The sequence below is a fragment of the Perca fluviatilis genome, chromosome 1 (genome assembly GCF_010015445.1).
Source record: "Perca fluviatilis chromosome 1, GENO_Pfluv_1.0, whole genome shotgun sequence".
Classification (NCBI taxonomy): domain Eukaryota; kingdom Metazoa; phylum Chordata; class Actinopteri; order Perciformes; family Percidae; genus Perca; species Perca fluviatilis.
In genome coordinates, this window is record NC_053112.1 from 12,903,057 (window position 1) to 13,138,734 (window position 235,678).

The 235,678-nt window shown below is 40.9% G+C and overlaps 10 protein-coding genes and 1 non-coding gene across 27 annotated transcripts; 3 read left to right on the forward strand and 8 right to left on the reverse strand.

Moving 5' to 3' along the window:
* Positions 1–27,075: 27,075 nt before the first annotated feature.
* Positions 27,076–59,666, reverse strand: ncf4 (neutrophil cytosolic factor 4). The gene is made up of 10 exons (XM_039805684.1): positions 59,476–59,666; positions 58,251–58,335; positions 57,992–58,151; positions 48,820–48,890; positions 47,920–48,047; positions 44,092–44,140; positions 36,047–36,145; positions 32,513–32,664; positions 31,536–31,601; positions 27,076–27,557 (listed from the first exon to the last, which is right to left on the reverse strand). The coding sequence occupies exons 1-10, from the start codon at positions 59,502–59,504 to the stop codon at positions 27,350–27,352; spliced, it is 1,047 nt and encodes a 348-aa protein (XP_039661618.1). The 5' UTR covers positions 59,505–59,666; the 3' UTR covers positions 27,076–27,349.
* pvalb7 (parvalbumin 7) lies at positions 36,198–74,488 on the forward strand. Of its 3 annotated transcripts, none has more exons than XM_039805696.1 (5): positions 36,198–36,296; positions 71,082–71,150; positions 71,416–71,545; positions 71,655–71,764; positions 73,820–74,488. In XM_039805696.1, the coding sequence occupies exons 2-5, from the start codon at positions 71,090–71,092 to the stop codon at positions 73,843–73,845; spliced, it is 327 nt and encodes a 108-aa protein (XP_039661630.1). In that variant the 5' UTR covers positions 36,198–36,296; positions 71,082–71,089; the 3' UTR covers positions 73,846–74,488. The 3 variants fall into 3 exon arrangements, with proteins under 3 accessions (XP_039661630.1, XP_039661638.1, XP_039661646.1); XM_039805704.1 differs by having other exon boundaries at positions 36,223–36,282; positions 73,820–73,845; XM_039805712.1 differs by lacking the exon at positions 36,198–36,296 and adding an exon at positions 68,545–68,661 and having other exon boundaries at positions 73,820–73,845.
* A 6-nt stretch (positions 74,489–74,494) lies between these two features.
* Positions 74,495–86,185, reverse strand: baiap2l2b (BAR/IMD domain containing adaptor protein 2 like 2b). Of its 2 annotated transcripts, XM_039805664.1 has the most exons (13): positions 85,923–86,185; positions 84,971–85,057; positions 84,061–84,122; positions 83,033–83,104; positions 82,092–82,181; positions 81,759–81,890; positions 81,466–81,570; positions 80,512–80,614; positions 79,891–80,098; positions 78,048–78,113; positions 76,136–76,463; positions 75,959–76,002; positions 74,496–75,486 (listed from the first exon to the last, which is right to left on the reverse strand). In XM_039805664.1, the coding sequence occupies exons 1-13, from the start codon at positions 85,990–85,992 to the stop codon at positions 75,411–75,413; spliced, it is 1,443 nt and encodes a 480-aa protein (XP_039661598.1). In that variant the 5' UTR covers positions 85,993–86,185; the 3' UTR covers positions 74,496–75,410. The 2 variants fall into 2 exon arrangements, with proteins under 2 accessions (XP_039661605.1, XP_039661598.1); XM_039805671.1 differs by lacking the exon at positions 75,959–76,002 and having other exon boundaries at positions 74,495–75,486.
* On the forward strand, positions 76,959–77,052 carry trnai-uau. The gene is made up of 2 exons: positions 76,959–76,996; positions 77,017–77,052. It is a non-coding gene; the product is annotated as a tRNA-Ile (tRNA).
* A 1,322-nt stretch (positions 86,186–87,507) lies between the features above and the next one.
* LOC120560419 (extracellular serine/threonine protein kinase FAM20C-like) lies at positions 87,508–125,337 on the reverse strand. Of its 6 annotated transcripts, none has more exons than XM_039802943.1 (11): positions 125,162–125,337; positions 123,804–124,357; positions 121,876–122,051; positions 118,470–118,543; positions 118,003–118,091; positions 117,649–117,764; positions 117,255–117,435; positions 116,514–116,623; positions 89,045–89,126; positions 88,869–88,928; positions 87,508–88,655 (listed from the first exon to the last, which is right to left on the reverse strand). In XM_039802943.1, the coding sequence occupies exons 2-11, from the start codon at positions 124,316–124,318 to the stop codon at positions 88,412–88,414; spliced, it is 1,647 nt and encodes a 548-aa protein (XP_039658877.1). In that variant the 5' UTR covers positions 124,319–124,357; positions 125,162–125,337; the 3' UTR covers positions 87,508–88,411. The 6 variants fall into 6 exon arrangements, 5 of the variants coding, with proteins under 5 accessions (XP_039658877.1, XP_039658858.1, XP_039658867.1 ...); XM_039802924.1 differs by having other exon boundaries at positions 118,003–118,095; positions 118,470–118,548; positions 123,804–124,322; positions 125,162–125,336; XM_039802933.1 differs by having other exon boundaries at positions 118,003–118,095; positions 118,470–118,548; positions 123,804–124,322; positions 125,158–125,336.
* LOC120560412 (dynein heavy chain domain-containing protein 1) lies at positions 89,133–116,507 on the reverse strand. 2 transcript variants are annotated; one of them, XM_039802892.1, is made up of 44 exons: positions 115,801–116,507; positions 114,571–115,007; positions 113,974–114,138; positions 113,637–113,840; positions 113,446–113,556; positions 113,098–113,254; positions 112,116–112,370; positions 111,674–111,817; positions 110,552–110,663; positions 110,095–110,327; positions 109,737–109,980; positions 109,342–109,499; positions 108,818–108,943; positions 108,394–108,670; positions 108,040–108,167; positions 107,150–107,348; positions 106,976–107,067; positions 106,608–106,821; positions 106,375–106,500; positions 106,160–106,257; positions 102,920–106,070; positions 102,699–102,819; positions 102,373–102,532; positions 101,978–102,269; positions 100,334–101,885; positions 99,912–100,017; positions 99,385–99,499; positions 99,083–99,269; positions 98,620–98,722; positions 98,065–98,193; positions 97,608–97,799; positions 97,035–97,454; positions 96,498–96,909; positions 96,120–96,218; positions 95,836–96,012; positions 95,304–95,482; positions 93,850–94,884; positions 93,581–93,749; positions 93,364–93,438; positions 92,788–93,013; positions 91,579–91,670; positions 91,350–91,499; positions 90,425–91,053; positions 89,133–90,287 (listed from the first exon to the last, which is right to left on the reverse strand). In XM_039802892.1, the coding sequence occupies exons 2-44, from the start codon at positions 114,915–114,917 to the stop codon at positions 89,853–89,855; spliced, it is 13,596 nt and encodes a 4,531-aa protein (XP_039658826.1). In that variant the 5' UTR covers positions 114,918–115,007; positions 115,801–116,507; the 3' UTR covers positions 89,133–89,852. The 2 variants fall into 2 exon arrangements, with proteins under 2 accessions (XP_039658826.1, XP_039658816.1); XM_039802882.1 differs by lacking the exon at positions 115,801–116,507 and having other exon boundaries at positions 114,571–115,201.
* Positions 125,338–134,213: 8,876 nt separating the features above from the next.
* LOC120560438 (dynein light chain 4, axonemal) lies at positions 134,214–137,224 on the reverse strand. Of its 2 annotated transcripts, none has more exons than XM_039802959.1 (4): positions 137,107–137,224; positions 136,513–136,592; positions 136,033–136,116; positions 134,214–135,272 (listed from the first exon to the last, which is right to left on the reverse strand). In XM_039802959.1, exons 2-4 carry the CDS (start codon positions 136,582–136,584, stop codon positions 135,108–135,110), a joined length of 321 nt encoding a protein of 106 aa, XP_039658893.1. In that variant the 5' UTR covers positions 136,585–136,592; positions 137,107–137,224; the 3' UTR covers positions 134,214–135,107. The 2 variants fall into 2 exon arrangements, with proteins under 2 accessions (XP_039658893.1, XP_039658903.1); XM_039802969.1 differs by lacking the exon at positions 137,107–137,224 and adding an exon at positions 136,704–136,903.
* A 3,971-nt stretch (positions 137,225–141,195) lies between these two features.
* Positions 141,196–164,991, reverse strand: cbx6a (chromobox homolog 6a). Its single transcript, XM_039814014.1, has 10 exons — positions 164,758–164,991; positions 163,570–163,613; positions 163,287–163,352; positions 162,596–162,662; positions 160,032–161,259; positions 151,802–152,574; positions 148,223–148,610; positions 146,982–147,223; positions 145,787–145,966; positions 141,196–144,381 (listed from the first exon to the last, which is right to left on the reverse strand). The coding sequence occupies exons 1-10, from the start codon at positions 164,836–164,838 to the stop codon at positions 144,136–144,138; spliced, it is 3,315 nt and encodes a 1,104-aa protein (XP_039669948.1). The 5' UTR covers positions 164,839–164,991; the 3' UTR covers positions 141,196–144,135.
* A 4,776-nt stretch (positions 164,992–169,767) lies between these two features.
* Positions 169,768–187,425, forward strand: pla2g6 (phospholipase A2, group VI (cytosolic, calcium-independent)). Of its 5 annotated transcripts, none has more exons than XM_039790181.1 (19): positions 169,768–169,830; positions 170,612–170,832; positions 171,584–171,793; positions 173,862–174,042; positions 174,299–174,486; positions 175,794–175,890; positions 176,288–176,470; positions 177,666–177,774; positions 179,080–179,196; positions 179,552–179,642; positions 179,766–179,929; positions 180,031–180,181; positions 180,566–180,702; positions 181,027–181,104; positions 181,772–181,926; positions 182,069–182,120; positions 184,477–184,592; positions 184,886–184,959; positions 186,132–187,423. In XM_039790181.1, the coding sequence occupies exons 2-19, from the start codon at positions 170,612–170,614 to the stop codon at positions 186,274–186,276; spliced, it is 2,469 nt and encodes an 822-aa protein (XP_039646115.1). In that variant the 5' UTR covers positions 169,768–169,830; the 3' UTR covers positions 186,277–187,423. The 5 variants fall into 5 exon arrangements, with proteins under 5 accessions (XP_039646115.1, XP_039646294.1, XP_039646375.1 ...); XM_039790267.1 differs by lacking the exon at positions 169,768–169,830 and adding an exon at positions 169,859–170,336; XM_039790360.1 differs by lacking the exon at positions 181,027–181,104.
* Positions 187,426–195,842: 8,417 nt separating this feature from the next.
* On the reverse strand, positions 195,843–212,086 carry LOC120564587 (contactin-1-like). Of its 3 annotated transcripts, XM_039809720.1 has the most exons (10): positions 210,479–212,086; positions 209,868–210,170; positions 209,558–209,791; positions 209,285–209,389; positions 208,820–209,020; positions 206,945–207,271; positions 206,284–206,635; positions 206,131–206,188; positions 197,920–198,110; positions 195,843–197,532 (listed from the first exon to the last, which is right to left on the reverse strand). In XM_039809720.1, the coding sequence occupies exons 1-10, from the start codon at positions 210,528–210,530 to the stop codon at positions 197,496–197,498; spliced, it is 1,860 nt and encodes a 619-aa protein (XP_039665654.1). In that variant the 5' UTR covers positions 210,531–212,086; the 3' UTR covers positions 195,843–197,495. The 3 variants fall into 3 exon arrangements, with proteins under 3 accessions (XP_039665654.1, XP_039665667.1, XP_039665660.1); XM_039809733.1 differs by lacking the exons at positions 195,843–197,532; positions 197,920–198,110 and adding an exon at positions 204,250–205,733 and having other exon boundaries at positions 206,131–206,185; positions 210,479–212,084; XM_039809726.1 differs by lacking the exons at positions 195,843–197,532; positions 197,920–198,110 and adding an exon at positions 204,250–205,733 and having other exon boundaries at positions 210,479–212,083.
* Positions 200,753–203,894, reverse strand: LOC120564607. Its single transcript, XM_039809745.1, has 4 exons — positions 203,684–203,894; positions 201,488–201,790; positions 201,178–201,411; positions 200,753–201,009 (listed from the first exon to the last, which is right to left on the reverse strand). The coding sequence occupies exons 1-4, from the start codon at positions 203,733–203,735 to the stop codon at positions 200,777–200,779; spliced, it is 822 nt and encodes a 273-aa protein (XP_039665679.1). The 5' UTR covers positions 203,736–203,894; the 3' UTR covers positions 200,753–200,776.
* Positions 212,087–235,678: the final 23,592 nt, after the last annotated feature.

Consider the following 235,678-nt stretch of genomic DNA (forward strand, 5'->3'; position numbering starts at 1 on the left):
GTGGAGGTGTGCCACAGCCTCGGAGGCTTTAGTTTATGTAAGAAGCCAGGTGTATGTATTTGTTATACACGCCCAATGCACAAACACACACAACAACACACACATTAATGGGATCGACACACAATAGGTGATGAAAAACAAAGATTGACAAACAGCTGATCACATTTGGTGAATGGGCTGTTGCCCTGGAAACAGATTTCTTGACTTGGGAAATCACGTGGATGCATGACTTGTCAAATACAATCATAGAAGAAGCTAAAATTCTCTTTTTAAATGTTCCCCATTTTTCTCACGCTTGTTGTCAGCCCCTCCTTAGAAATGTTCACCAGAGGGATGTCATATTAAATTAGGGATTAAAGAGAAATTATGCTAAAGGGCTTACAGGTCAAACTGATTCATTTTTCTGTACAGAGGAAAACACCATCTCATGTGCAGAATAATGTCTCATCCCAAACATTAACTAAAAGAGGAACATTTCTAATTCTAACAAACGCCTCACTTCAAACAGCCATTTAACACATCACCACTACACTTGTCAGTCCTTCTCTCTCTCAGTTGTCATCTCTGTCTCTCTCCTTCGATGACAGCCGAAACAATATGAGGAGAGGCTTTTCAAAACGTCACAAGTCAATACTCAACATCCTCTCTTTCTTTTTACCCCCCCCTGCAGCAGTACCACCGCTCCCCCCTCTGTCTTTTTCTCTGGATGTTGACAATGGCATTTTCTGTGAGCAAGTGACTAACTCAAAGAATGTGCTTCTGTGTGTGTCCCCCTCCGTACTGTCACAGGCTGTCAGGGCCAGAGAGAGAGAGAGAGAGAGAGAGAGAGACAGATGAGTCTGACAAAATGACAGCAGGACTGTATTTCAGTCTCCCATTGTGACCAAGTAGGGGTCACGGACCTGGTTTTACTGCTGAGAGAGAGGGGGGGCAGAGCGAGAAAACAAAGCAAGGCTACTTTGAATGTTGAACTGTGTGTGAGAGAGAGATAGAGAGCACTTCAAAAATGGTAATTCAAGAAAGTTATAATCCCTCATTTTATTGCCCTGATTACATTTAGTTTTTATTATCCAGATAAATGTCAAGCACCATTTGTATTAGATTCTTAAAATATTTCAAGGTAACTGGTCTTGATTTTCCAAAATGAGATATTTTTATATCCGTTTTTCAGCTTGAGTTGTGGCAGCAGAACAAACTGACAGTTTATCACCCTACAAAGTTGTTTCATGAATGTGTTAGAAAACCGCCCATTAACACAACCAACAGACACCGAATATCGTTACCATTATTTTGGAGTTGTGTTTCTGTCCACTTGATGAATGTAAGTCCAATATGAACTCTTCTTTTATCTCTGTTTTAGTCTCAAACACCTCCTGAAAAAATATCTTGGACTGCTAGATGTTCCACTTTCTTCACCAGCTGGTAGCTATATCTTTGTCTGCCATTTGGTGCTAGGAAGGTAGCGTACTATGGGTTTGTCAGAGCTTGTTTGCTGAAAACAGCATCCTTTATTGTTAAAGTGTAACAAAGCGTTGACAATGCTATTCGCTCTTAGCTTGAGCATCGTTTTGCGTCATCTCGGCGTACCTCAGTAGACTTCGGTTCGACGAAGGGAAGCCAAACAGCGTTTATATAAACACATTGCCCACACTGCCACACTGCCATGACACAGAGCTGGATTTAAATCAGCAAGATATCTCATTAAGTCATGTTTGCTTACCACATTGGCAGAGAGAGATATAAGTAAATATTTCTGTACAGTAGATTACACAATATATTGCTTGTTTGTAGAAGGGAATGGTTTGCTACAAATGTTTAAAGGAGGTTTTCTACAGATGTTTGAAGGAGAGAAAGAAATATGTTTTAGCATGTGCATGCTAGTTCCATTTACTGCCAGAATACATTATTACCTGCATAACGTTTGGACAGAGCGGGCATGTGTGAATGTGTGTTTGGGCACACATATGTGTTTTGCATCAGAGCAGTGTTTTGCAGCTCCTGAGACAGGAAGTGCTACCTTAGCGACATGACGAAAACACAGGAAAGACAGACTGCATGCCTCAAATTCCAACAAATTCTTACAGCATTGATGGAGTGAGAGCCAGAACCAGACATAGTCAGAGAGAGAGAGAGAGAGAGAGAGGACAATGAGCACCACACAGTTTCACCAAAAAGACACAAATGTTCAAACTGGAGTCACACAGATGGCTAGACACAGACAAAAGGTCAGTTATGAAGCTGTGGAAAGAAAAGAAAATTATATTTCATGGCCGAATACGCACATATCATCCAGAAACAGACGCAGCAGGAATGTTATTCCTGTCTCACAGCAAAAATATACCCAATGCAAACAAAACAAAACTACAAAACATGAGTCAAAGTAAAACTATTCACTGGGATTTTAAGTATATCAACATGCCTTGAAGGATAGTGCAACATAAGATCTATGCAAATAAAGATGCATGTCTTTTTTGACTGTGAGAAAAAGATGAATGGACATTTTTGTACTTAAACGGATTTGTACATACGGTATAGACTAACTATTAGTTTAGATTTTACTTTGTCCTGTACTGTAGAGTTATCTTTTCATCATTTGCAGAAAGAAAAGGTAAACACTCCAGAAACACTTGTAGTATGCAGAACTTTTTTATCATTAGACCGAGCCATTTGGACTTGTATTGTTCATTAGGGTCATCCACAAGCCGAAAATGTTCTCAATAAAGTTGTTCTGCATACTACAAGATTTACCTCAGACTTTTTCCCTTCTCCATGCACTTTAGAAGTAGGTGACGTTGTGCCGGAAATCCCTACTCTGCTTCTACATCATTTGAAGGAACTTAATACATTTTTAGGAACTTTGCCCAGATGGTCAACTTGAGTGATGAGAGTACTAACGTTAAAGCCCCACCATGTGTCCCTGGTCTATTATTTGTAGAAATTACAGCAGAAATAGCATTCTGTGTTGGATTACTGTTGGAAATTGGAAAAAAAAAATACAAAAGATGAGTCTATTCTTAGACCTAGTGTCGGTTTTGGACAATTCTGCATTTCTATGGTGCCACACACAGGAATGAAAGAAACTCTAAGATACTGTAATGTTAGTAATTAAAGTAGATATGAGTAGTGGAGACACAAGTGGTAGGTTAATGCTATCCTGATGTGTTTGCCACCCCTGCATAAGCCACTCAAAAAAGTCGCTTCCCGCAGAATGTTGCTATCTCTGTATCTTTGCCTCCCTCAAGGTGTTCATAATTTAAGTGCGAGCTATAAACGTAATTAATGTAATATGCTTATTTTCACCATTTCACCACATTTGTTAAATATCGTGATCAGAATCTTTTTTATTACATCTTTGCTGCATGAATGCATTTACATTTCTACTTGTGCAAATGACAAATATGGTCCGGTGTTTCAGGGAACTTATATGTGTTCATACACTGCACTACAAAGTGTGGTTTGGGTGATCAGATTCTCAGTACGTCTTTGATGCATTAACACCTGCATTTCTGGCTGTGGGGCTTTGATTAAATGGCAGGTTTGAACAGTGACTATGTTCACCTAACCAGTTAGCTGGCATAATTGATGATTGACCTCCCAAAAACCTGCTCTATTCCTTTTAAAGTCCTCTTGTTCCTACTCATTTGGCCTTGTATCACCTTTCTCACTCGTCTTTTGTCTCTCACTCCATCACTCTCCTCCTCCTCCTCCTCCTCCTCCTCCTCTTCTCTCTGCTCTCTCAGCCCCGCTGTTTGTCAGCTGAGCTTGTGGGTGACGTTATTATGTTGGCATAGATCATGCTGGGCCAAACACTGGCTGGATTTACTCCTCTGCTGCTGTCGCTCCCCTCCCTTTCTCAATTCTTATCCTTCCACTCTTTCTGAGCTGCCTCCCTTCCCTTTTTCTGCATCCCGCTTTAACTTTCTCCCCCACACACTCCTATTCTCTCCTTATCTTCCTCCCTCCTTTTCTATCTACTTCACTTTCACCTTCCCTGTCTCTTCATCACTCCTTCTCCTTCATTATCTTACTCCCCCCCTTGTCCCCTCTTGAACTCCTCTCCACCTGTTTTTCTATTCTTTCCTCCCACCCTCCTGACTCCCTTCCTGGCCTTATCTCCCTTAACTTCACATACACCTTTCACCTCTCCCTCCTCCCCATCTCTCTCTACATGTTTTCTTTCTTCTTCCATCTGCATCCGTTCCCACACATGGCATAAAGTACGTTCACACATTTGAACATTACATTCATATCTGAATGTTGAATAAAGTCCGTTTAAAAAGTCTAGATCGTTAGTCTAGATTATATTTGAGGATTTGACAATTCTGTATCAGTTTAGTTAGCCTAGTTTGACCGGCAGGAGTTTCTTGTGTAATGCGTTTTGCTGTCACGGAGGAAATAAATTCCTGATGAGGGAAAACGAGTGGAAAGCTTCTCCTGGTGTCATTGCTGTAGAAACTGACCACGGACAGTGTCAAGCTGCCCAAATTTAGCAATATCAAAGAATGTCATGATGGAGCTGAATAAGACTGAGAGACTTTTTGAAAACATCCAGAAAAGAGCCTGACAAGAGAGTGTCAGTATGTGGCTGATGGACATGTGTGTCATTTATGTTGCTCTTTGATTACAACATTTTTCATGTTTTCAAAAAAAAAAAGGGCTTCAAGGATGAGGACTCTCTTCCTCTCTTAAAGTGTTTTCTCTCGTCAAAAAGTCTTCCAAAAACAGGTATTAGTGAGGTCGAGTGGACGTACTGATGTTGGGTTATAAGACCTGCCTTTCATCCCAAAGGTGATGGATGGGGTTGAGGTCAGGGCTCTGTGCAGGTCAGTCAAGTTCTTCCACACCAAAAATACATGACAATCACACCAGTGCTGTCCACATACTTTTGGCCACAGTGTACATGTTTCAGTGTTGTAGTACTAGAGATCAGTCTTGATCGCGAGACCAGTATCATGACCACATTCTGAAGGTCTCGTCTCGGAATCAACCGCATTTTTACTCTTCTTGTCTGATAAAGAGGATTATTTCAAGGCCGGTAAAGACCACAACTGCCTTTTGATTATTTTCAGGCATTTTCTCATGATATACTTATGGCAATAAAAGAGGTGATTGAAGAAGAATCTTAATTGTTTTCTGTAGGTGGTTTTTAATGGGAATGTGGATCTTTCAGATCATTTTGAGGAGTGCATATGCATCTTCCGCATGTTATCGTGTCATGCTGTTTGGGACATGCACTGGTCTGATCTTGGTCTTGACTCTGTCTTACCCTGCCTTGGTCTTGGTCTTGTCTCGGTCTTGATATACTCTGGTCTTGATGATGACTTGGTCTTGGTTCAGGTGGTCTGGACTACAACACTATTTACCTTTAATCTCCCACACGCTCTCTCTTTAATATATATCCCTTTCTTTCAACATCCCTCCCTCTTGTCCGCTTTCTATATCTCCCCTTCCGTTACTCTATCTTATCCCTGCACCACGCACTTTAAAAACTCTTTGAAAAAAGTTTTGCTACTTGGCCTGCTCTCTGTACCTGCATCCCTCTTCCTCCCCCCCCCCCCCTGTCTCCCTGTTCTGACAGTTGATCCATGGGGGCATTATCTTTCCATTATCTGTCCATCCCATAATCGTTTCCCTCACCTCACCCGGCGTCTCTGGAGAATATTAATCAGCTCACAGACAAGTCTAATCACTGCTCTGGGGCTATAACGGGAGCTGCAGTCCATCAGGCACTAACCACACGCACACAAAGACACACATGCAAGGACCGTTTCCAATTAGTCTGTTACTTTCTCTTGCTTTCTCTCCCTCTGTGTTCACCTAAATCATAAAATAAAAGGTTTAGCACATACGGATAAGGCTATTATCAAAACTGATACACTCAAGCACATGCAATTTGTCAGGTTAACCCCCTAGCTTCACACAATATGTACATTCCAACAAGTTATATATTACATTGCCGTGGTGTGTGGTATAAGTAAGGCAGACAGGCGGTCAGTAGCATCAGAATCAGTGTTCAATTTAAAGTTAAAACGGGCAAAACATGAGATCTTTGAGAAATTGAAGATGAGATCATGGTTAGCAATGGGGCAATTATCTACCACACAGCTGTCATCTTGGGCTTCTGAGTATGTTTGTGGAAACAGTTATACATGGAGTGATTCGTCTAGTGTCTAGGTTTTAATAAGTCAGTAGGTTTACATGCACATAATATTCCGTTTTTTGCCCATTCCAAAAAAGAGGATATTCCAACTAAGCTGTTTACATGGCTAATGAAAGTGAGTATTCCACTAATATTCCCGTTTAGATGTAGCCGTGTAAAACAGGATTTTTCACAGTTTACCACTGGCGGCGGACTGTGCAAACAGAGCGTTCCTCTTTCATTCCTTCAACCAGCTTCTTGAAAACGTCGGCGTAGCGATGTTTGCGCATATCCAAAAACCTGTTGATATCCAAGTCTTTGATAATGTTTAAAAGTAGCTGTATTTCTCCTTCCTATCGGGTCTCCAGCCTTGCAAACTGTTGGCTGGTTCGTTTGTGTACAGAAACCATAGCAACGCACAGAGCTGACTATGAGCCTGCGGTGAAAACCCCGATTGAGACGCATATTCCGAATGCGCTATATACATGTCCAAACAATGCTTCTAAAACCTGAATAATACCGGTATATCCCACATGTTTTAATCGGAAAATACTATATTCGGAAAAAGGCCTTGTTCGGAATATGCAACCGGAATTAGCTGTTTACATGATCTGTATCAACTTCGGAATATTGTCATATTCGGAATAATAGTGGAATGTTGGTGTGCATGTAAACGTACTGAGTGTTTAGATCAGTTCCCAGCTTTAAAAGGCTTTGTCTCAAACAAAAAACATGTCAGGTGCTGATATTGTCAGCTAAGTACAAAAAAGTGGGTCTTTAGATGGAACAGGAGCATCAAACCTGGACTGCTCAGGATCAAAGAAATGTTGTCTTGTTGGACTTCCTTATCTTTTTGCATTATGCAGATGGAAGGATCCGAATTTGACACAAGCAACATGAGTCCATGGAGAGGTTGTGTTTGGTGTCAGCAGTACAGGCAGTCTGATGGTTTGGGGAATGTTTTCCTGGCACACATTATGCCCCTGATACCCATATGAACATCTTTATGGTCAGTTTGTCCACACTAAGATGGACACATCCAGCATTTGAAGTGCTCTTCTTTTTCTAAAGTGTTTCTGTATCTGAATCAAGGGTGTGTCACACGTACAGATTGTAAAGCTCTCTGAGACGAATGGGGGATTTTAGGTCATATAAATAAAATATAAACGTGAGTTGACTTGACGACACAGCAAGTCAAGAGATGTTTAGTCTCTAAATGGTTCCAAGAACATAACAGCATTTTTTTACTGGCATTTTATTGCTTTTATTTCAGTGATTTTTACCGAGCCAGGATCCCAACCCCATTAAGCATCGATGGGATAATGTGGACAGGGTGTAATGCAAGACTGTGCAGTCATTATGCTGATTTACAGTAAATGTGCATAATGTTGGTAAGTGTGTAACGTTAATTGGTGAAGTCGAAATGCCTCTTAAAAACTTCAGATATTCAAATGAAGCTCAGATGTAGGTCTTTCTTTGCCGACTTCACCTTTTCATGAATAATTAACTTTAAGCTTAAAAATGATGAGTCTATCATGATTTCTCAACAATGTCCTCATAGCTTTGGTCTTACTCAGCAGTGATAACGTTACTTCCGGCTTCCATCATGAACCAGTAGGCTGGCTAACATTAGTTAGCTTAGTTTATCGGCTGTGCTAGCTTGTGTACATAAGTCTGGCTTGTGCCCACAGGGGGCGGAACTTGTCGTAAAGTCAGCGATAAGAAAGCCCGCCCATTGAAAACTATCGCTTGGCCCTAAATTTATAGCTGGACCACCAATCGGAGAGCTGAAAGCAACAGCAGAGGCAGCAAAATTCTGATAGGTCTGATAGGTGCATCATGATCTGCATTGTTATTGTATCATCAAAAGGCAAATAACATTGTAGGTGATCAGGGGCACCCCCTTGCCTCTTCCTTTGAACTGTTGCCTTCTGGATGATGATACCGTGCTCCTCTGTTTGCAAAAAAACAGATCCAAGTTCTCTTTTTTTCCACAGGCCATCAAATTTCCTAATGACATTTCTTGATAAATGATGGTCCTTCACGGTGACAAGGATTTCTTTATCTGTTTCTGTTCCTGTTCCAGCCAGTCTGGAACCCCCCCCCCCCCTTCCTCTACCCATCTAGGCTCTGGTCTAAGTTATATGATTTCTATATGTCAAAAACAAATTTCATTGTTGTGCTGTTTCCTTGTCTTTTGTTGACAAAAATGCCTAATCCCCACAGGGACATAAACAAACTAATTTACTAATTCAAATTATTTTTTATTTTCAATTTAATTTGTTTGTTATTGGCATCTCGCTGTACAAACAATGTCAGTATCAAACTGAATCCATGTAGACATTAAGCAGTTTCATACCATAAATCTAACTGGAGCACATTCTAATCCAAATGGCAGAAGGAGAAAAGGGCAAAAGATGAAAGAATTGTGTGTTTTTTTTTTTCCCCAACAGACCCCTTTTCTTCCAGAATGATCTTGATTATGAATGGCTGCCCTGAGGACGATGCGAGGAGGAGGAGAAGAGCAAAGAAGAGGAGAAAAGAAAGGGAGGGATGAAAGGAGGAAAAGAGTGGAAGATCAGAGGCTGAGGAATGTTTGCCAAGGGAGTGCACGAGCACCAAACACACATGCAACTATGAATGTCCACATGCATGTGCTTGCACATGTGCCTGTAAACAGGCAGAAAAGGAGTGATGCACTTACATACCTGACGCACAGATACATGTACATGAACTTGGACGTGCTCACACACACTTTCCACATCATTACACACACACCATGTTAAGATTTGTTGTGCAGAGAAGTCTCCAAATTCTCTCTTTTATACAGGGAGGGATGTATGGTGAGGTGTTGTGGAGAGATGAAAGATGAGGGGTTACGTGAGGAAGTATTGAATTTGTGTGTGTGTGTGTGTGTGTGTGTGTGTGTGTGTGTGTGTGTGTGTGTGTGTGTGTGTGTGTGTGTGTGTGTGTGTGTGTGTGTGTGTGTGTGTGTGTGTGTGAATAAAGGCTATAAATCCCAAGTGGGACTGCAGCAGACACAGCTGTTTCACACTTGTCCAGATGTCAGTGGAGAAAGAGAGACGGAGGAACATAGAGCGGGAGATAGACATGCACAGACCTATACTGTACACATCAAAGACAGCAGAGTAACACACATGCATACACAAACACACGCAAGGACACACTACAGATGTTGTTAGGACTCATTGAGAGCATCAGAAAAAGCTTTGAACTCAGTGAACAAGCTCTTCTCCCTCACTGCAGTAATAGGTGTTGGATACACAAACATCTGCTATAACATCGTATGTCAGGGTGACGTAGGTCTGAATGCTCGGCCATGTTACAGTAGCAGCTGGTAATGTTTAAGCTTTAGTGCGTAACTTTCTGATATTAATGAACGTCCGTTACATTCAAGCCATTGCCAAATGAGCCGCTGCCAAGCTAATTAAGACTATCAGCTCCACACAACTCTCTCTGGATTTCTCAGTATGGCTACGTTCAGACGATTGTGGTGTCCGGTGACTTTCCAACTGCATGGAGGAGGGGGGTGCACGGTCACGGGTGGTTTGTATCATATGGACGCACCAACCGTTTTGTTGTCATTACTTAGAATTCCTCATGGGGGCGGCAGAAACTATGCACTAGAAGCTTTAAGTGTCATAACACAAAACCAGTGTTCGAATTACGTGGGAGCCAGAGGGAGCCGAGCTCCAATAGAGTGAGGACTGGCTCCCATGAAAGCACCAAAGTCAAAAATCTGAGGGGGTCTCTCATATCTGAAGGTGTCATTAGTGTCATAGGTAATTTAATCTTAATCAACGCTCATTATCCATCCCTGTGCGATCTCTTAACATTAAAGACGTTAAATTAAAATACAGGCTACTACGGACGTAGACCTGAGCCTACCCTACGCTCATGAACGCAGCATGACTGCACTTCACCACCACACCACCAGGCTACGTGAGCAAACATCATACGATCGATTTCACAGCACTCGCAAGTCCGAAGAAGTGACCTTGCTTTTAGCTTAATGTGCTTTTGAGGTAAATACCAATACATATAAATATCACTGTCAGTTATGTCACCGAAAAAAAGGTCACCTGCGCCGAATTCATTTTCGGCCCTGACAAGTTTCGGTTTTACCACCAAAAAACAAAAAATAATTGCAGATTTAGAATCAGAAAATACCAAGTCCTCCCAGAGTTGTGCCTTTTGTCATTAGTTTTGTTTTCAATAACTTCGTAAACAGTGGAAGTAAGCCAACAGCTACATGCAAGGTATGTGGCACCAAGATAAATGATGCCGGATCAACAACGTCGGACTTCATCAGGCATCTCAAAACACACCTAAATAGGTCAGTCACACGCTAATGTAAAAGAGACGTTACATTTAGCATATATCGTCATAGGTAACAAGCTTTTATCTTTAGTTTATAGATTTATAGATTTATAGTTTATAGATTTTATCTTTATAGTTATAACTATAAAGATATAATCTGCCTGTAGCAGTAGCTGAGCCTCAGACATCCATGGCGCACAGGAGGCGGGACGCACGGATCCATCTCCCCAGGAACAAACGCTGTGTCGGGTGGGCAACTCATGTGATGCGTAATTGATCCCGTGGATGATTTGATTTGACGCTAACCTCTAACCTCTCCTCCTCTGAGTCGGGTCTCCCTCGCGTAAATGGCATTACATCAGTGACTTCAAACTACTTATCGTGCGTAATTTGGACTGACACTGAGATGCATGTTGTTCTGTAGCCTAACTGGTGTGGCGCTGCCACTATTCTCTTGATTTCCACTTCGACATTAGACATTTTTTTGAATGAAAGAGATATTACATTTAGCATATATCATCACAGGAAACAAGCTAACCATCGCAAAGTGTTGCGCTAATGCTGGGAACAGGCTTTATAGTTGTATATCCATATGATGTGACAGACTTAGGTTATTATTTCACCAGTTCCGAGGGCTAGAGGGATGTGTTAAATAGACCCCATAAAGTTATCCTACAACTGATGTTAATGCTGTACTGTCTGGACATGCTTTTAATTCATACAATTTATGGGACAGATCAGATGGCTAGAGACTTGAGACTTGACTTGAACTTGCCCCTCAAAGACTTGAGACTCGACTTGGACTTCCAAAAAATGACTTGTGAACATCTCTGCTGTGCGCATACTGCGGAAAAGCGGCACTCGCGCCTAGGTTATTTAATTGTATAGCCTTGTTAGGCTATATGTGCGGGGTGTGCCAACTTTTTTTATGAGATAGAGAGACCCCGTTAAAGACAAAAAGATAATTCGAACACTGCACAAAACCCAAAACTTTCATTCAGTTCCACATGTTAACTTACTAACAATCAAAATTGGTGCATTAAAGGTAGCTGGTGGAGTCATCATATTTTGATTAGCAGGGTTGTGTTTTATTTGTTTCCCGTGCTCTATTAGCCTGAGGAATCACGTGTAAGGACATGAGCATGTGGCTGTGAGATACACATTGTTTAATTTGACTGCTTTTAGGGCATGTTATGCCTTTATTAGATAACTGACAGTACAGAAATCACAGGAAGTGAGGGGAGAGAAAAACTGAAAATGTTCCGGCTGGACGCAAACACATTGCTTTTCGCAACAATGCAGCAGCAAATTGTGGGAAGAAGAAGACCGCTAGAAAGAAAACATGGATGTTTGCAAATATTTCATGGGGAAGGAAATGTACTCAACATATTTGTCAGGCCTCAAGGATACACACAAAGCATTTTCAGGGAGGGAATTTTTCATGGTGACTTTCTTGGTACTTTTTTCTCAATATAACTTTTAAAAACTAAGACTATAACGCTAGCAGCCAGTGAAATAAATACACAATAGTAATCATTAAGATTCAAAACCACGAGGCTTTCTTTTGTAAATTATAATTTCTTGGGAAAGTATTTTAAGGGACCATTGGTATTTATGGATGGACCACCGGAGGAAAATAGGGGAGGGTCATGTCTTTTTATTCTTTGTTGATTGGAGGGTCATCCAATTATTTTTTTGTCTAGGGGGGAGGGTCACTCAACTTTTGTATTCATGAAAACAGCAAAATTTCAAAGTGGCTTGTTTGGTGCATATTTATCCATGTAGCTCCATGTAGCTCTCTCAGTCTCGGCCCCTATCGCTAGGAGATGGATCCCTCCTTGTTTAGTCAGCCAGACAATTTGAGCTGTAGCTTAAGAGACCCAGACCGTGGGATTTCCCAAACTGAATAAATCCCGCTCATATAAACACAAAACTGCTTTGCTAGCTCCTTCATGTTGTAACTATGACATCTGCTGAAAAAATTATTGTATTCATTTGCATGATTGCCGTACTGTTTAGTTCAAAAACATCCAAAACACCGTACAAAAACATAGCGGACCAGACGCAAACTTATTTTGAAAAGTCGAAGCTCGCAGACAGCACCAAGCTTGGACGCCATGAGACAGGAGGTCTCCAGGCTGCAGCCATACCCGACTCAAATAACCTTTCGGTCCCGGTGATTATTTGTGAAATTGTGCAAACAACATGATGCGTCAGATGAAAATGCAGAGGTTAAGGTATGTATGTCATGGTTGTAAAAAAAACAATGGGCATCTGTATGTCATTGCCAAGTGCAAACCAGTACAGAAGGCATCAATAAATTGTTGGGGAGGGTCATGCCTTTTTTCTAAATCATTTTTGAGGGTCATCCAAAATGTATTTCTGGTGAAGGGAGGGTCAGGTCTATTTTGACAAAAGATCCCAAAACTCCTCCAGTGGCCCCTGAAATAAATAATGAACAGTCCCTAAGTCATTTAATTACCTCACTTTGCTACTAATAATCTATGCAAATATTAGACAGTATATCATGGATAAGAATTTTGAAAAAAAAAAGAAGGTGCACATTGTAAGAGAAATACAGGGAAAGCTTTTTGCAACAATGGTCTGTTTTTAGAATTTAGAGTTTCTTACTTACCCATGAATAAGATAGTACTGTGTAAACCTCTTTGTGCTTTCTTTTCAAGTTGTTATGATGAGGTTCACAATATAAAATGAAGATTATACAATCACTATCAATCCATTTCTGAAGACCCTGTTCTGGTGAAAGATAAAACCAGTTTTGTCAGCTCTGTTTATGCAGGGCCTACGTGTCAGTGTGTCCTATTTAAAGTGTTAAAAGCTGTGGTGGTAGTGGAAGTGGTTTGTGAGTGAAAGAGGATCCTTCTCCCATCAAGTCAAGTTGATGATAGGGGATGAATGCACTTTGGCGAACTTCTATCCTCTCCACACACTGAGGGTATCACTAAAGTGTGTCTATTTCCCTCTTCAGGATGTTTTGAAAGTGAAAGTGGAGCCATTTCTGTCTTTGTTCTTGTGTGTATAAGGGTGCACATACACTCAAACACAGACAAACACACCAGCATCTTAACCTGCATCTGTCGCCTCTTTAAGAGGAAATGTTAATACGGTGCAAGCACAGCTGCATGTTGAGAGTTGTGAGAGAAGACACAACACAAAACACGCATAAAGTTGACAGCGGAGAGTCTCCTTCTCGAGCCATGACTGACTTTTTTAAATAGCTTCTAATACTTTTAAAATTTTAATAAAAGACAGAAATAGTCCTTTTTGTATTGCCTTGTTCTGCCAGCCACTGGACAACAGCAGCGGGGGAATAGGACGCTATATGTCAGACATTTCTCACAGTTTTAAAAGGTGGAATTACATCACTCCTATCCTAGCTTCACTTCACTGGCTTCACTAGAATTGATTTTAAGATTTTACTGATTACTTTTAAAGCTTGTCAGGGTCTAGGCCCCGATTATATCACAGAAATGACCCCATACGAGCCTGTTGGCAGCCTTAGATCCTCGGGGCGTGGCCCTGCTAATCGTTTCAAGGTTGAGGTGAAAAAGAAGTGATTGTGCTTTCTGGACCAGAGCACCCAAGACTTGCTGAATCAGTGACTTCTTTCAAATCACTTCTTAAAACACACTTTTGTAGACTTGCTTTTATGTGATCCCGACTTTTTATCACTTTATCGTCTTTCTCATTGTCATTTTGTCCTTTAGAGATACCTCATATTTCCCTTTTCACTATTACAATGCTGTGTATTTATGGGTATGTGTGTTGATTTGTTGTGTACATATGTGTATTCATTTGTATGTCCTTTATTTCCACTGTCAAAGCGCTTTTGTTTTTAAAGGTGCTATACAAATAAAGTTGTTATTATTATTATTATGAGTTTCTAAAGCAAAACTTTTCAAAGCATGCTGCTAAACTACAGTATTTTTTACTTTTGATTGTGTTTTACTACCTTCCAGACAGCCATTAGTTTCTGTTCACCTTTTATACACCATTTAAAAAACGAAAAAAGAAGCTTGTTACTTGTGCAAAGAAAACCTATTTCCCCACTTTCCTAGTGGTATGTAGTCATGCCTATTCATTTGCACATCTCTGAGACTTCTGCTGCCACTCAGTAATGTATCTTGTGTCGGAATCCAACTAACAGCTTGTTGCTTGCTACATTGTATTTGCGCTGGCAGAGTTTGCACTGCAAGTGCTGCCTCACTGCCTCCTTACTGCATAACCAGTGTCAGACACTTGAAACAACATAAAAAGCATTTTTTTAATTATGGCTATATATATATATATATATATATATATATATATATATATATATATATAAACATTACATTTTAAATAAGAGCAGTTAATGAAGACTGCAAAAAAAGACTTCACATCTGCTGTAAGATTCAGCCTCTGGACCATAATACAGTAATAAAGGACTGAATCTACAGCCAGAAACATACAGTTGCATCATACAGCTCAAGCCAATGTCACTGGCCAGGGAGCCAAGTTTAAATGTCATAAAACATAACATGAGCTGGTTCCTGCAAAGTGAGTGAGAGAGCACATTAGTCTGGGTGATCCTGTTGTAAAGTGAACCTCTGGCTCTGACCCCTGAGCTGAGGACGATGGGATTTAAATTAAAGGTCAGTGTGGAGTTTATTCCTCCCTAAAGATCTGATTGTTTGCTGATGATAAAATAATTTGTATGAACAAAGTTCACCTCAATCTGGCTGAAGGGAAACATGGTCAAATGCAGCAATAAATATTATCAAATGGCAATACAAGGATTATAGAAATCATTGTCGAGTGCAACACAGTGTAGACACTTTCTTGGCATTTACTTCAAGTGTTATTTTCTGTCTAAAATGTGAGATTGTAGTTGTTGCAAATTTATTTCTTATATCTTTCTCCTCTTTTTGTCATTTTGTTTTATTATCTGAAAATCATGTTGTAGAATGTAGCTGTATCAGTCAAGTTTACCATATTACATGTACATGGTAGTGGCAGTTACATGGCAGTTTACACACCAAAGACCTCCATAATTGCCTGATATAAGAAGTTGTGGATTCAGCTGTGTCACTGTTAGGTAAACCACAGAAACCAACTCAAACACATCTCGGTCAGGGGGGTGCAGATACTCAACCGCCCCCAAACAACACTGGAGGTGTGAGTCTCTCAGTAGTTTATCCACACAAGGCCCATCAAGGGCAGCAGCTCTTTGCATGGGCAAACCCTAATTACCGTTTGGACCGTCGTGAAAAAACTTCCGCTCTGACATCAAATACAAAGTCATTGAAGTACAAAGGCTTCAATTTTTCCCTTTGTTTCAGATGCCAGCACAGCAGAAGGAGCGGAGGACCGAAGGGGAAGCGGCGGAAAGATAACGGGATTTTGAAAGAGCCGGCAGAGAAAGAGAATTGGACGGAGACAATAGTGGAGTCGAAAATGGCAGAGTGAGACAAGGAGACAGACAAGAATGAACAAAAAATGGAATCATGATAAGAATGATGGAAGTAGAATGAAAGAACTTCACACACACACACGCACGCGTGCACGCGTGCGCACACACACACACACACACACACCAGGAAATGCCATTAAGTTTGGATGTGGACGGAGTGCAAGGGGATGAAGCAGATCAGAAGAATGAAACACAAAATAATAAAACTTCATGAGCAAATTCTCCCACTTTCCACTAAAGACTATATGTCATACAGTGCGTGTGTGTGTGTGTGTGTGTCTGTGTGAGGGACTTTTCCTAATTGTTTTTCTTTCTCTGTCAGTTACTGTAAGATGGTAACAATGGTCTATTCTGTTTTACAGTGGACAGGAGACTGACACACCCACACCCATGTCTGAGCACTATCCAGTGTGTGTGAGAGAGAGTGTGTGTGTGTGTGTGTGTGTGTGTGTGTGTGTGTGTGTGTGTATGTGTGTGTGATGGATATTTTTGGGCAGGTTATTCTGATGACAGTGATGGTATGTGATGATGATAACAGTTTATTTCCATGCATGTGTGTGACAAAGACATTTGGCAATGTGTGTGTTCCTGTTTGTCAGTAGATTGGATAGACAGTTTACACTGTAGATCCTGTGGAGGTGAGGATGTGTGTGTGTGTGTGTGCGTGCGTGCGTGCGTGCGTGCGTGCATGCATGCTTGAGTTTCTATGTGTGATTGCGTTTAGAGAAAAGGCTGTTAATGGGTGTTTCTGTACATGCTTTTCCTCCACATAATATCCGACTCTACATTTGTAATTTGTTTCGTATCCAAAAATTTACATTTAATGGTTGAGAGAAGGATGACGAATGTCTGTCTCATTGTTGTGCTTTGACTGACATTGTCCTTCTTATCTTGTCCATTTACGTAGTAAATGTAAAAGCAAAATGAGCTCATTAATACATTTTAACATGAATAAATTAATTACAAAATAAGACAATGTCAAGATTGGTACTCTCTTCCTAAGTTCTCATTTAATATACTAGGTATTAACAATATATCTAAACATATAGAAGGTGTCCATATATATTTTGTAATACAAGCCAATATATCTTAATTTAGTTTTCAATAATGTCTTCATAGTATCATAATTTACAATGAATAAAACATATATCAAAGTCAATAGTTGAGTTTCATTCAAATGTAGCACAAATTTTACACTAACTATTTGCAAAAGAAAATGCAAAATGATAAATATTTAGAGGAGTGAAAATACAGAAAAATTACTTTCACAAAGTCTAAGATGTCGAAATAAAGCTATCAACAACAATTAACACCACATTACATTACAATTAATCCAAATCAAAACATCTTCAACAATCAGAACATAATTCTAGTGATTAGATTATGATATTAGGTTGATACTTCTGGTATGTTTATCTTCTCCAGAAAGGCAAATAGTTAAGAGGCCAGCCGGAGTGCCTCTACAGGAAGTACCTGTGATCCTCATGGATTTTTCATACAAAGTCCTTTTTCTGGATTTTACACTTCAATTATTTTGCTGATTTTTGTGTTTTATTTCTCATTAGGGTGTTTTTTTTATGAACAGCCCCAGCAACTCTATCTCGCACTCATGCACAGCCCAGTTTACTGTAATCCAGGAAAACAGATCTGTTACTGTAAATCTCCGGGTGAAGCCTTTTTTTTTTTTTTATTGTTGTCTTGTACAGCAAAAGTCCTTCTGTTGCTTTTTTAACGCTCCCTCCTGTCTCCGACCTCTCACTCTAATTTCTCTGTCTTTCTTTTTCTTTTCATTTCTGTCCCTCCACCCACTTGTCTCAATCCCTTACCAAGTTGTCTTTCCCCCTTTCATAACTAAGAGAGATTTAAGATTCACGCAGAGACAAAAAACCCTGGCACCGACACACACACACACACACACACACACACACACACACACACACACAGTATCCTCACAGCAGCATCTCAGGCCAAGTTCTTGACAACAGACTCCCAGCAGTCTCTGCCTCCTCCACAGCTTCATAATTGACCTTCTGTGTGTGTCTGGCCATCTGTGTGACTCCGGTCGGCCCTGTTTGAACATTTTCACTGTGAGTGCTGCTCACCGATCCATCTCCATTTCTTTTCTTTGCCCTCTCTTTCTCCTCTCCTATCTGCCTATCACTTTAAAACCTTCAGGCCTAAATGGAGATGACAGTATCGACCGATTTCTCCTCTCTCCTGTGATGGAAAATTCACTGCAGTATTATGCAGTGTTTTATCCAGTCATGCTTCTGTTTTGACTGCAATACATCTTGGGTTGGTCATCCATATATATGTTTCATTTTGGCATTAAAAGGGCTTGTATCCGAACATTGAAAGAAGATAAAGAGTATAAAAAGAAGTAGCTTTGGTTACTTTATTAGCAGCAGTCTTGAACCATACAGGAGTCAGTGCTGTTTGCTGTAATGTCCTGACAGTATTTCTGCTAGCTCACTCCCGGAAACACAAATAAACCAGTATGCTGAGCGGTAAAGGGTAATTTTGTTTTCTTTCCTTAGAATCTAATCTGGAGGAAGCTGGTTATGTTGATGATGATAATGGTCCTGATGCTGACGACGTTGATGATGATGATTATGTTGATGAAGATGTTCTGTGCCTCTGCAGCACACAGTCATCGGACAGCTGCAGAGAGTTGATCAACAGTGCCCCTCTGTGGCGAGGATTGGAAAATAATGCTGCAAAGAGTCCTCTCTGCACATATAGAGTCACACATTTTCTTCCTACATTTTGTTTTGTATTCAATTATTAGCAACTGTCTACTACACTGAATATGTTTGGAATGTATTGCCATAACCGGTGCCTTCCAGGCAGCGGTGCCTTCCAGGCAGCGCTGCCTGGAAGGCACCGTTGGGGGGCAAAAACACCGATAAACGATTGGTTTAGCTCCAAAAACTTCCTCCCACTAAAGTTTTAAGTAATCTATCCAATCAGGTCCCTTTTAATTAACTCTGGGTTACTTTTTAATTACCTGGTGTGGCTGGAAAAATACAGTCTAATGGTATGCATGCATTTTTCAAATGCCTACCTTTAAAGACATTCATCGAAGTGTTGCTTATCTTATCTGTCAGAAAAACCTTGGGATATCTCAATATATTTAATGATATATGCACCAAAGATGATGTTGGTGATAGTGATGATAATCCCTGATAACCCCTGCATCACATATTTGTCACACACTGCCCAAAGCAGTGTAATAACGCTCCCCTGGGTCATGAAAACAGAACAAGCCAAGCTCACAGAACCAAGTTGTGTTCATGATTTGATGAGTTGACTTTTTATCTTTTTTTTTCCTTCGATTCCCCCTCTTGCACACCAAATTTGAAATGAACTCGTTTGTCTGTCTGAAGTATGTGGTCGGGTGTGTGTGTGTGTGTGTGTGTGTGTGTGTGTGTGTGTGTGTGTGTGTGTGTGTGTGTGTGTGTGTGTGTGTGTGTGTGTGTGTTCTCAGTATGACAGATCTCTACATGATCATAAATGTGGATGAGGAGGGTGAATGTCTGCTGGCTGGAATAGAATGAAATAAAGATGAATTGAACTCATTGCCGAAAACCAGGAGCAGACGGACAGATCCATCTCTCACCAGTCTCTCTCTGTGTGTGTGTGTGTGTGTGTGTGTGTGTGTGTGTGTGTGTGTGTGTGTGTGTGTGTGTGTGTGTGTGTGTGTGTGTGTGTGTGTGTGTGTGTGTGTGTGTGTGTGTGTGTGTGTGTGTGTGGTCACATTGTACGTTCCCAAATTTAGAGACCTAAAGAAAACATATATTACCAAAAGCTACTTATTTCTCTTTGTTTGGCTCTGTGTCACCTTTGACAACCATTCTGTCTTCCATCAGCAGAAATACAGCACAGCATTGTGCTGTAACCTGTAACCTGTGGAAACTCACCAACATGAATTCTTGTAAACTATGAATCAGAAAAGGTTACAGCAGCAATTAACAGCAACAATTACACTCTGCGCTGTGAGCTGACTCTGCACTACCTCATAAAGTCCAATGAGTGGCAGCACTTCACAGCACTACAGCTGATATCTGCGAGGATCAATGCAGATGAGAGAGGGTTCATTTTTACTTATCAGATAAAAGTTACAGTTCGAACTTTCAACACAGGCAGTTGTGCTCTCAGTGGTCTTTGACACAATTCCAACACGAACAACACACATCTGTAACACATATCAGTAATTCAGGGAGTTAAGAGAAATTCATTTTAAGACTGGAATGAGGCTGCAAGGAAAATAATCTGATTGGCACAGGTTTAAAAACTTTAGGTGTGTTTGGACAAAATATTGTACGACCCAGTTGTCTTGCAGCATACTCAGACTTTAAAGGGGAACAAAAACAAGTTAGTATTGCACTTTAATAAAGATGGAAGATCTATGAGAGGCAGCTTGACATGAGAATGGTCAAAAGTCAGTGTGGCAGAGGCTGAGATGTGCTAACCTTTAGTCTGTAGTATGAAAGAAATAGATCCTACAATTCCCAAAAATGTAACTCAATAGCATCTTTTGTTAGACCCTCCCTGACTGGTAAATGCCAACATCTTTCAAACTCCACATTATCAGTTTGTAATGCAGGCTTATTGTTGAAATTCGGGAGTGTCCAACCACAAGGTACAACATAATCATTATTTTCTCAGTCTTTAAAAAGCTCCTCCAGATCCACAGAATACGTTATACACCCGTATTCACAGATTCATCTGCACTCCTCATGACGAGTAAAGTGGACATATTGTGTAAAATTGGTGTAGTGTTTTATAATGTTTGCAGGTTGTAAGCATCTTGGCAAATAAAGTGTCAAAGTCAACCCTGATCAAATCCAGAGTTAGTTACGGCTATATATTATATAATTATAGCATACCATTGTACTATTTTGACAGTAGTAGAAATCAATGCATAATTTTGTGCGTAACCCTGCAGAGATCTGAGGAGCAGTTAACCATAGTCCTCATAAATCACATAAAATTAAAAACTTTACAACACAAAGAAAGCCGCGAAAGGTAACAGGGCATTCGAAAACGGATATCCAAAAAGAGTGACATCCGGTGGAATTTTGGGCAGAACGAGAGCAATCCCAGAGGTGGAACGTCGTGAATATAGACTAATCAAACTTTGACTGTCTCCGAAATCACTCCCTTTATAGGGAGATATGTAAGTGCCCTCAAAGGTGTCCCACAACGGCACAAAAAGAAGTAATTCTTTCTGCTACAATCCCACAGTGCAATGCTCCAGATATTATAGTTACGTAATTACCATTGTGCAACTCAACAGCTGTCAGTGATTACATAAAATGAAGATGATTCATTAGTGTCTGAAATCTCATGCTTAGTATAGAATAAAGCATTGAGTTTATATTAGTAGTCAATGTGTAAATGAGGGTGTGATTTTGGACACAGCTTGAGATTGTAGTGCCAACTGCCAATTTAAAACTTTTCAAATAGAAGACAAAAATAAACCCTCTGTATTCATTACTTTTTGTAATTCATTTCCAGAGCTGTTGCTTGAGCCATCTTTCCACCATCCTAGATCAGGAACTCAAAAGAAAGTGATTCCCCAAGCATCTTGGCATTTTAATTTTGCGCTTAAATACTTGAAAAATTCACAATAGGACAAAGCTAGCTTATCAAAGCATGCTATGGTAAAGGTACATGTTCAACAAATGTTTAGCCCACCTTCTACGAAAAGTTCCAAAAATATTATAAAAAGCTACATAACTCAAACTAATGGCAAGGTTTACCTTATCAGGGAACTTTAAATGGATATCCTCCCCACTGCAAATCTCCTCCAAAAGCAATTGGGATCGCAGAATAATGTGATTTTGAAAGAAAGCAATCTCCCAAAACAATTGCAGTAAAAAACGCTAGGGCAGGAGCAGTAGCTTATCAGGATGGGATTTAACTACCCCTTGTGCTATGCTGAATGGCTAAGTGGAAAACTGTCCACTACAGAAGATTTATTTCTGGAGTTGCCAAATGTGAGAAATAAGTGAGACAGAAGAAGAGTAGGTGAAAGGAAGGTCAGGGAGGTAAAGGAGACAGAAACAAAACGGAGAAAGCCAGAAGGCAAAGAGGAACCAGTGTGGGGAAATTAAAACCATCCACCAACCACATGTTGGTAAATTTAGGCCTAGTCTGTTATTTTGTCTACTTCATCAGTCACTCAGAAAGGTGAACAACCACCACAAAGGTCAATAAGATGAATTCTCCCCTTCAGGCTCATTGGGTTTTATGCAAAATAGTGCCAATTACTATCACCATGGGGAAGCATACAGTAGACCTAAATTAACTAACTTCTTTACCAGACTAATCTATATTGGCTTTATCCCTAAGTAGTTAAGCATATTCTTCATTTATGTTTTCTGGCTGAAACATGTATTCATTTGGAAGATCCTTTTGTTCAAAGCGACATACAAATGAGTTACAATTCAAGCCACTAGATCAAGGAGAAGCTATCGAGGAAAAGTGCCACAACGCTCAGTTTCAAATTCACGCTGACACAAGTGCCACAAGTTCACCGGTACATGCAAAAAAAAGGCAGAGGCAGGTGTCTTGAGTGATTTTTTAAGACAGAAGTCTTTCTACTGCCAAGGGACCACACAGTAGAAGAGTTTGAATTGAGATTTCCTGCTTCAAAGTGACAATAGGACTACTTTGTAAGCTGTTATCCTGTTTGAACTGCTGCCTGCCTGCCTGTTGTTTCCTGCTTTCCTGCCTCAGTCCTTTTAGATTTGTTTGACTCCTGCCCCCTGTTGATGACTGTTAGCTTGTTTTTGTGAACAGAACATTTGAGCAAAGATAACTGCCTGTTAAGCTGACCTGGTGAGTCCCCTTGTCTGTATTTTGTGTCCAGTTTGACTTCACAATGAGGCCAAGTATGGACTCAGCAGACCCAATCTGTCCACAGAAGACATAGTCTGTATCCAGGACGTTCCATTTCCGGGATTGCTCTGGTGTCACCGGATATTCTGCCGGATGTCACTCTTTTCAGCCTGATCTCAGTTACCTTCTGCTTTTTTTTTTTTTTTAAACTTCAGTTGATTCATGAGGACTATGGTTAACTGCTCCTCAGATCTCTGCAGGGTAAATCCAGACAGCTAGCTAGACTATCTGTCCAATCTTAGTTTTCTGTTGCACGACTAAAACAACCTTCAAATGTACACATTCCACCAAAACAAGTTCCATCCCGAGGCTATTTTGCAGCGGCACTGGGGCTCCATCTGGCGCTTAGCACCGCCAAAGATGATTATGATTGGTTTAAAGAAATGCCAGTAAATCAGAGCACGTTTTTCTCCCATCCCGGAATGCTGTATGGACTAGCCAGACCCTCCTCCGCAGTACTGTCGAGGAAGGTCTGGCAATGCGAGACTACAGAAGACATGACAGTCCAGCAGCTCTTGACAAGTGACGCCAATGACAAAGCGTCAGTATGTGATGAGTTGGCATGAGAACGTGTTAATTCAAATACAAAATGAAATTGCATTTCTTTATTTCCAACTTTGTCCTACTTAAGCATGTGCCCCACGTTCCATTGACGGTTCATGGTACATGGCTAGTTCGCAGTCTGACATGGCTTTGGCCCTAATGACATTCATTATGAGCTTAATTGGATGTACAACCGGTCCATCATGGCAGCAAAGACAAATGCTGATAATTAAATTGTGGGCAAAGGTTGACTAGAGAACATGCTACTTAGATTGAGTCTGCCCTTTCTTACAGATTAGGTTATGAGGCATAGACAGACTGATGATGACAGACAGAGAGAGATACAGCACGTGAAATTGACCGAATGTCAAACAGACAGACTGGGTAAGAATGACAAACTGAAATATACAGACATGCACAAAAAAAAAAAGTTCTCCAAAAGATGATCGGTCACCCTCAGTAATAAGATGAATCATTCCTCAATTTTCATCAAAACCAAGCTGGTATTCTTGCAGTTGTGTGTTTTCAAAGCATTTCAATCAGAACCAGCAGTGTACATTAGGGGCGGGGCTAGAAGGGGGGCACGGGGTGGCACCGCCCCCCTGAAACATGATTGGCCCCCCCGGTGCCCCTCCAATCCATTGCTGTCAAATTAAAATTTGTGATTTCCATTGGATCAGAAAACTGTCACTTGGCTGAAAAAAGTTGCAGACTGAGCCTATTGAAAATGTGTATTGTGTTCAGATATACAATTTGTTTAAAATGAAAAGAACTGAAATTAATAATGAATGTGATGTTTTATTTAGCAGAATTACATTGTGGTGTTCCATCCTATCCAACATTTCCTATATTTCTAAGCAGCTTTTCTATGCTCAGATCAAATGGTCCTTTTGAACCATTCCAGGTTTAAAGTATATTAGCTTACAGCTGGCTAGGTTCCAAACCTGATGAATTAATTAATTATTTTTTAAAAGTACTGATATAGTATAATATGATAGGTAAGTCTTTTTTTTTTTTTTTTTTATTTTACCTCTGTAACTGTAACTTTTCAAGAAATAGTTTTGGAATACACTTATTTTCTTTCCTGCCAAGCAGATGAGAGTATTCTTGTTTGTGTACGGTAAATAGATAATGTTTCATGTATGTTTTTTGGTGCTATTCATCTTATGTATGTATGTGTGTATGTATTTCTATGTCCACTTTCTTATATGAGCTACCCAAGGATGCAAAAATAATTTCAGCCCTGGCTGACAATCGTAGATAGATAGATAGATACTTTAATGATACCCATGGGGGAATTCAAGATGAAGCTACCACCAGCAGCTTAGCTTAGCTTATCATGAAGACTATAAACATGGGGATACAGCTAGCCTGGCTTTGTCCAAAGGTAAAATCCACCTAACACAATATCCCAATAATCAACAGGTTTTATGTAATTTGTGTAAAATGTGCTAAAACAGATGAATAAGAATGATGAATTGTTGTTTTACAGGGGGTATTATGTGCTGGACTACTCATTGGTAGGGCACAGTGACCTCCTGGAGTCTCCGACAGTGTCTGGAAAGAGCCATGGTAGCCGTTTCCAGTCTTTATGCTAAGCTAAGCTAAGCTAAGCTAAGCTAACTGGCTGCTGGCAGTAGCGTCATATTAACCGAACAACACTAGAGTGGTAACTTTTGGCAAGAAGGTAAATAGGTATATTTCCGAAATGCTTGAGCTATTCTTGTACCAGGAAGTTACACCAACAAGATATCAAAATTGTGAGGTTTGACCTTTTCTTTGTTATGTTCTGAAAGTACCATCAACTGACCGGTAACACAACAACTTTGAGAATGTGGTCTGTTATGATGTGACAGTATTAGCAATGCCAACATCAACGAACATTTCTCAGCATTTCCAATCACAGCTCCACTTAAAATTAATAATAATGGTTTTAATCATGTTTTAGTAAAAGCATTAGGAAATTCAGTCTTAAAAGCTTAACCTAAACAAGGAGATTATTTCGGACCCCAGAGAAACCCCATAACAGGACTCAAATCTACCACATTGTCCATCGGTAAGCCGTGTCCTTGAACAGGACTTGAAGCCTCGCATGTTCACTCAGTTTAAGGGTTGCTCTGGATGAAAGCATCAGCTAAATGTAAGTGGAAAATACAACAGCACATTACCTCCATGGCGGCAGCGATGGGCTCTTCCTTTTATCGCTACAAAAACAAAGCGATCACAAAGCGTCAAGCAGCAAAAGCATTAACACATTCAGTAATAAGTGAATGTGGGCCAGAGGTAAGGCTGCCTTATGAGTGGCATCACACATTACCACATAGTTTTGATTTTACTCCAGCTCTGCCAAGGTCACTGTGCTTGCTGGTCACTAAAAATAGTTTGAATCTCTTGCTCTTTAGAAATGAAAAAGGCAATAGATGTAATGGGAAACATAAAGTTATCACATATACAGACAAACTGGTTTATCAAGGACATGTCCACTATAGCCATTTAATTTCCCCTGTACTTTAATTTACACTAAATCAAAGAGAGAGTGTGTGTGTGTGTGTGTGTGTGTTCACTTGTGTCTTTACAGGAGTGTTTTTGAGTGTTCAGTGTATGTTGCTTACCTCACTGTTTTGCTTCTCCTGTTTCTAATGCTTTCAACCCACAAACATCAATATAATCTTACACTTTTTTCCATAAAGCATACCAACATAACAGCCTGAGAGGTAATTATAGTGATGTGCATCCATGTCAGCACGCAATCAACAAAACACCCCATTAACACCTGAAAAAAACCCATTTACACCAACATGTTTCGAGGGATCCCAGCTGTATTTTATGATAGATAATTCACTGTTTCAGCTTCTCCAAAATAACTGTTGTTTCTGATACTAAAATAAGTTGGATTTCGACCAAAACCGTATAAAAATATGTAAATTAGCTGTCAACTCCAATCCATCACAGTATCAACATGCATATTTACCTTCTGGATTTGTCAATTTTTCAATAATGCTAACTCCTAGAAGAAAAATACACACCTGAATACTCAATACAATAATGGTGTTTACACATAAGTATCAGCTGCCTCTGGTGCGATAAGCAACTTTTAAAGATGCATAACTTCTACAGTGCCTGGGAGAGGTTGTTAAAAAGGAATATGAGGGGAATAACTTTGCGTTAAAGATGAGGAAAAACTGTCCTGCCAGCAAAGGCAATATTATATCTGAATTTCCTAAGGCAAGTATGAATGAAATGCAGACACATTAAAAAAATGTGAATGCAGGTTGTGCTTTTTGATACATGCAATTAAACGTACAATATGTAATTTTCTGCTGCTAGGTGTCTCTCAACCAAAACAATGGATTGTAAACATGGACTTTTGATGACGTTGGAAAGTTGTGTGAAATTATGAGAGTTGTAGTATTTATTGTTAAACACCATCACTGGTTAGAATGCATTCAAATTTATTCACGTTACGTTTAGTAACGTTTATTCATGTCATTCTAATAAAATAGCTGCATTTTCCCCAACATAATTACGTTTTTTTATTCGATCTGTATTGGTAGCTGACCAGTTAGCTAGTGAGCCAGCAAGCTAACATTAGCCAGCAACTTACCAGGTAAGGAGCCAATTTTAAGTTAAGATTTTCACCTGTAGCACTGAATTAACAGTAATAAAAAGAGTGAGGTGATTTGTACCTTAACGTTTTATTTGCTCTGAGCTGCGGTTCCCAAGCTTAGACTGCGCATACCCATCGGTGTACTGCTCTGTCTCTCCAGTGTACAGCAACAACTTCCAACAAGAACAAAACTAAAGCATTAAACATGTTATTAAATTAGTTTATTCCTAAGTGAAATGTACCGAACTGAAACAGCAGTGACATTTGTAACTTGTAACTGTGAATGAATAAAAAAGAAAACCCTAATGCTAAAAGACTTCTCTACTTCCCTTTGTTTCGACTCTCAGGCCTCAACATTGTAGACAGAAAGGTCAGAGGCCATGGTCACATGCAGTTCCCACGGAAACTGATTGACAGGTCTGTTGACTTTTCCCTGCTGATCGCGGCTCTGCCTGATCATCAACTGGACGTCGTCGTCGTCGAGGATACGGATGAGGTCGCCCTCGTGGTCGCGGTAGTTGATGGCGATGTCGTCCACCTGGAAGACGTTCCTGAAAAGAGAGACACGGACAGGGAGATAATGACTACAGGTGTTTTTAGATATTTTAAAGGGTAATTTGGTTTATTTTAACCTGGACTCCTGGACTTTTGCTATGTTTTGTGTCTAAGTGACTGATAGGAACAACAATCTTTGAATTTGGTCCAGTATTAAGCGTGAACGCTGTAACAGACAGCAACAAACCGGGCTGCAACGTAACCCTATGGGGCAAATGTGTTCGTCAATGTGGTCCACTAAAAGTGCTTTATTTGTACACTGACAGGCTCAGATTATTATTCTAAGTGTCTGACAACATTAAGGAAAGGATCCCTACAGAGATAGGCCTTATTAAAACCTCTTTAAGACCTTTCTGTTTAACCAGAAACAGCTCTGAGGTTGCTAGTGCTAAACTAAAAAAGACAATACTTTTAGCGTGTAAACTGATATTTTAACCAAAACTATAGTTGTTATGGTTGGAAAAGTGGAAAGACGACCCAAAACGGCTTTTCATAGTTTTATTTAGTTTTTCTCGACTTTGAATGAAGTGTATTTTACGATGCTAAAATTATGGTTTGTTTACATGGAGTCTGGTGGGTTTAGCGAACGCAATATCACCAATGTTTTTACGTAAAAAAAAAAAAAAGGATCTTACTCCTTAACAGAAAGGTTGACCTCCTTAGAAATCCTTTCCATAACGTTGTCAGACACTTAGAATATTAATGAGTCAGTGGTAAAACATGCACTTTTGTGAATGTAAATACAAGCTGCACAATTGCCCCGTTAACTTACATTGTAGCTTGTTTAGCCGCTGCCGACTGCAGCGATCTTGCTTAAAACTGGACCAATGTCAAAGATTGTTGTTCCCATCAGTCACTTAGACACAAAAAACATAGGAAAATAAGGTCCAGGTTGAAAAAAAACGGTAGTTACCCTTAAAGCCTAGACATCCTTTTTCACAAGTTTTCCTTTTTACTTTTATTCATTTGAGTTTAATACATCAGAGCCGCCAGACTCAAGTTTAAACCTAAACAACACCAAGATTGAAGAATTCCCAAAATATCTCCAAAAAGGAAATAAAAGGAGGTCAAAGTTGTTTTGTGTGACGCTCATGCAACTTCAATAAACAACCATGACATTTTGTAATCAACAATCATTATGTGGTGTAAATACATTATAACTCCTTTTTCTTTAGCTTTTTGTTGTGCAAGATAAAGCATGAGAGAGCAATTGAAATCTAGCTTTCGACATGTTGAAATATATTTCCAAACAAAAATGTAAAGAAATAAAGATGAAAGACAAACAGCAACAACCTCACTGTATTTTTTTTAAATGCACATTTGAAAATGGTACAGCTGCAATATCAGTTGTTTATGGAAACGGCACTTAAATAACTTAATGTACCAACTTTTAACATACAGTATTTGTGATTCAGAAGCTTATTCAGTTCTCTATGGACGATAAAAGATAGAAGACCCAGGGCATAAAAAGAGGTGGAGGTGTGTATTATTATTATTATTATTATAGTTTTTTTTTTTAATATTCTTATTTTATTTATAGGATTTTATTATTAAAAGCAATAAAGACATTTAACGAAGACATAACAAGAAAACCCTGCACCATTCTTTCAGTGAAGGAAATGACTGCCCCCACATGGCTTTTGTTGATATGTTACAGTTTAATTAAAATGTTGCTGCGGGAATAATCATTAAGAAAACATGGGCTGGACCAAAGGAATTGGGTAATAAGTGCAGATATGAAGTTACCACCTTCTCTATATTCACTTTTCTTTGCATGGGCAGAGAGTAATGTTTGTGTCCAGGAATGAATAAGACAGAGACAGAGACAGAGAGAGAGAGAGAGACATAGAAAAGACAGAAATAGAGAGAGACAGTCACAGTTTATGAAGTTTTGAGTTAATGGAATTCCTAGAGGCACAACATGATGGAGTGTTATGTCTGATGAAGGACATGCAAAGACATATTCAAAGTCGCTTCCTGCCAACAGCGCTGAAAGTAAAAGTGTTTTTTTTCCTCATTAGAGGACATATATTTCCAATCTAAATCTTGTAGAGATTTGTAACACATAAAGCTATCTTACTTTAGCGGTAGCATGGTCACAGTGTATACGATTACACCATATACACACTCAAATGCTAGTTTAGTGTTGGTGGTGAGGGCAGTATAGTAGCAGCATTGCTGGAGTCTCTCTCTGGTTGTATCCGCTGATACAACACTGCTAGTGTGAGTGTAATTAAACGCGTTAAAAGTGTGGATGATAACCTTGCACACTCAAAATCACACAAGGTACAAATGTATCTTTTTACCATCTTTTCTCATTGTCTGCCTGTTAACTCCTTTTGTTCATTGAATCGTGATTTTTTTTCTGTCCTAGTGCTGCCCCATCTCTCTTTTTATTTTACTATCACCATGTTGTGCATTTATGGGTATGTCTACGGAATTGATGTGTATATTTATGTATGGTTTGTATGTGCTTTTTTTCCTGTCAAAGTACTTTGTAATCCGTTTGTTTTTAAAAAGGCGCTATACAAATAAAGTTATTATTATTATTATTATTATTATTATTATTATTATTATTATTATTATTATTATTAATGTGATGTAACATCTTATTCACTGGTTTGATTCCATTTTAGACTCATTTACACTTGAGGCAAGGCATTAGATTTCAAGTTATTTCATTATCCAATAGTTAAGCAACATTTCAGTTGGTACACTATTTCACTATTTCTTTGGTTCTTCCTCTTTCTTGTTTAACAAAATCCTCCCTCTTCTCTTTTCCTACTCACTATCTCCTCATACCTCCACCACCACCACCAACCTCTCCTCCCCCGCTCTCTTCACTCCCCACCCCCCTCCCTTTATCAGTGCTAAGGCATATTAAAACTCAAGACCAGGGTCTCATCCATCTTTCTCCAGGGCACAATAGGCCTGAACACAGAAAAACACTAATGAGCAGATAAGCGGAAGAAATGAACTGATTATGAATGGGGAGGGCTAATCATTGTAGCGCTCACCTTTCCAAATTACCAGATAATGAGAGATAGAGGGAGAGGGAGAATGAAAGAGAACAAGACAGAGAAGAACAGATATGATCTTGTAATAAGCATATGCATCCTGTGATGGAAGTGCTGTGGAAGGTGGGGGGGGAGCAGTCGGAGGTCCTGCAGGAACTAATTTGACGAGCGATGGGCGACTGGCAATTTGCAGGTTTGCATTGCAGAACAGTTAAATGTGATGCCCCTCAGGCACCGGCCGGGGAATTAATGGACTTTTACTCATTCTTCTTTGTTCTGGGATTAACAGACAGAATATACTGAGGAAGTTAAAATGCCGAAAGTGTGGTCACACATGTCACGTTGGTTTATCGATATGGGAATCTGCCCTGCTACGCAAAGATGAAAGAACAAAACAGGATAATTTGGGATTTAAATCACCATCATTTCAAGTCTAATTTATTAAAATGGCCTCAATAAAACACGTTGAGCACTTCACACGTGCTTTACAAAGTTGAGGTGAAAGATTACAAGTCAACAACAAGTACTTTTTCACTGATGTAATGCTAGTAGGAAAGCAGTGGCAGAACTGGGAAAAGGCTTGCATAATGCGATTATGATGTGAAATCTTTTGGAGCTTTCATGCAAAAAGTAGTGCAATTGTCGCATGCGTCGCTGCATCTACTTTAAGCTTCAATCAAATAGTTTTATGTTCCATTATCACACGGAAGGTGCTGTGATTCACTCACAGGTGCGAGGTGGCATACAATCATTTCCCCCTCCACAGCTAAACAACAGTCGGCTCTTAACACCCACAAAATTGATCCTCCTATTTCTCTCAAAACCACACAGGTGTAAATGAAATTAAAAGATGACATAAAACACAGACTTCACACAAATCTTTGGTTTCTACCTATGAAAAATGGCCCCAGTGACAGCGAGTTACAGAAATGTCTATAGAACGTGGTATTCACCCACCTCATACGAGACAGTAGGTCCTTGTACGTCGGCTGGATAGTGAGGTCCTCCTGTACACACACATCTCTGGAAGAAGGAATACAACATTTAGACCGGCCTGAAACATTCACTCCTGAAGGTGGAACCAGATATTGTAGCCGATCCCTGTCGCCCCGGACACAAACTGAACTCCTCCCCTCTGGCAGGATGCTGCGGACCAAAAACCTTACTTACACTTCACCCCCCCCCATCCATAGTCTCTACACTTGCACTAACTTTCATCCTGGACTTTACATCTGCCCATTGCATATACTATTTATTCTTTGCAAACCCATCCAGCCTTTTTTCTTATGCAACAGTTACTTTGTGTATGTATGTATGTATGTATGTATGTATGTATGTATGTATGTATGTATGTATGTATGTATGTATGTATGTATATATATATATATATATATATATATATATATATATATATATATATATATATATTTATACACACACACACTTCTGTATTTCTTCTTATTTCGTATTAATGTATAATATGTTTGTTTATGTATGCACCTTTCACCAAGGCAAATTCCACATAAGTATACTTATTATGGCAATAAAACAACCAATCAGAGTTGCGTAAAGTGCGAAGGTGCCACAAGTTAGTCAGTCATCGTCCCGCCCATATAATATAAGTCTAGTCTAGAAATCCATCTGCCAGAGCAAATTAAACATGAGCTTGCAGATCTGTCTGGTTCCCAGGCTAAAAAAAAGAAGCACTCCAACTGTTCCAGATTTCTGCGAGCTACAATCTCAACTTTTAGAGGGCTTTTAGCGCACAGTAGATCACATCCAACCTGAAGTCTGGGGTGCTGCGCGTGCTCTAGCTACCCTTCACTTAATTTCCCCCACAATCTGTGCTTTTAGTACTCATGACATCCACACAGTGGAAGGTTTTGACGACTTTGAAAGTCGTGAAGCGTGAACTACAGTAGGCATAAACAGACCTGGTGTTGACTCCAGAGGGGGTGAGCATGAGGCAGCGCAGACAGCTGTAGGTGGGGCCTCCACCCTCACCTTCGGAGTCACTCTCTGGGAGGGGCTTAATGATCTTCACAAAGGATAGTGGGAAAATACCTGTTTGATTGTTCACGGTGCCCTGAGTAGAAGACAGAAGGGCAGAAGACAGCAGGGAAAGGATGAGAAGATACGGATAAAGAGGTGATGAGAAATGCAAATGAGTAGAGACCCGGAGGATGGAGTGATAAGGGACCGATGATGAGATGGGTTGAAGATCTAAAAGGAGAGAAACACAATAAAGCAGCAGGGACGTGCATCTAGAGAGAAGTTTCCCAGAATAATTAGCTTGTTCATAATATGCTGATGTTCGAGCACTCAAAACCATGCAGCCTTTTTACAAGACCCCTGGCGTCTGAGTGTGTCTGCATAAACACACACACAGCAGCATTAGGCAACAGTTTTATGTAAAAGAAAAAAAAAAAATAATCCGTGTGATCAGGCAACAGTAAACGATATTAAATAATAAGAATTAAGAATCTTCACTGAAATGTAGATAGACGTAGACATGGCATAGTTTCTCATTTTTACAGTTATCAGTTAGGTTGTAGGTTGGTTGATCATTTTAATAAGGTCTTAGTTTAAAATGATACCATCAAGTCTTGTTTTTTTTGCCCCCTCTTGCCCTGCCCCTGAGCTTTACAGAAGCTGCTCATGAAATAGAAAGTATTTATTTATTTTTTTTCATTTTCTCTGGGAACCCTGAAAAGGTCCAGGTTTCTCTCCACTGGTGTGTTTGAAACATTCACCTTGATGCACCACGTTGGATTCTTCACATTTTCCACCCACAGCCGTTTTGTCCACTGACTAAATCAAAAGGCACGCCGTCACCTTAAAAGTTCTTAGCGTTGCATGAACCTTAACCACGCCAAAAAACAAAACACTTACTAGTAGCATGGATGCAAAGTTGCCAACAAGAGAAGAACAAGATAGTGTTTTCGTAGTGTTATATAAGAATTAATACATTATCAGTGTTTTCAGTTACAATTTTTGGATCTCTTTTAGAAAGCCAGAGGCAAGATAAGTGCACCGTCCTCCTCCTCCTTCCATGTTGATTCTCTCTCTCTCTCTCTCTCTCTCTCTCTCTCTCTGCTTCCACCTCCTCCATCTCTCTCCCTCTCCCACTCACCCACTCCCTGGCTTCTCTCTCACACTCTATCTCAACACCTTACACATCTCTACCAAACACATTTCCTGACCTTTCTTTAACTATTTGCCAGCACCAGTGTTCCAGTGTTGCATTTTCATGTTGAGCAGCTAATTAAAATGCCCCACATCCCATTTTTGGACGGCGTGCAGTGTGTAATCAGGACACTTTGTTCATTGAGTAATTGTTCCTCTGAAGGAAACTGGAGCATGGCGCCTCCAGTCACATCTGTGGAGATACTTTGTGGTCAGTGTACTCAGCTGCTGCTGCCATGTGGGGATGACATGAGTTCTAATGTTTCTTATATTATATTCTGTAATTAACTTGTTCACTGCTGCAACTTGTGTAGGGACTCTTTTGTTTAATTGCTTCCAACATTTTCCAAGGTGTCACAGATGTGCTCATTAAAAAAAAAAACGAAACAAACATGATCATAAAATAAAGCAAAATGGAAATGTACACTCCATGGCCAAAACGTTATGGACACCCAAACAAATTATGTGGATACCTCACTGCCAGAGCCATATGAGATTTATTTTAAATATGTCATTTCAAAACCACTGACATCTTCTCTATTCATCTGCTGCTCAGCCTCCTCTCTTCTGGAAAGGCTTTGTACAAGAATTGGGGACCTGGCTGCAGGGATTTGCTCACATTTAAGCCTGATTTATGGTTCTGCGGAGGCTCCACGCAGAGCTTTTGCCGTAGCCTACGTGAGTGGCCTGAAGTTTATACATGTGTGTTGGTGTGTGCGCGTCAATCTCTTTAAGAGAATAGCGGGGCCGGCGTGTGTGTGTGTGTGTGCGTGGGGAGTGTGCGGTAGAGCGAGTGAGAGAGTGAGGAGGATTAGCTTCGGAGAGAGTAGCGACTCTAGAGGCATAGTGGGAGAAACAAAGTGTCTCCCCTGTGCTTTCTGACCACGGTGGGATATATGTAACAGGAAAAGTTAACCCTCTCCTTGATTCCATGTTGTTTATGGAGAAGGAGAACCAGGAAATGAGTCGGGGGGAAATGCAACGAGAGCATTAGTGAGGTCGGGCACTGATGGTGAATGATCAGGACTGGCTCACAAGTGATGTTCCAGTTTTTCCCCATAGGAGCTGGATAGGGGCTACATTTTACTTGATTTTCTATATCAAGTGTTTTTAGCTCCAGTAGAAGAAGAACTAATCTCCGTTTAATCTAACACGCCCAAACCGCATATCTCATCAGCATTCTCTTATACTGGGCATGCGCGAGACCAGGGTAAACAGGAGGCAGCATGTATACTCCGCCCTGCTGTAGTAGTTGCCATTTTGGTAAAATAAAAAAAAAAACTGGGCGAAAAGGGAGGAGGAAAAACGAAAGAAACAAACAAGCGGGGGGAGCTGGGGGCGGGGTGTGTGTTTCGTTTTCAACACAACCCTGCAGATTCCGAACCAAAACGGGGTCAGAAGTGTTTTCAAATTCCTCCGGTTTAGGGGCTCTGAAACGCCAGAGCAGTGTGAACGCGAGGTGCAAATGTAGCAAAAGATATTCGTTTTTAAAACCAAAACGTAGCAATGTAAATGTAGCCTGGGTGGAGGTCAGGTCTCTGCGTAGACCAGTCACCTTCTTCCACACCACCCTGGGACGATCATGCCTTTATAATGCCATAACCTTTCTATTTGTACTACAGTGGGTGTTGGACACGCTCACACATATGGCCACGTGGACACGAAAACTGTAAATTTGACTTTTGGCCATTTTCTTAAAAAGCTGGAGAGGAGGTGGTAGTGCATCCACTTACTCAGCTAGCAACATCTTCCACTGTTCTCTTTTCTTTTGACTTTTCATTTAGCCTTTATTAATTTATACCCTCACTTTTCATATTTCTGTTTAGCTCCAGCTCGGTCTTTTTCATTTCATTCTTCATCTTTCCTGTTCATCTTTCCTGCTCTTTCCCATTATCTCCCTCTCTCTGTTGTAGAATCTTTACCTCTCTCCTTCCTTCCCTCCCTCCTTCTTTCCTTTCCTATCATTTCTTCATCTCTTGCCCTTGCCTGGTCTCTTCTTCCACCACTCTTCTCTTTCCTCTACTTCCCCATCACCATTAAGATGCTTCCTTCTCTCCTCCTCTTTTCATTTGTTCTCTCTTCTTGGCTTATGTCTCCCTCCCCCCCCTCCACCTCTTCTACTGTATTTCTTTCCCATCCATCTCACCCGTCTTTTAATGCCTTCCATTCTCCCACTCTTTCCCTCCCTCTCTCCTTCTCTACTTTTCTCTCTCCGTCCTTCACTCTCTCACTCTCTTTCTCCCCCCCTCCAACGCTCTCGCTCTTTCTCTCTCTGTTCTTACCTCCAGCCAGTCTGCGTTGACTCGTTGCAGCAGGAAGATCACCTCTCCCTTCTTCAGGTTCAACTCCGCCTTGCCGTTGCCGCGAAAGTCAAATATCGCCTGGGACACACGCACACACACACACACACAGACAAAAAACACACATACAAAGAAGAAACCACACACACACGTCAGTGAGAGGCGAGAGGAACAAGAGAGGAGAGAGACGGACACATTCAACACAAAGAGAAGAGACGGTGAGAGCAGACAGGTAAAACACACTTTTTGCTGAGGGATAATATTGTTTGAGTATTTGTGTATAAGTGAGAGAAAGAGAGACAGCAGACAGACAGAAGAGGGATAAGAGATGCTTCTTTTTTTATTTTTTCAGTTTGAAAAAGTTAAGATTTTTTTGATGAGAGAGAATTGACGCACAAAAGGAGTGAAGTTTGGAGTGAGTGTTCGCGCGTGTGTGTTATTGAGAGAGAGAGAGTGAAGGGATGCAAGAGAAAACACGGATGAATGTATCCTCTTGAAGAAGTAAATGTTTGTGAGGAAGAGATAACTGATAAGAAAAAGAGGCAAACCTGTGAGATGTGTACGTGTGAGTGAGAGAGAGTCAAAGAAAGGAAGAAAATGAGAAAGAAGGAATGCTACAGAATGATCATTTCATGTGTTCAGTTATGCAGCTGTTCTGTGTGTTTGCGTGGAGCAGATTTGCATGTAATATATTTAATGGTATTGGTGAATCTATTTTAAGTGTTTGAAAGCGTGTGTTAATGCTGCAACTAATGATTATTTCCATTATCAACACATATGTATATTATTATACGAAAGTTTGAAAAATAGTGTATAATGCCGATCCCTGTTACCCAGGGAGACGTCTTCAAATGTCTTGTTTTGCTCTATCAACAGTCTAAAACCCAAATATGACTAATTTCACAATGATCTAAAACGGAGATGCAGCAAATCCTCACATGTGAGAAGCCGTAACCGATTAGCACATTTGTTTGATTAATGACTTAAGTGATTAACCAATGACTAATCAATTAAGTGACTAACAATTTCAGCACTACATTCATGTATGCAGTGCTTTCGTGAGCATATACAGAATATACTGGACTTGCTAGTAATAACTTTAGTGTTTAGGGTGCCCCTGTGTGTGTGTGTGTGTGTGTGTGTGTGTGTGTGTGTGTGAGTGAGTGTACTGTATGTCTGTGGGAGGTGAAGTAAAAAGCATGTTTGCAAAGTGGTAGCTGAGGAGATGCCACGCTACAATGCAAGGGTGTGTGTGTGTGTGTGTGTGTGTGTGTGTGTGTGTGTGTGTGTGTGTGTGTGTGTGTGTGTGTATGCGTGTGTGCGTGATGTCGACTGTGCTGGTTAGCATCAGTGCATCTGGAATAAAAGCCTGCCCGAGTTGAATTTGCATTTAAAGTAGATCTCAGTAGTCATTACCGATGCTTTAAACCAGTTCCTGTCCTTTTGCAAAGAGACTCCTCGAACAGACACATGATAAAGTACGACAATTACACACACACCAACACACACACACACACAAGTTTTTACAAATGCACCAACACACTAAAGCAACAATAATCTCTTCATTCTAATAGCACTTGTACTGTGCACACTTTTCCACGCACACCACACACACACACACACACACACACGTTTGAATTACAACCACAGTAGGAGAGGAATCACTAGAGGACAGTCAAACTAAAAAAAGAGAGAGTTGAAGAATCAGGAGAGGTACAGCGAGACCAAAAAAGAACGAGGAGCGGTTAAAGCAGTGGGAGGTAGGTGAAGAAGAGGAGGAGGACGAGGAGGATAAGAAAAGTTAAAGTTAAAGAGAGGTGCAGGGCTGCGGAGGGCTGATAGAACGCTGCAGTTTTCATGTGGTTGTTTCATAGCGAGTGACTGTGTGGTAATCCTCACAGCAGCCTGGGTGAGTGGGTGAGTGAGGCAGTGTAATGTCAGGAGTGTTTTAGAGTCATTTAGCTCATTACATGCTTTTGAAGTTCATGTTCAACTCTATGTACGTGTCTGTGTGCGAATGAATGACTGCATGTGCAAGTGTGTGTGTGAGTGTACCTGTATGTGTGTGTGTGTCCACAGAAAATGAGACAGGGGCTGGTGGTAGATTATAATGAAGCTGGGGAGTGAGGGAGCTGGCTGGATTAACAATCCTTTGAGATTATCCTGACCCCGAGGAGACACACACACACACGCACACACGAATTTGGGGCTGCTATTTTTAATGCTTTATTCCAGACGCTGTTTTATTATAATGCTGACCTGCCGCTGGCAGTAATTTATAGATGATGTGAAAATGTGTTGGAGGCGATAAGCTACTATCTCCAACACAAACACCAAATATGATGTGACAAAGCAATTCCCCCTCTCTCTATGCCGCCTTTCATCCCTCGCTTTCATTGTTCCACCTCTTCATCCTTTTACTTTGACCTGTTGTTGCTGTCACTTTGTCTCTATTTCAGTCCGTTTCTTTGATATCATTTGTTTTTTGTCCCCCCGTCTCTGTCTTCCTCTGTGTCTCTACCAACAGTTTAGCCAACTAATCCATGTAGTCAACTTGATGAGTGAAGCATAACAACTCAGTGCTGAGCACCATATGATAGTTGACTACAGTAGTTGAGTGTACGCCATTTAAACAGATGCATAAAATGTGGCAATTGTGCATCCAGTTTTTTTTTTTTATTAAATACTAGTTTTTGGCATCCGGCTAGCAAAAAACAACAACTTTGAGATAAGCAAAATGTTAAAAAGGGTGGAAAGGGTGAACAAATCAAAACCAGGAATTCTGTTAACTGTGACACATTCAACAATTATTCACACTGCAAAACAACTTACAATTTGCTTAGTGTTTTAAATTGTTAATGTTTTTCATGGCAGTCAAAGAAACATGCAGATTTAAGAGTTGTAAATTATGTAAGTCGACTATTACTATCTGTACAGCTGCTTCGTATTGCTTCATCTAATAGATATCAAAGGTGTAGTTAGCCCCATTCTAACAGGTGCAACAAGGCTAACAGTAGAGTCAGGGAAATGTTGGTTTTGCATTGCCAGACCTATCTCCAGAGGAGTTGTCAAGTATTTAAACCTTTAAAACATGAAGATGTGGGCAGCAATTTAGAGATATGGTTATTAGGCTATTACAATCTGGCCAGATGTTGAGATCTGTTGCTCCAACCAAAGTGTTTGACAGACAAACAAGCAATGAATTTCTCAGGCAAAGGCACTACCTTCTGAATCAAAGAGGAAAAGCTTGATTCTATGATTCACCATTTTGCAATGTTACTCAACAACCATGTAGGATGAAATATAGCATATTAGAAGCAAAGACACCAGTTTTTCTACACACAGCAGTATAAATAGACCAGAAGGCAATGCAGCCATAGTTTGTGTCCTTACAAATCTGTTTTCTGGTAATGTGTGAAATACAACAGCCTCCACAACTACATATTTGTAATTTGACCAGCCATGCAAAGTGTGTGTGTGTGTATGTATGTATGTATGTATGTATGTATGTATGTATGTATGTATGTATGTATGTATGTATGTATGTATGTATGTATGTATGTATAGATATGTATATATATGTATATATATATATATATATATCTACACACACATGTATATTTGTATACATATATATATACATATATATATACATACATACATATATATATATATATATATATATATATATATATATGTATATATATATATATGTATATGTATTATATGTATATATATATATATATGTATATATATATGTATATGTATATATATGTATATATATATATATATATATATATATATATAATATATATATATATATATATATAGTATACACACACATACACACACACACACACACACACACACACACACACACACACATACACAGGTACACTGACCCCAGGAGGACCACCCAGACCGTACCAGTCAGAAAGGGAGTCGATGATGAGAATTGCTACAGTGATATTTTTATTTTTTTTAAGTAGATGGCCCACTTCCTAGAAGGCCTGGGGTGAAAGATCACAGGAGGATATGCATGTATGCAGATAAGAATGAGCACAGGTTAGTGTGTGTGTGTGTGTGTGTGTGTGTGTGTGTGTGTGTGTGTGTGTGTGTGTGTGTGTGTTTTTTTTGTTGTGTGTGTGTGTGTAGGTAACTTCTGCTCAACTTTCACAGAGAAACTGCAGCATGCATTTCGGCATTAGCAAATCCCATGTGCTCCCAAATATTGAATCGATCTATTTTCAAAACCTGGAAGTAGAAGAAAGAAGCTGACGGACACAAAGCCCTAAACAGCTAATCAATGGACATCATTTTTTAGCAATAAATTTTTTTTTTTGGTGACCAGAGGAAGGTTGTTATCAGAAACTATGAATGATCCTTCCTGCTGCTGCTTGATACAAGGATAATGGGAGAGGTGAGAGTGCACCAAACAGATAAAGCGATGTGAGACTAAAACAGTGACCTACAACAAGCCAAAAAGCTCAGTAGAGCTGCAGAATATAGGTGTAATTCTCTGAGGTTCCATCCCTGTGACTCACCAGAAGCCCACACACAAAGACCCAATTAACCCAGATTATCCATATGACTATATTACAATGAAAACACAGCAAAATATATATACAGCAGTAAATAGGCCATTACACAGACAGCCAGTTATAATACACGAAAGGAAATATGGTTGATCTTGTTGGAAGTGAATGCCCCACCACAAGGAAATTGCCTTGCCTTGGGGAAGAAAGCACCAGTCCTAATATGAAAGGAATAATGAGAGCATGGAATGAAGTGTTAGGCACCAGTTTCTGTGACAAATGCCCTATCGTTCTTTCATAGACTCAGACCAACTATTGATTATTTAATTGTTTTGGATTAAGTCCACCTCCCAAGACTGACAAAAGAAACAGACGGCCGGACACACAAACACACAGAGGAGCACTCATTTTGCTCAGAGAGAAAGAGTGAGAGAAAAAATTAAAGCTGGGTGTTTTTTTGAGTAGAGTATACATGTTTTAATTAATGTGTGGGAGAGAAAAGAGAGAGAGAGAGAGAGAGAGAGAGAGAGAGAGAGAGAGAGAGAAAAATGGAGTTTTTGCTCTTAGTTTGGCAATAAAACAATGTGTGTGTGTGTGTGTGTGTGTGTGTGTGTGTGTGTGTGTGTGTGTGTGTGTGTGTGTGTGTGTGTGTGTGTGTGTGTGTGTGTGTGAGAAAAAGACCTTTTTCTGTGTGGTGCAAGGTTAGGAAAAGTTAAAAAATATATATACACTTCACCTGTGTAGATACAGCACTTAGAAATTCTAAAACTTTGTGGCTGTATACAGTGTAGACACAGCCACTTACACAGCTGAGCCAAGGTGCATCAAGTGCACAAATCCTCACAGTGCAAGAAAATCTCCAGCTTATCTAGGCACCTCTGTGCATAGCTGATTCTTAAAAATCGTATTTTCCTTAAACAAGTACAAAAAAATCTGCCACCACAGAGTGGGCTGCAACTAATGATTATTTTCATTATCGATTTATCTGCTGATTATTTTCTCGATTAATTAATCGATTAATCGTTTGGATTACAAAACATCAGGCAGCAGTGAAAAATGTCCATCTCAGTTTCCAAGGTCCAAAGTAATGGCTGCCATCCATCAGTCTGACTGTACTATTACTCCTACACAAACAGCATCACACACACAGTTACTGTAGAGCTCTATTGGCTCATTTTTAAAATAGTCCGTGATGGTTTTAATTATTATTAATGTGCATGTATGTGTGCTCTTGTACTTCTATCTTTGTTGGAACCCATTTAAATTTTGAGGACATGTTTCGCCGCTGCTCCTCATTTCTTCAAAGGGCTGCTTGAAGGTTTAGACTTTGTTTGGGGTTTAAGTTTGGAGTCACAGTCACGCTAAGGTCAGATTAAAAGGTCCTTGCACACTAAGTCCAAAATGTATGTGTGGAATTTTCAGACGTTAAAATGCCCATATTATGAAAAAAAAACTGGGATTTGGGGTGTTATTTTCTGTCTCTGGTGCTTCCACAAACATACAAACTTTGAAAAAAATCCATCCATGCTGTTTTGTGTGAGACACGGTTTCTGAATGTGTCCTGCCTTCAGTCTCCGGGTGAGCTGGTCAAAATCGGCACGGCTTTCTACGTCACAAGCCGAAACGAGCTAGCTAACCGCAACCGTTAGCATGCTAGCGTTAGGATGCTAATGCTAGCATGCTACCTCGTTCTCAATAGCAAAGCATTGCTACAACACACACCAAGTTCACCATAATCTATAAAAGAACTACTTACATGTGTTCATTTAGAAGAAGTCTCCCAGCTAATCCTGCCTTGTAACTGACCGAAGTTGGAGAAACAGCCTTTCTTTTACTGTCTATGGAGCTAGCTGACATGCTCTACATCTGAGCTACTGCGCATGTGCGAGTGCAATCAAAGATAGTACAGAAGAAGAAGAAGAAGAAAAGAGGTCTCACTCTGTAGCTAAAACAGAGACCAGGTGAAAAGAGGATCTGCAGCAGTGAGAGAGAGCTGTGCAGTACAACAAAAATATGGTGTTTTTTTAAATTTAAATGTAAATGTAAACCTATTCTGGTACAACCTTAAAATACAATTATGAACCTGAAAATGAGCATAATATGGGCGCTTTAAAAAATTAAAAACGACCTCACGTTGTGTCAATCACATTTACACACTATCTAGAAATGCAGCACAGAAAGACGCTTGCAGAGTGCAACGTATCATTTCATAACTCAGATAGTATGCTGTCAAGATGGTAGGCTAATAATGAGGAGTATGGAAGAGGGGAATATGAGAACGCAGACAGAAAAAGAAGAGCAACAGTGTAGGGATGGAGACAGAGAGCGAGGGCAGCGCAACTCGTGCCAAATGCAAGAAGACACAGGCAGAGAGGACAGGCAGAGAGGTAATGTTACTGCCAGCGGAGAGAAGAGAGGGAGAAGGAGAGAGAAAGAGCGACAGCAGCAGGACATTTTGTATTGTTTTTGCAAAAAAATCTTAACAGATTAATTAATACGTATCGGACTCAGTGTGTAAGGTTTTTGTTCGTGACAAATTTTCAGGAAGACAGATACGAAAAAAAACGCATATGAAAATTTCGGACTCAGTGTGCAAGGACCTTTAGGGTTGGCATTTAGTTGTGATGACTAAAGTTGGGGTTAGCGGTTGGGGAATGCATTGTGTCTGCCCTCAGTAAGGGTCCTCACAAGTATAGTAGTACAAAAGTGTGTGTATAGGTGCTCAAAGGTCAGTCTGGGATTGTGCTGATCGTACAAAAAAAAATAAAAGCAATTTTTTTGCCTCCTTGGAGGATTTAATTGGCAGGTCATTAATACCTTAACCTGCATTCACCAGAACCACATCAACTACACAACCTCACAAAACACACACCTTCTAGATAACAGCCACAGAATATAAACACTGTTTCTATTTCCTCTTTTAACGGCGTTGCCGTATGAGGGCGTGAACGGAATAAAAATGAGAGGATGAGAGCGAGAGACGGATGAGAGACGGTCACAACCTTGGAAAGAGACAGAGGACAAGGAAACCAGGACCAACTTGAGGGTTGTTTGGGGGAGGAGGTCGGGAAGTGAGGGAATAGCGAGGAGGAGATAAAGTGAGGAGGGAGAGGAAGGGCTAATAAGAAAGATAGATAGATGGAAACAGAAATTAAAAAAGGAAGTGAAGCGAGGCGGGAACTATCGATGAGGTCAACGGAGTCACAGGCAAGAGGGAAGAGAAAAACCTGACAAATGAAGTCATCCTTTTTTATTTGTGTGTGTGTGTGTGTGTGTGTGTGTGTGTGTGTGTGTGTGTGTGTGTGTGTGTGTGTGTGTGTGTGTGTGTGTGTGTCCGTTATGAGATGCAGTCACGCCCAGGATCACATGTTATTTCTCTGGGTGAAGCAGTGCATTGTGCGTGGTTGTTTGACTAAAAAGTTGTTACTCTGTGGGTGGCCATGGAGATTGTAACCACAGCAACAACAGCTACAAAAGTGTTACTACACATACCTCAGCCCTGGGGGCGGAGAAGAGTTCCATCTTTGGTTTGACTGTCTTCCTAAAAAGGCAAAGAGGGACAGAGATGAGACGACAGATATAAGTGAAGTGAACGCTGCAGGTGTGTGATCAATAACAGGATGCATTACCTCTGGATGGGAGATCAAAATCTGACCATTCAAAGCCTTTTACCTCTGATTATAGTTCTTGTCAAACCTAATCTGTGTATTCTTAGCCACACTAGCAGCAAGGCTGTAGAGATAGAAATAGAGATAGAGACATTTCGTACAGACATTCATGGTCCACAGAGGATGACTCCTACTTACTCTGATGATCCCCTGACTTTTCCCTCTGGCACCACCATGTTGTTACCATTTTTGCTTCAGAGTGAACTAAAATGTCTCAACAACTGTTCGATGGACAGGCATGTAGTTTGGTGCAGACATTCATGTTTCCCCCACTGAATACATTTAAATAATTTACGCTGATTCCTCTGACTTTTCATCTAGGGCCATCATCACTTTAACATTTCAATAGTTCAATCAATAGTTTGGTTTATGCGTTGAGTGCTAATTAGCAAATGTAAGCATGCAAAACTAAGATGGTGAACACGGTTAAGATTTTAACTGCTAAACATCACCATGTTAGCACCGTCATTGTGAGCATGTTAGCATGCTGATGTTAGCATTTAGCTCAAATCACAACTGTTCCTAGGTCCAGCCTTACAGAGCTGCTAGCCTGGCTGTGGAATGTCTTCTTTAAATACCCAAGAGCAAAAACAAAAACAGCATTATGTGAGCAAAAACACATAATTCTCAAATATTTCATGAAAAGTGCAGTAGTGTCTGAGATACTACATTTAAGTGTAAGAATACTGAACTCTAATCAATGTTATTTTTCTCATGCAAGAACACAAAATGTAAGAAATTGGACCAATGTCATGTCAAATTTTAAAATCAGTTTTTACAGAATATCGAAAATGAAAATGAAGCTAAATATACCGTAGCCAGAAAATACACCCAGTAGTTTAATGGTGCATGGGAACTCTTGCCAAAGTTGTAAAAAAAGTATAGAGTTCACTGTAAAGTTTTGGAACCATGCAACAAAATTAATTTGGAAGAGGAATTGTCACAGTTCCTTTGTAATGGTCTAAAACACATACATATGTCCATATAGATAAAGGCAGGTCAGTTGAAAGAGCAGAAGAAGTTATGAGAGTTTACATTTGCATCATTTCCTGTTGAGATATTCCCCCGTTACCACATCACCTGCTGGTGTAATCTAACAAGGGATATGTGCCAATCAGAAGCCTGAATAGCCGTTATCAATGAGGAAGTACACCATAAAAAAGGTAATATCTCTCTGTGGAGTTTTCCCAAATTTATGCATTCTTTCTCTCTCGCTTTCTCACCAGTTAACTGTATCCGTTTATGATGTGAGGGAGAGATGCAAGGATACGATGGGAGGAATTAAGGATGCACGTAATTGCTAAATGGGACATCATAACTGAGAACAACTTCGTTTTTAATTTGACATAAAAAATGTCATGACATGTTGCACAGACGTATCACCAGTTACTGGGCTAGAAGTTTAAGGTTCTGTACTTTGATCCTGGTTTTACCATGACATTGGAACACGCTGTTCTAGTACTAGATGCTGTGTCACATAGATCCACTTACACACGACAAACTGCTACTTATGAAAAAGGTGCTATATACAAAATTCAGAAGAGCTAATAATATAGCAGCAAACAACTATTTGCTACATAAAGATATAGTGGAGTAATGTCATCCTGAGTATAGAATGAAGTCACCCTCCCTGTGTGTGTGTGTTGTAATCAGAGCTTTTCTGTCCTTTGCTTTCATTCCCTCTCTCTCTCTACGTGTTCATGGCTCACTGGCTAGCTAATCGCCACCACTCCGCAGTGCTGCTCATACGTCGGTCACCGCTGATAACGTGTTCAGGACAAAGTAGATGCTTTTGTAAGCACTAAGCGCACACGTAACCTTGTCTTCTTGCCGTAAATTCTAAACAATTAGTGGGTCCAAGCAAAGTTTCAAAGACACTTATGTCTTTTTTACAGCACTTGATCAATCCTAACGCTAACATTAATCCCCGTTAATGTAAACTGGGTTATTTTAATACTTCAAACATCAGATGCTGCGTACACACACACACAACTTGACTATAGCACTAAAAAAAAAAAAAGGTATATCAGAAGCAGTTTTGCTTCCATTCAGTTTCTTCTGTGTAACTGAATTTTCAGACTAAATTACCTCTGTTAATCTATATACAGAACTAATGGCACTCATGTAGATGGAAAGCTGTTTACTGAAAATTGCATGGATGTCAGTCTGCCAAAGTTTTCTCTTTTGTCTCTTAGCGTCTATTAATAAAAAAATAAATTAAAAAAAAAAAAAAATCACAAAAGGTCGAGTTCTAGAAGAGGAGGCCGACGTTAAATCCAATTATGTTAACAGATGGTTTATGTATTTGGTTATGTGGTGGTTTACTTGTTGAGATGAATACATTTGGCTGTGTTTCTGTCATTTGTGTGCGTTTGTGTCATTTTAGTTTGTCCCCTTTCTTCTTACCTGGGGAAAAAAACGACACTAAAATGTTAACACGCTCAAATTATCAGTTTATTATTAATATCCAACAGTTTAAGCATTTCAAGGTTTATGCTTTTGGAGAAAAGTCTCCCATCCTTTTCCTCCTTTTTGTAAGTTGTTGATCTCACTTATGCGCCACATTAAAACAAGACCTGAACCCCGTCTGCTCCAACTACTTCCATTTTAAACATAATTTACTTCATTCATTTGTATTCATTATTTCAAGGATGAAAAACTGCTCTTAAAAAGCCAAAATGGTACTGGATTGATACTAATTATGGTAACTTTAAAAAAAATAAAAAGAGACACTTTTCCATCTTGGTGACCAAAATGACTGATATTTCAGAGACGGTCCCATTTTACGGGGCTTCAGTTGCTTTTACTGGGAGCCTACAAGATTTCTTATTCACAGAAAACAATTATGCAAATCAATTTAGGGCACAAACCAGCACCTTAAGTACAAACAAATAACCCCCTTCATCATGAATTGCAGGTGCTTCAGTTTTAAACCTGATCCACCAAGGCTGGCACCTTTGCACCCTCAAACACTTTGTATAATTGGAGTTATCTGAAGCTCTGATAAGGAAAAACAATGTTAATAAGGCTCTCAAATGCACTACAGGAGTTTGGGAGAGTTGGTGTTCAGAAGTGTAAGTAAGTTGAGTGGCATCTTATTTGTCATTGTGCACAGTTTAGAGTAGGGCTGGGCAATATATCGATATTATATCGATATTTTGGATATCATAATATCATGATATGACAAGTGTTTTTAAAGGCTGCATTACAGTAAGGTGATGTCCTTTCCTGAACTTATCAGGCTGTTGTAGCTGCCTAAATACACTTAGTCATTGTATCCACATTATTGGTGATACATTATCAAAACTCTCATTGTGTAAATATATTATGAAAGCACCAACACTCAACCCTACAATATCGCCGCAATATCGACATTGATGTATTTGGTCAAAAATATCGGGATATTTGATTTTTTCCCATATCGCCCAGCTCTAGTTTAGAGATTATTTGTCTGAATGCTTAATGGCATATGAATAAATATACACAACGATACAATTCATGTATTTCCCTGCAAATGGATCAGGAGTGAAGTGGAGATAATGTCTTCTTCATATTTAGTCACATCTGGTCGGTCCTCAAGGGGTTCAGCTAGTAGTTTAGCATTACTACCAGTCACTCGGTTTGTACTAGCATTGTGAGCAGTGGGGCTTACACTTTGCGGGTAGGTGGGCGGAGACGCCTGAGGGCTCGTGGTTGTTGCTGGCAGTCCAGGTCCGTCTGGTAGAAAAACATCCTGATAGCCTCGTCGAGCAACAACCATGTTGGCAGACCCAGCAACCTCTGGGAGAGAGGAGAGAGAGGGAGAATGAGGCAAGGGGGACATGTAAAGGGTTTGGATAACATGAAAGGAAAGGGAAGGATGAAGTAAAAAAAAAAAAGGACCTGAAACAAAAGATAATGAGGCAGTGTTTGAGGTGGAAGATGGGGAAGACAGGTGGAGATGGATGAGAGATGGAGGAAATTGGTGTGGATGGTTGGATAGGTCGGGGGAGACAAGAGGGGTCTCAGGGGAGTGGGAGTTAGATGGGAGAGGAGAAAGCAGAAGTAGGGCGGTGGGGAAATTCGAGCAAGGGTGGAAGGAGTGGATGAAGAGAGAGAGGAGATTAAGCGGAAAGATTACAAGTGCAAGGCGAGCGAAGGCGAGAGAGTGTGGCAAAATGAGAACCACGTAGGTTGCGGGAAAAAAAATAAATAAAAAAAAGAGTAAAGCAGAAAAGAGAAGTGAGTGAGTGGGAGAAAGAGAACCTGATCGTGTTTTTAGCGATGGAGCAACACTGAAACATGTCAAAAGTCCCGCAACTACAGTCAGTCAGACGTGATGTGGGCACAGGGCAGAGCAAAGAGAAGAGAGCAGCAACGCCTACATGTTGAGCTCGATCGGCAAACTAGTGCTGACATATCCAAGTCAGTGCTTATCCACCTACAGCATCGCTCAGCCCACTAAGTTGTAGGCTTCTGCACCGCACGCTGCAGAAGATACCAAGCATGCCAACAACTCTTTCCTTTGTACAAAATTAAAGACTGCACCGTGCATGAAATTGAATGCGATTACCTTCATGTACGTGCTGAGTTCAGGGATTCTGCTCTCTGCAATCTCCCTCTTGTTGCCCATGAAGACTTTTCCTAAAGAGAAATATGTTCACAATGAAGGAAAAAAAACGTGCAGGAATAAAATGACCAGGGGTTAGATGTATGATCAAGGCCTACATCATTGCGCACACATACTGTAAACTGGTATTTATGGAAGAAGATGAACCTGTAGAATGTGCAACCCTCACACATACTTCAGCGCAGGCAAACAGATGTTTTACCAAAGCCAGCTCAGTGTGCAAGGGGATATAAAAAAATGAGGTGGTAGACTGAATCTAATGTGCAATATTATTCGTTTAGGCTCTAAGTCAAATTTTAATGACAGCATATGATGTTTGGCATTCTACACACCAAGAAATTTAAAGATACTGTACCCTGCAGAGTTTTTGTCGTATACACCCCTACGCCTACCCCTACCCCTCAAAATAATCTGCTTTGCAAATTCTTTGTGAGAAAGGAAGTGTATCCAGTACATTTGTTAGCCGTTAAAAAAACGCACAATTTTTATAAATGTTTTATTTATTCTGCTTTTGGTGTTTGTTATTGTTCCTGTTTCTGTCCTTTTCAGTTTTTTCCTTTATTGTGAAGCATATGCATTGGAAGCCAAAGCTAGCTAAAATATGGCAGCTATACAGTCTATGGGCAGCACACACAGCCTTTACTCAGCAATAGGAGGTGTGAATGCAGTAGGAGGTGTGAAACAACTTTCATCACAAGCATCTAAATTATGCGTAATTTGATTAATCAATACGCTCTCAATATTTCCATTCATTGGCTGATGTTTTGTGGATTTTTATACCCGAGTCCTGAAGACATTTTTGTTAGTTGTGACAATAAACTTATATTTATTAAGAAACTTAAGACTGATCAAGCTTGATTTCTTGTGTGAAATTTGACAATGATGACTGAGATGCAGTTTTGCTTCCAGTGCGTTTACACGTAGGCCTACATATTGGATGATTTAATGAATATTGAAACTATAAGTGGTATAATTGGTATATTATGCAAAGACCATGTTAGCGCATGTTAGGCCTTTTTGAGAGGACCTCACCAGCGTGATTCAATGAAATTGTACCTTTTGCCATTTCTTTAATTGAGATCCTGTTGGAGCAAACAGTTGATTAAGGGCACGTCTATGACCAGCTATGGCTGACCGTGGGAGCGGATTAAGTCTTGTGCCTCTGCACGCAATTTGATCTTGAGTGAGATGTATAAAACAGAACCATTCATATGGATTTATAAATCTGATGAAGAGAGTATGTATGCATACTTGACCTGTACATCTGGCCCTAAGAGTCAATTCTTTTATAGTTAAATTTCTACAATAACAAACTAGACAGATTCTGCTCTAGAAAACATATTGTATCCTTCTTGAGAGCGTGGACATATTACCCGTCATCCCTAATATCACACCAAGTCCAGCCATAATAATGAGGCACAGCGCAGGCTCCTAATGCTCTAAATCAGGCCGCTCTACAATTCATACAAAGCCATCTAGCACTGCTGTTAAATCAAATTTAGCACAGTCTTAATGACCCTCAGCCACAATATTCAGCCCTCTCTCCTCTCTCAATTTCCCTCTTCTCATTCACTCCTGAGCACGATAACTCACTCCATCACTGGCAGACACACATTCACTCATTTACGCACTTACTTTTTATTCATTCACTCATCTGATCACCTTTCACCATCTGCTTGATACTTTGCTGAAAACAATCCTCTTCTGACCTTAAATCTATTGTAGAATCGTATTATTTCTATCATAATATCTATGTTGCATTCAAACAAGATAATAGGAGAGGAGATTTCGTTTGACTTCAAGAAAGAAGCTGATACATTTCAATTAATATGATGGAAAGAGATTGAAATTGATTTCAATCATTTACATTTTGTTTACTGGAAATTGTTAGCCATACAATAAAATAAATTAAAATGGAAAAAGCTAATTCTATTCTATTAAAGAAAAGCAAAAAGAGAATTCTTTCTCATTAATCACAAGTGTTTCCATTTGACCAAACAGACCTATGTGCTTTCTCCATTATTCTATTTGCTCCTACCCATCACCCATCCATCCCTCTGTCTCCCTCCTCTCTCTCCTCTGTCTTTTTTATTCCCTTTCCATCCTGATGAGATCTGGCACTGCAATTAAACCCATCAGATCTAATCATATCCAACAGACTCCTCAGTGGCAGATGCTAAATCAGAGTTTGTAGAAAAGTAGGACTTTCCCAATATAGAATGTGACATTGAGAGACACTGCCTTAAAGTCTATAAAGATATGTGTGTATATTACACATTTCTCAGTAAGGCTTTGGTGCTTGGGTATGTGTTAATTATTGTTGCCTTGTCACAGAACGATATCAAACAGTTTAATGTACTCAATATATCTATAGGGGATTACTTTGAATAAACTACCAAAAAAGGTATATAAACAGACATGCACATGTTGCAGTGATGCTTAAAAGCATTTTCACTACCAAGAGCCATGCGCTTTACTGCCTTATCATTGACTGATGATCAATTTTAGCATCTTTTTAGGAGAATTTGAACTGTAAATAAAAATACGTACTTCTTTTCTTTTTCTTTTTTTACACCCAAAAAACATGCAGAAGTGGTGAAGTACTTTTTCCAGCCCTAAGTAGTATGTGCTTGTCTTCTCTTTAGTGTTTTGGGGCAGGATGTCTATTGCAAAAATGTACAGCAGATAGATAGATATGTTAGGATATAGACAAACAGCTCACAATCTCAGAAAGCAATTTCATTTATACCTTGACTACAACTGCTGAAGAACACACACACACACGCACGCACGCACGCACGCACACACACACACACACACACACGCACACACGCACAGCTCCTCTAAGCATGCTATAACAAGTGCCAAGAATAAGAATCATCTGTAGCTTTACCCCCTGTTTGGCACACAACACATACAGTAAACATGAAGGGCACTTTGAGGAGGACAGAGAGGCGCTGAGAAAACAGCAAATAGATCACAGAACAGCAGAAGCCTGCTTTGAATGCTTTGGATTGGATGCCGTTGTGGCAGAGCTCCAGCCATAAGACAACACCACAGGTGCACCATGAAGATGAAACAGATGGGGTTACTTTGATAATGTTATTCGAGAATACAGTACTACATCCACTGGTTCCTAACGTGATGTTATCCTGTAAATGTAAAAGTATTTCAAAACGCAGCCAATATTTTCTTTGTATCGGCAACGTGACTGTTAAAGCCGTAGATGGTATGATGTAGTTGTAGCGTTGTAATCAGATTACTGTGCTTCTACAGTACTGCACCGATGCTGTATATAGCACATGCAGTTAACGTGACATTGACACCAAATGTAATCTTGTTCACTGTGCACAAGTCAATAGCTAAACTAAAGCCATTTGAGTTGGAACAGAAATAAATCTGTATGCAACTTAAGTGGGATTACTTTGTAAAGCAGCGTAACTCGATTCACCATCTATCAGTAATTTAGACATCTATGCGCACACAAACACACATCTCGGTTCTCATCTCTCTTAAATCGATGGTCCGAGCCACATATTCAAAGCCCTCAGGCCTTTATTGGTGCAGATGTTGGTTTCCAGCCCCTGATAATCAATACAGACACTGACGGCGGCTCCCAGACAGAGAGACTTATGGGAAAATAATGAGCTGCAGAATAAAACTGGAGCGAAGGAGCAGATGAGGACAAGAGGACAAACACAGGCACACTGCAGCCAATGACTGAGGCCTGAGTATAGGTTCTGAAGATACAATCTTGTATACACTGTCATAAATTTTATCTTAATTTAAAGATGACATGCTGTGCAGACTTAAAAAGGAAACCATTAGCTTTGAAGCCATCTTGCTACCTCAGCACACAGCATCTTATATCATAATATAAGTAAGTATAAGTATTTTTGATTCTATTCAAAAATCCACTATATAGGGCGCCTGGGTAGTTCACCTGGTAGAGCGCGCGCCCATATACAGAGGCTCAGTCCTCGACGCAGCGGCTGTGGAGTCGGTTCCGACCTGCGGCCCTTTGCTGCATGTCATTCCCCATCTTTCTCTTCTTTCACGTCTACAACTGTACAACAGATCACTTGCACGAGCCTATGACTTCCCGGTAACTTAGGTTATGAAATTACCAGACATGCTCTGTTGGGTGTATTCCTTTTCTCTTTCTCTCTTGTTCTAAATCGCCCCTTGTCATCTTACAACTAGTCTTACATTGCCAGACCTTCCTCCACAGCGCGGATCTGGCTAGTCCGCACAGCATTCCGGGATGGGATGGCTCTGGTTTATTGGCTTTTATTTAAACCAAACACAATCGTCTTGGGCGGCGCTCAGCACCAGACGGAGCAACGGTGCCGCTGCAAAATAGCCTCAGGAAGGAACTTGTTTTGTTGGAACGTGTGTATGTTTAAACGTTGTTTTAGTCGTGTTGTGACAGAAAACTCAGATTGGACAGATAGTCTAGCTAGCTGTCTGGATTTACCCTGCAGAGATCTGAGGAGCAGTTAACCATAGTCCTCAGAAATCCACCGGAGTTTAGAACGCCAACACAAAGAAAGCGGAAGGTAACGAACATCCGGCCGAAATGAGGGACATCCAGCGGAATTTACAGCAGCACCTGAACAATCCCGGAAATGAAACGTAGCTGATATAGACCATCTTACAACCTACTCTTGGGCTTTACAGGTAGTAGTCACCATTGATACCCACATCACCTTTTTCTTCAGCAAAAATAGTCAAAGCTGCACTTCATTCAACAAATGGCCATATCCTTAAATGTGTAGGCGTCCCTGTAGCTCAACAGAGGCCATGAAAGCAGAGTCATTAGAGAATGAGCATGACCGAGACTAGAGTTTGAGTCATAAGTCAACAGTTACGATCGATGAACAAAAAGGTGCTAATCAGCCATGCCCGTGACCACATCATCCCTGTCCTCCAGAACTGGCTCCACTGGCTCCCTGTACCACAACGACACAACGGATACTATTCAAAATCCTTCTCCTCACAACCAGGCCCCCTCCTCTCTCCGAGACCTGCTCCACCGCCACACTGTTTCCCACAGCCTCCGCTCCTCTGATGCCAACCTCTTGTCTCCATCACTCAGGACCGAGCGCCACACCTGGGGTGACAGAGCCTTTTCTATAGCTGCCCTCCCCCCGACCCCCTGCAACTCTGTCCCCAAACACATCCAAGACTGCACCAATCTGTCCATCTGTCAAATCATCAATGTCAAAACTCACCTTTTTAGAGCTTTTTGTTGGATTTGTTTGATTAACGTGTGTGTGGATTTTTTAGTATGTGGATTTCTTTTTAAAAACTCCATGAAGTGTCTTTGAGTGTTGTGAAAGAGCGCCATCTTTGTCCCTCAAAAGAATTGATTTCAAAATACTTCTGTCGGTTTATAGAGCACTAAACGGTTTGGGGCCAAAATACATTTCTGATCTACGGAGCCCCGCTGGGGTCAGCTGAGAAAAAAAAACTAAACCGTGCGCAGAGAATAAAAATCTGCTCCCTCGGTTTTATAAACGTGCGCAAAGTTAGAAAGATATTCACAGATTCGAACTTCCGGGATGTTATTAAATCACAAACAAGGCGTCTTTCCTAACGTAGTAAAGTTAACAACGAGCTACAAACTCATTTTCATAAAAACGATCCGTCCTCCGACCTAGAGAAATAACTTTGGTCTCTACCATTGACTGTTAATATTAATATTAACAGTCTATGGTCTGTACGAGCAGCCGGCGGTGAGACGGCAGTAAGACGAGTGCTTAGGGACCGTCTACAAACTACAACACCGAAAAGAAATACAACAAAAATATTTATTAATTAAATGATTAAATAAGGTAGTGTCTCCAAAGTTACCTCTATTATAACTTGTCTCCTGCTAGTTGTACTACAGCACTTACTTTAAAAAAGTAAGCATATTCATCATAATTTTGGTAAATATTTTTCGGTGTTGTAGTTTGTACCCGGGGCCCCCGTGTTACCATTCACATTTAAATGAAGCAATATTTTGGTTCTGGTTATATTCTGTGCTCAGGTAAATATGATGATAGTGGAGGAAAGGGCCACCATGGCAGACGTTTACAGAGATTTCAATGAAACACTGATGTTTAATCCTCTTCCAAAATCAAACACCACCATCATAGCCACCACCCATACTGTATATCTTGTGCAATCTATTGTTATGAACTATAGGCGTATGGTTCTAAACTTTAGTTAGTTAGGTGCTTTGGCAGATACCTGGGAGTGGACCCCGAATTGCAAATATATTTCTCTTTCATCTCTCCCAAACCCTTAACCTTCAGCATTTCTGTTTTTCCTCACAGTTTATCTTTTTTATTTTTCCCCAGGGGAATTATCTGTCCTTCTAGCCATCTGCTCTTTTCTGACTATTTTGAATATCAATCACTGGATTATACTATACTATTACAGTCTTTTGGTTTTAAACTGACCTTGTAGGATATACTCCTGAGTGGCACTATGATGACAATGCACAGGTTTTTATTTGATTATTTAGCCTGAGAACGTGACACTTTTAGAGCATATATCTAAATCTCAAAATGCTTTTAGGACCTTTTTGGGGAAGAAAAGTACATTAGGTTCATTTTCAAGTTCAGTTTAATAGTAGGATGTTTCTAAAGATGCCAACATTTTGTCTTCCTGGGACTTTACACTCCTTATAAGAGACAGATCCTAAGGATCAGGGCCAATCAGGGCACATCTTTTTTGGTATCAGCTAAAAAGAAAAAGTTCCGATCCTTTCGTAACTGTGCTCCACTGTGTTTTTAATCACATCAACAGTTAGTGTTGAAGCGCTGCTCTCCCAAAGTGTGAGCACTCCGCATTATCCAAGTGAAAATGAGAATGTGTGAATGTGAAAAAAACTATTTGGGGGCATTTCAGTGCAACTGACTCCGAGTTCAGACAGAGAGTTTGGCAGAAATACTTGGAGCTGCTGATCTTTGATGCCTATAACTTCGTTATCTCTACTCCCTCTTTCTTATTAGCAAAGCCAAGTGTACTGTTGCTTCCACAACTCTGAAGTATATGATGTCATGGATCAATAATTTAAGCTTATAAAGTTAGTTTTGAACCCGGACTTTCGGTATTCCCATAAAGAAGCTTATAGAAATAAACTGTGCCAAATTTAAGGGCTTCAGATATTATTTCAGTGGGTCAGATATCAGCTAAAGGCCTCGGATAGGGGCCAAAAAAACATTATCAAGACACTCCTTCTCATTATGCTTTACAAAGTACCCCAAACTTTTTCTAATTCTAATAAAGCCCTCTCTCCACTCCCAATTTGACTACATATTTAGAGAGTAGGAGTTACCCTTCACACAGCGGATATCTCCCTCACTGGAGAACGAGTGTTGCAACGCAGCGTTTTCAGTGCTCAACTTCCCATTATTATGCTGCAGCATGCGCCTAAAATATGCTGCCACTATACCCTTGTGACTTGAACAGAATTGTAAAAATAAGTTCACACAAAATTGATGCTAAAGTGTTATCAAATCTCTAAAAAGGGCCACAACAGTAATTATTGTTGTCATGTAGCAGATGTGTTGGATGTTCAGATGGGTTTCAGTTCCTCCAGCCACAGGGGGAAAATTCAGCCAGCTGTCACGAAAAACCCAGTCTGTTCCTCTACGTATGCATGAAGCAGAGCAGAATGAGTGTAAATTTTAAGGTGAAGGTTACACAGTGACAAGGCAGAAAGGATGGCGTAAAAAAAAAAAAAAAAGTGTTCTGCAATCAGTCAGCGGCAAAGTCCCGACACAGCAAAATCACTGTCAACGCTGTGAAACTGGAGATTACAGTAGCCCTGCCGACTATACTCTAGATTCTCCCTCAATAAGAAAGCAGGGATTGACAATGCAGTGATGTTAATAGAGTAAATAATCCAAGTTAACAAAAAGGTTCTGCTTTCAGAGTGTCATTTGTGTATTTATAAACTATCTAACCTGCATCTTCTGTCACAACTATCACTAGAATTTAGAATTAGTGTTAAAATAGTATGAGTGTACTAAGTGACAGGCTTATTCTGAAGAGTCCGTCATGTTTTTTAATACTCCATTTCCTCCTTGGCTACTAGCAACTGCGTGGAGGAGGAGCAGTACTGCTGTTTGTATGAAAAAGCCTCTATGATGGCTTATCTGTGAATATTAAGGTTGTTCTCTCAACACAAATAAGTTAAACTTGCAGTTAGGGCTGCAACTAATGAGTATTTTCATTGTCGATTAATCTGTTGATTATTTTCTTGATTAATCTTGATTTTGGTGAAAAATGTCGCTCAGTGTTTCAACATGCCGTCCTCAAATGTCTTGTTCTGTCAACAACTGAAAGATATTCAGTTTAATATCATAGAGGAGTGGAGAAACTAGAAAATATTCACATTATAAAAAGCTGGAATCAGAGACGTTTGACTTTTTTTCATAAGAAAATGACTCAAACTGATTAATCAGTTATCAAAATAGTCAAGACATTTATTTAATAGTTGACAACTAATCGATTAATCTCTGCAGCCCTACTTGCAGTAGCTTCAAATCAGAACCAGCTGATGTATTTTGGGACTTTTGGCTCATGTTGTCTGGATTAGGGATCGACCGATACTGTTTTTTCAAGGCCGATAGCGATTATTAGTAGTTAATGAAACCGATACGCGATATTTGGAACCGATATGCATTTACAGTGAAAATGAAAATCTTTAAGTCAAAAATAAGATTTTGGAATGTTACAAACTCCAGCAACAAAAATATTGTTTAACCGAAGCAGAAGGACAGACACAGAGCTGTGGCAGAGCCAAAATAGTAAACAGCCCGATTATCGGCCGATTGGCCCTGGCCGATAATCGGTCTATCCCTAGTCTGGATTCAAATGTTTCTCAGTAATATATTTACAGTAGCTGCTTTATGTTGTTAAGCCAACCGATGCCTTTTATGAAGACGGTAGCCCATGGCACAATTCATCTTGCCAGGAAAGCAACTTAACGATATTGGAGGGCACAATAATTTGTCTGTTGAGGTGTGGGCCCCTGACAGATATGTACAGTATTTGAACAATATGAAATCGGACACTGCTGCAGTTATCCGTGCTGTGAACACACACACACACTCACCTGGGAGAGAAGGCAGGATGCAGGTGTTGGGGCCACGTTTGTCTGGGTTTTCAGGAGAGTATCTGAACTCGAGGACCTGGTGGAGGTTGAAAAATTCTCTGTACCTCCTATAGATGAAATACTTACTCCCTCCTTTAGTCTTCACCTCAATCACAAACATCTGGAACAGAGACATGAATGTGAGAGAGGAAGTGATTTGTACTCGTCATTTGTTTCTTATCGGCTCAGTTGAAAGTTTGTGGCCACTTTTTAAACTTACAAAGTAGTCAATGAAGCCTTTCTTCTCCTCAATATCAGCAATCGTGGCGCTGATAGGGATGTTATGAGGCAGCTGGTCAAAGTCGCTGAGTGAAAGAAATATTCCGGTTAGAATATTTCACACATAAACCCCAATTACCGAGGTTAGCCCTGTAATCCTGTGTTAAAGGTGCTCGAAGCGATGTTGGGTGATGTCACTTCTTGTTGACGTTCAAAGTATTGTCAAACAAAACGGAGGCGAGCTCGCCCCTCCCTCTTCCTCATCCCGTCCCCTCCCCCTCCATTCAGTGCTTCCTGAAACAGTCATGAACGCGCATTGTGGAAGTAGCCTACGTGCTATCGCTGCTTCGGTGATGGCTCAACCAACTCCTTCTCGTCGGTTATTGGCTGGAACACTGTTTGTTATGTTTGGTGGTGCAGGTTGGCGCAGTTTGTTTTTGTTGCCGTTTGTGGAGCCTGGGCTGTCTACAGAGACCGCGGTTTTTTTTACAGTGTGTTCAGGGGACCGGCAGCTAGCAGATAGTGAGGAGATGTTTGCTGTATGTGACAAAAAATTTTGCAGCCTAAAAAAACTTGTGACATCGCTTAGAGCACCTTTAAGGAGGAACTGCTGTTGGTATATTAGGCCTATGTTAAAGGTCTGCCTAAACAGATTTAAAGTCAGATAGCTCAAGAGATTTGCATACAGTCAATCTAAGGCTACATATTTTGCAAAATGTTACCTTTTTTCAAAGTTTGAACATTCTTATCTGAGGAAGAGGATTAGGGCCACATGTGAAAAATGTATTTGATTTCTGAGCTTTTTTTCTGAAACTTCTGATTTTAGGATTATGATTTTTCTTTAAACTCAGAACTGAAATACATTTTTCACATATGGCCCTAATCCTCTTCCGTAGCTACTTATGTGTTACATGCATTTTGCTGCATGAGATCCATCTTACTATAACAGCAACAAAACGATGAAACATAATGAGCTCGTGCAAGAAACTTTATTTATTTATTTATTTAACATTGTATTCATGAGCAAAGAGCAACAACAACAAAAATCTAACACAAAACACACAAAACATCTGCAAACATTAAAGTCAGCCTCTAGTTTCATTACCGTCATATTGTAGAGGCAGGGATCAGAGAGTGAACCGACGTAACGTAATCTAACTTCATATCATATTGGGATATTTTGCTTCATCTTATACGTGCTATAACACTGCACCATCGACACTCACCTTTCGTCTCGTAACTGCTGCAGCGACATGATGTTGGGCGCAGCTTTGACTGCAGACAGACGGAGAAACTTCAACTTGTGAGCGGACAGACGCGCCTCTCACAGACAGCTTTGGTAACGACTGGAGTAGCACACTCACACACACACACACACACCGCAGGCTGCACGCTGACTGCCTGCGTCTCAAAATGTCTGCAGAGGCAACTGTGCGGAAACATGCAACGGGAAGCGAGAGTTCCCTAAAAAAAGACCAGAGGATGGTGGTGCTTTCATTTGGACGTCCCGGTGTGCCGAAATTACGGCAAGGGCGGGGAAGTTGTCTTAAATGGGTTGCAGGGGTCAGACGGCAGGTAGGCTATGATGCTCAAACAACAGAGAAAGAGTGGCACAACTTGTAACAACTCTGGCTGATGGTGAGTTGAAATATAATACAATATAATTTATTTTATAAATAATTGATTTTATTGATCCCACTGAAATTACAATTTTACACTCTGTTATTGGAACACAATAAAGGCCTGGAATATACACACATGCTCAGGTCCTGTACATGCACAAATGGAGGGATGTCAGAGTGAGTGGACTGTGACTGCTGGACAGGCGCCGAGCAGTTGGAACTGTAATGTTCTTATTCATCTATTTGAATAAAACATCAAGAATCCCTCTGGTGTTAGCTTCAGCCATTTTTTATTTCACCGTCTCTCTCCTCTTGCAAGCTCACTCTCTGCCACCTTACACAGTCAATCCAGCACCGGCTGACGTTAGAGCTTCCCCTATTGGCAGCTCCTTAGTTAGCACTTATCATTACAGGAACTATTCTAAAGAAATAGAAACAGAAATACCAATAAATATATTGTATCTGAGGCCAAAAACGAAACCACATTTGGTACTAGAATTAGCCTAACCCTTTAAATGTCTGTCTATCATGGTGAACACAACCTACGAAACTATAATTCAGCACTAATTTATCATTCAGACCAGTATCATATTTGGACAGCTTGTAAGTACTGTATACCCTTTCACTTTGGATTCAGCATGCCAAGCCTTAAAAAGAAAGTGTTTACCGCTCTATGGTTCACATTGTTGGTACACGTGACCTTTTGTCAAGGCTGTAATTTGACCTAAGCAGCATGTGCCATGTTGTTTGCCACATTAAAAGAAAGTAGAAACAGTTCTGGAAAGCACCCAGTTTCTATGGGTGTGTCCACATACAAGCTATTTAAAAAGATGCTCACACCTGCCCTCCTCTATGATGATGCTTTGCTGTGTCTTCAAATGAAGTTTCTGGAGCATGCGTTTGTGTTCAGGTAAGGGAGGATCCACATCTCCTGCAGTAGCACAAGTTTCTATTATTCTCTCTACACTGGGTATATGATTACTTTAGGTCAAAATGCTGACATGCATCGCATCTCTATTGTGTGCGAACATGCAGCGGACACTATAATGGCTGTTATTTTAGGTGAAAAAAGAATGGACATAAATAAGTTATATGTCACTGTACCAAAATCACAGACTGTAAATGGGTTTTGAAAGGCAGATGTAAAAATAGAAACCTTTGGATTACATCATGCCCTGGGACTCTCCAAACACTTCACAGGAAGGAAGTGGCCTGTCGCTGATTATTGTCACAGAGCTTCTGTTTTATTCGAGAGTTCACAGTCACACTTCCAGAGCCGCCTCGTCCAGAGTCGGTGCCCACCACCAGCGGTGCCACATCACCATCTTGAACATCAATGAATAACTCCCATATTTAATTTGACTGATTAGTGTAAATGCTGTGAACAAGCAATATTGTTGTTGACTATTGGCAGCCTCTCCCAGCTTCCCACACGGTATCGCACGATGGAGGACTGCTCATTTATGTCACACAAACAAAAAAAACACAACCTTACCTCAGTGTCATCAAGGTCCTCTGTATCATGATATATTGCCAAGAAAAATAAATATTTACTAACCAACACACTGAGCTTCTTTTTGACATTTCATTTAGTGAGTTCCAGTAAGGGATAAAGGATGTACTACTACTCTACTAAACAGACAAATCCGACTAAGAGGTAAAGAGACAGAGTGAGACCTCTTTTTCTGAGCCTTAGCTAAATGAAATAAATGGAGAAAAACAGGGTCTGAAATTTAATTTTGTATTTTTTGTCTGCCACTCAGAAATTGTGTCACTTTTGAAGTTGATGGGATAATATTTAGATTATTTAGGTATCATTAGGTTTCCATGTAAGGCTAAAATACCTTTGTTTATTCGTTTGTTCATTTCAAGTTCAAACATGCCATTCATTTAAATGTAGTGTAGGAGTGACGCTTTAACTTTGCAAAAACAGGTTGCGCTATAAAGATAAGCTGCTGCAACGTAGATTAGGCCATCCTATGATTTATGCTATCATTGTCATGCGCATGATCCTTGAAACAGAAAGTCCACATTCCCCATAAGGGCTGACATTCCACAGACACACGCACACACACCCTTACGCAAACAAGCCTGCACAAAGCATGCCCTGACACATTGTTGTTCTCTCACCCTTCTTTTGAAGTTGACAATTATAAGTAAATACAGACGAGGGCTGGGGAATTATTCAGAAGGGAAATAGTTGGAATAAAATCTGAGGTGATGAAAGTTCGTAACACTAGATGTCAGCAAAGTTGTGTGGTTTGCGTGTGTGAGAGAGTGGGAGAGAGAGCAACCATGATTTATTGTCTCATCTTAAACACAACTATCTTAATCCAGCTGATCTCTGTTTGTGACGTCGGACAGAAATTCCACGGCCGCTGTAAGATTCAATACTGGTTTTTGACCAGGCCCTGGGTGTGACTACAGCACCTGCATCACTGCATCAGATTAACCACGCATTTACATGCTTCAGTAAATCACACGAGATGTGCTTAGGGAATTTATCCTGGGATACGTTCACTGTGATCCATATACCTGTTTCTGACTTATTGTTTTCACTGAGATACATAAATGTTTCAGAGTCGTGACTTGTTCAAGTTATGCTGAACCCGCTAGCGTGCAAACAGTACTAGAAAAGAGACATGGAAAGAGAGAATGTAGGAGTGTGTGTGAGGTAAAACTGTGTAGGTGTGAATATTTGCTTGTGTTTGTTATACAAAGTCTGAGAAACAGACTGTAAGTGATTCTGTGTATATGAAAAAATACAGAAACAGAGTGCAATGGTGCATAGAGAGAGAGAGAGAGAGAGAGAGAGAGAGTGAGTGTGTGTGTGCGTGTGTGTGTGCATGCAGCACATATTGTACTCCATATCTATTTTCATGCAGCCTGAGATGGATCCTTTGAAACGCTGCTCGTATAACAGACCACTGCCAGCCATGAATTGCAGAAACATTTTTTAAGGGTGTATTTATCTTCAAGGCCAGGCTAGCTGATGGAGTCTGTTGTTCTCGTTTCTGTGTGTAAGTGTGAATGTGTATTTAAGTGGGATAGAATGTCCGTGTGTGTTTATGCCCGTAACAGAGTTGTACTGTAACCGTGTTTGTATATAGTTTATTTCCAGCTTTGGAATATAACTTTGAAACAGAAGTACACCGTGAAAAGTCTGCTGATGACATACTGTATAATAAGCCATTAAGTTGACAGACAAACACACAAATACACACAGAGAAACAGAAGAAGAGAAACTGACAGAAAGTCTCAACAAACCCAAGGCTTGTGTTTCCCATGTTGACAGCTGGTTACCGTAGAGACATCATAAGGGAAGTAGAAAGAGGAAGAGGTGAGCCTGAGCACAGGACGATTGTAAAATCTGAGACTATAAGAAATAATTTAGAGTATAATGTCACTCTGTTACTATAATATATGTAGTAGTACTCAGCCTGTCCTCACCCAGAAAACAACTGTATAGGTCGATTGTGCCAGCAACTCGTAACAACCTATAATTAACTCTCGTGGCTGTAGTAATTATCGCGAGAGAAAAAGAGGAAGCGAGGTGTCAAAGTATAAGCGCGCCAGATCCCATGTAAGGAGGAAGGTTGGGGCGGTGGATGGATCAAATCAGGGGCGTAGCACAACATTCTGGGACCCTGTAGAAAGGCTTTTTCAATGGGCCCCTCCCCGCGTCCACAGCTATTCATTCTGGCATCTTTTTGGACCCTCCTCACATGAGGGCCAGTCCCCTTTTTCCCCCCAGTCCGACGCCCCTGGGTCAAATGAACACAGGACTTTCACTCAGGAGATTGGGGTTCTTGTCCCGTGTAAAAGCATAAGTCAATTGTCAAACATTTTTTTTAAATGAATCGTTTTACGGACCTTGGTACGTGACACAATGACGTCCATGACATCATACAACACATTCTCACTCTCCCGTCGTGTAAAATACGGACGCTTGGTCATGTGCCTTTGGCGTTTGTTATTCACGCTAAAAGTCTCCTTTAGCGTCAGGAATCTTGGCGTCATTTGGGGTTTGTTATTCTCGCAAAAAAATGCGCCCTCTGGCGTTTCTTATTCATGATAAAAGTCTCCTTTAGCGTCGGAACTCTTGACGTCACTTTTGGCGCTTTGGGTCGGTACGTACTGACTGACGTGCAGCACAAGAACGGGACAGTTAGGTTTAGGAAGAGGTCGTGGGTGGGGTTTCTGTGACACGTGGGACAAGAACGGAGACACGAACCCAGTTCTCCTGGGTGAACCCAGCCCAACCTCCCTACGCTGCATTTTGGTCTTTCATACTACTAGCTACCGCTGTTGCTCTTAATACTACGTCATCTTACAGCGCCACGGTCGCGCTGCTGCTCTGCCCGGTGCGTTCCATCAAAGCCGGTCTACGGAAAGCCTTTCCACTCCCTATCCAGCCCCATTGTACCGGATTTTGGTTGCAGTTCCACCAGCGTTCCAATGGGGGTGATCGCGGTCCAGTGCAAAATGAATGGGACTCTATGGAGCTAGACAGCTAAATTTGTCTCGTTCGCCTGATTGTCGTTGAGAAACCTCCGATTTGATTGTAGTTTTTGCAAGTTCAACATGTGTTATAGGTCGAAAGTTGATTGAACGAGTACTTATGTCCTTTTGATTTCTTACAGGGTGAGTCGTTGTTGCCCGTAACACGCTAGCATTCTGCTAATGAATGCTGATTGGTCAGTGAAGGAGTGATTACGATCGGAGATCCCGCTTGACGGCATCCGAAGCAGAGCCTGAATATCAGAGTGAATATATTCGGCGTGGTCTTTAAAACATCAGCAAACCTCTTTCTAGCACGTGTATTAACAGGGAGAGCCTAACCTGTCAGCTGTGTTGTCGATGCCTCGAGAGAACAAAGGAAGCGACTCAGAGCTTGCCGTAAAGCAGTATCTCCGGCCGTATACGTGTATGACATCATTGACATTTTAAAAGGCTTTTTAGAACAAAAAAGTGACTTTAAAAAAATCTAACACACAGCAGTGTGTATTTTCTCTGCCTCCCCTTTCGAATGCAACGTTCAAATTACTAGACAAAAACTTATATCCTGAGAAAAGTGGGTTTTGAGGGGTATAGCTCCATAGAGTCCCATTCATTCTGTACTGGCCTGTGAGCGCCCCCTATATGGAACTCTGGTGGAACTGCAACCAGTTCAGAACCTGGAAGAAACGAGGGAGTGGCACTTCTTGATATATTAGAAGTTCTTTGGTTCCATACAGACGATGAAGGGCGCTTTTTGCGTCGTATCTGACGCTGACAGCCACTGCCCAAGCGTCCGTATTTTACGAGCTGGGAGTGAGAACAGTTTGCGTCATATTACGTCCTCATTTCGTGACTCATTTTAAGCCACTCCCTGATGTTTTGTTAACCGTATGTCACAACAAGCCACAAAGAATGCTGCGACTTTTTGAGGACTGTACTGTAAAATGCCTCCTGATCTATCCAAACACATGAAGCGCATTTTCAGTAATATTTTCCTTTGTAATTATGTATGGTTTGCAAAAATGGGAACTGCTGTGTCCGTTTAGATGAGAGAAGTGTATGCGCGTTGTGCACGTGCTACTGACTTTAGACTAGCACCACTGACTTTAGACCAGGTTTTTCCTGGTCAGTGGCGGAATTGTTTTCTGAAACTGCAAAATAGCACCAAGTAATGTTTGCGCCTGAACACGCCTTCTCTTTTCGCTGAACTGCCCCCAGGAGCGCAAATACATTCCCTAATTTACCGACGTGCGTCTGTGGAGGGAAAAGTCCGCTGTGCGTCGGGTGTAAAATAGGAATGATACATGCGTCGGTGTACAAAGGCAATTGCGCTGAGTGCAAGATAGGGCCCTTTGTGTTTTACACTGTAAATATTGTAGCCAAAGTATGATTTAGACTTACTTATCATTTAGGATAGATGCTGTAACTGTTATCACGGTTACGTTTCAAATACATTAAGTTCTAATTTTCCCACTGTAGAGATAATGCTAGTCCCCGACTGCCCTTAACAATCAGCATGACTAACTGGAATATACCAGGGAAATGTGGAAGATCTGGTGTCTCATTACTTAATAGTTTGGCCAAACTCCCAAAAACTTGGTGCATTCCTTTTAAAACTCACCACCTCCCACTCACGCCCACACACACCAGCCGTAATATCAGCACTAAATATACCACTATAACCACTATAACCAGTGCCTGCAGTGCAGTCATAGACATTTGGCTAAGAGCGGGGCTTCCTTCTCCCACTCTTCTGTGCATGTTGGTGTGAACTGAACTTGGGGTCGTGAGGGCTGCTGCACTCAAGTTACCAACCCAAATGAGCACAAACTGACTACTGCAAACCGCATAATGTCCAAAACTACTCAATAATTACTAATAACATATTACTGATGGACAAAGTAGTCACATTACTTCAATAATTACTCAACAGCATATACATAAAAAAAATTTAAAAAAATGTTTTGCATGCCACATCAAATGCTATTTTTATTCGACTTGTCATTTCTTTTGTTTTAAATTCTCGACCAAAAACGAACAGGTGTCACTCCCAAAATGCAGCTGTATCTTCTTTCAACGGTTTTTAACGGGGGGAAAAAAACATGTGTGTTTATAATGTTAATAAACCAAGTTGTGAACCCTCCTTCTTAGGTGACTGAGTCGTCACTGTGCAAGCAAACATCCCATATTATAATGCTCCACAGAGCCTCCTATCAGTCCAGTTCCCCCATGTTTATTTTTAGGACCAATATCTGATATTTGATCCGTGGCACACTCTGTGTATCTATCTATCTATTTATGCATCTATTCTAAGTGTGCATCAGTCCATCTTTGCATTGTCTCTTTTTCCATTTAAGAGGAACTTGTATAACTATGAGCGCAAAAACAATAAAAGGCTTTCAGATTCTCCTTGTCTCCTCAACCCTACACATTCTGTTCTCCAGGGTTAATAACATCTTCAATATTCCAATTATTTCTCTTCGTCTCCAGTCTTGTCCTTGACGAACTCCTGGCCTGCCTCTCCTCATTTATTGCCTCGTTTACAGTAACCCATCTATATGTATCTCCTGCGTCCCTCTATCTCTTCTGACCCTTTCTCCCAACTACAAATTACTCCCTCCAGTGTGTTGTCCTGACTACCTCGCCCCACCCACCCCTCTGTCTTTCTACAACGCAGGAAAGTGCTGATGAAGGGTAATTCAACAGTGAGGAGAATGCAAGGAGAGTCTCAGGACAGGACACTGAGAGTACAGAGGGTCAGCACCTCACAGGAAGAGGCAAACGGACAGAACTACATAAAGACAGGCAGACAAGTTTTCACTCTGTTTCCTACTGACATGTTAAATCAAGTTTTACACTTAATTTATTCAATCGTTCAGCCAAAAAAACAAGCTGAACACCTGTTGAGATAAGATAAGATAGACTTTATTAATCCCACACTGAGGAAATTCCTGTGCTACAGCAGCTAAGAATTTTTTTTTACACACATCAGAATAACACAATACACATTAAATAGACATTGGAGAAAAAAATATATAGAAAGTATTATAAGAAATAGAAAAAATAGAATTAGTTATAATAATAATAGCAATAATACAAAACTATTTACACCTTTTTACACCCTTATATAAACAGACATACAGATGAGTATATAAGTTAATATCTGTAAAAGGGATAGCTCGGATTTCTCGACTTATCCATAGTCAGTGTATTACTGTACCAATGGTAGATAGCGGTCGGCACGCCCCCCAGTTTGGAGAAGCAGACAGGAGTGGGATTGTTGTGTGTTACAGGATGGTCTTTTTAAAGTTGCACCAGTTTGTTGACCACGAAAGGCTTTCATAGTATGTCCTCGGGAAGTGCGTTGGTAAACTGTTGTCCGTCTACGCATCCAGCAACACAGAGCAACATTAAAGGAATACACCACCGTTTGTTGAAATAGGGCTTATCACGGTCTCCCCTGGCTGTAGATAGGTGGGCCAATGCATTTTTTGTCTCAGTGCAATTAATTAGGTTGTTTTTTTGTCTTTTGTTGGCTCAAAACATGCTAACCGGCAACATAGGATTCCATTCACTACGCTAAGCTAACTAGCGGCGGCGCTGCCGGACTAAAACGATGCATGCACAAAAAATGCGTTGGCCCACCTATCTACAGCTAGGGGAGACCGTGATAAGCCCTATTTCAACAAACGGTGGCGTATCCCTTTAAATTCCATTTGGATTCATATTAGTATTTTAATACTAATATGAATCCAATAAGTCCAAATTAGTCCAATACCCTCCCCCTTTTTTAGCTCTGTTTTGGTCTCCACCAACTCTTGAGGGAAATATCATGCTGGCGATAAATGTGTGTAAAAACAAACGAAGATTAGGGTCATGCAGGGAAAAGAGAAGACCCTGGGAGGAGGTGCGGTCCAAGGGGCAGTCAGATAGTATTATTAATGGCCTGTGTGCGGTTTGTTAGTGCTGCAGAGAAAGAGATATCGCACTCCAGGGCCGACAGTGTGCGTCACGTCTTGAAAACCACCCCACCTTTCTCAAAATAGAGAGAATACACAGACGTGGGGATGGGGTGGGCGAGGGGGGGGTATATGGGGTGAATGTGGATGTGTTTGGAGGCAGCTATAAAAGTCTTATTGTGTCCCCCCCCCCTGCCTACTTGCTCATCTTACCTCCATCTCCAACCCTTTTCTCTTGCCTCTACTCCTTTCTCTCTCTCTCTCTCTCTATCACCTCTCCTCTTGCCCTCTTTCTCTTCTCTGAGGTGCACTCATCCACCCCTTCATTCAGGTAAGAAAGAAAAGAGATATTACATGTTGCAGTAGAGAATAGTTCTTTGGAAAACGAAAACACACGATACAAAATCAGAGGCGCTTTGGTCAGTGACCAGATGACCTGGAGGCTATAACAGAATAATGAAATACGATGATCACTGTTATCTGTGACAAGCTGCAGTTGAATGAAATACCTTTACTAGTTGTAGGAATAATTAGGTATTTGAAACACGATAATAAAATACATTGTAGCTGTATAGCAGGGGTCCATTTGGATAAACCTGAGTCAATGCTCTGCTAGAAACTAAACTCAGAAAATCCATCAGAGTCATCATGGATGTAAATTCAGCCATGTTTTTTTAAAAAAAAACATGACTTGACTTGAATAAAATGGAATATGGTGTAATAAAGAAAAATCTACAACAACATATATATTACTAAAAACAAATCTGTAATTAAAAAAAACATGATATAAACATCTGGGATCTAACGGACACAAGAGCATTAGAGTTTGGCTGTCCCATTCGCTCTCATGGGAAATAAGGCTGTGAAAACTTAAACTAAATGTGTGTTATTTATTAGTTATGACGCTTTAGGGAATTATTCACACTGTACTGTATGTACAGTATGTATTCATGTTCCAAGATCAGCAATGTCGTTTACGGCAAGGCTACATTATGTAACTTAAAAACTAGAAACATCAAATATATTCCTCGTTTTAATATGGCAGATGGAACAATTATTCATCCTCAACATTAGTTGTGTTCTGGTTTCAGAATGATAAAAACAACATAATAGCTCTTCAAATGCTTTACATACGTGACGTAAGTTAGTCGAGTAATGTACTGTAAGTGACCTAAGTTAAGTCAGAGTCAAGTAAGTTAACTCGCATTCGTTTCCCCGCAGGACACAAACAGTGGACTCCTGAGTAAAAGTCCAAGTTAGTTTAACCCATCCATCCACCCTGACCTCCTCCCTATGATTTTGAACGCAATGTAATCCAAGAAAAAGAAATACAATGCCATCAAAACGTCATTGAGAATGCTGTCTAACACATGAATGGCGGGGAGTGACTGAGATGCATTTGTCATGATGTCTGCGAGTTTGTACTACTATGTTGACAACACTGACGTCAAGATCCAGAACAACCTGTAACAGCAACTTTTGTGGTATACAGATAAAAGATGAAATAATGCATCTAAACGACCTTTCTGTCTTAAACAAACCAAAACAACCTGAGGCATCTCTAGCTGGCGACTTCATGCTCTTTCTATTTATAAAACACTCTCTCATGGATTGGACAAACCGTTTTGCTAAAGACATCTCACAAATGGATTATCGCTAATTGGATTTTGCTGCCAAGGATTTTGACACATAACGGGTTGAGAGAAAGTTGAGAAGAAGTAGATCGGACAGAAAGGAAGAGGATGACTATGTTATCTTGTTACTCGTTAATATGTTTTCGTTAGCCACGCTGTCCTTTGGACAGGGAGGGTTAACTATTTTGTCTGGGTCCAGACACAGCAATGTGCAGAGGGACCAACAAAACACACACACACACACACACACACACACACACACACACACACACACACACACACACACACACACACACACACACACACACACAAGGGAGTTCAGATGCACAAACACATTCATCAAACATTTCTCTTGACAACTCAACACTTGATGTCAGTGCTCTCAACAGATAAACAAGAAACCCAAGAGCCTTCAGCTCAGGTCTGACACCTATTGGCATCTACAGGGTACTGCAGGTTATTTCTTTCTTTCTTTTTTTTAACCCTCCGGGAAACTAAGCACATCCTTTACACTCTTTTTAAGCAACATCCAGGTTTACCTGCATACTACATACATAGCCCAGTCTTCCACTATGAACACTGAACATTTTCACTGAAAAAGTTTAGGGGTTAAATGTGGTCTTTGGTGTTTTTTTGCCCCCAACGTCACGTTCCAAGCAGCGCGGCAATGGTTATGATTAGGGTTAGCTGCCTGGAAGGCACCGTTGGAGGCAAAAAGCACCAGTGAGTGTTAAATGTCTTGACATCTTGTGCCAATAATCTATAATACACTGCATAATTGACATGGAATATACATATAACATGTTACCTGGTTATCTGGATCAATCGGGAAATAAACAGTATAGAATAAACTCATAAACAAACATCCACCTAATGACAGTTTAAGCTAGGTGTTATATATCCATTTATACCCGTGTACTCAGGAGTCACAACTTTGCATTATTCAGTGACCACGATGGAATTTGAAACTGGATATCTCATGAGACATTTGACATGCTCAGTAAGCACGCCACAGTTTGGCGCGCTTATGGCTGTTGCCTGCACTCAACTCTTTGAAATGTTTTTTATTTTATTTTTTATTTCACACCTTTTATGTGCTCTCTGTCCCTCTCTCCAGCTGACAAAATGTCGATGACAGATCTGTTGAAAGCCGAGGAGATCAAGAAAGCTCTTGAAGCCTTTGCAGGTCTGTAACAGTTGTGGATTCCATATGGTATATGCTCAGCAGGAATAGGCTTACAAAGTTTGCCAAAGCCGAAGCTTGCTTTGGATACTGAGGCAGCAAATCCACACACATTTTTATCTTTTTTAAACCAGTGTGTAGAAAAGTAAATTAAGCTTATTCTGCTCTGTAAGTGTGCAGAACATTTCAAACTGGCTTATGTTAAGGAAGAAGCAGTTGAAGAGCTGTTTGATGGTTCAGTCTGTACCTTCTGTCTTGCCTTTTGAAGGAGAAACATTCGACCCTAAAAAGTTCTTTGAAATGGTGGGAATGAAGGCCATGTCAGCTGAAAATGTCAAGAAGGTCTTCCAGGTTCTGGATGTGGACGGTAGCGGCTTCATAGAGGAGGAGGAGCTCAAGTACGGAAGTCAAACAGACACAACAAACACAAAAAGGAGCATAGGCCTGACCAATATAATGTCTATGTCCTGCACGCTGCCACCCTGTAACACCCTGTACTTTTCTCAGGTTCGTACTGAAGGGCTTTTCCAAGGAAGGCCGAGATCTAACTGACTCTGAGACAACAGCATTCCTCAAAGCCGCAGACAAAGATGGAGACGGCAAGATTGGCATTGACGGTGAGAGAACAGAGGAACATTGCAAAGAATAAACAGGTTGCTATTGAAAAATAAGAGTAGAAGGTCGAGAAGGTCGAAGGTGGGGAGTGTACAGGTTAGCATGTAGGCTGAAGGTGAGTTACTGTAACTGCTGCTTTGTGTGCATTTTTTTTTTAACAAAAATATACCAACATTTCTTTAATCCCTGTAGCAAAGAGGATGTTGCTACTTGTTCACCTCCGTGGCAAAACAGCACCTGGTAGCTGCCAATATGCAATCTAAAGAGTTAAGGCCGTGGTAGGCACTTTATTTTCAGGCAGAAATTCCATAATATTCTTTCAGCAAGTTGTAATTGAAGTGGTCTGAAAGAAAACATGTTAGCAATGTTAGTTCATCTGGTGTAGTTTAGGTGTTGACAGGAGGTTAAGTGTTTAAGATATACAGCACAGGCCAAAAGTTTGGACACACCTTCTCATTCAATGTGTTTCTTTATTTTCATGACTATTTACATTGTAGATTCTCACTGAAGGCATCAAAACTATGAATGAACACATATGGAATTATGTACTTAACAAAAAAGTGTGAAATAACTGAAAACATGTCTTATATTTTAGATTCTTCAAAGTAGCCACCCTTTGTTTTTTTTGATAACTCTGCAAACCCTTGGTGTTCTCTCAATGAGCTTCATGGGGTAGTCACCTGAAATGGTTTTCACTTCACAGGTGTGCTTTGTCAGGGTTAATTAGTGGAATTATTTCCCTTATTAATAAAAAAGCATGAAGCAAGACATGTTTTCAGTTATTTCACACTTTTTTTAAGTACATAATTCCATATGTGTTCATTCATAGTTTTGATGCCTTCAGTGAGAATCTACAATGTAAATAGTCATAAAAAAATAAAAGGAAACGCATTGAATGAGAAAGTGTGTCCAAACTTTTGGCCTGTACTGTACCTTACATATATCATATGAACTAATTATAGTTTTCAATGATGACATTATTCTGTAGTTGTCATATTGTTAGCAAATTCCCTGAAAAGACCAAAACTGAAAATGCATTAGTCCGTCTCTTAATACTTCCCGACTTTCCAGCCCCAAGCCCATTTGTTCGTACATAACATATAAATCTTTTTTTTTTTTTTAAATAAATGTTAAATAATTTCCTAAACTCTGTAGTTTTTTATTTTTTTTTTAAAGATTATATTTTAGGGGCATTTTTTATATAGGACAGCTTTGACTTGAAAGGTGAGAGGGAGAGGGGGAGGGGGAATGACATGCAGCAAATGCCAGAAGGCTGCAGGCTGGAGTTGAACCCACAGCCAATGCATCAAGGTGTAAACTTCCATATATAGGTACCCACTCTACCAGGTGAGCTAACCAGGTGCCCGGCTCTGTAGTTTTTAACAAACACTACTGAAATGGGTGTAAACAGTGTCCTTTTTATTTATTTATTTTTAAAATGTGGATTAATAAACATATGGTTCTTTCACAAGTATTTATGGCAGCAGGAATGTGGGATTGGGATAAACTACAGTCTGTGTGTTCATGGTAATGAGGGAACATGTCACCCAAGCGTTATTATGGAACCCACGCAACGTCTAGGCAAGACCCGCCCTTCAATAGCATTCACACGCTACTACTGGCCAGGAGTCCATGCTTAGGCTATGTAACGTATCCCGATTTGTTCAGGTCCTATCCCCTAACCAATCGGCTATCCTAACCTTAACCACTCGAGGTCAATGTCTATCCTCAACCAATCGGCCTGCTTCGTAGGGCGGGACTTGCCTAGAAGGTACGTGGGATCCATAATAACGTGTCACCTGGTGTGACTCATTGATGGGTTTTTAATAGTTTTTGGACAATAATGAAGCATTATGGCACAGAGGAAAATTATAAATCAGGCTTTGGTTACACAGAAAATATGTGTTAGTAGGATCCATTCATTGTTGGTATTCTCATTGGATTTGTTGACAACATGGACATATAGAATATTGCCAGCCTTATCCTTAACGCTGTAGGTCAGTAGAGTTTGCCTCATCACTGCCTCACACAAATATTTTCTTTTTTTCTTTTTTCAGAGTTTGAAATCATGGTGCATGAGTAGGGGATAGCTGAACACCCCCCTTTCTTCCTCCTCCTCCTCCTCCTCCTCCTCTTCGTCCCTGCATTCATATTTTGTAACTACCACTACTCCTCTCACCTTCCTCGGGACCCCACACATGGAGTCAGACCAGGCCTGCTCTCTCTACAAAACACTACAGGAGCAGGCCAACAGGGAGTTACCATGAGGAGAAACATACAGGCATAATGGGCACCAGTGTCATTTTTGATTTTTCATTTTTATATAAATATTTAATCGCACAAGCTGTATGGGTTTCTGAATCATTCTTGATGATTTCATGAAGGTAGTTTTTGGTCTCAAAACAGATGGTACTAGTGCTGTAGATGGTGTAGATGTTAGAGACTTCTTAAATCTTAATTTCCTTCCTCTGTGTATTTCAGATTGTGCATTTTGTCTGATGGGTTTTACTTCTAGATGTTCACATATCAGTGCACTTTCCTCCTACTCCTCTTCCTCATCCACCTTCCTTCACCTTCCTTCACCTCCTCTCCTCCACCACCTCCTCCTCCACACTCCCTGCCTCTGATCAGATGATGTAGTAAATAAAATGATATATACAGTAAGAGAGTTGTGAAGAGAGAAAATATCTAAGTAAGAAATGATAATAAAAAAAATACTTGAGTAATAAATGTCTCTTTACTTATTGTTACTCACAGAGGACACAAACATTTAAACTCAAAACATAACGTACTGAACATTGCAAAACATCAATCACAGGACAGTGAAGAAAATTAAAATTATATCATGTGGATGCGCCGACAGTGTTGTTGTCATTACTTAGAATTTCTCATGGGGGAGACAGAAACTACACACTATAGCTTTAAAAAAAAAAATAGCATAGCATAAGAGCAAGACACAAGACAGCTTAAGCGAAAACATAAAAAATCCTTTAGTTGTTAACACCTTAAAGAAATACTTTGAGATTTTGGGAAATACCGTTATTCGCTTTGCTTGATAGATTCAGATGAGAAGATCAACACCACGCATGTCTGTACGCTAACTATGTTGCTGGAGCCAGCAGCCAGGTGGCGTAGCTTAGCATAAAGGCCTGGAAACAGGGAAAAACAGCTAGCCTGGCTCTTTCCAGAGCAAAAAAAAAAGGCAGGAAGCCCCAGTTTCCAGACTTTATGTTAAGCTAACCAGCTGCTGGCTGTAGCTTCATATTTAGCAAACAGGTAATGGTAGGGAGAAAGCGAGTCAGCATATTTCCAAAAATGTCTAATTACTTATACTTATATTTTTACTATAACAGGCAAACAGACCATCTATATAAAAATCCAAATACTGTACAAGGAGTTGCTAAAACAACTACTTCAAAAGTGTATGTTTGTGATATTAAACTACTTAGATGTACTACAGTATCACCTTTTCTTTTGGTAAAAGAAAAACCTCAACACTGTACCAAACCTTCCTCTGCTCCTGTAGCTCAAAGCCTTCACATTTCAGAGATGTCATTACATCGTCCTGAAACAAAAATATATACCCTGCCTCCACAACCTGATCTGGCAGCCTCGGTTACAAACCCTGCCTGCATGAGCGATGACGGATCAGTGGATCTGAGGAGAAGATCTGTCATTGGTCTTCGTGGGGCGAAGCTTTACAGTGGCGAATGGGTTTGTGCCTCTGAAACGAGAGGATGAGGTACAATGTTACACAATACCTTACACACTCAACTGCCTTCTGCCAACACAAACAAAACCACGTACACACACATGCACACACTCCAGGTTGGGAAAGTAACTAACACCAGACCCCAGGCAGAAAATGGAACGTTATAACTGTGGATAGTGAGCAAGCATTTGATCATTTACATACCAGAGACACTTCTAAAATGACACATAAAGGGATACTTTAAGTGTCCATTGAAACCCAGACAACTGCAGCTGGCACAAATCCACCACTCTTCAACTTTTATGATTATGCATACTTGAATGGAATGAATTTGCATCATTTCAGACAAATGCCAATATACAATACTGACTAGCAAATAGATCATCCTTGATGAAATAAGTCTAAAAAAAAGATACTGGAATTCAGACAGTCAACCACAGAACACAAACTTTTTTTCTATCAGCACAAATACACTGACATTTACCTGGGAAACAGTGGGTTTTCAGGTTGCCTGTGGGGTGATAATGTCTAAGAAAAGAAAGGATTGCCAATGTGATTGAACAAAACAAGTGAAGTAGCATAAGTGTACCAGTATTACTCTATATGGAACAGAAGATCCTTTGAGACTTTATCTATTTCAGAATGTAACTCTCTCTGGTACCTGGACATCAGATGCTGATTCACACTTCCTGTCAGGGAGGGGAGAGATTGGTCGAAAATCTGCAGAGCCCCTTCTAAGATTCTGACTCAGGGGAGGTGGCGGCGGTGGGGGAGGAGGTGGAGGTGGCTGTTCGCTGTAGTTCCTTGTCTGGCTTGACTCCAGTTTCTTCTCAGGGAGAGGAGAGATTGGCCGGCCGTCTACAGAGGCTCTGCGGTTGGGCGTGGCTGGTGGTGGGACATCTCCATAGCTCTTGCTCTCTGGTTGGTCAGTGTAGGTGTCAGTGGGGTCCAGCAGATTGTTCATACTGTGGCTTCTTAGAGAACCACCACTGAGGGGTCAAAGGCGCATATATAGGAGCATTTAGTGATTCATAACAGGACAGTGACCTGGAATATGTTGGTGAAAGATAATAAAAATAAAGCATCCTTTCCCATTTCTGACCTGGGGTATGTTCCACAAGTAGATACATACATACATACATACATACATACATACATACATACATACATATATATATATATATATATATATATATAATTTGTTACAGAATAGCCCACTAAATATGCATTTTACAGTAGGTATTTAGTGTGAACTGACACAAAACAACAAAAATATCTTCTATTGGTGTTCAGAGTCGGGCCAAAGTTTCAGATCCGCAACAGAACAGTGCTACTACAAATGTTAGGCATTCGTTCTCTTGCTCAAGGACACTTTGGCAGGTTGTATGCTGGCCAACATCTGGGAGTAGGAGCATTTTTCCAGGCGGTGAAGAAATGTCCCACCCTACTCTGCCTTTGATTGGCTAGTACCCATTGTATCTGTAGCTCCAGTGGCGCAATCGGTTAGCGCGCGGTACTTATATGACAGTATACAGCAGGGCAATGCCGAGGTTGTGAGTTCGAGCCTCACCTGGAGCAGAGTTTTTGGTGGTGGCAGTAGCTTAGTCTGTGGGGACTTGGCTTTGGGAACCAGTGGGTCACCAGTTCAAGTCCCCATACAGACCAAGTACGGAGTGTGGACTGGTAGCTGGAATGGTGCCAGTTTACCTACTGGGCAATTTGGGGTTTGCCCTCCAGCTGCTTGGTACTCCTGTTCATTGGCAGCCACCTCGCTCTGATGTCTCTTCATTAAAGGTGCAGTAGGTAAGACTTATAAAACTAACTTTCTGTCATATTTGCTGAAACTGACCCTATGTTCAAGTAGAACTACATGAAACAGGTAATTTACAAAAAAATCTGGCTCCTCTGGGACCACCTCCAGCCTGTAGTGCGATTTGCAAAAATCCACAGCTCCCTGTTCAGATGCACCAATCAGGGCCGGGTGTCTAACTGCGTGATAATCACTGCTAATGCACATGCATTCCTTCTTTTGGGGGGGAGGGGGCTTAGGAGACCGTTTTGGGCTTTAGCAGAAAGGGGGGGGGACTGAGAAGTTGTTGATGTTAAAAATTTCTGGCTAAGTCCTGGATCTTCCCAATCCTACCTACAGCACCTTTAATGCATGTGTATAAGTCCTGTTTGTGCATGTGTGTGTGTATTTCGGGCCTGTGTGTAATGTGTAAAAAATAACAATCAATAAAGTATGTCTTCTTCTTTTTCTTCTTCGTTGGTTGGATTGGGTTAGGTTTAGGCATTAGGATTAAGATTGGTTAGGGTTAGGATAAGAATACCAGGGTAAGCCAATCAGAGGCAGAGTAAGGCTGAGTAGGGCGGAGCGTTCCTTCGCCATCCTAGGAATTGTAAATTCGCTTCCAGGTCTCTCTAAATCTAAAGTCAAGCTGTCACACTGAAATCTTTTGTCATTTAACACTGTAAGAAGCAGAAATGTTGGCCTCTATACTACGGATGTGAATTGTTTTCAACATCTAAAATTCTCTGCTGAATTTGGTGTGCAGACCGACAGTAATTCCTACCTTGTTGCTAAAGTGTTGGAGAAATCCTCGACAGGGGCCACATAAGCAGCAGGGAACCAGCCCTGACTGGAGGAGATAAGATAGATACAAATGAGGAAACAACAAATTCCATAAATCCTCTTGTCCTTGTACCAGGAGTATATACTGTAAACCATTCTACATTCTACATCAGACAAAATATACAGTTTTTTTTAGACTTGAAATGAATGTACAAGTGTAGAGTGTCTATGAACGACGATGTTTTGCAGTACTTGTTTGTGCTCTTACCAAATGGAAACCTACACAAAACAACATTTACATTTCATCTCATAGTTTAAGTATCAATAAATAGATTTACTAGCCTGGTTGACACCAGACCCTTCTCAGTTGTGACTGAGAGTGGGTCTGGGAAAGGTTCATTGACAGTTCATTTCCAAAGGGGCGTCACCAGCGGACGCAGACCAAATAAAGAAATAAAAATAAATAAGGCAGCGGACCTGTATTGCTACTACTTACTGAATATACGTACAGCCACTGGGACAAAGCTGTTGCTGTATAGCTTAGTTTTACAGGGTGGTACTTTATACCTGCGTCCCGATGGTAGGAGCTGAAATTCACTATGTAAAGGGTGGGATTGGTCTTTCAAAATAATTCCAGCTAGGCCTATCCTTTGTAACTGTTTAGAATACAGGGATTCTGGGTTGAGCTGTGGCTTTCTCACCAGCTTACTGGTCCACTTCACAATTTGATTCAGACGGTTGCTATTTTTAAGAGACAAGTTCCCAAACCATAACACCAGGAAAAAAGACAAAACTGATTCAATAAAAGTATGATAAAATAGGGTTAATCATGGTTCTGTCAATGTGGAGGGAGGAAAGATTTCTCTGGCAAAACAATGGCTGGTTTCCCTTTTTACACACAGCGTCACAGTTTGCCTCAAGAGTCACTTGCTGATCTGTATTGCTTTGTTGATATATTTCTCACCTCTTGCAAAGCAAGCTTTCTGAGATTTCTTCTTTCAAAACACTCGGCCTATAAGGCCATCCACATACTGCCCATACACGTGACTAATCAGAAATGCGAGACATATTGTTTTCATGATAAATTAAAAAATGACAATACTGTTTAAAGTATTAATTAAAGCAACACTATGTAACTTTTAGCCCTACATGTTGTCTCATTGGAACTACAACTCGCATTGGGTAGCGCGAGTTGTAGTTCCAATGAGATAACCTGTAGGGCTAAAAGTTACATAGTGTTGTTTTAAAGCTATAGTGCGTAGTTTCTGTCGCCCCCATGAGGAATTCTAAGTAATGACAACAACATTGTCGGCGCGTCCACATGATACAAGCCTTCCGTGATCGCGCCCCCACCCCTCCTGTTAGCAGCTAAGGAGGACACGGAGAATTAAAAAAACATGATGGACTCTTCAGAAGAGGTCATTATCTTCACTCGAGTTTCTGCATGGGAAAGTCACCGGACGACACAATCTTCTGAACATAGCGATACTGAGAAATACAGACGGGGTTGTGTGGAGCTGATAGTCTTAATTAGCTTTGTAGCAACTCATTTGGCAATGGCTTGACGTTTATTAATATCAAAAAGTTACGGACTAAAGCTTTAATTAGCTTTCTCATCTCTGTTGTGACAATGTGATTTCACTGTCAATGGTGGAGGAGGGAGAGGGCTATGTAGCAACGGTTGTGCCAGAGCTTTATCAGTTGCAATACCTTCTGGTTTGCTGAAAGTCATACATAGTCAAATATTTTTAGAATTTAATTCCCATGTAAAACATCTAAAAGACACTAATCCATAGCTCCTGCACCTGCATGCATACACATTGTCTTCTATCTCAGCTACCCACCGCAGGCTGCTGTCAGTGCGTCCATACAGCCAGCCGTTGCGTGGCTCCTGAACCAGCACGGTGACAGCCTCTCCCCTGTTGAATGGTAGAAGCTTTGGGTTGGATGAGGAGGGGTGAGAAACCAGGGCTCTCATGGACCTCCCTCCACCCAGACCCAGAGATTCCCCCACTGAGCTGGAGCGAGAGCGGCTGGGGAGGGGAGATGGCGCTAGAGGGTGGAGAACAAGTGGAACGGAGAGCGAAAAAAAGGAATAGGATGGAGAGAGGGAGTGAGTGAGACATAAAACAGGGAAAAGCTTTTCTGCCTCATGCTTACCATGCCATTAAAAACAAACTCAAAGACAGGTGTGGGAAAAGAGGTAGAAGGGACTATTTTGGGTGTATGAATGTGTATCCATAGGCAAAAATAAAAGGATAACTTATTTACTCAGACATTAACGCAAGAACTCTACTACTGTATATTATTTTCCACAATGCCAATGTACAGAACAGTATCTATTGGTCTATTAGTCTAATGCTGCAGAGGCAAATACCACTGATCTTGGCTTCAAAGGTTGTCAGAATGTAATCACATTAATTTACAACAATCATAGTTTCCACAAAGTACAGTCTTCCGCCCACCTCTAGAGGGCACTCTGCCCAGTGCCTGCTGCTCCCTCCTGGCCCAGGACATATCTTCATCTCTGGCTACTGTCTGCAGCAGAGAGCTCACTGAACCTCGCAGCTGGTCAGAAACAACATACACAAGTAAATAAACTCAATTTTAATAGAAATCTGAGGAGGAGAGAAGGGGGGGCAAGGTGGGGGGTGGGGGTGTGGCCTTGACCAACTGCCATGCTTCGCTTGTTTTCAAGCCATGATGTCTCTCTCTTTCTCATGGGCGGGCCAAATTCTCTGGGCGGGCAAAGAAGAAAAGGGGGGGTAACCGTCCTCCTTATGAGGTCATAAGGAGCAAGATTCCAGATCGGCCCATCTGAGCTTTCATTTTCTCAAAGGCAGAGCAGGATACCCAGGGCTCGGTTTACACCTATCGCCATTTCTAGCCACTGGGGGACCATAGGCAGGCTGGGGGAACTCATATTAATTAAGTGAATTAATTAATTAATTAATTTTCATGCCATGGGACCTTTAAGTTGCTTGCTGTCTAAATGTATACAAAACATTTTTAACAGAAATATTTGCCTCAGTCACTAATTAAAAATGTATCCATTCTAAGTCAGCACTTTCTGCAGATTATTACACTCAGTGGCCACTTTATTAGGTGCACCTGCAAAATGTAAAGTCGTATGCAGGAAAGCAGCAATGTAAAGGGTTGTGCCTAATGATATCCTGTATCAATCAAAGGCATTTTCTCTCTTCGGTTGATAATAACAAATGACATTTATGGTTTCAACACAGCACATGGTGTGAAGTTTTCCATAATCGTGTCACTGAGGCTACATGCAGACACTGGTGCGGCATCCCAAGCCAGTACAGCTTCTTTACAGGCTGTCTGGTGCTTAGAATACTAATTGACTGAGTATAATGTTCACATTGGATCAAAACAATTGACTAAACCACGTAACGCCTTGGTACCTGTGCGTCTTGATCCAAATGAGAGGGAGTTCGAGGTCTGGACCCTCTGGTGTCGTTCACTTTCTCCTTCCATCCATCTGCCTTCTGCTGGAGAGACGCACCTGTCTGAAAAGAGATAAGAGAGGTGAACACCTCATTAAATCTCAGGCAGCAACAAAATGAACTTCAGTTAATGAGCCAGTGGACGCTGAGGCGTGAATTTCATATAATCAAGCAATTAACATGCTATCACATGGGTGGAATAAAAATGTCTTGTGTGTGTGTCGTGTGTGTGTGTGTGTGTGTGTGTGTACCTTGTTTATAAGAAAGAGCAGTGACTGAGTGAGGCCACAGTGTTTCTCTGCTAAGAAGCGATACCTCCTCTCCTCCTCCTTCTGGATCTCCTGCTGGCTCTGCCTCAGGTACAGCATGTACTCACTGTTCTCCTAAACACACACACACACACACACACACACACACACACACACAGGGAAGCATGCACACATCGACGTATGAGAAATGACACATATACAATGGTACACAAGTATTGCTACTGGACTGAGTTTGTGGATGTGTATGACTGTACATTGTGTACTGTATATGAGCGTGTGACCCTGCATAGTGTTTGTGCATGTTTGTGTAACTACCAGAGAGTCTCTGTAGGCTCCTCGTCTGAGCTGTTTCTCCAAAGCCTCTGCCTGGTTCCTCACCTCCAGCTCATAGACTCTGCGACTACCCTGAAGCACAGGAAACAGATTGATTCATGAAGCTCTGATGTGAATAATGAAAGGTTTTCTTGAGACTAACTGATTGTGTGACTAACTTTACGAAATAATTCAAACTCAGATTGGTATTGGACATTCTCAGAAAGTTTTTCAAATCTGCAGGGAAGCTGCTTTGAGGTTTATGTAGATGGAAATGCAATAAATATGACTAAAATGACCAGATACATGGGAGTCAAGTTGCAAAGTTGTCCACAGCAACAAGTCAAAGATTGACTGCGATTGACAAACCAAAAAGAAAAAGTCATAGGTAAATTACAGAGGAGTTCTCTTTTCTTATTGAAGGATGTGTAAATATTACTTTAGTTGTATTACCATTAATGTATGTAAGTTTCAAATCATTAAAAGAATTGCAACAAATGTGAACTCCACAGTGTACTGTACACATCAGTAGTTTCCATATGTTGAGCCACAAAGTAGGAATGAGCCATAACCCTACAATTAATTTAGTCCACTAAACATTTATTTGCAAAAATATACTGATTAATATCTTACTGACTCTCTTTTACAATTTTATCTTTCTATTCATCCAATAACTAAAAAATAATATATATATATATATGAATTAAGAAAATGAAGAATACACAAAGTATTGCAATGCTACAGTATATATATATATATATATATATATATATATATATATATATATATATATATATATATTTATATATATGTACATATAATAGAATAGCTGACTAAGTGTTACCATAAACCATACTCCTAGCCCAGTAAGTTCCTCCAAATTCTCCTCAACTTAACCCAGTCCTCAGAAGAATAGATATAAAAACATTTATTTTTCCACTCACATCAATGTACTCCTCATCCAACTTGACATTCTTCTCCATGGCTTGCAACACCTCTACCTGGAACCATCGAAACTGAAGCAGGAAGAACAACAAAGTCACTGTGATGCAGCCAAGTGATTATGGAAACTGTCCCATTGTTAAAACAGTAGATTATTTGGTAACACTTTACTTGAAGTTTTCTACATAAGAGTGACATGACTCTGTCATGAATACATGACACTCACATGACACTGTCATGACACAGTCATGAATACATGAACCCTAACCCTAACCATAACGTGTCATGACAAAACCGAATGACACTTACTAAAAAAGAGTTATGTCATAAACGTTTATGACTTGTTTATAATGTTTTATGACACGTTCATGACAGTGTCATGTCACTCTTATGTAGAAAACTTAAAGTAAAGTGTAACCGATTATTTTGTGTGACTGAATCTCTATGCAAATGTGCTCCATCATCAGGCCAACCTTTTAATCAAAGGGACATGTTTTGATTTTTTCACATCACTGAAAGCTACTGCAATCAAGCGCAAGGGTTCAAGTGGCACTATGAATTTTAAACAAGCAGTGAAATGCGAGCAGAAACTCATAACCTAAAACTTTCTGTAAAGTCAAAAGTGATTCTATGAGCATCCTACACACATTTCTTAATTAACGCATTAAGACCAGATGCAACAAATGCGTAGATAACAAGATTTAGTACAACCTCTAAATACAATTATGAACCTGAAAATGAGCATAATATGAGCAAAAAGATTATTTTTTGGGCTTGTTTGCCTTTACTGGAAAGGACAGCTTAAGACAGGAAAGTGGAAGATAGAGGGGGATGACATGCACCAAAAGGGTGGCAGGTCGGAATTGAACCCGGGCCGCTGCTGTAAGGACTGATCCCAGACTCAAACAGGTGAGCTACTAGGGCGCCCCGAAGCACTTAAATTCTAAGATTTAGCCGGCTTTTCTGAGACAACGGGGATCCTGTGTTTTGGTTTGAATAATATGAGTATTGAGTGAAGACATGTACTGACCACTCCCTCCATCTCTGCGGTCAGTCTCCTCTGTGTTTCCGATAACTGGATCAGGACATCGCCTGTTTAAAACGAAAAAGACTAGACATTTTTAATTACCATTGATCTAATGCTTTTACTTATTTTGTGTGAATTTACAAAAGAGAGGCACAATACTTGAGCAGTAATTTGATATATGACTTTAACACAATTTAACACTGATCAAGTCATCATGTTAAGATGGCGGAAAGTTAGCCAACTATGGGTGCTTCTGGTGTTGATTATTGTCATGGATTGTGGTTGAGCTAATGAACTGAGTGCAGCTGAAAGACTGTCCCCATCTATAATTTAGAGGCTGTCACTTAATAGGGCCCCAGGTCACGCTGTGGCTCCCTGACCTTCTCAGTTAGCCAACCTAGCAGAACTACGTGAGTCACGCTGTGCTAGCACTGATGAATGAGCCCTCACACTCTCAATGGGGACGCCTTAGCATAATGCTAACAATGATATCATACAGCCCCCTGGTCAGAGTGAAAGTGAAGCTGGTGGAAAATGTGCACTCATGCATGCACTTAGGCCTGCATACACACACACACACACACACACACACACACACACACACACACACACACACACACACACACACACACACACACACACACAGACAGACAGACAGACATACAAGAGCGTATGAGATGATGTGGTATTTTACAATCTGTATGATTAGGCTTGACATTAATTTGATAGAGCACTTAGCCATCTCTAGAGAAGAATTATGTTTCTGTAATGCAATAAATTATGGGTGAAACCTGTTATGGGAAGATTGAGTAATCAATAATACGTACAAACAAACACACGCACACACGCACACACACACACACACACACACACACACACACACACACACACACACACACACACACACACTTACCAAGAGAGCGAGAGGAAAGTGTGTGAAGGGCCTGGTCACCCATTTTAGCCACAGCGCTGAAGTAGGCCTCACTGCAAACAGCTAAGGCTGTAGGGCGCCACACACACACACACACACACACACACACACACACACACACACACACACACACAATGCACAATAAACTACAACTTTTTCAAATACTTAACTTTATAAACATATTGGCCTTGAAGTAACACCCCAGCCAGTTATACTACTCTTAACTGGGTCAATCAATTCTGCCTTTATTCATTTGAAACACAAGCCTTGCAGTGCTGCTGACATATGATATGTGATTTTGGTCTAGGAGTAGCCACATGCCAGTTGGTATAGTTTTACAACGCTGCCTTGTTGCCCCGTGACTGACTACCTGTTCCTTTCTTTATCAGGACGAGAGGTACAATAATGTTATCAGGACAAGAGGTACATTAATGATATATGCTGCTCACAGTAGAATCGTAGACAGGAAGGATTAGTGAGGCCAGACAGGCAAATACAATGGGATGCAGGTTTCAATTCTGCTTCACGTTCTCATAAAAACTTAATTTTACACGTTTATTTTTACACAGTATAAGTTTAAACTCAACGTATCACTCCTACGTCATGACTCCAAAAAGCCAATGCCCCATTAAATCCCAGTGACTTCGAGCTTTAGGAAAACGTTGTGCTTGTTCACAAACATTTGGCCCTCCCCACGAGATTACCGTTATCTATAACGTGTCTACTTTTAACACAAACTGTATGCAAAACTCAAAGAAAGAAAAAATAAAGGTTACAACATGATGTACTACATACTGTCAAATAATTAAAATGACTATTAGAAAATGTCTGTCTCATGCATACATACACACACACGCACGACATACACACACACACGCACGCACGCACGTCTCACCCACACATCTACCCACCAGTCACTCACAAGCTCACTCACCTTGGAAAGCATTGACGTAGCTGTTTCCTAAAGCAACGAGCTTCTGGAGGCCAGGATTGAAGTGCTCCATCAGGTTCTACAGTAACACACACAAAGAGAAATACACACCAAAAGAAACAATAGTTACTTTTGCAATCATTGAACACACAGGAATTTTAAATCTGATAGATACTCTCACAATTCACTCCGGCCAGGCCATGTTTAACTATATCTCATATTTCTTCCTCCCATTTTAAAGACTACATTACAGCCCACGGGAAACCAAAAGGTAAAGGACAAGGCAAGAACTCACCGAATAGACGGTTAAAGTTGATCTGTGCAGCTGGTCACTGGTGGCTCCGGACATAGTGTCCAATTTCAAAGACAATATGAACTTCAAACAAAGAAAAGTTCCCAAAAAAAAATGAACGTCATAGACAGAACAACCTTCTGTAGAGAGTCTGTATTCCCATTCAAACTTCTGACAAAGTTTTCGCAGTCGTTTCTTGTCCTTTGTGTGTCAGCGTTTTAAGGCAGTTAAAGTCACTTTCACTGCAGTCCCACTGTTCCTGCTGCTGTTCCAAAGACTGATAACACCTGTCTTATAGAATGATAACGCCCTCTCCACCTTTGTCTCTCATCCGTTAATAAGCTCTTTTACCCACTCGTCAGCGGTAGTTTTCGTGGAAAGAACGGGCAAGCGAGCGAGGGGAAGAGAAAAGGGAGTAGGTGCCATCAATCTAGCCAGGCCAGGTAAATTATTGATTGAAGCCCTGAAAGGAAAGGAGGACTGCCAGCTGCCCAATTAGCTGTGACGTGAACTCACACCTAAGGGAGGACCTCAACTCTGGTGAAACAAACTAAAGTTACTGCCTTAAAAAAAGGTTCATATTAAGTACTCATATTACAGTTAGATACAAAAACACTACAAGTAATTAAAACGCTATGAGGAAATATCTCTAAAGTCATCTACTTCATAAGACTCACATATCAAATATCTATGAGCTGTATAATGTACTCCTATCACACAACAAGTACATCAAAATAATATAAGGATCACCCTTTTCTGTCCATCAACAGACCAACATATTGAATCAAGATGAAAGCTACGATCTCTAACTCTAGATGTCAGTCATGAAGAGCAGAGGCAAGTTGAAGACTAGAAACCATTCACATGTGCATTAAAGAATCAGAAGAATTCAAAATTTAAAGGGGGCTTCTGATGTTTTGTACTTTATACTGCAGTCGAACCACACTATGTCCACTCCACTAGGAGCTCTTTTCATTATTCTTCCCCACACATTTTAATGGACATTTCAAAACCTTTCCATGACTTTTCAAAGACACATAATAAAATGTCCATGACCACTCAACTCACAACGTATAACGCAAACAGAACTGTATAGTATACTTTACTCCAACTTACTAAATCATTTCAATAATAACAATTATGCTGGTGCTGCTAGAATCCGAGGGCTTTCACATTTATAAATCCTTAAAAATGTTCTTTGTTTTTTCTTATTTTAGTGTAAACAAACCACAGTGATTCATTGCATTACCCATTTTCAATGTGCATTCATCAGTCAGTTTGTGTTTTAGTTCACTTTTTATTATTTAATACATTTGTTGCAACTTTACACTTCATACTGTCAGTGTCTGTAATTATTTAAATTTTCAAAGGACCGAGGGAATATGTAAGGGTAATACCAAGGTATGCTGTAATAGTGTATTGTATTATAGTACTGTTTTTGCATTGGAAAAAAAAAAATACTAAATAGCATAATGGGCCAAAATGTATATTAAACAGAAAACAAAATCTCATTTGAATCAGATCAGTCCAGGTCAAGACAAGACAGTAAAAGTAGTGATATTATTTTCACAGAATGCAAAAAGAGACTAAGAGAATGTAAAGTCAAATTGTTCGTCACCAGTCAAATTAACCTGAATCTCAAACATGTAGTCTATCTCCTTTACTACACACACATTTTAACCCTAGCACACCAATTTTGTTGTCATCACATTGGAATGCACCAATGTTTCAAGTAAATGACAAAAGACTTGACAAAATGTAACTTTTTTGTATTTCAAAATAGAATTTCCAATACTTAAAACTTGTACTTGTACGACACTACTTCCAATACTTCTTAGGAAGTATTGGAAGTAGTGTCGTACAAGTACAAGTTTTAAAACTGCGTTAAATATATGACCAACTATCCATTCCATTGTTGCATACCATCATATGTATAAACGTTATAAACTCTTTCAACTCTTACAATTTTCAAAACATCATGAATTTTTGGATGCTGAAATTCTATTACATTAGCGGCTCGAATGAATTGTCCCATTAAACAACCTGTTCTACTTTAACTTGGAATATGTCCTTGTGACTTTAACTACATCAGTGCTAACACCATTTTGCATGTGCTAGTGTGAAATGTAATCATGTACATATAACATATGGGAGGTACAGACAGACTGTCCTACCCAGCAGGTGTGACCATGTCTTTCAATTAGGCAATGTCATCATAGAGGACCCCACCATCACCACCATCTTCACTCTGTCTCTTTTGGCAACGACTTACAGTCTCCAGCACAGTTTTCAAGCGCCGATCGAGAGCAGCGAGGTGAGGCTCCGACAGCAGTGGAGCTACACTGTGAAGGGGATCATGGGAGAGCGAGGCCCTCATGACATCACTGAGACGATACTGTGACAGAGACAGAAGACGCAGGCGTAGCCAGGTGGAGCGACGGATTCTATAGAAAGAGAAATGATAGAGAGGTGTTAGAGAGCAAGGACAGGATGGGGTGATAAGGGAAGGAAGAAATATGTGAGAAGATAAGAAAATAGGAGGAAAATGGTGGGCACAGCGGAAATCGTATTAACCTTAACTGTGCTAAAATTAAGTACTATTCCAACTGACTGAGGACAAAACATTAAATATCTGCACAGTACATTCTTGTTTGTACCTGCAACACTGTTCTAGAGGAGCTAGGATAGAGGGCTCATCTTTGGAGTGACGCCCAAATCTGCAATAAGAACAGACCCAGAGTCGGTTAGGCCACATCACAATTACAACCCCAGCAACCACTACGAAAAAGTATATTTACATAGACACACAAACTAACACACCAGAGATACTCACGCCCTCCCGTTGTCAAGGTGTACTAGGAAAGTACTGTTGCCAAACTTCTCAAAAGTTTCATAATGGTGCCTGTCCATGTTACCTAGACAAGGGAGAAAAGAAATATGGTTACTACTGTCGGACACAAGAAAGTTCACATTTCCTCTGTTGAGCTTTCTGCTGTCAATATCCTATTATACATGGCATACTGTCTATAATAATATAGTTTTGTCACGGCCAACACCAGTCAAACTATGACATTTCATATTTAAGCAATAAAATGTGCTTTTTTTATTATTGTATTGCTTAAAAATGTTATGCATAATTCCTAAAATAACTATAACCATAATAATGAATGAATTTAGTGATGTATTTTAAAAATTTGAAATGTAGCATTTAAATGTTTTTTATTCACAAGGTTGTAGGTTAGTAAATGTATCACTGCCAGCCAGCGCTGTAGACTTTCTTTTTCTACCAAAAAAGTTTCGCGCTGGTCAGGGGGTACTTTACATACATTATTGAAATAACTTTGAGAACCGCTGAGCTAGATCATACAAAATGCTATTAATCGACATTATGACATTATTATTGTGTTCAAATGTTTAATGAAAAACCTTACAAAACCAATCAAAACATTACAAAGCGTAACGTATGATGAGGCATTATGCAGCAACAGAAAGTCACATGAATAATTGTGAACAGCAGTTAATGACAAATACATTTACAAGACTTTTCATATAGTATGAGTAAGGACTCTTAAGTCAATCCAGAGTTGCATCTGAGCGTCAGTCTGTTGCATCACAGCAGGACAAACCAGGATGGTTTATAGTCAGAGCATACTCACTAGCCTCACCCTTCTCAAACTACACAACACAGGATTTAGCTTGGCATGTAGGGGAAACGTAGTGATAATGTTAACATCTGCCAGTCCCCGGTTTCCACTCTCCCGCTCTCCATCGAGATAGAGCGGGCAGTGATAGACTGGTAACTGTGGGGCAGTTGATGAAGAAGCATGTGCCACCTGGGCATTGCTGCCGTCGTTTAAATGTGAACTTTTATAAGGTAAAAATAAGGTATCCTGGGCAGTTTTTGTGCTCCTGACTTGAGCCTTGACACAAACAAGGGGCAGTGAGCACGGCTGCAGAGAGACTGTGTCCTGTACGGCTCCTAGCTGTGTATCCCATGATGCTCCTCTCAGCTCCAGGCCACATAAATACACAGCATCCAGGGGAAGTGAGGCTGGGTATGTATCATCACTCAGAACCTAGAGGGAAGAGAACAGTATAAGTAATTAACCTGCAGCACCTGCAAATAAATAATGCAATAGTATGAAATTAACTATTTTTATCTACTAGGTTCTAAAAATTGAACAGCATTTTAGAATGCAATTGTATATTTTACCTGAAAATGCAGGGCTATATCACTCATATATTTGCGATTTACTTGAGCAGCCTCTCGCATCACTGCCACCAGAAAGCCTCTGGCATTTTTAAAAGCAGATAGTCGGTATGCACCGGGTGGATCGGAAGTGTTGTGGTGCCAGATATAAGCACTGAGCAACTCTGCCCTCCTCTCCAAGTGAGACAAGTCAGTGGGCTTGAGGAGGGAAGCAAAGGTCGGCACGCTGTATTGAACAGGCTGTTGGAGCTGTGAGAGGAGCGAGGACACCGAATCAATGAGATCATCCCACTCAGCCTGGAGGAAGTCATGTAGGTGACTGTGAAAGACAGCTCCATCATTTGTAACTGTGCTGTCATTCTGGGTGTGTGTGAGATAACTCTTCAGAGCCTGCAGTCTGTCTCTAGCATGGCTGTATGCTGAAAGTGTGGTGGGCTGGCTTAGCTGTGTGTAGAAACTCCTCACTCTTCCTACAGGAGTTTGGGAGGCCAGCAGTAGTATGTTCAAATTGTGGCTATTGATCTCGGTTATCTCAGCTGCCACATCTGCACTGAAGCCCAACACAAGGGGGTCATTGATGTTTTCAGAATCCTGAAGACCCTGCTCCAAAATCTGCAGTAGTTCTGACAAATCTGAGGAAATTAAACATTGCCATAATCACTACATTGTACCTGCAGAGAAACACAAACATCCACTGTTGGCTCTAATGCTTGCACTCCTTGCTAAGTGTTGTTTGTCATGTTGATTTGAAAATCTATCCTCATTTTAATGCTGCAACCATGTATCTTGCTCTGCATAAAGGTTTCAGCTTAATGTTTAAAATGTAAAAGTAAAGAAAAAGAATATTACATAATCCATTTCCTCCAGTTCATTGTCTCATTAATTTGCTTGTAAGATGTATAATACCATCAGGAAGAGGTTTATTTACCAAAGTGGCCAGGATTGCTGGTAATATCTGTGAGGATGTGTGGTCCACTGCCCCACAGAGGTGACACTCTGCTGAGGCAGGTCTTGGCAACGCTGTCCACCACCTCCAAATCTGCAGAGTCTAGTACATGGCCACCATGCACTAGATTGACTAAATGAAAAGAATAACAAGGTTAAAGCATACAGTAACTGAACTAGAGGGACAGCTTTATCTGTTAATGCTGCCTCACCTGCTATATACTGCAAAGCCTTAGCCTTGTCGTGGCAGAGACTAGCAATGCAAATGTGTGCATCCACCAAAGCCAGTAGGTCTTCCTGACTCCTTCAAAACAGAAACAATCCAAATACACAAGCTTGAACTCTGAATCGTTTGTGATATATCCACCATTTGAAGAATTAGAAGACTTAAATTCAGATCATGTTTGGTTTCACTCTTATATGACAAATATTTTGCGATTACACAACACCTCTATATTAAAGTGATGGTTCGGAGTAATTTCACCCTAGGGTCCTTGCACCATGATCTCGACAAACACCCCCCCAGAAGCTTTTGTCACCTGGGTCGAACATTGGGAGCGTTAGCGTAGCGTAGCGTTATCAGCTGAATAGCTTAGCGCAGAGGCTAATGGATCCGAAGTGTCTCTTAACATTACCCCACTAATAATGCCCGAAATGATACCAAAGGTCTACAATAGTACAAATACGTTATGCACTCATAAAACGATGGATTGTAAAATTTGTAAAGTACACCAGAAGTTTATGTAAATAACACTTGCCTGCTGGCTTCGCCTTGCTTTTGCTGCTGCTGCTGTTACTACCGGGCAGTAAGAGTGCTTAGGGACATCTACAAATTACAACACCGAAAAGAGATGCAACAAAAATATTTATTAATTTAATGATTAAATAAGGTAATGTCTCCAAACTTACATCAATTATTACTTGTCTCCTGCTAGTTATACTACAGCACTTACTTTAAAAAATAAGTTAAATTAAAAGATATTTTTGTTGCATCTCTTTTCTGTGTTGTAATTTGTAGATGTCCCTAACAGCAGCAACAACAACAGCAGAGAGCAGAAGCCAGCAGGCAAGTGTTATTTACATAACCTTCTGGTGTACTTACAAACTTTACAATCCATCGTTTTATGAGTGCATAACCTATATATACTAGTGTAGACCTTTGGTATCATTTCGGGCATTATTAGTGGGGTAATGTTAAGAGACACTTCGGATCCATTAGCCTCTGCGCTAAGCTATTCAGCGGCTAACGCTACTCTACGCTAACTCTCCCAATGTTAGACCCAGGTGAAAAAAGCTTCTGGGGGGGTGTTTGGCTCGAGGTCATGGTGCAAAGGACCCTAGGGTGAAATTACTCCGAACCATCACTTTAACTAAAGTATACATGCATGTATACGTATGTGCATGTGGGCCCATTTCCTCACCAACTGTAGATTCTCCCTTGGCCTAAGTATTTATAGGCCTGTCTCTGCAGTAACACAGAGTGGAAGATGGCACAGCGCCGGAGGAGATCCATGTTGTGTGCTTTGACACCCGACAGTGATTGACGCTGTATGATGGACACCACCTGTCGCAAGGAACAGCTCAGCTCCTCCTTCAGATCCCAGGGAGAGTCACAGACCAGAGACAGGGAACACATTCGCACTGCCGCTGTTCCAATAATAAAAATAATAATCATCATTGAAATCATAATCATTATTACAAGCTGAGCAAAACCAAGACGAAAGGTTACTGTATTATTTGAGGCAATAAATTAGATCACTTAGGAACAATTATAAATTGAATTATTGAAAGAGAAAACTAAAGATTGTGAGATTACCTTAATTGATAAAAATGGATATACTTTATTCTGTTGTATTCTGTTTGTCAAAGTTTATGATTAGACTGGCACTTTATACTGAACAATAATAACAGCTTAGTACCAGATGGTGGCATTAGTGAAAAAAGAAAGACTGCTCCATCCCTTGGATAGAGCAGTAATGGCAATATAGTACATCTACCTGGTATGGAGCGTGATGCATATTCTTGAGTTATAAACCACAATCGGAAGCACGGGTGAATCAGGCATCGCTCTTCTGTGAAATATGTAGGTAGGCAGGCCAAGGGCAGATGGATAAATACATAGAAATACTTGATTGTAACTTGGGTTGTGAGCATTTGTTAATGATAACAAATAATACAAATGCAATTTAAATTGATTCTTGATGGACCACTTACCTCTAAAAGAAGAGATCAACTGACTGAGGTGAGCCACTACTTTACCATCCCATTGTTCCAACAGGTGACAGTCGTTAAAAACCAACCAGTGGCCATCGTTAAAAGCTTTGTCCAGCATTGAGAGAATGACCTCTCTGTCACACAGAGCCCCAAAAGAAATGACTTTCACCTGAAAATAAAAACATATTCATGAAGAAAAACATCAAGCACTGCATTGATGTACATCGGCTACAGTTATTAACTTGAAACAAAATGACAGTGTGCGTTACCTTCTTTGTTTCTGCTAGACAGTGGGCCATTTTGTGTATTAAGTGAAGAGGCTGAATGCTTGTCCACTTATCTCCTCTTTGACTGGGCAATGTAAGGATGATGGGTCCCTCTTGTTTGAGAAGATACCGGGAGAGGGCCTCTGGATTCCCAGTGTGAGGGGCCTCAGTCCCTGCTGTCTGTCCAGGCAGGCAGAGGTGGTAGGTGGCCATGGCCTCAGCTAGTCCCTCCAGGCAGTTCGGGAGCATGGTCTTCCAGAGGAGAGCCCGCTGTAGCAGGGAAAGATGGGAGTGAGAGCGACAGGGAACAGCCCCTGATACAGTGGAGGAAGGGAAGTGCAGGTACTCCTGCCACTGTATGGGGCAAGTGGAAAGAGAGGCAATCAACCCTCTGAAGACCGGGATCTTCTCCAAGCAGAGGAGCTCTGGGTGGATGTGAGAGGGTATCCAGCTGGGCAGAGCACTAGTGGACTGTGAGACAATGGGAGGAAGGGAACAGGGTTTCACTTTAATGGCAGGATGTTTTATGTCTTGAAGGCCCCTGAGGAAAGCCATTCTCTCAGCCTCAGAGCAGAGCTGTTTGTGTTGGAGCAGAGCCACAGACAGCAGCAGCTCCAGAACAGCAACATGGCTCTTTAAGAGACAAGGCCTGTATTGAATCAGCAGCTGGGCTACCATCCGGTTTGTGACCTCCGGTATTATGCCCGCTGGCACTTTCCCAATGGTACATGACACTAATGGCCTGCCCTTTACAACGAAGACCTCTTGCATAACTGTGATGAAGCCACGTAGGGAAAAGTAGTAGGCAGGGGAAAGACGAGACACCTCCTGCAGAGCTTGGTAGAGGGCAGCAGCCAGCCTTATTAATTGTCGGGGCACAGCCAGCAGGGACTCGTGGTACTTCATCTCCTCACTCAGCTGCTGGATCTCAGCCTGCAGTTTCTTCATTGCTTCTTGACAAACAGCCAGACGGGGGAGAAAATCAGCGTCCTCCAGCAGGGGGGTGATAGACTGCAGGATGTAGTCCATCAGAGCATCCTACAACAAGATTGTGTACAGTCAACTGATGTGCAGCAGCTACGTATAAACAACAGCAGACAATTACATTATCAAGTAAAAGAACTGGACTCTGCTTTTGTCCGACTTAAATGTAGAAATTGTTATTGCTTGATTATGAAATGCAAAAAACACTCTGAAATGCCCAGTCCATTATAGTCCATGATGTAGCCTAAATTCCAAACAAATGTTTACTGACTATGGCTGTACCACAATGAGTAAATCAATAACAACAATTACGAGACAAGCAAACTCTGACGTGTCAGGCAGAAATGAGGCTGTATGCTAGTTGCAGATTAGGCCTTAAACACATTTTGAACTACTACTACTACTTTACTTCACTGAATCATATGAGACTAAATAACCAAGAGAAACAGTTTTGTAAATGGTGGCCTTGTCACCTCTTTTGAGATCAGTTCCTCCTGCAGCAACTGCTTGTCATTCTGGAACTGCAAGTGTTGAATCAGCAGCTTTTTACACTCAGACTGCAGCAGCTGTGTCAGCATTAGCTCCTGGATCTCTTCTGAGCTTACAGAGAGGTCAACAACGCGCACATGAGCCAAGATGGACGGATGGATGTCTATGAAACAAAAAAAAGAATGCCCAGAGAGCCCTACTTTCAGATGAGTTAGAATAACTAATTTTCAAAATGTCCAGAGTGTCCATTTCATCCCTTTCTGTTTTAAGATCCCATGTTATAAGCTAACCCCTTGTGCGCTGAGTAATAATAACAAATAATATATAGCAGTATGTCATCTTAATACTGTGTGTCATATGATCTGTAAAAAAAATTCTCAGTATATCTCTGTAGCAGTTACAACTTTGGCAAATCACCAAGACCAACTACGATCCCTTAGTTTATTTTGCAAGAAAAATGCCAAGCGACTTTAACAGAGACTCCCCATGTACAGTTGAATTAAAAATCCTTCTTACCACTGCTGAGCAGTTGGACAGGCAGATGTGTGCTAAGGAAGAGGCAGAATTCAGGGTGGCTCGGCTGAACATGCTGTTTTAACCCTGGAAGGCAACGTCCAGCAGGGCGTGCCAATCTGGCCAGAAACTGTGGACTGGGAATCACACGTTCCACATGAGTTACCAGAACTCTCAAACCTACAAAATGAAAGACTAAAATAAGTTAAAGCTGAAAAAGGACAGTGTAACTTAGATATTTCACAAAAACAACTATTATAATAAAAAAATTCCATCCCCTAATTGACCTTTCTCCGCAGCCTGGTCCAGCTTGTCCAGCAGCTCTGGATCATCAGCACAAACCACCACATCACACTCGGTCTCTTTCTCAAGCTTGGCATTCTCTCCTGCAAAGAAGACACGTATTGTACTGGTTTAAGTTTCCCGATTCAATTCACATAGGCTTTGTATTGATTTTCTATAGATAATAATGAGGTTTGAAAACTGTGTGATATATATTTGCTGTTATTTCTGCTCTGCAAAGTTGCAATAGGCATTGGTTAATATTTCATATATTTTATAGACTACAAGGTTAATTGATCGAAAACAATCCTAGGATGTCGGTAGATGACAGGGTGCAACAAATGGGCAAATCCCAGCAATGCCGTTGTAATCTAAGGGCCTACCTGTGATGAGCATCCTTTGAGAGATTACATCTAGATGTTGCTGGGTGTCTGCCAGTAGAGGCCAGCACTGAACCCAAGCACTCCTGCAGCCCCACAGCAGCAGCTTTACAACCATTCTGTCAGAAGGAGCATCCTGGAGCATTCCTATTGCCTGACCCAGAGGCAGCTCCAGCCTCTCAGACACAGGGATGGGGAAACCAAGAAGGGGGTAAGGAGGTGCAGTGTCAGAGTTTTTAAACAGGGAGGTTCTGGGGTCCTTGGGGTTTATGTTGATTCTTCCTGTCTGACAGAGCGTCCTCCACTTGTTCAGCAGTTCTGCGCGTATATCAGGTCCAAAGGGGCCTAAATAAGAGACGATTGCAGCCAAGATAAGGGCATCTCCTGGCAGAGTTTGGTTACTTAACTTTGCCTCCTGAGGAGAAAATAGAGAAAATCCTAATCATTTAAATACATTTTTTTTTTTAAATAACACCCAAGTATAAAATTAAGTTGTATGTTTAAGTGAAATGTAAAGTATATTTGCAAATGATGTGTTACCTGAGCAGCAGCCCTCCAGTCTCTGACATGTGCCTCTAACTGTCCTGCAGCCATAGTAGCTTCTCTTTCTGAGCTCTCAGCTGTGGGCAGTTGCAGCAGTTCCTCCTGCAGTTCTTTTTGTACCAACTGCAGCTGATTCTTGACATTCTCTTGACAATGGTAAGCATGATCCTGTTGGTGCTTGGCCAGGTGCAGTTGACCTTGTGCCTTTTTGGTCAGAACCTCCAATTGCTGCTTTACCAACAGTTGGTTTTGCATAAAGCAGCACTCATACACAGCCTGGACCCATCGACACAGGGACTCACAGGCTTTGCTCACCTCTAGCACAGATTCTGGCACAAACTGGGGACTGTGAACTATCTGGCCAAGCTCCTGAAGCTGTTCATTTGTCAGACTAAAGCGGTCAAAAAATTCCAACTCCTAGGAGAGATACAGTATATTAGCATGAAAGCAATACCAAAACAGCCTCTTATGTCACTTTGTGCAATTGCACCATTACTAAACCACTGCCGACCTTTATAAACTTATTTATGATGGAAAGATATTTTCCAATATAAATATGTTTCCACAAACCTGGAAAAAGTTGGATTGTCCAAGAAGCTGTTTAGCACTCTCCCAGCCTAGAGGACGATTAAACAGCAAACAAATGGCGTCCATGATTTTCACCACTCCATCAGGTGGATCTCTGTAGTGCCGCACTTCCTCCAGGTCAGATGTATTCAGACAATTTAGAATGTGAATACTGGACAGGAACAAAGGTTTTATCTGGGAGAAAAAAAAAAGATTTGAAACATTAAATTCATGTACAGTGACACTTTTGGTAAATGCTCTACATTGTTCTAAGGTATACGACTGGCCAATATCAAAATAACCTAAGATGGTATGATGATGATTTTTATAATGTGATCTGTTGTGAATCTATTTATAGATTCACAACAGATCACATTATAAAAATAGAAAAAAGTATTTATTTAAAAGTATATATTATTTCTACGATTTCAGATATTAATAAAATAGGAAATCTGTTTACCTTTTTCTGAGCATGATTAATCTGCTCTTCCAGGTGACGCAGCTTGCTTTCCTCTACCACACATTTCTGCCGGGCTTCCTCAAGCAGGCACTTGTGATAATTGACCACTCTCAGGAGCTCTTTCTCACGCTGCAGGATGAAGAGGGAGGGAATATATTGTTTATGCAGACATCTTAATTTGTAATTTTCACAAAAGATGCTGTATTATAAGTTTATATATATGTATATATATATATATATATATATTGCTGAATATTCAAATTGCAATATAAATTGAGATACGTAGGGTTACTTTTACATAATCTCTTTTGCAAAGAAATAAATGTTGCTGTTAAGAGTTTCTCAGTTTGAAATTAATCAACAATATTCCCTGGTGCGAGTATCTGAATTGCACTGAATGTATCGCTTACAAGGTTGTTTAAAAAAAAATTATGACGATGGAGAAAAATAACCTCTTGTGGATTAGAAATTGTGGCAGTCAATACTGCTGTAACCCTATAGAGAATATTGATCACATTAGAACTTCATACTGTATGCTGAAATGCTCTATATTACCTGCTGCGTCTCAGCAACTTTCTCTTGCAGGCTTATTAAGTGCTTTCTGAACTGCAGAGCTGTGTTGTTCAATACATCCAAATGAGACAGAACAGTTGCAATTCTGGAAAAATACAATATATATTGTTTTAACAACATAATAGGATGTCAAGAAAATAAAATTTAGACCTGTACAGTCTACTACAATACAATTAAATAGCTCTGCAACAAATGCTCCCTCTGTAAAGGCTACCATTTTGATTTTGTTGCATCTGTCAGATATTGTCGAGGATGTAGTTTGTGGTGCAGCTGTGTTGAATTGCATGATCATCAGGCCCAGTATGGGGTCACTTTATCAGATTAAGCTAGGTCATGGTAGTATAATCATAAATATATTGGTATATGCACAGCAGCACATTAAATACTAGAATCATAGAGAGGAAAAAGAGTAAAAAAGCCAACTACCCATTTAAGAACAACTAACCTGTTGGCTTGCCTCTGCTGTTGTTTGTGCAGATGGTTGCAGAGGAAACCAAAGTGGGCAATGAACTCCATATAAGTCTGAGGGCTGAATGGCTGAGCTCTTAGAAGGACAGAAGCATACTGACATGCAGATTGATGGATTCCTGCCATAGCCAAAGACAGATTGGCCTCGGAGCCTTCTCTCTCCACTAAATTATAAGAAAATTAAAAAGGATATGTCTTAGAACAGACCAGACATAACACTGCCAGTAAAGTGTGATGAAAATGAAGTCAGTACAGACTAACTTTTGTGGTGTGACTCACGTTTGTGGAGACTGGTTTTGAGACATTGAGCAGCAACTTCTACTAAAGACTGGTTTGACCAAGGCTGGTACACCTCTACACAGCAACTGAATCTCAGGGCTTTGGTCAGTTGTGCCTTGATCACAAATGATAAAAAGTCATCCATTTAGGGATACAATTTGAAATTACATTATCAATTTAACATATATAATGGCACAACCTGCACATAGTATTAGCGCAAATATCACATCAGAGTAGAGTCCACATGGTCCACATTTAAGTTAGGACTGTCAACAACATGGGATATAATTGGATTGTGGACCTCAATGACTCAACTGTGATGTGACAGTTGGGGTACAAAGGGTCCTGCACCCTAATCAAGGGTTGGTTCTATAAGTATCAAACGTGAGAGGACACATTTAAATGGTTGTGCCTGCTCGGATTTCTCCACCTTACTGGGTTGAAAAGTACAGTTTATGTTTTGTCAATGAATACAGGTACAAAGGTTCAAGGACAGGTGTATTAATTGAAAGAAAATGCATATTTACATTCCAACCCTGGGTTCCATTGTTGGCAGGTATCTCACTGCTGTCCGTAATGGTGAAGGGAAGCAACAGGAACACATGCACATTTCTGTGGATTTGGCTCAAGTACCTTTGTTAAAAGAAGCGGAACGAATGTGGTTTACAAGTATTCACATTTTCTTTTTCAAATAATTACTGTAAGTAGTCAGTCAACTTTCTCATAAGCCCATTTTTGACTACAGTCTACTGTAAAAGAATGTAGTGGCAAATGCCTTACATCACAAGCACATTAGCATTAGGTACTCTTTAGGATGTCATTAAATACACTAAATGTATTTTTTAGGCCTAAAGCTTAAATACAAAATTGGAAGTGGTAAGTTGTCTCTAAGTTAGGCCTAAACAGTGGGCACACTAGAATGAAGACTACTAAGGTACTTTCTTCTTACTTCTCAAACACACAACCATTCATACGGTATCGTCTTGAGTTTTTCACAGCAGTCACTCTGGAAAGAAGATTTCTCAGCTCCTCATCTATGTAGAGCCCTGTGTAGGTTCTGTGAGACATCACCACCAACAGCTCTTCTCTGACAGACTGGCTAATTTCTTCATGGACCAGTATGATGACATTAACTCCATCCACTTGAGTTTGATTCCCAGCTTCTTTTAGGATTTCATGTAACTGATTCTCATTGCCAGGATGCACCTCCATCAACTGGTAGCCTGTTACATAGGCAGCTAAACGCACAGTGGTTTTACGGCCTGTGCCTCTCTCTGAGCCAATCAGCACTCCGTGACCTCCATGTATGAGCAACACCCTGAGGATATGTAAAAGCTGACTCGCCCTCTGTCTGTGTACAACGTATCTGGTTGTAATGTTGGATTCATTTTCAATTTTCTGTCCTTTGTCTTGTCCTTTTCTGTCGATGACTTCACAGAGCTCCTGCAGTAGTACGTCAAGTTCTCTGTCCTGATAAGAAGAGCTACTTTTAAAACTGTACTGTTGACTTATTGGGGCCTCAGAGAGCTCAGGACCATATACAAGTTTAGCCACTATGCCCTCCATATGCTGAAGAATCTGGGGTTGCAGAGGGAGCCTTTTTAGGCTGGTCTCTTCTAAGCAAATGTTTTCAGACAGAAGGGAAGGTTTAGTCAATGTATAGCCTTTCTTTGGGTCTGACAGGCCAGCTGGATTTGGCTCTTGAGGCAAATATAGTGTATCTAGACTCTGACCTTTTGGCTTACAGGTGCCTGCTGTGCCCATGGGTAGTGTGTGAATAGTTAGGTTTGAGACAGTGGGTGGGTCATATAAACTGGCAGACTGGATTTCATCAACCAATCTTATTCCATAGTGTGTTGTTGCTGTCTTGGCTATGAGTGACACAAGAGTTTTGCGTTCATCCTCTGAGCATAACCTATCACTGAAAGTGCGCATGCACTCATGCATCCAGAGATGTGCAATGTTAAGGACTGATGCTGCAGGCCCTGGGAGGACTGGAGAAAAGCCTGGTAGTGAATATTCCTCTTTCCGCATTGTACCTGTGTTTGGGATGTTAGGCTGCCACAGGCACATCCCTCTAAACACCTTCTGAAGGTCATGATGGGAAAATATGAAATGGGGCCGCTGCACAGTTGGCTGGAATTGGTCACATACTGCATGATAGAGATTTTTAGTTGCAGTGATGATACAACATGGCATATCCTCACCACTGTGCTTAAGTTCCAAATCTTTGAGCCAGATTTTTAGCCGAGGAGAATGTATAGACAATATAACGTCCATAGATAGGCTGGGAAGCACGAAGATAGAGAACAGGCGTGACAGCCTGGAGGATATCACATTACTGTGGTGACTGCCAAATCCAAAGACACAACAGGTAGCCATGTAGCTGATGGTTCCAGAACTTAATAAATTGAAGTTGTAGGCATCAAATGTTAGAATATGTCCCATTGACATACTCTGTCGTAGTGTTTCTAGAGCGGTTGACTTCCTCCCAAAGACATCTATCAACAGGAAGGATAGAAATATTAACGGCATAAAGCTTCAAACCCTGCAAAATCATATTAGTTCTCCTAAGGTAAATTTTCTTACTCACCACAGGGTGCTTCATGCAAATCATCGACAAAAAGAAGCAGTCCCGGCTGTTTTGTCATGGAACCCATAGTATCTTTACAGTTCTTCTTGCAGCTGATGTTATTCATTAAAGTGCGCAGGTCTCTGGAGCTCAGTAGTGGACTGGCTGGTAGGCTAATGTGTGGCTTGTCAAGCTTGTCAAAACTCAGCAAAGTTTTGCACAGAGTAGTTTTTCCAGAACAGGGCTCTCCTGCGAGCAACACTGGCTGATTTCCCTCCAACATGAGGTTCAAGATATAGGTATATTTCCGATACTACGTAAATAGATTTAAGACACTTGTTAGTTAAAATGTATAAATGCAGTGATGACTTAATTTATGTATTTTTACTACACTAGACAGAATGTTGAGGACAAACCTTGGGAGGGAGGGAATTTGTCAGCAGTGTGTTCTTAGGGCACATCTTGCTGTCTTTGTTAAAAAAGTGTTCAAACACACTCTCTTCATCAGGAACCACAATTTTGTACCGGCAAGTAAAGAGCACTTGACGGGCTAGTAATTCGAACTTTGTCCAGTGGCTAAAGTAAAAATATAAAGTATATGAAGACAATTGGTGACTGATATTTCTTTGGGGGGCTTTTTGTAAAAAGAAAAAGAAATGTTTAGAGATGTTTATAGCAATAACATACTAAATTATTTGCATAAATGAATGTGACAAAACAAGTTGCATAAAGATTATCTTACCGAGGATGCAGATGTCCACTAAATCCCCAAATATAAGCCACCAGAAAAAGGTTCCTGGCCAGCAGATCTTGTTTAGTTGGGGGATCTGTGCCTGCTGTTCCAGTTCTGTGTAGAGATATATCTGGTGGGAGAATATGTCATACAGTATTAATAAAAGTAAAGTCACCTAGTCTGTATGTTTTACAAGCTTAGGCCTATATGTTCATGACTAATGGTTATACCTCGTTTGTCTATCTGTGGTATTGTCTCAGCTTTTTCCACATCCTTCCCAAAATGCTGTAGGAGGGCACGTAGGATCCGAACAAATGACATGATTTCTTGCAGTCCATACATGACACTTTTAGGAGATACTCCTTCATTATGGATGGCAGAAGTTAAAGCATTTTGCCTAAGCAAACTAAGCGTGCAGGCGAAAAGATCGTTAGCCAGACAGTTCCACATTTTTAAGGTTCCATGATCCAGTTTGTGTTCAAAAAAGAGAGCATCTGTTTCACTCTTCCACACAGCCTTCCAAAGATCAGTACCTGTGACATAGACAAAGCTGCAATGGGTCACTGCAGAGGGACTTGCATCACTTAGGTCAGTGATCTCCATAAGAAGCTTAAGGTGTGATTGAGATGGCAGTGTTTCACCTGATGACAGGCGCAGAAATGGGTCCTCAGGACTGCACATTGTAGTTAAGTAATCTAACCAGCCAGGCTGCCCCACAGGATTCCCATCCATTATCAGCCATTTTTGAGTCTGATCACTTTTCTTCCTATTGCTGCAGATTGTAGAACTTTTTGGTTCACGTCGTTCTAAATCTCTCAGAACCTTTCCAACAGCTCCATCTTGCCATCCTCTGTTTTCACAGAAGCAGCCAAATACCTCCTTATGGGACATGGCGTTAGGAAACAAGACCACAGTGTCAACAGAGTTCCAGGTTGAAGCAGAGATCTGTGGTTCTGCCTGTGGGGTATCTCCTTCAATCATATTGTCACTTTCAAACACATATTCCAATGCCTTGGCAGCCAGATGATTGAGTGCTCCAGCTAGAGCACAGTAACAGGTTGTCTTTCCACTACCCATGGGGCCTATAAGCATAACTGCCTGAGAGATTTTCATGGTCTGGTAGAGTGTAAGAGCACTGCTAATTATTTCAGTGTCAGAGTGAAACTGTTTCTTTTGTAATTCTTCAGTAACTGCATCTTTAAGTTGCTTCTTTTCTTCTTCCTCAATGTACGGTTGGAAAAGAGGAAACTGGCATGCTATAGGGAATGTGTTCTTGAAGGTGATGTAGAACTGTGAGGCTTTCTTGTGCTCATAAAGAATAGGTGAGAAGACAGAAAGAATAGCTTTGACAATGGCTGTCTCCTCCATTAAACCCTGTATAATTGACAAATGTGAACTGCTGAACTTGGAAGGCTTTTCAGTATCTTTTGTATCCTTTTCAACAACTCTGGTAGTCACATTTTGTGCACGAGCAGTTTTTTCTGCAGTCGCTCCTTTAGCCTCATCAGAAATTTCTTGTTGCCTTACATTTTGTTGTAAGTGCATTTCAGAGGCGGAGATGATCTTTTGCAAGACAACAAGATAGCAGCTCTGGTTATCAGTGATGAAATCAGGCAGACAGAGAGAATCCTTGGCCAGGCTAACAAGGGCCACCAGACGTCGACTTAAAGACATAGCTTCTGAGAAACCCATGGAAGTTAGCATTACTTCTGCGATGGTCCTGTAATCTGGATGGGTTAATGCAATGGGTCTAGTTGCACATCGCAGACTCTCTGGAAGCTCAGGTGTATGCCCCTTCGATGAGATAAGAACACATCCATAGCTTAGGCTGGCATAAATGCTTTTCCCTGCAAGTACCATATGGCATTCAGAATCAACAATGTTTTTGCAACCCGTGACCCCTTCAGCAGTCCTGTCCTTTGGCTCCTCATTCATTCTGTGATTCTTATTTATTGTTAACTCAGAGAAGGATTGATGGATGTCTACTAGATTCTGCCCCAGTGATGACAGGACCCCTTGTGTTAGTAAGTCAACAGAGTCCAGCAGAAGCCATGCTCCAGTCTGGAGGGCGCCCAACAGCATCCGCTGAACAACACCAGGTCTTATGCTTGGACAACATTGCATATCGACAACCTGCCTCCCCAGTGCTTTTCCTAACTGGACCACAGTTGTTTTCTTTCCAGACATGCAAGGTCCACTCACAAACCCACATCTGTAGCTTGTCAGAGCAAGCAGAATCCCTAGTGTAGCCCGATCTGTGGATGGAGTATGCATCATTACCCAATCTTCTGGACCAAAATACTCATAATCATATTGAAGACGATGGCCCAAAACATCCACGCAACATGTTGGTTCATTGGCTTTCAGACTCAAATCTTCAGAGTTTACATGATACTTCATTAAACTTAGCCACTCAAAAGACGACTCCAGCCTACATTGTACCTCCATGAGTCGAGATAGCTGCTGCGCATGCTTCATTGTAAGCTGCACTAAAGCACGCAGACACATCATTGTGTACTTAGAAACCAAAGATTCCCTTTTAGCCCCTGTGACTCCATCCCTAATTGAACAGCCAAGGTTTTTCAGTTTTGCAGAGCTGTATGCCTTTATGTTGCTTAATGTCGCTGGGCTTGATTCTTGGAAAGCTTGTAGAACTGTGTTGCACCAGACTGCCTCCTCAGCCACCAGCAGACACTGAAGAGGATATTCAGACAGCAGATCCAGCGGCGGTACTGCAATTTTTCTCCTTTCAGCAATGTGGAACAGGAGGTTTCCAACTTCCTTATCGCATGCCATATATTGACTGGGTGGTTCAAGCTGGTTTCTCACAATAGCACATTGTTTCATGAGCTGTAGCATTGTCAACTTTAATTGCTTCTCAAAGACACAAAGCCATACCAAGGTATTGGGATTTGGTTCCAAAGGAGACAGAAAGGTTATGTGCTCCTGGAGGCTACCAAAAAATCCTAGCACCTTCATCTCTCTGTGGCTTTGAGATGTAGCCCCCCAGTTCTTCACACCTCTTGCATTAGATGGTGTTTCACAATCCTCATCAAGCCAGCGTATCCCTTTAAAGCATTTGCGCACAAAGGGTTGCAGTGTAAAAGGCGTTGGATGAAAAGAGAGTAGTTGTATCACTTCCCTATCACTCAAGAACCAGAGTCTTGGAAACTGTTCACAAAGGGTCTCCAGAAGATCCACCATTTGGTTGGAAATTGCCTCCATTGTAGACAGACCATCAATGAGAATCTGGCAAAGTCTTTTACCATGGAATCTGACATTTGTCTTCTTGGAATGAACAAAGTTCAACACATGAGGGTCACTTAAGATAGAGTGAATAATTTCCTTAAATGTCTCATCAACTGGTTGGAATCGCTCCAGCTATAAAATTAAAATAGAAAACAATCAACATTTTTGGTTTCATAGCATTGCATTAGATATGTTTGACTTATGATGACATAAGGACATACCAGATCCAATCTCTGAACACTAAAGGATGTTTCATGGAACATCTTGGTCAGGGAAGCCCATATTTGCTGGTATCTTTCAATTAAACAAAGTAGCTTTCCTGTTAATAGTGAAAGAGAGAACAAAAGACAATACAATGTTCATACTGTTTCTGCACTTGGTGGCAAATTGTCAAAATCTTGCTTTGTTCATTTCTTTTTCTGAATATCCGCCTTACCAAGATCTTGTAGTGATTGCACCAAATCCTCCATTTGCAGTCTGAACTCAACACTGTGTGGGGACTTCAACATAGTGGACAGAGCCATCAAATCACTCTCTATCTCAGCAAAGTGTATTTCAAGACCTGAGTTAGAAAACACATGGCAAATCCCAGCAACTTGTAAGTAAAATATTACTTTTCACACATAGTGAGATATATTATTCATTTGCCAGCTTGTTATTGAGTCTCACCAATGATAGTGAATCTAGCATCTTTACAGGAGTGGTGAATGGCAGTTTGAACATTTGATATTGCGCCCTCTGTGGGTTTTTCTGATAATCCATGTTGTGGCTGCCAAACAGGAACAGTGAATTTATCCACCTGGAAAATTCTGGCATTCCATCCCTGTTGAAGCTTTTGGAATGTCTGCTCCATGTTACACTCTGCTTGTGCATCCCTGCATATCTGACAGAGTAAAATGTACCATAAGCAAAGTTAATCAAGTAACGTGTGGCATATAAGGGGAGTTTGTTGTTTATTGACCCTGTATTGAGAGGCATTTATTTCCTAATTTTAGTAGCACTGCCATTACAGCCCAATGTGTCTTTCCTGCTCTCACCTTGGTAATGAAATTCTGGTCAACTTCAAGTAGCTGAGACATCAGTTCAGCAACAGTCACCTTCTTCTCTGAGACATACAGTAGGCCTATTCCTGTCAGATAGAATGTCTTTTGATTATTTTAGATATGCTTTGGTTTCATTAATGCGTTACCAACATGGCTAACGTGTCTGACCTTGGAAAATGGCTTTCCAGTGTTTATGTTTGAGTGTGGGGCTCTGCAGCTTGGCCATGGGTGCAACCTGATGGCTTAAGCTTTCCAGGATTCCTAAAGTCTCCTGCAGCACTGCATCATGAGTAGGTATGATACTTGTTAGAGATAAAGCTTGTTCCTTCCACCTGGCAATTTTCTCCTGAGCTTGTGACACCACAACCTGATGGAAAAAAATATTTCAGAAGATTTGTTGGTTTAATTCACATGGACAATTATGATAACTTAGGAGATTGTTATCATCACAAAACAAACTATTCGTAATTGTATAACTCAGAATGGTTTATAAGCATTGCTTAGCATCTTCGTATATGTATTATGAGATACGCTGTGCTTGCCAATACTACTAGTTTTTTAAAGGTCCCATGACATGGTGCTTTTCGGATGCTTTTATATAGGCCTCAGTGGTCCCCTAATACTGTATCTGAAGTCTCTTTCCCGAAATTCAGCCTTGGTGCAGAATTACAGCCACTAGAGCCAGTCCCACAATGAGCTTTCCTTAGAATGTGCCATTTCTGTGTCTGTAGCTATTGAGGAGGAGAGGGGGTGGAGGGGGGGCAAGGTGGAGGGTGGGGGTGTGGCCTTGACCAACTGCCACTTTGCTCGTTTGAAAGCCATGATGTCTCTCTCTCATGGGTGGGCCAAATTCTCATGCCATGGGACCTTTAAGCGTACCTGTTTTCTCCAAATAAAATAAAGGAACTCAATTAAAGAGAAAGCTAATTCTAGTTTAAGTACCATTTAAACAAGTTGGATATGCATTTGTTATCACCATGAATGCATAAATAATGACCTCCTTGCCAAACATATTTTACCATTTTTTCAATAAGAAAGACCTTCATTTGACATGTTACCTCACTGAAAAGCAACTCTTTCCATCCTTCCATCCATGATGTAAACCCAGCTATTAGCTCCCACAACTCTTTACGGGCTTTGAGCTTATTAACATCTGTTGTCAAAATGGTCAAATCCATTGGATGTTCTAATGGGAGACAATAAAGCATAACAGTCTGATAAGATTAGGATTTTTGTAAATAAATAACATGACAACAGTTTTTCCCATTGTTGTTATGATCAAAACCAAGTTTTTCTTTTTCTTGCTGTTTAGCTTAATTTTCCTTTTCTTCTTTTCTTCTATCAAGTTCAAAAATAAGTTTTTTAAGCCCCGAAATCATATACATGTATGTACATAATTTACACCATCTCACCGTGTAGTTTTTGGCTGTTCCTACTAAGTTGTTCCAGCTTTGCATTGAGATTGTGCATATGTATATACATGTGGTTCAGTTTGGAGACCATCTCTTTTGCATCCTGGGTTGGGTCAAGGAAGGGTCCAGATGTAGCTTTAGAGACAATATTTTTAAGGTCACAGACCAAAAATGAGAACATTGTGTCCAATGCATTAGCCATTGAAGGAAGACGGTGGCACACAATGCTATCTGCTTGCTTCAAGAGGGGAATAAAGCAATCCACCATGGCAAGCATCTAAATATAGAACACAAACAGAAGTACACACACTGCCGTGAAGAAAAAACAGCTGCAATGTTCTGAAATGATGCACGAAACTGAGTTGTAGAACTACAGTATAATGTAGTTAATAATAGCATCATTTTCACTTTTATGCCTGCAGACCTTCTGTTCCAAAGTCAGCTCCTGTTCAGTCATCTTCCTATAGTTCATGCAAATAATGTCCTGGAGGGAGTGAATGTACTCCAAACGTTTCTGTGTGTCGGCCAACATTTTCACAGACTCCCTCATCTGAAATAATAAGACAGATTTAGCATTCTTTATCAATTATATATGTTTATCATGGCTAAAAACTATGTTTGAGTGATGTAAAATATATCTCCTTGCCCTAAGGTCATGGAGAACCCCAAAACTGTAACAAATGTACTGTAACTTGACTTTTGTTGATTGTCATTTTTAACTTGAATTTATATGAAAAAGCTATGTAGTTACAGTGCTTGGTGAGTTTCAGGTCCTTTAGACCCTTAAATAATGTGTTCGCTTAAAAAGGTCTTTTTACAAAAACAGTGATATGTAGTATGCTTGGTTTTTGAATCCGAAATCATAAAAATATCTGATATCGTGAGAAAAGTTTAATTATCATGCTACAGAGTATCAAAGTCTATATGAAGTCTAAAGAGTTTCTTTACCATAAGAGCGTATTTCGAGAGGTCATGTAAGTCTCTGGGTTGTGTCTTGAGATCAGCAGTAGGCTTCTCCAAGTCTGATATGACGCTTTCTGAATGCAGCTTTATCTGCTCAACTAGCTGCTCTAGCACTTCCTCCTCAATGAATCTCAGTTGTTGCCCTTAAAAAAAACCAAAGGCAAAGAGTATGAGAGCATTCAGCATTAAACAAGAAAGTAATTTCTCAACCCATTAATTGACCATACAGTTTACCATTTTACAAAGCCAGGGAAGAATAACTCGTCTTTTTTTTTAGGTCAATGTTAGGTCAGTGTTGATCTTGAATAGGAATCTGTATTTGTATTTGAGAGTCCTCAAGTAAATCAAGAGGAGATTTAATTACTTTAGAGCACACATACCTAGATTTTCCTTTATGCTGGTGCACTGGATGATGAACAGTTGGTTGGAGGTAGAGATTGATGAGGGAACTGTGTCGATTCTTTCAGTCCAGTGGTGTATCTTCTTTATGTGCTCCTCATATAGTAAAGCAGACTGACCCTTCATGGATTCCAAAGAGGCTCGACTCCATTGCTTAATGAACAAATGGATGTCCACCAACCACGAGTAACTCTCACACAGCTGCTGGATTTCTACTTCAGCTTCCTGTCCAGAGAACACTGAGAATTACTTGAAACACATGAGCAGGTGTGCAGATTCTTTAACACGACTATTAGATTATGTACTAACATCACCTAGTATTTGATTTGAAAGTCTTGCCTGCATGATCTTGGCCTGCTCTTTCTCAACTTGTTTTGTAACGTCGTTGACGCTGATCTGCCACTCCAGCTGTCCCTTAGGGAGGGGATAGTAGCAGCCATGCACCCTGTTGCCCTGCACCATTAGCAAGGTTTGTTTAGGCAGCACTAGCCAGTGAGATGGCAGGTCTCTGAGCAATTGCCAGCAGCAAAACTTTCTCCGACCAGTCATTGCATCATTGTTCTTATTTTCCCCTGATAACAGTTTATAAAACAAATGACAAAAGATATAATCTCATTTCGAAACCATTTCAGTGTTTAGTTTACGTCGAACCATACAGCAACGTGAATGACAACTTTGGTCCGGGTTCAAGCACATTTTCACACAAAAACTGCAGGTTTGGGTCAGCAGAACCTCAACTCAAGTAAAATCAGAACAGTGAAATTTGGAACACAAGCTTCAATGCAAATGGTTTTACCTGTAATAGTAGAATGTTCAATCCAACTGAAGGCAGAGGTTAAATCTTGAGCAGAAACAGAAGTGACGACACTGTTGCTGATCTCCAGGAAGAATCCACAAGTGTCACACATCTACCAGAGAAGAAAGGTGTAACGAGTAACTGGTGCTACATTTAGATGGCTAGATAGAGTCTTTATTGTCCCATAGGGATAATCATTTCCACACATCTTCTTTTCATGTTCCATAGCACAACAACACATTAAAAACACATAAAACATGTAACACATATACAAAAAAAAAACATCACATTAAGACACCCACATAGACACATCAAATGTGAAAACTACAAAGCAACTGAGGTGGTGGTGGCGGTATTACAGTTTGTTCAGCAGTGTGATGGTGGTGGGGACAAAACGTTTTTTTGAAATAGGCTTTAGTCCAGTTCAGTGCTCTGTATCTGCGGCTGGATGTAAGTAGTGTGGGGATGGTCTGTGTCAGCTGCTATTGTACGTGCTAGGTGTGTGATGGCTGTGTCATTCATGTCTGATAGGCTGGGTGTGGGGAGACTGATTATCTTGGAGGCAATATGTGTGATTATAGTGAGTTTGTTTTTGCAGATGGCGGTTAGCATTGTGGAAAACCAAGGTGAGCAGTACAGCACGGTGGGTTGGATAATGCTTTTGTAAAGTAGGAGCAGGAGGCGGGGGGCAACGGAAAGGGTTTTCAGTTTGTGTAAGTCTTTGTTGTGCCCGTTTCTGGATGGCAGTGACATGTTCCTTGAAGTTGAGTTTATTGTCTAATTTATGATCAATATGCTGTTCAGAAACAACACAGCTGGAATGAACAGCTGTGATAAACATAACATGTAAATATAATGCAAGCATAAATCCTACATCATTGTTGGATTTGTCTTATTGACAATGGTTTTCAATTACATCAAAGTAACCTTATGGAGGTATTCAATTCATATTCATTTACTTATTTTTTAGAAAACTGAAACATTTTCTTCTACCTTTTAACCCATTGTCACACATTTGAGGCACATTTTCACTAACATTAATCTTATCCAGTGCCTACAACTAAACATTATACTGTATTAGAGGTATGGCTGCATTTGCAACTGTGAAGTTTTGTAAATTACCTGAATTATAGAGTCCCCAACAGTCAGGAGTGCTTCACTCACAGCTTCTTGGAACAGATGTATCGGTGGGTCCACAGTCAGCTGACTATTGGCACTGAAACACACCTCAGTGTGGAAGAGACAGCACTGCTGGGATGTTTTCCTCTAACAACAAAAATACATCAATAGCATTCTTTTAATTAAATGTTAATTCAATTCATTGTTTTTTTTTTAAATCTGATGCTTCCTCTATTATTTCAACGTAACAAAATGTTGTGTGTCTATATTTCTTCTGGTTATAGCTTGAGAAACGGTTGCAACAGTGCTCTACAGTATCTGAAAATGTGTTAAAAACAAAAGTGACAAGGATATTATGTTCTTAATAAAGTTTATTTTTCTAGCAAAAAGGTTTGTGTCCTTGTAGCTGCTACATAATTGGAGTTAAGGAATGCTTTCTTGTCACCTTCAAAACGTTGTCGAGAAAAGAAACGACATCTTGTCGGATGATCGTGACGAGACTTTGCACGGTCATTTGATTGACGAGAGCAGCAAAGTTGCCCAATTTTTGCAAGATGCTTTCAGACCAGGCCAAGTCTTTCTTCAGGTCCTGCTGGTGAGCCAGTTGGAGGTGAATGGGTTCGTTGCATTTATTTGGCTTTTTAGCATATTCCATGTGCAGGTGCAGGTCCTGTTTTGCCTTGTAGCTGCACTCTTTCACCTGGGGATAAAAGAGATTTTACAGTGACAATATTTAATAACATATGTTCCAAAAGTGCTGCTTTTCTAAGAAAACAGACCACAAGCCCATCTATTCCAGAAATGGACATGCTTCTTTCTCATATGAACATGTCTGTCTGAACATGTCTAATGCTCTAGATCAGAGGGGGTCCGGGACCCCTAGGGGGTCCTCAGAGTAACTGCAAGGGGGGCCACCAAATTATTGGTAATTTTTGGAAATTTTTTTCAAAAACTAGAATTTTTTAACATGAATCCAACATATTATTAGCAAATATAAATCAGGCTATTTGTGAAAAAAAACACATTGATGGTAAGGTAGTCACTATGGTAGCCATCCACAGATACTGTTCATCCTAAGGATTCACTGTGCCATATGTATGTTTAACATTAAATCATGGTTTTTAAAATCATGCCAACAAGTATTAATTATTTTAATAGCTTAGTATTTAATGCACTAAAATGGTATGTATAAATGCTTTAGACTGCCCTACACATTATTGTATTGTAAGTTTAATATGCAACTTAATTTTATAATATACGCAGTAGGGGGTCCCTGATCCGTCTCTCTCAGTTAAGGGGTCCTTGGCTTAAAAAAAACGTTAAAGACCCCTGCTAGATTGCTCTATCATTAATGCTATTCTTCACACATTAAAACAGGTTTGAGTTTGTTATTGTTTTGTTTTACATCAGAGATAAAATTGTGGTACCGCATTTAGGATTCCAGTACGATACTGTGATAACTTCTCCAATATGTGCAGACAATCTTGATTCTTGGTTATCAGAACATTCTTGAATTCCAGCAATGTGTAGGTTTGAGACTCCTCCTGGGGCAGTTGGTGTGTTCCTTTCAGTTCTTCAATTATTCTGTAAAAGATACAGTATCATTACCAGGTAATCTGAACAAACAATGTTAAAGCTTAACATCTGTCCCATCTAATATTTAAAGGTCATGTCCAAATTTGGCTAATTAAGTCTAGGCTATTATGTCAAAATCAACTAATAACTAATATAATATAAAACTTATATTGAATGACTTGCACATGAAACGGACTCACCTGTTGAACAGAAAAAGAGCATTTCTGAACTGAGGTACAGCCATAACCAGCATATCCTGCAGATCCTCACACTTGCGATGAAAAAATATCTTGCGCACATTTCTATGCCACCTGGCACAAAAAAACACCAATCAGACAGCGCATGAAGATGAAAAAAGAGAGAACAGCTTACAGTATACGTATGTACTTACAAGGTGAAAGCTTTCCGCAGTCTAAACTCCCTGAATAATGGAATTTCCTGCAAAGCTTTCCACGACACAGACTCTCTGTACCAGTCTGCCAGACTCACAATTCCACCGTAACCCCTTTCTGTCACATGTAGTACAGAATTAGGGGAAAAGATGTAGTGCTCAGAACCAGCTTCACTGGAATGGACCACTCGCAGGTCATAGGGTCTAAAACAAAGAGTACATATCACTGTGCATTACTAGTTTAATTGTGTGCATCCCAGCAGAATGACATTACTACATAATAGCATCTATGGGATTCTGAAATTAAAGGGTGGTAAATTGTGTTATTACAGTGTACCTGTAAACGTCTCCATCCACTTCTTTCAGGTAATAAAACTCCAATTCTCCCAAGTCTCTTTTGTTGACAAACATATGAACTACCTCTGTGCCAGTGAGAGGAACTGTATTTGGTTTGGTCACTTTACACATTGTGGGTCTGTTTGATTCATCTTTCTCTGTAAAACTGAATGAGTGTAAAACAACAGAGAAATTCATTCAGGAATCAAATCGTTTGGGGAGTATACGTTGACAGCTAAATTGGTCAGCTCTGTATACCACTTTGGTAAATGAAAAGAAAAGTTCGAGAATTTCTATAATATACTGGGATAAAACTATGCCTGGGAAATATTTATTTCAAGCAGTGTGTTCCACTGTTTCAAAGGCCTACCAAGACACACCTAATCCTATCACATATCATCATCATCATCATCATCATTACATATTGCATCATGCAACATGTTTCCTATTGTGACGTGATTGTATTTCTGTCCTAAATTAGCAAAACATTTCACATTAACTAAATGAGGAATGACGCTCATACCCAAAACTTTCAAGATCACATCAAAACAAATGGGTGCATTAAAATCAAAATAATCTCTATAATTAGACCATTTACCTCTGTGCTGTCCTATCATCAGCAGTTCTGATAGGGATATTGGTCCCTAATGCAGAGGCCATAAGTCGAGGTCCTTTTGTCCATTTTGTGTCCCCCACGGCTCTCCCAGGTCCTACCTGGGCTATAAGACGAGGGAGTTCCACCACCGATAAAGGTCTGTCAGGTCTGAACAGAGGCCTGGCTGTAAAGGCTGCTGTGAAAGTAGGCGGCGCCGAACATAAAGGCGGTAACTTCACCTCAGAAGAGTGGGTCTTTTTCTTAACCTTGGATCCAGGCCTAGTAATGTTTTTACCACAGGTCTGAGCAGCTCCATCAGGGGATCTTTTCTCTGAAGATGCAGCGGACATGCTGCTGATCTCTCTATGAATACCATCAGCAGGTTTAGGTACCAAAAACGTTGTCTTGTCAATCTACATTAGGACTTTACTCTGGAATTTCTGTAAGAAAAAAGAAAGAATGTAAACTTGAATCATCACCATATCATGCTGTACCTATACTGCATTGTCGACTAGCCACATACCAGAAACGAGATCCTTTTTTTAAAAAGAGATAGAGATGTACATTACTTTAGCAAGATCTCTAAAAGAATGATGCTCCCTACTGCAAGAAACAAACATTATTTTAGACAGGGATATGCCTATGACTATCGGATATGCCTATGACTACAAATCCTGACATTTTTACCATCCTGATAGGCCTATAACTTGATTTAACGATACAAGTTGCATTTTCGAGATTCAGCAAGTAATACAACAAAGGGTTCAGCCTGCAGGTGAAATCTTGATAATAGCACTGAGTGAAGATAAACGTTAACGCACTGATATAACTTGTTTTGACTGAAACACCCTTTTATTAGCAAACGTAAAACAAACAAAATATTGAAATCACTTTGTATGGGTAACATGATTACAATAATGCATGAAATCCAGCTACTACGTTAGTTAGTTAGTTAGTTAGCTAGTTAGCTAGCTAGTTACGCTAAGCTTGTTAAAACAGCTAAAGTTAGCAGCAACTGTGTAACTAACGTTAGCTAGTAAACCAAAGACGTTAACACACGTTAACGTTACACATGCCGCAGTTTAACGCCTGTTCTTAATACTGCTTAAGTTTAAACACCAGAATATTTAGAAAGCCGACCAAGACGTTTTTAAAGTCAAATAAGTACTTTAAATAAATGAGCTAGCTAGCTAACAACATAAGAAACAAAACTAACTTGTGTGACTTTCTTACCTGCAAGCAAGTTGTCTGCGCAACCACGACGACGGCTCGTTGCCACGGTAACGCACTGTAACTTCAGTGGAGCTGGTGAAGGTCAAGTCAAAATAAACAGCCCTCAACTGTTTAAAGTTTCACTAATAGTATAGTAAGTTATACATTTTTGACCTCAGAAAACACTGGCTTACAAGAAATCACAGCAATGTATTCAAGTCATATCGATAAATCCCTCAAAAGCTGTTTCTCTGCTGCCTGTGTACAACCTTGTAGCTAGGTGAAAATGTAGTTTTAGTTTATGAGCTGCCTAAGGAACAGAAATTGTTCATGTTTTTTTTTTTAACTTAACATGTTTTTAGATAAACACCTAATAATTGAACCTAATAATAAAACAGCTGAAATTATAACTGTTCAGCCCTATAGACCTTTTTTCACAGCAGACTTTGTTTTACTGAGGCATAGGCCTACCTGATAAACCTAAATTGAATGCAGCCATAATTAATTCCACCTGGTGGCTTTCCTGCTACGGCATGTCAAAAATATGGGCTGTGATAAATCTATTACCACTAAAACATCAAAAAGGTTTTAGTAAAACGCCAAACCTGTGCCAGACTCTTCTGCTGTGTGCCCAGCTGACCAACAACAACCCCATTAACTCTTCCATGACATGGAGTTTGAAATTTGATTCTGACCTCTTAAAATACAATGTGCAGTGCACAGTATGAACATACTCATCAAGAAGTCCAGTATGACCAAATCTATGAAGTCCACCAGTCTTGTGCCTTTGTTGAACGGCTGGGTCTTTGTCACCGTCGAACAGTAGTCTGGTTCTGACTCCCACCTGAAGGACAGACAGACATGATTCACTCTTTGGCATCATTGCCTTAAACACAATCACATGTGCTTGATAGGACTGGTAGCCTCTGTATTTCACTATTTCTAAAATTTGGGCTAGGGCTACATTTGTTTCTGTTTCATTTTGGTGAAAACAATAGATATATACTTTCCACTCATTCTGCCGAGCTTAAGTTTTGTTAATTCTGAACACAGATCAATCCTCCTATATATTGTGCCATAAAGCAATTCAACATTTTTGGGCAAAATCTGACCCACACATAGCCTCAGCGTAGATGCTAGTAACTGCCAAGTCTTTTGTAAGTTTCTGTACAGCAACTCTGCTAGTAGGCTATCTCAAAATGCCTGTGGTATGACATTAATAATGATGATTAAATTTTTTTTTTTAAATGCAACACAAGTGCAACTCTAGCCTAAAGGGAAAGATGAATAAACAATAACCTCCCATGAAAAGCTAAATTAGGTTGATCGAAAAAAACAACATTTAGGAGCCCTCTTCATTATATGGTCTCACAGGAGTTTAAGTTTTGGGGGCGTGCTGAGGTGATATGTTGAATCACTATCACTATCCAGCACACTGACTCCCTCTATGACTATAAGAGCCTACACCCACTAACTTTGCCAGCTTGCTGCGGCTGTAGGAGCGTCTCCAGGGGGATCTCCAGGTCCTGCGGACCGCCAGGGAGAGATCAGGCAGCATGACAGCCAAGGAGGCTTCGAGATCTCTGGGGCGGCCACACACAGCGTGCTCTGTGGAACAGTAGTAGGAGCACTGGCCGTAGAAGCACACATTTCCCACTAGGGGGAGCCACAGGCGCACAGAGAGACGGTCAGGAGGGGAGCAGTGGGGAAAAAAAATTACAAAGGAAAAATTGAGATTAAAGAGGATGTGGGTGACCAGAGAGAATTAGAAGAAAGGAAGAACATTCAAAGAGAATCATAATCAGTTGACATACAAGGGCTTTTTAAGCAGGGAAAATGAATAATAGAGGATTGTGGGAGCGGTAGTACCGGGGGACGTAAAAAAGGTCCGGGCCAGCTTGCGGTCGGTGGTGACATCTTTGATCTCTTTGACCACATCCACCAGCCTCCCTACCACCGGTGGGATTCTCCTGTAACCCAAAACCCTGCAGAGAGAGTTAAAAAAAAAAAAAAGTAGGGAGATGGAGACAAAGACAAGTGGGATAGACAGAGAGACAGACACACAGAAAGAGAAAACCAAAGAGGGAAGGGAGAAGAAAATAAAACTGTGTTACCAATCTTGCATGCATTATGTGGCCATTTCATCCACCATTGCAGTCATTGTGTAAACTCTAGCAGTGTTGTGCTTTAGTTTCCTGGGGGGGGAGAGACTTGGTACCCTACCTGTCAAGGTGAAAAGCTGCGATTTCTGCATTGTGTCTCTCAAAGTCTGAGAAGTAATAGAAGTTGTAATTGGTTTCTTCATCTCTCTCCTGCCTGCCAGGGAGAGGCAAAGTCAAACCGCAGCACATCATACATTCATTAACTACATATTTACATCAAGGAAAGCCTCTTTTATTCGCTCACTTGCAATCAGTAAGCCCACTTGGGCTGTAGAGGTTTCTGTTTGCCATTAAATCTACCAACAGCACTTGAGAATATGAAATATCAGACATCGTCCTATATGTGCTTGGACAACACATGTATCCGTTGTCTTAATGCTTTAAAACCCCTCTCTTTGCTTCATCTACAATTTACCCTGGTGATTTATTGGATTCATTTCAAGACAACTAATAATATGTAATCTTTCTTAGATGTTATACATTCTCTGCAACAAGAGCAATGTGTTGGATTTGCCACTTGGGACTCACTTCATGGGTTTGAACAGGGCTTGTCCATAGTTGGGAAATGACATCACCAGCTTCAGTTGCGTCCCCCCAGACTTCTGCACTGAAAAACAGTACTGAGAATGTTTCTATAGCAACAGAGCACACAGTGAATACACACATACAACACAACCATGCTGTGACCTAACACATTGGCCATTAATAGGGCACACGCACACACACAAATGTAACAGAGAAAATACGTGCGTCATCACCAATATATATAACACGGTTCCATCAGTTTGTGGAGCCAATCCACACCACCGTGTCATCTCTCTGACACACACATCCTTTTTTCTATATTCACTGGGACATTGTATTAATCAAAGAAATGAACAGTGTTATATCTATGGTATTAATTGCATTCACTCCCATTTGCGCTACCAAGCCTTCAGTAGGTGTGATACACTGTATTATTAGTATTGCTTTATTGTCATTGTGCTTTTTTACTAAATTTACTGAACTCACATTTGTTTGGTAGAACCATTACAATGTATGTAAAGTATATATGATTAAAAGAAAAGCATCCCCCCCCCCCCCTTTTTAATCCAGGCCAGTAAGAATATACAAGGGGCCAGTTAAATTCTGATCTACTGGCGCAGGGTGTTTTTTTTTTTTTGATTGATCATGAAACTCAATTTGGAAGTGAATTATTTGTAGACGAACTGCTGTTCACCACAATGTGGCTGTGGGTAACTGTGAATTTTGTACAACAAAATTCAGGCATTGCCTGAGTGGAGCTCAAAAAATGTACTAGTGTAAAATAATAATAAAAAACAGTAAAGGAGTAAAAATCTGTTCATACATTCACGTGCACACACTGTCACACACATACACACATCCATTCACAGTAGTTCTACTTATGCACCCATATGAGTAAGATATTACACAGAATAGTATATACATATATACACAAAGGGATGGTAGTGTAAAGTATAAATATTGTGTATGGGGGGGGGGAGGGGGGTTGCTTTCAGTGCAAAGTTCAGTGTTGTGATGGCCTAAGGGCAGAAACTGTTGTTTGCCTGGTGGTGTGCACTTTGATGGACCTGTAGCACTTTCCTGAAGGCATAAGGGCAAACAAGTGATGGGCAGGGTGAGACGGGTCCTTTAGGAGCTATCTGTCTTCCAGGGCAGCCCCGTCTGGGCTGTGTTGATGATTCTCTCTGCAGAGCTTTCATGTCAGCCACAGAACTGTTGCCATATCACACCAGGATCCCATGTGTCAGGACACTCTATGGAGCCGGTGTAGAAGCGCAATAGCAGCTTTAGTGGCAGGTTGACTTTCTGGAGTGGCCTTAGGAAGTAAAGCCACTGTTGTGCCTTTATTTTTTTTATTAGAGTTTATGTTGGTTTACCACGTGAGATGTGGGTGCCCAGAAGCATTACGAACAATAAGACAGAAGGATGTACCTATGCTCCTGTATATCAGATCAATTTATATCTTTTTTAAGTGTTGTTTTTCCTTTTTTGGACTTCTTTCAATGTCTTTATATCTAAGGAGTCAAGAAGACCAAGCCACAACATCTTATCAAGCACTACTTTAAGTGCACATGGTTACTGTACTTGAACTCTTTTGATTTTAGTCACTGTTACACTGAGCTTATAGACACAAACCTGGTCTTCTCTGAAAGGCTACTCTAGAGTTTACATCTAAGAAACTTCAGAATGTCAGAATTAACATGAGTGATGGTGAACCAAATTTATATAATAGTATATGATTAAAAAACGTTATGAGAACTTAACAATTCCATTGTTTTGTATGTGAAATAGCAATCCTAAAATTATTCACACAGATGGAATATAAGGCCTTGTGCTTTCAAATTATGCGTAGTTTGACAATGTTGAGTGAAGGTTCAGAATCAGAAACTGCTTATTGCAAAGTATGTTTTCACATATAAGGAATTTGACTTGCTGATGATTTGGTGTATAAAAATAAACTCAACATTAACTAACCACATGCCAGCCAAAATAAGGTAAGAAAAACCTGCCCTCCATGCACATATTTATGCCTCTGCTTGGTAAAGCAAGGCTATGTCTCTTTTGAAAGACGAAATAACACATTCTTTCTCCCCTACAAATTAAAAGTTGAATTCGCATACAAAATGAAAACGCATCCTTGCTCAGTGTAATTCAAAGGGGTCCAAGAAGCGCAGCTCGCTGCTGGAGACCCATTTTTTTCTTTCTTCAATTTATTCTTCTTCTTGAACAGAAGTCACCAAAATTAGCAGGTGGGATGCAAATTCCCCACACTACTCATGCACATAAAACGTTACTCACTGACCTAAAGATGGCGCTGTACCGATCAGGTTTATGTTTTCGCAATTATTGTAATTATTCTATTATAATAAATAGATAGATAGAATAGCTGTTAAACATTACTGAGTGAGTTTGCTGACTTTATGATTATTATCTACAGTACTGTGTGGTACTGTTACACTTACACTATGTTTTGACATGAATCCTTAGCCAGTAACTTGCACTTGTGGCCACAGTTGCTGTTATTCAGATACACACTTTCATTAAAAGTAAATGTATCAACTTCGCGTGCCTGGATAGCTCAGTTGGTAGAGTGGGCGCCCGTATATAGAGATTTCCTTCTTAACACAGCAGGCCAGGGGTTCGACTCTGACCTGCGGCCCTTTGCTGCATGTCATTCCAAGTCTCTCTACCCTTTAATTTCTTCAGCTGTCCTGTCCTTAGCTGGCCTAAAAATGCCCAAAACAGAATCTTTAAAAAACAAAACAATGTATCAACTTTCTAACCCAAGCCTAATATCTAATCTATTATCTAGTGGCACACTCAGAGTGAAACGAAGTTAGTGTGGAGGAAACAGCTTGATCGATTGATACCGATGTGTTTACTTCATGGTCACTGGCTCGTATTTTTTCCAATCCATCCTCTGCCGAGCACTCCAAGGCCCTTCAAAGCTTCACTGTAGCTTTCATTTCAGGGGAACTTCAAAGTGAATCCACCTTTGAAAGTCTAACCCTAAACCTCAGGTGTCACACAATCACAACAACCCTCCTTTTTATTTCCCCCTCTCCTTTCCTGAAGCCCACCCACCTTCACCTCGACAGGTTTCGGGTAGAATTAGTTTAGGTAAAAATGAAAAAATGATCTACTTATTAAGATAGCATGTTGTTCTGCCGGCTGCAGTCCTACAAAAGTCGTTTACACACTGATCGATAATTGAGTGACCTTCTTAACTGCCTCAGATCCTTCTCTCCTCTGCACGAAAAACAATGCGCTTTTATACATGATCAATGTGTTGTTGGTGTCAGGATCTGTGCTGACACCAACAACACACTGATCACTAAAACTTTTGAACGAATACAAAAAAAGAAATATCACTAAACTGAAAACACAGCTCAGACGTTTTGTGTCACACCTGCGCTGACAACGCGGTGCGTGGCGAGCTGCTTGGTCAGCAGCTCCATGTTGGGGTCACGATGGGGGTACAGCTGCCAGCGGGAGATGCCCAGGTGGAAACGCAGCCAAGGAGGGTGGCTGTTACTGCTGCTGTTCCACTGGCCGTCCACGTAGTCTGCCTGGCTCGCACTCACCCTGGAAAGAGAAGGAGGGGAGAGTGAGTGATGGGGTGGGAGGTTGAGGAGGAAAACGGGATGAAGTAGAGTGTGTCAGCTTGATGCTAAGTGGTAGAGAGGTCGCCTGCCAATCGGAAGGTTGGTGGTTCGATCCCTGGCCCTGCAGTTCCATGCCGAAGTGTCCTTGGGCAAGACACTGAACCCCGATTTGCCCCCGATGCTGTGCCATCGGAGTGTAATTGTGTGTGAATGTTTATCTGATGAGCAGGTGGCACCTTGTACGGCAGCCTCGGCCACAGTGTAAGAATGTGTGTGAATGGTGAATGGTTCCTGTACTATGTTAAAGCGCTTTGAGTAGTCGTTAAGACTAGAAAAGCGCTATATAAAAACAGTCCATTTATTACATTTATCCTCTCAGAGACTGGCACCTGAAATGGCTTGGCTAGACAAAGAACTGATGATTTGTCCAGAAGCATTACTAAGAAAATAAGTTAGTGCTCATATTATTCTTTTTGTCTTTTTCCCTTTCCTTTATTGTGCTATATATCTTTTTTGTGCATGTTATAGGTTTACAAAGTGAAAAAGCCCAAAGACCACCCCAAAGGGCCTTACCATCTCCAACAACAAACGTGCGTCACTTTGTAACACATGTCATAATGCTCGCCTAGCTGCTAGCATGGCACGCCCTCATACTCTGCTTCTGACTGGCTAGTAGTCCTTACCTAGCTACTGCGCATGTGCGACTCCCAACAAAGATGAACAGAAGTGAGATGCCTCACTCTGTAGCTAAAACAGAGAGCTCAACACACAGGGTGAAAAGAGCAGCTGCAGCAATGTGCAGTACAACAAAATATAGTGTTTTTTGAAAATTAAACCATGTAAACCTATTCTGATAAAACCTCTAAATACAATTATGAACCTGAAAATGAGCATAATATGAGCACTTTAATGATTAAGTCACGTATCAAGGGAAATCGCCTTCTAAAGCTTCCATATGTGAAGCTTTTTTATGTCATTTAAAACCGAATCTCTTTAGGTTTTGGACTGTTGCCATTTTAGATTCTTCCCTATTGTGATTGGAATTATCTTACTATTTACACTATTATTTACTGTTACAGATGGGAAATATAATTACTGAATGGAAACAATAACTGACACTAAAAATCACAACAACAAAAAAATTGTTAGTTGCAGATATAATAGAAACCAAAAATGTCTGTAAAGACTACAGTATGGATTCTGTTGAGGAGGAAAGTAGAAAGTAAAAATAAAAAATAAATAAAAAGTATTCCAAGGTTCATTCCAAGAAATTAACCGACAATATACAGTAGCTCTGTACGTATAACTGCAGAGACACCACAGAAACCTATAGCAGCAGCATTGTAAAAAACAAGAGGAGATCATGTCTGCTCCCTGCAGTCTGACCCATCTGGTAAAAATATTGCATCTAACATACATGCATTTGTATTTCAGAGGAATATGCAACGAAACCAAGTGTAATGTTACCAGATATTATCACATAGGATACATACATTTAGCTTATAGATTTAACTTGCTTTGGATTTGTGTTGTTTTTCCACCTAATATATTGGGTGTCAAAATAAGTGTGTGTGTGTGTGTGTGTGTGTGTGTGTGTGTGTGTGTGTGTGTGTGTGTGTGTGTGTGTGTGTGTGTGTGTGTGTGTGTGTGTGTGTGTGTGTGTGTGTGTGTGTGTGTGTGTGTGTGTGTGTGTGTGTGATGTGAAGAGATGATGTCACGTAAAATCACTGACCACATCTGGGAGCTCTTCTCACTGGCCTTGGCCTTTGGTTGCACTTTCAACAGCCAGTCCTCCTCAGGGATAGGAGGGGCGGGCATATTGTAAAGAGGATGGTCAAACAGCGCCTCCAGCTTTGTCAGCCCGGACTCCACAGATTCAGCTCGGTTGGTGCCATAGCGACCCACATTGACTGGCATGTCCACTGAGGCATATTTACCTTCTTTCACTGATAAGCCCACGCCAGAGTGTGTTTGCATGTGACCTTTAGCATCCTTATTGGCATCTTTCTTGGAAGAATATCTTTGTGTGGTATCGGTTGGTGGCTCAGCTAAACCCCTGATCCCCACAGTGGTGTAGTTGGTGTGTGCCAGGTCTCTCAGGATGTGTGTCCTGGGTGGCAGTGGGGGGTCACAGGACTGGTGGTGAATGGGAAGAGAGACAAGCGCCAGGAGGAGGTGGAGGGAAATGGTGATGAAGGCCAAGGACAGACAGATTGTCCTGGAGCGACAGCGCATACGCAACATCATGCTCCTGAGAGCAGGGTGAACACCGAAGGGAAGGAGAGCCTAAGTCAATGTGGTGGAAAAGATTTATAAAAACGTGTTATATATACTCATATATACTCATATACAGTATACTTTCTCATATACTCATATATACTGATATACAGTATACATTCTCATATACTCATATATACTCATATACAGTATACTTTCTCATATACTCATATATACTTTCTCATATACTCATATATACTCATATATACTCATATATACTGATATACAGTATACGTTCTCATATACTCATATATACTCATATACAGTATACTTTCTCATATAATCATATATACTCATGTACTCATATATACTTTCTCATATACTCATGTACTCATATATACTCATATACAGTATACTTTCTCATATACTCATATATAATATACTTTGTCATATACTCATATACAGTATACTTTCTCATATACTCATATATACTCAAATACAGAATACTTTCTCATATACTCATATATACTCATGTACTCATATATACTTTCTCATATACTCATATATACTCATATACTCATGTACTCATATATACTTTCTCATATATTCATATATGTATATATATACTCATATATACTTTCTCATCTACACTGTAGAGCATTAAAAGCGAATTAAAGTAACAGCATCAACAAAGCTGTAGCCGACATAATGAAGAACATGGCCTTGATAAAGGCATCACGTAAGCTTTCAACACTGTAATTAAAACAGTAAAAGTCGGTCTGCTCCTACTTGTTCCCATTCTCAAATGACCTCACTGAAGTCACTGCACAAATCCTCTTACATATGAAGAGAGGCAAAAGGCAACTTACTTACAGCTTATTTTCTTTTAAGATGCTTTCTGTCACCCCGTTGCTGCTGCTGCTGTTTCCCAGTGGAATAAGACAGGACTCTATCCAGTATCCAGTCAGCCTGTACCCTGTTGTTTCTATCTGTATCTGTATGGTCTGCTACCGGGCTCAGACAGGAAGGGAGGGATGCCAGGTTAAAGTGATCTGGACACGGATCAATGTGTTTACTCTCCATGTGAACGTTTTTTTTCTGCCAGTGTATTTGTCTTGTGTGTCCTTTTTGTCAGTGCATTAGATCTTTTAAAATGCTACTCACCTCCACAACTTCATTTGTACAAAGGTCATTTGAGAAAACTTTGAAACTTAGAAAACACTATCTTAGAAAAAAAAATACTACTCTACATCTTACATGTAAATGTGTATTTGATGCTAAATAGGCGCGATTGGCACAGCAATTTGCCTGATTTAAATTGACAGCCAGAACTGTGTTAAACCATTCAGATCAGGAGCTACTTCATCCACAAACTTAAACGTGCAATGGATACAGATAGCAAAATGATCTGTACTGTGCATTGCTGCAGATGGTTTGATAAAATGATGTTTCTTTGACATCATTAAAACTTGGCTACTATATGAGTACGAGTGTAATAAGTTCTGCTTCTGCCTCTATGGGCAGATAATCACTGGAGCTGAAATCTTCACTTTCTGTTGCACTTCCTCAGACAGGTTAATTCAAAGTTTTGGTTTGGTCCGGTAAATGCTGTACCACATTTTGGCTTCGACACAGAGTTTTCTGTGAGCAACCACAACTGCAAGACAAATACAGACAAACAGAGAGGCAGAGAGGGAACATTAAATCAGTGTGTTATTGGGGAAATGTACGGCATTTGCATAAACAGTAAATGATCTGCAGTCTGTGAGAGTGGCTTCATAACCAGGCAGTGGGCGAGACTGATGTTTCATATGCTGCGTGTGTGCGGTGTTTGACTTTGATTCAGGCACCTCAGACCTCATGGAGAGCCCCGCAGGATACACAGTTTCTGTGAAGTATTACTCTTTAAAGTCAGCGTGTGTGTGTGTATCTACAGTACATGTTCTAGGCTTTATGAGTGTGTGTTCTCGCAGAGCAATTCACGTGAAAGATCTGAGAGAGTGTAATCAAAATGCATGTGTCGTAAGCAAAGAAAAGGACCACCTTCCTTAAAAATGATAGTCTGACTCATCGCTATCAGCTTAACAGAGTGTATTGAACAGACTTAGTGCAAGCTTTATTCCTGTATTCATGCAAGTGGTCATATTTGTTTTTATTATTATTCATCAGCACTCATTAAAAATGGATGTTTGGGATTACAACATGAGCCACGTGCAAACGAAACTAACGAAAGGAGCATCATGAAAACAACAGTGGCATTGAAAGCCATCGGAGACTGAAGGAAGATTATATTTCTGCATGCGTTCGGTGTTTATTGTCAATAAGTTATGACGAGTGACTGTCAATCTACAAAATTCTATGACTGGAGAGAGCACACACAAAGATATATACGGGGCTGTGGTTTATTTTAGCCGCCAGAACGTCTCAGTAGGACACATTTTTAATGGATGTCAGTCAATGAGAAAATACTTAACTTTTGTTATGTTTGCATTATTACTATTAATCAAGAAACTGGGACTTTAAATTGAAATGTGTATGCGCTTGGCCCTCCTGCTTATTTATCTGTGGCCGCATCCTTGTTCAGCATAGAGGCTTGCGGAACTCGTCTATTTTTTAACCAAGGTTGTCAGCACCATTTAGAATTAAAGAGCACATATTCTGTGACCCTCTGAGCCATTACTTAGGTGTAATTAGTATTTCTTTCTCCTTCTTCTTCTTCTTAATTCTAAGGGTGAAGAAAATTCTTCTCAAGGATGTCTTCAGCCTTTGGCGACGTGATGAGAGAAATCAAACAGCATCACCACTGACATCTCTACCGTCTTTCCTTCAATGTTTTGATGTGTTTTTCTTCCTCTGGGCCTTTTGTTTTTGCTAAGCGTCTTACTTTTTGTCCAATGCACTCTCTCTCTGTCTGTGTCCCTCACTGATTTATTAAAAACAATCCATTTTAAGCTTGACTCACACATCACACAACACTCATCTTTCATCTCCTCCTGCCTCTTTATTCTCACTTCATTTCACCACCCTCCTCCATTTTCTCAGAACTTATGGCCCCCTTGATCTCAGTCTGGAAGCGAGCTAATGAAACACAGCTACGGACGGTAGAAAATGCGAGTTGCCTCACGCACGCACTTGCAGAAAGACACACAAACACATTCATATTAATATTGGATTGTTTCTCATGTCTCGATAAAAAATAAAATAAAAAAAAACACAAGCGACGGTCAGATGAAAAATTAATCTCGCTCTCTTTTGCTGTCCTCTGTCGCCCTGCGTCTCCAGCTGCCCGACTCTCTCTTCTCTTGCTCTACTCCTCTCTAACTCTCTGTATCCTTGGGTGACTGTTCTGTAAAATTTCCATCTCTAAACTCCCGAAAAACACTTTCTCTCTATCACTAAGTCTCGTTTTTAAGAACCAGCTATTGAATTCTGTTAGTTGTCAGTCACTACATTTTCAACCCCAGATGCCTTCATTCTTTTACCTCCTGTGACACACACACACACACACACACACACACACACACACACACACACACACACACAGACACACACACACACACACACACACACACACACACACACACACACACACACACACACACACACACACACACGAGGAGGCTCCAACCTTCCACCCATCGTTGCAGGAGGGTAAGGAGGTTGCTAAGATACAGCACTGAGCGTTTTCCAACACAGAGATGCTTTGATTGAGAACGCAGTGTGACGGCCGAAAACTGTTTGAAGTCCAACATCAACAGTTAACGTTCTAATCGATTAGTATTTCCACATTAATAAAATACACTTTTCTACTACCTGTTGTTGCTGTCCTAGCAGCCACCACTGGTTCAATTTTGGACCTAAAAAAGTTTAGATCTTTTTTTTTACAAAGTAATAATTACACTGTTCTTTTATACATTGTTTTGTATTTTCGCTGCGACACCACAGCAACAACCAAAAAACCAGAAGATGCCGGTCGCCCATGTGGGATTTGTTGTTGGGATTTTGGGGAAAGGTACGCATTACATTTAAAGTGCTCATATTATGCTTTTTGGCTTTTTCCCTTTCCTTTATTGTGTTATTTATAATTTTTTGTGCACCTTATAGGTTTACAAAGTGAAAAAACCCAAAGTCCACCCCAAAGGGACTTACCATTTCCAACAGAAAACACTGTTCACAAACTGCTCCAAACAGCTCTGTTGTAGTCCAGCCTTTACTTCAGAGACAAACGTGGTCACTTTGTAACACGCTATAATGCTCGCCTAGCTGCTAGCGTGGCACGCCCTCATACTCTGCTTCTGACTGGCTAGTAGTCCTTATAGCTACTGTGCATGTGCGACTCCCAACAAAGATGCAATAGAAGCACGATGCCTCACTCTGTAGCTAAAACAGAGAGCTCAACACACAGCTCAACACACAGGGTGAAAAGAGGAGCTGCAGCAATGTGCAGTACAACAAAAACATGGTGTTTTTTGGAAAATTAAACCATGTAAACCTATTCTGATAAAACCTCTAAATACAATTATGAACCTGAAAATGAGCATAATATGAGCACTTTAATATTTCCCTCTTGTGGTAATGTGTCCCTGACGTCACTGAAAGTTTGTGCGGGCCTAATGCAGGACAGTGTGCCTTGCTTTGTGACCCGGGGCAGAGCATTTCAGTGTTGAGACCGAGCGAACCAGCAGAGCCTTTCGTGTGACTCTGTGGCTCTTTGTATTAATATTTAACAACGTGGAGGAGACACAGGGAGAGGGAGGAGATATATAAAGAGCGTCTGAGATGAATAATGAATGAGATGCATCACAGGGTGGAGCCATGTTTACTGACACAAGACCCACCGCATTAGTCACTGCGGGGTGGTTAGAATAACTGCAAAAGGTGCAGGCTCCTCCACATTAAGTAAGCCAACCAGCTGAATCTGGGTGAAAGTTATCAGTGTATTATATTGGAAGAAATCCACAAAAATCCAGATGTATCTCGGTCAAATCAATATCAGTCACTAAGGGTAGATGTTTATGGGATGGAGAAATGCCAAAGACTTGTAAGCCAATTGTTCTCAAACCTGGATTGTTTCTCAATAGCAAAAAAATACCATTAATGGATTTTTTTTGTTCTCCTTTTAAGAACTCTCTGGCAACATCACAAGGACAGAGAGAGCACCAGTCAGTGTTTACAGAAAGCTTTCAAATGAATCATTACTTACCTTTAGTAAAAAACGTTGAGTAACTACTCTGGCACATTCTTTAAATGTTTTCTTTTTCAAACAAAGACCACTGAGACAGGATGTACTAAAATAAAGATACTAAAAGCTAAAAAAAGAAAATAGTATGTTGTGCATAAAAGACAAGAACAACTCATGAACAGCTCGGGTCCTTTGGGCTCAGAGTAGGTACTTTACTGCATTCATGCAGTGTCCCCGATTGAAGACCATAAGCAGAGGATTATGATTAATTCTTTAAAAATATGGAGCTTGGGCGCCCGTATAGCTCAGTTGGTAGAGCGGGCGCCCATATATAGAGGTTTATTCCTCGACGCAGCAGGCCGGGGGTTCGACTCTGACCTGTGCCCCTTTGCTGCATGTCATTCCCCCTCTCTCTCTCTCTCTCCCCTTTCATGTCTTCAGCTGTCCTGTAAAAATAAAGGCCGAAAATGCCCCAAAAAAGAAACTTAAATATGGAGTTCAAAAACACATCTCCACGAAAAATAAAATCGGCATCTTCAACTCAAATGTCAAATCAGTTTTATTTTACGGGGCAGACACATGGAGAAGCACTAGAAGCAACAAGAAATAAACTTCAAACGTTCATGCAGATGCTTCCAAAACATCCTGGGAATCTAGTGGCCAAACGCAGGAACTCAAGAAGAGCTCTGGCTAATCAATAAACAAGAACCAATTCAAAAACACAAATCAAACGCAGGAAATAGGGCTGGATTGGGCACACCCGGAGGAAACCACCCTCCAGCACAACCAGACAGACCTTAACCTTAAGTCTAAAGTAAATAGTTATTGTTATTTTACTGGTCAGAAGGATGGGCTTATTGATAACCAGATATGTGCACATTAGGTTGCTGACTGCCGGTTGACTTTTGCTGCCTGCCTGCAGGTTTGTTTTGTCAGGTTGCTTGTTGTATGATGATGTGTTGTGTTTGTTACTTGTTGTTGTGCATCGTCTGTTTTCTTTTTTTTATGTTGGTCTGTGTATGTTGCTTTTATATGTTGACTGTATTGTCATTTTATTGTATTACATTTTTATTTTTTTAGGTTGCCATTTTCAAACTGGCCAGGGACAACAGATAAAAAATTAGCCTACTGAGCTAAATCTGGCTCATTTACAGATGCTTCCCGGTGTATTAATGAGCATCGCCCCTGTTAAATAAATGAATAAATAAATGAAAAAAATGAATGAAATGAACATGGAACCCACAGGGGAAAAGAAAGCCAGGAAGAGCTAGAGAAGGTCATCCTGGAAGGAAGCAGAGAAGACAGCCCAACACCAAACCAGCTGGAGAAGGTTCATGAATGTCCTATGCTAAGAGCAAAATGGGTTAAATGATCAAATGTTTAAATTGCTCATATTATGCTTTTTGGCTTTTCCCCTTTCCTTTATTGTGTTATATATCTTTTTTGTGCATGTTATAGGTATACAAAGTGAAAAAGCCCAAAGTCCACCCCAAAGGGACTTACCATCTCCAACAGAAAACACTGTTCACAAACTGCTCCAAACAGCTCTGTTGTAGTCCAGCCTTTACTTCCATAATGAATGTGCGTCACTTTGTAACACACGTTATAATGCTCGATGTTTTTTGCCCCCAACTGCTCCTTCCAGGCAGCGCTGTGACCGCTGCCTTCAAGGCACCTAACCCTAACCTTAACCTTAAACCAAACCTAACCCCTGCCAGTGCCTTGGGGACCAACTCACTGTTTTAGTTTTAACCCAAACCTAACCATAACCAGTGCCTCCCAACGGTGCCTTCCAGGCAGTGCTGCCTGGAAGGCACCGTTGGGGGCAAAAAACACTGATAAACATAAATTGCTGGTTTACTGCTAAACGACAATGCAGCGATGCCTCTGTTGCCTTGTCCATTTCGGGAGCATCAGAGAGCAGCGCAGGCACTTAAGTGGCACAGAAATGAGGCCCCCGAAATCTGCGTTGCTATTCGGTCCGATAGATTCCGGTCGTTAAGGCACCGGTGCAGCAGTAGCACTGGGTGTCAGTACCCAACCCTAATTATATATCAAACATCTGGTAGATGTGAAATTCACCGATACAGTATAACTAATAAGCAGAATATATGCACGTAAAATTACTTATGTTTCTAATTTGGATAGCTCAATGTGTGGCTTAGCCCTCAGGTGACACAGCTAATTCTTACTATTTCTGCACAGGAAGAGGTGTTGGAAACAAGAGTGTGAACAGAAGGGACATGGTGAGAAAGCAAGTTGACGAGAGGTGTCTTATTATTTATGAGGCCAGAGGGCAGTGTGACCTGATCCAGGGTCATGGTGTTTTGGGTACACAAATGCTGAGATGGAAGTTGCCAGACTCTGCAACTTTGTCAATAATGACGGCCTCCCTCCATCCACTACTGGGTCAAAATGCCCTCTGCGCTGTCATGGTGCAACAGGAGCAGCTTATTACATCACGTAATCGCTCGCTTAGGCAGAGCAAGTGTCACATAATTCTTTCACATCCTAAAATCTGCATTACCAATATTAAGAGCTGTGCACTATTCCATGAAGAATAAACTCTTAATGTACCATTTCTGTGCTCGAAAAGTAAGTGTACATGTTTTATTGATCTGTTGCATATCAGCTGTTTTTACCAGTTCGTGTGTATCAGTGCACATGACTTGCTCATAGGAAAGCACATATTGCAGTCCCTCCAGAAAAACGCGATTATGCGATCGCATAATTCAATGCATAATCAGCCAAAGTCCGCATATTTATGCGGGGGACGCATTTTTTCAAATACGCGCACTTTCACCGCATAAATTGCCAATTTCTGCGCAAAATATGCAGGGCTTGCATGATTTCATAATCCCCGCATTTTCATTGCAAAAGTCACATATATCTTAGCAGAAAGTGGAAAAATTTTGCATTTACTTCACACAAGAGCAGCCATTTTCAAGTCCCCGCAATTTTAGCAAGTGCCCGCAATTTCATTGCATAAAATTGCATAAATATCCCGCATATTCCATAGCAATTTTTAAGAAAACGTGCCGCATAATCAAGGATTTTTGCTCGCAACAATCACAAAAAAACATTGCTGAGACTTAGAGTGCTCATATTATGCTTTTTGGCTTTCCCCCTTTCCTTTATTGTGTTATATATCTTTTTTGTGCACGTTATAGGTTTACAAAGTGAAAAAGCCCAAAGTCCACCCCAAAGGGACTTACCATCTCCAACAGAAAACACTGTTCACAAACTGCTCCAAACAGCTCTACTGTAGTCCAGCCTTTACTTCAGAGACAAACGTGGTCACTTTGTAACACACGTTCTAATGCTCGCCTAGCTGCTAGCGTGGCACGCCCTCATACTCTGCTTCTGACTGGCTAGTAGTCCTTACCTAGGTACTGAGCATGTGCGACTCCCAACAAAGATGGAACAGAAGTGTGATGTCTCACTCTGTAGCTAAAACAGAGAGCTCAACACACAGGGTGAAAAGAGGAGCTCCAGCAAAGTCCAGTACAACAAAAATATGGTGTTTTTTGAAAATTAAACCATGTCAACCTATTCTGATATAGCCTCTAAATACAATTATGAACCTGGAAATTAGCATAATATGAGCACTTTAACAATAGTGTTGCAATGAGTAAATAAAGTACATATAAGTTTACATATGTATAGATGCAGCAAATGAAGGTAATTTCACCTGGTCAAGTTTTGTTTGTTATGTCTATCTGCTAATAATGTTTATTCCCTTGAAATATTCTATCGAAAACATCCTTTGGCAGCTAACTTATGAGTCACTTATTTACTGTATATTAATTATTGCAATATCTCTACATCATCCTAATCTTTGATTTGCTAATTTTAACTATCATGTAATGCCTGAAATAAAGTTTAATTCAAGCACACAGCAGAACTAGCCGAGTGAAATTGAGAACGGTTGGTTTTATTAAGGAACTCTACATAGACGTTTAAGAAAAACTGGGAGTTTGAAAAACTTTTTCCAGAAATATGTCAAAAGGACACAACTTACTCCAGTTTCTCAGGGAAACCCAACATCCAGTCTTCATCATCCCCTCTGACAAGACCCTGACATTCCATTATTTAGCTTTTTTCTTTTTCCTTAATACTAATAAAGAATAAACTATTTTTTGGAAACACCTTTGTCTCCTCCTGTTTAATTCTTATATATATATATATATATATATATATATATATATATATATATATATATATATATATATATATATATATATATATATATATATATATATATATATATATATCTTTTTTTTTTCCTTTATGCGACTGTCTCTTCATGTCTTGTATCGCTTATGGTTTCTTGTTTCTTGTGTCTCATATTAAAATAAAATATAAAAAAATAAAATAAAATAAAAAGCTGTAAAACAGCTACTGGCATGTTCTTCCTGCATATACTTTTACTCTTTTCTTACAATTTAAAACCAAGCATTCAAATTCAAAATCTATTGATGCGTGAGACAACTGCGTCATTTGACTCTTAGCAATGCTGGTGTAGTCACTAATGTCTGTATGACTGCATAACAAATCATACCCCTTCTACCCATTTCAATTTGCTCCCTCTTGGTTCAGTAGCTATTATATTTCCCCCATTGTGGTCATACAAATTGCATTTGCTTATGATAAAATGAACTTAAAATGCTTTGCCTGAAATGTAACAAATGTAACTTTAACCCTTAAGCCGCTGAGCAATGTTGTGAAGAAGAAAGGCGACGGTTTCTATTTCACCACATTTCAGAGTTTATTGTACAATCAAGTCAATTCACACAAAATGGTCCATTGCACTGGATCATTAAAACTGTCATCAACATGAAAACAATCACATTGTAAATATCACCCAGTGCGGTGATATTATTAGGGATTATTACAAACACCTTTAGAGGGAGAAAAGGTGGATCGGGTTTAGTGTTGTTTGGCTCAGGAGACTCTGAGCCTTTAGTTGTAAGAAGATGACACTGATCTTTAAAAAGAAGTTCTTCAAGTCGCCTCAAAATATGTACACATAAAAAATATTACATTCAATAAAAAAATTGTATTGAAAGATTAGTGCGGTTGGAGAGAAAGGTGTGAGAAGTGACGGATGGTGTGGACAGTTCACTGTTGTACAAACTGCTGAGGAAGGTGATGATGAAATGCCATTTCAAAAAACAGTGTGTGTCCAGCACACACAAACGTATAAACTCACACACACACACACGTGCTCCCTGAAGAGGAATGAGGATAAAAGGACTTTGGAGACCCTGATTGGCTGTATTGTTTGTAAAAGTTGAACTTACTTGCACATGCACGCTCACAAAAGGTTTAGAACCATGGATACAGCTTCAGAGACGGACGGAGGGTTGAAAACAAAAGAGAAAAAGGCAAGTGACAGACGAGGCAGAAAGCTATTTTTGTATGCCTTCCAGCCAAAGTGACTGCCGCACTTTAAAGTTCCCTTTCAACTATTTTTCCCTGCCAACTACACTTTTTAAAACTGGACAAGAGCTCCAAATAATTGTTTATTATGTGCCACAGTGGCTGGTAGTGTGGACAAACTGACCTGTCGCAACACAAATGTTCATTCCCAGCCCCGTGACCACGTCACAGGGGAGGAGGGACAGCGAGGAGATGCTACGAGCACTTCCATACACACACGGCCAGACTCCCTCCAAAGAACATGTAGAGCAGGTTCTTCACCTCGTGCGTGACCTCAAAGCCAAAACCTTCGCCGATCACCACGTGCCATGAGCTGCCGAATTTCTTGTCCATGGACTCTTTGATCATCTTCGCTGCACTCTGGGGGAAAACAGCGAGGAAGAAAAAAAATATATATATATAAATAAATAAGGTAGACAAATTAACATCAACATCAACCAATGAAAAATATGATCTTAATATAGGGAATTACATCTTACATTTTTAAGAAACCAAATACTGAGACAATATATCTATTAAGAGTTTGATTGAATTACCTTACAGATGTCATTAACTATTAGTCTCGCATTGCCAGACCTTCCTCCACAGCGCTGTGGAGGAAGGGTCTGGCTAGTCCACACAGTATTTCGGAATGGGAGAAAAACGGTGCTCTGGTTTATTGGCATGTCTTTAAACCAATCACAATTGTCATGGGCGGCGCTAAGCGCCCGACAGAGCCCCGGTGCTGCTGTGAAAGAGCCTCGGGAAGGAACTTGTTTTGGTGGAACATGTGTACGTTCAAAAGTTGTTTTAGTCGTGCAACAGGAAAGACAGACTGGACTGGACAGCCTAGCTAGCTGTCTGGATTTACCCTGCAGAGATCTGAGGAGCAGTTAACCCTAGTCCTCATACATCCACCGGAGTTTAAAATTCAAAAACAAAGAAAGCGGAAGGTAGCGAACATCTGGCTGAAAAGAAGGACATTGTGCGGAATTTCCAGCAGCACCGGAACAATCCCGGAAGTGGAAAGTCACGGATATAGACTTTTTTAACTATAGACACAGCATGGCAAATATCAATTTCTGACGGAGCTACCCCAAAAACGAAAAAGACGGAAAGCACAAATTAATAATACATTTACCTCATTGTTGGTGGCAAATTTTTCACAGGCTGTAACACAAAGCTCCATGGTCTCAACCCTCATTTCCTCTGGCATGTCCGTATGCTGAAGACAAACACAAATCATAAGGGTCCACATTCCCCTGCCTGACTTTGTCTTTATTTATTTTTTTTGATTGTGAACTTGCATATGTTTTGGTGACTGAATCGGCACACAACGTAGCACTTTGTCTCACTGGGAAGTTTTCTTACATCTCAAAAAAAAAAAATACAGTTACGTAAAACTAAAACCGATATTTAATGACACTTGCCCAAACACAACGCATATACAGTTAATTTGCAGCCTACTAATACACCACAACTACCCAAACCCCAGCCTAAACAGCAAAGGTATACAATCAAAATGTAATGTTCATGTTGTCATTGCAGAATGGACTGCTCCCAACCGCAGTTAGGATGTTCTTGTCCTGTACCCAGAGGCACTGTCCCGCTTCTCTCCTACCCTGATGAGAGGGAAGCTGTGCAGTCTCTTGTAGTCGGCCTCCTCTTTCTTTCCCTCACCAGTCCCAGCCATTCCGACTCCTGCAAAAAAAAAGAAGACATTTTTAACATGTTAAAAAAAAAAAAAAACTAGCTAACCCCCCTAGTTAACGTTACACAATGCGTGATAGTGAAGCATAGACACGGACAGACCAGTAGTTAAGAGCAAGCTCACATCTGTGTAACTTAACGCTAGCTAACGTTAATAACACTTTGTAACACGACTCTGGGGAAGAGGTTAAATTGCTAGCTAGCTACAACAAGTACGTCGTCGTAGTTGACACCAGAAATGGCTATTCCTCCTTCAGACGATATCGACAGATAACGGTTTGTTTGTAAACTCGACCAGGCATGATCAGCTTAGTAACGGTAACTAGCGAACCAGGTTTTACTAGCTAGCTAATTAGCTTAGCTTGTTTGATAGCAAACAGCTGATGCTACCGGTTCAAAAGCCTCAAAAGTCCGCTCTTTTTAAATCCACCGTCGTAATATTACGAGTTACAATGTGTTGTCGAGAGCAAATAAGTGACATAGAGGTGAATACATAACTACTTACGAGGCGTTTCTCCACCGAAAACTTCTGCTGCCCGACTCCCAGTTCGGTTGTTAAGGAGACATTTTAACAACGGATGTCCGTACAAGGGAAACCCCGCCCACTACAGCCAGTCTTCGTCCCTATTGGTTTAGAGTCTGTCAATCAACTGAAAGACTAAATAGCCTTTCTATCTATCTATCTATCTATCTATCTATCTATCTATCTATCTATCTATCTATCTATCTATCTATCTATCTATCTATCTATCTATCTATCTATCTATCAATCTATTCATCTATCTATCTTCACATTAACAGTTTGATTTGTATATAGACATTTGTTATACGGCTAGTTACAGTAGCCTATATGTTACTGTAACTGTGTTCTCCTTGCTTTTAGCTGCATGTCTATTCCTATCTTTCCTGGAAACTGTTCTTGAGCAAGTGTGCAAGTAGGCCTAGATTGACTTAAACCCGAAGTCAAAATATTTGATGATTCTGATTCTGAAAAAGTGTCACAAATAATGTTCTCAGAAATGTAGTGAAATAGAAGTAAAAAGTACAATAAAATTGAAGTCAAGGGAAGGTAAAATACCTCATGATTGTATCTAGTAGAGTACTTAGTTACTTTGCACGACTGCCTATCTGTCTGCTATGAAATGACACCACTGTCTTTCAAGCTGTGTGCAAGTAAAACCTTTTTTATCCTTTCGTAATCAGCCCTCTTATTGAATCTGACCCACATTCAGCTGGAAACATCTGGGTGGAATCCCCAGATGGAGAGTTTTGACCCAGAATTGTGCTCTACACACACACGCACACAGACGCACGCACACACGCACAAACACACACGCACACACACGCACACACTCACACAGACAAAGAACACACGTCCGAAATCACACACTCACAGTAATAGTAGATATGTGATTCTCTATGCAGTTGTGCCTGTTAACCTGGGTTGTGCATTTAGCCTCATAATCCCGCTGAAACAGACTAACCCCGTCTGAAATACCACCACGAGCATCTGGATGCATTTGGTTTCTGAAACAATGACTACCGTATAGATCAGAGTGGATTGTGAATCCTTGGAAAGGCAGACAAAAACACATGATCATCTTTCTCTCCTTCTTCTCTCCCTCTCTTCTGTCCTCTCTTTATGCAACCAGAAGAATGATGCAACTTGTTGACCATAAAGTGAAACCCCTCACCTCACCTCTAGAGTGTGTTGGCTGAGAGAAACAGTGGACCATTACACTGCAGATTACACTGTGACATATTTTGGCACGGTCTTTGTTCAGCCCAATTGATCCAGTTTAGATGCAACGATTCGAGAGCTAAAGGAAAGAAAAGACTTATTGAAACAGTTAGCCTATATAAAAAAAGAAAGGACCAAGGTGAAACAGAAATGATTACCTCATCAACATTTCTTCACATCCTGCACAAAACTGTGAGGCCTTCTTTTCTTATTCTAATACAGTTATATTGTAAATATTCTTTAAGTTATAGTGTCTTTTACATATTTTTATTGTAATATTCATATTCAGTACTCTACTTTATTTATATTTCACCAAGGCAAATTCCTTGTAAGTGAAAAAGTACTTGGCAATAAATTGTATTCTGATTCTGTTTACAGTAATTACTTTAAAGAAAAAAATAGATTTGTATGTTTCATTGGAATTGAACACATTTCATTACACTACATAAACACTTTTATTAGCTTAGGCAAGGGATGTTCAAGCACAAATTGTGACGAGAGTGAGTGAAAAAGTGAACAGGCCAGGCGGGCAGGCTAAAGTGAAATAGGTTCATTGCATATGCACTGTATAGTTTAAATGATGTATTTCTGAGAAAGGATATTAAAACGAGTCCTCTACTTTCAATGTTATCTGTTTGATTTTTATATATCAGTGTCTTAAACTATTTGAGTTTATGTTTTATAGATTAGAACAAGAGAAATGACAGTGATTCTAACAACGTGTGTAATATGGATGTGTGCACTTAGATCAAGTGTGAAGCATCTTATAATACACTGAGAGAGAGTGAGAGCTGGAGCTATAAATACCCAAGTGAGCACTCACTCTGAAATAAGAATGTCAAATCAAAGCAGCAGAAGGATGGAGAGAAGGAGATGGAGGGTTTTTTGACAGAAGGCGCAGTGAAAAGATGCCAACTGGTGACGAGAGGTGGATAAAAGAGCGGAGGAGGAGGTGGTGGTGTAAGGACCTTGAGGAAAATATTCGTCATGAGGGGAAAACATTCTCTGGTTAGTATGAGATAAGGCACGGGCAGAGTCAAAAACAGAAAACGCTGCTGCACATTGATGAAGAAAATCAAGGTTTGGATAACAGACGACAGCAGTGCGAGGACAGGTGAAGAACTGATCAACGGTAAAATCACAGAACTTAGATATGGACGATGTGTAAATGTCATGACTGGAGAGCTTGCAACAATGAGGCAATGCATTGCAGTGAGAATACAACTTGTTAATCTGTTTCTGTAGTTGACACGCTGCAAGCGTTTGCGCAGCATCAATCAGGGGATGAGTAAACGTTGAGATAGATCAGTGGTGTAGTCTACGTGATATGCAGTTTTACGCAGTATACCCATTAAGAAAGCTCCAGGATTTCCATATACCCACTTAAAAATGCCCATTGACACGCCACAACATACTTTCCATTACATTTTTGATATATTTTGAATTATCACCTGTGTTTTTCTTCTCCACATAGGCTGAATAAAGGTATTTCCACTGTAAATTGGTGCATAAAAGTGTATCAGAATACAGGAAATGAAGTCGTTGATGCTCAGAACTTCCCTCGGAGGACACCCAGACCCCCCACTATGATATGCCCCCCCCCCCAAAGGCAGATTCTGGCTCATATATATGTATACAGTACAGTATACCCACTACAATACAGACTAAACCACTGAGATAGATTATGAAAGGGTTGAATGGTATGGAGGTTTGCTGTGAAAATGAATATTTGAGTTGGTGTGTTTGTGTCTGTGTGTGACTGAGAGTGTGGTGGTGGTGGGTCATATCAGGATTTCCATAATATCTGCCGGCATCAAACAGAGGTAATTAAGGGCCATCTATAATTCAACAGCAGAGGGAGACCCCACGTGACTCTGCTAACAAGCTGTGATGGAGAGATTTACTGAAAATATTCACCGACTGTATGACTGCAAGACTCACGGACTGACTGGAAGGCTGACTGACTGATTATTCAGATGACTGAGTGGTTGATGACTCCTTGACTGACTCACCAACTCATTCACCGCACTGATTGATCTTGTTATTGATAAATGGCTGCAGGCAGCCAAATCAGGTTAGAATTGTGCAGGGTACATTATTCATCTTCAGGGCATTTGTTTTATGCATTTGCCAATTTTGTTGCATCACAATTTATTCAAAGTCAAAGAAAACTTTTATTCTTGTTATTCTTTGAGCTAAATGCTAATTTCAATTATAACATGGTGATGCTAAGAAGTTATAATGTTTACCACATTCTCCATCCTGGCTGAGCATGTTAACATGCTGATATTTGCTAATGGCAAATGGCACTGTAAACACAAAGCACAGCTGAGGCTGATGAGAATGTCACTAATGTTGTGTGTATTTGGTCATAGATCAAAGTAATGGACAAATTAAATCATGATTTGATGATGGTACTAAAGCTATAAGGGATCAACAAAGGTATTACAATTCATCCTGAGGGGGGGCATGGATGTCTGCACCACATTTCATGGCAATCTATCCAATGGTTGTTGAGATGTCGTCATGGTGAAACAGTCAAACCTGATCAGGACTGTGTGGGGGTGGTTTGCTCATATTTGATTGGCAGTAACCAGAAACCCACAAACTGTCATCAGACAGACTGAAAGACCAATACTGAAGCGAGTGACACAATGAGCAAGAGAAAGAGGCTTTTTATGAATACATAAAACCTAAAATTAAAAAAAAATCAAATAGCAGTTTTGCAAGAGTGACACGCCTAATAATGGAGTTACTCACATTGTTGTGTGTCATTAGCAACAACATTAGTAATGGTGGTGGTGTGATTTTTAGGAAGAGCTGTAGGGATTAAAATACCACAACTTTAATCACTTCTTTAGTCATAAAACAGAGGGGAAACAAAACAGGAAATCAAGCACAAGTGAGACACATAATATCGTGAAATGTCAGCAGTCTGAAGATACACATGACATCACAGTTCAGCTGAGCCGAAAGCCAAAAACGTGTGTGTGTATTTTTGGGGGGTGGGTGGGCAGATCAGCTGTCACGACTGACTCTGAGTAATCTATTATGTCTACATCAAGAAGCAGACTTTCTGTGGTGTCTGCTGAAGAACACTTAACCTCTCCATCTGCGTATTAACACACACACACACACACACACAAGTCAAAGGCAAATTCCTCTGACAGAAAAGATGCAGCCAATCTAATCTGACTAGAACTAAATGAGATTAGGCTACAAACTTGTATGCGTGTGTTTGTGTGTGTGTATGTGTGTGTGTGTGTGTGTGTGTGTGTGTGTGTGTTAGGTTTACAGCATGCCTACAGGTGCTTAGTTGAGGTGTAATCCAGATGAGCTGATAGGTGTAAAGAGATCTGTCACAATAAGCTGGGCTCTCTCTCTCTCACACACACACACACACACACACACACACACACACACACACACACACACACACACACACACACACACACACACACACACGTGTTTGATGTCATTTTTTGTTTGCTATGAGTCCAGGAATGTTGTCATAACCATTTTATTTTTTAATTTTTGTATCCACCTATTTCACAATATCATCCAAATAAGGACAAGCGCAACACTCACAGCCTTCAACAACCAAAAGCAAGACAGAGACAGACAGAGAGAGAGAAAGAGAGAGAGAGAGAGAGAGAGAGAGAGAGAGAGAGAGAGTCAGTCATATAGAGAAGGAGAAGAAAGAGACAAAGAAGAAGAAGAAGACATAAAAACATTTCACTATTATTTCGGGGCATGAGAGCCCAGGCAGGCAGGCACTTTACAACTGGGTGACAAATCACATGTGGGGCTGATGTCTTAAGGGAATAAGTGAATCTGTATTTGAACTACAGTTTACTTTACTGCACAGTGTTGAGTGGATACATGTTTGGTGTAGTTGGCCAAAGTGGGAATCAAACCCTCGCCCCTGACAATGTTCCATCTTCTCTAAACATTATTCCAATGGTGTCCATTTTGAACTTGCATTGAACTTGAATCAAGAGATTAAGCACATCCAAACTTTCTTTTATGTAAAAAGGAAGAACCAAACAGCACTTGCTGTAATTGTTGTCTTTGATTTAACCATCCTTTACTATGATTTACATTAGTACAGTTAACTCTAGCAACTATGACTAGAAAAGAGTTGAAAGGTCCAATATAACCGGCTTTGCTGTAAATAATTTGCGCCTGAAAATCAAGGTACCTTGGATGGCTTGCATCACAGAAAGTCTATCATTGAAGGTAACTGCCAATAATCTTAATTTAATGCTGTATCGATCATGCTCAATATTTTACCACCACATTACCAATTCTACCTTCATTCAGAGTGTGAAATTACACTCCTTTTTGATAAAAAAGCTTGCAAGTGCCAACCAAGGAAATATTTCTTTTATACTATCTTCAAATGTAAACAAAGCTTTAGGTCTTTTGTAGTTTTTTGAAGTTATAAGTGGCAGTTTTGGCCACATACGTTTATATAACAGGGAATGAGAAAAAAGTTTTGAGACAAATAAATGCATCCCGAGTTTTGCTCATACTATTTTGTTTGTTCTTCCGTTTTCTTAGACAATGAAAGTAAAACTAGTTTTTCCTACTGAAACCTCTAGACAGAGTCAGCTGTTAAGTACATATATACATACATAATCAACCCACTTAATACACCTCCGTCATTGTCATTCTGTGAGGATTTGATTTACCAAATAGACATCTGTGTGCTTCAGAGTGTGGGCAGTTTGGGGACACCAACGCTGTAATTTACACATTTTGCGTTTGTTTCTTTAGTGACAGGAAATGTGACTTTGCTCATGCAAATACACTTACATTCAATCCGGTTTACATTCAAGGATACAACACAGTTTTACCAAACTCACTCAGGTTTGTTACAATGTCAGTGTCTGATTGGTGCTTAGATAGACATCGAGTGTTTCTTCCAGAGGTCGATTGAGAGCACTGCTGTGCTAAGTCACAAACAAAAATGCTGCAACTTAACTTTGCAGGAGTGCGAGGTGTATGAGAGGCTACAGCAAGGGGAGCAGACTGGCACAGAGCAACATTAGCAGAGATACGTTACACAATATACATTAATAAGACCACTGTTTTACACGATCATGGTATGCAGTGTAAAAAGCTAACAGTACAGAGACATTACTCAACAGGATCATATACAGTTAAAAATGAACAAAACTCATTTTGTTTCCCATTGAGCGTTGAAATCAATATAAGCACGATAGCATCTCAGAATTCTCAGAATGTTTGAGCATTAAACACAACCAACTGGACACAAGATGAGAACGTTGTGTCACTTTGTTGTAAAATAAGAAACCCTTAGATATGGACATTTTTAAAGGTTAATTCCATAACTGGATTCAAACCCAATAAAAAGCCCTCTGCCTGAATAACAATGTAAGGCTAACTGGCCCAACAGATTATTACCTAAAACTGAGGGTGGTACATTTAACCACAGCCAATAATTCATCTAAATCCTTCCATAAGAGTCCTGTTCATGCCAGAAGGTGATCCACCCATGCAGCCTTCACTAAGGTGATTCTGTGACTAAACTCAGCGTATCTCAGTGCAGAGGTAAACACATGAGCGTGGACACCAACGCTTAAAAACAAAAAATTACACCGCTCTTAACGGCTTAATCGCACCATCACATATTTCAGTCCACCAGCAAGCTTCCCATCCCCAACAAATATACTGTAAACCCCAATGTGATACATTGTTATATATCATTGTCTCCTAAATCGACCAAGCTAACACAGCCACCATTGGCTGATCTCTCCCAGTCAACCCTCACTGTTTGGGGCTGGAGGGGTTGGATCTCTGGGCAGCGTGGCACGGGTCCAGGGACTCCTTGGTGGCACCGCCGTACACGTCTACGTCTTGGTCGGTCCAGGGGGCGATGTTGCCCAGTGCTGAGGAGCTGCACTCGGCCAGGGCGCCAACCTCTGCTGGCTTTAACACCCGATCCCACAGGTTGAACTGGGAAAGCTCCCCGACCAGTGCCTGGGAGGCATCGAAATGCCCGCCCAATGTATCCTTGAGTAGAAGAGTTGGAAAAAACAAAGGGTTGAATGTCAGAATACTAAGAATAGCCAAGAGGCCGAGCTCTGTTGGGATTATGTACAACAGTCCTACATCACTTAGCCCTTTTCCACCGCAGGAACTTTTTCAGGAAGTCAGGAACTCTTTTAGGATCATGGGAATTTTACCTGGTTTAAAACAGGAGTTACTAGGGTTAAAATTGAGTTTTTGGGCTGGAGGTCTATAGCCCCCCAAAAGGGTTTGAGTGGGCATTACCACATTTGGGGTGGGAAACTCTACCCAATACTTTCCACAAAGAATGTAGTAAAAATACAAAAAAAAACTAAAGGGTATCTCAACAAATTGCAAGTATATAACTGAATATATTTGTCCCACAGTTTATTTATGAGTTTTGCATGTTGGCCTTGAAGGTTTCCCTCCATGAGTTTGAAAAAAAAAAAGAGATCAGTACATCTTGTGGGTTAACACTTTCAAAACTATGCTCCAATCCTACACTTTTTTGGATTAATACTAATAGTAGATTGACATTTATGTAGGCCTACTATCTCTGGTCCTGGAAAACTACAACCCTCCTCAGGCAATTGGTACACTACTTGGAACAGTAACTACTACTGTGGTCATACTTCCTGGTTAAAGAAGAATGAAAAAGCAGGATAAAGCTTAATCCACACAGAAATATTGTCATTTCCTGATTTCCCCGTAGATTAGATTAAAAATGTGTATTCCCCCTTCAGAGTAAGAGGGATGTCCTGGGATTTCCCCCATAAAATCTGGTCAACACATCCACATAACAGCAATTCATCATCCATCATTCATCCTAAAATAAGATTAATAAAGTACTAGCTCTCTCTCGCTCTAAAAGAAATATGCATCAAATTAAGTTGTTGCATCATTGCAGCATCTTGAAGAATTGGACTCCCAGCTCTCCGCTTTTTATCTTTTATGCAAGGACGATGGGCTGCAGAATGTGCTTTGGGTTGTTCTTTTGACACCAGGGAGGAGGGATAATGTCAGATTCGTCTCGCTAATGAAGGAGAGAGGCAGCCCAGTGTGGGGACAAACACCATTCGGTCTGCCTCCATGTATTATCCATCCACTGATGCATCCATCTATTGGCCTATCATCCCTCCATCTTTCAATCATCTGTCCATTCATCTGTCAGTGTCGGACTATAATTCATGCGCGTTACTCATGTATCCATGAATCCATCCATCTGTCCATCATCCATGCATCCACCCATTCACCCACCTATCCATCCATCCTTCCACCTTATCGATCCATCTATTGTCATCCCTCCTGTCATCAGTTTGTTCAACCATCAATTAATAATCTGTCCATCCATGCATTCATCCATCCATCCATCAATTTATTTATCTATCCATTCGTCCGTATATCTCACCTGTTCCTGTCCCAGTATGAGGACTCCTCCTGGTTTGATGGGATGCCAGGCAGCCAGTCCCTCTCCCTTCCCCTTCATCTTCCCCCCCTGGTAAGCTTTCCACACCCCATCCCTCAGGGTCCAGCTGACACAGATGTGCTGCCACTCGTCCTGTGGTAGAGACAGAGGCAGCTGCGCCACCTACAGGTCAGAGAATACAGTGGTTACACCTTTCTACAACGTTAAATTGCCTCGGTGGAAACAATCAGTGATTTCAGGTGAGCTACGACTCATCAAGCTTTCATTCTGATTGGATATTGGACACGTGGGGGTGGTAATGTTGGCAGGATGTGGACACACTGGTGGTTTATGTCAGCAAAATTACACCCTGTGGACAGTCCCAACCTTACTTTAACTGAAGTTGCAAACCCCCTCCTCATCTCTGCCATAGGGAGCTAATAGTGTAAGTGCTATAAAAGGTAAGCATTAATGCACTATATAAAACAACAGCCGCAAAAGGCTTGCCTCTGTGCCACCTGTCCTCAATAATGTGAGCTTCTCTTGCACTCAGCACCATTTAAGTTTTTTTTTTTATTTTGGATGAAAAAGATTTGATCCAAAGTAATATTGCTGTTGTATATCCCTTTTTGTGTCTTTCTTTTTTGTTTTTGTGGTTTAAAAATGGAATATGTTGTTCAAAGGCACCAGCTGTTTTAGTTCTACATTTTCTGTAGCAAGGGGAATAAATATTTTTTTTAGCCATGATTAATTAAATGGATGGCAAGGCTTAGAAGGACAGCGTCATACATCTGCACACCTTAGGCTAAAGGACATCCAGAGAACCAAACCTAATATAAACTCTAATCAACATCAAATTGAATAAAGCAATATTAGGATGCTGTGACATTTTAAATTTTACTGTTTGTTCTCTTCACCACTCATGTAACGTGGCATACAAAAGTTGGTCCGTCACAAGAATGAACATGTTTAACAAGCTAATAATGATTTCCTTGGCAGGCTATTTCGTTTGACTCATCATAAGAAAACATAGAGGGTAAAAAATATGAATTCTTTTTACCAGAAGAAGCCATTCATTTACACACATAATATAATTTGTTTTAGTCCAGTTAACTTCCGACAAGCACACCGACTTTGTGATTTAACCACTTGAAGTGTGGTTCAAACCCACAGGTGTGAGAATGAGAATTGAATGTACCTTGTCATTGATGAGCAGCTCCACAGGGTTGTGGACTCCCTGTAGCAGCACCAGCTCGTTGGGCTGCCCCGGGACTGAGTAGGAGAAGGGGGTGCCGATGCCTCCTTCTTTGACCTTCAGCCACACACAGGCAGTAAAGGCATACATCTCTGTGATCTCTTTTCTCACCAGGCCGTACATGTAGTTGGTTCGCATGGGGAAGGAGAGGATGAAGCCATCAGGGAACGGTGGCTCTGTCAGCGCTGTGGAGACACAGATGAAGGAGATTAAGAGAAATAGTCAGACCAAGAGAGAAATAAGGCAGACGGAGAGAGAAAATGGGCAAGGGACGATGCATGAATGGCCAATTTATACAACGACGCTGGTATGTCTCTTCTCACTTTTAATGCACAGGTTGTGCGTGCACACACGCGCGCACGCACACATACACACACACACACACACACGAAGAACATGACAAGCGCTACAGCATCCCAGTTAATGATCAGCCTATCTGCCTCTCTTGCCTCTCTCACTGCAGCTCTTAAGGCAGAGAAGATGTAGAGACAGTCAGAAAGGTTGGGAGAATGACAGAGCTAAAACAAAATTAGTGCTTTTTATTTCCTTTTTACAGTAACCTTCCTCTTTGCACCTCATGAACTCTCAATCGCTCCTCGAGACGTCCATGTCTCCTGTTATCAAAGATCTCTGTCTGCTTTTTACAGTCTCTTTCCACTCTCTATGTAACTACCAAAGAAAAACAAGCTTCCAGTTAATGGTAAAGTTCGTGGTAGGGGAAATTTCAGCGACGTACAGTTCATCCGATGAAACTCAAAACCATTGTGACACACCCAAACTACATGATTAAGGATCCTTAATATAAATTCCTACGATTGTGAAGATTAACAGGTTACAAGTGAAAGCAGTAAGGTCATTTCATTTTCATTTCATTTCTTTTTTTTTCTTTTCAGCTCCTAGCTCTATCTGACATTTCCCAACCTTCAGCACTCATTAATCATCTCATTTTAATCTACAGCTTATTCTCTACTGCTGTGATAAGCCAGTTCACCTACAGTGCTCATTAAAGTTTTATTTTAGCCTTCCCTTTGCCATGCTCTCATGTAGGCCCACGTCAGCTTGGCAATGCAGTTGTTCACCTCCCTGTGTGCATCAGTTCATCCATACATCCTTCATTTATTCAGCCACCACCACCACATGTCTTTACTCTCCTCCTCATCCTCCTCTTCCTCCCCCAGACTCACTGTGTTCCAGCTCAGTGACGCGGTGGTTGACGGTGTCGAGGCCCTGGTTGATCTTCTCGTGTTGGCCCTGCGTCTCCTTCCTCATGGCCTGACGCTCCTTCTCCAACATCTTTATCTTCCTCTCGAGCTCCCCCTCCAGGTCCTCCACCCTCCAGGTGCCCTTTCCACGCACTGGGGAGCCCTTAGATGGGGGCTTGGGGACAGGCGCAGCGGGGGAGGCAGGACGGCGACCCCCTGGGGGAGCCGCCACAGGTGGGGAGGAAGCACTCCCGGCAGGCGGAGCGGGAGCCTTGCCGGTGTTACCAGCCGGGCTGCTACTGCCACCGCTGCCGCTGCTTGTGCCTACAGATGTGTCGGTGAGGTTCAAGGCAGCAGGGCCTATCTCCGCCTGCAAGAGGGGGCGAGACAGAAAAAAGTAAGTAGGTGTAGAATGATTAAAAACTCACAGAGAGAGATGGACAGGGAGATCATAAACGAAATCCTGTGGAAAATAGAAAACAACGTATCTGTAGTTGTTGTTATAGGCCTAATATGTGAGTTTTTGTATGAGCGGAGAGAGCAGATAATAGTTTTTTTGGATGCTTGTGGCGTGGCCCTCGGGAATGCAATGCTGCTCTGGATGTTGGTTGGTCGGTCCACTGTTTGGGTCCAGACTGAAACATCTTAACAACAGTTGGATGGATTGCTGTGGAATTATGTACAGACATACACATAATCCCCAGTGGATTAATCTAACTGACACGGTGATCCCCTGACCTTTCCTATAGCAGCACGGTGGCCCAGTGGTAAGCACTGTGGCCTCACAGAAAGAAGGTTCTGGGTTTGCAACCAGGTCATTCCGGGCCTTTCTGTGTGGAGTTTGCATGTTCTTCCTATGTTTGTGTGGGTTTCCTATGGGTGCTCTGGTTTTCCCCACCATCAAAACACATGTTCTAGGTTCTCCAGTCAGTGCCCTTGATCAAGGCAGATCTGGAGATCTGGAGTTGGTCCCCGGGCGCTGTAAATGGCTGCCCACTGCTCCCTTGAGAGATGGGTTAAATGCAGAGGCTAGATTTTGCTACATGTAAGTGTATGTGACAATAAAGTACCTTTACCTTACACCGGCTGGTTGACATTTTAGTTTTTTGTGAAATGTCTCAAAAACAACTAGAGATGGCCCGATACCATTTTTTTGCTTCCCGATACCGATTCCAATACCTGAACGATACCAGTGTGTCATATATTTTATTATGTTTTAACAACTGTATACTACTATCCCTGTATGGATGTGATATTATTTCTATCTTTGTTGTCGGTCTGGCTCAGGTTAAACTCTTTGTGAAACATGAACAAACACAAACAATTAATGCCACGGAACTTTCTTTTATTCTCCAGTTTGACAGTCAGTTATAACAGAAAAAGAACATAAATAAACTACTTAAACGTAGATTTTCTTAAGGGCTTTATTACGTGGTATCGGATCGGTGCATTAACTCCAGTACTTCCCGATACCAGCGTTTTAGGCAGTATCGGACCATCTCTACAAACAACTAATAGGCTACTGGATGGATTGCCATGAAATTAATACAGATATTCATATCGCCCTCAGGATGAGTTGTAACAATTTTGGTGATCCTCTGACTATACATCTAGCGCCATCTTCCAGTTACATTTATTTTGTCCAATTCTTTGTTTTATGACCAAATACTTGACAACTAATGACATTCTCATCGTCTTCAGCTGTACTTTTCTTAACTGCCCATTTGCAAATTAGCTTGCTAAACTAACATGGTGAAATGGTGAGGGTTATACTACCTTCTAATCAGCATCAGCATGTCATTCTGTTTTCTATATTGTGCAGTTATTCACGAAGCAACAGTTTTTCAGTGTGGCTTTTGGTGTAGTTTTGTAGTTGTAGAACAGAGTGGTTCATGTAGTATAAAATGTATTCACATTGATGGGCTGAGCAATCGTAAATTCTCATTTTTGTTTTATTTATTCTTCGACGCAGCGGCCGCGGGTTCGACTCTGACCTGCGGCCCTTTGCTGCATGTCATTCCCCCCTCCCTCCCCTTTCATGTCTTCAGCTATCCTATAAAAATAAAGAAATAAAATGTCCAAAAAATAATCTTAAAAAAAAATCAAAAGTATTGACTGTTGGAGAGATTGTGATTGTCCAGATTGACTACTGATGGACGGAGATCAGTATAATCTTTGAAAGTGGACATCTGCTTCCACAGAATGTGGAGGAGGGGCGTGAATGTACGTGTTTAAGTAGACTATTCATTTAATAAGAGAAAAATGCAAGAATAAAATTGCGAGTGCTAGTCCAACTTATTTGGAATTGAGTGGATCTTTGTTCCTCGCTGGTTGCACCCTAGAGGATTTAAAAAAAAAAAATTAACATGAAGGCAATGAGAAGAGCCCACTCCTGTTCTCTTTATAAATAGAAGCATTTAACTATTCATAGTCATAGTGGGTTTAAACTGAAATGAAACTGCAGGACGGGAAGTAAAACGATAACAAAGGGACACAGTGAGAGGTCTTGTATTGATAATAGTAGCCCAGCAGTAGCAGCATTAGTGTAGCAGTATGAAAAAAAGATGGTGTTGGTGAAGCAGCAGTAAAGAAAGAGAGAGAGAGAGATGCTGCTGTAGATGAGGGTGATATATAATATCAAGAGAGTTGCTGAGGCAGGACTGGACCTGGACGAACAGGATATAAATTCACACTGACTGAGGCAACCTTGTAAGTGACTGTGCTTGGAGAGGGCTGGCAGTGATGCAGCAGTGTGTGTGTGTGTGTGTGTGTGTGTGTGTGTGTGTGTGTGTTTGTGTGTGGTTATAAGCCGTGCCTATGTCTCAATCTCAGCACACACACAAGCTGAGAACCTGACTCCCCTCCACCACCACCACCTTCCTGTTCTGCCAGCTTCATCTTTTATTTATGTCTCTATCCGGCTGTCGGAGGCGGAGGCGGAGGGTAGAGGCAGCTGACATGATGGTGACGGGGGCAGCAGGTAGAAAGATTTCCCATGGGTCCATGGGGAGCATGCGCAAGACATGAGGAACGTCTCATGAGTTGCTTGTCAGTAGAGAGGCAAGGTAAGAAGATAAAAGAGGGAGAGAATCGATAAAGAGGGGGATGGAGGGAGGGAGGTAGAGACAGATCAGGGCGCCTGGTGATGAGCATCTGTCCAACTGTAGGCAACTGGCTTTGAAAGCATCTAACTGCCATTGCAATGGGTTGTGGGACTTCTCTAATCTGAAAATCTTTCAATTTTGGTGAAGTAGCCTAAATTCTGAAAGGATTAGGCTATTTCTCCAATTCCACCAGATAGCCTAGGTCTTAAACTGGACTTCACAGTGGATATCAATATTGGGACAAGGGGCTCTTTAATGGGCCAGACAAAGGCCTAATTTTAGTCACTGGACAACGGTGACTCACCTGGCTAATTCATGATTTTGGTTACAGGCCAAATGTCATGCTGCCAGACAGAACTCAAACAGGAGAGCAAACGGCAGTAGGTTTTGCCCAAGTTTTTCTAGCCTTTGCTAAGAATATCCCCCCCCACACACACACACACACACACACAGTTACCTCGAGTTTCTCAATGCGGTCCTTCAGGTCCATGATGGCCCTGGCCAGCTCCTCCACAGCCCGCGCCGTCTGCAGCTGCGCCGCGGCGGAGGAGCTCACGTCATCCCCGGCCATGACGCGGCGGTTGCCGCTCCAGACCCCGATGCTCCGCTCTGGGATGTTCCTCTCGTCCTCCAGGCCGCTCTCACACTCGCTCAGCTTCCCGGTGAGCTCCCGGATGGTCCTCTGGTCCATGAGGATCTGGTCGTTCTGCTGCAGGACCATCTGACGGAGGTCCTCCGCTGTGGTCCGCAGATAAGTCCAGTCTTCATCCCCGGCGCCGTACAGCGGGTCGTCCGCCTGCTGCTGCTGCTGCTGCTGCTGCTGCTGATGATGATGCTGTCCCCCCCGCCGCTGCCTCAGATCTTTGGTCTTGCATTCCCCGACCGGTACAGGCGTGCAGATCAACCGGCTGAAGCTGAACTGCTTCGGGGACCCAGCGCCGGTCTCCTCCCCGAGGTTGAGCTCGTTCAGAGTGGGGACCTCCAGGCCGATGCCGCCGAGCCCCTTCTCTCCATCGTAGGACTCGGCGCCGTGCAGAGCGCCCAGCGGTCCGGCGTGTGCCACCGATCCGGGCTCCAGGGGCTCGAACGGATTCTCCGATGTCAGGGTGCCGTTGTCGCCGAGTGGCGCGTCGCGTTTCCGGGGATAAACGCTGGCGATAATGCAGATGACCGCGCCGAGGAAGGCCAGGGTGCCCGCTGCCACAAGCACCACCACGAACTTCATTATCACTGTGGATGCAAAAGATTACGGTTTAGAGGGGGGGGGGACGCCTGACATGCAGACACAACTGGAAACAGAAAAATGTCCTCATTTCGGAGGCAGCATCACTCCGCAGGCTAGCCTACAGCACCGTGTAGGAAGAGTGCATCGGCGTTATTATCACGATCTACTGAGCCGATTAACTAAACTCAGTTCGACATCTCAGATGAACTACCAGCGCTGTCGTTTGCTGTAGAAATGGGGGCACTTACATACAGAAGATGTTTTCCTCTCGCCGCCCCCTGCTCTGTGTGTAGGATTACCCTACTGAATTAAGGCACCGCGCTGTCTGGACCAGAGATGCTCCCTCTCCGTCTCCGTGTTGCTAAACCGCTCTCTCCTCCGCGCGTTACCATGGGGATCCGTGGGGAGAGGAGGAGCGAGGCTGTGGGCATGCGTCAGAGTCAGAGCAGGGGTGAACCTCCAGCAGCAGCGTGAACAAACAAGGTGGCGATGGATCGATGTGCAGTGTGTGTATGTGTATTTTATATATGTGTGTGTGGGGGTAACCTCTGATTGTGCATGTGTTACTTTTTTAAGTAGTTTGACTTATAAAAAAATAAAAAATAAAGGCATTTTGACACCGATTTTTGTTTGCAGAGACACTTTATATTTTGTGAATCTCAATCAAATATTCCACGAAAACATATTACAGAAGCATCAATGCAAAAATTGTAAGATAAAATGAAAATACTTAACTCAAACCAGCTGAACAGCCTATACCAAGTCTTACAAGTTTACAAGCCTTGCACACCCTCACTTATGCACCCTTACATGCACATCTCACACACACACACATGTGACATACATGTTGGCATTGAAATGCTCAGGCATAGGCTACATTATGTGCTGCCTGCAGGAGAAAAAATCATTTGGAGAAAAAAACAGAGGTAATAGGCTGCAGTCAATTTACACAGTGAGGGGTAGCCTATAAGAAGGAAGAAGATAAACAGAAGAAGAAAACAGAAAGAACATGCTTTCCTCAAGAGGCAGTGCTAACTTTAAAACTCTCCACTGACGCCAATGGACATTATCTGACCCTGACACAGAAGTCCTCTGCGGCCTTGTTCAACAAACATCAACAAGTTTTCTGTTCATGTTAGTTTTAGTATAGTTTAATAGTTTTAAAGTTTAATAGAGGCATGACATGCAGGAAGGATGTGCTCTGCTTGCATGCCTACTGCCAATCAGGGAGCTGAATCTGCTAATTAGCACAACATTAAAGGAATAATCCAACCTCAGACACACAACCTTAGATAAGAATCTGGGATAGTTTATTCATCATTGCAGGAGTTGCTTTTGAAAATGTCAAAATTCCCTTTGTTAGTTAACACACTTTTCATTAACCTGAATAATATACTTCACTTTGTACATTTCTCAGAAGACAGTCCAACAACTTTGAGTGACAAGAATAGAGCACTTTCAAATTTAACAAGTCTACAGCCATGCTAGTACTTTGAGCTAACTGCTTAAATCAGCATGCTTACAAGGGGAGTGGTATCAATCTTCTCATCCAACTCTTGGAAATAGAGCAAATTAGCGTATTTCCTTTAAATGTTGAAGTATTCCTTTAAATTGTTAAAACATGAATTTGAGCAGAATATACAAGTCAAACCTATAAGGAACAAACATCCAGTGGTGAAGTACTCAGATCTGGTACTTACTGTAAGCAAAAGTGTAAAAATACTTAGTTTAGTATCACCATCACACAATATACATATACATAGGCTGTATGTAGGTTACGTACAGTATAAATGATCATAAAATGCAAATACTCAAGTAAAATACAAGTTTCTTAAAATCTTACCTTAGTAGGCCTACAGTATTTGAGTGAATGGACTTTGTTACATTCCACCACTGCAAATATCACATGAATAGATGCAGATTGTTTGGCTTGAAATTAAGCTTAAATATCCACCACAGTCAGAGGCTCAACCAGTCCAGCTTCCCTGCAGAGAACAGAAGCCTAGATTGTGGATAAATCTCCAGAGGTGGCTGATGTTGCACACACACACACACACACACACACACACACACACACACACACACACACAGATAGATAGATAGATGTGGGCCACTATAGCGTCAAACCACAGTGACTATTTTAGTTCCATCTGGCTCATAAATCCACTGATATCCTGCCAAGGATGGAATATACAAGAGAGAGAAATGGAGGGAGCAGAGGAAAAAGTAGCAAAGGACATATGTATCATCTCTCTGTGTCAGTCTCTCTAACTCGGTCTCTTTTTTTACATCTACTGAACAGTCTAAACTGAAGAAAAAGGTAATAAAACACTGTGGAAAAGAAAAAAAGCACTTTGAACTAGATGTATGTATTCATCACAACATCAAAACACTCGGAGATGAATACCCAGGCGTGATGACCTTTATATCACCCCAGCTCTCACAATCTCTAAAAACAGACAGAAGCCGCTCTGCTCCCCTTCTTATGAATGCAACAAGACGGCCCACCAGCGCCACTCTGTGGAGAATTTTGGGTACTACAGTAGAAATATTACAGAGCCAATAGTGGGATACAGTTTTTCCTCCCTTTACATTTAGGGAGTGGTTTAACTTGATTTATTTGAAAAAGGGTACAATGTAGCCTACATCAATCAGCATTATGGACTGAAGTTATTTCAGTCTTATGCTTTCTTTTAATTGACTCAGCTTCTCTTTCCGGCCCATTATTGTTCATAAGGAGACATGGCAATGTTTACAGATGACATACTAAACCAGGAATTCTTTCTTATCTCTTTACTGCTGAACCGTGTCAAGGTTCTCCGTGTGTGACCGACAGGTTTGCTCTTGCACTCAAATGCCAAACCCTTTAAGAAGAGAACCTTGCTTGCCGCTGAATTGATTTGTTCATTTTTTTCCCCAATTCAAATTTGAAAGCAGTTACTTTTATTTTTGCTTTATACATTTATATGTGTATTGCAAGGAAATTACAAGAGAAAAGACTTTGATTCTTGCATTTAATGTCCTACAACAGCTGGACGTGGCTAGGCTAGCCAGTTAGCTCTCAAACTAAAGTGTTGCTGACAAAAAGACGCTCAAGTAGCGCAGTTGTTCGTGTGTGTGTGTGTGTGTGTGTGTGTGTGTGTGTGTGTGTGTGATTAGTAATCAATGTTTAACCCACTGCTGGTCCGAACACCTACATCCAAACAAAGTCTGAACACATGCACCAAAATAAGTGCCGGCAGCCAAAAAATAAATAAAAATACAACAAAGCAAACCGCTTTTTAAAGAGCTTTTAATTAAAAGCCTTGTTGAAGAAACACACCGAAAGCAACAACAGGTAACATGACATTGAATACATAATCTGTACAATAAGGGTTGGCAAAACATGCTTCAGAAGTTCAGATACATTACAATGTCATCATTATCCTCCAACTCCCCATTATTACCATCAATACAATGTACACAATTCATATTATCATTATAACAGACAAAACTGCAGTCTTGACACATTAAAATTAGTCGGAGTTTGCCTTCTTATCAAACCCATATTGGACTAATAAATGACATTCAAATAAACAGCATCACATTAATATTATGCATATTAAAAAAAAAAAATTTAAGTACAGTACAGAGGGGGAAAAAAAACAGCTTAAAAAGCACATTTCTCAATACATTAAGCATCTTTATCCATACATTTAAACAAGGATCCTTCCTTTATTCTAATTAGTGCCAAATAAATCTAGCACTTAAAATGACATCACATATAAATGTAAAACAATTCAAAAAAGGGGAAAAAAGGCTTAAAAAAAGTCAAATAATAAAATCAAGAGCCCTATTTGGTTGAAAGATAGGCCACTAAGTTGAGTTGTGCTACTCCATATGAAAAAAAAAAGAAAGAAAAAAACATTGCTATCACTGTTGGAAACATGGCTTAGCAGCCTAATACCTTACACATCTACCAACTGCAACAGTCACTTCTATCCACCACTTAAAAAATATGAACGATATAGTAGATGGAAAAACCTATTCCAAAATCACGATATATCCATTTGGAGAAGAAAATATTCCTTTAGATCATCCGTTTCTGGAAAATCAAGAAAACGCAGTCTGTGTTTTCACTTTCTCAAGTAAGGATTCAAGGTAAGTACTGTCTTTTTTTTTTTTTTTTTTTTAAAGTACCTCAATTTGAATTTGACTTACAGAGATCTTCATAAGAGTAAGCCACTTGTTTTTTTTCTTCATATAATGGATGTGTCATTTTTGGAATAAATCCTTCCACGTTTGACCTATGAGAGTATTGAAACAGTATTGACAACAACTAGACCCAATCCCGTCCATGGCAGGAGAGGAGGTGACATCTTCATCGTCTGTGTTAACGAAGACACGGAGAACGCTGCATTTGCAACTTTGGAAAGTGAGACATCAGAAGCCTTTCAAGGTTGTTACCGTTTTTGCGATGTTCATCTCTACCGCCGAAGCCACGGCAAGTAAAGAAGTATAGGTTTTGTTTAGCATTAGCTTTAAGAGCCGAGTAAGACGAGGTGAACGTCGCCTGGAGTGCAGCTGGGGTTGAATGGAGCAGCTACGCTATAAAGGCAACACATGCGGAAGATTTATATTTAAATATGGTAACGCACAGGTGCTCCGGAGTAGGAGCCAAGGTCTGGGAAGGTATAGAAAGAGCAGGCAGCACAAGGAAAGGGTTGAGAGTCTGTGTATAAAGGGTCAGGTTTCTTCTGAAGTGCTTTAGGTGCACTTTGAACACTTTCAAGCGGTCCGGCATTTAGCTGGCAACAACCTGCAGTGAAAGAGCTCGGCAGCGGTTCATTGTGAGAAACATGTGGGCGATGGATATCACCTTCTTTTCTTTCTTTCTGACTGTTACATAATGCCACTGAAAGACAGCACACTTGATGTACAGTATTTGGAGAAAGCAATGGTGCCACAATTCTTGACTCTCCGGTCTGAATACTACTGGTCCTTAGTCATATATTTTTGCCTCGATTAAAAAAAAAAAAGAAAAAAAAGGTAAAAGCAGCAAGGTAGGAAACAAAATACTTGGTCATCTTTGACAGTAAATGAAGCGTCTGATTGATTGTTGCCAGGTAAAGTGGCTGGAGAAGTAACAGAGTTGATAGATTTATCAGCCACAGACAATAGATCATATGTCTTGAGGCGATTTCCCACCAGAGAAACAAGCAGCAAGAGCACGTTTTTTCGGTACCTCAATGCATCATTGGGTCCAATTCCTTTTTAAAATCGAGAATCTTCTTTGAATCAAAAATCGATTTTGAATCGAATCTTGAAAATCGAATCGAGACATTTTCTGAATTGTGCACCCCTACAGAGACTTTCAAACAGTGAGTCCAAAACAGGAGCAGTTACCCTTCATGCAAAAAAAAAAAAAAAAATGTGTGGCTGAAACTGAATTTCCAAAACAACACCTCCTTTTTTTCAGGGCGGGCCATGATTGGCTAGTGGCCTAATCTAGCAATCAATGCAAGAAAGAAATGGGTCACAGCAAGCGGCATTGCTACAGACGGCAGCTGAGCTTTAGAAACAGGAAAACCTGCATTTAAAAATGGGAGGCAATGGCAATTGACAGCAGTCAATTTGCAGACTTGTGTTCTGCAAGGCAGGTTAACATATCAAGAGGGTATTTTCTTTCCTCCACTGGATAGAATTAGACTGACAAAATGAACCAAACCAGGAGCAGTGGTGAAACCATAACTGCAGTCATCCAACAACTGAACCTACAAAATCATCAGCAGAGATCCTGAACCCTGTCATACCTTTGCTTCTGAAGTTACTTGATTCTAACTAAAAGAAAATATTCTTCATTACACATGATCTAAGGTCCAGAGAAAAGCTGAAGCTGTGTCCACATAGTTCAGAACAAGACACCTTTAAATCGAAAGAACAAAGCTCCCATTAAAAAGGTGGAAAGATTGCATTTCTCCAGAAATCCTCTTCTTAGCTTCACAAATACCAAAACCTCAACCACATTTCTGGTTATATTTGGGTATATCCAAAAAAAAAGCAACTGGCACAGAAATGGCACACTGTCGAACAGACAAGTTAGTGGATAACTTCACAGAAAAAGGACATTTTTCCTCAAATTCCTGGCACAGCATGGTTCACTTTCTCTTGCCCTATGGGTAGCAGGGGGAGACCAAAACATGCTACATGAACCACTTCTACTGAAACTTGAGAACATACTTATAAAGCACTAGCAGCTAAACTGACCAGAAACATCCAAAGGAACAAAACAGGGTGTATACCTGCTCTATACCTGCCAATGTGGTAAAGAGACTTACCAGTTACTATGGATTACAAGTCAAAAACTGCCTGGATACATGTTCCACAGACTGCAAACACGTGCCAAGTAGCTTAAAAGGTTCAACAAACTATTTTTAGCTGCATTCGGTTGGTGGCTTCAGCCTGAACTGTGTTCAGCTCATGGACCTTCTAGACCATGACAAGTTGAGAAGGAATATGGCGAAAATCTGGCATAAAGAGAACATTTCACGACCAACTGTCGGCCAGTTTAGAGTCTTGGTGGACGTCACAGATTTAAAGAAGGTGGTGGGTTCGTGACAAAAAATAAAAATAAAAAAGGCAAGCAGGGAAAGACGGCAAGGACAGCAATAACTTAAAAACTATTGTTTTTGTATATTATTTGCAGCTTTTAAGGTTGTGCGTGCATATAAATACTTATTCCTACTGTATGTATATGCATGTGCGTTCAAGAGAGCAAGAGGAAAAAGGCCTTGAAAAATTGATAACTACATAAAATAGGTTGTTTTTCGATGCAGTCAAGTGCATTACATTTACCTCGCTGTATTGATGCAATATATGAGTCCAACTGTGTTAAGTGCAAAAACACATTACCTCATTTATCATTAACAAGCTGGACTTCCAATGAAACTATGGGGCAGGAAATTGGCATGCCACCTGAAGGCTGTCAATACCAGCCTGCGCAGCAGGGCCGGAATCAAAATAGCATTTGTTTCTTTCACACACGCACACACACACACACACACACGCACGCACACCAAGTGTGCTTGATAAAAGCTCCACGCTATACACGAAATGGTTGAGTGTGTCGGACAATTTGTTATTACACCAAACAAGCTAAACCCAGCACGTCTGAAGCAAGTGAAAGAAAACAAATAATATTTCCATCCAAGTCTGCCTCAGAGTCAGTGCTGTGCAAGAGGACAAAATATGGCAATTTAAGGGCGTATTAGCTGCCCGCTTAAAAAAAAGAAATGAAAGAAAAAAAAACTTTTTTTAACTATTCAATGGCTGGGCGGTGTTAATTTACATTGCATTTCATTAATAGTTACACAAATATGGACACACCTTTAAGGAAAAGGTAGAAGGGGGCGGAAGTGGCAACACTGGCATGATATTTTCTTCCACCATCAATGGCAATCGACTTCATTACATCTGATCTTTTATGGCTTGGGTGGAGAGACGTCATCAGAGGTGGTGCTTGGGGGAGGAGAGGAGGCGCTTTCAGGGCTAGCGGAGGGCGAGGCAGGGGAGGGGAACTCTTTTATGGTGACCGTGACGAGGTTGGTGGTGACGTCAGTGACCACCACATCCTTGCAGCTCGGTGCCATTTCGGGGTGCCAGTCGGGGTCTCCTTCGGCAGGCACCCTTTGGGGTTCGGCGGGGGCAGAGATCTGGTTCCCGGGGGTGCCAGAGGCGGCGGGCGGCTGGCGTTTGGCCCCGCGTTGGCGAGTGCTTTTCCTGCCTCCCTCTGGGGCCGCTGAACGGTCCGGGGCATCGTCCTCATCCTCCACGTCTTCCAAGGAAGAGGACGGTGAGGAGGGGAGGAAAGAAGACGCCGACGCCAAGGGGTTCGCGTCGGAGGACGGGGCGGTAGCAGCTTGCTTGGCACTCTGGCCCTTCTGGGTCTCTGTGTGAGGTTTACTGGACTTGGCGCCCTCGCTGGAAGGTGAGCCTCCTGTGGCAGGCTGAGACTGAGCAGCTGAGGCGGAGCTGGAAGGAGAAGAAGGCGACTGGTGCTTGGAGGAAGTAGGGTGGGTGTTCCTGGCCCCTGTGCTGGAGCCTGGGTGGGAGTGGAAGGACAAAGGGCCACCACACTGCAGCCCAAACGGCTTCCCGTACATCGGAAACCCCAGCATCTTCAGAGGGGGCTGGAAAGGTCTATAGGGTGCGTCTCCCTTCTTCCCGATAATGCGATTGCGGGAAGGGATGTTCTGGCGTCCTTCTGTAAGATTCCTGCCGCCTGCAGCTGCGCCACCCCTACCTGGCTTGTTAATGACTTTCAGGTTGAGAATGATCCGACCTCTCTTGATCTCCCGTGGTTTAACTCTACGGTTGAGGATGCGGACGGTCTCGGAGAAGGGCGAGACGTGCAGGCGGGAGGGGAAGCCACCGGGGTTGGAGAAGGAGGACGCCATGGGGTCTGAGCGGGGCAGCGGGCGCCTGGACATCCGGTGGCAGCGGTGAATGTCTTTCTTCAGCTTGTGCGTGGCTGCGAGGGAATTGAGTTTGGGAGAGGGTGCCACAGTTGAGGAAGAGGAGGACGAAGATGCTAAATGAGGTGAGGCGGAGGAGGAAGGAGTAGCTCGACTGGAAGTGGACGAAGAGGAGCGCGATGTAGTCTGGCGGGCGTTTGAGGCTCGGCTGCTGGTCCCTCCTTTCTGAGCATGAGCCTGAGGGAGATGATAAAGAATTAAGAGTGTGGACAAAGGAGTGTCATATCAGCCCGAAAAGCATAGTGTGGGTGTTAGGAAGGTGAAAAAATGGTTCTAGACAAACATGGAACTGGTTTCAAAATCATTGCAATTGCTATATTGCATTACTATATTTTATTGTGTAGTTAGGACCGACTTCATGGTGACATATGGTCATTTAAATTCTGTTGTTGGATTGGAATATTAGGCATTTAATTCCCCTTACACCTAACCAGAAAGTTCTGCAAAACTACTGATTATTAACTATTTGTGATGAAAATATGAACAACTTATGACATTGAAAGCTCTGTTTTTGACAGTGAAACTTTTTATAACTTCAGAAAGCACTCTATGCCTTTAAAGTGCTCATATTATGCTTTTAGGCTGTTTCCCTTTCCTTTATTGTGATCTATATGTTTTTTGTGCATGTTATAGGCTTCCAAAGTGAAATAGCCCAAAGTCCACCCCAAAGGGACTTACCATCTCCAACAGAAAACACTGTTCACAAACTGCTCTGTTGTAGTCCAGCCTTTACTTCCGTGATGAACGTGCGTCACTTTGTAACACACGTTATAATGCTCGCCTAGCTGCTAGCATGGCACACCCTCATACTCTGCTTCTGACTGGCTAGTAGTCCTTACCTAGCTACTGTGCATGTGCGACTCCCAACAAAGATGGAACAGAAGCGCGATGCCTCACTCTGTAGCTAAAACAGAAAGCTCAACACACAGGGTGAAAAGAGGAGCTGCAGCAATGTGCAGTACAACAAAAATATGGTGCATTTTTGAAAATTAAACCTATTCTGATATAACCTCTAAATACAATTATGAACCTGAAAATGAGCATAATATGAGCACTTTAATAACATCTATCTGCATGCACAAGTATAGATGTTCTACACCATTGTGTTCCCAACTGTTTTGACAGCGATGCATGTTGTTCGTACAATAATTAAAGTAAACTTCAAACAAGCCAGTTTCAAGCGGGTTGACCTTATTCTTAGTTCAACAGTAGAAACCACAAACAGAACTTTCCATTTTCCTATAACGTGCTGCTACCTGAGTAATGGTACCAATTTGAGAAGCTCTTGATGAAATTGATCAACAGATTATGGCTACAATAACCAGTATGCTATAATTTCACTTATTAAAAAATAAAACAAATTTGGTATACATTTTAAAGATAATTTAAGTGGACACTGGCTTTTCAGCTGTTCAAGACTGACTTTTCAATCGCTGCTGATGTGTTGCAGCGTGTGATGTGAGAGGCTCGTCTCGGTGTATAAACACTGAAACATCATCATCAGAAACTGTACCTTCATGACAAAGTTTTTGGGTTTTGGTCCCCGTTTCTTTGGTCCGTGCATTTCTCTTTCCCGTTCCCTATGAAAAAGGAAATTACAGATCACATAAGTAAAGAAAAGAGAACACCACAATGAGAGCAAATATAACGAATCAAACAAGAAGGTGGTGATGAAAGCTGCGAGTGTGTGAGTAGAGTAGTCGGGCACACAGAACAGTTTGAAGCCATGTTTAAACACAGCCAGACTCTCTGTCTTCACGTGTCCATTTCCGTTTCCCTTTCATTGTGTCTTTTCAGTTTTGTCAGTTTTATGGTGTCCATTGAGGTTTACTGCAAACATCTACTTTCTGTGAGCAGCACACGGCTTTTCAAGTGGCTTGGCAACGGACACAAAGGACTTGAGCTTAGATGGAGGTTTCACAATCAGGAAGAGAAGAGGAGGAGGAATGTAAAGACACTAACAGATGAGGTAAAGGCAGAAGCAAGCACAAGCACTTAAAGTGAGCTACATGGGAGTTAACGTGATGTAAGGACATTACAAGTGTAAAATCAAGGCAACTGAAATGAATAAAATAGACAAACATTTTAGGTTACGAGCCAAAATCCTTAGCATAGCATACCACGACAGACTCTTACCACACTCAATGTGCAAAACAAGACTAAACATGGTGTATGTACTCTCATTAGGTGCTATCTTTACTCACTTTCGCTCAAAGCCCAGTATCAGCCTGTCATCCAGAATATTCTCCTCTGGCTCCCAAGTGCTGTGCCTAAACATGGATGGAGTAACATGAGGAAAACACACAACAAAAGGAAACTTTTTTTTTTTACCATAAAAATAACTTTTTCACCAAAGCCTAAGGTGATTTAATCCACATTTTCAGTTTAATGTGAAGGCATGAAAAACAGCACAACACAAAACAAAGGCCTCCCTGTAAAGAGACTGAGGAATTCTAATATTGAGTTAAAGTCAAGAGAAGCGCTTACTTCATTGCCCATCCTTTCCATTTTACCAAGTATTCAAGTCTTCCCTGCAAGAAAAACAAGACAGATGTTGGATTTTTTTTCTTTTTAAACAGCTTGTATATAACAATGGGCACAAGATATTTGTTTTATCTGGAATGCATATGCAGCAAATGTCATATTTGAACTTGATTATATTTCAGTCAAGAAATGGTACTTGTTGTGGACTGAGTCCCTGTTCTTAATTTGATAGGAGCTCATCTTGGCTATAAAGAGTTATAATCTCAAACATTCTCTATAATATGAAATACATTTAACACTGGGCATGATGCATTTTTTACAAGTTGTTTGCATACAACATCACATAATGTTTACATCATATGGCATCAATTTAAAAAAGGATTACTCACTCAGCAACATCTGCTCAAGGAGCTAATCTTAATCCTAAATACGGCGTTCATGCTTTTGTGCAAGTGCTTTGGATAACTTCTCAGAAGAAGGGGTGCAACTATGAAGTTCTAGCAGGCAATTCAGAAGTACCTGGAGGCCTGGTGGGCCTGCTGGTTAACTGGGACTACCAGCCACTTAAAAATGGTACACCACCATGATTTATAGGGCCTTTTCCAGCATACAAGCCATAAAGGACTGATGCAAACTCTAAGAAACTGTCAGAAGTCCTTTATCAACTGTGGCTGTTACTCCTCTCTCATCAACAGTAGATGAGTGCAAGAACTGTTTTTGGAATCCTTTTTTCACATTATGCCGAAGAAAACGGCAGTCTCAAACAGCCTTTAAAGTGGGTGACCTAAAGTTACACCTCCTCCACAGGCTGTAAAATGCAGACTGTGACCGTATAGCTTTAGCTACCATTAGCTGGCAGAGAAATCGGGCCCCTCCATTTCATAGCAGAGCCCTCCTTCCATCGGCTGGGCTGCCTTGTTCTGCAGCTACCCCCTTCTTTTGTGTTGCTGTTTTTATTACCCTCTCAACGCTTGGATATACGACCCATGACTGATAGCCTCGCGAGTTAGCTTCTAGCTAGCAAAGTAAAGGCATTCGCCAAGCCACAAGGCCTCCGAAGCCGTTGCATAGGCGTAAGAAGACAGCCCCGAGCCTATGGACTGGAGCAGCAGAGCCGTGTCGGGTCGTGCTGACCGCGGCCAACATCTGCGGGAAGTCAAAACACGCGGGACGGCGGCGTCTGTAGCTCACCTTACGGACGCGGCGTTTCAGTATGGCTTCCGCGGCGAAAACGCGATCTCCCGTCGCCGAGAGCTCCATCTTTTCTTTCATGCCCGAACTAAGCTACCTGTCTGTGTTTTCCTCTCTCCAGACGGCAAGCTCTGCTGTCTCCTCAGGCCGACCAAAGCAAAACTGTGTGTGAGAGGCAGCAGGCACACATGCAAACACACACACAAACACACCACTACAGCCCCAGCAGCAGAAGCAGCGGCCAGCCTACTATCTGTCACGTGGCCAGGGTCAGCCCCTTTGGTCGTCCTGGCAACGATGAAGACTCTCACGAGGATGCAAAGAACCGCGCGCTACTTTGAGCTACTTTCACCCTTCACCCTCATCTGTCTGATGACAACAAAGAGTAGCTATAGAAGTAGCCTACCTAATCTATACTCTTTGATGACAATCGGCGAGCTCATCCCTGAAACACATGAAAACTCGAGTTTATATAAATATATATTATAAATGCTAATGATATTTTAAGTTTTAATTTCAAACTCACATCTGTCCAGGGCTGTAGCTAGACTTTTAAGGGCCTGCGTTGTCCCGCCCACCACAGAAAATGATTTAAGATTTTGTATTGTATTGTATTTATTCAGTAATTATTCTGGCATTCAGTCTACAAAGTGTAGGGTGTAGTCTATTTATATTGTACTTTTTAGGTTTGTATTTATGTTTATTGTCCAGGTTTTTTCACAGCACACATTTTGACTTGTCAGAGAGGAAGAATGTGACTTATGTGAATATGACCCACGCTGGAAGGACACACCTGTGGCCCCTCTCGCTTGTGGTCTGTAGTGTAGCCTGTGTCTTGGTTTTTCTCCGACTCTGACTGCGAGCTGCCTTGAGGACAGTGGTTTGCTCTGTGGAAGTGGACGTCCTGCCACATGCAGTTTGCGCGCATATTAATAGGTCGGCCGTGGCAACAGTTCCGCTGGTGCTTTCTGCGCGGTGAAGACGACTTTTTCAACGAGTTTCATCTCCTCTTCCATTGTCCCAAACTGACATGTCGTAGCCAGCTCGTTTAAAGAGGCAACAAACATGGTCCGTATAGTCTCGTCTGGGCGCCGACCACGTTGTCTGAAGCGGTATCTTTCGCTACGACGTTCACTTCGCGCGTTAAAGAAAGTCTGAATGGCAGCCGACGCTGCATCGTACTTCTCATCAGCAACCGTCCAGTGTGTAGAGAAGTCTCTGACCTTCTTTGCCCAAACAATAGATTAGCAGCGTGCTTTCTTGCCTCAGGCAATTCCTCATCAGCCATCGCCTGGAGATAAATCTCAAAAGTGCGTATCAACATCTTGAATGGTACGGGCGGCACCCCGACATTTTGTAGAAAAGGTGTAGGCTGACTCAGGTTCAGAGTCTGCATCCTCGTCGCCAATATGTTGTGTCGTAACAATAACGATCCTGTCTTGACTTATTCACTTTTACTTTATTTCAACCAACGTGAGCAGGTAGTGTGCCAGCACATGTATTTATCTGGACCACCACTCTTCTTCTGCTCTCTTCTACTCCAGGGGTAAGCGGCATCCGGAAAGAGTACCTCCTAAGAGGAGATTCTGAGGCTAACAAGCCATCACCTTCCGTTAGCATTCCATTGACTCCCATTCATTTTGGCGTCACTTTGACAGCGAATCGCTTTACATCTGAAGCGTTTAAAGACTTTATTTGTCCATCGTTTATTTCTTAAGAAACACGACAATGTATAAAAGGCTCCATTACCTTGTAGGCTATTCCTTATGGTTTCGCAGCGCATACTTTTGTAAAAATAGGCTAACGATTGTGTCATAACCACGCAATTTTCTGTCGCACAGTAGAGAAATTACTGTATAGTACAGGAGAAGCTCGCAGGCAGTTGGGGGGGACGTGGAGGCATACAGTCAAGGGAGAAGCCAGAGAGTCCATGAAAGCACATTTCAGCAACGTTTTGCTCCTGCTCCTACGCTCATGGACAGCTCCTACTCACGCTCTCCGTCTCTGCAGGATTCGGAATGATTGAGATTTCTCTTGGCACAGCTACCAGAAGACTACAAATTTCAGACAGGTTGCTCACGTCACATCTACGTCGTCAAGCTCAGTTTGAGGCTGAGAAGTACGCTCAGCCATCACCGGAAAAATGCTTCTAATTGACTTCACTGGTCTCCGTCGAAGTTTATGGCGTCGCTGTGTCCATTTCTTTTTACTGTCTATGATTCTACTACATTCACTTCTTATACTCTAAACTGGATTCATTGCACACAGCGCCACCTAGCGCTAAGGTTCAAACACCACAAGCACTATTAAATTTGTTCCAGTAAGCCATGACAGTAGTCATGCACAATACTAGTAGGCCTATACCCTGAAACCGAAGTGGCTAAATTAAATTCAACCATCATTATTTCTATTATTCAGGATGCCTGCGCTTCGTGACGTGTCAAAAGGTCTTCTGTGAAAAAGGCCTACAGCTGTTTCAGTCCCCTGTAACCCTGCAAAGGATTGGCTTTAGATAATGGATAGATATTTATTTTAGTTTATATTTTTCTTATTTGTATTATTTAAATATAGTGATATTGATAATATATTGAATGGAACATGTGTATAAAACATATACCCTACCATACTTTTATTATTATTATTTATATTTATTCATTTCAAACAATCGACTATCAGGGATCTCAAGTAGCTCCATTGACTGATTTTGAAGGTTTATATACTGTTACAGTTGAAACCAGATATTTACATACACTTCAGAAAAAAACACAAAAACTTTTATTTCTTTACGGTCATACATTAAATCAGAGTAAACTTTTTCTGTTTTAGATCAATAAATATTAACATAATTTTTGCATTTGTTAAATGTCAGAATCGAGCGAGGGAGAATTTTAATTTTTTTTATCACTTTCATCAAAGTCAGAAGTATACATACACTAAGTTTATTGTGTCTTTAAACAAAAGGAAAACTCCAGATGATTCCATTCTGAGCTTAAGAAGCTTCTGATAGGTTAATTGATTGCATTTGAGTTAATTGGTGGCACACCTGTGGATGCATATAAATAAACACAGAGCCTTTTTCTTTGACATCATGGGAAAATCAAGAGGAATCAACCAAGACATCAGGAAAAGAATTGTGGACCTCCACAAGTGTGGCTCATCCTTAGGTGCAATTTCCAGATGCCTGAAGGTCCCACGTTCATCTGTTCAGACAATAATATACGCAAGTATAAAAAACATGGGAATGTACAACCATCATACCGCTCAGGAAGGAGACGGATTCTGAGTCCCAGAGAGGAACGTTTTTTGGTGCGAAATGTGCGAATCAATCCCAGGACAACAGCAAAAGACCTTTTGAAGATGCTGAAACTGGTAAGACAGTGTCATTATCCACAGTAAACGAGTCCTGTACCACCATGAGCTATAAGGTTACTCTGGGAGAAGAAAGCCATTACTTCAAAACCACCATAAAAAAGCCAGACTACAGTTTGCAACTGCACATGGGGACAAAAATCTTAATTTCTGGAGACATGTCCTGTGGTCTGACGAAACAAAAATTGAACTGTTCAGCCATAATGAAAAACGGTATATTTGGAGGAAAAAGGGTGAAGCTTTGAAGCCTCAGAACACCATCCCAACTGTGAAGTATGGGGGTGGTAGTATAATGTTGTGGGGCTGCTTTGCTGCAGAAGGGACTGGTGCACTTCACAAAATAGATGGCATCATGAGAAAAGAAAATTTTGTGGATATATTGAAGCAACCTCTGAAGACATCAGCCAGGAAGTTAAAGCTTGGGTGCAAATCTTAATATATATGTCAATGGTGCAAATGGGTCTTCCAAATGGACAATGACCCCAAGCATACCTCCAAATTAGTTACACAGTGGCTTAAGGACAACAAAGTCAAGGTATTGGAGTGGCCATCACAAAGCCCTGATATCAATCCCATGATTTGTGGGCGGCACTGAAAAGGCGAGTGCGAGCAAGAAGGCCTACAAACCTGACCCAGTTACACCAGTTCTGTCAAGAGGAGTAGGCCAAAATTCCAGCAAACTATTGTAGAAAGCTTGTGGAAGGATACCCAAAACGTTTGGCCCAAGTGAAACAGTTTCGGGGTAATTCTACCAAATACTAAGGAAGTGTATGTATACTTCTGACTTTGATGAAAGTGATTAAAAAAAATACATAAAAATTCTCCCTCGCTCGATTCTGACATTTATAACAAATGCAAAAAATATGTTAATATGTATTTATCTAAAACAGAAAAAGTTTACTCTGATTTAATGTATGACCGTAATGAAATAAAAGTTTTTGTGTGTTTTTTTTCTGAAGTGTATGTAAATATCTGGTTTCAACTGTAAACAACATTTAGATGTTTAGACACGATTATAAAATGCATGGTACTGCAGTGGTGGAAGGTTACTACTAGTACATTTACTCAAGGACTGTACTTTTTGAGGTAGCCTACATTTTATGCTACTTTATACTTATACTTCACTACTTACGTAAAGATATTGTGCTTTCCACTTTATTTATCTGAAGGTAGGCCTATATAGAGTTACCCTACTTCTCAAACTCCGATTTTACATTCAAAACCTATAGTTTATAAAATATGATCCATTGTTTTAAACTACCAAAAGTCTATGAAGTAGTTAGTGTCAATGACCAACAACAAAGTAGCCTCCAGCTTACATATTATCAATAACATTGATCCAATAATGTAAATAGAATAACACTGACAGTAGCCACTCTGCATTAGGAGTACTTTTACATTTGTGAATAACTCTATATTATGTAAACTGTGGTATTTCTACCTTTACTTTAATATAATCTACTTCTATCACTCTAAATGTCCTCTCTGGGACTTTCTCTGGGACCTTCTCTGGGACTTTTGTGAAGAAAACTAGAGCATCTTCTATGTATTACGCCCCACCTCTTTTACATAGCAACTGTCAGTTCCTTGAGCTCTGATTGGAGCAGCTCCCGTCAATCATGATTTATAGCAAGTTTGGTTGCACGTCACGGTTGTTGATGTCGCTGTCAGAAGTCAACCACGCAGACAGAAGACAGCAAGCAGGTACGATTAGAATGGGCAGATAGCGGCTAAGCTAAACTGCGCGTATACGAGTTAATGCCATTAGCTACACTTAACAGAATAACTACATGCTCAAAATATGTGGGATATTTATGTTAAAAACATGAACTAAATGGGTCTTCGTTGACAGTGTTCGTTGTTTAGCGCCTAACGTTATCATGTCCAATTGATTCTAAATGACTAGAACTCGTGAGCAGCATGAATGGAGCCCCTTCTTCATTATTTAAATGAGGACCAGCCTCAGTTTGCATCGTCACTAGAAGGTCTCGGAGTGTAGCTGATAGGAAGTGGAGAGTTGACTGCTAACCCGTTCGAGTCGTTAACTAATGTGGTAACCCAGCTGGTAACAACGTTAGGCCTAATTAGCTATAACGTCACCTTACAGGACATTGTTTTTTATAGTGCAGTTTATTACTAACCACAAATTAGAGGACTGCCAGCAGCCATATCATATGTAATACCTGGGATATTACACCTGTTGCTGAGAGGTAAATTCCTGTCTTGGGGATAGAAAACATCATTAATTTGTTGCCAACAATCCTACAGGCTGTGGTGGAGCAAGCCGAGCTGCCAAGGAGGGCTGAGCTAAACATGTCTGCAACTGCTGCCAAACCTGCTTTGTTAGTTAGAGATCATTGAGACTGTGCTGCAGATTATATTAGATTAGATTCTACTTTATTGTCATTGTGCAGAGTACAAGTACAAAGTCAGCGACATGCAAATTGTCTGAGTTCTCCATAAGCCCTCTGTTCTTTGTTCTCAGATGACAATGCAGTTCCTTGGCCGGCTGTTGGACACAGTGTCCTCTGTGTCAACCCTCTTCACCAACCCCTACCGGGTAAGGGATGTCCCGTTGTCCGACTACAGTGGAGGAGGCAAAGTCCTGCTGAAAGAGGAGGGACGTATAATCCTGTACAAAAACACCCAGTGCCAGTCATTGGACTGTCTGCTTATGTGCCCTGAGACGCCTAATATGACTCTAAGGTCAGTATTGATCTCATAACGGACAGGGTGAGTGGTGTGATATGGGCCACACATGGCCTTATACAGCCACTGAACTGGGGCTAAGTGTGCAAATATCAGCTGGAATGAACACAAGTATGATTATAAGATGTTTAAGCCCCTGCATATTTGGTTACTATTTTCAGCGTACATACAATCTTATTGATTTGCCTAAGATCACTATTGACCTGCACCATTACCCAACAAGTCAGCTTCTCCAGATCAAAGCCCTTTATCTTGACTTAGTCAGTGTCAAGTCATTCAGCCATAAATACAGTATGAAAAGCAATGTTCAAGCAATGAAGGTACAGTACGGTTTGCCAGAACTGAAACCAAAAGCAAAAGGGTTTTAAGAACTGAACAGCATTCTAAAAATACATTGACCACCGTTGTGTTAAGTCGGCAGAGAATTGTCTAAATCTTTGAACATTTGTATTGTGGATGTATGGGTTACAAAAAAAATAATTAGTAGTGAGAAACAAAGGAGAAAACTGGAGTGTGTCTTTGCTTAATATACAATAAATAAAAAAGTAATTTGAAAAGTCACATTCAATGAAAATAACATGCCATTTGAAGTCAAGGGCTATAGCAAATGCAAACAGGAAATTAAATTTAAAGGCACTCAGGAAATCATATTTCATAGTAGAGAAAAATATGTTTCTGTAATTTGTACCAGTATAACCACACTCATGGCAGAATGTGACTGTGTTATCATTGCGCTGATGTGATCCAGGCTGTTTCAGGTGGCGTCAGAGGCGGACGCCATGAACTGGTTCCCCCAATATGCCCTCAAGCTCCGCCCCTTCTATGAGACACTGCCTCTGAAGGCTGAGACCACCCAGCCAATCGTGGACTGCATCCGCAACCACCCAGACTGGAGTTCTGCCCACATCGCCGTGGAGACAGGCCTGAGAGAGTGTCTCAAACATAACTATGTCCAGAGGTAAGATTGGAAGTGCTTGATGAAAACGCTGATGCTTATATAGAGTCCAAAATTATGTTTTAACATTTCTGTGCCAACAGTCCAAGAAGGTGGATGTAAAATAGAGAAAAGCGTCGAGTCATGTCATTTAAAAAAAAACTGCAAACAGCAAAAAACTTTTTGCTTGATAAATCACTTAAATTGTTGTATTGTTAAATGATTATCAAAATTGCCATTGATTAGTTTTCTGACAGTCCACTAAAGGATGAATCGGCTAATAATTTCAGCACTAGTTCTGGCTCTGGGCAGTTTGTCCAGAGATCAGTGCTTTAGGATGAAGCTGAACGAAGAGAGGATTATAAGTGGAAGCGTGTTCTACAGAGGCATTTATTGTGACGCAGTCAGTATGAAACTCTCAGTTAAATGTGACAAGTACTATTAACTGCTGGTATTTGTTATTAGTTCACAACACTGGTGGTTTTGCAGATTTTCACTCACTAAGTATAACTCCAAAATACTTGACATTACTCTACTCATTTGCCATGCAGCAATTGATTTTGGTTCATTTCAGTACTGTATGATAATTAGGGTTGGGTACTAGGGCTGTACCCACTAGTACTAGGGCTTAAATTCTTAGTCGACTAACAATTATATGATTTTGTTGACTAATCGATTAGTTGATGTAATCGACAGAGCTGTGCGCCTTGAGAGGTGTTTAAGACTAGAAAAGCACAATATAAATGTAGTTAATTAACCATCTGTAAAACTGAGTTTCTCCACAAGTAATCCTGCAAAAGCCCCACTATAAATCTTGTGTTTACCAGAAATGTGCTCATAAGTTTCTTGGAAATGAGTAATTAAGCATGAATAAGCATAAAAAATGACTTGTCAACTAAAGAAATCTTAGTCGACTAAGACCAAAACTACCGATTAGTTGACTAATCGACTAAGACGTGGCAGCCTTATTGGGTACTGAAACGCGGTGCCAATAGGGCACCGATGCCGACGTAAACTGTAGTAACGAGACCGAATAAGAACGAAAATGTTGGTGCCTGACTTTACACTACACTTGACAGCAGGTAACGTTAGCCTACCTTTAGTTAGCAGCTGGATTAAACACGGTTAAAATGCTGACAGCTATTGTTAAACGGTGTAAAGTGTGACTGTATTTCACTGGAGAGGATTCCAACAGCGGGACCTAACAGTCTGCTCTGCAGCGCAGCCGCTGACGTTGTCAGAATTAAACAACACAGACTTAAAACAGGTAGCCTCGTGGTGCATTCAAAGTTATTGTAAAATACCCTTTTCCCATCTGGTAATTGTTTTTGTCATTCAACAGCAATTTACTGTTATAAGTTATATTATTACATTATTATTAAATCTTTAATTTTGATCATATGGCCTTAGCAATAAACAAGCCGTTATTTAATGTTGCCGACTGTTGTTTAGTACCCTTCTTCTTTTTTTTTTTTTTTACTTTATTAAAAAGTACTGGTTTAGGCACCGGCACCGTTTTTAAAAGTATCGCTTTAGCACCGGTATCAAAAAAAAAAAAGCATTACCCAACCCTAATGATAATCAACTTGCATTTACTTGAAAGCTACTCAAGATAGTCAATGGAAATTTTTCACAATGGAAATATTGAGTTGCTATAGTTTTACTAACAGTCTCTAAAGGACAAGGCATCCAATATGTGGGAATGTTTCAAAAAGCATTTACAAACATTGTTGTTGGAAAATGTAATCTCAAAGACACAATGAGGAAACGATGGAGTTACTTCAATGCACTGACAAGGAGAAAAAAACGCTCCCAACTGTCCCTACTTGATTAATTAAGTAATTGCATTACCACACAATGATCACATACTGTAACTTTTTCCCCAAAAAGTGGGCTAAATGTTCATTGTAGTGGTTTTCTTATGTATCACAAACAACCTTAAAGTCTCTGTAAGCTCACTCTCAAACAGTTGTGATATGATTGGGAAAACAATGGCTTTCCTGGAAGCCAAAAATGATAAAGCATAATATTAATCTAGTGGCTAAACTGTGCAAAAACGACCTGTGTGGTTACGTCATCTCTCTGTCTCCAGTCAGATCAATGCCCGGGATGCATCAGGTCAGACGCCGCTGCACCTGGCATGTGAGCGCGGCGACGCGGCGTGTGTGAAGGAGCTGTTGGAGGAAAGCCAGGCTCGCACCGACATCAGAGACCGCAACGGAGAGACGCCCATGCACTGTGCCGCCAAGCAGGATACTCCTGCCATCATCCAGGTGAGACTCGGCAGGACGGAAATCAAAGTATTTGTTTCCATTTTGAACAACGCTTTGTCGAATGTGTCTTACCACCGCGTTTCAGTGTTCTTAAAATTCAACTGAATGACCCAAGTAGGGCGCTACTGTTTCAGGTCACAATTCAGAAAGTGATTAAGCAGCCCCCCCCTTTTTAAATGGGATTGTAACACAATTTCCCCTCCTTTCACCTCCCCCACCATGCTGTCATCCATCACTCCATCCTCTCCTCATTCAGGTCATGTGCTCGCGGATGTGCTCGGGGGTGAATGAGCTGAACCACAACGGGGAGACGCCGCTCCACGTGGCCTGCCGTCTGGGACGCGTGGAGTCCGTCAAAGCTCTGTTGGGCGGCGGGGCCAAGTGTGGCGTGGTCGGTGGCGCTGGCTACCCCATCCACAGTGCCATGAAGTACAGTGAGAAGGGGTGAGTGCACGGTGGCCTCACAGCAAGAAGGTTCTGGGTTCGAATCCAGGTCGTTCCGGGGCCTTTTCTGTGTGGAGTTTGTATGTTCTCCCCATGTTTGCGTGGGTTTCCTCCGGGTGCTCCGGTTTCCCCCACCATCAAAAACACATGTACTAGGTTCTCCAGTCAGTGGCCTTGATCAAGGCACTGGCTCAGATCTGGAGTTGGTCCCCGGGCGCTGTAAATGGCTGCCCACTGCTCCCTTGAGGGATGGGTTAAATGCAGAGAATGAATTTCGCTACATGTATGTGTATGTGACAATAAAGTACCTTTACTGTTCGGATGATGACTTGCATGATGAGGTATTATTTCTGTAGCTTGCAATCAGTCCAGTGAACAGTCTTAAGCATGATTTATGGTTCTGCGGAGGCTCCACGCAGAGCTTTCCCCCGTAGCCTACGTTAAGTGGCCTGATGCTTATACTTGTTGGTGTGTGCCTCGAGCCGGCATGTGTGTGGTAGAGCGAGGGAGAAAGAGAGAGTTTTGGCGATTAGCTATAGAGTGAGTAGCGACCCTAGAGTCATAGTGAGAGAAACAAAGTGTCTCCCCTGTTCTTTCTGACCACGGTGGGAAATCTGTAGCAGGAAAAGTTAACTCTCTCCTTGATTTCACGTTGTTTATGGAGAAGGTGAACCAGGAAATGAGTCGGGGGGTGGGGGGGGGGGAATGCAACGCTACCAAGCCACGGCCACGTGTAGTTACTTTTTTCGAGAGTGGTGCACGTCAGGCTACGGCGTAGGGTCTGGCGTAGGTTGGTGTCTCCACGTCCCTACGTACGTAGCATCGGCGTAGGTTTTACGCAGACGTATAAATCAAGCTTTAGTGTAGGTGTTCAGATGAATGTGTTTTTGCCCTTCTGTAGTTTCCAAAGTTACTGTCCCGCACTGAAATAACACTACAGAGCATATGGTTTTGAATTAACGGTAAACCAGGTTACACTGCTGCCCTGCCTTCATCATAAATAGACCTTTTAGCTGTAGAAATATTCTTGTTCTATAACAAGTTTTTGCATTAATAATAATATTGGCCCTCTGAATTGAATATCTGTGTTGGATAGAGAACTGCTGACGTTGTAAGAATATATTTTCCACAGAGTAAGGTGAAAGAAATGAGATTCTTTGTGCTAAAGGCAGAGACAAATTGTTACTAAAATTACAAAATAATAAAACCTCTTGGGTTCTAGGCTGTTTGATATAAGAGATGTTAAATAATGTACTAAAGTTAATGTATTGTAAATATTCCTCTTTTCTTCTGTGTTTGACTGTCAGCTGTGTGGAGGAGATCCTCAAAGCGGACCCAGGCCAGCTCCAGGCTGAGGACTCTTTGTATGGAGGGACGCCTCTCCACTGGTCCAAAACTGCTGAGGTGAAAAACCTTATCGTTATCATGTGTTTAGTGGTTAGAATTATTACATAATAAGCTATTTGAATTAGTACAGTACATGTTTGCATCCTAGTAGTATACATCCAGAGAAATGTATGTGTTAATGCTTTGATTTTACAATGATAGATTTATGACCTGTTTGTTAACTTCTGTTAGCAACCTAATGTAGTTCAAGCCACTATTACAAAACTTCAATTCAGCTTAAACTGATGGCCCCGCTCCCAGCCAGTGATAGTGGCCTGTAATTATGTTGCTCTGGTTTGCTCTGGGCTACCAAACCAAGACATTCATGTCAACAGTAATTTTATAAAGACTAACTTAACGTTTGAGGGGAAATATCCAGCAGATATTTAAATAAATCTTGCTCTCTCTTTGCCAGATGTGTCGTCTGCTGCTGGAACACGGCTGTGCAGTGAACTACCTCAGTAAGACCGGAGAGAGCGCCCTCCATATTCTGACCAAGAAGGGCCGCTTTGAGGCGGCCATGGTGCTGCTCACCCACGGAGCGAACGCCAACCTGAAGGGTCAGGATGGGAACACAGCCCTGCACCTCGCTATGAAGGTGTGTGTGTGTGTGTGTGTGTGTGTGTGTGTGTGTGTGTGTGTGTGTGTGTGTGTGTGTGTGTGTGTGTGTGTGTGTGTGTGTGTGTGTGTGTGTGTGTGTGTGTGTGTGTGTGTGTGTGTGTGTGTGTGTGTGTGTGTGTGTGTGGTTCTTATTTTCCAGATAAAAGCAGTAATCACTTACTAATAATCGGAATGTTCACTCAAGCAAAGAAAAATGTCATGGAAAAAGTGGTTGCAACATAGTATTTGGAAGAGGGGAAAACCACTAAAAGATTATAGAAGTTTTAAAGTTCTGGCTAATAAGAATATCCGGTTGCATCACACCTACAGTATAAGAACAAACTTCACAGATCTGCTTCTCTGGAATGGCTAGCATGCTTACACTACAAGATTCTCTCTCTCTCTCTTTCTCTCTCTCTCTCTCTCTCTCTCTCTCTCTCTCTCTCAATGATTTCTTGCTGACATTTCTTGAATAGCAAATGTTCTTGTTTGTTTGGTGTTTAATCAAAGGTGCACAACTCAGATTTGAATCAGAATCTGCTTTATTTGCCAGGTATGAGGACACATACGAGGGATTTTGCTTTGGATTATACATTGCTCACAATATGCTTACTCCTACAAAACAAACAACAAAAACAAACAATATATACACACTATAAACAGAAACAATATAGACAGGTTGATGCAGTAGTGCAATGAAGAGTGCAAAGTGTGCAGGAGTAAATTATTTTTATGATAAATTATTAGTATTTTAATTATGGAGCATAGTGCAAAGGATGCTGGAATAAATAAGTATTATGTTATGATATAAGTATTCTATTACAATATGAACAGTATGAACAGCTCTGAAATAGAGAATGATGAATAAATAATAAGTGGAACCAGTAAACAGGTGCTGATTAGAGACCGTGTTGCTGGGTTATTGGACAGGAATTGAACCTGACACTGTGAGTCAGAAGTCAGCTGTTCATCTGTTCATCTCAACAGGAAAAACTGGAAAACAATGTTCTCCTGTTGCAGCGGTGCTATTTATGTAACTACTTAAAAATGAAAGTGGATTCCCATAAAAACTTTTGAACCCACCTGTATATTGAGGACATTCTAAAGAGTATTTTTAAAGTTGTATTTTTCCCTTTTATTGTTACTTTGCTGTGAAAAGAAAATCCCCATTTGCGTGACTCTCTGTTGATTAGATGGACCACATGGAGTTGATCAAAGCTCTGATTGTGTTCGGGGCTGATGTGGAGATCCACAACGACCTGGGAGAAACACCTGGACTCATCGCTGCTCGCACCAGCAAAGGTAAGAGAGAGAGAGAAGGGAGCGAGAGGTTTAAACCCTGAGGAGATGAGATGAGAGGTAAGGAGGCAAGGAGGTTCAGTATATGGAGGATGAATTAAGGGAAGAGACAGAGGAGGCAAATAAGACTAGTAATGAGTTTATGGAACTTAATATGCTTGACCTAACAGGCCAGTTTGAACTTTATTATAACATGTTAACATGTAGCCTCATTTAAATGCATGTGTTCTACAGTAAAGCTACTGCACGACAATGGTCGGGTATGTAATGAGTGATTTCCAAAATCACAAATGTCAAGCAATCCTTAGCATCTTGTTTCAATTGATTAAATCCTGATTTACAGCTCCTGCAACTAATACATTGTTTTATGACTGACGTGGCATCTGTTAGAACACATTCACATTGTCTTTTTTTAAAGGTGCAATTAGCAAGTTTACTGCCGTATAGTGTACGATTACATAAGAAGAGGAAAGAGTCCAAAGAGGAAGAAAGCAGATAAAGAGTTATTCAAGATAAACTAAAACTCACGATCTGGTCTGTGAATTGTTGTAATTCCAATATTTCACCCACTATTCCCATTTTCACCTTCTCAACAGTAGAGGGCAGTGCTGCAATTGAGTGGCATGTAAACATATTTCAGTTACCAAAGCTAAAAAATGTTTATTTCAGAAATTACCGGTTGATTAATTTCACAATCACAAATGTAGAACTTATTACTTTTAATTGTGTCATATAAGATAGCATTAATGCAGTTTTTTATTTTTCTGGCCACTCAGTGCATTCTGCATAAATAAATCTACAATAGAGGCCTAGTTGAGTTGCTTCTTTGACACATTAGCTCTCCGGTCTGTATTGCAATGCCTTTTGGCCGTGACTGTGCCAGAGATAACTGATATTTCTGTAGTTCCTGGCAGCTGAAAAAATATTTTGAAATTTCACTTAGATTTTTTAAATAGAAGATCAGCACATTGTTACTCATGAATTTGTGTTTCTACTAAAAAATGAAATAATTGCATGTTGTGTGCACATAGAGATGATTGTGTATGAAACCACCCACTTAATGCTTTAAATGAAAAATAATGGTAAATGGAGTTTCCTGTCGTTTATTGATTTATAAAATGCATGGTAATTGCTAACAGCTGGCTTATGTTCTTGATTTCTTTCTCTCTCTTCCTATCTGCGTCTCCCATCTATCTCTCTACCATTATCTCTCTTCCTGCTTTTTGTGGTGTGTGTGTGTGTGTGCATGTCTAACATGTCGGCTTGCTTGTGTGTGTGTGTGTGTGTGTGCTTGTGTTAACATGAAAGGTCCTAATAGAAAGATACTGCTGGACATGCTGTGTAGTGTAGGGGTCCAGCGGTGCCTCCCACCCTCCCCCGGCAGTCCTCCCCCCTTCTCCGACAAGGCCAAGCCTCCAGGCATAGGTAACACCGCCATCCCTCCTTCTGGCCTCCCTCCATTGTGCTCCGTCTCAGCCGTTCTTCCATTTAAATTGCTTACATTGATTCATCAAGATTTCATGTGTATTGGTTTTTTTATTTTCTCATTTTTCACTTTTCTTTAATTTATTTTTTATTACATTTACCGAACATTTTATTGTTTGGTCAACTGATGGTCTCATCCAATGCAATTTGTATTTTCTCAAAATACCAAAGACCAAACAAAAGATGTTTTGTCCCAGTGAAACCACACACAGACAGTTTCCATTTCCATCCTTTATGCATACATTTGATGCCATGTGTTGGCCCCATATCAATAGCTGTTGTAATTGGCTGACAGGGTTCGAGGACATCATGTATATGGGGGCTGCGTTCGGTGCAATAAGCAGAAGCAAATCTGAAGTGGATGGCCCCAAAATGGAGAAAAGAAAGTGAGTGAGAAACTTCAATGATGTTATTTGTTGATGTTATGTTATTTATGTATATTTGAATATTTTTTATTAGGAATATTGCAGCTCTGAAGACAACAAAACACTGTTTCCTGTCCTCTGTAGGATGGACAGACTGCTATGTCTGGATGGTGGAGGTATTAAAGGCCTGGTGTTGATCCAGATGTTGATCGCTCTGGAGAGAGAGGCCGGTCAGCCAACCAGAGAGCTCTTTGACTGGGTGGCTGGCACCAGCACTGGAGGCATCCTGGCCCTCGCTATAATCCATGGTGTGTTTGTTTCTCTTTTTTATTTTCACATATTTGATTTTTTTAAATTTTTTTTTATGTATGTAGCATTAAAACAGCAATGACTTTTCTTCTATTTGTAGGTAAGTCCATGGAATACCTGCGCTGTCTGTACTTTAGGATGAAGGAGCAGGTGTTCAAGGGGTCCCGACCTTATGAATCAGCACCACTGGAGGACTTCCTAAAGAAAGAGTTTGGAGAGAACACCAAGATGACAGATGTTAAATACCCCAGGTAACTGTTGACGTAAAATGTGTCTACAATGCAATATGCAGAAATACATACAGAGGCTCTAGGAAAGAAAATCTCCTCATACATACTCACTGGCAAATGGTAAAATGCTCTAATGTTAGCTGATAGTATAAGCCAGCACTAGGGTACCGCAAACAAATATGCAAATATAAAACCCATATTCATACATACATTAAAGCTTTCCCGGAAAATTCAGCCAATGAGTTCCCAGAAAGAAGTCTTTTATTTCGTACTCATTTTGTTTTTCCTGTGTTTCTACTGTTGGTAAAAATGAAATCCCCCAGCTTTAAATACCCTACTCCTTTGCTGTGATTGGTCACTTTGAGAAAAATTACATTGTCGACTCATTTATTTGGTTCTGTACAGGGTGATGGTGACCAGTGTTCTAGCAGACAGGCATCCAGGCGAGCTGCACATCTTCAGAAACTATGACCCTCCCTCCGTCCAAAGAGTGCCCCCATATGCTACCACTGCCACCTTCAAGCCCCTTATCACTCCACAAGGTACTTCAACAAATGGCACCAGTTATTTTTGTTGGCCTACTGCACAGGTGCTCACTAGTGTTGTATTGGAGGGGTAGTGCAGTGCATTCATACTACCACTGGATGGAGTCAACGTAAGCAAAGCCTAAACTTGGAGGCTTTACATTCTGGCATTGGGTAATCTCAACAGTTAATACATTCTCAGTTCACTCAGGAAATGAAACCTGAACAGCGAGGCACTGGGTGAATGCAAAAACCTACTTTTGACTTTGCATTGTCATCATATTCCTGAACAAGTGACAGTTCTGCTGTGTTGTTTGAGTGCCAGCCATGTTGTTGTTGCAGGATGGGAGGATGAGGATGTGTTGATAGTAGGATACACAGAGGAGCCGACCAAAAAGCGTAGGAAGGTGACAGATGAAGGTGTGTGTCTGTGTGAGTGAGAGACTACGAGCATTTGACAGGGAAAAAGTTCACAACCATTTAAATTTGGTCAGTCACAGTTTTTGGGCAGCACCCTGCATATTTCCATTTTTTCCATATTTAAAGGAATAGTTTGACATTTTGTTAAATGCGCTTATTCACTTTCTTTGCCAGGAGTTTGATGAGAAGATTGATGCCACTTTCATATACTGTGTTCATTAATCCGCTTTAGTGTTGGTAGGTGGATTTAGTTACCTTCGGACCGATCCAGGCTTGCTGTTTCCCCCGTTTCCAGTCTTTATGCTAAGCTAAGTTAGCCTGCTGCCAACTGCTGACTGCTGCTGGTAGCTTCCCACTTCCCTTACGGACAAGAAAGTGGTGTCAATGTTCTCATCTTACGCTCAGCAAGAGAGCGAATAGTCATAAAATGTCAAACTTTTCCTGTGAATGTGATTCCACACTAAACGCATGCTTTACTGTTCATAGCACCGCAGCAAATAACATGTTTCAGCTGTTAGCTTATTCACATGGATGAATGTGGATCTTTTGCGAGTGTTAACAATTTTCTTCACAAATTGGAGTCTTAAAGCTTGCACCCAGAATCAAAGTCCCTGAGTATAGTTTCATGCCTTTTTTTTAAACCTTTATATCCCTGTCTGTACACCAGAACAACTTGTATGGCGAGCTGCCCGCTCCAGCGGCGCCGCCCCCACTTACTTCCGACCAATGGGCCGCTTTTTGGATGGAGGGCTACTGGCCAATAACCCGACGCTAGATGCCATGTCAGAAGTCCATCAGTACAATAAAGCTTTAAAAGCAGAGGTAGGCAACCTGACAGCTGCATTCTATCTTTACTTCTTTCTTGGTCTTCCATTAAGTTCACATACCGTCTCCAACCTGTATGGATGATTAAAACAATAGTTTTTTATTAGATCATTTTAATTATCCTTCTCCTCCCTCTCAGGGCCATGGAAATGAAATCAAGAAGTTGGGTATAGTGGTCTCCCTTGGTACAGGTAAGCCACTTCATTGTGTCTGAACATGGTAAAACATGCATTTTATGCTTCTTGTGAACTTAAATAAATTCAAAACTTGTTTGTTTTCTGGTGGTATATTAGTATTAATATGGAATTTGATAATGTGTGTGTGTGTATATATATATATAAATAAATTCACTCACTACTGGTCAAATGTTTTAGAACACCCCAATTGTTTTTGTTTTTATTGAAATTTTAGCAGTTCAAGTCCAATGAATAGCTTGAAATGGTACAAAGGTAAGTGGTGAACTGCCTGAGGTTAAAAAATAAAGTAAGGTTACCCAAACTGAAAAATAATGTACATTTCAGTATTTTACAAAAAGGGAACAAGAAATGGGTTAACAACGTAAAGCTGTTCTGCAGCAATGGAGGTTGATCAAGCTTTGAAAGTTGGTGCTACCAATTCCCAAAGGTGTTCCAACTTGTCTGGATTACTTACAACCCCCTCTGTTTGTATAAAAGTATCGTTGGAACGCACTGTGGTACCATACCCTCGTGAGCATTATTTGAACAGTATTGTACTGCAGAAAGTAGTGTGTTGCTAGAAAAATGGCAGGAAAAAGGCAATTAACAATGGAAGAGAGACAGACCATCATAACACTTAAGAATGTTGGTCTTTCCTACAGAGAAATTGCGAAGAAAGTCAAGGTGTCAGTGAGTACAGTATTCTTCACCATCAAAAGGCACTTAGAAACTGGGTGAAACTCTGACAGGAAGAGGTCTGGCAGACCCAAAGCCACAACAGAATCAGAAGACAAGTTTCTGAGAGTCAACAGCTTGCGTGATAGGCGGCTCTCACAGGACAACAGCTTCAAGCACAGCTTAATAGTAGTCGTAATAAGCAAGTCTCAGTTTCAACTGTAAAGAGAAGACTTCGAGCTACAGGTTTGATAGGTCGAGTTGCAGCAAGAAAGCCATTGCTAAGACGTCAGAATAAGAAGAAGAGGAGTTGCCTTTTAAATTATCCTGCCGACATAATGGCTGCATTGCAATTTAACAAGTAGAGCTCTTCAGAGGTTATTGGCCCGTCCAGTTTAACTCCACATACTGTTGTGCTGATGTAGCTTATTGTCAAAACGTACGCTTTCTTCCGAGTCAACTATTAAACAGCTCCACTAAAAACCTCAGCGCGGTGGGTCTGTTCTAAGTGTAGACCTGTTGTAGATGTAAAGTGCCCTATAGTTCCTCAAAAAATACAGTTCAATCACAACTGAAAATATGCCTCATTGTGTGTGAATACAGGTGAATAAATATATTAGTTTGTGTTGCAGCGAAGTGTGAGTTTCATTTCATACTTAAAACATTTGGCGGCTGGGTGCGCGTGGGGGGTTGTTGTTCGGACAGACCTGCCCCCACTGCTAAAAAAAAATCCTAAAGGAAACCCTGCACTTTGAGAAGTTATACTCAGCTGGGCCTCAGTTTAGTCATGTTACTGGTCCGAGCAACAGTTGGCTTGAACTTTTGCTTCAACCCTCAATGACCAAATAAACCTGTGTTTTTAACTAAATTTGTATTCAATAATAAACTTTGTATTTTTTATGAAAAGCATATAGCCATTTTTGTTGGTGGAATAAATGTCCTGGCAAAGGCTGAGACTTTGGCCATGTATTTTATGCCCTATTACGTGCGCTAGAAATATCCATAAGCTATCATAAGCCATGTGATGAATGCTTCTTAACCAAGGTGCCCTATACATTGTATTTCACAGTTGTTTTTAAGGTGTGTGTGTGTGTGTGTGTGTGTGTGTGTGTGTGTGTGTGTGTGTGTGTGTGTGTGTGTGTGTGTGTGTGTGTGTGTGTGTGTGTGTGTGTGTGTGAACCAATCAGCGCGCAGCTCATCTAAATATTCATGAGCATACCATATTTGGAAGAAAAGCTCTTGTTCAAAATAGGGCCATATTCACAGGGTAGTTAATGGCCCACAGAAAATCACTTGGGCCATTTTCAGCCCAACCTATGTTACATACCCCATTAGGAGACCTTAAGGAACAGTGTGAAATACCCTATATAATCATTCTATCACCCCTTTAATAAAAGCGGGCTTTCCACACAAAAACTTAGCCTACATGTGTCATTAGTATGAGGAAACAAATTAGAATTTAACTGTGTCTGGCTTGGGTCGGGCTCGGAGACAAATTTCTTAATGCCTGTCAGGCTTGGGCCGGGTTCGGTCACGGCTCCGTCAGACGCGGGCCGGAATCGGCTCGGACAGAAAAATTCGGCCCGATCCGGACTCTAGTTGGAAACGCAGGACAAGTTACACAGGACATTGTGAAGAACTAACTGCCTCCCTGTTTGTAGACTTGTATCCTAGCTGTGCTGCTGTGTGTCTCCAGGTAAACCTCCTCAGGTGGTGGTGAACTCTGTGGATGTTTTCCGACCCTCCAACCCTCTGGAGCTGGCCAAGAGCATCTTTGGAGCCAAGGAGCTGGGCAAGATGCTGGTGGACTGTGTGAGTACAGCTCCAGCACCTGCTTCAATCTGTTCGTGACACAGCACGTTGTTCCTCGGATAAATCAATGACCGCCAGATGCTCATCATCCAATACTACAAACTGTACATTTTTTTTCATATTAATTCATCTACTCAGAGTTGTCTTTTCTACGTTTTGTGAAGCCTTTTAATATTCCTGATATTTTGCACATAATAACCAATAACGATAGCCTTTCAGGCTTTTTGTTTCTGATTCTAAAATGTCTTTCTCTCTCTCTCTCTCTCTCTGTCTCTCTCTCTCTGACTGGACAGTGTACCGACTCTGATGGCTGTGCAGTGGACAGAGCTGCAGCCTGGTGTGAAATGATCGACACCATCTACCGCAGGTCAGTTGACTTTGACCCTGCTACAGTTTGGTTCTCATTTACTGCTACAGTACCTCTGCTCTCTATCGTAACTCTGATTCAAGCTGCCTTCTTCTGTTTTTCCATCAAAACCTCATTATTAACAACTTATGAACAACATCTATAGGAATGTTATTGTCACAGCCTGAGGCACCTGTCACTCACATTACACTACCCTAACGTGCATATGAAGATCAAAGTTAGCTATTCAGACCCTGGGTTTTAATATTTTTAGCCAGTATTTCTGATAATAATTTACTATCAGGGTTAGTTATGGAGATATGAATATACACAGATAAAAATGGGAGAGGTATGAAGGTGCTAAACCATTTAGGGCCTTAAAAACAAGTGAAACAATTTTAAAATCAATCCTCAATGTCACAGATAATGATGCTTGTACTGGTATGATATGTTCTCTTGTGCTGGTTTTTTATTGCTACTACATTTAGAACAAGTTTTAGCCTAACAATGTTAGGGCTGGGTACCGAACGTCGATACTTTTATGGCACTGAAAAAAATAATCCAATCCTAATGAGTATCGAAAAATTATTTATCTTTTGGTGCCAAATTTCGGTTCCAAAAGCATCTGAGCGCGTAAGCGCAAGCTTATCTGTCCTCTCTGCATATTGACACAGAGCGGAGCGGAGGTGCGGACAGAGTAAACTGTCTGCAGTTTTGTTGAAGATAACAGAGAGTCACGGTTGGTTTCAAGTTTGGTTACAGTTCTGTCTGTTCACACAGACAGCGTTTGCTGCGATATGATCTTAATGGCGAGCCGAAGGCGGTCGCGGTGCTGTTGACATTACACTTCCTCTTAGACAAGCAGGCACAACTGTGGTTTCTCTGCCCTGATGACTGACTGACTGACCAGTGGCACCGGATCGAAAGATTTTGAACGATACCCAGCCCTAAACAATGTTTTTTTTTTTTTAGGTAATTCAGTACAGAATGCATTACAGTCATCTATGTGAGAAAATACAAAAGGCATGGGTCAACTTTTTGGCATCTTCCAAAAAAGAATTTAGGGTCTAACTCTTGGGATGTTTCCCAAAAGTGGGGGACAGAGCTCAGAGTCAAGAATAACACCCAGGTTTTTATTTCCAAAGTACTTTGAAACTCTTTACAACACACTGTGTTCATTGTCTTATGTGTAGATTGAGTCCCCAGTTGTCTCAAGAGGTGATGCTTGATGAGGTGAGCGACGCGATCCTGGTGGACATGCTGTGGGATACCCAAATGTACCTGTATGAGGAGAGGGAAACCCTTCAATACCTGGCAAAGGCACTGCTGGACAAATGAAAGCACGAGAAAATCACAAGGAGAGGCTGCCAAGATGGGACCACGAGAGCTGAAGAGACGGAGAGTATGAGAGCAAATGAGCGTCCCGTGAGTGGAGTCAAAGCCAAGAGTGATTGGACGAGGCACAAAGATTAGTGAGACGTGTGTCTGATTCGAGATTGTAACGTCCGTGTTGGTGTGCTCTTTCTTTCAAACTCCTTGAGACGACGTGACCACAGCGATTCTCATATTCACGCTGAAATGTCAAAAAGTTCACAGTAGCAAATGTGTGAATCAAGGCAGACAATGAAAACTAACAGAAAAACAACTGACTAAACGTAGCCGACTGAAAGGCAAGTTATGTGGTATCATGCAACCTTATCACTGACCTTATCACAATTATGGTTGGTTTAGTTTACTATTTGTACATAAACCAGTAAAGAATAGTGTTCATACAGGGGGAATGTATGAGGAAGTGGCATCAACCAAATAAAACTAGAAGTAGCACACAATGACTCAGGCTCCATCCACTGACACTGTCAGCTAACACTCCCCCTCCCCCTCTCTTCAGTGTTATGTGACAAATAGAGTCTGAGCGCGTTTAATTTACATTCTGAATGGTTGCGATAAAAACCATAACACTCCTCCTCATTCCCCCTCCTTTTTTTTCTTCTTTTTTTTTTTACCCAAGTAGCAACCAAGACACTTGTTACACAGACATTTGATCAATCGATCAAAGGGACCATGTAGTACCAGTACACAATCTTACATACTGTCACACAGCTTGGATGGCGATGATGATCCCGTTCTGCCTTATGTGTCTGAGACCCACATCTGTACTGTTTGCTTTTCTTCACAACACATTTTCACGCCTTTACTGTCTAATTTATTTATACTGACTTTAAAAATATGTAACCTCACCCATTGATAACTTGCTAACTTACTGTTACAAGCTCTCAGTCTACTGTAGAAGTGTCTTGAGCGCATATTTAACACTTACTGTGACAACTGGATTAGAAACCAGACTTGAATTTTCAACATACTTGAAATACAAAGAAACAAAAGACATAAACTAGAGGCTACAAATTATTTCCTGTTTTTCTTTTTTTTTAATTTGGATTAATTACTGAAGTGTATACTTGTATGGGAATAAAATATATTAATATGGTTTTGAGTTGTGTATGACATTGTCTCTTTGTCTGTTGTAGCATTTTTGTTTGCTCAAATGCTTAAATATTTGGCTCTAATGTAATTGTAAAGCTGGATCTGAATATAATATTAATAATTAATTAGTGGGCCCATTAAACCTTTCAGAGCACAAGCATAGGACAACTGAGTCAACTATTTAAAGGCACAATCCATAACCAACTGCAAAAAGGTTCACCCCTGTCAGGGTACAACGGCGGACTCAAATGCACAATTTAGGATGCAGAGGTAAAAGCTAAGTGGATTTATTGTTCAACGAACAATGCAGGCAAAGGTACAGAATCGACAGGCAGAAGACGTGGTCAGAATACAAGCAGTTGGTCTGGTTACACTGGAAACACACACTAGGAAAATGCTGGAAAGAGACACATGAGCAGCTACATACAGGGCCACGAATGGATCAGCCCCAGCTTACATCCGGGACATGGTTAAAGGTCCCATGGCATGAAAATTTCACTTTGAGGTTTTTTAACATTAATATGCGTTCCCCCAGCCTGCCTATGGTCCCCAATTGGCTTGAACCCCCACCCTCCACCTTGCACCGCCCTCTCTCCTCCTCAATAGCTAGAGACACAAAAATGGCACATCCTAAGGAAAGCTCATTGTAGGACTGGCTCTAGTGGCTGTAATTCTGCACCAAGGCTGAATTTCAGGAAAGAGACTTCAGATACAGTATTAGGGGACCACTAAGGTCTATATAAAAGCATCCAAAGAGCACCATGTCATGGGACCTTTAAACCATACACCCCAACCCGCCCACTTCGCTCTGCATCAGCCAAACTGCTTGCTGCCTCAACAAAATCCCGACTGTTCACTGTCCTGGCTCCCAAATGGTGGAACGAGCTCCCCATCGACATCAGGATGGCCGAAAGCCTACACGTCTTCCGCCGAAGGCTAAAAACACATCTCTTCCGACTACACCTCGGATAAAAAATAAAAATGAAAAAAAAACATTCTTGAACCTGCACTTTCATATGTCTCTTTGTAGCTTTGCTTATTTAAAGCTAATGTACTCTGGAGTTTGAACCTTCACAGTTGAAAGCCCTAATTGTAAGTCGCTTTGGATAAAAACGTCAGCTAAATGACATGTAATGTAATAATGTAATGTAATGTACAACAATCTGGCAGGGAACAAGTGAAACAAGAGGGGAATATATACACGGAGGATGGGAAGACAACTACACACAGGTGAATCACATTATGGCGGGGACAGGTAATCATAAAAGGCGGGAAACAAACAAAGACAGGAAGACAAGTGACCAGGAATGTAGACAAACGGTGAATATCAAAATAAAACAGGAAGTCCATGAAAACAAACAGAAAACTAAATAAGAGCGGGAGCTGGATGTGACAGTACCCCTCCCTCTAAGGCCGAACACCGGACGGCCCAGGCTCTTCAGGATGCCGCCTGTAGAAGTCCCAAATCAGGCTAGGATCCAAGATATTGCTGACACCCAGGATCTCTCTTCTGGACTGTAGCCCTCCGAGTCCACCAGAAACTGTCTTCCTCGACCCCTCTTCCTGACCGCCAAAAGCTCGTGGAAGATGTAGACGGGACCCCCTCAAACAAGACCAACGAGGGAGGGCGGTGTGGCCGGGACCAGAGCGCTCTCTTTAACAGGTTTGACCTTGCTCACATGGAATGTGGGGTGAACTCTCATAGACCTGGGAAGTTTCAACTGGACAGCCACAGGATTAATCACTTTAGACACAGGAAAAGGTCCTACGACCTGAAGAGCCAACTTACGGCTCTCGGTGAGCAGTGGAAGGTCCTTGGTGGCCAACCACACCTTCTGACCCACTCGATAGTGGGGCGCCAGTTCTTCGATGGTCAGCCTGCCTCTTGTACCGGTCCCTATTCCTCAAGAGGACCTGTCGAGCCCTTGTCCAGGTTCGCTGACAATGCCTGACCAAGGCCACAGCAGTAGGAACTCCCACCTCCCTCTCGAGTGCGGAGAACAACGTGGCTGGTACCCATAGGCACACTGGAATGGGGACATACCGGTGGATGAGCATATTCTACCCACAGTAGCAATTTGGACCATGAAGCTGGATTCCGCGAGACCAGGCAACGAAGACCCGTCTCCATCTCCTGATTGAGTCTCTGTCTGACCATTTGACCATGACTGTGGGTGGTAACCTGAAGACAAGCTGACCGTGGCTCGATCAGCGTGCAGAATGCCTTCCAGAACTGAGAGATGAACTGGGGACCACGATCTGACACCACATCAGCAGGCAGCCCATGGATCCTGAATACATGGGCGAGCAGAACCTCCGCTGTCTCTTTAGAAGAGGGTAGCTTGGGGAGAGGAATAAAAAGTACCATCTTGGAAAATCTGTCCACAACTGTCAGTACAGGAGTATTACTGTCGGAGGGGGGTAACCCAGTAACAAAGTCTATGGAAATGTGAGACCATGGGCGTTTGGGGATGGACAGAGGTTGCAAGAGGCCAACAGAAGCTTGACGTGAAGTCTTATTTTGTGCACAGACTGGACAAGCAGCCACATATTCCCCGACCTCTCTCTCCATGGACGGCCACCAGAATCGCTGTTGCACCATGAAATTGGTCCTCTTGACTCCAGGATGACAGGAAAGAGGAGAGGTGTGGGCCCAATGGATAACCTGTGAACAGCAGGAACAAACAGGCGATTAGGAGGACAACCAGCTGGAACAGTTAACCCTTATTGTGCCGTTTTAACCCTTTCCTCCACCTCCCAGGCAATGGCCCCTAACAAACAAGACTCAGGCAGAATGTTAATAGGTTCTTCGGGAGATGGATCAGGGTCAAACAGGCGGGATAAGGCATCAGACTTCACATTCTTAGAGCCAGGACGGTAGGACAGGGTAAAGTTAAATCTGTTAAAGAAAAGAGCCCACCTCGCTTGGCGTGAATTTAGTCTCTTGGCAGAACGCAGGTATTCCAGATTCTTGTGATCCGTCCAGACCAGGAACGGCTGTTCCGCCCCCTCGAGCCAATGCCGCCACTCCTCCAACGCCACCTTCACTGCCAGCAACTCTCTGTTTCCAACATCGTAGTTCCTCTCTGCTCCAGACAGCTTACGGGACAGGAAAGCACAGGGATGAAGTCTCTCATCTTGGGAGGAACGTTGAGACAGAACCGCTCCAACACCCACATCAGAAGCATCCACTTCAACCACGAACTGGCATGGCAGAACCAACACAGGAGCAGTGGAAAAACTTTGTTTCAGGTGATTAAATGCCCGTTCAGCTGCTGGAGACCACTGTCAAAAAGTTCACAGTAGCAAATGTGTGAATCAAGGTAGACAATGAAAGCTAACAGAAAAACAACTGACTAAACGTAGCCTACTGAAAAGGCAAGTTATGTGGTATCATGCAACCTTATCACTATTATGGTTGGTTTAGTTTACTATTTGTACATAAACCAGTAAAGAATAGTGTTCATACAGGGGGAATGTATGAGGAAGTGGCATCAACCAAATAAAACTAGAAGTAGCACACAATGACTCAGGCTCCATCCGCTGACACTGTCAGCTAACACTCCCCCCTCCCCCTCTCTTCAGTGTTATGTGACAAATAGAGTCTGAGCGCGTTTTAAATCACATTCTGGGCCCTATTTTAACGATCTGAAACACAAGTATCAAACGTGAAACGCAAGTAGCTTTGTGGGCGGATCTCGGGCGCTGTTGCTATTATACCGGCGGGATAAATGACTTTTGCGCCCGACGCAAATCTAAAATGGGTTGGTCTGAAGTAGCTAGGTGTGGTTTGGGTGTAACGTGCAATAAACCAACCGGAGCGTCATCTCACATTCCCTTTAAGATCAGGTGCACTTGTTCCATGGCGGATTGCTATTATTAAGTGTATGTGCGTTGTGCACACGCTACATTATGGCCAAGCATGCGCCCCTAAAATAGCATCTGAATAATGCGCCACTGACTTTAGACTAGCACCACTGACTTTAGACCAGGTTTTTCCTGGTCAGTGGCGGAATTGTTTTCTGAAACTGCAAAATAGCATCACAGAACGTTTGCGCCGGAACACGCCTCCTCTTTTCGCTGAACCGCCCCCGGGAACGCAAATACATTCCCTAATTTACCGACGTGCGTCTGTGGAGGGAAAGGTCCGCTGTGCGTCGGGGCTAAATAGGAATGACACATGTGTCGGTGTACAAAGGCAATTGCGCTGAGTGCAAGATAGGGCCCTCTGAATGGTTGCGATAAAAACCATAACACTCCTCCACATTCCTCCTTTTTCTTTCTTCTTTTTTTTTTTTTACGCAAGTAGCAACCAAGACACTTTATCAATCGATCAAAGAGACCATGTAGTACCAGTACACAATCTTACATACTGTCACACAGCTTGGATGTTGATGATGATCCAGTTCTGCCTTATGTGTCTGAGACCCACATCTGTACCGTTTCCTTTTCTTCACAACACATTTTCACGCCTTTACTGTCTAATTTATTTATACTGACTTTAAAAATATGTAACCTCACCCATTGATAACTTGCTAACTTACTGTTACAAGCTCTGTCTACTGTAGAAGTGTCTTGAGCGCATATTTAACACTTACTGTGACAACTGGATTAGAAACCAGACTTGAATTTTCAACATACTTGAAAGACAAAGAAACAAAAGACACACAGCTACCTGCACAACCTAAACTAGAGGCTACAAATTATTTCCTATTTTGTTTTGTATTTGGATTAATTACTGAAGTGTATACTTGTATGGGAATGAAATATATTATTGTTTTGAGTTCTGTATGACATTTTGTCTCTTTGTTGTAGCATTTACACTCTTGCTTAAATATTATGGCTCTAATGTAATTGTAAAGCTGGATCTGAATATATTTTATTAATAATTAATTAGTGGGCCCATTAAACATTTCAGAGCACAAGCATAGGACAACTGAGTCAACTATTTAAAGGCACAATCCATAACCGACTTACATTAGATAAATCATAAGTTATGACTATAACTATGGATCTATGAGACCGAACGATGACCACGGTCTTACCTTGAATGATGCAATCCTTCAACCTATCCTTGAGACATGTCAACAAAGTCATGTGACTGACCTTAGGAGGCTTGGCTGGTGTCCATAAGAGCATCCAGGTGGCCACGCCTCTTCCTCTTGCCTGGAACGCCTCAGCCCGTTCTGAGCAACAAGAGATGGTGACGGTCATCGTTCGGTCTCATAGATCCATAGTTATAGTCATAACTTACGATCTATTTCGACCTCACTCAGACCGCCACCACGGTCTTACCTTGGATGACAGAACTTGAAGGCATGTACGCGACACACGAAGCTTCATGCCTGTCCCACTTCGGGTGGAGTTTGAAGGCATTCAGCCATCTCTGCAGCGGCTGAGCCCTGAGAAGGTGGGACCCCACTCACTGTAGACAGCGAGCTAACGGGAATGAACTCAAATCAATTAAAGGTTTTTACTCCTGTAGAGAAAAAACAACCTGAACAAACAGCGCAAGCACTTACACACAGCCCTTACCCAAAACTGCAAGCCACAGTAACTGGCGCTAGTAAAACAAAGACACAAACTGTGCAACAACTTGTGAATGAAATGCAAAAAAGGGAATACACCCCACACAATCTTCAGGGACACAAGGCACCTGCACAAAAGTGACGGATTGACAACAGCAGAGTCCCAAATGTTGCGTCTTAATACACAACATACCTGGTCTCGGATGAAGCGAGTAAAGCAAAGAGGATACCACCTAGATGCTCTTATGGATGGCGGCCAAGCCTCCTAAGGTCAGTCACATGACTTTGTTGACATAATTTTTATTTATTTATACAAATCATTGCAGTCAAATACAACACAAAATACACAGAACAAATAACATACAGCATTACATCAGATACACAACATAGAGGGGTACAGCCACAGTCACAATAGGCCTAGGTGGACAGGCTGGTAGGCAGAGAAAAAAAGAAAGAAAAAAAAAATCTTATTAATAAACCTTTGAGGTCACACACAACTCATATAGAACCAGAGTTCTTACGGCTTTAGTATTTTTTGAGTACTTAATTTAATCAATGTACAATGTGTTGACATGTCTCGAGGATAGGTTGAAGGATTGCATCATTCAAGGTAAGACCGTGGTGACGGTAAGAGTGAGGTCGAAATAGATCCAAAACTTTGTTTTAGATGTTAATGCTGTGCTTGTAGAATAAAAGAAGTAAAATGGCTTATATTTTAGTTGTCAGAAAAGAAAAAGGAAATTATCTTTTAAAATATTACAATACATTGCAAATACATAAATAAAACTGTAGTTGATATGGTCAAATATTTTTACTTTTCATGGTAGTAATGTTACCTTCATAAAAAGGTAGTAAGTAAATCTAATGAGCATTTAATTGTCTCAGTAAAGTTACCTGAACATTGTGCAATGACAATAAAGTTTATTCCAAAAAAAGGCATAAAGAAACCAGCGCTGTATATTAGAGATGTATGCCTGTTTATGGTGAAAATAAGCGATTTATTTCAAGATAGCATATTCGCCCCATAGGGTTACACTGTAGAGTCATCTGACATTGGTATCCAATATGGCGCCCATGATTTGAGTTGGCCACACTCTCAAGGGCGCTAAAAGAAACTAGTGCCCTTTATTTAGAAAAGAAACATCATCACAGAGACCCCTAGCGGCCATTTCAAGAAACCAGCTTTACCAGCTAACGTTAACTCAAGCCTTCTGCTGGATAACAAGTTAGTCTCTGTTGTAACCTAATAACGCATTTTCATGCGAAAAGCATATAACTTAGCGGCTCTTGAAAACAAACCGGGAAAAAAGAATAAACCAATATTTTCGGACGACCATCAATTAACGTTAGCTAGCTAATGCTAATATGGAAAGCTATTATAGGCAACAAAAGCATCAATGCAAACAAACAATTTTCTGTTGGGTGAGTATTTATTAATAAGTCGTGTAGCTAACATAAGGTATGTTACCCAAGTAAGTGTCCACACAGAATAGATTATTTAATGTAACAATTTTTAGAGAAAGCAGTATGTTAGCTAGCGTTAGGTTAGCGTAACGTTAACGTTTCGTGGTTGCTAGCAGGACTGCACAAACCTAACGCTACATGCAACAAAACCAACGGATTTAGCTTGTCAAACCCGTTAATTCCATGTGTTTGGTTGATTCCCTAGCAAATTGATAATAAATACAAGTAGGCCATTGGACACAATAATGTCCATGCAGTGCACGTTTCTCATTTGTAATTAACTAACTTTAAGTATAACACCTACAACTGCACAAAACATGTTTGAAAACAAGTTTTGGTTGTGGTTCTGTCAGAAAGGTGTGCTGACTGCACTGACTCAGTTCATTCAACCGCGGTGAAGATAGTTTAATGTTTGACATTCGTCGGTTTTCGCGGATGTTACCTTCAATAGCTCCAAGATAGTTTAATGTTTGACATTCGTCGGTTTTCGCGGATGTTACCTTCAATAGCTCCGTGTCAATACTTCGATTTCCCCCAGTTTCTGGGTATGTTGGAGAGCTTATTTAGACAGACGTTTCACACTTATTTTTTAACTCAAAATCACCAAAATAATAACGACACTGTTTAGAGCGCAAAGAAATTCATGTCTGTCCAACGCGCCCGTCACAATAGACGTACTTAGGGACCGTCGTAAAATTGCAACCCCACTCATTTTAATCTTCATTAACTTTTTTGTTTTACAACATAGACATCTCAAACCACTTCCATTAAAGAGAGGGAGAGCCATTCAACATTTCACACTTGTGAATTAGTAAAAATAAATAAAGATAAATAAAGATGTAGGCTATAGTTACCAATAACGATGGTAGTTACAACCATTTTCTGATTAATGAATATATTGACATCAAACCACCTGTAATATGTCTCAGACATCCCCTCACAGATTTCATGGCTGTTTGTGAAAAAAAATCCTTTGAAAATACCTTATCAATATCAGTGATCTCTTGGCTATTTAATACAAATTTAAAGGTCCCATGGCATGAAAATTTCATTTTATGAGGTTTTTTGACATTAATATGCATTCCCCCAGCCTGCCTATGGTCCCCCAGTGGCTTGAAATGGTGATAGGTGTAAACCGAGCCCTGAGTATCCTACTCTGCCTTTGAGAAAATGAGAGCTTCGATGAGCCGTTCTGGAATCTTGCTTGTTATGAGGTCATAACAAGCAAGGTTACCTCCCCTTTCTCTGCTTTGCCCGCCCAGAGAATTTGGCCAACCCATGAGAGAGAGACATCATGGCTTTCAAACGAGAAAAGTGGCAGTTGGTCGAGGCCACACCCCCACTCTCCACCTTGCCCCGCCCTCTCTCCTCCTCAATAGCTAGAGACACAAAAATGGCACATCCTAAGGAAAGCTCATTGTGGGACTGGCTCTAGTGCCTGTAATTCTGCACCAAGGCTGAATTTCGGGAAAGAGACTTCAGATATAGTATTAGGGGACCACTAAGGTCTATATAAAAGCATCCAAAGAGCAGCATGTCGTAGGACCTTTAAAGATTATTAATTCAACACATTTGTCATTAATGAATATATTGACATCCAACCAACTGTAATATTTTCCAGACATCGTCTCAAAACTTTCACAGCTTTTAGCAAATCCCTTAGCATCCTCATCAGTGACCAATTGTCTATACAATGCATATTTAAAGGTTATGTATTTAATAGTTTTCTCACCTCTGTATATGTTGACATCAAACCACCTGTAATATTTCTCAGATATCTTCGCACAACTTTCACAGCTGTTAGTTTGTGAAAAAGTCTTTAGCAAATCCCTTAGCATCCTCATCAGTGACCTATTGTATATAAAATGCATATTCAAAGGTTATCAACTTAATGGCTTTCTCATTTATGAATATAACCACATCAAACCACCTGTGATATGTCTCAGACATCTTATCACAACTTTCACAGCTGTTAGTTTGTGAAAAGTATTTAGCAAATCCTGTAGTATCCTCATCAGTGACCTATAGTCTCTAAAATGCATATTTAAAGCTTTTCAATTTAATGGCTTTCTCATTTATGAATATAATCACATCAAACCACCTGTGATATGTCTCAGACATCTTATCACAACTTTCACAGCTGTTAGTTTGTGAAAACGTATTTAGTTAATCACGTAGTATCCTCATCAGTGACCGATTGTCTCTAAAATGCATATTTAAAGGTTATCAATTTAATGGCTTTCTCATTTATGAATATTTTGGCATCAAACCACCTGTAATATGTGTCAGACATCCTTTTACAAATTTCACTGTCAGTTATGCGGATGCTAAGGGATTTGCTAAAGACTTTTTCACAATTTAACAGCTGTGAAAGTTCTGGCAGGATGCCTGAGACATATTACAGGTGGTTTGATGTGATTATATTCATAAATGAGAAAGCCATTAAATAGAAAAGCTTTAAATATACATTTTAGAGACAATAGGTCACTGATGAGGATGCTACGGGATTTGCTAAATACTTTTTCACAAACTAACAGCTGTGAAATTTGTAAGAGGATGTCTGAGACATATTACAGGTGGCTTGATGTGATTATCTTCATAAATGAGCAAGCCATTGAATTGAAAAGCTTTAAATATGCATTTTAGAAACAACAGCCTTGGTCACTGATGAGGATACTACAGGATTTTCTAAAGACTTTTTCACAAACTAACAGCTGTGAAAGTTCTGGGAGGATGTCTGAGACATATCACAGGCGTTTGATGTGATTATATTCATAAATGAGAAAGCCATTGAATTGATAACCTTTAAATATGCATTTTAGAGACAATAGGTCACTGATGAGGATCCCTAAAACAGGCAGTGGGTGACCATCAGCGCTCTCAGGTGTTCCTGAGGTATCATTAGGATGCTGGACGTCTGCCTGCCGATTCACAGTAAGCTGGTGTAGATAAGCTCATCAACTGAAGTCCCTAAATGCAGAATTAAATGCAGAGATAAACAGAACAATCCAAGTTCTGTCACAGAGCCAGGTGGGTTGTTACATTCAGTCTCTTTAAGTTTTTACTTGCTGTGGTGTATACGTTCTAGAGAGCCACTGCCTGTTCTTCACTGTCCGTTAGCCTGGAAGTGAAGAAAATAATGCATTAATGTACTGTGGGTTAAAAATGGCAAAATATTGGAAAATGTATATACTTATAAGGAAAGCAATTTTCTCAGGTGATGTAGTTTGCAATCTGTAACCCAGTTTGTCAACCCTTTGAGCAGAAGTGATGTGTTCAGTGACACTGGGCATAAGTACCCAATGTTTGACCGTCAATCATCCCAACATGGAAATCAATGTAAACTTTAAACAGCACAATGAAAATCTTTTCATTTTTATCATAATAGTACCAGTAGTTTCTTAGATACCAGGTAGCCCATGCTGTAATAAGCTACATTATTCTTACAGTATATCCCTTAAAAAGGCTCTGGCTAAACAGTTGTACAGTAATAGCAAGTGATGCTTACTCATCAATGGTCATGTTGGGTCTGAAGTTGACAACAGCATAGGGGACGTGCTCTTGTTCTTGAGGCGGATGTGGCTGGACTGTGCTGTAGAGAGCGTCTGTGTGGTTCTGAGGGAAGTGGACTCTGCTGTAGTTAAGATCATCTTCTGATGGTTGAGCCGAGATGTCATGATGCAGGGGACCAAGGTTTAGCTGATAAAGAGACAGGTGAAATCATATTTTACATTGCACTGAATATAATGTTTTGGCTGATCTTTCTACCCAAATTAATATAAAATGATTCAACTGGATGGGAGGGTTAGCATAGCAGGTACTCAGTGGCCAGAGTAGCTCTTACAGTTCATCAAACATATGTTTATTAATACAATTTCTAATAAATCTTGTAGAGAAAACCTAATTGTATGGCAGCTTTTACAGACTGTTCAGAGAGCAAACTTCAATCATTATATCAGTAGTGAAAAATGTGACTAGTAGATATCTAGTGTTTTTAAAAAAAAGACTGATTGACCTACCATGGCAGTAGAATAAAAGATTTATGTCCAACATTACAAAATATAAACCTTATGGAACGATGTGTTTCTGAATCACCAGAATAACAGTGTATTAATTAAGTTAAATTATAACCTAATTAGTGAATGGAAGCTGCTGCTCTGACTTGGATGAAAAAAATTATTTGATCTGAGGAGCAGGATAGAAGATGGCAATGTTTTTCTAATGTAGCAAAATCAATTAAATCATTTTCTTTACCTGCTCCAAGTTGTCTGAGGTTTCAGTTCTAGGAGGTTGACTGGAAGTCCTCTTTCTTCTGGTTAGAAGAAATGAGTACATATACAAATGAATAGGTGATGCCAGGTTAGTGTGTGAATAGCATTTCTCTGAAGCAGAGGACAGTGTTGCTCACCTGATCCACCAGAAGGCAGCGAGGGGTATAATAACCAGGAGAGCAGCACAGACGACTACTGCTGCTGCTGCTGCTTGCGTCCATTTTCCCATTTTACTCTGGACAGTAAGGGTCTTTTCATCAGAGCTGATGTTGTGGGGGGTTTTGACAGCACAGGAGTATTTCCCTGCATGCTGACTGCTGACTGGGTCCAGAACCAGGTGTTTGTTTTGCTTCTCTGTCGGGGTCAAAGGTCGACTGTTCAAGTACCAAATGTAGTTTGTGTTGTCAGTCAGAGGACAGCTGGTACTGCAGCTCAGGGTGACTCTCTGGCCCTCTGTCACCACTGCAGAGGGAGTAAACGTCACTCTCAGACCTGAAAGATAATTAGAGCGGTCCCTAAATCCTCAGTTAGTCCTCATACCTAAACAACAAAACACATGTTTTATCTGTGTCTTATAAAACAACCCACTTAAGCAAAAATACTTGTATAAGTGTAAAGTTGGGTCTGGTTAAGCTGATGCAACTAAAACTATGGCACCTTGTTAAAGTTAGAGAAAGATGACCCTATGCTAAAAAGTAACCCGTATTGTCTGTTAGTAGTGGATGGGCCTTTCAGTGTGCTGACTGCTGGTATAACATGGTGTGGAAGGCAATAATTCCAGACAAAAATTATGTATTTCATCTAAAGAGTTACCTGTGACAACCAAACTCACTCCAGGTCTCAATCCTTGGTCATTGCTGTGGAGTCTGAATGTGTATTCTGCTGAGTCATTCTTCGTCAGATTATTGATTGTCAGGATGTGGTGATTCCCAAAGTTGTCGTGATACTTCATACGAGGTACAGAATTAATTGGCTCTTTCACTTCTTTCTTCCCACTCCTCTTTATTTTATACCATAGTTTAGCCTTGTCTTCGTAGTTGGGAGAAGAGTATTCACTTGAAATGTTTACTGAAGAACCTCGTAGAGCACAGAGTCTCCTGCTGACGTAATTCACGATCAAGCAGTTCTCATCCTTAGCACCTGAAAAATATAGATGAAAGATAAGAGGCCGTTTCACTTTAAGTAATGTCAAAAATGACCTTTTAATAATGTTTAAACTAAAATTCCTGTTTGGTAGAATATATCAACTTTGTATACATAAATGTTAGAAATTAGGACCGGCCAGTCTCAAACTTCTAGACTATGCCTCATAAATACTTTTTTTCTGTTAATATTCTAACAGGACCAATCGCACCTAAAAGTTCTTAAACTACTTAAACAGCCATTTTGTTTGTTCTTATTAATGCTTAATATGTTTGTTTGTGTATGTATGCTCCAATCACCAAGGCATATCCACGTAGAGTAACTACTGTGGCAATAAATTCCTTTCTGATTTAATGAATCGCTGTAAGCCAAAAAATAATATAACACTGTTATGATCTATATTTAACTTTATAAAGCACAGTGGTCAGCAGCAGATCCCCAGTAACAGAGATTGAAATACACTTAACAAGATATTTAAATAAACACTACAACCGCAGTCTAACAATGAAGATCAGATTAAATCAACATGACTCAACAAAATCACAACTGCATTATACTGTAATATGTTTGTTATTTTCTCTACATCACAGACCAGAAGTTGGTTCATACTCACAGACTTCAGCAGAAGCGCGAATCCTGTGGCCTTTTACGAAGCGGAGAGAAGGTTTCAGCAGAGGTGTTGGGAACTACAAACTTTGGGTTCTCAACTACAAGTCTGCTCTTATACCATATAAAGGGAGTCAGAGGACAGCTTGTGTTACAGGTCAGTGTGACATGGCCTTCAGCTGCAGGACTCCTTTGAACATGTACTTCTGTTGGGGGATGACAAATGTATTTTTTTTTTAATCAGTTGTTACATAAAATACAGTAATATCAAGAATTATTAAACATAAACTCAAAGCATGATTATTCCAGAAAACTGTGGTTATTGTGCTTGTAACAATATAAAAATCACCAAAGATAAAAGAAGAGATATAATACAAAATAAATCTTCCATTGGGAAATAGATCTCATAGAAACTATGATTTTAAAGGGTTTAGAAGAGGTGGGGTGAGAGTTGTGTTTTTTGGGAACGTAACCTCTGGGATATGTGATGGAGCAGGGCTCTTCCTCTGATGTCGTCTTATAAGAACACATTCTCCCTTTAGCATAGGTCACGCTGAAGCAGGTCGACGTGACAGAATCTGGACAAAATTAATGGTTTTTGTTTTTGGAAAATGTTGTAGTCATTGTATATCAGAAGCTTTAGGATTTATGGTTCCAGTGTGTGAATAATAGAATTATTCTTGAAAGCATAACATATGTAGCCAGGTGTCTCATCATATAATAAGGAGCTAAATGCTGTCACTCACCCACTGAGACTTGAGGGGCTCTGAGATCCTCGTAGCCTTTGATAGCACAGGAGTATGTGACTGCTTCCTCACTGCTGACCAGCTGTTGGTACCAGGGAGACCAGTCCTGATAGAGGAACTCTCTGTTCTTGTACCAGATGTAGACTGCAGGGTTTTCAGTCAGAGGACAGCTGGTGCTACACATCAGTGTCACTGTCTGTCCCTCTGTGGCAGGAATCACCTTTACCTGCAGGTCTGAGATTATGTATACAAAAAGATTTAATATAATAATGTCATTCTTTAAGTAATAAATAACTGGCAGCCACTGTACCTGAAACCTGGAGCTCAGTTTTGTTGTTCCAGCAGAGTTCTGGGTCGTCAGTAGTCTCTCTGCAGCAGTAATCTTTTGCATCGCTCTCTCTCAGATCTTTGATTGTTAGAGTGAAGTTACTCTCTGCAGACATGTTGTACGTCACACGATTTTCATCTGGAGAGAGCTCCGTCTGAACAGCTTTAGATCGTTCCTGGTGTACAGTGTACCACTTCATGGTTGTAGTGGGACGTTGAGCTGAGCAGGGCAGATCCACTGATGAACCTTTTAAAGCACAGATGCTGTTTGCTCGTCCATGAACTCCTTTAACAGAAGATTTTATGAGCAAACATCTGGACAGACGTTCTCTGCACTAATTGGTCAATGATACTAAGATCAAAAACTCTCTTTCATTATTAATATAATGTAGCAGCAGAATAGGTAAAGATATTGATAGCTACTATTCAATAATTTTATTTTAATTAATATATAATTGTAATACTATACTTTGTCTACAAATGAACACCCACTGTACACTACAAACATTTCATCTCTTTCTTTTTTTTCTCTCTTTATTTTTTTTACAGTTCACACAGTTAATTAGTGTTATATTAGCCTAGAAATCTAGACGCACCCTAGTGGCAGCAAATTTATTTTGCAGCCAGGGTCAGTCTAGGCACTCTCCATTGACTTGCGAGCTGGAAAAACCAAATTTTGGTCAGGCCAATCACATCGTGTATAGAGTCGGTGGGCGGGGCTTATGGCTGCTGCTGCTGGGAACAGCGGTCTTCTGGAAGATTTGGAGTTCAGCTTTTCTTTGAGGAAAGAATAAAGAACGGCACTGAAGTCATTCTTAAAAAATGAAGATGTGTTCGGAGTTTTGCCGACCGGATACGGCAAAAGTTTAATCTATCAACTAGCTTCGCTACCTTCTTCGTTGCTCTGCCTGGTTGTAGCGCTATCCTATTGCGTGCAGAGGGAATTTGAAAGACATCCGTTTATCCCGCCCCTCGGATTGAGCTCCGTTAATGGTGAGTTCCCAGACCCAACATCTTAATGTGGGTCTCAACAAGGTGCTGGAAGCATTCTTTAGAAATGTTGGCCCATATTGAGAGGATAGCATCTTGCAGTTGAAGGAGATTTGTGGGATGCACATCCAGGGCACGAAGCTCCCGTTCCACCACATCCCAAAGATGTTCTATTGGGTTGAGATCTGGTGACTGTGGGGGCCATTTTAGTACAGTGAACTCATTGTCATGTTCAAGAAACCAATTTGAAATGATTCGAGTTTTGTGACGCATTATCCTGCTGGAAGTAGCCATCAGAGGATGGCTACATGGTGGTCATAAAGGATGGACATGGTCAGAAACAATGCTCAGGTAGGCTGTGGCATTTAAACGATGCCCAATTGGTACTAAGGGGCCTAAAGTGTGCCAAGAAAACATTCCCCACACCATTACACCACCACCAGCAGCCTTCACAGTGGTAACAAGGCATGACGGATCCATGTTCTCATTCTGTTTACGCCAAATTCTGACTCTACCATCGGAATGTCTCAACAGAAATCGAGACTCATCAGACCAGGCAACATTTTTACAGTCTTCAACTGTCCAATTTTGGTGTGCTCCTGCAAATTATAGCCTCATTTTCCTATTTATAGTGGAGATGAGTGGTACCCGGTGGGGTCTTCTGCTGGTGTAGCCCATCTTCCTCAAGGTTGTGCGTGTTGTGGCTTCACAAATGCCTTGCTGCATACCTCAGTTCTAACGAGTGGTTATTTGAGTCAAAGTTGATCTTCTATCAGCTGGAATCAGTCGGCCCATTCTCCTCTGACCTCTAGCATCAACAAGGCATTTTCGCCCACAGGACTGCCACATACTCGATCTTTTTTCCTTTTTCAGACCATTCTTTGTAATCCCTAGAAATGGTTGTGGGTGAGAATCCCAGTAACTGAGCAGATTGGGAAATACTCAAACCAAGCCGTCTGGCACCAACAACCATGCCACGCTAAAAGTTGCTTATATCACCTTTCGTTCCCATTCTGACATTCAGTTTGGAGTTCAGGAGATTGTCTAGACCTGAACGACACCCCTAAATGCATTGAAGCAGCTGCCATGTGATTGGTTGATTAGATAATTGCATTAACGAGAAATCTTACAGGTGTTCCTAATAATCCTTTAGATGAGTGTATAATAACGGATGAAAAGCAATTCATACCTGAGATGTACAGGATCAAACCCATAAACACACATCCAGCTTCTGCCAACATGGCTGTTGTAGTCTTCAGCTTCTAATCAGAAAGGTGGTTGTATAATTGAATGACCTTATTACATCTGTCTCTATGAAAACTTGTGAAACGTTAAACAATATAAACAACTGGTCAAAATCAACAGCAGTCTCCTCACAGAGACAGAATGGACTGTTGTTCAGTGTGTAGACGGCTAGCAGAAAAACCACATGCAGCTCTGACACCAAACTATCACTTCCTTCCTCATTATTAATCTTAGTAAGAAGAGCCCTCTAGTGAAGAATCTATGTGCAGTTTATAGTGCAGTAGTTATTTGACATCATATTTTGTCATTGAAAACTTTGAATTTAACTTCATGGTGTCGCAATGTTTCTCACTGTGATTTTAATGACAATTATTATTATTTGTTTTCAGTTTTAACATAATGTATTGGCTTTTCATGCGACATGTAGCAGTGTTAACTGATCGGAGATATGTAGCAGTTGGGGTTGGTTTGTTTTGGAAAAAAAGTTCAATGAAGACCAAGCTTCAAACGTAATATCTAGTATGTTTTAATACACTTTAGATAATGCAGGGTAGAACATGTTACAAAAACCTTTTTTACAGTTATAAATAAAATCAAAAGCAATACAACATACCAGAAAACAAAAACGCTTCAATGAGCTTACCTGACAAAGCCACGTTACATTTGGCAGTGCCATTACTCAATCTATTTACGACCTCATTTCAAGTTATCTGTACAATAGAGCAGGTGTGGTCAGTCTGTTCAATCAGCCCCTGAGAAGTAACTTAACCTGACACTAACATTGCTTTAAAACGGTGATGATTCAGCATTGACAGTACCAATGAATACAATCTGCTGCTTTTCACCTTTACAACATGGAATTATTAGCTTCCTGTATATGAGTTTTAAATCTTCCAACTGTCCGTCAACAATCCACAACAGATCTAAAATCCAGTAGGTGTTATGGAACACAGGATGGTCCTTATGCTTCTCTTCCAAAATCATTTCATTTAAAAGTTCACACAAAGTGAGAAATCCTGTCATAACGTGGTCTGAATACAGCTTTCTGGACACCAGCTGCTCTCCGTGGATGATGCAGTGAAAAGTCCAAAACTGAAAAGTTGTTGCTGTGTAGAAGCAGAGTATGTATTCTGGCTCAACTTCCTACTACCAAGGTGTATGGAGAAGAGAAAAAAGTCTGAAGAGGTCAAAACTCTGGCAACTTGTTTAGTGAAGAGATCAACTTAGCCTGAAACCATTCGACAATATACCAAAGCCATTTATGTGTAAATACCCCATTGGCAGATATGTATGTAGATATAGATATATTTTCATATTTCCTTATTTAAATGTTCTTTGTAATGCATGTTGTATGATGACCCTGATAAAGGCCCCAAGCGAAAACCCATCGGTCTAACTAAAGATATTCTTCAGTACTACTAGTGTTGCTGGTGTTTTGACCTCTCCAAGTTTGTGTCATGTTGTGTTTTGTAGAGAAAAACAGTGATGGTGTCACTGAGGCCACTTTTTACATTTTTTCTTTGTTGTGCAGATTTTTAGCACATGCACTGTTCCGTGCTAGCTGAGTGGTCACTGCTTCTTCAGAAACACTCTGCCTTTTTTTCTGACAGATGTTTCAAAGTGATTAGCTTTTGCTCGGGAGGCTCAGTACTTTTAAGGAACTCCTGGTCCACATTAGCATGGAGTGAAGTGAAATGGAGGGCGGAAAAAAGCCTTGAAATGCTGGTTGTTGAAAATATTACCACTGATCAAGATGAGTAAGGCCACTAAGTAGATCCCGAATCAGTTGTAATAGTAAGAGATGCTCACTGGGGGTCGTGCTGGTCTAGTTGAGAGTAACAAGCCACATGCTCCTGTCAATTGGGCTGATTTGGTTCAATGGTGGAGTAAAGAGGTTCTGCCTGGTTCTTAGAGAAGTGGAGTCTTCTATAGTGAAGCTCTTCCTGCTCTGCTGGTCGAGCTAAGCTGTTTTCATACACAGGATCAGGGTTTAGCTGATGAGGAGACAAGACAAACAATATTAGTTTGATATTAGTATCGTGGTACAGGCAGCTTTTACAGACAGTTCAGAGAGCAAACTTCAATCATTATATCAATATTGAAAAATGTGACTAGTAGATATCTAGTGTTTTAAAAAAGACTGATTGACCTACCATGGCAGTAGAATAAAAGATTTAGGTCCAACATTACAAAATATAAACCTTATGGAACAATCTGTTTCTGAGTCACCAGAATAACAGTGTTTTAATAAAGTGAAATCATAACCTAATTAGTGAGTTGAAGCTGCAGCTCTGACTTGGATGAAAAAAATAATTTGATCTGAAGAGAAGCAGGATGGAAGATGGCAATGTTTTTCTAATGAGGCAAAATTGTTTAAATCATCTTGTTTACCTGCTCCAAGTTGTCTGAGGTTTCAGTTCTAGGAGGCTGACTGGAAGTCCTCTTTCTTCTGGTTAGAAGAAATGAGTACATATACAAATGAATAGGTGATACCAGGTTAGTGTGTGAATATCATTGCTCTGATCAGAGGACAGTGTCGCTCACCTGATCCACCAGAAGGCAGCGAGGGGTATAATAACCAGGAGAGCAGCACAGATGATTACTGCTGCTGCTGCTTGTGTCCATTTCCCCATTTTACTCTGGACAGTAAGGGTCTTTTCATCAGAGCTGATGTTGTGGGGGGTTTCGATGGCACAGGAGTATTTTCCTGCATGCTGACTGCTGACTGGGTCCAGAACCAGGTGTTTGTTTTGCTTCTCTGTCGGGGTCAAAGGTCGACTGTTCAAGTACCAAATGTAGTTTGTGTTGTCAGTCAGAGGACAGCTGGTACTGCAGCTCAGGGTGACTCTCTGGCCCTCTGTCACCACTGCAGAGGGAGTAAACGTCACTCTCAGACCTGAAAGATAATTAGAGCGGTCACTAAGTCCTCATACCTAAACAACAAAACACATTTGGTCTGTGTCTTATAAAACAACCCACTTAAGCAAAAATACTTGTATAAGTGTAAAGTTGGGTCTGGTTAAGCTGATGCAACTAAAACTATGGCACCTTGTTAAAGTTAGAGAAAGATGACCCTAATGCTAAAAAGTAACCCGTATTGTCTGTTAGTAGTGGATGGGCCTTTCAGTGTGCTGACTGCTGGTATAACATGGTGTGGAAGGCAATAATTCCAGACAAAAATGATGTATTTCATCTAAAGAGTTACCTGTGACAACCAAACTCACTCCAGGTCTCAATCCTTGGTCATAGCTGTGGAGTCTGAATGTGTATTCTGCTGAGTCATTCTTCGTCAGATTACTGATTGTCAGGATGTGGTGATTCCTAAAGTTGTCTTGATACTTCATACGAGGTACAGAATTAATTGACTCTTTCACTTCTTTCTTCCCACTCCTCTTTATTTTATACCATAGTTTAGACTTGGGGTGGTCGTTGGGAGAAGAGTATTCACTTGAAATGTTCACTGAAGAACCTCGTAGAGCACAGATTCTCCTGATGACGTAATTCATGATCAAGCAGTTCTCATCCTTAACACCTGAAAAATATAGATGAAAGATAAGAGGCCGTTTCACTTTAAGTAAAGTCAAAAATTACCTTTAATAATGTTTAAACTAAAATTCCTGTTTGGTAGAATATATCAACTTTGTATACATAAATGTTAGAAATTAGGACCTGCCAGTCTCAAACTTCTAGACTATGCCTCATAAATACTTTTTTTCTGTTAATATTCTAACAGGACCAATCGCACCTAAAAGTTCTTAAACTACTTAAACAGCCATTTTGTTTGTTCTTATTAATGCTTAAAGTGATGGTTCGGAGTAATTTCACCCTAGGGTCCTTTGCACCATGACCTCGAGCCAAACACCCCCCCAGAAGCTTTTTTCACCTGGGTCTAACATTGGGAGAGTTAGCGTAGAGTAGCGTTAGCCGCTGAATAGCTTAAGCAGAGGCTAATGGATCCGAAGTGTCTCTTAACATTACCCCACTAATAATGCCCGAAATGATACCAAAGGTCTACACTAGTATATATAGGTTATGCACTCATAAAACGATGGATTGTAAAGTTTGTAAGTACACCAGAAGGTTATGTAAATAACACTTGCCTGCTGGCTTCTGCTCTCTGCTGTTGTTGTTGCTGTAAGACGAGTGCTTAGGGACATCTACAAATTACAACACCGAAAAGAGATGCAACAAAAATATTTTTTAATTTAACTTATTTTTTAAAGTAAGTGCTGTAGTATAACTAGCAGGAGACAAGTAATAATTGAGGTAAGTTTGGAGACATTACCTTATTTAATCATTAAATTAATAAATATTTTTGTTGCATCTCTTTTCGGTGTTGTAATTTGTAGATGTCCCTAAGCACTCTTACTGCCCGGTAGTAACAACAGCAGCAGCAGCAGAGAGCAGAAGCCAGCAGGCAAGTGTTATTTACATAAACTTCTGGTGTACTTACAAATTTTACAATCCATAGTTTTATGAGTGCATAACCTATATATACTAGTGTAGACCTTTGGTATCATTTCGGGCATTATTAGTGGGGTTATGTTAAGAGACACTTCGGATCCATTAGCCTCTGCGCTAAGCTATTCAGCGAAAAGAACGCTTGCTACGCTTAACACGCTCCCAATGTTCGACCAAGTAAGCTTCTGAAAAGTGGTTTGGCTCGAGATCATGGTGCAAAGGACCCTAGGGTGAAATTACTCCGAACCATCACTTTAATATGTTTGTTTGGGTATGTATGCACCAATATGTAAGGCATATTCCACGTAAAGTAACTACTGTGGCAATAAATTCCTTTCTGATTTAATGAATCGCTGTAAGCCAAAAAAAAATGTAACACTATTATGATCTGTATTTAACTTTATAAAGCACAGTGGTCAGCAGCAGATCCCCAGTAACAGAGATTGAAATACACTTAACAAGATATTTAAATAAACACTACAACCGCAGTCTAACAATGAAGATCAGATTAAATCAACATGACTCTACAAAATCAAACATGATTTCTGACAACTGCATTATACTGTAATATGTTTGTTATTTTTTCTATATCACAGACCAGAAGTTGGTTCATACTCACAGACTTCAGCAGAGCGCAGATCCTCGCGGCCTTTTACAGCGCAGGAGAAGCTTTCAGCAGAGGTGTTGGGAACTACAAACTTTGGTTTCTCAACTACAAGTCTGCTCTTATACCATATAAAGGGAGTCAGAGGACAGCTTGTGTTACAGGTCAGTGTGACATGGCCCGGTGGAGCTTCAGGACTCCTTTGAACATGTACTTCTGTTGGGGGATGACAAATGTATTTTTTTTATCAGGTGTTACATAAAATACAGTAATATCATGAATTATTAAACATAAACTCAAAGCATGATTAATCCAGAAAACTGTGGTTATTGTGCTTGTAACAATATAAAAATCACCAAAGATAAAAGAAGAGATATAATACAAAATAAATCTTCCATTGGGAAATAGATCTCATAGAAACTATGATTTTAAAGGGTTTAGAAGAGGTGGGGTGAGAGTTGTGTTTTTTGGGAACGTAACCTCTGGGATATGTGATGGAGCAGGGCTCTTCCTCTGATGTCGTCTTATAAGAACACATTCTCCCTTTAGCATAGGTCACGCTGAAGCAGGTCGACGTGACAGAATCTGGACAAAATTAATGGTTTTTGTTTTTGGAAAATGTTGTAGTCATTGTATATCAGAAGCTTTAGGATTTATGGTTCCAGTGTGTGAATAATAGAATTATTCTTGAAAGCATAACATATGTAGCCAGGTGTCTCATCATATAATAAGGAGCTAAATGCTGTCACTCACCCACTGAGACTTGAGGGGCTCTGAGATCCTCGTAGCCTTTGATAGCACAGGAGTATGTGACTGCTTCCTCACTGCTGACCAGCTGTTGGTACCAGGGAGACCAGTCCTGATAGAGGAACTCTCTGTTCTTGTACCAGATGTAGACTGCAGGGTTTTCAGTCAGAGGACAGCTGGTGCTACACATCAGTGTCACTGTCTGTCCCTCTGTGGCAGGAATCACCTTTACCTGCAGGTCTGAGATTATGTATACAAAAAGATTTAATATAATAATGTCATTCTTTAAGTAATAAATAACTAGCAGCCACTGTACCTGAAACATGGAGCTCAGTTTTGTTGTTCCAGCAGAGTTCTGGGTCGTCAGTAGTCTCTCTGCAGCAGTAATCATTTGCATCGCTCTCTCTCAGATCTTTGATTGTTAGAGTGAAGTTACTCTCTGCAGACATGTTGTACGTCACACGATTTTCATCTGTAGAGAGTTCCGTCTGAACAGGTTTAGATCGTTCCTGGTGTACAGTGTACCACTTCATGGTTGTAGTGGGACGATGAGCTGAGCAGGGCAGATCCACTGATGAACCTTTTAAAGCACAGATGCTGTTTGCTCGTCCATGAACTCCTTTAACAGAAGATTTTATGAGCAAACATCTGGACAGACGTTCTTCTCTGCACTAATTGGTCAATGATACTAAGATCAAAAACTCAAAGGATCATAATAATATAATGTAGCAGCAGCATAGGTAAAGATATTGATAGCTACCATTCAATAATTTTATTTTAATTAATATATAATTTAATACTATAATTTGTCTACAAATGAACACCCACTGTACATTACAAACATTTCATCTCTTTCTTTTTTTTTTTTTTTTACAGTTCACACAGTTAATTAGTGTTATATAATAACGGATGAAAAGCAATTCATACCTGAGATGTACAGGATCAAACCCATAAACACACATCCAGCTTCTGCCAACATGGCTGTTGTAGTCTTCAGCTTCTAATCAGAAAGGTGGTTGTATAATTTAATGACCTTATTACATCTGTGTCTATGAAAACTTGTGAAACGTTAAACAATATAAACAACATAATATTGAGATTAAATTCATCATTAAGGCTTTTTGGCGATAGCGTCTGTAAAGTGAATATCCAATATGCCTCGCGTCTTTTTACTAGCAAGTCGTGGTTGCCCCCCCCTTTTTGGAAGACTGACTTGTTCAATACCACAAAAGCGCAATGATGAGATGTAATGATCATTGAAGTGTATTGCGGCCGGGTAATCCCGGTCGTTTCTGCGAATAGAGCTCTTATGTTCGCTAATGCGTTGTTTTAACTGCCTTATGGTCTTACCTACATACACCAGATCACATGGACACGTTAAAATGTACACTACATGAGTGATGACACTCTTAATTGGAAAAATCTTGTTATTGTGAGGATGGCGGAAGTTCTGTGTCTTATAGGTGTTGTTGCACTGTGCGCATCCTCCACAACGGTAGTTGCCAGTAGCCTAGGTAACGGGTTTAATAATCTTTGCAAAGCTCTCCTTGGCTTGTATCTCGCAAAGTCAGCGTGAACTAGAAGATTTCGGAGATTCTTCTTACGTTTGTATACAAAGAGCGGCAAGCCGTTCACAACATGTGAGAGTTTAGGATCCGATTTTAGAATGTGCCAATATTTTTTTTAAATAGGGCGTATGGTATGTGAGAGAGGAGAGTAAGTAGTGATACAGGTGACAGAAAATCACTTCTTTTTTTTTTGCTTTTCTTTAGCAAGTCTGACCGAGGTTTATTCAGGGCTGTTTTGTAAGATTTGTCAACCCATTCCATTGGATAACCTCGCTGTACAAATCTGTCTTTCATGTCATTTGCTTTTTCCATATAATCCTCAGTGGTCTCATATTCTTTGGAGTCTAAAGAACTGGCTTTTAGGTAGACCTCTTTTTAGTGGGGTGAAAACTACTCGCCAAAAGAAGAGTGTTTTTATCAGTCTCTTTTCAATAAAATGTAGTAGACCAATTCTTTTTAAAAACCCACATGTCCAGAAAATGAACCCTCTCCTGGCTATAGTCTACTGTGAACTTCAAATTGTCATCAAAACTGTTCAGTAAGACAATAAATCCAAGTAGTTCATCGATAGTGCCTTGATACATCATCAATGTATCTGTACCATTTCCAAATTCTGGACAGATGTGTGGTTTTTTCGACATTCATGACAAAGTTTTTTTCGAAGTAACCCACAAACAAATTTGCATAATTAGGAGCACAAATAGACCCCATGCTTGTACCAGACTCCTGTAAATAAAAGTTTCCATTAAACATGAAATAGTTTTTCAGTCAAGGATTTATGCAAGTTTGGAAGTGTATAAAAGACGTAAAGGGCGTATTGGGTGCTGGCAATAAAGGAATTCAAACTGAGCTTTAGATATCCAATTATTTTCTCTAGCTCTTTCCAGGTAATTCCACACTTCCTTTTGATAAGTATAATACTGCGTTCATGCCACCTCGGAATAATAGGGACCGCTCCCGTTGTTTTTCCGACTGGCAGCGTTCACATGGTCGGGATGTGTGTTTTTCTTCTTCTCTTATATTGGCGTTTGGCGTAACAACTTGTTGCATGACTGCCACCAACGGTTGGCCGTAGCCTAGAGCATCAGGTGTGTGAAAACACGGAGGCCACAATAACAAAAGATTTTCTGCTGTTTTCTTATGCGAGCATCCAAACAGCACATCGCCAGGTGTTTGTTTGTGTTATCTGCAGGACAACCAACGGGAAAAGACACGGATAATGTGTTGTTTTTTATACATAGGCCATATTTATGAATAATTTTAAACATATTATGTCTTTGTATGTTTCTTGGCAGAGGCATTTGTCCACAATAAACAGTTTATTATCATTGAAATATGTTCAGCGAACCAAAGTCGCCTAACATCAAACGTCAGTTGTCAACAACGCGTCACCAACTGGGGAACTCGGTTAGCAAAATCCAGCCCGAGTTTCCCACCTCTGATTCCCAGAGGAAGTTGCGAGAATGGTGACGTTTTCACTCGGAATTTTTTTTTTTCGATGTCCAGGAACGCACGGTTAGTCGGGTCCGATTTTAGTTACTTATAAAATTTGTTATTGGAAAGCTGTGTAAGAATTTCTGCCTCATATTTCGCTATATCCTGAACACAAATACCCCCACCCTTATCAGCTGGCTTGATTGCCACTTCTTTATCGTTGATAAGTTCCATTAATGTCCTCTTTTCATTAACTGTTATGTTATTTAGAAAGTGAAAGGGCTGTTCAATCTTGCTAAAAATGTCTTGCTCGACAAGCCTACAAAACGTGTTAATCGAGGCATCCGTCGTGTTAGGACAAAACATACTTCTAGGTTTAAAATAAGTTGTGGTGGCGGGTGTGCTGACAGTGTCCACGTTTTTAGAAAATAAATGTCCGAGTTTGATTTGCCTAAAACATTTAAATAAATCCACTTTTAATCCAAAAGCATTAACGCCACTAGTAGGCACAAAAGACAATCCTTTGGCCAAAAGGGTCGTTTGATCATCGGACAGCCCTTTAGAAGAAATGTTTATTACCGTCTCTTTTTGTGATGTGTCCAGTATTGGTCTGATCCTCGATGACCGCTTCCCCCTGCTGGGTTTCTTTGGCCTCCTCTCTGGGCCTTTTTATCGTCCGCCTAAAAAAGGGACGGCTTGAGCTGGACCACTGGAATCACTTTCGAAAGTGAAATCTTTCTCTAAAGGGTTTCCTCTGCCAGGCTGGTATACTCCACGTCGGTAAGGTCTCGTTGTGGACCGTGGACGCCTCGGTGCAGATGTCCCCGTGCGTAATGGCACTACACTCGTCGGCTGGAGCGGTGGTCCATGTTCCTTTATCTCCCAGTTGTAAACTTCATTCCTTTTGTAATCTTCTGTATCCCGTTTGTATTTTTTTCAACTTCACGGTTTGTAATTCCTCCTTGTATTTGAAAACGGAGTTCTTAATGGACTGTTCAATCGATGAGAAGTCAAGTCCACTTTTTTGTTTAATGTTGTTCTCCAGCGTTTCAATTTCAGCTTTAACCTCCCGTGCTTCCGTGGTTCCCTGCTCGATGGTGAGTAGCATGAGGTCTAGGGAGCGCTTATTGAGGATCTCTCCCCATTTTCCAATACAGCTTTCGTCCGATTTTCCAATTGTTGGAGCTTTTTGGATACGTAAGCCTCTTGGGATTTTCTTATTCCTCCAGTACTCAGTCAGAGCGCTTTGCATCCGTAGCCTTGTTTTTTTTGTGAGAGTCTTTCTAGCTTAATCTTGTCATCTTCGGAGGACAGCATTAACTCCATTTCGTTGTTGGCAACTTATATCCTTTGTGCGTCTTCCTCAGTAAACTCAAAAGTAGTTGCGCGATTTGTGTTAGCGTGTTGATTTCTTGGAAGGAGCTCATCTTTTTTTATTTAAAATGCTCTACTTCTTGCAAGCGAAGAGGGTGCCAAAAAAGAAAAAAGAAAACCCTGGAATGGGTTCAAATCAGTGCAACGTAGGAAAGCTTTTTGCACACCTCTTTTGTCGGGCAGGTTAACCACACACTCAAAACAGAATAGCTTTCAGTCTGGTGCCGATCAAAAACCACAACGCCTAAGCAGGTGTCTTGTTTTAGACTAGTTAGTGAACCTATACGGTATTTATATAGAGAAAGCTCAGTGCAATGTAGGAAAGCTTTTTGCACACCTATTTTGTCGGGCAGGTGCGTATGTTGTACCCTTAAAAAGGGGAATAGTAACGGGAGAAGGATGAGAAAAAACACACGCAGCTCTTTCCTTCACTCGTCTGTATTGAATACATTCCAAACAAAACACACAAAACAACAGACAAATGTATATATAATGTATATATGCGCACACTCAGCTCCAGGACCACAGGCACAATGAATGCATCCCCAACATGCTCCAAATCATCCAAACTACTGCTTCAACCAAACAAACATGACATGCAAATTACATCTCCAACAAGCCAAACCATCATGGAACCCGCAATAAGGAGATGCATTCAATTTTTGTCATTATGACGTGAAGCAGACACAAATATACACATATACAAATGAAACGGGCAACTCCCCAAACATCAACGTCCAACACTCAGACTCCACGGGCGTACGAGGTATCCGGCTACTAGCTTACATGTCTGATAGGGTGCATCAAATTTGAATGGGAAATTTAAATTTCAAAATATCAATTTGGCTGGCATTGCATTTTGTTCCAATTAACATAAAAATGACTTTTGCAAAGTTTTGAGGAATTCCATTGAGATTTTGGGGTGCCACCTAACACATGAACTTTGGCAAAAATTCGAAAAATTTGCAATTTTAGTCTAATTGCCAAAAGGTTGACCTGGAAATGTTGAGTACAGTGAACTTTTATACAGTAACATGTTCTATAGGGTTATCAAAGTAAAGTTGTTTGTTTGCCCTTTGGGCAACTTGGGCATTTCTCAGAATTCAACTTTCAAGATTCTCCATTCATTTGTCCTATAGACAAAATGAATGGAGGTCAATGGGACATGTTCACGTGGCCTTACCCTGAATTTTGTGCAGCAGTGATGGATGTCGAACACACATATAAAGTTTAATTGACTATTGTTAAACACAAGGGCGTAACTGACACACTTGAAAGAACAAACCCTCTCTAGTGGCTAACTCACTGGCAACTAACAGGGCCTAATGGTAAGAGCTGACACTAACTAAACTTCAAACTTAATTGCTCAATCTTAGTCAGAGCCTGCTCCACTGAGCAACATCACCAGGGAGAAAGAGAGAGGAAATGGAACTTGAACTCTGAACCTAGCTAGTCTGTCTCCCCCCAGATATGTCTCCCCACCCTCCACCCAAGAGTAACCGTCCTATTCAGGGATTGGCTTGCGTTTGTAGCGGCGAAGGTTTGGCTGTTGGTTGCGGTCATGTTCAACTGCCTGCAGCACATTCTGCAGGTGCTGCTCCTTCCTTGCCACTGTGACGAAGTCGGATGTGAGCTTGACGCCACGCTTGGCACAGTCATTGACCTCACTTTTTTTGAACGCAGCATTGGTCGCCCATTCCTTCACATCGAGAGACATAAATTCTGGATCAATGTGCAGCTGGTGCATCCCAAACCAGCAATCCTTATTGGCGAGGTCAGCCGAGCTGGTGGTTGGCAAGAGGGTGGGGAAATTTATTTACCAAAGCCAGTGCCCAAAGCGCTGCTGAGGGATGTGCATGGGGAGATCAGCGGGCTTGTGCTCCAAGATCGCTCTGGCAAGTGCACGCTTGTCATCATTGGGCACCTTGCTGCTGAAGAGAGCTAGGGGTAGCATTTCACCTGTCAGGTACCAGCGATGCCTCTCCAGCGGCTTGATCGCTGATTCTGCAATGCCCTCATCTACAGCCTTGTATGCCTGCAGGTGGTGGTGGAGTGTCAGGTCATTCCAGGTGATTGTGCCCTGGGGAAGCAACGCGATGTGCTGCTCCATCAAAGCCAGCTTGAGAGTGTAGAGCAGCTTGGCCATCCATCGTGCCTTGTGGACACAAGACAGAGCTGCACAAACTCATGGTAGTCACCTTTGTGGTCAGTGACTTCTTTTGTGCACCTGACAAGTTCAGCACGTAAATTGCCCAGGAGTGGTTGCCGGTGTTGCCAGGAATGTAGCGGGACCATTGGCTGCTGGATTCTTGTGGTAACAGGTTCCATTTCTCTCTGACGTGTTGAACAAGGTAACCTCTGGCGAGCGTGATGACTCCACCTTCAGGTCTGTAAAAACCTGGTTCAGGAGGACCCCTCACCAATGTGCCGGCACCCAGACCAAAGCAGTGGTCGGCCCAGTGAGAGCTGTATGGCAATGCAGGCTACTGTGAGATGGTCGGCGTTTGACGCTGTGGTGTCAAATGCCATGTTAACAACCTGGTCAGCGCAGCACCAGTCCTGCAGCAACTTGCATGTCAACCGGGCAATGCTCACTCCACATGCCTCATTGGTCTGCTTCTTATACACCGGGACACCAAGCAGTTTCAGGCGTCTGCATCTCCAACCACATAACAACATAGATAGGTAACTGTGGTTAGCAAACTGTGGCTAGCTAACGTTAGCTAGATGTAATGAGCACCAAATACCTATAAATATGACTTATGATAAATAAGTATACAAAGACACAACTACAGATATGATAGTCATATGTAATAATACATACCCAACACAGAAATATCACCTCAAACAGAAAGATCACCTCAGTTTTCTTGAGCTGTAGTATCATTTACCTCAGATCTCCATGGCGACCATTGAGCACTGTTAACCACTTTATCCAACAAAACAGATTTGCGGTGGCACCCCTAAATCATCATGTACTGGAAAAATATTTTGCATGTGTTGTTTCTACATATATTGGAACACTTTTAGCACCCAGCCATATCAAAATTCAAGAATTGTGTTTTTGATGCACCCTAATGTCTGAGTTAGCAAGAAATTCAATAACAAATAAGTCCCACAAAACGTATTTTCCATGCATTTAAAACCACAGTAACATAAAGAAAAATACTATCAGCATGTGTTCATAAGTATACAGTGCTTTGCAAACGTAATTACCTTAAAAGGGGAATAGTAACGTAGAAGGATGAGAAAACACACGCAGCTCTTTCCTTCACTCGTCTGTATTGAATGAGGAAGAGGAGCGATCCCCTACTGGAGCCCCTAGGCATTACCAACACATCGACGTATCATTAAACCACACAGATAAGGATCTGAATTAGCTATCTGCATATAAATGAAATTACATATTTTGAAAATATATACTATGTTTAACTCAAAATAAATTGTATGTCTGAATACGTTGTTAGATACAACTTGTCACATACTCCCCCTCAAAACAGATGTTGTCCCCAACATCCTAACCTTTGACCTTTAGTGCAGACAAGGCGTTAAACCGTACAACATTAATAGATACACAATGCACCACTATTTCAGACCAACAATTCAGCTGCATTTTCTCTTATATAGTGCAATATTACAGACTGGAACTCTTTTCAAACATTCTTTCATATTCGGATATAAAATCCAGTGTCCCTCAGTGTCCTAGTTCCCTGTTTCGGTACTTGTTCTGACCTACAGTGTCCACGTAGTTACACAGAGTTCATTGCCGTCTTGTTGACGGTTCTTATAGTATGTCCAAGTTAAGTGCACTTGCCTTTAATACAGGTCTATGAATGTGCTGTGACTGACAGCAACAATGTCATATAAATGTGTATGTTGAGTGTAACCACAGTCCATCTCATGTGCAACAGTCCATTTAAATGTGGATTCTGTGCTGAACAGTCCATTTTGAGTGTAATGTGTATGTACTAAGTCAATTCAGTGGCGTGTAATGTTTCTGTCTTCCACATCTTTAATGTCGGAAGTGCTGGAAGCGGTATGGCTGCACAGTGTATGTCCAAGGCACCATACAGTCTTGCCGCTGTAGTGTCCTAAGGTTGTAACAGGCTGGTGAGCCAAGCCGGTCATATGTGAAGATCTTGGGCTGTCTGTGTTTACGTCTAGGCCGCTGACGCTCCACACCACTGAGATCACTTGGCACAGGCGAAGGAGCAGCGTCCTCCAGTTGCAGGCCCTCAACATAACTGTCCTCTCTCTCCTGTGAGTTTTCCATTTCATCCAATGCTTGTTCTTTCTCAGGCGGCATGTTTTCTTCAGATTGTATGCGTTCAAGCTTGGGAGGTATACTAGTACGCATAGGATTGATTGTCTCAGAAAGGCACGGTTCAGATTGGTGCTGAAGTGGAACTGGATAATACTAGTCATCGTCCTCTTCCTCTGACTGCTCTGTTTCCTTGATTTCCTCCACATTTCTATGCCTCGCTCGTGGCTGTACTGAGGTTTCCAGTGGCAGGTGGTCACATGGGAGGAGAAGATTGCGATGCAAGATCCTTGATCTCCCTTTTCCTTTCTCAGGCCTCAGTTCATAAACAGGGATGTCCTTACTCACTTGGCGCACAACTGTGTGGATAGTATCCTCCCAGTGGCTCCTCAGTTTTCCTGGACCACCACGAGGTGTCATGTTCCTGATTAAGACACGATCACCAGGCTGTAGTACAGAGCTTTTCACTTTATGTCATAATGTCTCTTACTCCTTACAGCAGCTTTATGAGCATTTTCTCTTGTGATCTCATAGGCTTCTTCCATGCCTTGCTTCCACTTCTCCATGTAGTTACTGTGATTACAGTTTCCTTGTTCCGAGGTCAAGTTGAACAACATGTCAACTGGCAGTCGTGGGGAACGCCCGTACAACAGGTAAAATGGCGAGAAACCAGTCACTTCACTGCGAGTACAATTGTACGCGTACATCAGTTTGTTTAGTGAGTCTTTCCAGTGAGTCTTTTGTCTCTTTGTGAGGGTCTTCAACATCTGGAGTAATGTTCGGTTAAACCGCTCTACCTGTCCGTTCCCTTGAGGGTGGTAGGGAGTAGTCCTCGACCCAGCAACTCCACAGTACCTTTTCAGTTGTGTAAACAGTTGATTTTCAAATTCACCACCCTGATCGTGGTGTATCCTTGTTGGGAAGCCAAATTTCAATGCATAGTCATTAAATATTTTGTCTGCCACTGTTTTGCCTGATTTGGAAGTTGTGGCGTAAGCTTGTGCAAAACGTGTAAAATGGTCAATGATTACAAGAATATATTCATAACCACCTTTACATTTATCAAGGTGCAAGAAATCCACTGAGACATGCTCAAACGGTTGAGTGGTGACAATGCTCGTCAGCGGTGCTCTTGTCTCATGACTTGGCTTCTTGTGTTTGAGGCACACACATCTTCTTGCAACATAATCCTCTATCTCTCGCTGCATGTAGGGCCAGTAAAGTCGGTCTTGTATCAGTGATGTTGTCCTGTCTACATCTTGGTGGCCCATTTCATCGTGAAGTTACTTTAACACTGTACTTTTATGTTTTTCAGGAAGAACCAACTGTTTTCTGTTTGCAGTTTTCCTGTACAACACTCCACTTTCATTAATTTCCAGTTTGTCCCACTCTCTGAGAAGACATGTGATCTGTGGACTGAGTTGTTTTAGTTCTTGACCTGATGGCTTTTTGTCAGCCAGTTTGAACTGAACCACCGATCCAACAGTGGAATCATTCCTCTGGTCGTGTTTAATTTGTCCTGTTGTTAGTGGAATGAGAGGTGTGCCTGTAGCAACTGCCGCGCATTCAACTGAAATGCCCATGGACCAAGACACGTTGGATTCATCCTGATTTTCCACTGCCTGTGTAGCTGAACCAATCACATCATATGCCATTTCCTCTGAACACTCTTTCCTGAATGTCTCCACATCCAAAGGCATTCTGGACAGACTGTCTGCGTCAATATTTTCCTTTACCAGGGCGGTATTTGATTGTGAAATTGAAATCTGCTAGTTCTGCTACCCACCGGCACCCTGTTGCATTCAGCTTAGCAGTGGACAGCACATAGGTAAGTGGATTATTGTCACTGTAGACGGTGAAGAATGGTGCATAGTATAGATAATCACGGAATTTCTCTGTGATTGCCCACTTGAGAGCTAAAAACTCTAATTTGCCTGAATGTAGATGGTAATTCTTCTCGGCTGCAGTTAAAGTTCGGGAGCCATAGGCAATTACACGAAGCTTCCCATTCTGTCTTTGGTACAAAACTGCACCTAGTCCTTGGTTGGAAGCGTCAGTATGGAGGATAAAGGGCTGTGAAAACTCTGGGAAGCCTAGAACGGGAGGCTGAATGAGACAGTCTATCAACTGTTCCAGTATTGACTGGTGTGCATCAGTCCACTCAATGGGTGTGTTGGATGGCATTCCTTTGCTGTTTCATTTAGTTTGCCACTTCCTCTTTTTGTTTTGAAGGGTCTCAGTCTCTGCAGGTTTTTTAAACAGTTCATACAAGGGGCAGGCAATACGTGAGAAATCCTTGATGTACTGCCGGTAATAACTCAACAGTCCTAATATTGCTCTTAGTTCACCGACAGTACCTGGCTGCTTGTCTTTCAGGGCCCTTACTGCAGCAGTATCAGCAGAGTCCATCCTGTTTCCCTCAGCAGACACAATCCTCCCAAGGTACCGTACTTCCGCTTTAAACAGGTCACATTTCCTGGGTTTCAGTTTTATCCCATGTTCCCTCAGTCGTCGCAGCACCCTTCTGACATCACTGACATGATCCTCAAAGGTTTTGCTAAACACAAGAACATCATCGAGATAAGGCACACATATTTCATCCCTTAAGCCCTCTAAGCAATGTTCCATGCAGCGCTGGAATGCTGAAGGTGCGTTCATGAGCCCAAACGGGATTCGGACCCACTCATACAGGCCCCAGGGGGTCACAAAAGCTGTTAAGTGTCTACTGTCCTTTGACATGAACCCCTGGTGATATGCCTTACCCTGGTCCAGCAGTGAAAAGAGGGTGTTTCCCCCCAGAGTGTCCATAATGTCCTGTACTCTGGGGATGGGGTGGCGATCTGGGTGAGTTTTCTTATTGAGCTCCCTGTAGTCAATACATAAGCGCAGAGTCCCGTCTTTTTTTCTTACACAGACAACTGGGGAGGAGTAGGAAGAGGTAGACTTTTCAACCCACCCTTGCGCTATCAAGTCCTGTAAGTAGTCTTTCATCTCCTTGTACAAAGGCTTTGGAACAGAGAGATATGCTTTTGACACCGGTTCAACATCTTTTAGTGAAATGTCCATTTGTAGGTTTCCGACACAGCCTATGTCATCATCAGACCTGGAAAATGACTCTGATTCTTCTCTTAACATCTGACTGACTATTTGTCTCTGATGTTCCTCAAGGTGAGTCAGATCAACAGGAGGATCCCACAGTTCATGTGCAGGGAGGCTTTCACTGGAACTCTGGGCCTGGACGTGGTGGATGGATGTGGTTGGTAGATGATCTGTTTTGAATATGTTGGCAGGATACACTGACCTCACTGACTGTACAGTTCCAATAACAGACCTTCCTGGTAGTGTAATGTCATGACCTGTAGGGTTTTGCACACTAACAATGATTTTTGGGGCCACGCCTGCCTTCACTGACACAAGGGTATCACAAAAGTCCAGTCCTTCAGGCCACTGTGGATTCTGATGAGGTTCGAAAATCAGAGTCTTGTCCTCTTTGAAAGGCGGGGCCTGTACTCGACACTCAATTTGGATGGAGCTCTGTTTAGGCACACTGATTCTCTCATTTGCTGTCCTTACATTATGATCGCATACTTGCCCTACACTCACTGCATTAATAAAGGTTTTTGCTTTGTTCTTCCTGAGATGAGGAAAAGCCATTTTTACAGCCTTCACAAGTTTCTCTTTGTCTCCTTGCTTTGTCTGATCTTGCAGGCTATCTAGGACAAGGTGTTCAATTACATTAAAGCCAATAATAGGACACTGTTGTTGGTTGCCTTTCAGCACTAGCATAGGTATTAGCAACTCATGATCACTAGCGGTAAGCTTAAAGGACACTTCAAGCCAGCCAACGTATGGCATTTCTGTCCCATTGGCTGCTTCAATTTGTAACGGATCAAGTGGGTTGACTAGCTCTGCTACATCTCTGAGTGGCACATCAGGTAAATGGCTTCTTTTCCATTGTTCGTCTATAGCACAAACCTGTGAGCCTGTGTCCCAAAGCGCCTGAATCTTTTGTTTGTGCAGGAAACACCTGATTAAACACTTCTTCCCTACTAGCTCTCTTACAGTAGGTGTTTTCTCCAGAGCACTATTTTCTTTGCATTTAATTTTCTCGCATAACTGTGTTGTCTTTTTCTTAACATTTGAACATGCATAGGGCTTACAGTGTCTTTTGTGTGCTGGCCAATGGGTTTCCTGGCACTCTTTTGAGCAGTAAAGTGTGGTTTTACAAACTGAACAACATTTTAGTTCCTCACTTCCTTTTTTCTTCACACGTTGCGCACGCACTGGGACTTATCTATGTTACTGGTCGCTCCATGTCCCGTGGGAGCAACCCCTCTTAGTTTAAAGGACTCTTCCTAACTGGCTCTACTGGTCTCTGTGCTTTACAACCCGCTCGGAAGTGTTCACTGCTTCCACACTTAAAGCAATGCTGACAGTACTCTTCACCTGCTTGCATACAAGAGAAACACCTTGGGCGAGAGCGTGGTGCTGGGTAGAACCGCTGAGGTGCAAACCTTTGCTGAAACTGAGTTGTCTCCCTCATTCGCCCAGGACCGAATGCTGGACGGTACTCCTGTACTGTTGTTGGTGACTGCTGTCTGTAAAAGGGCATGGGATCTGATTCATTGTTACGATGTGGGGGCGAGAAAACTGTATATGGGGCAGGCATATTTGCTGGTTCTCTGCTTGGTTGGGGATATTGTGGGGGTGCAGGTGTGGATCTTTGGATGGTTTCCCTGATCTGGGAGAACTCAGTTCTCAAGTCCTTCAACAGCACCATGTCAGAGCGCATTTCTTTTATCTCAGAAAGCAGATCCGGAGGGAGTGTAGCTGTGCGTTGTGGGATGGTGCTTTTCTTTTCCACCGGAAGTTCATTTGACTGAACTGTATTCACATTAGTTACACGTGATGGAGCAGCATGTTTCTTTTTGTCCTGCCTCTCTTTTTCGTTGCCACATGCAATGTTTAATTTCTCCAGTAGCAGCTCATCTGAAGTGTTCGTTTGCAGGAGGTAAGGCTGCAGGTCACTCTTAATGTTGTCACTCTGAAGGCCAGTTAGGACAGTGTGCATGAATAGACTCTGGACTAGCGCTGGGTCATATTTTAGACTTGAATCAGCTTCCTGAGAAGCAAACAGGATCTTCTGTCTCAGGTCCATTGTTCTTATCAGGAAATTCTGAGGGGTCTCCTTACCGTTTTGAACCTCAGAGGTGAGTTGTTTATATAACTCTGTGGCACCTTTCTCCTGGTAATGGGATCTGAGGATCCTGCGAGAAGCGGCAGGGTAAGGGGTAATTTGTCTTTCCCTTCAAGGTAACTTCGCAACTGCAGACCTGGTGTGATGGCGTGGATTACAGCATCAATAATCTCTGACTCTGGATAGTCCTTGTTGAGCCCACTTTCAATTTGTTGGGCTAAACTAGAAAAGTTTAGCCTATCTTTTTGCCCTGGCTCACCTATCTGGCCAGAAATCTTAAAATCTTTGCGCCACATGGAACCATTAGAGGGTGCTGGGGCCATATTCTTTGCTGTTTTGCTGGGACTGGCAGGGTTCTTCGTACTTGATTTCATTAGGCCATGCATTGCATCCTCTTTTTCTTTCAGTGACAGCCTCAACGCCTCTACCTCTTTCTGGAGGTTTTCCTGTTCATCAATTTGACTTAGGATTTCACATTCACTTAGGTTTGTTGCCATATGGATTTTGTCTATTATGTCCTGAACATTAAGGAGGTCTGACATGCCCTCATCCTCCAGGTCGGCCAGTTCTTCCCGCTCAAGATACTCTATTACATGAGAAATTAACTGACTGCGAGTTTTACCAGCCACATGTTCTGTTCCTGATCCCAAAATCTGAAGTGTGTTGCATAATTTAATCAGCTGTTTGACAGTCAGTTGGTACAATTTTCCTTTAATCTCCAGTTGCAGCTTCTCCAATTCAGACTCCATTTTAGCAGAAGAGTTGGCACAAGCAGTAAAGTAAATGTTTATCTGACTTAATTGGTTTTTTTCTTTTCCCTAGTGGTCACTTTTGCTCACTTCAGGATACAAGTTGCCAGTATATGTCCGAAGACCACCTTGACCGCCTTGTCAGACTCTTCTCTCTGATGCCTGGGTTGTTTTATGGGATGATGGACGCGAGGATTCCACTTAGAGCTCAGGGATGGTCCTCAAGCCAAACATCCCAGCGGTGCCTCCAAATGTTGTACCCTTAAAAAGGGGAATAGTAACGGGAGAAGGATGAGAAAAACACACACGCAGCTCTTTCCTTCACTCGTCTGTATTGAATACATTCCAAACAAAACACACAAAACAACAGACAAATGTATATATAATGTATATATGCGCACACTCAGCTCCAGGACCACAGGCACAATGAATGCATCCCCAACATGCTCCAAATCATCCAAACTACTGCTTCAACCAAACAAACATGACATGCAAATTACATCTCCAACAAGCCAAACCATCATGGAACCTTCGAATAAGGAGATGCATTCAATTTTTGTCATTATGACGTGAAGCAGACACAAATATACACATATACAAATGAAACGGCAACGCTCCCAAACATCAACGTCAACACTCAGACTCCACGGCGTGGCCACGAGGTATCCGGCTACTAGCTTACATGTCTGAGTTAGCAAGAAATTCAATAACAAATAAGTCCAACAAAACGTATTTTCCATGCATTTAAAACCACAGTAACATAAAGAAAAATACTATCAGCATGTGTTCATAAGTATACAGTGCTTTGCAAACGCTAATTACCTTAAAAAGGGGAATAGTAACGGGAGAAGGATGAGAAAAACACACACGCAGCTCTTTCCTTCACTCGTCTGTATTGAATGAGGAAGAGGAGCGCGATCCCCCTACTGGAGCCCCTAGGCATTACCAACACATCGACGTATCATTAAACCACACAGATAAGGATCTGAATTAGCTATCTGCATATAAATGAAATTACATATTTTGAAAATATATACTATGTTTAACTCAAAATAAATTGTATGTCTGAATACGTTGTTATATACAACTTGTCACGCGTAGGATATGATCAAAAGTAGCAGATCAAAAAGTTTAGAGAAAATCCCGCACACTGACCATTACGCAAGCAATAATTTATTTAGAAAAATACAACGTTTCAGTCTAAGACCTTCATCAGGTAAATTCACACATTCACCTCAACATTTACATTTTACATTTAAAAACAATGGATAATCAGTGCATGATGTTGTGCTAATTTGATGTTTTTTCCTTCTCTTTTCCTTACTAGTTTATCCACAGTAACTGTTCATTGTACATGTGCATATGGACTGCTACAATGTAATTTAACCACACTCAAAAAAATGATTCAAGGCCTTCTTAGAGGTGACACATTAAAATATAATTTGCTTTATTTAAATATATCTATTTAAGATCATATGTATATATATTTAAGTGGTTTAACTAAAAATATATTAATAGCTCCACCTATGAGATTGATTTACGTTAGATCGCCTAAAAAAAGTCTCATACGGGACCGCCCTTTGCGCATGTGCGAGACTGTGCGCGCTCTTTCCGCCCATTTCTGGCTGCAACCATCTCCAACGCCAAATTTGGAGGACGCTGCAAAAATAAAAAAGGGGAAAATCCACTACTTGGTAAGTGTTCATTTTCTGTAGTAGATTAGAAAGTATCTAACTGTCACATAACGTTAATTCTGTAATACTGACCGAAATGTGTGCAACAGAGCCGAATTTCACTCTTCAGAGTTGAAGGGAGTTGGCTGGCTAACGTTAACTTTTGGTGGCTAGCTAGTGCTAATTTTAGACTTAACGTTACTGTTTATTGACAGCGTTAGATGCCACATTGACTGCTTTGGTTAACTTATTTGTTGCTCTTCGTCGCCGCAATATTGGACCGGGCAAAACTGGCCTGTAGACAAAGTGTGTGTGTGTGTGTGTGTGTGTGCGCGTGTGCGTGTGCGCGTGCGCGTGCGCGCGTGATGGCGGCGACGACAACCATTTATCCGCCCGGGCTGCACTGGGCAGCTGCGTATTTTCTGGCGTGTCATAGGGGTATGTGGCTCGGTAGGTGCAGTTAAGCCGCCTACAGTTCATCCCATGGATGTATTAAGAGCACGCGGTAAACCTGCTCTACGCTGTGTGTCTTAAGTTTCCTAGGGAGAGCTGTGCAGATATCTTTGATGAAGCGCTAACTTTTGTGTCTTGCACCACTCAGAACTGCCGCCAAGCGCTGCGCTTAAAGTTAAAATTATTTCAACTTTGACCTCGTTGGTGTTGACCTTTTTAAAGGCGCAATGATGAGCTATAACGTTACTTGCTCTGTGCTTTGCCTCTGTGCTGATGGGCAGGCGTTTGGAGCAGAAGCAAAGTTTAGCTGTGAAATTGTTAGTCTGTCAGTAGGCTTACATTCAAAATTATTGTATTAATTTAACAATTTCTGCTACATTTTTGGCATATTCCACAATATTTAGTGTTAACAGTTTATTCTATTTTTATTATCATATTCTCCCGATTCCATCTGAGTTTTCTACATCACAGAAATCATAGGGCCGTATTGTAGGTTGAAGGTGTATGTAGGTGTGCACTAAATGTGTTTGACTATAATTAATAATTACTTTTATTTTGATATTTTCTCCATTGCTCACACCTCTAATATATGTATCTCATCTTTTTGCAGTTTAAGTTGTAAAGCAGCTTGTGGCAACCTCCTAGGGATGGTAAGTAAAATATTACTTGCTCAATGCTAGCACAAGCTGATTTGCATCATTGTAATTTGTTCAATGTGATATGTGCTAATTCTCTTTATTCTCCTTTTTTATTCTCCTCTTCAAGAGCAAAGGAGGAGTGAAGGGGCAGAGGATTAAGGAAGTCCTGTCTATCACAGATTTGGTTAGTTGAAATTCATATAATGTACCTTTTTTTTGGGTTTATTGGTGGTTATTGTAAGGTTTTCTTGTCCATAGATGCTTATTTAAAGGTACTCTAAGCAATGTCACACGTTTTTTAGGCTACAAAATTTTTTGTCACATTTAGTAAACATCTCACTATCCGCTAGCTGCCTGTCCCCGGAACACACTGTTTGGACCACAAAAATATAACAAACCGTGTTCCAGCGTTCAGCCAATAACCGACAAGAATGATTTGCTTGATTTGCAAGCACAGAAGGTGGATACAGGATGAGGAGGAGGGAGGAGCGAGCTAGTCTTTGTTTTGTTTGAAAATACTGCGAACATCAACAAGAATAACGTCACCCAACATCGCTTAGAGCACCTTTTTAAATACGTTTTATAAATGGCCTACTTGTATAGTGCTTTTATCCAAATACTATGTTATTTCATTCACACCAATGGCTATGTAAAACATGCAAGACAACTACAAACTTGCTTGTCAGGGGCATTTAGGGGTTAGGCGTCCTGTTTAGACTGAAATGACCCTCCAGAGGCCTGTACTACAAAGCAAGATCAACTTGTCCTGGATCTCTTTCAGTAATCCGGCTTCACCTAACCTAACAACCGCGGTCCATCATAACCTGTACTACGACGCCGGTTATCAACTAGTTCAGTCAACTCAGGGTTTCCCATTCCAGCGGCGCGCGCGTTCACATAAAAGAGGCGGTGTTTGCACACCACGACCAATCGCAAACATCTACCAGAGCCGCATGTTATATATAAGAAGAGCAAATTATAATTCTACATAAATATGAAGAACACAGACACGGTTTTACAGGGAAAACGCGATACAGTCACTGCTTCCTAAAACAGGAAGGAAAGCTGGCAATAAAATAAATAAATAGCCGACGCTGTAGATGTTTAAATCACAACGCTTATTAATATCACTTCCTCATCAGTCAGGAAGATCTGACCATAATTACACTTGTGCTTTCCATAAACTGTCGTTGCTTTAGCCTATTATTTCAGTTGCAACCCTGGCAGTGGGAAGCGATCGTGAGAGCAAATAAAAAATATAAAAACATAATTCAAACCGATGTGTACATTAGCGCAACTGCGCCAGAAGCCGATATGTAATTCCCTCCCATTAAAATATATAGGCTATATTTCATAAAATACCCATGTTAACGGGGTTGTTGGTCTCTCAATGTTTTAACTTCTATGGCGACCCCCTCTCTCTCTCTCTCTCTCTCTCTCTCTCTCTCTCTCTCTCTCTCTCTCTCTCCCTCTCTCTCCGCACCGAGCTCCGCCTGATCTTCTTTAAGAACGGTGACGCCGTTATCAATCGACCTATTGATTGGTCAGTAGGCGGTGCTTTTACACCGGTTGATCTCTGATCTCCAACTTAACCTGCTCCCGACCAGGTTAGGCGATCAGCATGAGTTACCACGGCGATTGAACCCGATAACAACTGATCCACCTTCGTAGTACAGAAAATCCTGGGTTGAGCCTTAAGTTAGCTCGTTAACGCCAAATCCTGCTTCGTAGTACAGGCCTCTGATCTTTAGACAACCAGCTCCTTCCCTGTGCCACCATAACAACCACATTTGACTAAATTGTCATTTTTTTTCACCCCTGCTTCAGTGTGACAACATCAACACCAGGAGGGAGTGTATCCTGAGAGGCCTCATCATCTACCTCAATGAAGATCCAGACACCTTCTTCAAAGAATATCTGGTAAATTCATCAATATGTTTGTCATGTAGTGTTGAACAGTTACTCCCTCTTACTTCTTCCATGGCGCACTTCATTTATAATGACAAAGCCCTATGGTGCACCATTCCCACCAACAATATTGTAGGCGATGGGAAATTTGATATACGTACAAGCCATTAGTGTTTTTTTTTTGTGTGTGTTGAGAACTGTGCATGAAGTCCACTTCTCAAGTTTCATTTCTAAATTGTGTGTGTGTGTATCCATCGCCTGTGGAGCCCTGCATCACTGTGTCTGTCCCCTTATTTGTGGTGTTTTCTCTGTTTGTGGTATTCAGGCACTTGCGACTGAGGATGCAGAAAGGGACCTAGCAACCACAGTCGTGGGGATTTATGTGATCCGAAGAGATGGGGATCAGGAGCCTGAGGACATTTGTGTTGTGATTGAAGGCATCAAAGTCCTGAGCAACTTGGGCAGTGTCATCATGGGCTTCGTCATGCTTTTTGGGCTCATTTATGCCCTTGATCTGAGTTTTCCAGACAACCTCAAATACACCTGACGTTTTTCCAGAAGATCATAATGAATTTGGATGGGCACAAGCTGAATGCAAAGATACAGCAGCTGAAAATCAAGTTGTTGCGTAGAACTAAACCACGTGACAATCTATCTTGATGGAGGGTTTAAGACTGAGATTACTTGGGCTTGGACAAGTGTTTACACCCAGAAAGTTTGGCCATTTCACCTCTCCATCATAATTTGTTGACTCTACCTCCTTTTATAAAATATTGTGAATGTTTTGTGATCTTTTTTTCTATTTTTTTTTCTTTTGCTAGTCTTAATAGTGGTCCACAATATTTTTTTCTGTTACCAGCTATGATAACACACCAATCACCAATGGTAGTTCAAGGCAAGCAATTACAATACTTATCCAATACAGAGTTTTTGCAGTGCATTCTATACAGCTACGCAGGAGTGTCAAACTCAACTTCACTAAGGGCCAAACTGGAAAATGAGAATTGCATCAAGGGCCAACATGTATAGTTTATTGACATGCTTTTATTATTTTACATTTATATACTTGTGTTTTATCTAGTAAAAAAGTGAATATGTTGATATTTTTGTTTGTTTAAAGATGCCCTCCAGACATTAGTATTAAGATGCATACAAATTTGCTTGGAACAATAATTTCTGCCTTGTTTTTTATTTCATTTTTTTTAATTCAGAAAAAGTATACTTTTCACATGTAAAACCTTTTAAAGGGCAATTTACTCCTACCTCATTAGAATTTCCAAAATCTATGAATTTGCACATTTATAAAGTCTTCCTGCTGGATGCAAGATGTCCAGAGGTGCAGTAACATGCACATGTTATTGCATCTGTTACATGCATGCAGTACTACACACCCATGTTCAGTGTATGTGCACTTTACAGCTTCAAGTTTCTACATCACATTAATATTAATTGAATACTGGATCAGACTTGAATTCCAAATTAGTTGCGATATCACAAATCATGCCAGTAGGCCTGCCCCTTTAAAACTGGATTTTCACTGAGCTTGGAGAAAATTTCCATTTTTGGCAGAAGAATGTGAAAACAGACTTTTGTGTCTCAAACTCGAAGTAGAATAGATGACACTTCAGTGATCCACACAAGGGAAGTTCACATTATCGCAGCTATGTTTCGTGAGCTGTGGTAATATGTGAATGTCCCTTGTAGGGATCAATAAAGTTCATTCTATTTTACATCACAAAAACATTTTTGAGTGGAGGGGCTCTAAGTAAAAGATGTTCAAATCTTAATTTATTTCAATAAAAAAGCGTCAATCAGGTTTGTCTCGTGAATGTTAATGGGGGATCAAATTAATTAAATTTATTTATATATTTAATAATTTCCTTTCCAATAATTATATACATTTTGAGTTGGACAAATGTAAATCAATTTCATTTAGCTAATGTAATTATTTCATTTCAGCTGAATTTTATAAAAATTCATTAAGCTAACTCAATGACATACTGTTGTATCTATTTGATAAAAATAATGTAGGCTCACTCATTTATATTCTGTTGTATCTATTTGATCTAAATGAGTTAGGCTAACTGATTTACATTCTGTTAAATGGATCTACTTAGTTTGAGTTGGGGCTACATATATTTATTGGATGGAAATCCCCTAATTTCAGATACTTCCCTATATTTAATACTGTAGGTATTAAAACATTATAGGTTCAAATATTATAAATATTGTACTATAAATATCAATAGGTTCAAAGGAATTAGTTTAAAAACTTCCCTATGGTTTTTAGGTTATTTTTAAAGAGACACACACACCCTGTATTTATAAATATTATGTTATAAATGGTAAACAGGTTCAAAAGGAATTAGTTTAGATACTTCCCTATGGTTTTTAGTTTAATTTTGAAGAGACACACACACCCCCGCATTCACGGGTTCTCACTGCGGTGGAAACCCGATAACGAGACAAGAGGCTTTTGATTGACAACCTAGATGTCCCCCGTATGTGAAATACACAGCACACAGAAGATCTTTACAACCAAACAATTACAATTGATTACTCACACTCGGACCGCTGTCTCTGCCTTGGTCACCGAGGTTTCCGCTCAGCTGGAGGATCAAAGGTCTGCTTGTCAGATCGGTCCCCGGGGTTGCTGCAAACCGCACCGGTTAAAGAGGATGCCACCACTTCCCCTTTCGCGGTGTCCCCGCTCTCACTGGTAAAGTGGCGACAAAAGTAAAAAAAAAGGAGAAAGGGAAAAAAAGTCTTCTAAAAGAGCAAAAAAAGACTCACAAGGCCTTTTGGGTCACCTTGCTCAAGACGAACACAGGCGGTTTTATTATTTTTTTAAAAAGCAAAAAATTAACGAGCAAACAAAATAAATGAAAAAATGAACAGAGTTCAATCACTCAAAAAATGCTCTAAGACACAGGGTGTCCCTACAACAAGGGTATCGGTCAAGAGAGCAGAAAATACGCCCAAGAGCGCTGTTTTTGGCTCAGCACCCATTTTTATATGTGCATTTCTTGGGGTTCAACCCCCCATCACAGCGAGGTGTGTTTTTCCACCTTTGTTTTCACCTTACATGGTAATAAAGTCTTAAAGCAAGCATCAGGTTGGATATACGTATAAACATCTCTTATGACGATATTTCCTACATGCATATGCATATTGTTATCTAGCATAAAATCTAACAGCTTAGTACATCACTAGGCCAACGCAGTAACCTTTTTCTCCCTTTTGTGCACCCAGTGCATGTATACAAGGCCCCAACAGCACTTCCTCTTTCTAACTGTGCAGGTTCAGACAGTTACACAAAGCAATTTATGCGTCTGAAGCCTCTTGCAGACACTTCCTCTACACGACTGCGGGGTCAGATAGGCTGCTTCACACAGTAATTCACACTAAAATGTCTCTTAGCATGTTTATATTAACAACGCAAAAACTTAGCATGATTATATTTCTAAGCAGTCATATCATTCTAAAGGCACATCAGTACTCAAATCAAAATCAAACGCAGTATTATAGTTTCAAGAGCAGAAATATATTTTAGCTGTTTTTGGGTTAACTCATGTTAAAAGCAGAAGCACAGTCTCCACTGTTCTTGAGCTGCACATTTCAAAAGCAGAAGTATAATTTTAACTGTTTGGATTAATACAAATACCTTTCAAAAAGCAAATATATTTCAAATAGCGTATAGAGTATAGTTTTAACTGTTTTTTGGATTTTCACATACTCTCGTTCAACAATGGACTGTGTCCTCTTTGATCAAGTGTAGACAAATATTGGGCTAATGACAATGCACTGATTATCCATTGTTTTTAAATGTACTGAGTGGCATTTTTTCTGCCTTTTCCTGTTCACAGTCCATGATGGGAGTGCCAGTTTGTGAATGAATGACGTCATTCAAGAACTGGACCTGATTGGTCCTGGTTACTCAAACTATTGAACTATTTCAGGCTACGGTTGAGGTGAATGTGTGAATTTACCTGATGGTCTGAGACTGTAACGTTGTATTTTTCTATATAGAGAAAGCTCAGAAAGCCTTTATTTTTGTATACAAACTCAAAATAAGAATGAAACCATTATACACTGTACCGTTTGAGAGAAACAGGTAAAAGAACAGAGATACCAACATGTCCAGGTAAGATGTCTGAGGTTATGTACACAGCTATATAAAAAAAGAACTAAAAAACACTATATCTTTACAATAGTAAAACTGCATTCTTACTGTTTTTCAGAAAGTAATGGAGGTGAAGCAATGGAAACACAATATTCATTTGTATTTAAAGATGATGTAGACATCCAATGTGATGAAGAAAACTCGCCACATGATGCTGAGGCAGGATTAGTCACACTATTCTTTGTTACTGTTATGCACCTTTAGTTTTTTCCAGTAATTCCACAAATTACTAGAGACAAAATTCTATATTGAAGGAAACTGCGGGTTTTCATTCCTTCTTGTTTACCTTACAAGAAAATTGGTATATTACATAAAATCTATATCTTTCCTAAAGAAACTATTGAGTAATGTGAAATCACTGAAATTGTTCAAACTGTAAAGATGAGATAGTTTGTAATTTGTGTATTGGTGTTTGACGCTAGTGTTTTTACCCTCAGTGTGTTCTGAGAGACAGTGTGTGTTATCTCAGTGAGGCCTGTGCATAGTGTTTGGCTGCACCGAGCCTGTTTTGAGACGTGTGTGAAGAGTTGTGTTGCTTGGAATAAGTTTTGCAGGTGATGTGAACTGTTTAGTTCAGGTGACTGTTGGTAGTGCAGACTGTGGCTTGAGTTTTGCACATGTGGCTTCAGCTGTGCCCACTGTCGTTTAGCAATCGAAAAAATGTAAGCATGCAGTAGGAGCACCTGACTCCTCATTGTGCTCTAATGCAGTTTATCCTCTAGAGGGGGCTATCATCTCATCCCATGTAGTGCCCTTATAAAGGGCACTAATCCCATGATTTTAGCAGGAGAATGTGCTGTCAGTATGACAAAAGTACTATGCTGCTGAGGCATTTGGTCACCTGTATGCAGTTGTATGTATTCAGTATTGTTTTTTTTACTTTTAGCCAATGTGATTCTGTTAATGGAAAACATCTGGGAAATCTCTCATCTGGAGCCCAGTTACAGTTTTTTTTACAATTGCTTACACACTAAAATTAAAACGTTCCCACAGTTAGCAAAACCTTACACTCAAGGAGCAAAACACTGGCCTAGATTTGCACAACTGTAAGCACATTGTCAGCTTCACACTTTTTTGCAAAACATCACACACAGTGATTTGCAAAACACTAAATACACTTGTATGCATTTGACACAGGCATTTATCATGATGTCATTTCCGTGCAATTTCAAAGCAAAGGCTTTTAAATGAACACACCCATGAACCAACTGGTTAAACACAGCCACCAGCAAACACATGATTGCTTAATTGTAGACATACCAATCAGGTTTAAGCACTATATAAAATGCAGCAGGTAAGTTCACCTGCCTTCAACCAAAATGGAAGGAGTCAGAAGAAGAAGACTGAGAGTGAGAGGGGGAATCCACAGAGAAGGAGGTAGAGGAAGAGGAAGAGGCCCAGCCAGAGGTAGTGGCCGAGGTGGAGGTAGAAGAAGAGGGAGAGGGAGAGGAAGACCTGAAGCCGGAGAATGTGCTCAAAGAATAAGAGGACCAAATTTATCAAATGAAAGTCGCGCAACACTAGTGAACAATGTTGTGAACCATGGATTGACGCTGAGGGAGGCTGGACTAAGAGTTCAGCCAGATCTTAGTAGATATACAGCGGCATCTGTCAAGAGGACATTTCGACAAGGAAACAGGTAAAAGAAAATCTGTCTACAGTTACAGTAATCAGCTGCTTATTGTATGCACCATATCATACATATATTTTTTTTACAGTTTACACAGTTAATTAGTGTTATATAATAACGGATGAACAGCAATTCATACCTGAGATGTACAGGATCAAACCCATAAACACACATCCAGCTTCTGCCAACATGGCTGTTGTAGTCTTCAGCTTCTAATCAGAAAGGTGGTTGTATAATTTAATGACCTTATTACATCTGTGTCTATGAAAACTTGTTAAACAATATAAACAACTGGTCAAAATCATTTGAATGATTTGTTTTGGAAAAAAAGTTCAATGAAGACCAAGCTTCAAACGTAATATCTAGTATGTTTTAATACACTTTAGATAATGCAGGGTAGAACATGTTACAAAAAGCTGTTTTACAGTTACAAATAAAATCGAAAGCAATACAACATACCAGAAAACAAAAACGCTTCAATGAGCTTACCTGACAAAGCCACGTTACATTTGGCAGTGCCATTATCTATTATCTATTTACGACCTCATTTCAAGTTATCTGTACAATAGAGCAGGTGTGGTCAGTCTGTTCAATCAGCCCCTGAGAAGTAACTTAACCTGACACTAACATTGCTTTAAAACTGTGATGATTCGACATTGACAGTATCAATGAACACAATCTGCTGCTTTTCACCTTTACAACATGGAATTATTAGCTTCCTGTATATGAGTTTTAAATCCTTCCAACTGTCCATCAACACCCCACAACAGATCTAAAATCCAGTAGGTGTTATGGACCACAGGATGGTCCTTATGCTTCTCTTCCAAAATCATTTCATTTAAAAGTACACACAGTGAGAAATCCTGTCATAACGTGGTCTGAATACAGCTTTCTGGACACCAGCTGCTCTCCGTGGATGATGCAGTGAAAAGTCCAAAACTGAAAAGTTGTTGCTGTGTAGAAGCAGAGTATGTATTCTGGCTCAACTTCCTACTACCAAGGTGTATGGAGAAGAGAAAAAAGTCTGAAGAGGTCAAAACTCTGGCAACTTGTTTAGTG

Bases quoted from the DNA above. Each gene is read 5' to 3' on its own strand.
- pvalb7 (XM_039805696.1), top strand. From the start codon at position 71,090: ATGTCGATGACAGATCTGTTGAAAGCCGAGGAGATCAAGAAAGCTCTT. The intron at 71,546-71,654 runs GTACGGAAGTCA...TACTTTTCTCAG, and splicing joins ATAGAGGAGGAGGAGCTCAA to GTTCGTACTGAAGGGCTTTT. The intron at 71,765-73,819 runs GTGAGAGAACAG...TTCTTTTTTCAG, and splicing joins CGGCAAGATTGGCATTGACG to AGTTTGAAATCATGGTGCAT.
- LOC120560412 (XM_039802892.1), bottom strand. From the start codon at position 114,917: ATGTCCGCTGCATCTTCAGAGAAAAGATCCCCTGATGGAGCTGCTCAG. The intron at 112,371-113,097 runs GTACCACAATTT...TTTTATCCCCAG, and splicing joins GTACTGGAATCCTAAATGCG to GTGAAAGAGTGCAGCTACAA. The intron at 102,270-102,372 runs GTTTGTCCTCAA...CTATTTACGTAG, and splicing joins CAAATTCCCTCCCTCCCAAG to TATCGGAAATATACCTATAT.
- LOC120564607 (XM_039809745.1), bottom strand. From the start codon at position 203,735: ATGTTGGCAGAAGCTGGATGTGTGTTTATGGGTTTGATCCTGTACATC. The intron at 201,791-203,683 runs GTATGAATTGCT...CTTCTGTTAAAG, and splicing joins TTTGATCCTGTACATCTCAG to GAGTTCATGGACGAGCAAAC. The intron at 201,412-201,487 runs GTACAGTGGCTG...ACATAATCTCAG, and splicing joins AACTGAGCTCCAGGTTTCAG to ACCTGCAGGTAAAGGTGATT.
- LOC120560419 (XM_039802924.1), bottom strand. From the start codon at position 124,318: ATGATGTTGCGTATGCGCTGTCGCTCCAGGACAATCTGTCTGTCCTTG. The intron at 116,624-117,254 runs GTTAGTGGGTGT...TCTGTCCTTCAG, and splicing joins AGCCGCAGCAAGCTGGCAAA to GTGGGAGTCAGAACCAGACT. The intron at 88,656-88,868 runs GTACAAACAAGA...CTCTTTCTATAG, and splicing joins CCTCTAGAACAGTGTTGCAG to AATCCGTCGCTCCACCTGGC.
- LOC120564587 (XM_039809720.1), bottom strand. From the start codon at position 210,530: ATGTTGGCAGAAGCTGGATGTGTGTTTATGGGTTTGATCCTGTACATC. The intron at 209,792-209,867 runs GTACAGTGGCTG...ACATAATCTCAG, and splicing joins AACTGAGCTCCATGTTTCAG to ACCTGCAGGTAAAGGTGATT. The intron at 206,189-206,283 runs GTGAGCGACACT...TCTTCTAACCAG, and splicing joins GCTGCCTTCTGGTGGATCAG to AAGAAAGAGGACTTCCAGTC.
- pla2g6 (XM_039790181.1), top strand. From the start codon at position 170,612: ATGACAATGCAGTTCCTTGGCCGGCTGTTGGACACAGTGTCCTCTGTG. The intron at 179,643-179,765 runs GTGAGTGAGAAA...TGTCCTCTGTAG, and splicing joins CCCAAAATGGAGAAAAGAAA to GATGGACAGACTGCTATGTC. The intron at 181,927-182,068 runs GTAGGCAACCTG...CCTCCCTCTCAG, and splicing joins ATAAAGCTTTAAAAGCAGAG to GGCCATGGAAATGAAATCAA.
- LOC120560438 (XM_039802959.1), bottom strand. From the start codon at position 136,584: ATGGCTGGGACTGGTGAGGGAAAGAAAGAGGAGGCCGACTACAAGAGA. The intron at 136,117-136,512 runs GTAGGAGAGAAG...GTTTGTCTTCAG, and splicing joins ACAGCTTCCCTCTCATCAGG to CATACGGACATGCCAGAGGA. The intron at 135,273-136,032 runs GTAAATGTATTA...GTTTTCCCCCAG, and splicing joins AATTTGCCACCAACAATGAG to AGTGCAGCGAAGATGATCAA.
- cbx6a (XM_039814014.1), bottom strand. From the start codon at position 164,838: ATGAAAGAAAAGATGGAGCTCTCGGCGACGGGAGATCGCGTTTTCGCC. The intron at 163,353-163,569 runs GTAAGCGCTTCT...ATCCATGTTTAG, and splicing joins TGGAAAGGATGGGCAATGAA to GCACAGCACTTGGGAGCCAG. The intron at 145,967-146,981 runs GTACATTCAATT...TCTGACCTGTAG, and splicing joins AGCTGCTCATCAATGACAAG to GTGGCGCAGCTGCCTCTGTC.
- baiap2l2b (XM_039805664.1), bottom strand. From the start codon at position 85,992: ATGGAGCACTTCAATCCTGGCCTCCAGAAGCTCGTTGCTTTAGGAAAC. The intron at 85,058-85,922 runs GTGAGTGAGCTT...GGCGCCCTACAG, and splicing joins CTACGTCAATGCTTTCCAAG to CCTTAGCTGTTTGCAGTGAG. The intron at 80,615-81,465 runs GTACCAAGGCGT...GTTTCTGACCAG, and splicing joins ATTTGGATCAAGACGCACAG to CTGCGAGGTTCAGTGAGCTC.
- ncf4 (XM_039805684.1), bottom strand. From the start codon at position 59,504: ATGTCGCTGCAGCAGTTACGAGACGAAAG. The intron at 58,336-59,475 runs GTGAGTGTCGAT...TCTTTCACTCAG, and splicing joins CAGCAGTTACGAGACGAAAG to CGACTTTGACCAGCTGCCTC. The intron at 48,048-48,819 runs GTAATCGCATTC...CCTCTCTCCCAG, and splicing joins AACTCAGCACGTACATGAAG to AGGTTGCTGGGTCTGCCAAC.